The 288,358-nt window shown below is 42.0% G+C and overlaps 1 protein-coding gene across 1 annotated transcript; it reads left to right on the top strand.

Annotated features, from left to right (window-relative positions):
- Nucleotides 1–45,531: 45,531 nt before the first annotated feature.
- NPFFR1 (neuropeptide FF receptor 1) lies at nucleotides 45,532–282,627 on the top strand. The gene is made up of 4 exons (XM_040362322.1): nucleotides 45,532–46,193; nucleotides 140,504–140,809; nucleotides 259,873–259,972; nucleotides 280,766–282,627. Exons 1-4 carry the CDS (start codon nucleotides 46,187–46,189, stop codon nucleotides 281,652–281,654), a joined length of 1,302 nt encoding a protein of 433 aa, XP_040218256.1. The 5' UTR covers nucleotides 45,532–46,186; the 3' UTR covers nucleotides 281,655–282,627.
- Nucleotides 282,628–288,358: the final 5,731 nt, after the last annotated feature.

Genomic DNA, 288,358 nt, shown 5'->3' with positions numbered 1-288,358 from the left:
ACTTGTCCGCTGGAAACCTGTCCTAGGTCCGCTGGAAACCTGTCCGTCGGACATGTCCGCTGGTTAGTACGTCTAACCAGCGGACCGAAATCCTGCGCATGCAATTGATTCAACGCATGCATGGAAGCATTGCACTTCCGTGTTTGAGAACGTCGGCGTCTTCTACGTCACCGCAGTTTCTGTCTGCGGGGATTTTGGTCTGATGGTGTGTACACACATCAGACCAAAAGCTCCCAGGAGACATGTCCGATGAAAACGGTCCGTGGACTGTTTTCAGCAGACATGTCTCCTCGTGTGTACAGGGCCTGAGCAGGAACAGCGTCCCTTAAAGTCGCTCACTCACCAGTCAAGGTGTGATCCAGGTAATCAAAAAGCTAAACACAAAAAGAACAAGGTGGGGAAGTACCTCACCTAAAAGAGGTTACTAAAGGACCGTGCAGCTTAAGATAAGGGAACTTTAATACAAATTTACAAATAGTAATACAAAAAAATGGGTAAAAAAATCCCACCACCAGCACCTCAGCTAAAAGAGTTAAAAAAGACAGTGTTTTATCAAAATGCAGCTGCAACATTCAGAACCGCTCACAAACACATATCACAGTCATAGCCCAATTTTGTAAACTAGCTTTGTTTGGTGAAGTAAAGATCAATTGTTGAAGATACTGCGCAGGATTCAAACTCATAAGCAAATGTGTGCATATGTGAGGCCCCGTACACACGACAGAGGAACTCGACGTGCTTGGCACGTCGAGTTCCTCGTCGAGTTTTGGGATGAAGCCGCCGAGGAGCTCGGCGGGCCGGCTTCTCCCATAGAAGAACGAGGACAACGAGAAAATAGAGAACATGTTCTCTATTTTCTCGTCGAGTTCCTCGGCGGCTCCATCGAGCCAAAAGTGTACACACGACAGAGATTCTCGGCAGAATCCGGGTTTTGACCGAGTTTCTCGGCGAATTCTGCCGAGAAACTCTGTCGTGTGTACGAGGCCTTACTCTATGAGTATATCAGTCAAGAAAATGATCCTTGGGTCACGGTTTTATAAACAGCAAGCACTTATTCACAGTATGCTGTTCTGTGTGTCTTCACAGCCTGGGAGTTCCCACTGGATACAGGGCTGTGGAAGTATATATTCAGTGAAGTTAGGTATAGATAACACAGTCTCAGTTTCACTGATAGCAGCCCATAGTGAAATATAGGGTTAATAAACTGTACGTGGCCATCAAGAGTTCACTATGAGTGTAAAAGTGTGGCACTAGTAAAGTAGATCGTGGACCGGCAGGTCCGCTCAACAAGCCTTTGGCAATATAGACTTGAGTCTGTGATGACAGGCGATGACCTGCTCACTCATCCAGGCAATGTACTGGGAGTCAGTCGGAGGCAGGGATAGTAGCGGGTCCGGGTCTGGAGCGATAGCCACTTGTCTGTTCTGGTCTCAATAGCAGCAACGCAGCGTGCCTTTCTCATGGATACCACAGTTCTCAAGGAGTCCATGGAGCACATGCAGACGTGCAAAATTGCATCAAGGGTGACAACAGAGCATCACTCACGTTGTGACAGCTGACATGTTTTGCCCAATCAGCATGAGCTTCTTCCGTATTTAAACCAAAAACCCTAACATGTATTATATTGCAGCTTAGCTGTCGTAACTACGTCTGCTTTCTTTTTTCAGGCTTTTCTTCTTTTTTTCTTAACCTGGTAATCTCACGAACAACACTCCACCTGTCCTAGGTTGGCTATGCTCACTTACTTTATTCTATGATGGAAGCCATAGTTTTCACACTAGGTTGCTCTCCTGATTTGGACTACAAACACATCTTTCTCTCTTCCTCTCCACTGCATGGGGAGCAAGGGAATTAGTACTGAAGATGTAAAGGAAAGGAGATAACATTGTTCAAGATTTTGGTTCAGTTCACAGAAGTAGGTATTTTCCATATTGACTTTTTCTAGCCTAAAAAATAAAACTAATGCTATTGGGTTTCTGTAATGCTTTCATTTTACAACTTAGGGCCGGATTCATAAATAGTTACGCCGGCGTATCAGTAGATACGCCGACGTAACTCGGAATCTAAGCCCGTCGTAAGTTTAAGTGTATGCTCAAACTGAGACACACTTAAACCTAGCTAAGATACGACGGCCTGCACCGTCGTATCTTAGGGTGTAATTTTTCCGCTGGCCGCTAGGTGGCGCTTCCGTTGTTTTCGTCGTAGAATATGTAAATGACTAGATATGCCGATTCACGAACGTACGCTTGCCCGTCGCAGTAAAGATACGCCATTTCCGTAAGAGAAAGTTAAAAGTTAAAGCTGCCCCCTAGGTGGCGTAGCCAATGTTAAGTATGGCCGTCGTTCCCGCGTCGAAATTAGAAAATTTTACGTCGTTTGCGTAACTCGTCTGTGAATGGGGCTGGATGTAATTTACGTTCACATCGAAACCAATGACGTCCTTGCGGCGTACTTTGGAGCAATGCACACTGGGAAATTCCACGGATGGCGCATGCGCCGTTCGGGAAAACCGTCAATCACGTCGGGTCACCAATAATTAACATAAAACACGCCCCCTCATCCTCATTTGAATTAGGCGCGCTTACGCCGGCCCTATTTACACTACGCCGCCGTAACTTAGGAGGCAAGTGCTTTGTGAATACAGCACTTGCCTCTCTGACTTACGGCGGCGCAGCGTAAATACGATACGCTGCACCGCCGTAACAATGCGCGGATCTACCTGAATCCGGCCCTTAGTATTTAATTTCTTTTACATTGATACTAACCAGAGAAGTATTAATTGCCATTATTCATTCACATTAATCATATATATCATGCCACTGTACTTATATTTTTTTTAAGGGTACATTTTTTTTCTTTTTGTTTTCCACATACAACAGCAAAAAAAAAAAAAAACATACAAATACACATGTGGATATCAATCAGAGTTTAGGGGCATATTCCTGTACAATCTGTATCAATGAATCTATTTTCAGTCAAGATATCAGGGAGCAGGTGGTATGGTATGGTCAGAACTGACCTAAGAATCCCAAATCTTAGAGAACATTCAGGCATCCTCTGGCTTCATATATCAACTTGTATAATGGTATGACGTGATTAATAAGGGTGAGCCAGAAAGCAATAGTGGGTGAGGATCCTCTAAGTACGGTACCTTATTTCTGCGTCACTGTTGTGTGGTCACATGATCTTTCCCTGTTCTTTGGCATCTGCCGGGAAAGTATATAAGACATAAGTTGCCATGCTAAATGATCACAATTTTAAATAAATAAAGTCAATGTAAAAACAGTTCATGTAGTGCTCCAAAAAATTACAACGGCGATGATAAGCAAAAAGTCTCTTGCTGGGTCTCCAAAGTTTTCTTAGGACCTCTATATGCCTGTTCATTAAAGTGGATCTTCACTATTTTCAATCTTCTCCTGGCATCACTCTCCAGGCTGTAAGAAGGGTCCCAGACGAACTACACTTGGTATCACTTTATGATATGTCTTTATGGTTGTGAATTGGAGCAATTTACATTGCCAGCCATGACACCATCCTCTTCAGCCTAAAGCAGAGGGAGTTGTTCTAATCGTTGATTTACCAACCACTGCATGTCTAGACTAGACTTAAAATTTGGAGTCTAGTGTTTTGGTAAGCAGGCATTTTGTATAACTCTTGATGGAGGCGCACTCGGATGAAGTTTTATACAGCATCCCATTCACTCATTTGGACACCCAGCATGAGACTATTTGCCTATCATCACCATTGTAATTTTTTGGAGCACTACATGAACTGTTTTATATTTTTTAACTTTTTGATCATTTAGCGTGGCAACTTATGCCTTATATATGGTTTAACACAAATTGTTGTTGTGGTGTTGCCATCAGCTTTCACATACTTTGTTTATTTTATTTGTTTTCTACCTGCGCAATAATTTTTCTTTGTATACATTTGCATGGAAAGGTCCTTGGGAGTGGCTTCTATTACTCTGCTAATTATGTTACTTCTATTACTCTGCTGTGTGAGTCTGTGTCTGGCCAGCCCTGATTGTTGCTGTGCCAGTCACCTGACTGAAAAAAAAAAGTTTGAGAAGTGCAATTCAAATTGGATTATAAATATCATATATATATATATATATATATATATATATAACAGCTGCCTATAAATCTTTATTGAACATCAAATGTGTTTTTTTAATGCATTAATATGGTGTAGGCGGAGTCAAAGATGATTGACACTATCTTTCATTTTGTTTAAACAATTCACCTACTGAAAAGTAAGTGAGCGTGACAGAAGATGGTATCTGTATATAATATATACTGAATAACAATTAAATAAATACAAATAATGTGGACTATTAAAAACAGAAAATTAAAAGTATTAGACAATGATTGTCCAACTAGTCCTTGAATAGGTAAGAACCACGATGTGACTCAATGGAATGAAAAGGCAGCAAGTGGTGACTGGACAGAATACATACAAGAAGGAAGCTCGTTGTTGAGGTTTGGGAATCCCTCAGAAACAAATGAAAAGGAGAAAATTAGGGCGCCAGGTCAGTGTAAGTAAATCAACAATACATTATTCTAATAACCACTTACAACTAAGAAGCTTGCAAACTGCATGTAGAGGTGCTGTGGTATCCAGGATGGTAGACAGGATGGACTGGAGAGCTGCTGTGAGTGTCTGAAACTCACTGGTAAAGACAGCTGAGGCTGACAGCGTCGGCTAACTCCAAAGGACCCCCGCCGCTGAAAAGCCGAAGGTGGATACACCCGGTAAAGGAACCACCGTCCACACTAGGCATGACCTGCCACATAGGAGAGCAGAAGCCCGGCAAGTCACCGGCTCTCACATGCCTCTTGGAGCTTCAGCAACCACAGGACACTCAAGATGTGGAGGGGGTGGGTTTCAATGGATTTCTGAGGCCCCGCCTCCTTCTTCAGGCTTACCCACCCCTCCTGGAGGGGGAGAATATATACTCTCACCCAGACAATAATGAGGCTAATCAGGCAATAATTTAAGATTGATAATTATTATAAAAATGATGAATATAAATGTAAAAAGAATCAAGACACAGATGGACTTTCATAGTCCCCCAATCCACCCATGACTTGTTTGTAAAACAAACAAAAAAAAAAACATGATCTATACCAATACATATAAATATATCTATATATTTGGCAGAGAGGCATATAATAAACAATAGTAGTTCAAGATATTATGCCATATGCTCTGCAAAAATTATTCCATCAGTTGGGAGAATGAGAAGGGAAAAACAAGATAACAAAATAAAAGACAGCATGTGGACACTTACAGACATTAGTTATCATATGACTATATCAGAGTGTGAGTATGAAAAAACACACACATGTACCCATATGTATATATAAAGTGCAAATACAATAGTAATAATAAGTAAGTAAAAGCTACTGGAGCTAACGGCTTGCTTTTATCCTGTCCAGTCACCACCTGCTGCCTTTTTATCCCATTGATCTGAGTTACATTGTGGTTCTTACCTATTCATGGACTAGTTGGACTTGAATCATTGTCTAATATTTTTTAGATTTCTGTTTTTAATAGTCTACATTTTTTTTATTGTTATTCAGTATGTATTACATAAATTTTATATATACAGATACCATCTTATGTCAGTGAGCGCTGACTCACTCACTTTTCAGTAGGTGAATTGTTTGTATATTGTCTTCCTTTGGGATTTTCAGTTGCACCTTTCATTAATGATGAATTGGATTAATGAAATTTTGTCTTTGAGAAGTATTGGATTTAACAATCTATTTACAAATAGCCCTGTTTTCATACATACTGGGCCAGATTCAGAAAGATCAGCGGATCTTTCTGCTGGCGTAACGTAACTCATTTACGTTACGCCGCCGCACGTTTTTCAGACAAGTGCTGTATTTACAAAGCACTTGCCTGTAAAGTTGCGGCGGCGTAGCGTAAATCCACCCGGCGGAATTCAAATTTGCGTGTATCATTTAAATGATGCACGTCCCCGCGCCGAACGAACTGCGCATGCACCGGCCGCGACTGAATCCTAGTGCACATGCTCCAAATGACGTCGGCAACTCGTCATGCTTTCGTCCTGAACGTAAATTACGTCCAGCCGTATTCGGGAACGACTTACGTAAACAACGTTAAAATTTTAAAACTCGGCGCCGGAACGACGGCCATACTTAACATAGGATACGCCGCACATACCCCTCATATAGCAGGGGTAACTATACGCCGGAAAAAGCCGAACGCAAACAACGTAAAAAAAAAGCGCCGGTCGTTCGTTTCTAAATCGCCATAAATACTAATTTGCATATTCATTGCGTAAACAAATGGAAGCGCCACCTAGCAGCCAGCGTGAAATTGCAGCCTAAGATCCGATGGTGTAAGACACTTACACCTGTCGGATCTTAGGCATATCTATGCGTAACCTGATTCTATGAATCAGGCGCATAGATACGACGGCCGGACACAGAGATACGACGGCGTATCAGGAGATATGCCGGCGTATCTCTTTTCTGAATCCGGCCCTCTGTGTCTCCCATTTCCCATAAAACCCAATAATTAATACCTCATACCCAAAAATGTGAACTCCATATGCGTAAATTATTTTATTAACTAGAGGATCTTTTGGTAGCAGAAAATCTTCAATGGAGGAATATCTTCTTCCTGCTTAAATACTTGGAATGGTTTGATCATTTACTTTATAAAATTATGGAGAAAGAAAAGAGCAGAGTACAGCCAGTAAAATAAAACTTTGAAGTTAAATAGGGATCTAGAGGACTTCCAACTAGATAAGGGGGTATTCTTGGGCTACACATAGATGCCATGCACGGTATGATAGAATTAAACACTTTGCCCTCCTTAATGAGCATGTGACCAATGCAGATGTTCCTTATAAGAAAAAAGGCAAAAAAGACAAGGAAGCACATTCATCCTATCAAACGCATCCTCATCATTACCTATCTCTTGGTTTTAATATGGATCCCCCTAGTGACTCTATTATCGTCTCGTCTTCCATGGAGCAGGAGAGAACAGTGCCACTACCCCCCTCTCTCCCAGTAGTTATTTATCAATGTTGGTCAGTATTCATTACTTTTCAGTAGCCCAAAACATCTCAATACCCATTGATAACGTGCTGGTATCTACCATGATTTGTGCATCAGAGAACCCTTTCTATGCCAATCACATCATCCCTTTAACACCAGGGAATTTTTTAATTCACACCCCACCTCTCCGTCTAGTGGAAAAGACAGCAAAAAAAAAAAAACGAAAAGAGACAGATGAGCTGGGAAACATAAACAAGTGACATCAAATAGAGGTACTACAGACACAAAAAAAAAATGTAACCTCTTTTCTCATACGTTGTCTATTGAGGAGACCTCCGTCCTAAAAAAAGGTCCTAATTTTTCCCCAAGTAACCCTCCTAACACCTTTGTTTTGTTTAGGGATTTTAATAGCTTCATTCGCAAGCTTACTTTAAAAAGATTATTTCATATGAAAGAGTCATCTCACAGTAGCATCTCCCCCCCCCATTGGGCCTAGTGTTGACCCTTTGAGTGAGGAAGATCTCAAAGTTAGAGATCTTGGAGGAATTACAGTCTCAACAAATGTGTAAGGAATTTTCCTCAACATTTTTTCCCCCCGATTAGGCATACAGATTTCAAACCACCCTCCACATTTTATCCAACACACGCCAAGGGCTCATTTATCGATGCATTCTATCATGTCACCTTTACAGAATTGCGGCAATTGTGCACGTCTGCACAGTCCAATTTTTACAAACAACTAAATTTGATGAAAAGGGAAAAACAAGCCTTAGGTTCCCTAGGTCAGAATAAAAATCTTATCATCAGGCCGATAAGGGAGGAGGTGTGGTAATCCAAGATAGATCAGACTACCTTAAAGAAGCAGAAAGATTGTTGTTAGATAAGGGAACATATAAAAAACGTATGCTGGCATTTATAAAAAACGTCTGGCTTTAAAACCAGCATGCTTTAAAACCAGCAGCCAACCGTCATCCGAATAGCACTCACAGCCATTGGCTGACTGGTGTGTTCTAGCAGGGTGGCATCCCCCTGTCAGAATGCAATAGCTTAGCGGGGAGATCACTGTACTAACATTGCATAGTTAGTATCGTAAGCATTTTTTTTCTGTTCAGCCTGCTGTGTTGAATGTAAAAATAAAAAAAAACACCTGTGTGTACAAAGTGTAAGAGACAGGTCAAACAACAATAGGCCAGTAGTGTTGAAGAAGAAATAGAAAATGCTTAGGATATTAAGGAGTCTTTCAATCCAGCAAAGCAAAATTATTCCCACACACTTTTTTTTTTTTAACTCCAAAGAAAGTACCACACATTTTTACCTGGTGCTTTGACTCTAGAGCTACACGTCATACTGTATGATCATTGATAAAAACATTTCTTCACTCACCTTCATCAATAGGAGCAAAACAAACCAGATGTCACTCCTGTGAAATCAGTGTTCACTCATTTTTTTTCTTCTGATGGAGGTAATACCCAATATCCCCCATACCAAGCATAACTGTTTACATTCTTCTGTTCATATACTAAATTTCCATTCTACAGAAAAACTGATGGGCAGATCTCATCAGACCGCCAGATGTGAAAGGACCCTGAAAAAGTTAGCTGAAGATTACCATACCAGTGAATATAGTTTGACCCATGCAGTCAAGTAATAAATTGTACTAATTGCATATAAGGAAAATGACCAGCAAATCTTATCAAAAAAGTAGAACTCATACGATATGTGGACTCAGATTGGCCAGGTCATCCCAGCACTCGCAAAGTTTGAAAAATAGTTACCTGTTCTAATTAGGCAATAACCCAATATTCCGGTCCAGGAAAAATCAAGTCTCACAAATCATTTAGTGCTCTAATGCCCCGTACACACGATGGAAAATTCTGACAGCAAAAGTCCGATGTGAGCTTTTGAACGAAAATTCCGACCATGTGTCGGACTTTTGCTGTCAGAATTTCAGCCAGCAAAAGATTGAGAGCTGGTTCTCAAATTTTCAGACGAAAAAAGTTCCTATCGGAAAATTCCGTCGCAAACAATTCAACACTTGGAAGCATTGAACTTAATTTTCTTGGCTCGTCGTAGTGTTGTACGTTACTGCGTTCTTGGCGGTCGAAAGTTCAGAGAACTTTTGTGTGACCGTGTGTATGCAAGCCAAGCTTGAGCAGAATTCCGTCGGAAAAAAAACATCTAACGTTTTTTGGATGGAAAATCTGATCGTGTGTATGGGGCATAAGTCATGCCTGTTTGCGCACAAACTTATCTTCAAGTTTCTGACTCTTGCTCCAGTGCTGAGATTATCTAAGCCCCCTGACTTTGGCCAGCAGCCCCTTTATTGCTATTACAGTTTTGGAATTTATAGTGACTTTTGAAACTATCACATAAAACTGTATGCCCAAAAATGTATGTTTCTGATAACTTTTACCTACCCTGATTATTACTAAAACACATTTGAAGGTTATATGGTAATTGAAACAATCATTTATTTATGAAAATAACTTATTTAATTGATGATTAATAATGAATCAACTCCCTATTAACATTGGCCTCAAGATAATAATACATATACAGTATATATATATATATATCAAAATTTGATAAGGTCAGATGTTAGTAATAGCTGGAATAAATGTAATAAAAAGTATGACAAAAGTCAAAAAGAAATGGCCACTACTATACTACAGTGTTGAACATGTCAACAGTCTGCACAATGGGTATCATTAATTTTGCAATAGAATTGGGATAGAATTTAAGAGAAACAGCTCTGTAAGAGCCGATTCACACAGGGGCAACACGACTTTGTGTGCGACTTTGCGAGGCAACTTGGACACGACTTGAGCGTGAACTTGGGGCGACTTACAACGCTTGAAGTCGCCTCCAGGACAGGGGACTTTGCCAGTGGCTCATGAGGGGGAACTCTGCACCAAATTTTAAATAAAAAACTGGCATGGGTTCCCCCCTCTAAGAGCATACCAGGCCCTTAGGTCTGGTATGGATTTTAAGGGGAACCCCCTACGCCGAAAAAACGGCACGGGGGTTCCCCCAAAATCCATACCAGATCCTTATCCGAGCACGCAGCCCGACCGGTCAGGAAAGGGGGTGGGGATGAGCGAGCGCCCTCCCCCCTCCTGAACCCTACCAGGCCGCATGCCCTCAACATGTGGGGAGGTGCTTTGGGGCAGGGGGGCACCCTGCGGGCCCCCCCACCCCAAAGCACCTTGTCCCCATGTTGATGAGGACAAGGGCCTCTTCCCGACAACCCTGGCCGTTGGTTGCCAGGGTCTGCGGGCGGGGGGCTTATCGTAATCTGGGAGCCCCCTTTAATAAGGGGGCTCCCAGATTAGCGGCAGAAGATAAAAAAGAGCTGGAGCTGTCATCTGACTGGCACGACTGACTGACACGCACACTCCAGTCCAGGCGGCAGCAGGATCAGGGAGGAAGTGACTCCTGGGGCCCGGCTTACACAGAACAAAGGTGTGTGATTGCTTGGGGGGGGATTCAAGATCCACTACTGCAGCAGCATCTTTACATTATGGCATTGGCGGCATGGGTGGCACTGTCTGCAGGTAGCACATGCGTTATGGGCCATAACGCATGTGCTGCCGGCAGAGACAGTGCCACCCATGCCGCCAATGCCATATTGTGCTGTAGACAGTGCCATCCATGCCGCAAAGGCCATCATGTGCTGCAGACAGTGCCACTCATGACGCTAATGCCATAACGCATATGCTGCCTGCAGAGACAGTGCCACCCATGCCGCCAATGGCATTATGCCATTGGCGGCATGGGTGGCACTGTCTACAGCACAATATGGCATTGGTGGCATGGGTGGCACTGTGTACAGCACAATATAGCATTGGTGGCATGGGTGGCACTGTCAGCAGGCAGCACATGCGTTATTTCATTAGTGTCATGGTGTCTGCAACACATTATGGAATTGGCAGCATGGGTGGGACTGTCTGCGGGTAGCACATGAGTTATGGCCAATAATGCATGTAGTGCTTGCAGAGACAGTGCCACCCATGCTGCCAATGCCATTATGTGCTGCAGACAGTGCCACCTATGCTGCCAATGCCATAATGAGCTGCAGACATCGCCACCCATGCTGCCAATGGCACTATGCCATTGGCGGCATGGGTGGCACTGTCTTCAGCACAATATGGCATCTGGGGAGGGGCCAGGAGCGGAGCCAGGTGTGAAGCTGAAGGAGGGACCAGGGGAGGAGCTGAAGGGGGCCCCGTCAGGTAGGCTGTACGGGGCCCCATGATTTCTATCAGCGGCCCTGGATGTCTCTAAAATCACGTCCGAAATCGTGACTAACATGCGCGAGTGAAACTGAACTCGCATGGCTTCACTCGCATGGCTTAAAGTGCTAGAGAAAGTCATTTTTTTGAGTATTTTATTTGTGTTCCCTGATCTCAAATCTAATTGTATTCCTTAATAAGTAGTCTATCATAACCAAAGGGGGGGGGGGGGCAGCAGTTTACAACGTGCCCTGTATTTTTATTATCTCATGTTTATGATTTAAAATAATTGACTGAAAACATAAGCTAAAAAAAAGAATATATCAATTCAATTCTCTCCCAGACTTCATTTTAACATATATAAATGCTGTCTGTATTTCAACTCTTGCATCTGTAGCTACACGCTTGAGAATAAACACTTTGAAAGTAAATGTCAATGCAAACATATATTTGATAGTATCTTGCATACAATTGCTCCCCATATTCTGTCTTTTACATTAAGTTTCTTTAATAAATGCTATCAACTGAAGACACTGACAGCCTGCTGGTTTTAATGACGCTATTAGCAGGGTATTCGTGTTCTTGGAATAGTGTCAGCAAAGAAGATATCTAGTAAGACATAAGAACATCTAATTTGATTCATTTCGTTTTGAATTTTTTTTCCCATTCACATTCAGTATATAATCTTGTGCTAAATCAGGCACATGGACACTCAAAAGGTATCTTAAGAACAATATTGTCATTATTAGCCCATACCATAATATGCCATTATTAACACTGTTACAGCTTTCAAAAATCATGAGGTTAGTCTCACTCTGTGCTTGAAAAGTCTAATCAACTGCAGAGAACATGAAGCCATGTTTGTGTCAAGCTTTCAATTATAGCATTTGAAAAGGTATGCTTAGAGAGAGATATGTTCAGAGCACAAGACAGTTATGTTGTTAAAAGCCAATAAAACCTTCCTGAAAAAGGTGATAAAAAGATCACTTGCAAAAAAAGGGTCCTGTGCGTGTTTGGTCCAAATGAGATGCGATTTCACTTGCAATCTCGCACAGCGCACTAATGTGAACCAGCCCTAAGTTAATTCAGCCTTACTGGGTTCAAGTATAAAAAGTGAGAAATCCACTCCTCCTCCACATAACACATCCTGGTAATATAGGAATGTTGCATATGTGATCAGGTGACCTCAGACACACACTGCAATATAACAATAAGAAGAAGATCACTCAAGCTCAGACTAAATACATCTCTCCTAATCACTTGTCTATATATATATTGATGGCTGTTCACTGCAGCATTTCCTCATCACACTGAACTGTGAATCACAACCCATATTATGAAAACATCTAGTCAAAACACAGGAAAGGCAGCCAATCCTGGGAGAGCTGGAAGGGAAAGGAGGGGAGGGGAGGGGGATGTGAATTGTGAACTTTTTACAGAGGCTGTGCATGTCTGCAAGCTAGTGCACGAGATATGTAAATAACCTGTCACTCGAAGCAAGGGGGCGGAAAGGACTGGTTTTTATCTGCAAGTCTTTTTATTTTCACTGAACAATAAAAAGAGGATTTCTCAGAGCTAGATTAACTCTGTGTGGCAAGACTGGGCACAGATGATAGGAAATCTTACACCCTACATTGTGACATAAAAAAAAAATTGGGGGTTTCCATCCACTTTAACCCCCCTGACGGTAAACCCGAGCGTGACTCGGGGTTGGTTTACAATGCTAAAATCGGTATCCCCGAGTCACGCTCGGGGTGGACGTGCAGCGGCGCTGCTTACCTTTTGCTGGATCCACGGGCAAATTACTCACCTTGTCCCTGGATCCAGCGATGCCATCCCGCTGTGTGAGCGAGCGGGACCTCCTCGCTCGATTCACAGTCCCCGTGTGCCGCCGATCTCCGTTCCCTGCGACGTTACGACGCACGGGGACGGAGAACGGCGCCAAATTCAAAAAAGTAAACAAACACTTTACATACAGTATACTGTAATCTTATAGATTACAGTACTGTATGTAAAAAATACACACCCCCCTTGTCCCTAGTGGTCTGCCCAGTGTCCTGCATGTACTTTTATAAAAATAAAAAATGTCATTTCTGCCTAAAAACTGTAGATTGTCCAAAAGTGTCCCTTTATGTCAAAAATGGTTTTAGATCAGCTAGAAAACAGCGATAATAAATTATAATCACTTGCAGAAATGTGCGATAGCGATTTGTGGGGAAATTCGTCATAAAAAAAAAAAAATAATGACAGCAACAATTCTGCAACTGAGCAAATTTCAGTGATTTTGAGTTGATTACATTATTGAATAATTTTTATTATAATTATATTATTATTTGTTATAATTATTTATAATTATTTATTATATTATAATTTATAATTTTGTTTTAAAAAAAAATCATACCCGGGATGCCTACAAGACTCTTGCTTGGTCAGATTTAAGTGAGTTATTTTTAAAAATTACAGGCCTACAGTATAAAACGCCAAATTTCCTTGCAAAATAAATGTACCGCTTTTGGTACGTAATTCCAGACAGAATCATACCGCCAGGGAGGTTAATGTTCATGGGTCGAAAGTTGCAAATACATGTACATCCCTCAATATGGATTTTCCAGGTGCCTCCATGGCAGCATACAAATGGTTGGTGGCTCCACCCTCGTCCAATCCACAGGACCACGTAACTCTATAAAAGAAAGAGTTACTCCCCCCCTCAGGCATTCTTTTTCCTGTCCTCATCCCTGCAGATCACAGATCAGCCCTGCCTCACCGTCATATGGTGTAACCATTGCAGGTTCATGCTCTCCTGCAGTATGGAGTCCCATTACTTGGACTGCTAAATGCCTCACATAAGTATGGGAGCCCGTTTTTCTGTGGATCTTTTTGGGGCCTGTCTAAAACATCCAGGAGCATCTCCTTCTCCTTTGTGGCTTTTGGGCTAGCTATTTCGGGGCAAGACAACACAAGGTACCTTTTAGAGCCTACAATAGCATACCAATGTTTTTTCCTCACCCTCTTCATGTCTTCTGACTAGGGATGAGCTTGTCGTTCGACTCGAACGTATGTTCGACTCGAACATCGTCTGTTCGTACTTTCGACGAATTTCGAACAAAACGAGTCGTTCGCGCCAAATTCGAGTGACGTGCATCGGCCCATAATTCACTGCGGCGTTGCGCGCTGACGATTGGTCAAGCATGCACCATGACCCTGCATGCTTGGCCAATCACAACGCGCAAAAAACGAAGAACCATAATTGGCCAAAGCCAGGCTTCGTACGCCTTCGGATCGTAGGTGTAATACTTCGGCGCCCGCTGGGTGGAGTTCGCGTCGTTATCCACGAAGGTACGCGCGGCCTTCGCATTCTCTTACGTCGTCGCTATTCGGCTTTTCCCGGCGTATAGTTAAAGCTGCTTTTGGTGGCGTATAGATAGACTTGCCATGTTAAAGTATGGCCGTCGTTCCTGCGTCGAATTTTAAATTTTTTTTTTGCGTAAGTCGTCCGTGAATAGGAAAGGACGTAACGCACGGTGCGACGTCATTTCGCGCAAAGCACGGCGGGAAATTCCAAAACAGAGCATGCGCAGTAGGTTTGGCGCGGGAACGCGCCTAATTTAAATGATCCACGCCTCATTTGAATTAGGCGGGCTTGCGCCGGAGGGATTTACGCTACGCCGCCGCAACTTTACAGGCAAGTGCTTTGTGAATCAAGCAGTTGCCCGTAAAACTTGCGGCGGTGTAACGTAAATGCTATACGTTACGCCGCCGCAAATGTACATGAATCTGGCCCACAGTGTCTTTTCTACCAGATAGATAGATAGATAGATAGAGCAGGCAGGCTAGTCAGTTTAGTTAAATTTACAGTGTGTAGAGGATATATATACATCCTAGCGTTGAACATATATTTGTACACTGTATAGCTTAGCTAGATCAGCTATTCCTATTGTAAGGCAGTAGATTGTGCTAGCTGCAGTGCTCTAACGTGTTGTATTGCCTGCATAGTGTTTAGTTTACACCTAAACATAGTACTCAGTGTTAGTGGACGTGTGCTATTTAATTGCACATACACGCAGTTGCTGTTACTGCACGTGTGCTATATAATTGCACATAAACGCATTAGTTGTTACTGCACGTGTGCTATTTATTTGCACATAAACGCAGTCGCTGTTAATGCACGTGGACTATTTAATTGCCCATAAACGCAGTCCCTCTTACTGCACGTTTGCTGTGTTTTTGCCCATAAACGCAGTCTCTCTTACTGCACGTTTGCTGTGTTTTTGCCCATAAACGCAGTTGCTGTTAGTGCACCTTTGCTGTGTTTTTGGCCATAAACGCAGTCGCTCTTACTGCACGTTTGCTGTGTTTTTGCCCATAAACGCAGTTGCTGTTAGTGCACGTTTGCTGTGTTTTTGGCCATAAACGCAGTCGATCTTACTGCACGTTTGCTGTGTTTTTGCCCATAAACGCAGTGGCTGTTAGTGCACATTTGCTGTGTTTTTGCCCATAAACGCAGTCGCTCTTATTGCACGTTTGCTGTGTTTTTGCCCATAAACGCAGTTTCTGTTAGTGCACATTTGCTGTGTTTTTGCCTATAAACGCAGTCACTCTTACTGCACGTTTGCTGTGTTTTTGCCCATAAACGCAGTCGCTCTTACTGCACGTTTGCTGTGATTTTGCCCATAAGCGCAGTTGCTGTTAGTGCATGTTTTCTGTGTTTTTGCCCATAAACGCAGTCGCTCTTACTGCACGTGTGCTATTCAATTGCACATAAGCGCAGTTGCTGTTAGTGCACGTGTGTTATTTAATTGCACATAAAAGCAGTCGCTTTTACTGCACGTGTGCTGTTTTTTTGCCCCAGGGAGGTCAGGATCGGCACTGGGTCTTGTAATAACCTGGGGGGAGTGGTGGCGAGGAAACTCATGCTATTTTTTTCAATGATTTATATCCATATTGCAGGGACCAAACATTACATTAAAGCCGCAAGCAGTATTAAATTACTTTTTTCTGAGAGTAATCTCATGTTGTGCAGGGACATTTCTAAACACGTGCCACTACTATAGACACCCAGCAGGTACGATATTTAAAGAGATTTTTGATTTTTTTTTCACTTTAAGCATCATTAAAATCGCTGCTCTAGAAAAAAACTACAGTTTTTAAAACTTTTTTTTCCATTGATACATGTTCCCTGGGGCAAGACCCGGGTTCTCAAAGACGTTTTCCAACAATAACTTGAATATTGGTCTTTAAAATGAGCACTTTTGAATTCGAACGTTCGAGTCCCATAGACTTTAATGGGGTTCTAAATGTTCGCGCGAACTATCCGTCCGTTCGAAAGTTCTGGTGCGAACCGAACGCGGGTATGTTCGGCTCATCCCTACTTCTGACATTGCATCCATGTGCACCTGATTCTGAATCCATGTGCACCTGATTCTGAATCCATGTGCACCTGATTCTGAATCCATGTGCACCTGACAGTGCATCCATGTGCACCTGGCACTACTTGTGCACCTGACACTGCAGCCATGGACGCCTGACACTGCCTTCATGTGCACTTAACACTGCATACATGTACACCTGACGCTATCCTCGTGGCACCTGACGCTGCCTCCACGTGCCACTAACACTGTGTCCATATGTACCTGGTGCTGCCTTCATGTGTACCTATCACAACATACATGTAAATGTAAAGCTTGGTATGTTTTGGGAGGTCCAATCCACATAAGTCCAGGATTCTCTCATCTCCAGGCTCAAAGGGCCAGATTCACAAAAGAGATATGACGGCGTATCTCCTGATACGCCGTCGTATCTCTGAGATACGATTGTCGTATCTATGCGCCTGATTCATAGAATCAGGTTACGCATAGATAGCCCTAAGATCCGACAGGTGTAAGTGACTTACACCGTCGGATCTTAGGCTGCAATTCTAGGCCGGCCGCTAGGTGGCGATTCCATTGCGGTCGGCGTAGAATATGCAAATTACTAGTTATGCCGATTCACGAGCGTACGCTTTGCCCGTCGCTGTAAATTTACGTCATTTCTGTAGATATACGCGCGTAAAACTAAACCTGCCCTCTAGGTGGTCTAGCCAATGTTAAGTATGGCCGTCGTTCCAGCGTCTAAATGTAAAATTTCACGTCGTTTGCGTAAGACGTCCGTGAATGGCGCTGGACGCCATTTACATTAATGTTGAAACCAATGACGTCCTTGCGACGTCATTTAGTGCAATGCACGTCGGGAAATTTTAGGGACGGAGCATGCGCAGTACGTTCGGCGTGGGAACGCGCCTAATTTAAATGGTCCCCGCCCCATTTGAATTAGGCAGGCTTGCGCCGGGCGGATTTACGCTACGCCGCCGCAAGTTTACAGGCAAGTGCTTTGTGAATCAAGCACTTACGCTGAAAACTTGCGGCGGTGTAACGTAAATGTAATACGTTACGCCGCCGCAGCGTAGGGCGATTCTACATGAATCTGGCCCAAAGTTTTCATTTTTTTAAAGATGCTTTTATACAAACACCAGCAAATCCTGAAATTCTTCCATCTTCCATCTTTGTAGTAAGAAGAACCATTAATGTATCAGCAGTCCCTTTCAAGGTCAAAAAGGTTTGGATCCGGCAGTAAAACTTCTGTGCTGCAAACTATTTCCTTGCACTTGACACCTTCAATCATTAATCCACCAATCAGGACACTTGGTTCCTTTAACATCAAACCTTCAATATTCTGAATTTGTTGATTGCCAGCAACAATTTGCTTTTGTAATGTGCTGTAGGCCGACCCTGCATTGCCTTTAATAGAGCTGTTATTTGTATCATTCAGTCCATAATTCCACCAGAATGGTATACCAACATATATATATATTCCCCCATGCGATGGTTTAGATATTATCAGCTTGACATCAGTGTTTATCAGATCTTCTGTGCAGACACATCAGCAGTGGAAATTCTTGCCAGTATTTTTTTATGAAAGGTAGAAAGGTCTCTTTCATCCATATGTGTCATAGCCTTCAGCATATTATAAACAACTGATTCAACAATGTTTCAAATCATGACTAGTGATGAATTTCACTCACCCCTCTTATAAATTTAGGAAAACCACCCAACCTACTATTATGTATGCTATGCCAAGCCATTGTGCAGCATCACCTCAGAGGTCAAATCTATTGATATCAAAATGCATTATGTCATATGTACAGATGTTATAAGATAATTTTAGGTTTAAATGCTTCGCTCTGGTTTTAAGATTAAGTTCAAGGAATAAAACATGAATAAAACATAATAAGAAAGCAAAATATACCAGGGAAAGGGAGAAAATGAAAAAATAGGGCGTTGGGTAAGTCCATTGAAAAAAAAATATAATAAAAAAATGAAGAGAAAAAAAAATTTGAATGTTCAAAACAAAAAGGTCCATTGCTTGATGAATATTGAGAGAGTGTCCATGAATTCTTTATAATTGTATAGTGATATTGTCCATTCAGAGTTTCTCCCCCATTAGCCAGCAATTACCCCTGCTTTTCACATGCAAACGCGTATCTCCAGCCATGTACTGTACCTGAAAGACAAAAACTCTCAGACAAAAACTCATTAGCAAGGACCTTAAACAAAGTACTATTTACATGTTTACACTTTAAAGCTAATTCACCCCCACTGCTATAGAAGTGTCATTTTCATTCAAAAACAGATCTGTACCATTCAACTGTTCTAATAGTGTGTAATATTCTATTTTCATCTTATCATACTCAATCTTCAGATGGTCATATTTCTGTTTCAACTGAGGAAATGGTATCCAGGTCCTTTTCTTATTATGATTTTGGTCAGCTCTGTTTTTCATATTAATATCACCTATGTTTGACCCAGAGATTCCCCTTTTAATGTGATCATTAGATATTATCTTCTGATCTTTCTGTTCAGTGTTTGTCCTAAACAATGTGGCTACATCAATTCTGACAGCTTGCTCATTTGACTTTCTCCATAAATGATCTGCTCTCAATAATACGTCTTTTAAATCATGAGGATTCGGGGTAACTAATAAAATATTTTGTTTGATATCTTCATGCAAAGCATCTAGAAACATACTGATATGTATCGAGCCTCCACGTTCAAATGCAAGATTATTACCAACCATCAATTCCATAACAGTATATATCCTGTGCGACAATTCATAGGGAGATTCACTTAGCATCTGTTCGATCTTCCCATGAATCGTAACATCGGAACGCACTCCGTACAGAACACACAATAATTCCAGTAATATGTCCCTTGTCCTCTGAGGCTGAAGACAGATCTGTTTGATTCTCAGCCAAAGACTATTCCCTAAAGAATGTTGCAAAACTCTTTCTACGTCAGATGGGTTGATATTGTACAAATCTATGACATTCTGCAAGTCACAAAACCATTTTAAAAAACTGTTTAAATCATGGCAGGGAACCATTCCTATTTTTTTAAGACTTGCATCCAGTTCTTTTGGTTTCAAATGCTTCATTACAAGCTGAACTTCACCTGTATTGTAATGAAGCTCCTCTGTGACTCTCCTAGGGCTGAATGCTGGGACGCTGCATGGCAGTGTGGTAACCTGACTGTTGGTTCCCCTATACCTCCACTGTTTAAGTGCTGGGGAATTCTCTGCTGCAGTCTTCAGCTGATTATCTTCAGCGGTTTGCTCTTTAACATCAATTACCTGCCTTGATGCCTGCTCCCTAGCTGCCCTTATTCTATTGCTTTTACCAGCATAGACTTTTACCTACTTTTGTTCCCCCTTGTTCGCTACGGTGGATCTTGGTCAGCGAAACTTGCACTGCGGTCCCTGACTCCGGACTATACCCCCTGAAGAAGCGGTTCGCCGCGAAACCGGTAGAGGTTCTTCTAGGACTCCCCCACACAACTGCTGATACCTCATGGCTTCTTCTGTTTGAAATAACATCTTTGTATCTCTATGTGGGGTTGTTAGTCCTAGCCTTGTTTTATATATGGAATATTGTATGTTTTTATGTATAATAAATGTAATTTTTTACTATACCGACTCATGTTATCAGTACCGAGAAAGTCCATTGATACACATCCTTACTAGGTAATAGTTTGTGTAAGTCTGTGGTACTAGCAGCCACTACCCCTCTATTCCTGGTGTCCCTTTATTTCCTTGTTATTATTGTTATAAACGTGGTGGTCACAGTGGGTGCGGCTGTCAATGAATTATCAGATTTAATATGAGATTCTGTTTCATTTGATAGAAAGTTTGTATTTTGCTGCAGATTGCTTAATCCAAGATTTGATGCACATCTGCATTCCTGAGATCTCTTCTCTAATTCCATAATTCTTAATTTTAATCTCTCATTTTCCTCTGATAATTCATCACAACGTTTAGATTTCTCAAGCAAAGCTCCACCAATGGTAACTGCATGCAATTTTAAATTTACTGTCTCGGTTTCTGATTGGTTTTGTAACCTCTGACAAACCTTATGGCTATTATCAACTGCACTCTGTAACTGCGCAATTTCCTCAACTTTATCATTCAAAGAACTTTACATTTTTAAACAGCAAGATAACAAGCCCTGCACAATACAACCTTTTCTTTTACTTTCTGAAATTTTGCTATCAAAAACACTTTCCTCTAAAAATTCCTTCATGATAGTCCACGTCTGCTTACATTTTTCTGGAATTTCATAAGGACCGCCATGACGCTTAACCACTTGCTTACTGGGCACATATACCCCCCTCCTGCCCAGGTGAAATTTCAGCTTTCGGCACTGCATCGCTTTAACTAACAATTGCGCGGTCGTGCGACGTGGCTCCCAAACAAAATTGACGTCCTTTTTTCCCCACAAGTAGAGCTTTCTTTTGGTGGTATTTAATCGCCTGTGCGGTTTTTATTTTTTGCGCTATAAACAAAAAAGTGAGACAATTTTGAAAAAAATACAATATTTTTTACTTCTTGCTATAATAAATATCCCAATTTAAAAAAAAAATAACATTTTTTTTTCTCAGTTTAGGCCGATACGTATTCTTCTACATATTTTTGGTAAACAAAAAAAAAAAAATCGCAATAAGCGACTGGTTTGCGCAAAAGTTATAGCGCTTACAAAATAGGGGACAGAATTATTTTTTTTTAATTATTTTTTTTACTAGAAATGGCGGCGATCTGCGATTTTTAATGGACTGCGACGTTATGGCGGACACATCGGACACATTTTTGGCGCCATTCACATTTATACTGCGATCAGTGCTATAAATATGCACTAATTACAGTATAAATGTGACTGGCATTGAAGGGGTTAACACTAGGGGGTGAGGAAGGGGTTAAATGTATCCCTGCTTAGTGTTCTAACTGTAGGTGGAGGGGGGGTGACTGGGGGGGTGACCGATCTATGTCTCTATGTACAAGAGACACAGATCGGTCTCCTCTCCAGAGACAGCACCGCTGTCTCTGTGTAAAACGGCAATGAGAGATGATCTCATATGTTTACATATGAGATCCTCTCTCATTGGCCGCACAGATCGCCTCGCGAACGGCCACTCTGATTGGCCGTTCGCGGCGATCTGTAATTGGCTGTGTCCGAGGGACACGGCCAACACAGATTTTCCCCGCAGCGCGCTCTGGAGCGCGCGCGGGGAACGCCCAAAGGGGCGGCCGTCAATTGACGGCGGTTTGGCTTTTGGGATCCGCACTGTAGCCGTCTATTGACGGCAGGCGGATCCCAAGTGGTTAATACCCATCTGTTAACTTTATCAGAACTGACAATAGCTTCACACTGAGTAAGCATTTTGACTATAGTACTAATAATTTAAAATAAAGGAAATATTTTACTCACCGCATTTGAAGCTCCACTTTGCCAGTTCCGGTCTTCTAGTACACGGCAGTCTTTTCTTTCTTCAGTTTCCAGTCTCCAGAGAAAAATTCTGGGGTTCCAAACTTGTTTAGTCTTGTATATCAGACTCTCTTATGTCACAACCAGACATTAGAGTCACAGCACAGCTCTTGGGTCTCCATCAGACTTCTGTCCAACTCACAGGATTGCTGTCACCACCGACTTCTGTTACTAAGTCCTGAAAATGCGCTTCTGGTCACTTGAACGGCACCAATGTAGTGATCTAGATACGTATTAGTGTCCAGTAGTCCGGTTAGATAATTAATATCTTAGATGTTAGTACGATGACTATAAATGTGTTGTTCCGCAGCAACTCACACCAGGCTCTCCAGAGAACGCAAATTTAATTAACTTCCAATAACATACAAAGTCCAAAGTCCACAGACGATATCAATCCAACAGAGTATTTCAGAATCCCATCTTTTCCTAGACCTGTGCTATATTCATCATAGAGTGACAAGACTAGCTGAATGCCAGCTTGAGTGTTTCAAATATTGGTCTCACACTGGAGGGGGGGGGGTCAACCAAATGTTCCCATTGAATGAATACCCCCCCTCAAGTCTAATTACCATCAATAAATACTTCCTTACAGTATGTATGTAAGGAAATACCAGGCCATCTCACACACCTAGGTCGTCTTAGATAAGATTAACACATCAAAGGGTCCTCTGTACCTTTGATCTGTGTTTGACCACTAACCCTTTTGGTCAGCAAACACCTTTTGATGTGTAACCTTGAATGCCTGTAAATCATGCTATATATATATATATATATATATATATATATATATATATATATATATATATATATATATATATATATAAAACACAATATTTTAAATACCTACACATCTATATTAATATTACAACACTTACCTTTTCTGTAATTTTCCTTTCCTGGTGCCTACCCATGGCAGCATACACCCTCCCTTATGTAATCCTTAAAGTTCTGAAGACTAGTTACAAAAATGCCTGAGGGGGAAGTAACTCTTTTTAATAGAGTTATGTGGTCCTGTGGGTTGGACGAGAGCGGAGCCACCAACCATTGGTATGCTGCCATGATTGGACCGCATATGTCACTGTGTATGAGCTGTAGGGGGTGGGTAGTTTTTTCTTTTCATACCAGACCCTTATCTGAGCACGCAACTTGGCAGGCCACAGGAAAATAGGGGGGGAGAGCGCCCTCCTCCTGAACTGTACCAGGCCACATGCCCTTAACATGTGGAGAATGTCCCCATCACAGAAACCTGACATTTTATCAGGGGTGTGTAGACTTTTTATATCAACTGTATAGTTCACAACACAAGGCAACTTGTTCTTTCAACATAGGTGAGCATCTACGAGCAATTAGAAGAAAGACTAAGAAAAGGGAGAAAAAAATAATTCCCCCGGTGCTCTATTTTAAGGAGGCTTCTATAGAAATACATTTCTGGGTCTGAGTTTTTCCATATCTGTTTACTGTTCAGTATTGTTTTTAATATTTATTAGGCCTGTTTGAATAAGTTTATGTCTTTGCTCTCTGTTCATCATGATCTCCACATTTACCTCTTCTCCCCACTTAGCTTTTTTGACTTTGTTGAAGTTGACAGATTGCCTGTAAAAATTGTCTGTATATTACAGCAACTACAACTAAACCACTTGCTTACTGCTTACATATACTCCCTTCCTCCCCATGTAAAATTTCAGCTTTCAGCACTGCGTCGCTTTAACTGACAATTGCGCGGTCATGCGACGTGCCTCCCAAACAAAATTGACGTCCTTTTTTTCCCACAAATAGAGCTTTCTTTTGGTGTTGTTTGATCACCTCTGCGGTTTTTATTTTTTGCGTTATAAACAAAAAAAGAGCGACAATTTTGAAAAAAAAAAACACAATATTTTTTACTCTACTACTTTTAACATTTTCTCAGTTTAGGCCGATATGTATTCTACATATTTTTGGTAAAAAAAAAACAACAAAAAAAACGCAATAAGCGTATAGTGATTGGTTTGCGCAAAAGTTATAGTGGCTACAAAATAGGGGATAGAATTATGACATTTTTGTTATTATTTATTTTTTGCTAGTAATACAGCGATCTGCAAATTTTGTCAGGACTGCGATATTATGGCGGACACATCGGACACTTTTGACACATTTTTGGGACCATTCACATTAATACAGCGAACAGTGCTATAAATATGCACTGATTACTGTATAAATGTGACTGGCAGGGAAGGGGTTAACACTAGGGGGCGAGGAAGGGGTTAAATGTGTATCCTGGGAGTAATTCTTACTGTGGGAGGGGACTGACTGGGGGAGGTGCCCGATGCTGTGTCCCTATGTACAAGGGACACAGCATCAGTCTCCTCTCCCTGACAGGACGTGAAGCTCTGTGTTTACACACAGAGCTCCACGTCCCTGCTCTGTCACTGCCGATCGCGGGTACCTGGCGGACATCGTGGCCGCTCGCACACCCCCCAGTGGCTGGAGGCCGTATATAGATGGCCTCCCGGCAATTAAGAGCCACATTGTGGTCGTAAAAACCGGCCGTGCGGGCGGGAAGTGGTTAAAGTTGTTGTAAAGTTAGAAGGCTTTTTTTTCTTAATGCAGCAGCTGCCCCAGCACCCCCTAGTACTTACCTGAGCCCCATCTCTCTCCAGCAATGTCCAAAAATGACTCGGCCAACCGGTACTGTCTTCCTGATTGGCTGAGACATAGAAGCAGCGCCATTGGCTCCCACTGCTGTCAAAGTCAGTTAGACAATCAGAGAGGGTGCCGAGCTAAACCGGGGCTCCGTGTCTGAATGTACACAGGGAGCTGTGACTTGGCTTGGGTGCCCCCATCATAAGCTGCTGGCTGTGGGGGCATTTGACATCAGGGAGAGGCCAGGAGAGTCGAAGAGGGACCCGAGAAGAGGAAGATCAGGGCTGCTCTGTGCAAAACCACTGCACAGAGCAGGTAAGTATAACATGTTTGTTATTTATAGAGAAGGAAAAAACAACACTTTACCATCACTTTAACCTTGGGCGCCATCTGCCGGTAGAAATGCTATCATAGTCTTGCAGAACCTTTAAATTTAATTGGTATAGTGTCCCTTACTGGTCCTGAGGAATTCTGCAGTCACAGAGTGGGCAAAAGGTGTCAAAAGTAGCGTCCCTGCTAGGGAGCCCCGGACTCATGATCTGACGCTGAATTATGTCCCAGGAGACAGGTGGACTTTAGCTGAGTCAGGATGCAGAAGGACTCCTCTGCGCATGTGTGGGTTTACACACTCTGGAGGAGTGAGTGTCGGTGGAGTAGCTGTGAGACTGGTGGATGGTTCCTCATGAGGAATGTAAGTGTCAGGAATCAGCGGCAAGGAGACCAGACATGTAGCTACACCCAGAAACTGAGATCAAACAAACAACGTATATATCCTTAAAGTGAAATGTATTATTAGTGAACACACACCAATATACACAGGCGGCATCAGCATGGAGGCGGACTGGACACTTTCAGCAGGCGGCATCAGCATGCAGCAGGATTGGAAACCATCAGCAGGTGGCATTAGCATGGAGGAGGACTGGACACCATCAGCATGCGGCATCAGCATGGAGGGGGACTGGATACCATCAGAAGGCGGCATCAGCATGGAAGAGGACTGGACACCATCAGCAGGTGGCATCAGCATGGAGGAGGACTAGACACCATCAGCAGGCAGCATGAGCATGGAGGAGGATTAGGCACCATCAGCAGGTGGCATCAGCATGGAGGAGGACTGGACACCATCAGCAGGCGGCATAAGCTTGGTGGAGGACTGGACACCATCAGCAGGCAGCTTCAACATGGAGGAGGACTAGGCACCATCAACATGGAGGACTAGGCACCATCAGAAGGCGGCATCAGCATGGAGGACTGGGCACCATTAGCAGGCAACATAGGTAGGGGCAGAGTTGTAAGAGCAGGAGAAAATGATTTTTTTTTTTGGGCTTGGATACTGGAGACCTGTACATAGTTGCATTGTGCTGACCAGAGTGTACTGCTGATGGGACGGTAGTAACAGTACTGTGGAAAATAGAGGGAAGCGTAGTAGAAGTACAGGAAGAGGCTTGAGACGTTGCTATGGACAACGGTACTGCAGGGGGAGCTTTCAATGCATTGCATACAGAGGAAGTGTGATTACTGGTGGCAGGGTACCGATCTACAGGATGTAAGGAACAGATAGTAGCAGCAGAGGTTGCTAAGGGTAACATAGGAAGAGATTTTTGATCTTTAGCAGCAGATCTGACTTTATGTGACTCATCTAGCACTGGGGATATGATCTCTGACCAAGCATGTAGCAGAGGGTGAACTAAAGTTAGTTTGTTTCTCCCTTGCTCACATTGCTCAAATAAACAGTGCACAACAGCAATGCAATCCAACACTACCTGTTGTGAATAGGCTAAATACTGCTGGAAAAAAAGAACATGCACAATGTTTGAGCAACCATCCCAAAAATCCAGCCTGGTGTATAGTAAATGGAGGCGTGAAAACATTGTGGCCCTGAAATAGTATCTCAGAACAGACCTGAATCAGGGATTGCACGTTACTAAGGGAGAATCTGCCCTCAATAACTAAAGCATGTACTGTCAGAATGTTTTCCAACAGCTTCTCCTCAGTGAGATCCTGCCAAAATGAACGACACAAATCGTTTTCCCTTACCGCAAACTGCACGCGACAAATAACCTTTACTCTCAGCATTCTGATGTAGCACTACCCCCGTAGATTTGGGCCTTGCACGTTACCTCAGCGTTCGTTGTCTAGGGGAAAAAAGTCTGTAAAGAACTCCAATGTCCACACAAGTTGTAAAACCTTTAGCTGTTAGGTTTTATTTTTCTCATAACTTGTAAGAAGTAGAAGGATGAAGGAGTAGGGGAAGGTTCAGGCGCATAGTACACATCACTATGGAAAAACTTCTAAGTTCCCAAAAGGTCACTCACCACTTCCTCCCAAGTGGGTATTGCTCACCCGGATAGGCCCCTCTCACCTGGCCTAGCAGCCAAAATGATTCACGAACAATGATCAGTACTAGTCTCTGCCAAAGACTGGTTGCAAACAAAAGTGAACAGTCCGAAATCCTCTGCCACAGGATTTGGTACCCAAACTTCCAGCCTTACAGTCTTAGAGCCTTTAAGCCAACCTGTCACACTGTAAGGGTTTGTAGACTATGGTGCATCCTCCAATAAGGTTACCAGGTCTCTCCCAAAGTACCAACCTTCCGCTCGGTCCTTTCCGGGACAGCTACTCCCCTGGTTTCCTCCATTGAGCGGCTTCTTCCCTCAGGACGGACAGCACAGGATCACACCTCAGAGCGTAGGCCCCAGTCAGGACAACTGGGCCTACCTGGTAGGAACGCAGCCTCAGGCCAGCATGGCCCAGAGGCCAAAAAATCATACAGCGCCCTCCTCGCACCAGGAGGGCCCCGAGGTGAAGACCCAAAAAAATGGCGTCTGCCCCTGTCCCTCCTCAGCATGCCCAGTGGGGAGATCACTCCCACTGGGCTGTTCCCAGAGAAAGACACCCAATACACCCTGACCTACTTGAGTTACAACATTGGCCTATGGTGGTAACGCCACTTATAGGCAAACAAAGGGAAATACCTCCAAGCCCAGGAAAACCCGGAACAGAGACTGATTTAGCCTTAATTAACAAAGTCTGAGCTAATTATCGGCTCAGACACCCACTAAATTTAAACATAGCGCCTAGTCATCAGGAGCAGGGCGCTACACTGACAAAGGCAAAAAAAACTCAAGTAACTGGCTCTCAGGGCCAGATTCACAAAAGGGATACGACGGCGTATCTGCTGATACGCCGTTGTATCCCTGTTTCTATCTATGCGACTGATTCATAGAATCAGTTACGCATAGATATCCCTAAGATCCGACAGGTGTAATAGTTTTACACTGTCGGATCTTAGGATGTAGTACCGCGGCTGCCGCTGGGGGGAGTTTGCGTCGTAAACCAGTGTCGGGTATGCAAATGAGCAGTTACGGCGATCCACGAAACGTTTTCCCGTCGTTACGTCGCCGCAAGTGTTAGTTTGCCGTCGCAAAGATAGGGCACCTTTTACAAAGTGTAAAATTACTACACCATGTAAAAGTATACCCGTCTTTCCCGCGTCGCTTTTGAATTTTTTTTTATTTATTTTTTTCCCGGCGCAAATCTTTTTTTCACGTCGCGATTCACAAAACGTCGGCGCGTCGTAATTTTGCGCAAAGCACGTCAGGAAATTTGCGTCAGGAGCATGCGCAGTACGTCCGGCACGGGAGCGCGCCTAATTTAAATGGTACCCGCCCCATTTGAATTGGCCCGCCTTGCGCCGGACGGATTTAGAATAAACACCGCCGCAAATTCCCAGGTAAGTGCTTTGTGGATCGGGCACTTAGACAGAAAATTTGCGGCGGTGTAACCTAAATCGGTTACGTTACGCTGCGCCCGGGCTATGTGAATCTGGCCCTCAGTTCAAGTGTAGCAGATCTTGTCATTAGTGGGCATCACTATTATGTCAAGAATCAGAAGCAAGGAGACCAGACACGTAGCTACACCCAGAAACTGAGACCAAGCAAACAACGTATACCGTATTTCCTGGTGTTCAAGGCGACCGGGCGTATAAGACGACTCCCTAATTTTACAGGTTTTTAAGATTTTTTGCCTGTACTCACCATATAAGACGACTCCCCCTTCCGAAGCTTCCGACGTTTATTCTTGCTGGAGCTGGAGCCATATCCTTCTTCCTCCTTGTATTCTATTAATGAATACAAAGTCTGCTTGGATTGGCAGAGGCTGTATCATCATCAGCCCACGCTCTGACTCTCAATGCCAATCCAAGCAGGCTACTGTATGTAGCCTGCTCGGATTGGCAGCGGTTGTTACTCCAATCCGAGCAGGCTCTGTAATCATTTGAATACATCGCTCACCGGGATTGGCTCAGAAGTATATACTGTATGTAGCCAGAGCTACATACAGTATTACACACATCCAGCAGGCATCCGAGCAGCTGACCTGGCTTTTTGGCCATTTTCTTTAAGTGTAAATGGTCGTCTTATACGCCGGAAAATACGGTATATCCCTAAAGTGATATTTATTATTAGTGAACACACACCAATAAACATACACAGCAACCAGTGAAAACATAAACCACTCCATCAAACAAGAACAAAAATAACTAATAAACCTAACTACTAACTATATACAATATATGTACAATATAAGGGACAAAGGTAACAGGCATGCAAAGAAGTGAATCACGACTGGGTACAAGAACAGGGAGCAGGAGTAAGGCAGAGGGGTGCAGGAAGGATCAGGATACAGGAAGCACAAGAATCTGGTAGCATGGGGGCAATCTACAGGATAGTGACGTGCTAGGGGAAGGAAGGAGCACCTGGCAGTTGAACCCTGGTGTCACTGATCATTCCAGCATGTTGGCTCAGAGAAGCACAAACAGCCCAGAGAAGCACAGTGCCACCAGCAGGTGAACTCAATCCTAATAGTAAGCTACCCACCAAATGGTGGTAGCCCACACATGGCCACAATTATTCCATAGAGAAGGGGAGCACTAATACATGAGTACATCACATACCTCATGATCAACAGTTCTGCTGTATGAAGGGTGACCCTACCTATTTGGACAATGCTATTATGTTTTTCTGAAGGAGAAACATAATCAGCCCTCCATACTTTAGCTGTGTTCCACAGGAATCTATGGCTAACGGAATTCATATATCATGGAATACTATGTTACACCCTCTCTCCCCACTGACAATAGCTGTATTTAACTGGGTTTTTTATGGAATATTGTCCAAATCCATGATTCTTGGACTATACATTGATCATTGCATTATCGGTGAGCCATAGACTGCAACTGTACTTACCAGGTGGAACTGCAGTAAGTTTAAGCGCAATTTGAATGGTCGCCATTTGATGATGGTGGTTTAACTTGACTGAAATCGTTCCTGTTAGCTGCACTGGACTTTAATGGATGATGTACTCAGTGTGAATTAATCATCACCAGCCCACATTACTCAGCTTCTTCTAGCCTTTATGGATGATACACCCAGTGTGAACCAATTATCACTAGCCAGCACAGTATTCAGCTTCTCTGGCCGGTCCTGAAATAATGCTTGTTTTGCAAGCTAACCACATATAATTGCCTTATAGCCTTGATTGGTATTATTTGCCATTGCAATAATTGCTGTACTTCCGAGTCCACTTGATCTGAATTATTAAATTCTGTTGGTTACTTGTTCCTAAGCGATCATCTTTACCGCTGTGTTGTGTCACATCCCCTTACTGATATTTAATTATTTACAGCTCCTTGCTTGCAATAAGAGCATAGCACTGAAGATGATTTTTTTTAATTTCTGTCATGTCATGGTCATTTTTTGAGTCTGGACTTCATGGGCCAGATTCAGATAGGTCAGCGGATCTTTAGATCCGCGTAACCTATCTGATTTACGTTACGCCGCCGCAAGTTTTTGAGGCAAGTGCTTTATTCAGAAAGCACTTGCCTCTAAAGTTGCGGTGGCGTATCGTAAATCCCCCGGGGGAATTCAAATTCCGCGGCTAGGGGGCGTGTAAAATTTAAATCAGGCGTGTCCCCGCGCCGAATGAACTGCGCATGCGCCGTCCGCTAAATTTCCCAGCGTGCATTGCTCCAAATGACGTCGCTAGGACGTCATTGGTTTCGACGTGAACGTAAATTACGTCCATCCGTATTCGCGAACGACTTACGCAAACGACGTAAAAAATTAAAAATTCGACCTGGGAACAACGGCCATACTTAACATAGGATACGCCGCATATAGCAGGGGTAACTATACGCCGGAAAAAGCCGAACGCAAACGACTTAAAAAAAAACGCCGGGCGGTCGTTCCTTTCTGAATCGGCGTAACTCCTCATTTGCATATTCCTCGCGTATACAAACGGAAGCGCCACCTAGCGGCCAGCGTGAGATTGCAGCCTAAGATCCGACGGTGTAAGTCACTTACACCTGCCGGATCTTAGGGAGATCTATGCGGAACCTGATTCTATGAATCAGGCGCATAGATCCGACCGACGGAACTCAGAGATACGACGGCGTATCAGGAGATACGCCGTCGTATCTCTATCTAAATCTGCCCCCATGTTTTTGACATTTTTGAGAACGTTGTCAATTTTGATATGGTGATGGGTGGAGACTATTTTTTGTTTGTGATGTGCTGTATTTTTTTTTGTATTATTAATGGTTCTCAATAAAATATTATTTTAGTCATACTATTTAAGATTGGTTCGGTACCTCTTTTTTTAGGGGTCTTTTCCTATACTATATATATATACATATCTATATATATATTATGGGCCAGATTCACAGTCAGCGGCGTTTGAGCGGGCGTAAGCCCGCCTAATTCAAATTTGGAAGGTAGTGGGCGTGTTGTATTATAATTAACCGTGACCCCATGTAAATGAATGGCCGAACGAACGGTGCATGCGCGCGCATGCTCAGAATCACGTCGCATATACTCCCTAAGAAACGACGGCTCAATGCGTACGACATGAACGTAACCTACGCCCAGCCCCATTCACGTACGACTTACGTAAACAACGTAAAATACGACGCTGTTTCCGCGCCCATACCTTAACATGACTTACCCCTGCTTTAGGTGGGATAACTTTACGACGGATGTACCCCCTTCGTAAACGACGTAGCTTACTGCGACGGGCGCAAGTACGTTCGTGAATCGGCGTATCTAGCTCATTTACATATTCGACGCGTAAATCAACGGAAGCACCCCTAGCGGTCAGTATAAATATGCACCCAAGATACGACGGCGTAAGGAGACTAACGTCGGTCGGATCAAGCAGAAATTTTGGCGTATCTGGTTTCCTAAATACAGCGCATAGATACGACGACGCATACTACAACTTACGCGGCGTATCAACAGATACGTCGGCGTAAGTTGTCTGTGAATCCGGCCCTATATATATATATATATATATATATATATATATATATATATATATATATATATCTATATATATATATATATATATATATATATATATATTTTTTAGGTGGTACTCGGTAGTTTAATCACACTACAATTTCTAGCAATTCACAGATGGAAAAATAAATCCCAATGGTGGTTGCCACAGAAGTAGCAAGTAGTCACATATATTTTGAGCATTGTGCAATTATTTGTTACTGCATACTGTTTATGTAGCTAACACAATTGAAAGCCATAAGATTTGAATGTTTAGGGATAAATGCCTAAATGCAGTCAAAATAATAAAAAAAAATTAACACGAGGGACATAACTTGGAGTCAGTTGGATGTGTTCCTTGTGCTCATGCCTGTTCTGTTAGGTGAAATACTCCTTTACCCATACCCCACCCCCACCCCCGCTGCCATAATCGCCTGGTGCGATGGGGAAAATAGAACTGTGGGAACTTTCACAGGCTCCCATAGTGCATAACTGTGCCCACCCTTTCTGCCCAACTGCTTTTATTCATAGAAGCCACACTATAGCGCCTATGAATAAAACATGAGCTATGAATGGAAGACAGGCAGATGATACAGAACGTCCACCCCCTAATGTCTAGCAATTTTAGTATGTTAATTGAACTACAAAAAATTGCCTGTGTGCACCCTAATGTATAGTGATCACGTCTGCTCATATCTGGTATATATGCAAAAATTTAAATGAAAAATGTGTAGCGCTGTGTTCATAAATCATATAAACATATCTAAAACATGTAAATAATATAAACTAAATCACCACGTGAAAAAGTGTCAAAAAATGATTAAAGCATGAGAATAAAAAGAAAATGTAGAAAATATATACTGCAAATCATATATTATCTCTAAACAAGTGTTCATAAGTGGTAATCCAAAACCCACACCTAAAGTGTGGAATAAATCAAAAAAATCAAGTCCATAAATTGTAGTGTTTTTCCAAGTGCTTCAAACTTAAACAAACATGCAATCTTCTCAAAACAACTTAAAGGGTCACTAAAGGATTTTTTTTTTTAGCTAAATAGCTTCCTTTACCTTACTGCAGTCCTGGTTTCATGTCCTCATTGTTCGTTTTTGCTTTGATGTTGCCGTAATTCCTCTCTGTTCTGGACACTTCCTGGTTGTCTGTTTCATGATCACCACAGTACTGGGAGATCTCTCACTGTGGTGACTAATCAAGGAGGTGTGATTACTGTGTGTCTAAAACTTCTCAGCACCAATCCAGTTTCGTTTTGCAAAACCTTCACTGCCCTCTATTGGCTCTCTGGCTCTGTACATCAGAGAACCAGGAAACAACAGCAAAAACGAAACTAAACTGTAGGTACGTCAAAAAAAGGGGAAGGGGAACAAAAAAGCACTCACATTTGCCAACATCCGTAATATTGAATAGGGAAAAAGGTTACCGCTAGGGGTAGTGACAGGGCGGACTTTTAAGGCAAGACGGGAACACAAGGTATAGAAAAAGATATACTTTTAATTACAAAAATTACAGCAAGATACATAAAAACCATATCGAGTATACAATCAATTGCAAAATATCCTTGTGTCTACGTGTTTCGCCTTTTGGCTTCCTCAGGACGAGGTAGGAGAATTTTGACAGTGGGATATTGAATATTTCATTAATCAGAGGGATCATGAGCCATCCATTGCACCGAGGACATTTAAAATTGCAGGCGTACCATTAATATATATGCACCTTATAAAGAGGCTTGTACGGCCAGGCGTAGAGGAGTTCCTCTAAATGACATTAAAAATACGTCTAATCCGTCGACAAGAAAGAGATCTAACAGGTAGCCAGAGCGTCAAAAAAAGCCGGGACCACAAGAGCAGGGGGCAGGGCCAGTGTGGAAAATATATCCAGGTTAAACAGCCACAGTGCAACATCCGTTAACCACTAACCGACCAGCCACCGTCATTATACGGCGGCAGGTCGGCTCTCCTGGGCGAGAGCCCGTAGCTATACGTCCGCTCTTCGAGCGGCCACTAGGGGCGCGTGGCATTTTTATAGTAATCCAATGCATTTTTATAGCACTGATCGCTATAAAAATGCCAATGGTCCCAAAAATGTGTCAAAAGTGTCCAAAGTGTCCCGCATAATGTCGCAGTACCGAAAAAAAAATCGCTGATCGCCGCCATTACTAGTAAAAAAAATATATTAATAAAAATGCCATAAAAATACCCCCTATTTTGTAAACCCTATAACTTTTGCGCAAACCAATCAATAAACGCTTATTGCGATTTTTTTTTACAAAAAATAGGTAGAAGAATACGTATCGGCCTAAACTAAGGAAAAAAATGTTTTTTATATACAGTATTTTTGGGGGATATTTATTATAGCAAAAAGTAAAAAATATTCATTTTTTTCAAAATTGTCGCTCTATTTTTGTTTATAGCGCAAAAAATAAAAACCGCAGAGGTGATCAAATACCACCAAAAGAAAGCTCTATTTGTGGGAAAAAAGGACACCAATTTTGTTTGGGAGCCACGTCGCACGACCGCGCAATTGTCAGTTAAAGCGTTGCAGTCCCGAATCGCAAAAAGTGCTCTGGTCTTTGACCAGCAATATGGTCCGGGGGTTAAGTGGTTAAAGGAAGGACCATAAGGTAAAGGGTCTTTCGGATGAAGAGATGTCATATGTCCCGGGGGGATAGCCTGTGCTATACGCGAATAGCACAGGCTACGCGTGCATATATATTGATGGTACGTCTGTGATTTTAAATGTCCTCAGTGCAATGGATGGCCGACGATCCCTCTGATTAATGAAATATTTAATATCCCACTGTCAAAATTCTCCTACCTCGTCCTGAGGAAGCCAAAAGGCGAAACACGTAGACGAAAGGATATTTTGCAATTGATTGTATACTCTATATGGTTTTTATGTATCTTACTGTAATTTTTGTAATTAAAAGTATATATTTTTCTATACCTTGTGTTCCCATCTTGCCTTAAAAGTCCGCCCTGTCACTGCCCCTAGCGGTAACCTTTTTCCCTAAACTGTAGGTACATTATATGATTGGTTTTTATCTATTTTTAACCATTTTTAAAAGGAATCAGTTAACTATTATGTCTCTATACCCTGTAAACAGTAATTTCAGCAAAAATGTTTTTTTCCTTTAGTGACCCTTTAATATAATGCTTCCACCACACCACTTGTGTTTCTGTGACTCCGCCCCCTTAAGGTTTTGCACTCACCACAAGAATGTGCCTTGCATTCTCATGCTTGGCATTAAAGCTTAGTAAAACTCTACAAGGTCTCCTAGGCAATTTCAACAGTTTTCAGTAAACCAGTGTTCTCCACATGTAAGAATAAATAAGTGCTTGCAATAGTGAAGTACTGTAAAACCATTTATTAAACGGCACACATAAAATCTCCAAATATTGCACTCACATCCTTCCAAGAAAAACAAGGCACTTCAAACAAATTCCTTTTTCAGGAGCAAGAGACTAGCAGTGGTGCATGCAATATATAGAGGTCACGGCAAACCCGGAACTGAACCTACTAATCTCACTAAATTCAGAAGCTAGACACCACAGTTGATTGCCGTGTAGCTCAGCCCATGTCTATCACATGACTGTGCCAGGAGACTACAACAGTCTCTAAGGTTCTATTCACACAAACGGCTGGTGCATACAGCCTGCTGTACTTTTTTCAGCACACACCGCTGCAATATGGTGGTGTGGACCAGCCAGGTAGGAGACAAGGCGGTGGGACTGTGGTGGGACTGTGCTGGAATACCTGCCTAATGCAGCCTTACCATACCTGGTGTGAATAGACACCAAAGGTTTAATTATTCAAGCATATCAAAACAATTTTATATTTCTTAAAGTGAAAATTTACCCATAACTTTATAAAACATTATTATTATATACGATTTATATAGCGCCAACAGTTTACGCATTGCTTTACAATGTATAGGGGGGACAACACAATTACAGTACAGCTCAATACAAAAGGTAAGGAGGGCCCTGCTCGTAGAGCTTACATTCTAAAGGGAGGGGGTGGTGGTACAAGAGGAAAAAATGTAATGCAATGATTTAAACACCAAAATCCAATAAAATCTGAATTTGAAAGTGATGGCCATAAAAAAAAGAAAAAAAAAACATTTTAAACATACAGTACCTGCTCTGTGCAATGGTTTTGCACAGAGCAGCCCTGATACTTCTCTACCCTGGTCCCCTGCCAGTGATCCTGGCTCCTCCTCTTCTCTGAGTGCCCCCATAGCAAGCCGATTGCTTGCACTCACGCATGCTTGCACCCGAGCCTCGCTCTGTGTGTCCATAAGACACACAGAACAGGGCTCAGCCCCAAACTGAATACTTGTTTTTTTACCTTCATGCATAAAATGCATGAAGGTAAAAAACCTTTGGCCTTTGGAAAAAGAAAAAGAAAAAAAGGTCTGGTGTGACCCCTCTGACACCTCCATCCCTAGTAGTACACAAAAAGACAAAAGAGACTTTGAATAAGGTGAGAGAGATTTAGCCAATGTTCACAGCTAACAATGAGACAAAATCAATGTATTATTTTCAAGGTGTTATGTAACAAAGCGGCAACAACGATTGTGATTTACCCGGCATAATAGCCAATAGTGTTGAGCGGAATACGCCATATTCGATTTCGCGATATATCACGAATATATAGCCGAATATTCGTGAAATATTCGCTAAAATCGAATATTCATGATATTTTATCAAAAAAAAAATTTGCAAAATTTCGCTAATGCGAATGCGAAACTGATTGGGAAATTACGCTAATGCGAATGCGAAATTGATTGCGAAATTTTGAAACATTCAATTTCACCTGCCCTTTGGAAAAAGTGTGGTTTTACGTAATGGACCCTGCAACTAACAAGGTATTAATAAAATAAATACATTATTATATAGATTTGAGGGTTTACTTTGACCAATTGTATATTGATTAGTTTAATAAATATTGAATAACCATAGATTTGGAAAATACAAGTAAACTGTTTACGTTGACATCTCTTAAATGTCTTTATGTTAAACAGTTATTATTCTCATTAAAGAGGTGAAATGCAAATGATGATGACACGGGACAAAAGATGGAAAATTCTTTGAAGATGTGATACACTGGAAAAACGCACAGAAACACTCCACTCTCTCCTATGACAACTGTGGTAGGAGAACTCTGATTGGCGAATATTCGGCAACATAAAAGGATCGCCTCAGCTTAACTACTCGGCCCAGGGTCTCTAATCATACCAGCAATGCTTTTAGACGTCGATGGAGATCACTAGGATGTGATCTGTTTTAAAAATAAAATTGAAAAAATAAGAATATTCGGAATAGCGAATATTGGCCGCGAAATTCGAGTTATTCGCGAATATTCGAATATGCCATATTCGTAACGAATATTCGCAATGCGAATATTCGTGAGCAACACTAATAGCCAATGTACACAGCACAGATGAAAGTAAATAGATTTATTACAAATGTTATACATCAATGAGCAACAATAAAACTTAAAAAGTTGCTGGGCCAGTGGATACACATATACAATAAGAAAATAAAATGTGCATACATATAAACAGGGAAATATGTAGACATAATGCAGACATCGATAATACCCATCATGTACAGGCATAAAAACAAGCATTAATAAAGCCCTACTAGTTTCACAAGACCCTGCTGGCTTCTTCAGGGGCAGATGCATGAATGTTGTATCGACGGGCTGAAATGAATTACCAACGCTGGGTATCAAGATGGCGGCCGTATAGTGCATCCAGCTCGGGAGCTGAGGAGACGGAGCAAACAAAAACCACAACAGGGGAACATCCAGGGGGATCGGCATGGTCTGGATAGGGGTATTTCTCACTGCAGTCTCCACTAGGCCTCTTGAAATCATGTCTAGAAAATATCTCCGTTTGTTCTTCAAGATGTAACCGCTCAATCCAACCATCAAGTTGTGAATCAAAGTCCCAGCCGTGCTGAACGTCCAGATATGCCCACAAGGGCCCGAAGGTTTCGCCCCCAGTGTCATGTATGGGTGGCGATGCATAGGCGTCAGTAAGACGTCCACCATCAGAGGGGGTGCGCAACTGCCACTGCCACTTCAGCCTTTGGAACCATTTTAAATTATGAACTTATTGTGTCCATAAGTGTCCATATAATATGATAAGAAATATGATTTATTTGTAAACACCCGCCAGACAGTGCTCCCCACGGAGAGCATAGAAAACACTTACCAGACTCATATAATCATCATGTTATAAATGGTCAAAATGCTCTTAAAGGGTTAAAGGGTCCCGGTCTCATATGCTCCAACATGCACCCATCCTGAGAAATGCTCATTAGTCTCCATCGAGGAAATAACATTGAGAAGAAGAGACAACTCACATAGGGTAATAAAGTCAAAAAAGACATTAAAGTGGTATTAAAGCTTTGTTTTTTTTTGTTTTTTTTAAAACTGTGGTTTTGCACAGAACAGCTCTGATCCTCTTTTTTTCTAGTCCCACAATGGCACTACTGGCCCTGTCCCCTCAAGCAGTGCCCTCAGAGAAAGCTGGCTGCCTTCGGGGCACTGCTGCATGCTCGCTCTAGAGCCGTTACTCTATGCGTCCATAAGGCCAGCGCATAGAGCCACCGCTCAGCCCCACCCCCTGCTCTCTCCTCATTGATTCACTGGTTGTGATTGATAGCAGTATAAAAAAATGGGCTCCCGCTGCTGTCTCAGCCAATGAGGAGGAAGAATCCTGTAACAGACCAGGCTATCGTGAACATTGCTGGATCGGAGGAGGCTCAGGTAAGGATTTTGGGGGCTGGGGACTGCTACACACAGAATGCATGAAGGTAAAAAAACTTAGAGCCACTTTAAGTGCACACTCACATATATTAATAGCCAGTGTGGGCGATTAGCTTGTGGGGATCACCTTTTCTCTGAAAGAAGGTACAGGCAGCTTCTTTAAATTCTGGCGGATGCCAGTTTTATTTACAGGTGGTTTGCAAAGTAAAAAACAAAACAAAACAAAACAGTAAATCAAATCCTTGCTAAACTAAACAGAGAACAGCTCTCTATACGGTACAGGGCTGGTCCCCGTCACCCACAAAAAACGGGGTAAAGCAAACCTTCCTATTTCAGCCCAAACAAACTGAGCTCCTCTCACTCAGATTCCCTCCTGAGTCTCAAGCCAGAGCACTGCTGTGCTCTCTTCCTGGTCATTTAAAGTCCACCTGAGGGTGGACTCGAGTGGACCAGAACATCCGGACCGGAACCCAGCCTGCCACAGAGGCTGGAAAAACCGGGTTGGATTCTGGTTTTGTCCCCTACAATGGAACGAATTTGAGGTGAAATATAGCGATCATCATGTATTTCACCTCGCATACCGTCACCAGATAAAAGCTTAAAATAGCGTGCATCCAATCGGCAAAGTAATTTATCCGGTCTGACTTCCAGCAAAATCATGAGTAATGACGTCACATCTGTTAGCTCCGCCCAGTGTGTTTTATTATAGTAGACTACAGGGAGACTAAAGTAAAAGATCTGCAGCAAAAATTCATTAGCATAACCATACATCTAACAGTTTAAAGGAGATAGGCAGCTTCAAGCAATAGCAAAATAATAATGATATACAGTAAATAGATATATCTTACTGAACTTTTTTTTTTCTTTAGTATTTACAAGGTATGAAAATCAATCTTTCAAGTCCATATATTTTTGTGCTGCTTGAACAAGAATATGTTAGTGTTAGTTTCTGATGATAAAACTTGTAACCGTAATGTATAAAACTAATTTTTATTGTAATAAATATAAATAAAAGTACAATCAAGAGTTGAACATATTAATCTACAGTAACATATACCCCATTCAAACTGATTGACAATACCATGAATTTAAAGCAGTTCTTTGGAATTCATTTTTTTTTTCTTTACCTTTCAGAAGTTTTATGAAAGATAAAACATGTAAAATCAATTCAATGCATTATTATCTACACAGGGGGCTAAATATTACAGTACTGTGACAACGCCAACAATTTAATACAAGCAACCTGTTGCTTTCTTTTTAGTGCTGCCAAATGAGAATGATTTTCCATTTTGTGGCACCTAATGTGTTCAGGTTTTGGCATTAAATTATTTTGTTATACAATTATTTAAAGAGAATTGACAGATAGAGAAATCACTGACTCTGTACCATGGAAAGAGAAAAAGAAGCAAACAGCATATGTTTACTACTCAAAACAGTCAGCTTTCAGAGTCAGAGTGCTTTAATTAGAAAAAATAAAAAAAAATAGCTACCAAACACCAGTATCAGCAAAACGCCAGATGGCTCCACAATCAAATACCACCCAGTCACTACTGTTTAAAAGCAACCCCCAAGTGCCCCCAGTGCTAGTGGCGGGCTTCTTCTCCTGCCTCTCCCACTGGCTGCAGCTGCTGCTGGAGCAGGAGATTGGTGTCAGGATGGAGAGGGGCGGGGGCTGGTAAACATGTCATGGTTACCAGCCCCTTCCTGAATGAAGGCAATGAGCAATCATTACCGATCGCTCCTATGTTCATTTTTCACTGAAGCATAGTAAACTGTGTTTACTGTGCTTCCGTTTGTTAGCCCTGGTTCACACTGGGTACGATTTGGAATGATTTGAGATGCGATTTGACATGTCAAATCGCATCTCAAATCTGCAGCAATTGTCGGCAATGGCACTGTCCTAATCAGTGCGACGCCGCATCTGCGATTTCAAAAAGTAGTTCCTGTACTACTTTTTGCGATTTTGGGCCGCGATTTACATTAAATTGCGGCCGAAATCGCGGCAAAATCGCGTCCGCGAAATCGCGGTAAAATCGCGCATTTTACTGCGATTTTGAAGTCGCAGCAGTGTGAACCTAGGCTTAATGAACAGAAACCTCTCTCTGTATAATGGTTTCTATCTGTTAGGGATGAGCTTCGTGTTCGAGTCAAACTCATGTTCGACTTGAACATCGTATGTTCGACCGTTCGTCGAATAACGAACATTATGGGCCGTTGGCGCCAAATTGGCGTGTTATGGGCCAAGTGGCGTGTCACAGCCCATAATTTACTGCGACATCGCAGTGCATTGCTGGCTTATGATTGGCCAAGCATAAACTATGACCTGCATGCTTGGCCAATCATAGCTTGCAAAAAACGGAGAGCCATAATTAGCCAAAGCCAGGGTGGCTTTGGCCAATTATGGCTCAAGGGGTTTAGTACACGCTCTACACACTATAAGGCCGCCTCCCTGGCAGCCTTGTGTAGTGTGTTGCGGTGGTTTACAGAGACGAGAGAGACAGAGAGAGAGAGTGTCATTTTTTGCAGTTAGATAGAGCAGGCAGGCAAGCAGGCTAGTCAGTTAGAGTTACAGTGTGTAGAGGATATATATGCATCCCAGGTGTTGTATATATATTTATACACTGTATTGAGTTTAGCTAGATCCCCTTTTCCTAATATACTGTATTACTGACAGGCAGGCAGGTGATTGTTCTAGCTGCAAGTACTTTCACGTGGCGTACTGTTTGTGTCCTCTGCACAGTGTGCACCTAAAGCTACGTAAAGCTGGTGTTTCTCATATTAGAGGCAGGGATCTGCTCATATTAATACCACAGGCAGGGGATCATTCTGCAAGTACTTTCACATGGTGTACTGTCTGTGTCCTCTGTACAGTGTGCACCTAAAGCTACATAAAGCTGGTGTTTCTCATATTAGAGGCAGGGATCTGCTCATACTAATACCACAAGCAGGGGATCATTCTGCAAGTACTTTCACGTGGTGTACTGTCTGTGTCCTCTGTACAGTGTGCACCTAAAGCTACGTAAAGCTGGTGCTTCTCACATTAGAGGCAGGGATCTGCTCATATTAATACCACAGGCAGGGATCAGCAGGAATTGTCAGTATTTGTGCAGCTACATCTCCCTGCAGGCCAGTAGTATGTCTGGAAGGACAACAAGGAGAGGCAGAGAGTCATGAGCCGATAAAAGGTGGCAAGCAGGCTCTGCATCTAGAGGCAACAGTGCTGCTGGTCGCGGACACGGTGCATCCTCATCAGCACGTGGCCGTGGGACACACTCGTCCTTTTTTTCGGCAGCTGGCCATGTTGAGCCACAACATGGCGAAGACTTGGTAGAGTGGATGACCAAGCCATCCTCATCCTCCTCATCCTCTCTCACCCAGGCTCAGGGTACTTTGTCTGGCAAAGCAGCTGCCAATGTGCTTCAGTGACAGTGTATGCATCAGTGACACTGTCCCTCTTATCCACCTGTTGGAGCACACGCTGCATGGAATAATGGACAGGGCCCCTCGAGGCAGAGGGAGGAAGAGGAGGACTTCCTTACCTCTCAAGGCCCCCTTTATGCAGACAATGTTCCTGCTTGGCCGCCTATCACACAGGAAGAGGACGAGGAGTAGGAGGATTGTGTCAGCATGGAGGTGGAGCCTAGCACTCAGAATCAGCAGCAGTCTTCAAGGGATCAATTACAGTCCCAAGAAACCCATGGACTTGTACGTGGCTGGGACAAAGTGGCTGCGGATCATGTTGTCCTCAGGGACCCAGAGGACTCCACACCAAATGCCTCAGCAAACCTATGCTGTATGGCCTCCCTGATCCTGCAAAGCCTGCAGAAGGATCCTCGTATTCGTGCTATCAAGGAGAGGGATCATTACTGGCTGGCAACCCTCCTTGATCCACGTTACAAGGGTAAGGTTGCGGACCTTATCTTGCCGGTGCAGAGGGAGCAGAAGATGAAACATCTTCGGGAGGCCTTTCAGAAAGGTCTGTTCAACGCGTTCCCAGAGACTGGGAGGTTACAAAATCCTGGTCCTGGACAACGTGTTGCTGAGGCTTCGTTCAGTCACAGAAGGAGCAGTGGAGAAGGTGGCCATCTGACCGATGCGTTCAGACAATTTTTTAGTCTGCAGTCCCAAGGTATGACCAGTTCCAGCAACCATCGCCAGCGTATGTTTTACATGATGCCGGAATACCTAGGGGCAACATCAGACTTGGACACCTCTCCCACCGAAAATCCTCTGGCTTACTGGGTCTTGAGGATGGATCACTGGCCAGAGCTACTGGCCTGTCCTGCATCCAGCGTTTTTTTTAACGCATATTTAGTGCTGCTGGAGGCTTTGTAACCGATCACAGGGTGTGCCTCTCCACCGACTTGGTCGATCGACTGACCTTCATAAAAATGAATCAGGCTTGGATCACCACCAGCTACCAAGCACCTGATGCTGATGTAACTGAATAATTTTTTTTGAATGTCAGATCCCTTCAAGACTGCCTATGCTGATGCTGAGTGACTATCCTGTTATGCTGAGTGACTATCTTTTTCCTCCTCAATGATCATCATGCTGATAGCTTGTAAGAACATTTTTGATTCTGGGCACCGCCACCAGTGGCTAAGGCCCAATTTTTCTGCCCTGTTTAACAGGGGCGTGTAATTACAATTTTTGATGCAATACTTTGCAGCAGGGCTTATTACTGCGCTCCAACTAGAGTATCTGTGAGGGATTGCAGTGTTGTGGCACCAACACCAGTGCCTAAGGCCTAATTTTTCTGCCCCTGTTTAACAGGGGCGTGTAATTACAATTTTTGATGCAATACTTTGCAGCAGGGCTTATTACTGCGCTCCAACTAGAGTATCTGTGAGGGGTTGCAGTGCTGTGGCACCAGCACCTAAGGCCCAATTTTTCTGCTCCTGTTCAACAATGGTATGTAATTACAATTCTTAATATAATAGTTCACAGCAGGGCGTTCCAGCGCCCACCAAGACCAACTGTGAGGGCTTACAGTGTTGTGGCAACACCAACACCTAGGGCCCAAATTTCAGCAGAGTATATACGGCAGGCCCCTACTTTCAAACATCCAACTTATAAACGACTCCTACTTGCAAACAGAAGGAGACAACAGGAAGTGAGAGGAAATCTACCCCTAGGAAGGGAAATTCTCTTTTTCTGTAAGAGGTGTCTCCTGTCCTCTGATGCTTTATCACCAATCCTTGTTTCACTAAAAAACCCACATTTTCTAAAAATCATTTGTCATTGGGACAGAAAGTGAAGTGCAATCTTCTGAACAGATGCGCACAGACATCAAAACAAATGGTACAGGGGTGATAACCTTTCTCTATATTTTCCGAAAAGCTTAAAAGTAGATTTTTTGGCTGGAGCTACACTTACAAAGTACCAGTACAAACAGATTCTACTTAAAAACAAACCTACAGTCCTGGTCTTGTTTGCACCGCCTGTATACTGCTGTTCAAAGTATATAGGGCCAAAGGGGCTGGTAATGACTTGGGGGGAGGGGGGGAAACCCATGCTATTTTTCTCAATGATTTTCATCCATATTGCAGGGACCAGATATTACATTAAAGCCACAAGCAGTTTTAAAAGACTTTTTTATTAGAGTAATATCATTTTGTGCAGGGACAGTTATAAACACGTGCCAAAAGCTCTAACTTGTGGAAGAGAGTCAACATGACAGAGGAAAAGGCAGACGACATGGAAAACAGGCTGCATTGCAATGTGTTAGACTGGCCGGTCTCACTGAAAAAGTGGAGGTAAATGATCTTCTTTATTGCTTTGAGCACTAATCTCTTGTGGAGTTTGGTAGTCATAACCTATCCTCCTCTTTTATTATAGTGTGCCCACAGGATCCTTGCCTAGCCTCCGCCTCTGGTTTTCCCACCAATTTTTATTATGATCCAGCTCTTAAAAAACAGGAGCTGGGACTATATTCTGCACAAGGCCAGAGACAGTGGGCCACTAAAAATGACCAATACTATGGTCTCCCTCTGTTCTAATACATTTAAGTGAGAAAATTAAGCACCCAGTCCCAGGCAATTAAACACAAGGTACACGCCACAGGGCGGCACAGTAGCTTAGCACCTTAGGCTTTGCAGCACTGGGGTCCTTGGTTTGGCAAGGACAATATCTGCATGGAGTTTGCAAGTTCTCCCTGTGTTTGTGTGGGTTTCCCTTGAATACTTTTTATACTTTGGTTTCCTCCCATCCTGCGGAGATATCTAAGGTTAAATGACTCTCGTTTAAATTCGTATGTGTGTATTAATACATTTTGCAAGTCAGTCCTAATCCGAGCAAAAATGAAATATAACATTAGGTATACATAGTGGCAAAGCTACACTATTCAGGTTCATATGATGAGAACAGTCTACTCTAAAGATTAAAGTTACAAAAGATCTGCAAAATGAGATGAATGTTAACATTCCTAAATTTTCTGTGTAAGAGATAGTTACCTCCATCGATTACCTGTTTCTGTATATGATTCCCTTAATAGCATAGCATAAGTGAACTGATGAAAACATACATTTAACTTGAGGGTTTTACATCATGTATCCTATATGGAGTGTTTAGCTACCTGTGTAAGGGAAAGGGGGATACGAGCCAAAGCCCCACAGTGATTGTGTATTGTTGGTATCCATAGCAATAGGAAACCCAGTATCAATCAGTCTGCAGACCCCATCCTCTATAGGGGAGGTAGCAATGTGCTCTGCATTGACGTTGGTGAGTCAGAGTCTAATGAAGGGAGGAAATTCGGAGCTGTGGATAAGATGGGGAGGAGAAACCTCAGCCACAAACCACTCGCTACTGTCAGTATCTCTGTCTATAAACAGGCAGGTACAGCATCCTAAGGCTGCATATAAGCTTCCTTCACAGTTGCTCTCATCTCTACCTACTGAGTGCACAGCTTGCCTTGTGGATTTAATCCAGATATTTCTTAGCTGGAAAAATAACTGCTATTTTCATTAAATGAGTGATGGGTAAAAAAAAAGGAATATTGTGACTGCCATGATTTGTTTAATATCCTATTTACATGCCAGAAACTTTAAAATACTTGGAAATCTATATTGTATTTAGTCCAACTGCTTGCATTGCTAACTATCCATGAATTTAGTTCCTGGAGCACGGTTACTGCAGAGTGCAGACAAGGGAATATTTGGATATGTTGTTTTGCAGTGGAACTGCTGAAGGATCTTTGGGGCAATCTGGATGTTATAAGGGGACCTGCAGTAACTGCAGATGATCTAGAAACAAGGACCTGGACAGGGAAGCTTTCTTCAAATTCACACCAGCCTGAAGACACCACCTCTTGGGTTTAGAGGCACAATGGAAGGTAAGTACAATAGTACTGATTTTGTTCTATACACACCTCTGATGATAATGTACAAATGTCTTTGAAGTGTACCTAGACTATTGAAAACTCTAGGAACTGTTATTTAAGTAAAAACGTGCATTATTGTCTCAGTGGGGCTGGCAATGACTAATAATATAATTTTTATTATATTCCATTTTTATTTATTTATTATAAGAGCATGTTTTTGTTATTTATGGCAATTGTTAGAGCACAACAGAGCTGTTCTAGGGATAAAGGCACATTTACAGCACTAGCTGTGGTGTTACTCACCAACCAGTCACGTATTTTTAACTTAGAGATCTGAAAATCAAACATAAATTAAGACTGTGTGAATCCATTATTAAGCCATATGTCACTAAAATAAAAAGAAACTGAAGTTATTAGTATATCAGTTATTATTGTATCTAATAAATGAATACACAAGTGTCATCTGCAATTCATAGTTTGGATTTCATCAGTACACCTGTTGTGTTCCCGATACAGTTTAATGGAGCGCACTTATAATTCTACGGTACAAAAGAAAGAGTTTTCTTGCCCTGTTGAAATAATTGAGAACTCAAAAAGGTTAATTTACCAATACAATTCAAAAGACAACACTGTGCAGTAAGTTAACCAGATACTGCTTAACCCAATAGAAGCTGATATCAGATTTACTGCTTAGGTGACAACACAGCATTGCTTTTACACCATTAAACAAGCCCAATACTGTTGTGAAAACTATTGGATTTGATAGCATGTGTACTGCAATAACACTACTAGATAACAAAACTCCGCCTCTAATTCACTACTCTTAGGACCAGTTCACACCATACAAACGCAATCTGGATGCGTTCCAGATGCGTTTCTGCATGCACATTTTTGAGGTTTTCCAGTGCGTTTTTGATATGTTTTTGTTCCTGTGCATTTTCTGTTCGTTTTGGTGCGTTCCGGTGTGTTTTTGATGCATTTGACAACGTTCCAGTGCAGGAAAATGCAACATGTTCTACTTTTTTCTGGAACTGGAACACACTGGAACTGCATGCACTGGTGTGAACAATGCCATTGAAAACCATGTAATCTACTTTCCATATGTTTTTGATGCAGGAAAAAAATGCACTGGACTGCATTTGGTGTGAATTGGCCCTTACCCCTTTAACACATTTAACCCCTTCATGACTAAGCCTTTTTCTGACACTTGTTGCTTACAACTTAAAATCAGCATTTTTTTGCTAAAAAATTACTTAGAACCCCAAACACTATGGGCCGGATTCACGTAGGAGAGCGCATCTTTGTGCGGGAGTAACGTATCCTATTTACGTTACGCCTCTGCAACTTTGACAGGCAAGTGCAGTATTCTTGAAGCGAAGTTGCGGCGGCGTAGCGTAAATAGGCCAGCGTAAGCCTGCCTAATTCAAATGTGGAAGATGTGGGCGTGTATTATGTAAATGTATTGTGACCCCACATAAATTACGCTTTCTGCGAACGGCGCATGCGCCGTCTGTGAAAGTATCCCAGTGTGCATGCTCCAAATTAACCTGCAAAAAGCCAATGCTTTCGACGTGAATGTAAATGACGCCCGGCCCTATTCGCGAACGACTTACGCAAACGACGTAAAAAGTGAAAAATTTGATGCTGTTCCGACGTCCATACCTAACATTGGTACGCCTCATCTAGGCCTCATAGAGCAGGGGTAACTTTACGGCGGAAAAAGCCTAACGTAAACGGCGTATCTGTACTGCGTCGGCCGGGCATACGTTTGTGAATAGGCGTATCTAGCTGATTTACATATTTCTAGGCGTAAATCAGGATACACGCCCCTAGCGGCCAGCGTAAATATGCAGTTAAGATATGACGGCATAGGAGACTTACGCTGGTCGTATCTTAGAGAAATTTTGGCGCATCTGATTCTTTGAATCAGGCGCCAAGATGCGACGCCTCAGACTCAGAGATACGACGGCGTATCTGGAGATACGTCGTCGTATCTCCTACGTGAATCCGGGCCTATATATATTTTATATATATATATATATATATATATATATATATATATATATATATATATATATTATACATACATACATACATACACACATATATATATATATATATATATATATATATATATATATTCTTAGCAAATACCCTAGAGAATAAAATGGCGACCGTTGCCATATTTTATGTCACACTGTATTTGCGTAGCGGTCTCTCTGTAATTTTTTCGGAAGAAATACACTTTCATGAAGTAAAAAAAAAAACAGTAACGTTAGCCCAATTTTTAAATAGAGTAAATAGATACCTAGCGTGTTATGCTTTAAAATTGCGCACACTCATGGAATGGCGACATACTATGGTACTTAAAAATCTCCATAGGTGACGCTTTAAAAATGTATATACATTTTTTTAAAATTACCAGAAAAATGTAAAGTTACAGAGGAGATTTTGCACTAGAATTATTGCCCTTGCTCTAATGATCGTGTCGATATTTCACATGTTTAGTATGAGCACTTTTAAATTTTTTTTACACTTTTTACATCTGGGGGCACAACTTACGTATGCGTACACTTCTATGCGCGAGCACGGAGTGATGGGGCGCTTTAAATTTTTTTCTTCTTATTTATTTATTTATTTTAAATTTTGCGCGTGTAAACAGGAATTAATGACATGACATTGCTTCTGGGTCTACAGGTGGGGCAGGAGAACCCGGGTGAGCCACTGAAGACAGCGGGGGGGATGTCCCATCACGCTGCTTGTGAAAACAACCATGTGGATGCTTAGCAGCATCAGTTATTAACCACTTTCATACCAGGCACTTACGCACCTTTCTGTCCAAGCCAATTTTCAGCTTTCAGTGCTGTCGCATTTTGAATGACAATTGCGCGGTCATGCTACACTGTACCCAAACAATTTTTTTATAATTTCGTTCCCACAAATATTGCTTTCTTTTGGTGGTATTTGATCACCTCTGCAATTTTTATTTTTTGAGCAACAACTAAAAAAAGACAGAAAACTTAGGAAAAAATATTTTTTTTATGTTTTTCTGTAATTTTTTTTGTAAATAAGTACGTTTACTTCTTCAATTACGGGCATTGATATGGCGGCACTGATGGGCACCGATGAGCTGCCACTGATGGGCACCGATGAGGTGCCACTGATGGGCACCGATGAGGTGGCACTGATGGGCACTGATGAGGCGGCACTGATGGGCACCGATGAGGCGGCACTGATGGGCACTGGTAGGCGGCACTAATGGGCACTGATGGGCACTCATAGGCAGCACTGATGGGCACTCATAGGCGGCATTGATGGGCACTCATGGGCGGCACCTATGGGTGGCACTGATGGGTACTTATGGGTGGCACAGATGGGCACTGATAGGTGGGCATTGGGCATGGATGGGCACTAAGAGGTGGCACTGATGGACACTGAGGGGTGGCACTGATGGACACTGAGGGCTGGCACTGATGGCATTGCTGGGCATCACTTGTTTATCACATTGTGCCAGTCAGTGCCCATGTTGCCAGTCAGTGCCAATATGTGGGCACTGATTGGCATCTAATGTTCTAATTTTTTAAATTGTTTTTTCATTGTTGCCCTTCCCTGGTGGTCCAGTATGGGCATCCGAGGGGGGGCTGCGCTGATAAAGAATCAGCGTGAACCCCCCCTGTCAGGAGAGCCGCCGATCGGCTCTCCTCTACTCGCGTCTCTCAGATGCGAGTGAGGAAGAGCCGGTCAACGGCTCTTCCTGTTTACATCGTGATCAGCTGTGATTAGACACGGCTGATCACGTGGTAAAGAGCCTCCGCCGGAGGCTCTTTACCGAGATCGGCGATGCAGGGTGTCAGAATGACACCCCGCATCACCGATCGCCGCTCTGCGCGCCACCACGGGCGTGCGCCGGCATGTTATCCTGCTGGACGTCAATAGACGTCCAGTCAGGATAACACATCCACTTCCCAGAAGTCAATATACTATTGACCGGGTGGTAAGTGGTTAAAAGAAAGCAGACTGTCTGCTCTAAAAAGGGTACTGGGGTAATGCCTGCAGCAGGTGGCATTGTTTCGGTACAACCCCTTGAATTCGAAGTTTGCATATTTGCATTATGTTGGCGTCAAGGGGTTAAATCACAGAATGAGTTTAATATTGTCAAATAGAAAGCAATATGTTAGCAACAGGTAGTCTGTGCACAGGAAATCTCTTTGCCATGTTCTGAACTGCAGTGACAAAGGGGTAAACAACTACAGTACTTTCCTGTATTAATTGTAAAAAATGTCAAGTTTAAAGAGGAGTTCCACCCATAAATGGAACTTCTGCTGATCCAGTTCCTCTTCCCTCCGGTGTCACATTTGGCACCTTTCAGGGGGGAGCAGATGCCTGTCTAATAAAGGTATTTGCTCTCACTTCCGGCAAAAGATCACCATAGTATCCTACGCCCTATCCAGCTCCTCCTCAACCCCCTGCTGTCTTCTGGGAGACACACAGGTCCCAGAAGACAGCAGGGATCACTCAGAACGCGCAGCGTGACTCACACGTTTGCAGTAGGGAACCAGGCAGTGAAGCCACAAGGCTTCACTGCCTGATTCCCTTATTGGAGATACCGAAGCCTCCACCCCGAGCTGAGGGACGAGTCAGCTTCGGGTGAGGACATTTCAGGCGCCCTGGACAGGTAAGTGTTATTATTTTAAAAGTCAGCAGCTGCAGTATTTGTAGCTGCTGACTATTATTTTATATATATATTTTTTTTCAGACGGAACTCCGCTTTAAGTACATTTAGAAAGCTCTGGATTGTTTGCTGAGAATCACAAAAAACAGCGAATACTAATCTCCAAATGAAGAAAAACGTGGAAACCACTTTTATCTCTAAAAACCATTAAGCCCTGTACACATGATCAGTTTGTCCAATGAAAACAGACCGATGGACATTTTTTTTTTTTTTCATCGGTGAAAAAAAAAATAGAACACATTTTAAATTTTTCCTATGGATAAAAAAACGATAGAAAAATCCGATCGTCTGTGTGGAACTCCATCGGACAAAAATCCACGCATGCTCAGAATCAAGTCGACGCATGCTCAGAGGCATTGAACTTTTTTTTTTTTCTTCGGCTCGTCGGAGTGTTGTACAGTACACAAACGGACACAAACTGACACAAACGGATTTTTGACTTATGATATGTAGGCATAACTGATGAAAGTCAGCTTCATCGGATATCCGACGAAAAAATCCATCGGATTAGATTCCATCAGATATCCGATCGTGTGTACAAGGCTTCAGACTGCTTCGCAGCAGATAAATGTGTAAAAAGAGATAAACTACTGTATGATAAAACTCAATATTTATTGACAAATATACATAGTGCATAACATAGAATCAGAGAGAGGTTATCTGCTTTGTCTTTCTTTGGAAGTAGAACATTAAAGAATACTTTAACCACTAGCCGACCAGCCGCCGTTATACGGCGGCAGGTCGGCTCGGCTGCGCGAAATCACGTAGCTATACGTCATTTTGCATTCCAGCCATTAGGTCGCAGTACCGAAAAAAATCGCTGATCGCCGCCATTACTAGTAAAACAAAAAAATATTAATAAAAATGCCATAAAACTATCCCCTATTTTGTAGACGCTATAATTTTTGCGCAAACCAATCAAACACTTATTGCAATTTTTTTATATATTTTTGGGGATATTTATTACAGCAAAAAGTAAATAATATATTTTTTTTCAAAATTTTTGCTCTATTTTTGTTTATAGCGCAAAAAATAAAAACCGCAGAGGTGATCAAATACCACCAAAAGAAAGCTTTATTTGTGGGAAAAAAAGGACGCCAATTTTGTTTGGGAGCCACGTCGCATGACCCCGCAATTGTCAATTAAAGCGACGCAGTGCAGAATCGCAAAAAGTGGCCCGGTCATTGACCAGCAAAATGGTCCGGGGCTGAAGTGGTTAAGGGAATAATGCCTCAAGCATATTTATTGATTCATTCGCGCTGCTAACATGGAACAGAAACAAAAATGAAAAACACAACCCCTACTAATATAGAAGATTATCCTAGATGAAAACACCAGGGCAGGAGATAAGAGCCCCAACTAAATGATTTCTTATTAAGCTAACCTGGAAGCAGCATTTAAAGGGAAACTTATACTGTATTTATTGGCGTGTAACATTAATTTTTTCACCCTGCAAACCGGTTGCAAATAGCGTGTGCGTGTTATACGCCGATACTGCAATTTGGGCTGCCTCGGAGAGAACGGGGAGGGGGGCAGGGACGAGCGCCGTCAGATTACATACAGCGAGAATCTCCTGTTTACTCAGCAGCTTCTGTAATAGGAAGTCCCGTCTCCTGGGCCGACATTGGACCAATGTTCTGTCTATCATAAAAGCCGGTCCAGGAGGCGGGACTTTGTATTAAAGAGGCTGCCGAGTAAACAGGAGATTCTCATTGTATGTAATCTGACCATGCTCATCCTGCCCCCCTCCCTGAGATGGGCATTGATCAGGCTGCATTCATGGCAATGGGGAGGCTGCAGATGGGCATTAATCAAGCTGCATTGATGGGCAATTGTGAGGCTACAGATGGGCATTGATTAAGGTGCATTGATGGGCAATGGTGAGGCTGCAGATGGGCATTGATCAAGCTGCATTGATGGGTATCGATGAAGCTGCATTAATGGGCAATTGTGAGGCTGCGGATGGGCATTGATCAGGCTGCATTCATGGCAATGGGGAGGCTGCAGATGGGCATTAATCAAGCTGCATTGATGGGCAATTGTGAGGCTACAGATGGGCATTGATTAAGCTACATTGATGGGCAATGGTGAGGCTGCAGATGGGCATTGATCAAGCTGCATTGATGGGCAATTGTAAGGCTGAGGATTGGCCTTAAACAGGCTGCATTGATGGGCACTGACCCTTATTTTGCTTCAAAGTTCTTTATTTCAAATTTAATTTTTTTTCCTGAAACTTCCCTCTTAAAAAAAAGGTGCGTGTTATACGCCTGTGCGTGTTATATGCCGCTAAATACGATATTTAGGAAGTGTATTTTTTACTTGTTATTGGAAAATGTACCTTATATTAATTTTGAATAACCACAGTTTACTTGATGTTCCCTTTTTTCATTAGGGTATTGCACCCTGTAGGTTCTCTTCCCTTAGTGCAGGCATGTCCAAAGTCCGGCCCGTGGGCCAATTGCGGCCCACGTTCTGGTTTAATGTGGCCCCCCTGGTATTTTGGATATATATCTTTTGTGGCCCCCATGGCCATAAAACATATATACTGTATTTATCTACGCTGCTTCAGAAGGGACAGGGAGGGCGCGGGACAAGTGTGGTCAGATTACATACAGGAAAATCTCCTGTTTACTCAGCAGCATCTGTAATAGGAAGTCCCATCTCCTGGGCTGCCATTGGACAGCTGTTTTGTCTATCATAGGAACTTTGCATTAAAGAGGCCACTGAGTAGGCAGGAGATTCTCCTGTATGTAATCTGTTGGCTCTCGTCCTGCCCCCCTCCCTGTCCCCTCCAAGGCTGCAGATGGGCATCCATCAGGCTGCACTGAGGGAAATGGTAAGGCTGCATTCATGGCAATGGTGAGGCTGCATTCATGGCAATGGTGAGGCTGCATTCATGGCAATGGTGAGGCTGCATTCATGGCAATGGTGAAGCTGCAGATGGGCACTCATTAGGCTGCATCGATGGACACTGACCCTTATTTTGCTTCAAAGTTCTTTATTTAACCACTTAAGACCCGGACCAAAATCCAGCTAAAGGACCTTGCCCCTTTTTGCGATTCGGCACTGCGTCGCTTTAACTGACAATTGCGTGGTTGTGCGACATGGCTCCCAAACAAAATTTGGCATCCTTTTTTTCCCACAAATAGAGCTTTCTTTTGGTGGTACTTGATCACCTCTGCGTTTTTTATTTTTTGCGCTATATACAAAAATAGAGCGACAATTTTGAAAAAAATGCAATATTTTTTACTTTTTGCTATAATAAATATGCCCCAAAAATATATATAAAAAATTATTTTTTCCTCAGTTTAGGTCGATACGTATTCTTCTACCTATTTTTGGGTAAAAAAATCGCAATAAGCGTTTATCGGTTGGTTTGCGCAAAATTTATAGCGTTTACAAAATAGGGGATAGTTTTATTGCATTTTTATTATTTTTTTTTTTTACTACTAATGGCAGTGATCAGCGTTTTTTTTCATGACTGCGACATTATGGCAGACACTTCGGACAATTTTGACACATTCTGCCGACGTATATGTGCAGGAGGCGGTCCTTAAGTGCTTAAAATTAAAAGAAAATCCTGAAACTTATCTCTAAAAGTGAAGGTGCGTGTTATACGCCAATAAAAACACAGTGGGCCGGATTCAGAAAGAGATACAACGGCGTATCTCCTGATACGCCATCATATCTCTGAGTTCCGATGGTCGTATCTATGCGCCTGATTCAGAGAATCAGTTACGCATAGATATCCCTAAGATCCGCCAGGTGTAAGTGTTTTACACCGTCGGATCTTAGGCTGCAATTCAAGGCTGGCCGCTAGGTGGCGCTTCCATATTTTTACGTGAGGAATATGCAAATGAGGATTTACCCCGATTCAGAAACGAACGACCGCCCGGCGCTTTTTTTTTACGTCGTTTGCGTTCGGCTTTTTCCGGCGTATAGTTACCCCTGCTATATGAGGGGTAGCTAATGTTAAGTATGACCGTCGTTCCCGCGCTGAGTTTTGAAATTGTACGTCGTTTGCGTAAGTCGTTCGCGAATACGGCTGGACATAATTTATGTTCACGTCGAAACCAATGACGTCCTTGCGACGTCATTTACAGCAATGCACACTGGGATATTTTACGGACGGCGCATGCGCCGTTCAAACAAAACGTAAAAACCGCGGGGTCAACACAAATTTAAATAAAACACGCCCCCTACATCCCCATTTGAATTACGCGGCCTTACGCCGCAACACATACGCTACGCCGACGTAACTAAGGGCGCAAGTTCTTTCTGAATAAAGAACTCGCGCCCAAAGTTAGAGCGGCGTAACGTATCTCAGATACGTTACGCCGGGCGGACAGATATGCCAATGTATCTGAATCCAGCCCAGTATATCCAAAAAACACGCCCAAGCTCATTTGTTGGGGGCCACAAAAGATATGTATATATCCAAATAACATGCCCGAGCTCATATGTTTACCACACACAGCCACAAAGGCAAGAGAATTCTTGTTGGGCAATTTATTAGTGCGCGGACGAACACACTGACCAAACGCGCAGACCAAATTGTAATGATTCTTAGAATGTCAGGTAAAATGGTCGGCCCTCGCGCATGTTCACTTCATCAAATCTGGCCCTCTTTGAAAAAAGTTTGAACACCCCTGCCTTAGTGAGTATGGGTCAGACTGAGCATTTAGCATCCTTCCTATTGTTTTCTTTTTTTTATTATACTCCTTTTTTATTCAAGGTTTCTCAAAATTATCACATAGTACACAAATAATGTAGACAGTATCATGGAGGGAAGCGATCCCAACTTACAATACACCACAAACAAATTAGGCCATCTGATCCAGCTAAACAACATAAGTACATCCTAAATTCCAATCCTCTCCCTATCTAGTTACTTCTTCCGGGATAAAAAACTGTATTACCCTTCAAAAAAAAAAAAAGAAAGGAACCACCAACAATATCAGTTTACCCCCTTTGGTATTCTGAAGACTCTTAATTGGGTCCTATCTCCTCCTTACTATAACTTCCTATTAACCCTCTATTTCTTATTTGTCGCATTATTTAAGTATCCAACTACTTCCCATTCAACTCCCCTGCCTTTTGCCCCCCTTTTTCCTTCCACCCCGAAAAAAAATGAAAGAGGAGAAAAAAAAAAAAAAAACCTTCCCGGTTCCCTCCTCCCCTCTCCCCTCTCTGTCTATACATTCATCCAACATAGACCACGCAATTTGATTGAAAATTAATATAGACACCCCTTTAGATTTTGATAATGGGTTATATGCATGGTAAGTACATGGGAAGAATCTATTCTGCAAGTATGGTACTCCACCTGTCTTAAAATTAGTTTCCTGTATGAGGCTGGGTTCACACTACTACACTACTTTCATCCTACTTTGCTCTGTGTTCAATGTTTCCCTATGAGAGCGTCTTGTAGTGTCCTACACAAGTCGGTCCGACTTTGAAAATGCTCCCTGTACTACTTTTGGTCCTACATTGATCCTACTTCAGGCCCATTGAATATCATTGAAGTCGGACCAAAGTAGTATCCTGTTCATGAAAGTAGGATGGATGTAGGACCAATGTAGGATAAATGTAGGACCAATGTAGCAGAGCAAAGTAGGATGAAAGTAGTGTAGTAGTGTGAACCCAGCCTAAATGCTACGTCCGTACGCATTCGTTTGAATTCATTAAGAAGCATTTTCCTTTTTTCCGGAATATTAAGTCCCTTGGCATTGATGATGGTGACCCTTAAACCTTCCATTTCGTATAATGATTTCTAAATACGGATTGAGGACACCGTCTCCCCTCCTTCCTATTGTTTTCAATTATTCTGAGCCGATTTATAGATTGCAATTTGAGACAGGGATATACGGTACAATCACTGTACTGTAGTACTACGCTGAAACTCCAACCTACAAATAAAGAGGAAATATGGCTGTCCAGTACAAATATTTAACAAGCATAACAAAACTATAGACATAAAAAAAACACGTTTATTTACATTAAACATATCGGGCCAGATTCTCAAAGAGATACGACGGTGTATCTCCTGATACGCCGTCGTATCTCTGAGTTCTGCCGGTCGTAATTATGCGACTGATTCAGAGAATCAGTTACGCATAGATATTCCTAAGATCCGACAGGTGTAACTGTGTTACACCGTCGGATCTTAGGCTGCAATTTCAATGCCGGCCGCAAGGTGGCGTTTCGTTTTTTTTACGCAACGAATATGCAAATGAGGAGTTACGCCGATTCAGAAACGAACGACCACCCGGCGCTTTTTTTTACGTCGTTTGCGTTTGGCTTTTTCCGGCGTATAGTTACCCCTGGGTCTATGAGGTGCAGCCAATGTTAAGTATGGCCGTCGTTCCCGCGCTGAGTTTTGAATTTTTACGTCGTTTGCGTAAGTCGATTCACAAAAGAGCTGGACTCAAGTTAGGCTCACGCCGAAACCAATGACGTCCTAGCGACGTCATTTGGACCAAATTTAGCCGGCGGTGCATGCGCAGTTCAATCGGCGCGGGGACGCGCCTGATTAAAATAGTACACTCCCCATAGCCGCGGAATTTGAATTCCGCCGGGGGATTTACGATACGCCGCCGCAAGTTTTGAGGTAGGTGCTTTGTGAATTAACCACTTGCCTCAAAAACTTGCGGCGGCGGATCTTAAATCAGATAGGTTACGCGGATCTAAAGATCCGCTAACCTATGTGAATTTGGCCCATCATATATACTTGTACAACTAATAAGGGCTATATAAGTGCTATGTTTCCTTTATGTCAGTTAAATATTATATGAACTATGAACATGTAAGTATAAGCTGTACAAGAAGGTTAATCACAGAACACGTTTTACTGACTATAACACTGAAATGACATCTCCGGGGTACCGCTGCAAGAACTATATTACAGCTTGATGGCAAATATTATATGTTATGTTAGAAAATAAATCTATGTAAATATTGTATGTAAAATGCATAATTAAATATCTTTGCAATATTAGAAAACATTATTACAACCCGTATCTTGTCTAGTTAATTAAAACACAGATTACTTTAAAGGGTTAGATCACTTTTAATTATATTATTAAAAAAAATATATACTGTACAGTTTTGAGTGTACATTAAAATGTTTTCTTCCAATTTTAAAAATGATTCATACTTTTGAAGCTGCTTCTACCATGAGCTTCCCCTCTCCATGCTGCTTAACTGACAAGATGGGATGCGTTACCCCAACACCTCATTAACAAGCACCAAGCTATAAGAATTTGGTTTTACTAAACACACAGGAGCAGTCTGCTCTCTCTCTCTCTCTTAGGCCCCATGCACACGAGACGCAAATGCAAACTCATCTAAACACAAGTTTTCAAACGCAAAAACCGGCGTTTAAAACACCCGTTTTTGCCGCGAATTTCGCAGCGTTTTGCCACGTTTTACCGCGTTTGCGTTTATAAGCATTTGGTTAAGAAACATCATAAGACCCTCCCTAAGCTCCAAAAACAGTGGGCCATATTCTCAGTGAAGTTACGATGGAGTAAGTCAGATACTCCATCGTAACTCCCTTTTTTGGCCAGTGTATCTATGCTCCTGATTCTCAGAATCATTTTTGCATAGATACACTTAAGATCCGCCATCTGTAAGTCACTTACACTGGCGGATCTTAAATGCAATGACGCCGGCCGCCGCTAGATGGCATTTATGTGAAGGAGTCATTTGCGTATGCAAATGATCCTTCTACGCCGATTCTCGAACGAGTTCGCGTCGCGTAACCGTCGCTAACGTCGTTTGCGTAAGCGGAAACTTACTCCTGCTATATGAGGGGTAAGTTTCCGCAAGTCTCGCGTAGGCCATGTTACGGATGGCGTCGGGTCCCCGTCGTGTTTTTTCGTCGGGTACGTCGTTTACGTAAGTCGTTCTTGAATACGACTTTACGTCAATGACGCACACGTCGGCGTCATTGACGTTTTCCGCCGAGAACTGGAGCATGCGCACTGGGCTTTTTGCAGCCCGGCGCATGCCCAGTTCTTTCGCATCGGGGGCGCGCTTCATTTGAATAGAAGACGCCCCCTTGGAGATCCGCCAGGCTACGCCGGGACACTTACACTCCGCTGTCCCAACTTATGGAGCAAGTGTTTGGGGAATACAACACCTGCTCCAGTAAGTTGGGACAGCGGAGTGTAAGTGCCCTAAGCGCAGCAGGCGGATATTTAGAGAGAATATGGCCCAGAATTATTTAACCATTTCAGCCATTTTGTGAGACCAGAGCAGCTGAGAGAGCAGCAGTGTACGTGTATTTAGCGTGTCACTTGCAACGTCACCTGCCTCAAGTTGTGAATTGTCCACTTGCCATGTCATCTGCCATGTCACCTGGCCACTCCACCTGCCACAAGTTGTGGATTGTCCACTGGCAATGTCACCTGGCCATGTCACCTGCCATGTCTCCTGGCCACGTCACCTGCCACAAGTTGTGGATTGTCCACTTGCCACGTCACCTGCCTCAAGTTGTGTATTGTCCACTTGCCACGTCATCTGCAATGTCACCTGGCCACGCCACCTGCCACAAGTTGTGGATTGTCCACTGGCCACGTCACCTGGCCACGTCACCTGCCACAAGTTGTGGATTGTCCACTTGCCATGTCACCTGGCCACGTCACCTGGCCACGTCACCTGCCACATCACCTGGCCACGTCACCTGCCACAAGTTGTGGATTGTCCACTGGCCACGTCACCTGCCACGTCAACTGGCCACGTCACCTGCCACAAGTTGTGGATTGTCCACTTGCCACGTCACCTGACCACGAAACCTGCCACAAGTTGTGGAATTTTCCACTTGTCACGTCACCTGCCACAAGTGGATTATCCACTTGCCAAATCACCTGGCCACGTCACCTGCCACAAGTTGTGGATTGTCCACTTGCCACGTCACCTGCCATGTCACCTGCCACAAGTTGTGCATTGTCCACTTGCCACGTCACCCCCACGTCAACTGGCCACGTCACCAGCCACATCAACTGGCCACGTCACCTGCCACAAGTTGTGAATTGTCCACTTGCCACGTCACCTGACCACGACACCTGCCACAAGTTGTGGATTGTCCACTTGCCACATCACCTGGCCACGTCACCTGCCACAAGTTGTGGATTATCCACTTGCCAAATCACCTGGCCATGTCACCTGCCACAAGTTGTGGATTGTCCACTTGCCACGTCACCTCCCACAAGATGCGGATTGTCCAATTGCCACATCACCTGGCCACGTCACCTGCCACATCACCTGTTCACGACACCTGCCACAAGTTGTGGATTGTCCACTTGCCACATCACCTGGCCACATCACCTGCCACAAGTTGTGGATTATCCACTTGCCAAATCACCTGGCCATGTCACCTGCCACAAGTTGTGGATTGTCCACTTGCCACGTCACCTCCCACAAGATGCGGATTGTCCAATTGCCACGTCACCTGGCCACATCACCTGGCACGTCACTTGCCACGTCACCTGCCACAAGTTGTGGATTGTCCACTTGCCACATCACCAGGCCATGTCACCTGGCCACATCACCTGCCACGTCACCTGGCCATGTCACCTGCCACAAGTTGCCATGATTAAGCACTAGCTCAGTGCGAAACGTGTCGGCTGTTCCCCTGTTCCTTTGCTGTAACTTTGTGAAGTGATGTATTTGCTGTTTGTTTGAATAAAAAGACAACCTTTTTGGTTATTTCCTCTCTTTGTATCTTATGCCACAAGTTGTGGATTGTCCACTTGCCACATGACCTGGCCACGTCACCTGCCACGTTACCTGGCCATGTCACCTGCCACAAGTTGTGGATTGTCCAATGGCTACGTGACCTGGCCACGTCATCTGCCACATCACCTGGCCACGTCACCTACTGAGATTATTCTGTGATACAGTGTACCAAGGTACAGTATACAGGGCAGGACTTAGGGTGGTGGGGGCCCCTGGGTTTGAGTGTTGATTGAGGGGCCCCCTAGAGCTGAGAAGTGGTTGAGTGGGGGGGGCCACCGATCGAAGCTGATCAAAGTTGTTGAGCGGGGGGTGCCACCGATCGTAGTTGATGAGCGGGGGGGCGGGGGTGAAGAGGTGTTCTTACCTCTTCATCAGCAGGGGCATGGCTCTTCCTGGTTCTTCCTCCCGGGGTCCCCCATTGGGTGGGGCCCATGGGCTTGACCCCAAGCCCAATGGTAAGTCCAGCCCTGACATCCAATGAGATCGTACCATTTACTCAGCATTTTGTTGGTTGCTGGTAGTAGCTCTAATCTCTCTCTGGGTCCCATCTTAACCATATCGCTTCTGGTAAGGGGGAAAGTACTGGATACTTTCTCTGTGTTGCTGCCTAGTTATACTTTTCCAGTACATGCTTCATGTTCATGTGGGTGGGAGATGGGTAGTTTATAAAAGGAATAGGGGGGTGCGGGGGGTTCTCTTGTTACTTGTCCTGGAGGGGGATGGGGGGTCGTGCGATGCTGTACACAAATAAAAGTGCTGTGCTGCCTGGAATCCAATGCATGCCGTACTACTTACAACAAGGGGTGATAACGGTCGTGTTCCAGTTGGCCGTCCCCCAGATCCAATCTCTTCCCCATCACAAAAGCTGACGATCGCAGCTACAGCAAAGAACCAAACAATGTTTCCCATGTTTTACAATGTGTGGGGGCACAGTGCCTCCTCCTCAGTAGTGTGGGGAATTCTGAAATTGGAGTCGAGTGCCGGCAAAAGAGGCTTTGCGTGCCGGGGGTTGCCTACCCCTGTTTAAATACATCCATTGTTACAATTTTGTGGATATGGGGCATTAATTAATTTATGTTTATAGCAGTTCCACTAATAATAGAAGCTTGCCAGTATTATGTACTCTGTATATATGTATATATATATATATATATATATATATATATATATATATGTCGCGGGGTATCACCCTTTCGATGTGATATAGGCCATTGCTGGTCATGAGGGATCTCGGTACCCTCTTGTGGCCGAGATGGGTTGGAGCCGCCTGTTGTTTGCATTTTGTTCTGGTGCCGCAGAGAGTGTTGGAGAATTGGGTTCAGTGGGGGAGGAGACTCCATTTACCCTGACAGTTGATGGACTACATTGCCCAGAGACCGGCTGGATAACCCCAGGATGCTTTGCCTTCTGCGCCTACACGGGGAGTAGGCCGCAGCTGAGGCCTACATACGCCCGGGTGGAGCGCCTTTGTAGAAGAAGAGACGGAACCTCTGTCGGAATGATCGGACGGAGTGCCACAGAAGGATAAGGCCTGATTCGGTTGGGTGAGACGGGCACTTGTCCGAGAGTACTGACTGTCTTGCAAGAGGCCGGATTGCGGATATCCATCTTTGCAGTTTGACTGTTCAGGGAACTTTCACCAGTTTACTATTTCCCTTTTGGATTATAAATTGCTCTTTGCACGCCAACGCATGCCAACGTACAAGTGCACGAACTGTTAGTATAAAATTGTATTGAGGTTTGGCCTGGGACGCCAGGCCATATTGATTAGCTATAGCTATAGAACTTAAGCAGAGATGTAAGGAGGGTAGGGGCAAATATTACAGAGGCCACTGCAAACATAGAGGGGGGTGGGGGGGGGGGGGTGGGGAGAGGATAACAGGGAGTGGTTGGGGCGGGGGGGGTGTTTGTTTTTTTTTTTTTTTTCTCTCTTTCTCCCTCTTTTCCTTTTTTTTTTTTTTTGTATTGTTTTGGGTGGTGTCGTTGTTTCTCCCGGATAACCAGGAAGAGGGATGGGAAGTAAGGATGTGACGACTAAGGTTAAAAGGGGATGCTCGATAGTATGTATTGTATTACTGCATATTGTACGTTCAGTTGTATCATTTGTACATGTATTATTATTATTTTTTTAAATAAAAAAAAAGCTTAAATCTAAAAAAAAAAAAAAAAAGAACTTAAGGACTGTGGGCCAGATTCACAAAGGTTAGCGGATCTTTAGATCCGTGTAACCTATGTGTTTTAAGATCCGCCCTCGCAAGTTTGTGAGGAAAGTGTCAAATTCACAACACACTTACCTCCAAACTTGCGACGGCGGATCCTAACTCCCCCAGCGGAATTCAAATTCCGCGGCTAGGGGAGTGTCATATTTAAATCAGGCGCGCTCCCGCGCCGATTTAAATACGCATGCGTCGTCCGGGGAATTTCCCGGCGTGCATTGCTCCCACTGACGTCAATAGGACGTCAGTGGTTGCGACGTGAGCGGGACTTGCGACGCGCGTGTTCGTGAATCGGCGTACGCAAACGACGTAGGAAATTTCAAATTTGACGTGGGAACGACGGCCATACGTAACAATACTTACCACTGCTTTTAGCAGGGGTAAGTATACGACGGGTACCGCGCTACGGAAACGACGTAAGAACACAGCGTCGGGTCCGCGTACGTTCGTGAATTTTGCGTATCTCGCTGATTTACATATTATTCAGTGTAAATCAGCGGGAACGCCCCCGGCGCCATTTTTAAATCAAAAAACAGATCCGACAGTGTAACACAGTGTGACACTGTCGGATCTCAGCCCTATCTATGCGTATCTGATTCTATGAATCAGGTGCATAGATAGGACCAGTAAAAATCCGAGATACGATGGTGTATCTGAGATACTCCATCGTATCTCTTCTGTGAATCTGGCCCTATCTATTTAGTGTTGCATACTGTTGATTAGGGATGAGCTTCGAGTTTGAGTCGAACTCATGTTCGACTTGAACATTGCCTGTTCGCCTGTTCGGTGAACAACGAACAATTAAAGGTGTTCTCAGCAAATTCGAAAAGCCGTGGAACACCCTGTTAAAGCCTATGGGAGAAATCTAAAGTGCTCATTTTAAAGGCTAATATGCAATTTATTGTCCTAAAAAGTGTTTGGGGACCCGAGTCCTGTCCCAGGGGACATGTATCAATGCAAAAAAAACGGCTGTTTTTTCGGGAGCAGTGAATTTAATAATGCTAAAAGTGAAACAATAAAAGTGAAATATTACTTTAAATTTCGTACCTGGGGGGGGGTGTAAAAAACGTGGGGGTCCTCCCAAATTCCATTACCAGGCCCTTCAGGTCTGGAATGGATATTAAGGGGAACCCCGCCATCAATTAAAAAAAAAATGACGTGGGGTTCCCCCCAAATATCCATTCCAGACCTCTGACGCACCCTCTGCTACGTCACTGGGGAAGCCCAGCAAGGGGGAAGACTGGGCTTCCACAGTGACGTAGCAGAGGGTGCATCAGAGGGGGCGGGGTCACGTGACGGGTGGCCCCGCCTCCCCTATATAAGAAATGTCACAGCTTCAGCCGCGTCATTCGCTGGGCTGTGTCCAGCGGTGAGAGGAGGTCGGCGTGGCTGCGCTCTGGATGGATGGATCTTCTCATCGCTGGACCGGAGATCACCGACCGTAGCTGGATACAGACAACGTTGGAGCAGGAAGCCAGGAACGAGTGGATTATCACCGCTGGATTTTTTTTCTTTTTTTTATTAGTAAAGGACTTTTTTCTATGGTGTGTGTGTGTTTTTTCCAACTATTTACACTTCCTTCGTGAAATGGTAGGGGTACAATGTACCCCATTACCAATTCACATGGGGGGGGCCAGGATCTGGGGGTCCCCTTTGTTAAAAGGGTCTTCCAGATTCTGATAAGCCCCCCGCCCGAAGACCCCCACAACCAAGGGTTGTGGGGATGAGGCCCTTGTCCCCATCAACATGGGGACATCCTCCCCATGTTGAGGGCATATGGCCGGGTACGGTTCAGGAGAGGGGGGCCGCACTCTGTTCCCCCCTCTTTTCTGCGGCTGGCCAGGTTAACGCGCTCGGATAAGGGGTCTGGTGTGAATTTTTGGGGGAACTCCACGCCATTTTCTTTTTAAATTTGGGGTGGAGTTCCCCTTAAAATCCACACCAGACCTGAAGGGTCTGGAATCTTTATTTTTTTGGGGGAACCCCACGTCATTTTTTTTAAATTGACGGCGGGGTTCCCCTTAATATCCATTCCAGACCTGAAGGGCTTGGTAATGGAATTTGGGGGGACCCCCACGCTATTTTTTTTTTTTTTTTTATGAATGAATTCTCTATGAATTGCCAGAGCCAACAATAGCCGCAAGTCCGGTTTTAAAATACTTTTTTTCCTTTCAGAAATTACAGTTTGTGCAGAGACAGTTCTAAGTACTTGAAACATGCGCTATTTCACATGCTAACTTTACACCCCCCCCAGGTACGAAATTTAAAGTAATATTTCACTTTTATTGTTTCACTTTTAGCATTATTAAATTCACTGCTCCTGAAAAAACTGCAGTTTCTAAAACTTTTTTTTGCGTTGATACATGTCCCCTGGAGCAGGACCCAGGTCCCCAAACACTTTTTAGGACAATAACTTGCATATTAGCCTTTAAAATTAGCACTTTAGATTTCAAATGTTTGAGTCCCATAGACTTTAACGGGGTTCTATAGTTCTCACGAACATTTGGTGTGTTCGCAAGTTCTGGTGCGAACCGAACAGGGGGGTGTTCGGCTCATCCCTACTGTTGATATTCATTTTATTGCTCGTTGAGTAATTGGTTCTATTACATTGTATAGTATTGTAGAGAGACAGAGAGCTGGGTTAGGCTTGGCAAGGGGGCGTTTCAATGTGTATGTTTTGTTGAAGGAGTACCCCTTGCTGTGTGCTTACACAGGTCTGTATGACATTGTAGTCTAGCTCACACCTATACATTAGTATTGTTACTGATCCTGCAGGGTTCTGCAAATAATTTATCATTGATTTACTCATGTTCCTTTGTTTCCATTTCAAGTAAAGTATTACTGTAGTCATCTTTAAGTCTGTGTGCAGCTTATCTTTCATACTGCATGATCCCTTTCATTTAAGGTACACCTTTAATTTTCATAATCTGTTGTAGTGTAACGGGATATTGTGCTTCCCCACAAGCTACTGGGGTTCACAACTCCCATATTACCAGTTGTGTCAAGGGAGGGTTTTGAGCCACTTTAAGGGGTTGATCACAGAGCATAGACCCAAAACAAACCAGCAGCTCATCGGGGGGTAGTGCTACATATATATATATACATACACATCATACACATGCATATTATTTTATGTGCATATATTATATATTTAACATTTTGTGTAAGATTTATGTAATTTGGCACTTTTTTAATGACATCCCAAAAATGTTTCCTCTATCAATATGAGCCTTTGTTTGTAGATAGCATCCCCAGTACACTAAAAAGGTGCAAGAATAATGTCTCCATCGGAGCTTTGATAATGGGGTGGATCTGAAAATACATTGCCTGGAAGACCTGAGCTATATTTTCCACAGCCACTGAGATGCTGGTGACTGATATCCTCAGGTGGTTCCCCTATATCAAAATCCCTTGTGATATCGGACAACTGAGCCTGGATACTAGTCTGACTGCTGACCACGGCATGTCCAGTTACTTTATCCAGTAGGCTCCTATTCTGTACCTCTATTGGATTATTGTTTCCTCTGGTGACTATGATAAGCCTGTACATTTTGGAACATTTGTGAGTGCAACATTTATTTGCATGTTCTCAGTGTTATAACACTTAATGCTCTAGTGGTGCACCTGACATCATGTTCTTTTGTTTCACACAACTTTGGTTTATGCTACCAGTGTGCCATTATTGCAGCTACACTTTTGCTTTGAGTGGAACTGGACCAGGACCATCTACCATTTACTCAGAAATTGTTATTGTCTTTTGCTAGTTTTGGACATTGTAAAAAGGCTAGAGGACCCTGGAGTGGCTGGTGCTCATCTTAACTTTGCGTTTTACCAGTGTACATTGTGGAATGGATCCTCCCACTCTTTGCTTTCTGGTAATGAAATGGGTTCTTTGGTCTCCTAATGTTACCACGGTATATAGTTTAGTTGGTTTAAGTGGAGCTAAACTCAACTATACCAGCCCTCTCGTCCCACAAGAGTTTGTTTTATTGGACTGATATCAATCCGCCATACATTAGGCTACTGCCATTCAATGTACGATTCATATTTTCTGCAGTGGTAGCATGTTGAGGGAATACTGAAGCCACCGTTTGGGGTAAAGGAATCTGCTGCCACACTGTAGGTGGCTGGCAGAACCTGTGGGAACTTTAGGGCAAGCACTGAGTGAGTCTTCATTTATCTCACTCAGTTACAATGTTACAGTCTGTGAAAAAATTTGATATATGAAGAAATACTAAACTAGGCGCTAAATATCACAAAATAGCAATATTTAGCACATTAATTAGTTAAAAAAAGGCATGTGAAGGCATGGTGAATTGATAGTACATTAACTATTTTATTCTTGCATTAAATTTACAGAGAAATACATGCATTATGTAACTGTTATTAAGCCCTCTGTCATTTAACAAAATAAAAACAAGCAACCAACACCTCTGGAAGTGCATGTTTCCAGTTCCTCTCTGTGGTTTCATCCACTGGCCCTTATGTCACTACAGACATCCAACACATTCAGAAGCATTCTGGACAATCATGATTGTTTAGCAAGCTTATCTGTTAATTAAAGGACAGGTAATCGTTAGTTCTTTTTCTTTGAGGGCAGCACTTTTTTGTAAAGGTTGGCCACCCTCCAAAGCCTTCTTATGGGTTATGGAGGCTGCTAAGTCAGGGTCGAACTTAAGCCAGATGCCTAGCAATTAGATACATCCCTGAATATTAAACTTGGCACAGTCAGAATCAGATATGGCTTCGTTTAGCATATTCAGATAATAAGACAGCATACCAGTGAGTGTATTTTTATATATTTCTGCTTTCTTGCAGATATGATCAGTATAGCATACCATATCTACTAAATCCTTTTGAACACAGTTATCATTTTCATTCCCTTTACACCTTGGGAGTTTTTATCTAATTTAAATGCAGATGGTTTGCCTAGAAGGCATCTTCTGTTTTATAATTCCTAAATTTGATAACGGATGGCGCTGCTTTTAATCTGCTCAGTGATGTGCTGCTCTGTTGGTTCATTCACTAGACCTTTATACTCCATTATGTTATTAGCTTTTAAGTGGCTCCAGCATGACAACTGAGTGTAGGTATTCTGTGTTTGTGTTTATCTCTGTAAAAGTGGTCTTTTGAAATATACCTCTGAGTTTGCATTTCTAGAACCAAACAGCTAGAAAAGAATGTTGATTTTTAAGTGATCTTCTAGTCCAGAGGTCATCAACCCTTTCCTCAGGGCCTATTAACAGGTTAGATTTTATGTATTACCTTGGGGAGATGCAGACTAGAATACTGCAATCACTGAGCAGCAAATTATATCACCCGTGATGTATTTCAGTTATGTGTGGATGGAGAAATCTGGCTGAATGAAAATAAAAATAAAATAGCTGTCTATGACCACCTTAAAGTTGTAAAGCCTACAGTATCTCACAAAAGTGAGTACACCCATCTAATTTTTGTAAATATTTTAATATTTCTTTTCAGTTGACAACACTGAAGAAATTACACTTTGCTACAAGGTAAAGAAGTGAGGGTACAGCTTGTATAACAGTGTACATTTGCTGTCCCCTCAAAATAACTCCACACACGGCCATTAATGTCTAAACCTCTGGTAACAAAAGTGAGTACACCCCTAAGTGAAAATGTACAAATTGAGCCCAAAGTGTCAATATTTTGTGTGGCCATCATTATTTTCCAGCTCTGCCTTAACCCTCTTGGGCATGAAGTTCACCAGAGCTTCACATGTTGCCACCGGAGTCATCTTCCACTCCTCCATGATGACATCCTGGAGCTGGTGGATGTTAGAGACCTTGTGCTCCTCCACCTTCCATTTGAGGATGCCCCAAGGATGCTCAATAGGGTTAAGGTCTGGAGACATGCTTGGCCAGTCCATCACCTTTATCCTCAGCTTCTTTGGTCGGCCAAAATTTGTACATAGTACATAGGTTTCTTCACAGTAAGGGCACTTTCACAATGAGGTGGTGGGGGTGTCTGCTTATTTTAGCGGCGCTTTACCATCATTTTAGCAGCACTTTTAACCCCCACTAGCGGCGGACAAAGTGGTTAATAGCACCCGTGTAGCGTCGCTGCTGAAGCTGCTGGTGCTTTCAAGGCACGCTGACCATTGATTTGAATGGGCAGGGGCGCTTGTGGGCAGATGCTGCGTGCAGGACTTTTTTTAACGTCCCGCAAGGGCACCACTCCAGTCTGAAAGCCCTCGGGCATTCACACTGAAGTGATTGGAGAGGCGCATTACAGGAGCTTTGCAGGCACTATTTTTAGCGCTAAAACCCCTGTAAAGCGCCTCAGTGTGAAAGTAGCCTTAGGCCGCGTACACACAATAGGATCGCCAGAGGAGAACGATCTGAAGAACCGTTTTCATCAGTCCAAACCGATCATGTGTAGGCCCCATAGGTTCTTTAACCTTCGGTCAAAAATGTTAGAACTTGCTTTAAAATTGAACCGATGGACTGGTAACCGATAGGTCAAAACCGATCGTTAGTACCGTGTTCCCTGAAAATAAGACCTACCCCGAAAATAAGACCTAGCATTATTTTCCAGGAGAGCTGCAATATAAGCCCTACCCCGAAAATAAGCCCTAGTTTAAAATGCTTGTAAAATCCTATAATCCACTCTATTTCTGGAGTATATAATGTACAATGTGTGTGTTTCTGTAATATAAATTTGCCAAATACCTTCAGTACGGGCCCCCCTCTGCAGTGCTCGGAGTGGGGGAAAGAGCTCCGGTGCGTCACGGAAGTACAGAGTGACGCTATAATGAAGGTATTTTGCACGTTTATATTACAGAAACACACACATTGTACATTATATAATACTGTAGTAGAGTAGATCGTATGATTTTCCAAGCATTTTAACTTGACTCACACTGGGGATTCCTGACAGGCAGGGAGGGGGAGAGAAGACATCACATTATATGGTAAGACCTACCCTGAAAATAAGCCCTACTGTGTCTATTGTTGCCAAAATTAATATAAGACCTGGGCTTATTTTCGGGGAAACACGGTATGCAAAAGCATCGGTTAAAAACCCGCGCATGCTCAGAATAAAGTCGACGCATGCTTGGAAGCATTGAACTTCATTTTTTTCAGCACGTCGTTATGTTTTACGTCACCGCGTTCTGACACGATCGTTTTTTTTTAACCGATGGTGTGTAGGCGCGACGGACCATCAGTCAGGTTCATCGGTTAACCTTCGGACCGTTCTCATCAGATAGACTGATCGTGTGTACGCGGCCTTAGTGTTTTACTAGTGTTTGTATGTCACCGCGTTCTTGACGTTGGCAAATTCCGACAACATTTGTGTGACCGTGTATATGCAACACAAGTTTGAGTCAACATTCCGTCGGAAAAAAATCCCAGGTTTTGTTGTGGGAATGTCCGATCGTGTGTACGCGGCATAAGGAAGGAATGGATCCGTCAGTAAGGAAGGCATGGATCTTGTGTTCCTGTAAATCAAGGACTAGGATCAATGTCTCACCCTTGTAAAAGCACCTCACATAGTACACAAACACATTAGCTAGGCACACAGTTAACCCTTTGATCGCCCCTGTTTAACCCCTTCCCAGCCAGTGTCATTAGTACAGTGACAGTGCATATTTTTAGCACTGATCATTGTATTAGTGTCACTGGTCCCCAAAAAAGTGTCAAACGTGTCAGTTAGTGTCGGACTGTCCACCGCAATATCGTAGTCACGCTATAAGTCACTGTTTGCCGCCATTACTAATAAAGTAAATAAATAAAAATATCCCATAGTTTGTAGATGCTATAACTCTTGTGCTAACCAATTACCAATAGCACTGATCACTGTATTAGTGTCACTGGTCCCCAAAAAGTGTCAAAAGTGTAGATTAGGGTCCGATTGTCTACCACAATATCACAGTGCCACTATCGGTCCCTGCCATTACTAGCATAAAAAATAATAATAATAATAATAAATTCCAGTTTACTGTATATACCATAGTTTGCAGACGCTATAACCAATTTGCTCAAACCAATCAATATACACCTATTGGGATTATTTTTTATACCAAAAATATGTAGCAGAATACATATTGGCCTAAATTCATGAAGATATTTTTCAATTTTTTTATTGGATATATTTTATAGCAGAACGTAAAAAATATATATATATTTTTTTCAAAATTGTCTGTCTTCTTTTGTTTATGACGCAAAAAATTAAAAACCGTAGAGGTTATCAAATACCACCAAAAGAAAGCTCTATTTGTGGGAAAGAAAAAGAACATATTTTTTTTTGGTTACAGCATCGCACGACAATGCAATTGCCAGGTAAAATAACGCAGTGCAGTATCACAAAAAAATGGCCTGGTCATTAAAGGAAAAGTCCAGCCTGAGCTTATTTGGCTGGGATTCTCCTATGGGTCGCAAGAATGTAATTTGTTTTTGCATCCTGTGACCTGTTTTCAGAGGAGAGCGGTCTGAAATGCATTCTCTGCGGACGTCTCTGGGATCGTCTGGATCCGCCAGCTGCCTGGACTGATAGGCGTCTCAGCCTCTTAGCGAGTCGCTGAGACGCTGAGATGGCCGCTCTCCACCCCTCCACAGCTCAGCGCTCCAATGAGTGTGGAGGAGCAGAGCAGGAGAGCTGCTGATTGACAGGCAGAAGCTCTCCGCTCGGGGAGGTGCGGGAACCGAGCCATCTGCGATGTTCTGTGGCTCGGTTCTTAGTGAAGAGGCGGCGGGGGACAGATGCAGCATCAGATTGATGCTGCATCCACCTAGGTAAGTATGATTATGGGATAAAAAAAAAAAAACATACTTCTATTTTAAGGGGGTAAAACCTTCTGGAGCTGAAGTGATTAATATGTATTAAATTGTTTTGCATATAGAATAATGCACATTGGCTTGAACTACCAATCTTGCAATAGGTGTTTGACATAAGGACTGCTGTGTCATTTGTGGGCTTGCATAACTTGAGGTTCTGATAAAAAAGGGATCTGCACCCAATCAGTCGTGATGATATCAAAATATTATAAATCTGCCGACCTCCGCAAGCGCTTGTTACATACATAGGTAACAGCGTCTTTATACTTCCGTAGTCCAGTTTCATATGTGGGAATGAGTAGTAATGTATAATTGCGTTTCCCTGTATAAATCACATAGACAGGTCAGCAGGTTGCATCTGCCTGCTGAATACAAATTCTGCCTTGAAAACAAAACTGTTCCGTTAGCAGAGAATTGAGAGACACATTCAGTACTTATACTTTTATCTGAAAATATCAAAGATTTGGACTTGTTCTAGATAAGATAAATGCAGCTTTTGAAAATCTCCACACCAAACGTTACATTTTTCTGTCAAACTTATCTCTAATGAAAGACCAAAACAACCATCAGCTTTAGGTTGTCAAATGCTGTATTTTATTCCAACAAACTATGCGTGTTGAAAAGACCAACTGTCCCTCATTTTGAGGGACTGTCCCTGATTTAGAACAATGTCCTTCTTTCCCTCATTCCTCCTCATTTGTCCCTCATTTTGGTCTAATCTATATAGATGTAGCACTTTGCTCCCATTGAGTGGGTTCTATGTGTTAAATTATAGTTGTGTGAGCAGTAGATTGGCTCAGAAGGATTATGCTAAATCGATAGTTCTGTTCCAGTTCAGCTGGGTTGCATGATTTTCCCCTTGACTGTGGGTGTCGCTGCCACCGCAGGTCAAGGTTGGAAAGGCGACAGGCTGGATGCATTGGGTATCTCTTTCCGAGAAGCAGCCCAGGGGGAGTGGTGAACCCGCTGCGCATTCGGATGCCATTTTGGAAGGAACTTCCGATCCTGACCTGATGGCCCTTCTGGCCTCAGGTGATGTGTGAGCTGTTTATGGTCTCGGGGCTGGCTGGCCCGATGCTTCATAACTGAGAGTAGGCGAGGAGGTTGCTGGGGCCTACTAGTTCAGGGATGGTCCTTCACTATCTCGCCTACGCCAAGGGAGCTGAACTATTGGGATTCAATTGAAGGACTCATTCTGTCAGTTTTACCTCACTGTGCTGCCGGGTTGGCTGAAAGATTCTTGGCACCGCGAGTCGTGTACTCTATTGAAATTTCTACAAAGTTCGTGAGTAGTCGCACGTTCTTGTGGCCGAAGATCATGGGACGGCCCGACGAACTTATTGAGTCTGTAGCAGAGACGCTTCGCACCAGCTAATAGGCCAGTAAGAGATCTGGTGGTTGCTGAAATCCAGCGTGGAGCCAAGTTAATCCTCTGGATCTAAGTTTTGTACCAGTGATCCGCAAAGCAAAGGTACCTGAGTCTCCCCATCCCTCTACCCCTCTGTTAGAGAACTTTGTTCAATAAAAACCTTGAAAGAGACTTCGTGTTTGGTGCAGACATTTCTTATGGACAACTCTTCAAGGAGAACCCCTGATACAAGCTTATGGAACAGTAAGGTAACGGCAAATCCAAATCTAAACCAGCAGCTCCTTCGGGGGTAGTGCTACATAGATGTATATAAAATGCACTTTTTATCTATCAAAAAGTGTTTTCCAGCGCTAAACCTTTCTTCTGATTTATAAATTGCTGCATTTGTAAATTCTAAAAGCCAATATAAAGGAATAGTAGTGGTAAAAAAGCACTTGTAGGTTTAACCAATCTCGGTTTTTGTTTACTACTCTCCTTTTGTGTACTACTCTCCTGGCATGGGGGGTGTCCTATGCCTACATAGTTTTGCTGATAGGTGGCCCTCATTCCCATCTCAAAAAGTTGGGAGGTATGAAAATACCAATCCTATGCAATGTAAGCTTTAAAGCTAGCCACATTACACAGTGCCAGCTCATTGTCCAAAACCAACAACCCTCTCTGTGAACAAAAATATTCATACCCTTTGTCTGAAGCCCCAGGGCCACTAATAATCCATGCCTTATCCTGCTCGATACAGTTGTCAGGTCCTGGACTCATTTTTATTTACTTTCAGAAATTTGAACGATACAATGCATTAAAGTGTATGTAACACCAAAATTTGTTTTCTGTTTTCATATGGTATGAAAGGGTTAGAACTTATGTCAGGTTTGTATTCCTGCTTATGTCCTGCTGGAGAGGAGAGGGAAAATCTTCCAATAGGGACGCCTGTTTAGTTCTGGTGACAACTAACTGTCTTAAAAAGGGAATTCCCTTTGCTTTTGACCAATTTTGAGGTATAACAGCTCCATAGTTGGCTCGGCCCCCTCCTCCTTCCCACACAATGTCTTCTGGGACCTGTGCATGTCCCAGAAGATGACAGGGCCATTTAGAAAGCACAGCATGACTCGCGCATTCGCAGTAGAAAACCGGCTGTGAAGCCTGAATGTAAATTAAAAAAAAAAGCTTAAGGAAAGGCCGCCAGGTACCATTATTCTAATGATGTCTGGACAGACAAAGAGCTGACTTCCACAAGCACTTTTCTACAATGGTTTTAGACCAGTGTTTGTATGTAGGTACCTCTTAGAATTTTTTGGTAAGATCAAACATTTGTAACCGCACTTACATCTAAATGCTTATCTTATAGTTTGAATCTCTATGGTCACTCACTCATTCCTAATACTAATCCTAAAATGACATACTCAGCTAAGCGTCATAGTAAATACCAGTTAAATAGCAAATGCCACTCTATGGAATTTATCATGATGATTTCATAGTATCAATCAACCAATGATTATCAAACAGAAACAATGCTCATCACCTACTGTTTGTTCAATTTGGACAAAAAAAAGTTCAGTCTGGTACCCAAATACTTACAGGTGGTCCCATGTACTATTATGCTGTTGGGACATCACAGATGACATTGCAAAGCCAGTGAGGTGCAAGTATGGCACAGATTTTAATCAGTGCTTTTTTTCTCTGACAATAGGTGCTGGAACTCCCCTTTTCCGAGTCACCCCTTTTCTCCGCCCCTACCCAGCTTCTAGCACCGTCCCTTGGTTCCATCCCCTACCCACCTCCCAGTACCGCCCCTTTTAGACAATACAGAACCAAGTATAATTTTGTAGTGCTAAGTAATTTGTATGGAATTTGGTAATGATATCAAGAAAAGCAGTACAATAGAATCCCTTTAGCCAGCAACAATAGATCCCCCTAACAATAATGTACCACCCACAATAACATTTCCCCCCAGCAACAATAGACTCCCGGCAGCACCAACAGATCTCCGCACAGCCAGCATTATTAGACTGTCTGGCAGCTATCAACAATAGACCCCTCCCCCAACAGTAGATCTCCTTCAGCAACAACTGAACCCCCAGCAACATAAGACCCACCCCCAGCAACAACAGACCTCCTCAGCAGCAATAGACCCCCCTGCAAAAATAGATCCCCTCCAGCTAGAATAGATCCCCAGCAGTGAGCATCAATACCCTGCAGCACACCCCATTACCCCTTGCGATTACATACAGTCAGTCCAGGAGGTGCCGGAACTGCGTTCCCCCGCGTTCCTGCTGAAAAAAGCCCTGATTTTAATGCAATGAACAAATCACACTGCATTGCATGCATTGGGGTTCATTTACACTTATTATTATTTAAGTTGCACTTTATAAGAGAATTTTTCCTAGAGCTTAGTGAATGAGATGAAGCTCTACTGCAGGCTTTACTAGATGGCAGACTGCAGTCCAGACACAAACCAAGTGACAGTTCTGCCCTAATCGCCATGGACATGCCATTTAGGTGCCTGTGTGATAGGTCTGCATGGAGAGTAGGAGCTGCTCAAGTTAGGCAGCCAGTTGGTTGCTACGACATGGGGCAGTCCTAGTAACCAATCACTCACTTGTAAACAGGAAAAGTTGGGAAGCTTCCCTATCCATCCAAAGCAGAGAGCTATGTAAAGAGTAGTCCACTATGATGTAAAGGGGGAGTGCTATAATATAAAATGGGGGTTTTGATGTGGCGGGAGCTGTGATGTAAAAGGGAGGAACTGTGATGTAAAAGGGTGGACTGTGATGTAAAGATGTGGGACTGTGATGTAAGGGGAGAATGGAACTGAGATGTAAAGATGGCAGACTGCAATGTAAAGAGGGGGGACTGTCATGTAAAGTGGGGGAACTGTGATGTAAATGGGGGGCTTTGATGCACAGATGCTGGACTGTGATGTAAAGGGGGAACTGTGATGTAAAGATGAGGGACTGTGATGTAAAGGGGAATTGTGCTGTAAATAAGTGATGGTGATGTAAAGTGGGGGACTGTGATGTAAAGAGGGGGGACTGTGATGTAAGGGGAGGAGGGAACTGTGATGTAAAGATAGGAGACTGCAATGTAAAGAGGACGGGACTGTGGTGTAAAGAGAGGGAACTGTGATCTAAAGATAGGAGACTGCAATGTAAAGAGGGGGGGACTGTGGTGTAAAGAGGGGGAACTGTGATGTAAAGATGGGAGACTGTGATGCAACCATGGAAGACTGTGATGTAAAGGGGGAGAAAACTGTAATGTAAAGATGGGGAACTGTGATGCAAAGTGGGGGGGGGCTATAATTTAAAGATGGGGGCTGTGTAAAGGGGGACACTGTATTATAAAGGGGGCTGTGTTGTAAAAGATTGGGCTGTGATGTAAATATTGTGCTGTGATGTAAATAGGGAGACTGTGATTCGAATGGGGGGGGGGGGGTGATGTGAAGGTTAGCTGAGTAATAACAAAATCTCGAAATTTGGATCACTACTGGAAGAACATTTAGCTGACCAGACCTCCATGAATTTTAATTCAATACAACTGCTCTACTGGCTTCCATCATCCAATCATGTGCAGACAAATGTTTTTTTATTTTCCTTGCACATAATTGTACAAGGAAAATATGGGCATTTGTTGCAAAGCACAATTTCACCACATTCACTAAGTTCTGGGGGAAAATAGACTTACAAAAATCAACTTCCTTTGAAAAATGAACAGCCTGTTTTCCTTTAGTAAATTAACCCCATTCTGTTACTAAACATTGGAACCCTACCATCCCATGGCCATACAAGTCATATGCATATTCGTGTTCCATGTAACCATTTTACACCTACATAGTTCATGTCATTGTAGAATGAGTTTTTCCAGACAAACTGATGATATTTAAAGGGCTAATATAGAACACAATAGAAATTGATTTAATGATACTCTTCTTTGTACCCTTATTACACAGAGATGTCTGTATTTGTAAATCCTAATGGAATAATTTGTAGTTTTGCTTTGAGGTAGCTAGGCAATTTTTGTACGTGTGTGGATATATTGATTCATCCTATAGAGGTCATCTGGGTTCTCTGCTCATTTTGCCATTCTCAATAGGCAACAATTCACCAGGGAATAGCCTCCATTGTTAGATAACCATTAGATGTTGAGCTTTACTGAAGAGTGAGCTACCAAGCTATGAACTTGAAGCCATCAATATAAAGGCTTTTGGAGAATGGGCATTGTGGTGTACAATAGGCTGTTAGGTTAGTGCTTGTCAGGCAATAAGATAATTTCCTATGAACTGTTTGTTGAAAGTCGTAGTCTTTTATTTAACCACTTCAGCTCTCACACTTTTACACCCTAGACCAGCACAATTTTACATTTCTGCTATGGGCATGTTTATTCAACAACAACTTTGTCATTACCTAAAGGAGAACTTTTTTCTTCATTTTGGATAGAGTGAGGGAGGGTTATAACTGATGTAAGGTTCATATTATCTGTTTCTCATAGGGGAGATTTCTCTTCACTTCCTGTCCCATAGCCAGAACAGGAAGTGAGAGAAAATCCCTCTAAAGTGAGGGAATACCTAGTTATCACCAGGGTCGCCAGAACTGGTGTGCCAATTGGAAGATATCCCCATTGTTCCTGTTCTGGGAACAATACAAAATGTGGTCATTTCTTTTACTTTTATAGTGATAATGGTAAACAGGACTAACAGAGAGTGTGAATCTCCCTAACAGGACCTGACAGATGTTCTAATTCATTTTCACTCAATCCAAAATAAAATTTAGTTATTCTTTAGCATAACAAAATAGTACATGGCTTTTTATTTTATTTTTAAACAATGAAGGCCTACACTTGTAGATATTGTTTTGCTAAAATTATTTTACCTTTTATGCAATTCATACACAAAAGTAACAACTAAAAAAGCTCACCCTTTTATACTTTGATCAGTGTTAGTTTAAAAACAAATGTGTTGCTATAGATACAATGTACTGTATACAATGTATTAGATAAGTTGTCTTTTTTTAATTGTTAAAGGTATGATTCTGCTACAAAACAATGCAAAATTATTTACAGACATAATAACATTTTTTTCAGTTTTGTACTAATTTGTTATTGTGATACTAAAAAATTAACAAAACAATTGGGAAAAAAAAGTTTAAATATTGATAAAAAAAAACAGCAGGAAAATGATAGCTAAGGGGAGAAGGGAAAGAATGAGTTAATTAGGACACACTAGGCTAAGCTGTAGCTAATGTGGGTTAAATAGGAACACATTTTATTTAAAAAATATATTTTTTTTTAAATAAAAAGGTTACTATGTTACTCTGTATCTCTCTATCTTGTGAACAGTGTTTATAAGCACTGTATTAGAAAGTTGTTTTTGACACAGCAAGTACTGGATGTCATTTTGACAGCAAGGCGGCCCATGCATTAAGGGTGCACGGAGCGCCGCCCCCCTCTATCCTTGCCACATCCCTATATGCATAATGGATAGATGCATCTATCCATGGCCGCTGCTGCCACCCCCCATTCAGGCATCCGCTCCCTTTTCGGCCCCCGGGTGCCTGAATTACAGCGGTGGGGTGGTTTTTTGAAGCACCTGATTAGAGCCATAAGCTCTAATAGGCTTTAAAATAGGATGTGCTCCCAGATGTGTTAGAAAAGCAAATTAATATTTGCTTTTTTAACACTAAATCGCCTCTCTGCCAATCAAGAAGCGCAGGTCTGTTACCTATTTCTCAATTGGTTGAAAGGCTAGGTGATCCTATTGGATGGCTAGAGGAGGGTAGGAGATGCACAGCGTAAGCCGCCATAACCTCAGAAGGGAAGAGATGCTGCAAGATGCCTGCCACAGCCTTGTTTACTGCCCCCCCCCCCCAAACACCAGCTGTTTTTTTCATTAGTAAAATTGTAAAACTTTTAAAATATGCCTACAAAGTCTTTTCCTTCTTCTTCTCTATGGGTTTTAACAATGTCCACAAGCGGTGTGTGTACCTAATTATAATTGTTGTTACATAAATGGCCGAGTTTCAATTTCTCCTAAAATGAAACAAAAGCAGAAACACGTCTATTCAGTTTTGATAGAACAGAGATGGAGTGTATCCCCTATGATGTTTTTATTGCTTTTGTATTTCCGCTATTGGGAAGATTTTTCCCTTTGTCCTGATAAATGTTGTTACTGGAACAAAAAGTACAGGTAGATCCCCTCATTGTCAATTGTCAACAAAACAGTAGGTGATGTGAAATCTATGAATAGTCAGAGCAGAATTAATCATGTTACTTCTCATCATACAGAGATTTCCTTTCATTGCCACTCATATTACTGGAACATTTGGTGATTCTCCCCAACACGGGATGAGCTCAGTGCCACCCTCTCTGAATTTTTTTTGACACACACTTGCCTATTAGTCCAGCAAATTGGCATTTGTTGTTTGATAGATTCAGCTCCTATTAATTTTAATGCGGTTCAGCTATTTCTGCATTGCTGTATGTATGCCAGACTGCCTGACTGACATTTGATTATATACTCCTGTGGGGCCAGCTATGGTGCAGATTCTGACTTTTGATGGCAAAATCTTTACTTTTTATAAACCGTACATTGTGAAGCACATGAAAGCTGCATTCATAAAATGTTGGCAAATGTAAACCTGTATGGGTATTCATTGGGTTCCAAGCCCTAATTAATTGAACAAACATGGGAATTTGAGACATATATTGCTGAGCGTGGCACCACATCCAATGATAATTGAGCAAAAACTGAAAAAAGAAGAAAACAAGACTTTTAAGGTTGCCACTATAATCCCAAATAGGAAAGAAGAATGGTCTCGTATTGTAGTAAAAATATATAATTTATTAAATTACATTAGAAAAACACATATATTTGGAAAAAAGGTTATATATACACATGAACATATTTGAAAAAGTACACTGTTTCATACAAGAGAACAGATGGGAAAGCTGAAATAAGCATGGATGGATGGATGAAAAAAGTTTTAAAAACTGTTGTTTTTTTCAGGCGTCCTGAAAAAAAAAATGACCGTTTTTAAACTTTTTTTTCCATTGATACATGTTCCCTGGGGCAAGACCCGGGTTCTCAAAGACGTTTTCACAGGCATACTATAGACACCCAGCAGGTACAATATTTAAAGAAATTATTATTTTTTTTTTCATTTAAGCATCATTAAAATCACTGCTCCTGAAAAAACGACAGTTTTAAAAACTTTTTTTCCATTGATACATGTTCCCTGGGGCAAGACCCGGGTTCTCAAAGACGTTTTACGACAATAACTTGCATATTAGGCTTTAAAATTAGCACTTTTGAATTCGAACTTTCGAGTCCCATAGACATCGATGGGGTTCTAAATGTTCGCGCAAACGTGGCGCGGTGGCTAACACTGATGATGAGTGCAATACCTTAGGGGGCACTATAAGAAGCACCAACACAAAGGATATATATATACGTCACTTTTTTGCAAAAGACTTTGTGTTATAAAAAAAACTGTGTTTATTTAATTTTTTTACCAAAAGCACTAGTCACTTAAAATTTGCACTTTTTGTGACATTAATGAATTATCACATTGCAAGCTATCTAGCTGCATATAGCACCAGTCACTTTATTTATTTCAAGTTTGCACAATATATTGTATAGTTTATATATAATCACTGGTTACAGTGGATCATTGGAGCACTCAGATTCCTGGTATAGAATCACCTTTCATAACAGCGCCACATCTACTATCGCAATCCATTTAGTTTGTTGAAAACCCTAATTTCTTAAAAAAAAAATATTAAAGTGAATGTAAACCCAAAGTGGATTCGCAGGGTTCCCGAATCGCACCAGTGTGAACCAAGCCTCAAAGCATACAGCCTACAAATGTCACCTGACTGCTCCCACCAAGGCTCGGTTTACACTGGTGCGATTCGGGAACCCTGCGAATCCACTGCGGGTTCTGACATCGCACACGACTCGCACGGCAGTTCACACTGCCATATGCGAACTGCTGGGTAGTTACATACAAAGGTAATGACATCCCCATTTCAGCTTGCATATCGCACTGCGAACTGACAGTTCCCGTAGCTGTCATGACTGTCACAATACTAAATATTCTAGCAATTTGTCTAGCTTAGAAAAACATGCTTTGAAATCCCTGAGTACGGATCACAATATAACTATTAGGAATGCTGACAAAGGAGGAACTGTAGTAGTTCTTGACTCATCCACCTATAAAGAGGAGGCCCTCTTTCAACTATCAGATGAACAGACTTATCAACGTCTCGTATCTGATCCAACTGCACCATTCACACAAGAACTAATCACTCTCCTTGATAGAGGTGTACAGGCGGGTGTCCTCTCTGATTCGAACAAAAATCTATTTGTTCCCACTCATCCAATTATGCCCATATTCCACCATTTACCTAAGATCCACAAGGGATTGCACCCTTTCATGGGCAGACCCATTGTGGCAGGCATTGGGTCACTCAATGAACGATTGGGCGAATCGGTGGATGGGCAGCTACAACCCCTGGTTACTGCTCTTCTGGGCTTTTTACGAGATACCAAACAGCTACTTTTGAAACTTGATGGTTTTGTTTGGGAGAAAAATTACAGGTGGGTAAGCTGTGATGTGTCCAGCCTCTACTCTAGTATTCCACATCATTTGGGCTTACAGGCAGTCTCCCACTTTCTAAGAGAATCTGGCAGTTTTTCATTGGTCCTACAGGAGTTCATTATATTATCATTGGAATATCTCCTTACTCATAATTTTTTTATGTTCGATGGGATCTATTACCTGCAGAGATGCGGGGCCTCTATGGGCGCTAAGTTTTCACCATCCCTAGCCAATCCTTACATGGGATGGTGGGAGAGGTCCCACATCTTTGGATGTGACAGCCCCCGCCGTGATGACACAGTTTTCTATTGTCGCTATATCGATGATCTGCTCTTTATCTGTTCTGATGAGCTTGCCGATATTTGGTTAAAATACTTGAACGATAACAGATTGAACTTGCGATTCACCAGCAATTTACAGTCTGTTACGATCGATTTCCTTGATGTCAAACTCACGGGCATGGAGGGTCACATCAACACAGGACTCCATAGGAAAAGCACAGCCGGGAATGTTCTATTGCGGGCTGACTCATTACACCCCCCACACACTATCAGAGGTATCCCCTTTGGTCAGTTTCTTAGACTCAAACGTCTATGCAGCACACCAGGATTTCTCTAAAGAGGCCAATGAGATGGCTCTAAGATTCAAAGCCAGGGGTTATCCTGCCAAAATCATTAACAAAGCCCATCTTAAAGTAGACTCTATCCCTAGGTCTTCATTACTAAAGGAAACCAAACCAAACAAGAAATATATTTGTCCATCCTTCTCTATCCCAATTTTTTCGACCCCCTTCAGCACAGAGTTCCATAAAATTAGACAAATAGTCACCAAATACCTTCCAGTGTTATATAATGACACAGCCTACCAGTCCAATTTGTCCAAAGGCATTAAAACTATCAGCCGTAGAGCACCAACATTGGGGGGTGCACTGTCACCCAGCTTGTTCCAAACTAAGCCAAGTAAGGAGAATTGGCTACACTTTAAGGGCACATATAGGTGTGGCATCAAGGGGTGTAGGTACTGCTGCCACATTAAAATTGGCGAGTATGTACATTCATGCTCTAGTGGAAAGAATTTCGACATTAAACAGTTCATCAATTGTAATACGAAGTTTCTGATATATGTCGCCACATGTGATGCTTGCAATATACAATACGTAGGTAGGACCATTAGAAGGCTAAGGCCCCTTACACACGAGAGGATCGATCCGCTGGAATTGATCCGCGGACCGGCTCCAGCGGATAGATCCCCTGGTGTGTACGATCCAGCGGATCTGTTTCCGCGGATTTTTGTCCCCGGGGATGGATTTCCAGCGGATCAAAATTTCTTGACATGCTAAGAAATCGATCCGCTGGAATCCATTCCAACGGATTGATCCACTGGTCTGTACAGACTCACCGGATCAATCCGTCGAATCCATCCCCCGCATGCGTCGTAATGATTCGACGCATGCGTGGAATTCCTTATATGACAGCGTCGCGCACGTCACCGCGTCATCATCGCGGCGACGGCGCGACACGTCACCGCGGACGGAATTCTGCGGGGATTTTGATCTCATGGTTAGTACAACCATGAGATCAAAATACGCCAGAGGATTTATCCGTGGAAACGGTCCCCCGGACCGTTTCCGCGGATAAATCCTCTCGTGTGTACCCGGCCTAAAAGATAGACTCAGGGATCATTTGTATGACATAGATAAGGACCACAACACCAACATAGCTAGACATTGGAATGTTGTACACTTCAAGGACACTTCAAGTTTGTCCATACAGGGGATGGTTAGAGGAGGTGATAAGTTTAGGATATTATGTAAACGTGAAGTCTTCTGGATATTCCATTTAAATTCCAGAATACCCAGAGGACTTAACTTTGAATGGGATGTTTCCCACTATTACGACTGAACATGTTTTTACCTCCCCTGTCCTTCTCCTTCCCTCCCCCCCTGTATTCTTGGGGAGAGGCTTTAAGTCATGTCTATATGGTGGTGTCTTCTGAGACGTGGATAGTTTTGTGTAATGTGTCTTTTGCTAGTAGCTTATATAAAACCAATTTTTCCATTTACCTAGAAATTATGGCTACACATATTCTCTCCACGTCTTTTGGAATACACACCACATATAGTCCAATCCTCCCGTTCATTATCTTTAAACATTATTATCTCGTATTGCCCATGTTGGGTTCTCCGTTGAATACATATTTTAATCAAAACATTAGACTAAAGTTGCTATTGCAACAAATAATATAAAATGATTTGAATACATTATATTCAATACGTCCTTTTGGGGGTTCTGCCACTTGGAGTCTATATCTATCCAATCTATGTTCCCATGTGAACGACTCCACGGTGTATAGACACACGTCAGTTCTTTTGCTACTGTTTCATTATATTTAACACTGTGCAGTCGCCCACATAACTAGCAGTTCTTGTGCGCACATTGATACGCATACATAGAGTCACCTCTTTTGTCAGCTTTCTGCTAGGGGACGTTGTTACCATCATCTTCTTTACATACACATTGTAATAGACTCCATAACTGTATGTTTTTAAATCTCTATTTTCACTTTTATTTTATTTTTATTTTTATTTCCAGTTTAAGATATGAGGCATACCTACTTATTATATCCCTAGGGACCACATGGGATCAGTGGGATTTTAAATATACCTTATGTATTATACTATGCCTTATCATATGCGTCTCTTTTTGAAACTTATAGAAAGTCATATTGGACGTTTCTCTTTCGGTATTGGGTCATAAAGGGTCAACTGACGTTGACACGTACATATCTGTGCACACATAGACTTGGATCTAGAATGTTGTTAAAAACATAAGCTAAAACATGAGTTATATACTTGTTAAGCACATTGATTGTCCTATTTAGTCTATATGCTATAATATATATGTATACATGGTTCATGGCTTGTTTACATCTATTCCAATAGATCTACATCAAAAAGATATTGGCTTGATTGACTCTATTTGGAAACTGCTCCGTTCGATCATTGAACACCGTCAAGAAAGCTGCCCATTTTTTGTGCAACTTTTTTGTGTATATAAAACGTATCTGTTATTCATTTATTCGAATATTGGAGTGTTCCAGCTCCCGTTAAAATGCTTTTCCATACACATCCATATATTTGTTTCATAGAGATTGCGTGTCGCATGGCGCACACTATCTATTCTAATATGTTACGTTTATGTGCTTTCATATGCACATGATTATAATCTTTTTTTGTCTCATATATTAGAATATATTATGTATACTTTCCTCCCCCCTCCTTCTCTTTTCTTTAGTCACACATAAAACTAAAGATTATATACTAATTTTTATTGCTTCCATTTTGCACATATTGTTTCTTGGCTATTTATTTATACCTCATATATACCTATTGCCCATGCCCCATTATACCTTCTTTTGAATCCACTGACACATATGGATGTATGTACCACTTTTTTTGAACGATGCATTTTTCTTTTATATTTAGTCCTTTTTGATATATTGTAATTGGACACCACATATTATGTATATATGCTTATATTAAATTTTTCAATTATCACTACAAGAACTCTATACTTATTTCACAATTTTCTTTTTACCTAGGTACATTTAACACATCTTGTTCTATTTTATCATATCACTATGGTTCATGTTTCTTGCTTCCCTTTTTGTAAATTTTTTGATACATGATCATTAAGTAACATATATACTTGTCCCTACACAGTTAAGGTTTTCACACAAATCCACATATCCTGTCAGTGCGGAAAAAGTTTATTTTATTTTTATTTTTCAGAGGGTATGCATATATATATATATATATATATATATATATATATATATATATATATATATATATATATATATATATATATATATATATATATATATATATATGTTTATGCATTTAGAGAATCTTTTCTTTTTGTATGTACTTTTAGTATATATATATATATATATATATATATATATATTATATTAACAATTTTTTTTTTTATATATATATATGTTCTTATGTTTCATTTTATCAGGAACTGCATATACCATGCAAGCAATTGATTTTATGTGCATTTATATCTACATCTGTCTTTGAAATAGATTTCCTTGCATTCACATGTGACCCTTGTAACCTATTTAAAATTGGGTGTGTTTTTTCCACCCTTCCACCTTCACCTGCTATTGGTTAACAATGGTCACATGTTGTGTTTTGGCATCATATATATTTTGAAGGATTTTAATCATACATCAGCCACGATTAAGCACTAATGTAGTGCGAAACATGTCGGCTGTCCCTTTATGTGGCCGTGTCTTGCTGTGTATGCCTACTTTTATTGAATAAAGACAACTTTCCGAAGTTTATCTGGAGTGCGGCTGTCCATTTTCTCCCGAATCTTCTTCATTTGACAGTTAGTTAAGTATAAAAAGTGAGAAATCCACCCTCCCCCACATAACACATTCTAGTAATATAGGAATGTTTCATATGTGATCAGGTGACCTCAGACACACCACATTGCAATATAACAATAAAAATAAGAAGAAGATCACTCAAGCTCTGACTAAATACATCTCCCCTAATCACTTGTCTATGTATATTCTGCAGGCTGTTCACACTGAGCTGTGGATCACCCCATATTATGATAAACATCCAGGACAGGCAGCCAATCCTGGGAGAGCTGGAGGGGAGAGGAGAGGAGGGGGGGGGTGTGAATTGGGAACTTTTTACAGAGGCTGTGCATGTGTCCAAGCTAGTGCACGAGATATGTAAATAACCTGTCACTCGAAGCAAGGAGGGTGGTAAGGACTTTTTATTTAGACAGGTTTTTATCCTTTCATTTTCACTGAACAATAAAAGAGGATTGCTCAGAGCTGGATTAACTCTGCGTGGCAAGACTGGGCACAGATGATAGGAAAACTTATTCTCTACATTGTGACATCAAAAACATTTTTTTGGGGTTTACATCCACTTTAAGCCTGCACTCTCCTGTCAGCACCAGCATCAAATCTACAGAGGAGATGTAGATGAATGTCACAATCTTCCTCCTCCAATCACAAAATTCTTTGCATTCACTGAAAAGAGTACACGTTTTTTTTCTGAATAATAGAAGTGGTGAGTTAGCAGCCTACTGTGATATCTGTACTGCAGTCAGAAGTATAAGGCCCCATGCACACTGGATGTTTTTACAGCTGCTGTTTTTGGCTTCAGATATTTTTTTCTACAGCCAGTAAACTCCCCAGCATGTTATCATATGTGTCCATGCACACATAGGCTCTTATCAGCAATTTTTGGCAGGGATGTTTTCCATCCTGTCATGCAAAGCTTTGGCTTTTACCTGCTTCATATATTGCTTCTTAGTACTATATTTTAATCTGGCTTGCTGAATACTAACATACTGCTTGGGATAAATTACTGTTTCTTGAGTTGTTCGCTGTGGAATATCTTAAAGGGACATATACTCTTAAGGCATTTAAACTGCAATTGCCTCTCATAAGTTAATGCTACTTGCATACAGTAATTTCATATGCTACGTGCTTGACATTCGTTGTTACTTGTATACGGGCTTCCGCCCTAAAATACTGAACATGTTCATTATACTTTTTCTTGGCTAAGATTGGAAGGTATGTTGAAATACCTCCTCCCTTAGTAGCCCAATGCTTTACTGTATGTTAAGTGATATGATGTAGAGAACCCCCGAACTTCTGTTCTCTGATTGGAGTGACGCCTGGGGTCCAATACTGAAATCTCACATAACATAGAGAGGTGCATTGTACTGATAATCACTTACATAAGAGAAGTGCATTGGAACCTTTATTTCTGTTGTGCTTGTTGATCTTTATTGTAATCTTTCTATGCTAGAGGTTGGAGGCAAGTTGTAATACCTCCGCCCTTAGTAGCTCAACACATTCCTATATGTGAGAGAGATGATGTAGTGAACCCCCAAACTCCTGTTCTCTGATTGGAGTGACGCCTGGGGTCCAATACTGAAATCTCACATAACATAGAGAGGTGCATTGAATTCTTTCCTTAACTGCAGTTGTGGTTCACTCCCGTCTCACCGTAGTTTGTGACAGTTACATGTAGTACCATATACTCTTATTAGTCCTCAATAAATGTGTGAAAATATATTTTCTTTGCTGGATTTTGAGCTATCATAGGACCACATAGGGCTGTTGGGCTCTTCTTTTGCTACATTGGGAAGATTTCCTCATAATTTTTACGTTTATGCAACTAATACACTTTATTATTCGCCTGCAAGATTTAATGTTTATGCCACTAGCATGTTGATTTTCAGCCCTAGTAAAGTCTTTTTTTTTCACTTTTACCTACAGGTAAGCCTATAATAAGGCTTACCAGTAGGTAAAAAGAATATCTCCTAAACCTGTACGGTTTAGGAGATATTCCTTTTGCATGCAACCGCTGACTTGTGCCCAGCTGAAGAAGCCCCGGCAATCCTGCCGAGTGTATGCGCGGGAGTGAAGGCATTGCGGCTCCAGCAAATCACAGCGCCAGAGCCGCGATACCTGGAATACACGCCAAGGGAAAATGTCAGCTCCCTCAGCGTGGACCGAGGTCACCTGCTGACGCCTCATTCTAAGGTAACACCTGCATGCTCGATCTCAAGCCCTGCTCCCAGCATTGACACGACCCACTCCCTCATCAAAGGATTTGACTGAAAGCAGTGGGAACCAATGGCTCCCACTGCTATCCGCCAAGCCTGTGAGAGCAGGGAGAAGAGGAGAGAGTCAATGCACATGGGCACCGTGTTGGATAGAATTAGGGCTCAAATAAGAATTATGGGGAGTGAGGGGCGATAATTTAACCTAAACATTTTTTACCTTAATTTAAGGAACGCATTAAGGTAAAACATGTTTAGGCTTTACACTTAAACTATTCTGAGAAGCCACTGAATTATGTTCTAGACGACTTACCATACAATTCAGAACAAAATGATGTTGCAGTTTACTTTATTTTAATGAAGGAGAAGCATGCTTAATTGATGTGAATATGCTAACATACCGAGAGAGAAAATTATGACAGACTGCTTTTTCCAAAACCACTTACCTTGAAAAGCATCAGAGAAAACTCCATATGAGATATAGAATGGAAAGAAGTCTGACCTAAAAATGATCAAAATCTTTACAAAGTACAGTAAAACCTTGGTTTGACAGTAACTTGGTTTGAGAGCGTTTTGCAAGACAAGCAACATTTCAAAAAATATTTTTTACTTGATTAACAAGCGATGTCTTGATATACAAGTAGCGTTATGTCACAACTGAGTATAAAACAGAAGAGATGCACCTTTAAGTGTAGCAATACAGTTACATTTATTGAAGGTACAACATTTAGAAACTCACATGGTTGATGATTAAAAAAGGCACACCAAAGTATGCAGGGATCCGGGGTAAAGCTGTCCATATAGCTGTCCATCACCGCCATTTACGTTTTCCCTTTACGTTGCACTCCATGAGCGGTTCAAGCCATGCTTTTAGATTGTTCTACTACAGGGTAGTCTTCCTGGTCACAATTGTGATTGTGGACTGTGGATAGCTTTACCCCAGATGCCTGTATACTTAGATGTGCCTATTTTAGTCATCAACCATGTGAGTTGCTAAATGTTATACCTTCATAAATTGTAACCATATTGCTACACTTACAGGCGCCTCTCTTCTCTTTTATTCTCTGTATATCCTGCTGGATTTTGCTTCTAATCCCCTTGTGGAGGCTTCCATTTGTGGATGGACATGTTATAGTTATACAACCTATCACATTGTTATAATCTATTTATATGGACTATAGACTGAAGGACTTATAAATAAATGGTTGTGGAACGAATCATTGGAGTCTCCATTATTTCTTATGGGGAAATGTGCTTTGATATACAAGTGCTTTGGATTACAAGCATGTATTTGGAACAAATTATGCTCGCAATCCAAGATTTTGCTGCACACATACTGGGGTCAATTTACTAAAACTGTGCATAAAAACCAATCAGCTTCTAATTTTATTTTTTTGTCAAAGCTTAATTGAATAATCTGAAGGTATGAACAGACTGGCTACCATGCACAGCTGCATCAGATTTTGCACACTCCGGCTTTAGTAAATCAACTTCACTGTATGTTTCTAAAGAAAAGAGTATACAATGGGGACCTGCTGCTAAGGTATGTTTGTCAGCTATAGTGAGTCAGCTATACAGGCATACACCACTCTTAAGTACACAATGGGGTTTATTTACTAAAGCTGGAAAGCCCAAAATCAGGCTCACTTTTGCATAAAAACCAATGAGCTTCCAGGTTTTATTAGCAGGCTTAATTGAACAAGCTGGGGTTAGAACATCATTGATTTCTATGCAGAAGTGAGCCTGATTGTGCGCTTTCCAGCTTTAGTAAATAAACTCTACTGTGTACTTAAAAATGGGGTATGCCTGTAGTGAGTTTCAGAGTTCTTCATCCAGACAAGACTATAATAAGGTAACAATAAGCAGAAGTGGTATCATTAATGGAACACCTATGTGTTCAAAAAACTCATGAAGTGATAAGGTCAGCATCATCTGTACAGCACCCGGAGTAAGAAGCCCCAATACTCTAGGAAAAGAAAAAGAACATCACTAAAAAATGTAATTGGCGTCAATGATTTATCCACTTAAAAGGAAGAAGCTGAACCACCTCCAACCTCAATCAGAAATTCTGCCAGATCCAATAAGTGCATCACAGTTACATGCTTGTCATATATGATTTTTACAGCACCACAGCCTGAGCCAGTTTCATGGAAGGAAATGCAAAAGATACCTGTTGAATCAAATGTGGGATACAGCATATAAGGGGTTACCTCTCTCAACCAGATTCAAGCTTGAAATCTTACAGAATTACCTCAAGACAAACATGCAATTGCATGTCATTTTTAATTTTTAAAGCCAAACATTATTTTGGAATTAAAGTCCATAAATTCATAACAAGATTGATCGCAAAGGGATACTCACAAAAGTATGGTGAGTTCAGTTGAGAAGCCAGGTATCTTTTAGTATATCCATATATTTCTATATATGAAAAGTGGTGACAAGAATCTATCTGACTTTGCCCTTGAGCTCACTAAATGCCAGACAGCACACAGTTGGATGGAGATCTGTTTCTCTTGATTCCACTTGTAGCGATTAGCCGATTACCACCCACATGAGCTGCTTGAGATAAGAAGTTCTCTATTCGCCCGTGACTCTTTAGGCTGCTCAGTTACCAGTGACACACCTGGTTATAGGTTGCCATTCACACTTGTGTAACTTAAGCATTAATAGGCTACAACTCTATAATAATACACAAAAAATTAACCGTGCACCCTTGAGGTATACTATACAGTAAAGTGCAATAATATGAACAATTAAAGGGTGTCCCCAGTAGGTGATAGTGACAATGATACTATACAAACAATTTAAAATTGCAAATAATGAACATAGAAATGTGTACAATGTCCAAAGAATAAGTGTTTAAATAAAGTTCAAAGATTCATCAAATGATTCCAATGGTGCAGTGATCTCATGGAGCCACACTGTATGGCTGTAAATCTTCCTCCACCAATACCGTTCACTCAGTCTACTCATCAGATATACATGACCCCCATTACAGAAGTCATATACAGCATAAAGGTTTCTGCCTCTTTGTGTGCTCCTGAAATTCTTCTTTTCCTCCTTGTTTTAGCAGCAGAATGCCCCTATCAGGGCTTGGTCTCACAGCTAGGCCTCAGCCATGTTGTCAGTACATACTCACCGAGACCGAGATGCTGAGGGCAGCTCACCTTTGCGACCTGGCGCACTCCACCCCCTGGAGTTGAGACATAGGGGGGAAGGCGCAAGGAGGCACCGGTACCAGCGGAGCAGCTGAAGTTTGATAGGAGGTGCCGGACAGGAAGCTAGCAGGTAGTAATTCACTGGAGACAGGCTGCGGATCAGGTCGTAAGACAGTTCAGGTACACAGAGCATGTTTCAAGGGCTAGGACTGAAGGCGGATCTGGGGTGCAAGCAGAAGGTCAAGGGCTGGAGAAGGTAGCAAATCCAAGGTACAGGCCAGAGGTCAGGGGTTGGAGACAGCAGCAAATCCAGAGAGGCAAGCCAGAGGTAAGGTTTAGGAGAGAGAGCAGAGTCGTGAGGAAATCCGGGTCAAACGAGGTTAGGTACAGCAACAGGAAGTTCAAGGCAGGAGCTGACGACAAACCAGAAACCTGTCATGAGACAGAAGCTGGTTTAAATAGGCCGTTCAGGCCTCTGATTGGTTCAGGGGTGTGCGCGCCTGCGCACGCCCACGCCATCCTGCCAGACCGCGCATGCGCCTTTCGCACACGGGCATGTGCCAAAGTGCTGTTCCTCCATGCATGTGCGCCATTCGGTGACTGGCCAGGCTGGCTCCCTGACACTTGTTTATGGTAGGAAAAAGAATCGTTAGAGATCTACAAAGAGAAGAGTACTTCGTTACACAGAGAACACAGCACCGAGCATGAGGCGTGGGGTGACCAGGACAGAGACACACAGGAGCTCCGGATGTGGGGGTGTCCCCACCACCTGAGGCCTAGCTGTGAGACCAAGCCCTGATAGGGGCACGCTGCTGAAACTAAGAGGAAGAGGAGAGGTTCAGGAGCTCACAAAGAGGCAGAAAACACAATCCTGTTGTCCGGAAATTTGGCGTGTGTAATTTCCTCTGATGATCGATTGGAGGCTTCATTGGTGTTGGTGGAGGAAGATTTACAGTCATTTGTTTGTTGCTATTCACAAGATCACTGCACCATTGGAATCATTTGATGAATCTTTATCTTTATTTAAACACTTATTCTTTGGACATTTAAAATTGTTTATATAGTATAATTGTCACTATCACCTACTGGGGACACCCAGAGGTTGTTCACGTTATTTCACTTTGCATTTTATTGTATATAATTACCTCAAGGGTGCGCGGTTCACCGCCAGTTTTTTTAATTTCATAGGTTTTAACCTCACAATTAGCACCCCCTTTCTATATAATTTTAATAATCTTTTCACACACCTTTGTGCAGGTAGGGAATAACAGTTACTCCCCTATTCACATACACAAAAAATGAGATGAGCAATTGGATAAGTAGATTACAGGTGTATTAAGGCAAAGAGGTTAAACAATGCATTAATCAATAAGCAGACAACTGAACAGGTTTAAAGATGCAGCACTAGATAATGTGCAGAAAAGAGAACATGTGGCGCACGATCCAATAGAGCAAACAAAATAAACTGAGGTATATGAAAGTCTAATAAGGAAGTCCAATAATACTAATAATGTCCATGAGAGTCCTGGATTAAAAATTGTGGTATAAATGGCTGTGGAAGACACTTAGCGGCAGCACCTGTAGCAGAAGCAATGCTCTGGAGGCTCCAGTCATCTCTGCACCAGCACAGCCGGGACAGGGGACAGAGCCCAGGACAACACCCGGGACAGAGCCCAGGACAACACCCGGGACAGCGCCCAGGACAACACCCGGGACAGCTCGGGGGGACAATCAGACAAGCCCGGACCCGGGACACCTGCTGGTCCCCTAGATCACCCCCCAGGACTCCCTCCTACCCCGGACACTCCCACCCCCCCCCGACACCCCGCAGATCGCACCTTCCCCGACACCAGGACCGGAGGAGATCACCATGGAGGTTCTGCTTCTCATCGCAGCCCTGCTGCCTGCATGGATCTGAAGAAACAGCTGACGCTGTGAAACGCGTAATCCCATTGGCTGGCCCGGACCTCCACGTCACTTCCGGTGCGACGACGGGACGTTGCGCTCCACGGTGAAGCGCACACCGCATCCTCTGTGGCTCCTCGGTGTTCCTGTCCCCTGACACCGCTCAACATCAACTTGCTGCAGCTTGTACTACGGATGCCCACAAGTCGAGACCACCATATGACTCCAGGCTACGCACCCCATCGCTGATTATCTGCACCCACCATCCTGATCTTTTGCCTACCATTTACTTTCGTCTGTGAGTAGGCATTTTATATGTATATTGTTTGCTTTATCAATTAAATTTGGGCTTACTGCACTCATATTGGCGCATCTTGTCCTTCTCTCTAGATAATGTGAACACTGCTTATATGAATTATAACTAGTGCAAACAAGGTGAATAGTAATGCCATGCCATTCACTAACTCAAACAAATAAAGATTCTCATATGCACACTATGCATACAACCCCAATAGTGGGTGGGGCATATGCATTCTTGACAAACTGGTACCCCTGGCTATAAAGTACTGGTGCCTAATTGTCAGTGTTAGCCAGCTTTAATTGAGGCCCTTCTGTAAGCGGTGCATGTGAAGCTGTCCCTTCAAGAGTGTGTAAGGATGGCCGATGGGCTGCTCTTTGTTGCACTAACTGTATGTAGCAAAGAAATAAGTGTTGTATTTCCTCACCACTCCTAGCAGGCAACAGGTCTGGTCCCATATGTTTGCCTGTAAACTGTTTCAAAAGTCCAATTTCTCATGATTGGATCCTGACTGGCACACACTAAAATGGGTCCCTCCAGCTTTGGGTTTTGGCACAGCAGGAAAACACTCAGTATTTCCGTCCTTTGGTCCCTGTGTGGTCACAGACAACCCAGTAACAGGTCTACACTGCTCCAGGTTACTGCACAAAAGAGGCTCACAGTGGCTCAGTCTCTCAGCACTCTGTAGGGATGCAGACACTCCAATTACCAGTTCCTCACTAGAGTAGATCAGAGAAAGTCCTCCTCTCTCCTTTTGCTTGCAGGGAATGTAGGTGCTGTAGTTCTGCAGCTATTCACTAGTATTGTTCAATGCCCCATTAAGACTACTTCTTCCATGACCCTTGGTTGCTCCTGTGAAATGTATCCTTTCCTGCTGGTTGGCACTCTTCCACTGCTAGGAGGGGAGGGGGTGAAGGAGCGAGCAGGGAATTCTCTCTCAGAGCTGCTCTAAACACAGTGGAGGGAAGCAGTAGCTGAAAAGTGAAGGGTGAGATCTGGCTGCTGCACACATGCAGCCTGCTCTGTAAACATAGATTCCAAAGGGGGGTGAAGGGAGGAAGCAAGCGAAGGACCACACAGGTCACAAGGCACCATCTACACACTTCTCTTTGAAGGCTCTTGGGCAGTAATGATTTGTTTACATTCGCAGTTGTGGGGACAGTAAAAAGAGGTGGCTAAGCTATTTTTACTACCCCCATCTGTCCCACTTAAAGCGAAAGTAAACCCGTCCATAAAACAGTTTAATTTCCAGCATGTACCAGTAATGTAACACTCCCATTGGTTGTGCTCTCAACCAAACTGTCAAACCATCCAATGGCTGGTGTCATAAATGATCATATGTGCAGCATCATGGCAGTTGTAGATTAAACAGAGGCAAAGATGGCAGCTTCCTTGGCTGAAAACGATAGGAGTGTTTACTTACACTTTAAGCTGCGAAGGCAACTTCGCAGCTGCAGCAAGATTGATTACCCCTCTCACATTTGGTCAGTATTACCGCTACCAAACGCAACTCATTCAAGTGAACAAGTTCAACATTTACAGGGTTAAAACAGGTAGTTAGGGAGTAATGTAATGCCTCTTCACCACCTATCTGCCACATATCTGCCACATGTATAAACTAAGCCTTGAAGACTAGGGCCCAGATTCACGTAGGAGAGCGTATCTTTGTGCGGGCGTAGCGTATCCTAGATACGCTACGCCACCGTAACTTAGAGAGGCGAGTACCGTATTCACAAAGAACTTGTGACCTAAGTTACGGCGGCGTAGCGTAAATGGACCGGCGTAAGCCCGCCTAATTCAAACTAGGCTGGTAGGGGGCGGGTTGTATGGTAATGAATCGTGACCCCACGTAAATGACGCACCTAACAAACGGCGCATGCATGCGCATGCTCAGTATCACGTCAAATTTTCTCCGTAAATTACGCCGGCTCAATGCTTAGTCGACGTGAACGTAACCTACGCCAATCCCCATTCACGTACGACTTACGCAAACAACGTAAAATACGACGCTGTTCCGACGTTTCCGACATCCATACCTAACATGACTTAACCCTGCTTTATGAGGGGTAAAGTTATGCCGGTCAGACGCCTTACGTAAACAGCGCAAGTACGTTCGTGAATTGGCGTATTTAGCTCATTTGCATATTCAACGCGGAAATATACGGAAGTGCCCCTAGCGGCCAGCGTAAATATGCACCCCAAGATACGACGGCATAGGAGACTTACGCCGCTCGTATCTTGGCAACCGTGAGGCGTATCTGATTCTATGAATCAGGCGCGAAGATACGACTGCACACATTCGGACTTACGACGGCGTACGTTGAGATACGCCGTCGTAAGTCCTTTGTGAATCCGGGCCCAGATGTGGGATTTTTCTCTTAGCTTAGTGAAGTAGGTGAAGATTTGCTGACTTCCACTGTCCAAGCACATACACACAAAAATATGCTTTTTTGCCTTTCTTTTAGGTTCTTTGATTGTGATTCCATATTTGCAAAGTAAATTTTCACATCAAGGGAAATGGAACATTTCCTTTGCAAAGCAACCTAGCTATTTGCCTTTAGTAAATCAAATGATATGATGTGACTTTTGCTCCACTTGAAAAACAGTACTTTTAGAACCTTGCTGACTATAGCAACCCAACAGAATATAATTGTGGAGCACTATAACATCAAACAGCCATTTTCAACAGCGACATTGCAGAGGAATTGTACATGTTTCAACCAGAAGGTATACTGTTTAAGAGCTAGAAAAAAACATCTTGTTTATAAATGACGTAAATCCCTGTATGGAACAGCTAGAGTATGGAATTTGAAATTGACAAAGGATTCACAAGATGTAAAGCTAATCCAGGTCTATACTCTAAATGTAGAGATGGGAAGTGGGTGTACTGTACCTGCTGCATTATGTTGAGGATTTGATTATTGCTCACAAAGAGGATGAGGAAATTGCAAAAATGAGTCAAACTCTCAATAAGCACTTTAAAAACAAGGACCTGTGAAATATGTTCTACAGCCTAGGTTTTAAAGTACAGTGTAAGAAAGATGAAAGTTTCCAGCTAAATCAAAGTACCAATATTGATTTTCAAGCAGAACAAGATCTAAAATCTCGCATATTGGACCCATGTTCAAGGCCACATACTTCATATACACTTCTATTGTTTACTGGTTATGTATTTTCTCATTTACTGAGTGTATCTATATTATTATACATTTTTGGAAGTGTCATTGTAGTACCTGTTGGGACCATATGCTGACGGATACTGTATTACGATTTATGATTTTTTTTTATATATAAATTCTTACAATAAATATCTATAGATTTTTACAATGTATTACCCGTGTGCAGCCTGAAGTCCGTCTTTTCTAGTCTAAATTTGCATTTCCAAAGTACCAAAATTGATGTGATCCTTAAACAGTCTGGCATAGCAGAATGCAACGGTGAAGGTATATCAGAGGCAACAGCTTACCTAAAGTTGTAAAGAGAAGATCTTCCAACCAACAGTGGACAGTACAGACAACCACTGGGGGAACTTGTATGCACTACAACCACTACAAGCCCCAATATAAGATCTACTATGTCATTCTCTGCAGATGTGTTTGCATACTCTGGCAAAAGGACTGAAATGTACCAAAGAGAGTCATGCAGTTCCTAATGCCGCGTACACACCATCACTTTATGTGATGAAAAAAAACGCCATTTTTAAAAACGTCATTTTAAATGACCGTGTATGGGGAAAACGTTGTTTTATGTCTTCTGAAAAACGTAAAAAAAAAAATCGAGCATGCTTCAATTTTTTGTGTCGTTTTTCAAAACGTAATTTTTTGTGTCACAAAAAATCACCGCGTGTAGCTAAAACGACGTTTAAAACAACGTTTTTAAACCCGCGCATGCTCAGAAGCAAGTTATGAAGCGAGCTTCAATGGAAAAGAGTGCTGAATGTAACCGCGCTTTGCTAGAGCATTTTGAAAAAACGATGGTGTGTAGGCAACGTTGTTTTTGAAAATGAAGTTTCAAAAACGTCGTTTTTTTACTTCACAAACAATGTCGTTTGTGTTCATCACATAAAGTGATGGTGTGTACGCAGCATAAAACAGACAAGACATAAATCTGAGATTATCTGTAAATGGTGACCTATAACTATTAGGGTACATGGACTAAAGCCTCATACACACAATCAGTCCATCCGATGAGAATGGTCCGAAGGACCGCTGTCATCGGTTAACCGATGAAGCTGACTGATAGTCCGTCGCGCCTACACACCATCAGTTAAAAAACCGATCGTGTCAGAACGCGGTGACGTAAAACACAACGACGTGCTGAAAAAACGAAGTTCAATGCTTCCAAGCATGCATCGAGTTGATTTTGAGCATGCGCGGGTTTTTAACCAATGCTTTTGCATACTAACGATCGGTTTTGACCTATCGGTTAGGCGTCCATCGGTTCAATTTTAAAGCAAGTTCTCATTTTTTTTACCGAAGGTTAAATAACCTATGGGGCCTACACACGATCGGTTTGGACTGATGAAAACGGTCCTTCAGACCGTTGTCCTCTGGCGATCCTATCGTGTGTACGCGGCCTAAGATTAGGCAGGTAATTGCAGTACTAACAAATCTACACGTGCAATTAGACCATAGCCCATTATCTTAGTCCAGAAAAAAAAATCTCAGTGGCATTTTCTTATCCAGAAGTTAGATAAATCTTGACAGCTTATGCCTATCAATAAGTCAGTTGGTTGCAGCAGCTTCTTGAAAAGCTTGGGGAATCAATAACTTAGCTAATGATTTTTGCATGGATACAATGGACATATAAAGCTTGCAATGAGTGAGATCAATGCCAGACCCCAACACACAGATTTTGGACACTATTACCTTGGAGACATTGTGGAATAAAATAATGCTAGAAATACTGTAAATCTGATAAGATGGTAGTGGATATTTGACAAAATCACCACCACAGCCAAAGTTATATGAGAATTCACTTTGTATGTCTACAGTCACCCACAGTAAGGCCTGGTGGAACTACCTAGTTATGAAGTACGTTCCTATTGTAATATGTTTAAAAGAGTGTCAAATGAAAAACCTTAGGAGTCCAAGTACCGTATTTATCGGCGTATAAAACGCACTTTTTTCCCCTTAAAATCAGGGGAAAAACGTGTGTGCGTGTCATACGCCGATCCCTGCTGTCTGAGGGAAGAGGAGCGAGCGCCGCTGAACTACATAGACCCGTGATCTCCTTCCTGTGTATCCGGCGATCCATCACGCACAGCCGCGCCTCCTGGCAAGCCTGATAAGGAACTCGTCGAGGAAAATGATGTTTCTTTTACGACGAGTTTCTCGGTCGTGTGTGTACAAGGCCTAACTGTTGTTTTCATGAAAAAATAAGGACTTTGCCATGTGTCACCCTTTACTTTAACACAGGCTTCTGATGGAGGCTACAACTTCAACATTCGTTAGATAGGCACAATCAACTGTTGTCGACTGCCGGAGACCTACTCTGGAAATGGCTACGTAGTCTTCCCTGGAGTGCATACATATAGATAGGAAGTGGCTGCAAGAGATCGGCGGTGCAATGAAAGATAAAAATAACATGGAAACCATTAAAAAAAAGAAAAAAATGGTAGTTGTTTATAATACATAGTGCTTTAGCAAACTAAAAATCATTCAGTTAGGGTTTACGTCTACTTTATATTATCACAGGCACTTACATAGCACTGATGATTTACTCAGCATTTTACACATACTGTATTGTACATTCACATCAGTCTCTGCCCTCAAAGAGCTTACAATCTAAGGTCCTTGCTTCACATATGGCCAATTTAGATAGGAGGCAATTAACCTACCAACACGTCATTCAAGCACAGGGAGCACAAGCAAACTACATGCAGATAGTGTCATAGTTGGGATTTGAACCAATGACCCTAGGGTTGCAAGGCAGAAGTGCCAACCAAAAAGCCACTGTGCTGCTACTGCCAACAAGCCACTGCCACTGCAATTAACAACTTCATATCCTTTATTTTGTATGAGTACGGTACATTCTTTTTAAAGACTGGTGTCCATTCTTTAACTAGTTGCCGACCAGCGCCGTTGTTTTACGGCGGCAGGTCGGCTCCCCTGCGCGAGAGCCCGTAGCTCTACGTCGGCTCTCGCGCAGGCCACTAGGCTCGCGCAGGCCCCCGACTCCCGTGTGCGTGCCCGGCAGGCACGATCGCCGCCGGGCACACGCAATCACTCGTTACAGAGCGGGGACCGGGAGCTCCCGGCCCTGTCAGGGAGAGAAATGTATGAACAGAAGATCAGTCATTTCCCCTAGTGAGTCCACCCCCCCTACAGTTAGAACACACTCAGGGAACATACTTAACCCCTTCCCCGCCCCCTAGTGTTAACCCCTTCACGGCCAGTGGCATTTTTATAGTAATCCAATGCATCTTTATAGCACTGATCGCTATAAAAATGCTAATGGTCCCAAAAATGTGTCAAAAGTGTCCGAAGTGTCCGCCATATTGTCGCAGTACTGAAAAAAAATCGATGATCACCGCCATTACTAGTAAAAAAAAAATATTAATAAAAATGCCATAAAAATACCCCCTATTTTGTAAACGCTATAACTTTTGCGTAAACCAATCAATAAACGCTTATTGCGAATTTTTTTACGAAAAATATGTAGAAGAATGCGTATCGGCCTAAACTGAGGAAAAAAATTGTTTTTATATATTTTTGGGGGATATTTATTATAGCAAAAAGTTAAAAATATTATTTTTTTTTAAAATTGTCGCTCTATTTTTGTTTATAGCGCAAAAACTAAAAACCGCAGAGGTGATCAAATACCACCAAAAGAAAGCTCTATTTGTGGGGAAAAAAGGACGCCAATTTTGTTTGGGAGCTATGTTGCACGACTGCGCAATTGTCAGTTAAAGCGTTTAAAGCGTAAAGCGTTAAAGCAGTGCCGAATCGCAAAAAGTGCTCTGGTCTTTGACCAGCAATATGGTTCAGGGGTTAAGTGGTTAAACGACACCTTTACTTTCAAAAGCACATTTGTCCTTTAACATATCCAGATATACCAACAGACCTTTCAGAAAATATTCACTCTTTTCCCTGTGCTTGGTGAGCTTGTAGTCTGCACTGTAATTGCAGATAAGGGCTTATAACAAAGCAAACCAAAAATTGCACATCATCCATTTTCTTAAAAAAACTGAGATAATTGCTTATATTGCACATACAAAGATTCCTGGGCGACTATAGCTAAAGAGATCTCTGGGCCAATTCCTCCTAAAGCCTGCATGGAAAAAGGACCCCTTGTGTATGATTCAAAAGTCTGCATTCCAATCTGGACAGAAACACTGGCCAAACCGCTCCTCTCTAAACAGCTCCTCTCTCCAGCATGTCCCTGTGTGAATCCACACCACTACTGATGTGTTTCAGGGACATGCCCTTTCATCAGAGTACTTTACAATGGTCTGGTCCTTTGATAACAGGTATCAAACAGGGTAAGGGTATACACGTTTTTACAGATACCCATGAATAGATACAGGTCAAAAGTAATTGTGAGTTCTTTGCTTTACACCCAATGCAGAAAGTTTAGCTTTGTATAAAGCACACAGGGGTTGAGTTACCAAAACTGGAGAGTGCATAATCTGGTGCAGCTGTGCATAGAAACCAATCAGCTTCCAGGTTTTATTGTCAAAGCCTAATTGAACAAGCTGAAGTTAGAAGCTGATTGGCTACCATGCACAGCTGCACCAGTTTTTGCACTCTCCAGTTTTAGTAAATCAACCCCACAGTCTGCTCATGCACTGAATCTTTAGACAAAAGTACAAGAAATGACACTTGTTATGGTTACTGAACAAAAACTTACTATGTGTTTTAAGCAACCACATTCCTTCACACTGTCTTAAATCTGATACAACTCATTTTATTCCATTTCCACATAGGATAGCAAATCAATACATTACATTTTTCTTCAGCCCATATAATTTAATCTTCATTTTTTACAGTGGAACCCGTGGTTTACTAAAGTCCTCTGTATCACATACGGCAGTGAAATGATAAGAGTTTAGAACCATATGTGAATACTAATTTTCCAGAGTACTTAAGAAATGCACAACAAATAGCCACTCTTTTCTGCAAAGAGAGATAGTCACACACATACCCATCTAAATTTACTTTAATCCTTATTTTGAATGACAACTACCATACTTTTCCACAAACAGACATACTTCATTTCTTCAAGTGTAAACGGAAAAAAAAAAAAACTGTTGTTCAATGTCTTTCCCCCAAGCCTGAGAGTTTCCTAAACAATCCTTTTAAAAGCTCATGACACAAAGTTCTAGCTTTCAAACTCTCTATATTTCTTCAAAGTCTTCAAACTTTTGTTAAATATTTTATTTATTATTATTATTTTTTTTGCATTTTTCCAGCTTGCTTAAAGTGGATGTAAACCCTCACATATACCCAGTGAAGTGAACAGCCTCAGATGATACACAGAGATAAAAACAAATCTTTTACGTGTATATCTGCTGTCTGCAGCTTTTGTATATGCGACTGTATGCAGAATGTTACCTATAAATAAATAATGACTCTAGAAGCATGAAGTGGGTTAAAATTGGCCGCAGGCCTTTATTACTGGTATTATTTATTTTATTTATTCATCAATATTTCTTAATCAAATAACCATTGTGATATAACGAATCAACACATCACTCATTAACTTAAACCAACAACAGTCCTCAACCTAGCCACCACGACTCAGGTTGGATATTAACTCTTTCTTAACCAACCCCACTAGCAAGACTTGTTTCTAATTATCTTCCTAGAAACAATACCAGCCCAACCACCCCACCTCGCGGCCAACTCCACCATGCTCTGCAAATCATTATTGAATATGTCGAGCCCAATGTCTGAGAGATGGACTCCATCTAATCTGAAAAGACTGACTAACCCCCCTTCTAAGTCTACATGACGGAAGGATAAACCCCCAACCTCTGGCATGAACTTTGCTATTGCTCTATTTATCCTCTTCCTAACCCTCTCTAATGGAGAGTTCAGCCAAATCAGCCTTGGAGCTATTTCTGAAAAAAACAAAACGTACCCCTGGGAAAGAAAGGTTAAACTGACTCAAATCATATTTGATCTGAAAAATCAGATCTAGGGTCTTACTGCGCCGTATATAATTTCCACCGAGGTGAAGAATCAGAACATCAGGAATCGGCATGGATTGGAACATTACACTTAACTCATCAAACAGATTTTGCCATACCATACCCCTCCTTCCATGCCAACAAATATTCACCAACTTGGGATCGAAATTCAAGCTTCCGGTATAAACTCTTCGCAAAGCTCTCCTTTCGGAGCGCCCTACGATCCATACGGATAAGGCTTGACCTGAAAATCAAAATAAACAGTGAGGGCGAATGTACAACTTATAAGCATCCGACTGCCATCTACCGATGCGTTTAATGCTAACGACAGCTAAACCAAGTCTAGCTGCCTCTGTCGCCGCTCCTATCCGAAAGGAGTGCGACAAGAGAGGCAACTCACCCATGTTCAATGCGGACAAGCATTTCCGAAAAACAGTGTTGAACTGATAAATGGTCAACGGAATGCCATTATCGTGAATAAAAAATTACTCACCCTCCAAACCTCTAACTTGTAAAAAATGACCGACTAGGCTGACCGGACAAATGGGAGAATCTGGAAAAGCATGCAGCGTTAGCCAGGTCCCCTTGCCCAACTGGTCTGTTTTTGACCTTGGAATGAAAATAGAAAAACGAGAATTTTCCCAAAACATATGTTTCAACTTAAAATTGGACTCAGATTTTTTATTAGGGGCAACGAGCTCCGATATCCTAAACGCCCCAAAAAACAATAGCGAAAAAACAGCACGTGTCACGTGTCAACATGTATTTTTTACACTGAACCTTTGCTATGATCACTAATATCCAGTCAAAACACAGAAAAGTCACCACATGACTTCAGTATGCCCAATTATGCTGAGGTGTGGGTGTGAGTACACAGAATGTTTCTCTCAGGCTCATGCATAAGATATGTAAATCAGCTGTCATTTACAGCAAGGGGGAAGAACTGACTCCAATTTCTCTGTGTGTCAGTTTTTATCTCACTGAAAAAAGACTACTCAGAGCTGGATTAACTCTTCATGGCAAGACTGGGCACAGATGACATGAAATCCTATACTGTACAAGGTGCAAGCCTTAATTTAAAAAAAAAATCAAGTTTACATCTACTTTAATTACATTTTTATTTTTTATTGTTGCACCTTAAGCATCATTAAAATCACTGCTCCTGAAAAAACTATTGTTTTTTTATTTTTTTATTATTTGCCTTAGATACATGTCCCCCAGGGCAGTACCCAGACCCCCATACCCCTTTTATGACCAAATACTTGCATATAAGCCTTCAAAATGGGCACTTTAGATTTTTTGTGTTTGACTTCCATAGGCTTCAATGGGGTTCACCATTCGGGTCAGAACTTTTCCCCGGTTTGAGAGTTCTAGTGTGAATTGAACATGTGGGGGGGGGGGTGTTCAGCCCATCTCTATTTGGTAGTAATAAAAAAAAAAATCCCAAAACATTGCAGTTCTTTCGCAAAGTATGGTTTGCACCCAGGACACGGTCAAACAGAACAGTATTTATAGAAAAACCCATTAGTAACATTTATCCCTCCAAGTTCAAATATGTATTGTTTTATAGGTGTAATATTTTATATCATACTGTGCCGAAAACATTCAGTGATGTTTAAATACAGGGGGAAAAAGACAACTAAAAAAAGGTGTCCAATCAATTGGTAGTATAAATTAAACAGCTCAACACATGCTCTTCAGAAAACAGTTACAATGCTGTATTACATAAGTAGTGCTTCTGAACAGTAGGCACAAACTAATGTGGTGGTATTATTTTAGACTTTTAGACAATTGATATTCAGTAAAAACAAGCAAATGAAATTTGCACTGCATAAACACGTTATAGAGCAGTGTTTCTCAACATTTTTTCAGTCAGGGCACCCTTTATAAATTATGGACAATCTTGAGGCACCCTTTAAAAATTATGGTCAGTCTCGAATCACTCCATTCTAAAAATTTCAAAACTCTTCTAATAGTTTTACATAATGCAGCAACATCTCCAAGTCCAAGTAGGACACTCAGCCCTGGTTCACACTGGGTACGATTTGGAACGATTTGAGATGCGATTTTAAATGTCAAATCGCATCTCAAATCGGCGGCAATTGTCGGCAATGGCACTGTCCTAATCAGTGCGACGCCGCATCTGCGATTTCAAAAAGTAGTTCCTGTACTACTTTTTGCGATTTCGGGCCGCGATTTACATTAAATTGCGGCCGACATCGCGGCAAAATCGCGGCAAAATCGCGCATTTTACCAGTGTGAACCTAGGCTTAATGTTAGATTAGATCCACTTTGGCAAACTGGTACTGACTAGTTTTCCAATGTTTCTCAATCATGAGCTAATGTGACCCCACCGCTGATGGAGAAGGACACGAGAGGGTCAAACAAAGATGCTATGCAGGTGATTGACATCCTCCTTATCCACTGATGACGCCTATGATCGTTAGGATGCCGGCAGCTAGAAGGTTGTAATAGTGCACAATGAAAACCTAAGTGTAACTAAAAGGCTATATGTATTCCTTGATCATTTTTACTGTCTTGTTTTAATGTTGTGAAGATTTTTTTTTTTTTTTGAATCATGCAATGTGGATTGATCCTTTTATCTAATTATCTCCAACACACACCACCTGTTCGAAGAGTAATTGTGATTAGGCCAATCAGTGTGGGGTGGAATGTTACATCAAGATGTTGTTTTGACCAAGAGAATCCATGATCTTAAAGGGACATTTTTTTTAATCATTTTTTCAAATTTATTTTTATTCTTTTATTACATTTAAGTCTAAATATGAGATCTAAGGTCTTTTTTACCCCAGATCTCATTTTTAAGAGGACCTGTCATTGTTTTTATATTACAAGGGATGTTTACATTCCTTGTAATAGGAATAAAAGTCGCCCAAATAAAACAAAGTAAAATAAATAAGAAATATATTTTTTTTAACCACTTCCCGACCGCCGCATGTATATGTACGTCCACAGAATGGCACGTACAGGCAAATGGGCGTACAGGTACGTCCTTGCCTTCTAGCGGGTGGGGGGTCCGATCGGGACCCCCCCCCTGCTACATGCGGCAGTCGGATTCCAGCGGGGAGCGATCTGGGACGTTTATAGCCGCTCCGTCGCGATCGCTCCCCGGAGCTGAAGAACGGGGAGAGCCGTATGTAAACACGGCTTCCCCGTGCTTCACTATGGCGTTGCATCGATCGAGTGATCCCTTATACAGCCACACCCCCCTACAGTTGTAAACACACACTAAGTGAACACTAACTCCTACAGCGCCCCCTGTGGTTAACTCCCAAACTGCAACTGTCATTTTCACAATAAACAATGCAATTTAAATGCATTTTTTGCTGTGAAAATGACAATGGTCCCAAAAATGTGTCAAAATTGTCCGAAGTGTCCGCCATGATGCCGCAGTCACGAAAAAAAAAATCGCTGATCGCCGCCATTGGTAGTAAAAAAAAAAAAAATTATAAAAATGCAATAAAAATATCCCCTATTTTGTAAACGCTATAAATTTTGCGCAAACCAATCGATAAACGCCTATTGCGATTTTATTTACCAAAAATAGGTAGAAGAATACGTATCCGCCTAAACTGAGGAAAAAAAGTGCCGAATCGCAAAACCTGGCCTGGGCATTTAACTGCCTAAAGGTCCGGGGCTTAAGTGGTTAAAGCACCCTGTCCTGACGAGCTCGCACACAGAAGCAAACGCATATGTGAGAAGTGCCCGCATATGAAAACGGTGTTCAAACCACACATGTGAGGTATCACCGCGATCGTTAGAGTGAGATCAATAATTCTAGCCCTAGACCTACTCTGTAACTCAAAACATGCAACCTGTAGAACTTTTTAAATGTTGCCTATGAAGATTTTTAAAGGTAAAAGTTTGTCGACATTCCACGAGCGGGTGCAATTTTGAAGCGTGACATGTTGGGTATCAATTTACTCGGCATAACATTATCTTTCACAATATAAAAAAGATTGGGCTAACTTTACTGTTGTCCTATTTTTTATTAAAAAAGTGTATTTTTTCCAAGAAAAGTGCGCTTGTAAGACCGCTGCGCAAATACGGTTTGACAAAGTATTGCAATGGCCGTCATTTTATTCTCTAGGGTGTTAGAATTTTTTTTTATAATGTTTGGGGTTCTAAGTAATTTTCTAGCAAAAAAAAATGTTTTTAACTTGTAAACACCACATCTAAAAAAGAGGCTCGGTCCTTAAAGTGGAGGTTCACCCAAAAAATACATTTTTAACATTTCATTCATTAACATCACATTCAGTGACGCGCTGTATGAGACGGTCGGAAGCCTGTCAATCAGATAGGAACGCCCAGTCCCGAAGAAGACATACCCGGAAGCGGCGGTACGGGAAAAAAAAAACAGCCGATTGTCATTAGGACAACTCGGCTGAATATAATGTTAAAAATGTATTTTTAACAATATCGCACTATCCTGGATTATTATCTCTCCCTCTCCCTGAAGTTTGAGGAGATTTGCATTTTGTATACTTTGTGGTGGAGCACTTATATGAGGAATATCTGAGGCACCTTTAAGACCAAGCACAGTGATTGGAACGTTCTTCACTAAGATTTAGAAACTGTGTAATATTTATTATTAATTCTTATTAAAAAAAATTCACTTTTTTACACTCAAGTATATTTGTTTTTTAATCCTTGTTCACATGCAATTACCGTATCACATATGTGTTAGCGTCTTGCTTTTCATTGGTTCGCTTACCAGACTTTGATGCTTATTGAGTCCCTGGTTTTAATATGATCTGGATAACTGACCTGAAACAAGCCTACACTAATAAAGGCCAAAACTTCAGATCTACATACTTGACCCAGGCCAGTAATGTTCTAAGTATGTCTGAAAAAAATCAACTGTCCTGCCAACTGGCATTTGCCAAAGGGCGTTGGTAATAACAAACCTACACTCTTATAATAAGCTTTTCGTGAACTGCATTACAATTACATGATGCCAGGAGTTAGACAAAGTTTATGCATCAACAAAGCAAACATACTGTATATTTTAGCTATCCCATATTGAAACTATTCCAGTCTATTTTCCATTAGGACTCCACTATTAAAAGTAAAATTTCAGCAGATCATTGTGAATGCAATCGATTAATAAAGTCAATATGAAACAACTTCAATACGTCTAAGCACAGAATTTCTTCCTCCAGTTGTCTTGCCATTCATCAATTTCTTACTTCTAGCAAGCAGCAAAATATCTGCAGGTAGAGCAAGTACACTGTTTCTGCAAGCCATTTCTAGTTATAGAGGAGCTAAAAGTAGCTTTGAATGGATTTAAAATGCACCTCTAGCCACATTTATTATGTGTCTGTTTTAAGTTAAAATACAAAAATGTACCAAACTTTCTTACCATCCTTCCCAACTTTACTGCTACAGCAGGCTTATTATTTGATTTATTATCTCAATCCCTGCAATTCAAATCATAAAGAATAACAAATGTCTAATTTTGATGGTCCGAGACAAGCAGGAATTATCTTTATATATAATTTGTTTGTTATGGTCAGGTGTAAAAAATAAATATATATAATTTATATTATAAAATAGTAACTGAAATCACTGCCAGGCGAAGGGTAATGCACTAGGATACTGCTTAGGCACACTTCACACCTCTGGATGTTCCCTATAAAGTAGCAGATCCTCACTTTTTGAGTTTGGGTCCCTTTTCAGCTAAATTTTCATTTCCAGCCAGCATGTGGAGCTCTAGTCTCCTTTAAAATGTTTATCTGTTTTAATATGTTTTAATTGTCACGCAAAGGATAATGTAACAAATATTATTTATAAAAACCCCACTTGTTAATTTGTTGGCAAAAATATTCCACCACTGCAATTTTTTTTAAATATTTTTAACAACCATGTTGATGACATGGGGGGTTATTTACGAAAGGCAAATCCACTTTGCACTACAAGTGCAAACTACAAGTGCAAGTGCACTTGGAAGTGCAGTCACTGTAAATTTGAGGGGTAGATCTGAAATGAGGGGAAGCTCTGCTGATTTTATTATACAATCATGTCTAAGCTAAAATGCTGTTTTTTCTTTTCCTTGCATGTCCCCCTCAGATCTAAAGCGACTGCACTTCCAAGTGCACTTTCAGTGCAATTTCAAGTGCACTTTGCACTTGTAGTTTGCACTTGTAGTGCAAAGTGGGTTTGCCTTTTGTAAATAGCCCCCTGTGTCTCTCTACAAGTTTTAGCTCCAATTTGGGTTTTGTTTTATATGTTTCTGACAGTGACATTGCAATGGATGAATTACCTATGTGCATAGGTGTGCGCAGCCTATTGCATTAGGGTGTGCACCCCAAAGCTCCAACACATATGCGTTTGACATATTTACCGGCCTTTTCCCCGCTCTCCATCCTGAAACAATGGGAGGAAGGGGAGCAAGGGAGCACATGGGGGACCCGGGCAATAGAAGAAAGAGGAACATGGAAAGGAGGGGTTGCGGGGTGGCATATATTAGTAACGATCCCCTATATTTTCCTTCTGTGGCAGCTGAATGTTGACAAAAGCGAGAGGAGGAGAAGCCTACTTTCAGCTGCTACAGGATGAAAATACAGATCGGTTCCACTAAATTCCACCCCCATCACCTCTCCTGTCCAGGTTCTGAGGGTCGGCCAGGAAGGATTGCTTTTCACCTGTCACCTGTCCACCATTGACAGGTTGCCAACCCCAAGATTAGGGTGTGCCCAGGCACACCCCTTGCACACGCCTATGCCTATGTGGTAGTATGTGCCTATGTGAATGTCTTAATCTTGCATTCATAAGAAATTTCAAAACTATGAAAAGAGTGCTTTGTAATAAGTCAGTTTACACTTTTTTTTTATTTGCTGGGGAACCAAAAGCTTCCATCATTTTAATAGCCCGATCTCAACAACCAGTGTAGAATCAGTTTCTTATGAAACGATTTATATAGGTTACAGACTCGCAGGGCTCATTATCAAACTCTCTCATTGTGGACATTCAAACAATGCCCCACCTGAATCCCACACCAAAGACATAATGAATTAGGGCCAGTGGCATAGAAAAACGTGTTCCTGCAGGTGGTTTTGCTAATTGCTAGTGCATGAACTAATGTTTTTCCTCTAGAGTCAAATATCAGACAATGTTGTACCTTTTATGTTTGGTGTTTAGATTAGGAAAATATTGCATAAATTTAGATTTAACTGCTAGATAAACTTTTCCAACTCAGTTAAAAGGGAGTGCTTAACCTCTTTCCCACCGGGCTTGTTTTTCAGATTCGGTGTTTACGAGACTAAAACAGTTTTTTTTGCTAGAAAATTACTTAAAACCCCCAAACATTATATATATATTTTTTTAACACCCTAGAGAATAAAATGGCAGCCATTGCAATACTTTTTGTCACACCGTATTTGCGCAGCGGTCTTACAAGCGCACTTTTTTTGGGAAAAAATAACTTTTTTGAATTAAAAAATAAGACAACAATAAATTTTGCCCAATTTTTGTATATATTGTGAAAGATAATGTTACGCCGAGTAAAATGATACCCAACATGTCACGCTTAAAAATTGCGCCTGCTCGTGGCATGACGTCAAACTTTTACCCTTAAAAATCTCAATAGGCGACGTTTAAAAAAATTCTACAGGTTAAATTTTTTGAGTTACAGAGGAGGTCTAGGGCTAGAATTATTTCTCTCGCTCTAACGATCGCGGCGATACCTCACTTGTGTGGTTTGAACACCGTTTTCATATGCGGGCGCTACTCGCGTATGCGTTCGCTTCTGGGTGCGCGAGCTCGTCGGGACGGGGCGCTTAAAAAATTTTTTTTTTTGTTTTCTTATTTATTTTTATTCAGTTAATAATTTTTTACACTAAAATAAAAAAAAATGATCACTTTTATTCCTATTACAAGGAATGTAAACATCCCTTGTAATAGAAAAAAGCATGACAGGTCCTCTTAAATATGAGATCTGGGGTCAAAAAGACCTCAGATCTTATATTTAGACTTAAATGCAAAAAAAAGAAAAAAAAATTGAAACTGTAATTTTTTCAAATGACAAAAAAAAAATGTTTCTTTAAGAGGCTGACGTCACTTCCGCCCAGCAGAGCTATGGGGACGGGAGAAGGACATTTTTCCCTCACTCGCAACCCCAGTCAGCTGCCGAATGCACCCGACCGCCTCCGCCGCTACCGACGGCTCCGGTAAGCGGCGGAGGGTGCGGGAGAGCGGCGGGAGGGGGGCCCTCTCCCGCCACTGATAATGGCGATCTCGCGGTGAATCCGCCGCGGAGACTGCCGTTATCGTGTACAGGACCGCCCACTGAAGAGATGGATATCTCGGTTGTGGCAGCAGGATGTCTTTTGGACATGGGGCCATGGGCAAGAGGTTAACCCAAAGCCCGCAGGCCACATTTGGTCCTTGAAGTCCTCTGCTCTGGGATGGTGGATCAGTAAGCTCAGATCATGTTCAATGGCTTGTTGACCCTCCATCCCAGAGAAACAGAGTGCATGGAGCTGGCAGCGGAGGAAGTAGGGGGCAGCGAAGGAAGAAGGAACCACATAAGCTGATGGTTCCTCTTTAGTGCTAGGTTCTGTCCCACACAGAGTGATACTAAGTGCACTACGCCTGGGACCTTTCTAGCAGCCTGGAGAGGAAAAGTTCAGTAAAGTAAACATTGCATACACCGCACTTTTGCAATGGGCATATTAGCACTATTTATTAGTTATTAGACTGATTTCAAACTGCTTTCAAACTGATCCTTGTACTGCATCTACAGCTTTCCTGCATGTTAGCTGCACTGAGCCATAGCCCAGGGCTCAAAATTTTAAGTCATGAGCTACTAGCCAGGCCTTAAGAGTTAGGCCCCTTTCACACTGGGGTGGGAGGCGCGGTGGCGGTATAGCGCTGCTAAAAATAGCGACAATATACCGTCGGAATTGCCGCAGGATTCGGCCACTAGCGGTGCGGTATTAACCCCCATCGCTAGCGGCCGATAAAGGGTTAATACCACCCGCAATGCGCCTCTGCAGAGGTGCATTGTGGGTGGTATTACCGTGGTTTCCCATTGCGGGTGGTATTACCGCGGTTTCCTCTCACCGCTCCAAAGATGCTGCTTGCAGGAGATTTTTTTCTCTCCTGCCAGTGCATTGCCTCAGTGTGAAAGCCCTCGGGCTTTCACATTGAGGTTGCTGGGCAGGAGTTTTTTAGGCGGTATAGCAGTGCTATTTTTAGCGCTGTACCGCTTGAAAAACTCCTCAGTTTGAAAGTGGTCTTAATTGCCAAAATTGCCAGGATATGTAAACTTTTGATTAGGGTCATTTGCATAGTTTTTGTTGTCATTATAATTTAAAAAGAGTAAACACAGTTGATTGATAATAAATGGCTTCAACCAAACTTTAACCGTGAGTGAAAGACATGTTTTTGTGTTATCATTCATATACTCTGGAAAATGGCCAAGAAATCATAAATTCTGCCCGGGTAACATAGAACATCGAACTTTGCCAGAATCCTAGAAAAACGAACATGTGGCTGTCCATCTGTTCAAATAAAATCATCCTGGATTTCTTAGGTCTCTCATACCCTTGTAAAGTGGAATGGGCCCATAGAATTCGACCTAATAACCCAGACCGTAAACCTTCGACCAGTGATATTACAGTACCTGGATTATACAGACCGGAAAGCAGTTATACAAGCAGGTGTTTATACAGTTACATGGCTCTTTAACCGGTTCCCGACCGGCTCCTGTAGATATATGTCGGCAGAATGGCACGGCTGGGCAAAGTGACGTATATATACGTCACTTCAAAATTTACGCCTTGCGGGACCCGCGGGCTCGATGTCTGCAAGTGTCCCGCGATCGGGTCACAGAGCTGCAGAGTGGGGAGAGGCAAGTGTAAACATGCTTCTCCCCGTTCTGCCAATTGACACTGTCACTGATTGTCTGTTCCCTGTGATCGGGAACAGAAATCAGTGACGTGTCACATGTAGCCATGCATCCTAACAGTAAGAATCACTCCCTAGGGCACACTTAACCACTTCAGCGCCACCTAGTGGTTAACCCCTTGACTGCCAGTGTAATTTTCAAAGTAATCAGTGCATATTTATAGCACTGATCACTGTAAAAATGACAATGGTCCCAAAAATGTGTCAAAAGTGTCCAATGTGTCCGCCATAATGTTGCAGTCACGATAAAAATCGCTGATCATCGCCATTACTGGTAAAAAAAAAATATTAATAAAAATGCCTGTCCCCTATTTTGTAAACGCTATAACTTTTGCGCAAACCAATGATTAAACACTTATTGCAATTTTTTTTTACCAAAAATATGTAGAAGAATACGTAACGGCCTAAACTGAGCAAAAAAAAAAAAATTATATATTTTTTAGGGATATTATAGCAAAAAGTAAAGAATATTGGGCCAAATCCTCAAAAGAGATACGCAGGCGGATCTGCTGTTCCGCCTGCGTATCCCTGTGCCTATCTTTGGAACTGATCCACAGAAGCAGTTTTCCAAAGATAGGCAGAAGATCCGACATCTGTAAGAGACTTACACTGTCGGATCTTAGGATGCAGTACCGCATCCGCCACTGGGGGCATTTTGTGTCGAAATGCCGCCTAGCGTATGCATATTAGGACTTACGGCGATCCACAAAGCTTTTCAGCTTCGTTTTTTCGCCGTAAGTTTTAGTTTGCATGTGTAAAATTAGGGCTGCTTTTACAAAGTGTAAACTGTTTACACCTTGTAAAAGTAGACCCTTCTTCCTCGCGACGCGTTTTTTTTTTTTATTTTGAATTTTTTTTTTTTCGATGCAACTTTTTTTACCCGGCGCGATCCTCAAAACTCGGCATATCTTAAAAACACGCGATGCACGTCGGGAAAAATTACGTCACGGGCATGCGCAGTACGTCCGGCGCGGGAGCGCGCCTAATTTAAATGGGAATCGCCCATCTGTATTAGGAACGCCTTGTGCCGGACGGAGTTAAGTTGCACTGCCGAAAATTTCCAAGTAAGTGCTTTGAGGATCGGCACCTAACTTGGGAGATTTGCGGCAGTGTAACTTAACTCGGAAAAGTTAAGTTAAGCCCGTTTTTTGAGGATTTGGCCCATTGCTTTTTTTTCAAAATTGTTGCTCTATTTTTGTTTATAGCGCAAAAAATAAAAACCGCAGAGGTGATCAAATACCACCAAGAGAAAGCTCTACTTGTGGGCAAAAAAAGATCTTAATTTTGTTTGGGAGCCACGTCGCACGACCGCGCAATTGTCAGTTAAAGAGACGCAGTGCCGAATCGCAAAAAATGCTCTGGTCTTTGGCCAGCGAAATGGTCCGGGACTGAAGTAGTTAAGTTCTTACTTAAGTTCCGACGTTATTTGTTTATTAGTCTTCCCCAGACCCTGTTACAGTGATGCTGAGAATCTTGCCAAGATTCCAGGATTACTGAATTACTCAGGCTGTGGGGGCTGAGATGGAATAGAATGGAGCCCAGGGCCGGTTTCAGCTGGCAGGGTTCCATCAGTATCAGTGGAAGATGGCTGGTGTGGAGGATCAAGCATTCATCACGTCCTGCTGCGCACATGCACCCCCTGCAGAGATATTTCTTATATATACACTGCTCTAGAAAAGCAGTCCCTTACATTTTTTTTTTTTTTAAATCAGCATATGTCTACAAATCATGAAAAAAATGCAACATGTGACAACATCAAATTTGTATTTTTAAGAGCAGCATTCAAAGTATAAAAGCCATATAAAAAAAATTATACCTTAATAAAGCATACAATACTATCTGTGATGGGAAGAATTACCTTTCTACCAAGCATTGTCTTAAGCTCAGCATTGCTAAGATTTGTATGCAGAAAGGCAGAACTGCAAGTCATGAACCTGCCTGCAGGCAACTAAAAGACAAGGCTTGCCTTTATAATGCTGACCTAGTTAGACTCAAGAATATCTTCCAGCCTTATTACGCCTTTAGCTAGCCAATGGGAAATCTGGCAAAAACTATTTTTTTTTATAACATTCACAAGAAATGCATCACAAACATAAGCTGTTATTGAAGAGATCATTTGTAATGAAAGAATTATTTAAGCCTGGCGTTGCGTTCTTCGTATTCCAGGAGTACCCCTGTGCAAATACATACAATAATCTAATACTTTGGAATCTTAGGAAACCTTCACTCTATATGCACATGCTCTAACCCTAAGGCCCCTTTCACATTGAGGCGTTTTTCATGCGGTACATCGCTAAAAATAGCGCTGCTATACCGCATGAAAAAACCTGCCCTGTAGTTTTCAATGTGAAAGCCCGAAGGCTTTCACATTGAAGCGGTGCGCCAGCAGGAGTGCTCCAAAAGTCCTGCTAGCCGCATCTTTACTGCGGTATAGGAGCGGTGTGTTCACCGCTCCTATACCGCACCTTCCCATTGAAATCAATGGGAAAGCGCGGTAATACCGCAGGCGGTATTAACCCTTTTTCGGCCGCTAGCGGGGGTTAAAACCTCACCGCTAGCTCCCGAATATCGTGGTAAATACGACGGTATAGCCGCGCTACAAATAGCGCGGCTATACCGTCACCGCGGCTCCACGCCTCAATGTGAAAGAGGTCTAAGTATGTTCCTCAATTGCATTGCCATATGTACCCTCTAATGCCGCATACACACGATCGGAATTTCTGATGAAAAAAGTCAGATGGACTTTTTTCATCAGAAATTCAGATCGTGTGTGGGCCCCATCAGACTTTTTTCCGTCAATGTTTAGAAATAGAACATGTTTTATTTTTTTCCGGTGGAAGAAAAAAAACAATAGGAAATTCCTATCGTCTGTGTGCAACTCCGAAGGAGAAAAAACCCATGCATGCTCAGAATCAAGTCGACGCATGCTCGGAAGCATTAAACGTCATTTTTCTCGGCTCGTCGTAGTGTTTTACGTCACCGCGTTTTGGACGGTCGGAATTTGGTCTGACAGTGTGTATGCAAGACAGCTTGAACGGAATTCCGGCGAAAAATTCCATCGGATTTTAGGCCATCGGAAATTCCGATCGTGTGTACGGGGCATTAGAGTCCATACAGAATATGACTACTGAGACCTGGGGGGTGACATGTGCTGGGTGCTACACAGCATTACATACTATATACAGTACATTATAATATCAATCATGTTATATCTGAAAATTGCTATGACCATACAACTGAGGAGCTTGTGTCCTAGTGATAAACATTTTCCAGGAATAATATTGGTAACCCCACTCTGAGCTTAATGGTAACTGCAGTCCAAAGTGTAAAAACAAAAACAAAAATAAAAAATGTATAACAATTAATGGTGTTAAAAATCCCAAAGCAAACATAAAAAAAAAAAAAGCAGCCGCTGTATTGTATTGTAGACAGCACTACACCACAATACAAGTGCACAGTCCACTCATACCCATATGCAGTTTGAAAAAATAGCAGTTAAACTGTAAGATCACTGTTCACTGCACACAACATTCTGTGTGTGTGATTTGACACAGCCGATCAGCAGGTTTCAGACAAAGTCGTTGGCTGGAAAGGGGTTAACATCTAGGGGCAATCAAGGTGTTAACTGTGTGCCTAACAAGTATAATGTATGTAATGTGTGCTGCTTTTACTTACTAATCTGGCTGTTTTTTCTCCCTGCTGTTCAGGTAGAAGAAACAGTCTGATTGCTGTTCACTGCACACAGAATTCTGCGTGTTTATAAACAAAGAACTCTGTGATTGGACACAGTCAGTTAGCAGGTTTCAGTTGATATCATTGGTTAAAATCTGGGGAAGGGATCACCGCTCCAGGTGGATGTGTGGAAATTGCACTCTCCTCAAGGTGGAAGCATCAGGTGCAGGCAGGGGCGGACTGACAACTCATGGGGCCCCCAAGCAATAGGAGAGTATGGGGCCCCCGAGCAATAGGAGATATGGGGCCCCCATGCAATAGACTATGGGGCCACACAGTATACACACATACAGTATACACTACACAGTATAGACAAACAGACACACAGTATACATACACACAGAATACACATAAACACACACTGAAAAGGTACTGGAGAGGCGGGGCAGCTATAATCTTGGGATTTAAAAAAAAAACATTTTTACATACTGTCCCTGGTTTTACTGAGGCTGGCAACCCTGATGGGGCCCCCTAGTGGCATTGGGCCCCCGGGCAGTGCCCAAGTGCCGGAATGGTCAGTCCGCCCCAGGGTGCAGGCTAAGCATATAGCAAATAGAAGAGGGAAGGTCTGGACAGCCGCACTGTTCAGAGTGTGAAACGTGTCAGCTTTTTTATCTTGTAAACAGCTTTTGTTTGTACTTTTGTTATTTTGCACAATAAATGCGTTTTTATTGGAGTGCGGCTGTCCAGACCTTCCCTCTTCCATTGGTTTAAACCTGCTACCAAACTCATGCTGTGTCCAATCATAGCGCAGGTTGGAAGGGGATGCGGGCATGAACTCCACAAACCGGGAACCAAGCTGGCAATGTACTGTAAACGTTCATTGCCATGCCTGCACCTTCCACCAGCTCAAATGTTGTCATAAATTGAGGGCAAAATGTATTCTGCCCATGACTTTGTAGGATTGCAGTTGTGCCATACTCTTTCCTTTTTCAGATGGTGGATTGAACAGTGCTCTGTGAGACGTTCAACACTTGGGATAATTTTTTATAATATAACCCTGCTTTAGCCACTTAAGCCCCGGACCATATTGCTGCCTAAAGACCCAAGGGGTTTTTACAGTTCGGGACTGCGTCGCTTTAACAGACAATTGCGCGGTCGTGCGACGTGGCTCCCAAACAAAATTGGCGTCCTTTTTTCCCCACAAATAGAGCTTTCTTTTGGTGGTATTTGATCACCTCTGCGGTTTTAATTTTTTTGCGCTATAATCAAAAATAGAGTGACAATTTTGAAAAAAATGCAATATTTTTAACTTTTTGCTGTAATAAATATCCCCCAAAAACATATATAATTTTTTTTTCCTCAGTTTAGGCCGATACGTATTCTTCTACCTATTTTTGGTAAAAAAAAAAACGCAATAATCGTTTATCGGTTGGTTTGCGTAAAATTTATAGCGTTTACAAAATAGGGGATAGTTTTTTTGCATTTATTTTTTTTATTTTTTATTTTTTTACTACTAATGGCGGCGATCAGCGATTTTTTTTGTGACTGCGACATTATGGCGGACACTTCGGACAATTTTGACACATTTTTGGGACCATTGTCATTTTCACAGCAAAAAATGCATTTAAATTGCATTCTTTATTGTGAAAATGACAGTTGCAGTTTGGGAGTTAAACACAGGGGGCGCTGTAACATTTAGGGATCACTGTGTGTGTGTTTACTAGTGTAGGGGGGTGTGGCTGTAGGAATGACATCATCGATCGGATCTCCCCTATAAAGGGGATCACCCGATCGATGCGCCGCCACAGTGAAGCACGGGGAAGCCATGTTTACACACGGCTCTCCCCGTTCTTCAGCTCCGGGGAGCGATCGCGACGGAGCGGCTAAAAACAAATAGCCGCGCCGTCGTCCCGGATCGCTCCCCGAGCGGACCCGACCTCCGCATGTACCGGGGGGGGTCCCGATCGGACCCCCCACCCACGTCTAGCAGAGGACGTACAGGTACGTACATGTGCCTGTCCGTGCCATTCTGCTGACGTATATGTACATGAGGAGGTCGGGAAGTGGTTAAACTTCTCCACAACGTTATCCCTGTCTGGTGTGATCCTTGGCCTTCATGATGTTGTTTGTTCACTAAGGTTCGCCAAGCATATGCATTTATACTGAGATGAAATTACACACAGGTTTGTTTTGATCTACTACATAAAATCTCAATAAAATACTAGGGCTGTGCAAATTAACTTTTAATTAATCGATTAATATTTAATATTTTTGATCGATCAAAATCTTTTTGATCGATTAAAATTCTTTTGATTGGTACTCACCTCTCCGCCGGCTTCTGGGCCTTCAGGGAGTTCCGTCGGAGATCCAGTAACGTCACGGACACTGGCGGGGCTTGCCGTGTCCAACTCAATCTCCTTTGCTGTGCCTTCATATCTGCATGCCGGCGGGACCTTACTATCTGCCACACGCAAGGGCTGTTACACTTCCCTCTATCAACCTGGGATTCTACAACCATCCACTGGGAGTTGTAATAGTTCCCTTCACGGGACATCTACATGCCGACGGACTGATGTTAACCTCTGCTCACCTGGATTCAGCAGTGGTATCATTGTACACATTTTTATACCTAGCTTTTGACTGACAGCAGCAGGAATCAATGGCTCTTGCTCTCAGCCAAGCCTATGAGACAGGGGAGAGAAGAGAAGAGGTTCTCAAGCCATGCACAGGGCTTAAGTGAGTATTTATGGGGGGGAGCAAGGGAGGAAGAGCTATTATTTTTTATTTTTTTTACCTAAAGGCAGAGAATGCATTAAAGTAAAAAAGAAAAAAAAACATTTACCTTTGCAACCACTTGAAAGCTGTAGTGGCTCAAAAAATTCTAACAATTTAATTGTTATCCAAAGTGTAACAGTGATGAAAAATGGCCTAGACAGGAAGGGGTGAGAATTTCTGGTCATGAAAATATACATCATTAACCAATTAGGAATGTGTAGCATACCTCAAACTTCCTAGAATCTTTCCGAGGTTAACCCACATGTGTGCAGTTGTTAGGACCTGTCGGTTTGACAGCCAATGCTCTGACCGAGGCAGCTGTTATTAGCAGCTGTTTTAGCACTGGTCTACATAAACTGGCTTTGCACCTGTTAAAATGAGTAATAAAGTGGAGAACAGAACTAAGGTAATCAGAATCTGCACATTGCTCTCAGTTTTCTTTCTTAAACTTGATTGCAGGAGGGGAGAGAGCGTGCATCTGATTCTTCATTGTATAATCAGCAGGCTGGAAAGGGGTAGTGACCAAGCTTTATAGCTTAAAGTGCACATATCCTTCTTCGCCCCTTATTCGCCCCCTCCTCCTTCATTAGTTAGAGCATATAATGAATTTAATTACAACAGCAATGTCCAGGTGACACCTTTACTGTGTGGCCTGCCCAATGTCACATAGCCTCCAGATGAAATCTTCAGAAGTACTTTGTTCTACATCGGTGCATGAGCATGGTAGTCTCTAGTCATGTTAATGGGAACCATCTGCAGCTTATAGATTGACTTTCTAGAACACTTAATGGACACTAAGGGATGTGAAAGTACAACACAGAGGATATAAAACATTTTAGTTAGAGGCTGCATGGCAGGCTACACAGTGTAGATCCCTAGAAGTAGGTATATTATATGCTCAGACTACTGCAGAAGGGAAGGAGATATACAAGTAGGTGAATTTAAATGTTTCTTAATTTTTAGGTACAATAAAAAAAGTCACAATGGAAATCTAATTTTGCTATTGGAAAGGGTACAAATGTAGCGCTACCCTTGCAGGAGCCGCTGGTGAATAGGGATCCCCCACCTTGCACAGCCAGGCACACAGAATTCTAAACAGCACTCTGGAGTCAAGAAACAGTCCTTGCAGCTTTGTTTTCTTTCGGGTTTTTTTTTAGGGTTATTGAACTTGGATGGGCTTAAGGGTATTGTGAGATACCCACTAGACTTTAGAAGAATGTTTCAGGGACAACTTTTTCTGAACAGTCTATTTACACACTCCTCAGCTCCAGCACAACACTTGCTTGTGCACAAAATTCCCAGGACCAGCTGGCACACTTTAAGGTGCTCTGACAATAAGGCTCAGACAGATTGTAGCAAATGCCCTTTACATGCAGGGACTGTTTATTGTTTATTGCTTATTGCTTGTATAGCGTAGAATCACCCGAAGGTATCGAAACGCTTCCAGACCTTAACAATTCACAACAAGACCGAGTGTTACAGGCATAAATTAACATAATAACAATATAAAATATGTACCACAGATAAAATCAACTAATAAAACAACAATATAACACCATAAAACCAAAACAGTACAAAAACCATAGAAATCACATAAGACCAAGGAGAGACAACACACAATTCCCCACACAAACAGATCTAGCAGTGCTTCCCTCCAGAATGACCCTAACCTCACTCTTCCTATCAATCTGCCTCTGCCCACAGATAAGTTTTTAGATCCCTCCTGAATGTGGGTAGGTCAGGACTCTGTCTAAGACTTAGGGGAAGTAGATTCCATTCTCTCGGGCCAAGGACAGAAAAAGCCCTGCCCCCCCATTTTTTCAGCCGACTCTGTGGCTGTTCCAAACGGAATTGGTAGCTCCATCTAAGGGAGCGGCCAGTAACATGTCTATTCAATTTCTCACAGAGATAGGCGGGTCCTAGCTCGTGAAATGCTTTAAAAACAAGTGTTAGAATTTTAAAGCGCACCCTCTGACCAACTGGCAGCCAATGCAGGGCAGCCTGATGTCTGTGGGCCTCTTGGTTGTATAGCAAAGTCCTAGTGCCCAGATGTCCTTCTGTGGCTACTGATCCCAGCACCACCTCTTCAGGCACTGCAAGCCTATGTGGCTGCAGCTGCCCCTTTCTCCAGCCCTTTTGGCTAAGCTTCCACAGTCCTCCCAGACTGACTGCATCCATCTCAGACTGCTCTCACTCAGTCCTCTCAGGCCGCCTCTCAGTCCTCCCTGACTATGACACTCACCAGCCCACCTGACTGTCTTCTCCTCTGAGATCTTCTGGATGTGCTCCCTGGTTCCTGTTGTCCTCACACCTGCTGGGGTGCCACTGGACAGGATTCCTCCTTGGGATATTAGAGGATCCCTCCTGCACCCAAGCTCTTTCAGACCCAAGGTCACTCCCCCCCATCCCCCTGTAAGACTTGTGGGTTACCCTCAAGGGCCCACCGACAGCCTCCTAGCACTCCATCTCCAACTTCCACCCAAACTCTCCTGCCCAGCTGGGCTGACACTGAGTATTTGAGGGGGCCTGCCAACCCATCTGTTGGGGATTGGTCAGGGCCCTCGTGAATACTCCAGGCAGCTCCTCCTAACCTCCATTTCATTCTTCTGGAATTTTCCAGCAAATTCCAGAATTAGAGGGAGGTACCAGAGATGCTGCCTGCTAAATCAAAGCAGCCTTCTCTGGATCACTCACCCGACCCAGATTAAAACACAGGCTTGGCTGCCAGCCAAGCCAAAATATTTTACCTACATTAACAAAAACATAAGACTACCTAATCTAGCACACTAGCGGATGCTAAACTAGTAATTACAAATATTTTGGCATCTAAAACAGTTAACATGTGTATATGATATGTAACTGTGTATTTGGTAGGTTGTCTGGAATTCAGCAATTCAATCTAGCTCTTGTAATTATATACGAACATGAAGAAATTATAATGTACTTCCTGCTTAGCTGTACATCACAGCAAATATGGCTTACTGCTTTTCTTATCTCGGACCTGCTGAAATGTATCAAACGACATGCAATCTCTACTTTTCTATTGTCAAAATCTTTATATTAATTTCCACATTGAAAGTAATTAATTTCTAGCCTATGTCTATTAATATGAATGATCTTAAAGTTTAGAAACATATGCAGATTTTTCTGTGTGTACAAATAAAAACAAAACAAAAACAAAAAGTACCCTGGTAAACAAGTGGTTAAATGAAAACCATTTTAAGGAAACTTTCCTAAAGTTATGTAAAATATGTATTTCCCTTAGAACTTAGGTACAATTTAAAATACAAACACATCCTTGAGTTGTTTTTTAATTGGACATTTTGCCGCATAGCCATAAAAGATCACAAAAATTGTTTTCCTAACACAAGATACGCTTGAAGCTGAAATGTACCATATATTTTATCCAATTCCAGCACAAGCTATGCCACACTTTGACACAGCGTTTAATTGGAAATGTACAATAAGCAGGCTTTAATGAGCTGTCTATGGTCCTGAAAGTATATAGCCAGATTCAGGTACACGTGCCTATCTTTAGGCGGGCGTAGCGCATCTCATATATGCTATGCCGCCGTAAGTTAGAGAGGCAAGTACAGTATTCACAAAGAACTTGCGTTCTAAGTTACGGTGGCGTAAGCGCGCATAATTCAAAGTAGGCTGTAGAGGGCATGTTTTATGCTAATGAATTGTGACCTCACGTAAATGACGCGCCTAACGAACGGTGCATGCGCCGTCCGTGACTGTATACCAGTGCGCATGCTCAAAATCACGTCGCAAATAGTCAATGCTTTCGACGTGAAGGTAACCTATGCCCAGCCCCATTCTGAATCGACTTACGCAAACGATGTAAACGGCGTCAAATTCGACGGCTGTCCCGACGTCCATACTTAACATTGGCTGCGCCATCTTTTTGGTGGTTTATCTTTACGCCTGAAAACGCCTTACGTAAACGGCGTATCTTACATGCGACGGGCATGCGTACGTTTGTGAATAGGCGTATCTTGCTCATTTGCATATTCTCGGCGTAAATCGCCGTACATGCCCCTAGCGGCCAGTGTAAATATGCAGCTAAGATACGACAGCGTAGGAGACTTACGCCGGTCGTATCTTAGCAACAGAGAAGCGTATCTCAATTTGAGCATACGCTTAAAGATATGATGGCGCAGATTCGGACTTACGACGGCGTATCTACTGATACGCCGTCGTAAGTCTTTTTGAATCTGCCTAATAGTGTTTAGCATGAGCATGGTTAAAGATCTCATATTTCTATTGCTTTGTCTTATATGCAAGGCTGGCTGAACCTATAATTTAAACTATATACTGTAATTGAAGATCATGGGTGATCTATGTACATTGCAATTATTTAAAAAACACTTTGGTGCAGATTCCTACCTTTTGTTATTCTGGAGAAGTGTCTGTGTCCATGAGTGAATATGTATGGGGGTGGTTTTGGAATTATCATTCAGCTGCTGCACCTGCAGGGCTCTAATGAGGAAAGTGGCAGGGTCTGCCTTCCTTTAGACATGATTTCCCATTGGAAATATCTCACAAAAAATGCAACATCTGCAGGGGATGTTAAAAATAGAATTTGTATCTTAGTGCAGAATAAGTAAGCCAATCACACAAGCAGCAAATTAAATTTGTGGGGGGCATTCTGCCGTGAAAATTGAGTTACTCTTTAAGTAAGATATTGCTTAACCCTTTAAGGACCAGCTGTTGTAATTAAATGACTGGACTTGTGTGTGTCCTCTTAGAACTTCCTGCGTGCACATGCACAGTCCTATGAATGCACCAAGAGTGGGGATCACATGCAGAAGATACAGAGATGAGTATATAACACCTGATTGCTGTGATCATTCACAGCAATTACAATTGTAAATACTGCCTATGATCGTTCTTGTCCCTGGCAGAAAGTACACAGCCAACAAGAGTGGCTCTGTACCTTGTGATTGCTGTGATAGTGATCATAAGTTAAAAAAAAGGCTGTGATGAGCAGTCAGCATTCCCCTTCTTCTAACATACAATCATTTTGAGAAGGGGAGAGAGGAGAACTGGCTGCCCATTGCGGCTTCCAGTATAGTGCATAAATCACAGTACCCCCACATGATCATCACAGCACTTAATCATAGCCAGCACCAGTGCTTCCAGAGGGTCAGATGTCCGGTGATGTTGCTTCAGCTTCACCTAGGCTATGTAAAGCAGAGTGGAGCTCCCAGTCAAGAATTTGATCCACCCACCAACATCTTTGGGCAAATGTCAGTGTCAGTCAACTTTGCATGGCTTGGGAATAGGGCCTGAAAAAACTGAGGCGAGGTTACAGAACATCAGGATACAGTAATCAGCTCTGGCTTAGCCCCTTCCCCAACCCAGGCCAGTTAAGGAATATCCTTCACAGTATGCTTTGTGTAGATACGGCTTACTTACACAGCAGAAGGGGAGCATGAGCAGTGTGGTGGCAATGGTGCTAAAGCCTCTATGAGCCAAGAGGTCATTGCCTTCACAATATTGGTGACTGCAAGCTGCACAAGAACCTTCGTTTGTATTGCTAAACAAGGGGCACAGACACATTATTATAATAATTATTAATAAGGGTTTAAATTGACTTCTTCTGGAAAAAAATACAGCCTTCAAAAGATTCACTATGGGGGTTATTTGCGAAAGGCAAATCCACTTTGCACTGAAAGTGCACTTGGAAGTGCAGTCGCTGTAGATCTGAGGGGTAGATCTGAAATGAGAGGAAGCTCTGCTGATTTTATCATCCAATCATGTGCAAGCTAAAATATTGTTTTTTATTTTCCATGCATGTCCACCTTGGATCTACAGCTACTGCACTCCCAAGTGCACTTTCAGTGCAATTTCAAGTGCACTTTGCACTTGTAGTTTGCACTTGCAGTGCAAAGTGGATTTGCCTTTCATAAATAACCCCCCTATATCTCTAAGCAAATACTTTGGGGTGCTACAAGAAGGGGTCATGTTTGCACTGTCCTAACATTTTAGGACCTCAAGGAATGTTATCAGCAGTTTGTCAAAGTATGTCAAAGTGCATTGGGCACTTAAACCCCCTTCCTAACCAGACCAATTTTCGGCTTTTAGTGCTCTTACATTTTGAATGACAATTGTTTGTCCTTTTTTGTAACACAAATAGAGCTTTTTTTTAATCACCACTATGTTTTGTTATGTTTTGCTATAAATGAAAAAGATCAAACGTTTTGTAACAAAAATGCATTTTTCTTTGTTTCTGTTATACAATTTGGCAAATTACAATTTTTTCTTCATAAATTTTGGCTAAAATTTTTACTGCTACATATATTTGGTAAAAATAACCAAAATCAGTGTCTATTATTTGGTCTTTGTGAAAGATATAGGTGCAGATCCACGTAGCGCGGCACATATTCCCGCCGGGCGTAGCGTATCCAAGATACACTACGCCGCCGTAGCGTTTTTTTTCAAATCCTCAAAGAATGCGCGCCGTAAGTTACAGCGGCGTAGTGTATCTTTGGCGGCGTGAGGGCGCGCAATTCAAAACGATGTGATGGCGGCGTGTTTTATGTAAATACGTTGTGACCCGACGTAAACAATGTTTTTTTTAACGGCGCATGTGCCGTCCGTGGGGGTATCCCAGTGTGCATGCTCGAAATTTTAACCGGAACAAGCCAATGCTTACGACGGTGATGTAATTCTATGCAAATCCCTATTCGCGAACGACTTACGCAAACGACGTAAAAAATTCAAATTTCAACGCGGGAACGACGGCCATACTTAACATTGAGTACGCCACCATTATAGCAGCTTTAACTATACGCCGGAAAAAGCCGAACGCAAACGACGTAAAAAAAAATTTTTTCCCCCACAGAATTGTCATATTAACAGGTTTACTCACACATGGCATATGCATACCACAAATTACACCCCAAAACACATTCTATTACTCCTCCTGAGTATGGTGATACCACATGTGTGATGCTTTTTCACAGCTTGGCCACATACAGAGGCCCAACATGCAGGGAGCACCATCAGGTGTTCTAGGGGTATAAACTTCAAATGTAATTTGACTATTAGATTTTTGTGATGCACTAATGGGGCATGGATGGGGCACGGATGAGCACTGATGTGGCATTAATGTGGCACGGATGAGCACTGATGTGGCTTGGATGAGTAGTGATGTGGCATTGATGTGGCAGGGATGAGCACTGATGTGGCATGGATGAGCACTGATGTGGCATGAATGAGCACTGATGCGGCATGGAAGTGGCACGGATTATCACTGATGTGGAGTGAATGAGCACTGATGTGGCTTGGACTGAGGCACAGACGAGCACAGATGTGGCATTGATGAGCACTAATGTGAAATGGATACATGGGTGGGCACGGATAAGGCATGGATGAGCATGAATGAGCCATGGATGAGCATGCATGAGCCACAAATGAGGTATGAATGAGCCATGGATGGACATGAATGAGCCATGGATGAGCATGAATGAGCCATGGATGAGGCATTAATGAGCCATAGATGAGCATGAATGAGCAATGGATGGGCATGAATGAGCTATGAAAGAGCATCAATGAGTCTTAAATGAGACATAGATGGACATGAATGAGCCATGGATGGGCATGAATGAGCCATGTATGGGCAATCGACGAGCCATGAAAGGGCATTGATGAGCCATGGATGGACATGGATGAGCATGGATGGGCATGGATGAAGCATGGATGGGCATGGCTGAACCATGGATGAGACCAGATCAGCAGCACTGTGGGCACTTCAGATCTAGCACACACATGTATGGACTCTATAGGGTGGATGGGCATTGAACAGGAATGGAAATGAAAAAGAAAGAATCTTAAAAGTCCCAATGGATTACATATTGACATAGATTTAAATTGTTTTATCGCTAATTAATAACAATTTTAAAAGATTAAATGAGGATGGGCAATATAATTATACAATTCATAAAATAAGTAGAGAGGAATGAGGCAATGGAAAAAATAATGTAATATTATGATGTATTGTGTTATTATGGTATAATTATAGGAATGTGCAAAAAATGATATACATAAAATTATAAAAACATGTTTTATAAAAATATGTTTTAGATAGTGGTAGGGTATAATGTGAAGATAGCATGCTATGGTATAGCACAGATATAAACAGTATTTTAAGTAAATTTATGCTTTTTAAAAATTAATTTGTACATACTTATATTAGAGTGGTAAAAGCTGTGGAGAACACTGTGAACAGGATGCAAAGGGTTAATGCAGTGTAGGAATAAGGTGAAACCAATGAAATGTGCAAAAATTGATAGGCCAGACCAACACTGTATATTAAACAAAGCAATTGGGAAAAGATAGGGTTAATAAGTAAATAAAAGGATGCAGAATGTGCAGAATCCGCAATGCTCCCTGAAGTTTCCAAAAGGTGAAACATGTAGGCCATGGGTAGCAACATTGAAGTTATTCCGCCACAAGTTCGACTTTAGAATGCAAGGAAGCTGGTATTGTGTTTTTCATGTAATATGCTGTGTGCTGGATGTCAGCACAATATAATGTGAGTGTGTGCAAATAGAGGTGTTTGTTTTAAATGATTAAACAGTGGGTTTTATACTATGAGCAATTTTAGTTTCTCCATGGCCGGTCCCCATGAGTAATGATGTAAGACATGAGGAGCCACTTGTGATGTATATGATCAGGAAGGAGTGAATGAGAAAAAAAAAAAAAAGCACTTTTCTTTGGAATGCACTTTATTTATGATATACATTTGGTAAATGAACTTTATTATTGTGAAAGGTGGACATTTGGCATAGAGTGGCTATTTGCATAAAGCACTTTGTTAATTAGTTAATGTAGGAGTATATAACTTACATGTTTCTTGGATATACATTATTGAAAAGTTGAAGGTGAAGCAGAAATTTTACACTCAGTGGATAACTGTACAAGACCCTTTATATTTGGATATAATTTGTACTGGTATTGTAACACTTTTATACTATTATGGAGAAGACTATAGTAGGCATATGATTTTGGAAAGTATTTGCATAATAAGATCACTTTAGTACATTGGGTTTGGCGATAAAAGGTAGGTCTACCCACATTAACAGGAGTGCTGCAGAATAATTTTCTATATAACTGAGTAAAGACAGTAGATGTCAAACCTTAAAGGGGTTGCAAAGGTAAATGTTTTTTCACCAATGCATTAAGGTGAAAAAACATCCGACAATACGCCCCCCCCCCCTCGAGCCCCCATTTACTTACCTGACCCTTCGAAAGTCCCGCTCTCGCCCCTGTCATCCTCCTCGTTTCTGAGCCTGGCTGTTGATTGGCTACACTGGATGGACTGAAAGCAGCGCAGCCATAGGCTCGCGCTGCTGTCAATCACATCCAATTATGTGGCACGTCGTGGGCGGGGCCGAGTGATACAGTGAGCGGCAATAGCCGCCGGCTGTATCATGGGAGCGCGCCCACAGGAACTCAACACCATGCGAGCTTGTTCGCATGAAGGTGTTGAGTTCTTGTGGGGAGGAGCCGAGACAGCTGCCGAGGGACCCCAAAAGACCAGGTTCGGGACACTCTGTGCAAAATGAGCTGTACAGTGAAGGTAAGTATAACTTATAAATAACTTTACAACCACTTTAAAATTGTGTGTGCCTGTGAAATCCAAGATTTTCCATAAGCACATTTTAAAAGCTTATACAGGTCATCATGTTAGAGTCAACCATAAATAATGTCCCTATATTTATTGCTCTTACTCATGGCAATATGTAACATATCTCTGCCATAAAATCAAATCAATGTTAATAGATTCCATAAGGCACTAGAACAATGCTAGAAATTCAAAACATGAAATGTTAAAGTTCAATAAAAAGTCAGTGCAGAAACCCACATATAATATAACTGCAAATAGATGTGTTCCAATCTTGCAGGAAAGATGATGCGATTGTTCCACTCCACAAGCAATCAATCCAAGTGCTCATCCTATGCGAATCTCACTCACCAAATGGTTATGTCTTACATATAAATGCTTGGCATAAATCGCTCAGAATGCACCATGGGAATGTAGGCTATACTACTTCTTATCTAAAATAACAATACCAAACCAAGACCATCAAAGATGGTGATAAAATTGGCCGCGGCACCTTTATTGGTATGAATAAATACAAGCATTTATAATATAAATAAACTGTTATCTTTATTAAATTTTATAAATCAATAAATATTTCAAACTTAAATTATTTTTTCAAATATTTCCAAATCTCACTCAGTCTTAGGACTCGAGCGAGTACCATAAATAAATTATTAAAACAAAAGTCCCCCCTTGATCCAAGGGTGACAAACCACATAAAAGGTGCTGCGACAGGGTGGGAGGGATGGGGGAGCTCTTCACACTGTAAGGTAAAGTACCTGAAAACTGCCTGAGCGGGGGGGGGTTTATATACCCCTCGCCGCACGTGTATGAGTCATACATTACACGTGAACCTCCCGCTCAAAAACACCTGTTCTACTGTACACTACACGTGACTTTCCCGCCCAAATGCCTCACATTCCATAGGCCTCCTTTTAACCCCTCTAAATTTGTTTTAAACAGCAGGGATAGCCACACTCCCATGCTGTGGGCACTAATCATGCCCCCTTGCTCATGGGAATGTAGGCTATACTACTTCTTATCTAAAATAACAATACCAAACCAAGACCATCAAAGATGGTGATAAAATTGGCCGCGGCACCTTTATTGGTATGAATAAATACAAGCATTTATAATATAAATAAACTGTTATCTTTATTAAATTTTATAAATCAATAAATATTTCAAACTTAAATTATTTTTTCAAATATTTCCAAATCTCACTCAGTCTTAGGACTCGAGCGAGTACCATAAATAAATTATTAAAACAAAAGTCCCCACACAGCCTATTTTGTTTGTCAAACAAACAAAAAAGGCTACCCCAACACCGCGGCCTTCTCAATCATGGTTTGTATATCTGAGTTAAAAATGTCCAGACCAACATCCGACAAGTGGACACCGTCTTGTCTATATAGGCCTGGAAACCCCCCTTCCAACTCTGTATGTCTAAAGGAAAAACCTCCCAAACTGGGCATAAATCTTTCCATTAAATGATTAAACCTCTTTCTTATTTTTTCTAAATTTTTCTGTTTCCCGGATGACAACCAAACCAACCTTGGGACTATCTCAGAGAAAATTAATCTCGCTTTAGGAAACCAACTATGTATTAACTGTAAATCACTTTTTACCAAAAACAGTAGCTCCAATGTGGATTGTTTACCCACATCATTGCCTCCCCCATGTATAATTATAATATCAGGAGAAGGCCAGCATTCCGCCAACTTGAAAAATTGTAATGAAATATTTTTCCACTGTAAACCACGGATACCTCTCCACCAAATTTGACACCATTCGGAAGAAAAAGACAAGTTGGCAGTATAACATCTCTGACATGCCCTTTTGTGAGCCCAGTGCACAAAGGAGTGTCCTAGAATCCAAATAACTCTCTTCTGACCTAAGAAATTAAACAGACAAATTAGGGCGAACATACAAATTAAATTTACTGGATTCCCACCTCCCCAAACTTTTAATGACAGCATCGTCAAGGCCCATTCTAGCTGCCTCTGTAGCGGCCCCGATTCTGAAAGAGTGGGAAGAAAATTTTAAATGGGAAAGACCGATGAAAGATATGCACTTATGCAATAACGCTGAAAACTGGAATTTCGTTAATGGTGCATTATTTAAATGCACTAAAAAATTTCCGGCACACTTAGGCCTGGTACTCAGATATTTTGATATTATTAATAAAGGACAAATGGTACGGTCGCCGCAGGCATTTAAAACGAGCCAATGACCTTTACCTTGAACGTCAGTTTTTGATTTGCTAATGAAAATTAGCACTTTTTCTTCATCTATCCTTACATCATTCAACATTAGCCCAGATGTACCTTTCTTATTTGCAGGGACCAACTCAGATATCCGCAAGGCCGCGAAGAAAATTAAAATAAACGCCGTCTGAAATAATAAAGCTTCAAATTCCGAACTACATACTGAAAACGTAGCAGCGCAAATCCTCTTTAAAATGTCGATCGATATTGGCCTGCGAGTATCTGGTTGGTGTGTCCTTCTCCTGTAGCCCTTCATAGCCTGACGAACAGAGAAAAAGCTATTACATCCAGGTAACCTATTCATCTTGAAGAAAAAGGAAATACCCACCATCGTCTTATTAATATGATTGGAGGAAAAACCCTTCTTCATCAATGAACTCATAAATGCCAATAACGTGTTCTCTGTTGGTACTAAACCAGAACAACCCAAACCATCATTAAAATCTAACCACTTCTTCCATGCGATCGAGTACTCGATCCATGTTCTAGGAAGTACTGACTGTTTAATTGACTCCAATGCCGGCGTCAAATCAACTCCCATAGGTGGCTTGGACATTTGAAACCTACCAAGTCCGCTTCCGGAAAAAGCAGCCTGAACCGAGAGATCTGAAAGCGAGATAACGAATCAGCTACCGTATTTTCTTTACCTGGCACATGTTTCACTTTCACCCAGATATTGAATTTTAAACACAGAAGGACAAAGTAACGCAGTAGCTTTATTACCTGTTCAGATTTTGAGGATAAACAGTTTATTGCAAATAAAACTCCTTTATTGTCCGAGTGTATCAATATTCTTTTGTTTGCAAAACTGCTTCCCCACAATTCAAAGGCCACTATTATGGGGAAGAGCTCCAACAAAACAATATTTTTTGTTGCCTTGCATTGTACCCAAAAAGGTGGCCAGGCACCGCAACACCAATGTGTCTCCCATATTGCTGCGAAACCTAAAGATCCCGCCGCATCCGTGTACAAATGCATGTCTGCTGCAAAAATAAATTCATCTTGAAACATTGTCTGACAGTTGTAGTCTTCTAAAAACTGTGACCAGACTAGGAGGTCGTCTTTTAAATCTGTGGTAAGGCGAATGTGGGAGAAAGGTGATTTTAATCCAGCTGTTGCCAAAGCCAATCTCCTAGAAAAAATTCTGCCAACCGGCATTACCCTAGATGCAAAAGCTAATTGACCAAGGAGAGATTGCAGCTCTTTTAAAATCACCTTCCTTCTACGTAACATACAACAAATTGTGAGCTGTAAACGAGCTATCTTTACCTCAGGTAGTTGAAACATAAATAAATTTGTATCAATGCTTATGCCCAAAAAATCCAGCTTCGTCACTGGCGGAAAAGTCTTTTCTTTTGCAATCGGAATACCGAAATATTCCGCAATCACTAGGAAAAGATGCAATATTAAATTACAGATGGGAGAGTCCGGAGGCCCTATAAATAAATAATCATCAAGGTAATGGATGATTCCATTACTACCTGATTCAAAACTAATCACCCACTGCAAGAAAGATGCGAACAATTCAAAATAATGGCAAGACATTGAGCAACCCATTGGGAGGCACATATCATAGAAAAATTTATCCTCAAAACAAAAACCCAAGGAACTAAACGCTTCGGGCGCAATGGGCAGTAATCTAAAGGCTGATTGAATGTCGGATTTTGCTAGTAAGGCGCCTATCCCTACTCTTTTTATCAGAACCACAGCGTCATCAAAAGTCGCATATGACACTGAAGCTGACGCTGGGTCAATTTCATCGTTTAAAGACTTACCCTTAGGGTAGGAAAGATGGTGAATTAACCTAAACGAATTAGGTTCCTTCTTAGGAATAAGCCCCAATGGAGATATCCTGAAATCTTTAAACGGAGGGGAAATAAAAGGACCGGCAATACGCCCAGCTGTTATTTCCTTGAAAATTTTTTCCCTTACCACTTGACTATTTTGACTAATTTTGGTAATTTTGGTAATTCAAAACCAGTGGAGAAACCCTTAATTAAAATTTCCGCTTTCTCCTTGTCGGGGTAAAGGAGAAGCCAAGGTAGCATTCTTTCCAGACTCACTGGAGTTCGTGCTTTTTGGGATGTCTTTGTGTTGGAAATTTCTTTTGAAACACTTCACCACCGGGTGAGGCCCGAAACAGAAAGAACATTCATGCCTATATCTGCACGATGCCGCCCAGCGGCATTGCGACTCGTTAAAGGCATAACATATTCCTTTCTTGTACATCGCAGAAGCATTATTTGGAGTAACCGACGGTTGGCTTTTATTAAAAATCGGCTTTTGCGGAACTATGAGGTTCAACCACAACCCCACATCCTTCATACCCCATTTAAGATTTTTGTATACCGACAGCTTCTGGCGGAACGACTCATCATAATTATACCACCCGAAGCCTCCGAAATTTCTATACGCTTCCAATATATGTTCTAAATGCTGGAAGAGACCGCTACATTTCTCAGGGAATTTCTCGCCTAAAACCGCAGAAAATATACAAAAAGCGTGTAGCCAATTGTGAAAAGACCTGGGCGCAATACGTCTCCTATCCTCTTCATCTGATTTTTTTTCCGAACGTACTGCAAATTCTTTACTGTTAGGAAGCAATGACATCAGGTCTACAAAGTCATTGTTCCAAATTTTTTCTTTTATATTCAAAGCCAAGTGAAATCCCAATGGAGAAATCTCACATGGCAAAACTTCTTTAAGACAATTATCAGGAATTTCAGAGTGACTTTTTTCTCTTATTGTGTGCGAAGACACTTCGCTATTTCCTAACCAAACACTTGAATGTAAATTAGAAGGAGTAGGAATAGGTTTAAGTGAATCAGTTAAATTATCAATTTTTTTTAAAAGTAGTGAAATTAAGCTGCCTTCTATTAACTCACCAGCAGATGCCGCTGGAGCGCTTGAAGCCGCAGCTGACTGACTTGTGTTCCCGTCCTGCCTTTCGACTGCCATCGCCGTACCCAGCTGTTCACGCCTGGAGACATGCAATGCTGAAGGTCCCGCTTGGTTCTTTCCTGGAGCCTGCGAAAGGAAGAAGACATTTTCTCCCCCAGGCGGGGATGGCTGAGCCTTGGTCCTACCACCTCTGCCTCGCCCCGGGGACGGCGAGGCATTCTTACGTTTTTTATTAGCCTTCCGGGCACTGCTTGCACCGGCTCTGACGTCACTCCCTCCTTCCTCCTCCGGACGATATACCGGCATCCCGCGAGATGCCTCTGACGTCGACGGACGCTCCGGCGGGCGAGTGCGCTGAGACCTGCGGGCTGGGAGAGAAAGAATATCCAGAGGGGGCGGCTCACACGGAGACACTATCTCACCCTCCTCCAGACCGGCCGCGCTTCCGACCGCAGCTTCCATGCCCTGGTCCACGGCAGACGGTTCTTCGATAGCCGACAGGCATCTCTCCAGCCACTCTTCTCCTCCTTCGGTCTCCGCTCTTTCCAGTATTCTCTTCACCAGCGCTCTCATCGCCTCAGAAGCAAGAAGGCTCATCCTCACAGCGTCCGGGAGCTCTTCACACTGTAAGGTAAAGTACCTGAAAACTGCCTGAGCGGGGGGGGGTTTATATACCCCTCGCCGCACGTGTATGAGTCATACATTACACGTGAACCTCCCGCTCAAAAACACCTGTTCTACTGTACACTACACGTGACTTTCCCGCCCAAATGCCTCACATTCCATAGGCCTCCTTTTAACCCCTCTAAATTTGTTTTAAACAGCAGGGATAGCCACACTCCCATGCTGTGGGCACTAATCATGCCCCCTTGCTCACTCCTTCTGAAGAGTCTTCCCATACACTGGTATGAATAATATTCCATTGGTTCCTCCGATATTGGGTAAAGAAAAGGGAACTTGCATTGTGTATTATCATAAAAACACAAAAATTTATAAAACATCCAATGACTACTCACACTTTAAACATAAGGATGTCATATCATATATCCCAGCTGATCACATAGTAGTGCAATTGGCTGTCCCACGCATCCTCGCAACACCTCTAGGATAATGTGTATTGTCTGATTTCCATGACCTAGCTGCACCCTGACACAGTGTTTCATCCACTGATTTATTCAAAAGGCATTTTAACATTGATTTGACTTCATGGGAGAGATATAATTCTTTTAAAGGAGGGAGCAGGATTGTTTTCACTGTTATAGATTAATTGTTAAAACACATATTTATAACTATTTATTATTGTTTGAGTTATATGATTTAGGTAAAGAAATTTACAGCACTGTGTTATTAGAGTTTTTTATGATATGTGGCATGTGTAGGGAAATTAATATCTTCATAGGTTCCCCCGATCTGTGCATTTACATACGCACACACGTGTATGTGGAGGCGTGGCTAGCTTAAATTATTTTTTGAGGGGTGTACTTTTATATTAGTACCCTAATGTCTCCCCTGCACTCTGAAGCCAATGGAGGGCAGATTGCACTCTATTATAATCTTCCTAGCCACAGCAGCCAGGGAATAAAACAGCAGAAACCAAAGTCACAAAATTCTCATTACTCCTGGGTTCTAACTAGCTAGGGAAAATCCGTAAACAGGTGTTCACTGGTCTCGTTCCCTTCTACCCAGTGACACCAGCAGGTGGGATAGCAGAACCTGGAATACATGTAGGGGGTCAGTGGAAGCAATCAGGTGGCTGTACTGCTACTGGATTGCTTCCACCTCAAAGAAGACAGTAGGCTACAGTCACTCCCACCAGATTAAAATCACTCCCACTAGAGAACATGGTGACAAGGTGGTTTAAAAGAGAAGTATTGTCAAACTTTCGACTAGTAGTTTTACTGTAGTTATTCAAAGATAGAGACACAATATTGAATAATCTCAATGACCACTATGTAATCAGCCTCAGTAGGACACAAATATAGGAAGAAAACACCTGGCAGATTTTATCAAAAAATTTAAATTAGACTGCATTACTTCACCAAGAATAGCTAGATTCTTCTCTACTTATTTCCTTTTCTCTTCTTCTTTCTCCCCTTCTTTTCTTCTTTTCTGGAAAGGCAGACTATCTCTGCCAAGTTTTATGTGATACCAATTCTAGAATACTGTCTATTATGTTTAGTTTTGCTGACACCATTGCCGAATAAGCTGGTTTATATTTTACATGGGTTTACAATTTTATATGTGTCTTTTCTGACTCCTTCTGTGTCTGTGTTTTGTTACTATCTATGAGATACCTAATAAAAACTGTTATTTGAGAAAAAAAAAAAAAGAATAGCTAGAATTGTGCAGTTAATGCACAGTATATAGGCAGCCTTCTAAAGGCTCATACACACGGTAGGACATCCAACAAAATTTCCCTTGGATTTTTGTCCTAATTGATTTGTCCTGCCACACCCATAGCATACACACAGTCAGACTTTTCTGCAAACTTTTCTAAAAGTTTCCTAACATCATGTGTTTTTTTTTGCTATTTTCTGCTCTTTACCGCCACCCTTTGGTTAACTTCTGCTATTGTTTGTTGCTTTTAACATTGGTTTTCAGCATTCGTATTTGCACTTTGTCCAAAAGTTGGTTGGATTGCTGTACACACGGTCACACAAAGCACCATCGGACTTTTGTTGCCGAAAAGTTGGTCCGTTCGCAGACCCAACTTTTTGTTGGATGAAACCAGAAAAAGTTGGTCTGATGGAGCGTACACACGGTCGGACAAATTTGAAAAGTTGCAGATTTTGAAGTTGGTTGGCCAAAAGTCCTACCGTGTGTACGGGGCTTTAGACTGCAAGTTAACAGGGAGAGACCAGGCATACTTTATTATTGAAAAAAAAAATAAAAAAAAATAAATGGTATGATTTTCATCGGCAATAACCATCAATATTGCAATAAGCAGCTGGCAATCTTAATTAAAGTATTTTATTTTGCAGAAGAAGAACAAGAAATATTGTACTGACTACATGCAAAGTATGTAAGCAGCTTTTACTAAGCTGCAGTTTAAGGCCCCTTTCACACTTGTGCTACTCCAAATTCCCCTGATATTGTTGCAATTTCGCTGCCGCGATTTTGACAATACAGTCATATGACTGTGGATCCGACTTTGCCCTACGACTTGAAGTACAACTTCAATGACCAGGGACGCGACTTTGATCCCCCAATAATTAGGTGGAACCCCATGCCAATTTTTTTTCGTTTCAATATTTTTTATTACGATTTTACAGAAAAAGACATAAGCAACATACTAGAGCTAGCTGTTCAAACGGCAGTTATACAAACAAGTCGGAAACTTTCATAGGCATACAACATTAAGTGGACAAGGCAACACGTAGGGTTCCTGTTTATCATCTTACCAACAGTGTTTATTCTCTCTCGCTCCGACATCCCTATTGGGATCAGAGTGTATCGAGGGGAGGAATATTTCGCCAACCAAAAGCTAAAGAAAAACACTCACTAACCAAAGGTATGTGACCTATGTGGTTCCTTGTCCTAATAGACTTCTTACAGATTATCATGGAACAAAAAAAATATAAACATAAATAAATGAAAAGCTGAGATTCTGGAGAACCAAAAAAAGTATGTGTTGATCTTATGATCAAACAAAAAGGTTTGCCTGAGCTAGGCTTGTAGGTTCGTCTGGGACATGTCGTTCCCTGTTGTTCGTATTTTGAGTCATGGGTCCCACAGACTCGATCGGCGCGGGGATACCCGCGATCGTCTCACGGAGAGATAGAGCAGGGAGATGCTATTGTAAACAAGCATCTCCCCGCTCTGCCTAGTGACTATGATACTGATCTCCGCTCCGTGTAATTGGAGCAGAGATCAGTGTCATGTCACACACAGCTCATCCCCCCTACAGTAAGAATCACTCACCCGGTCACACTTAACCCCTATAGTGAAACCTAGTGGTTAACCCCATTCACTGCCAGTGTAATTTTTACAGTAATCATCACATTTTTATAGCACTGATCTCTGTAAAAATTACAATGGTCCCAAAATGGTGTCAAAAGTGTCCGCCATAATGTTGCAGTCACGATAAAAATCACTGATCACCGCCATTACTAGTAAAAAAAAAAAAAAAAAAAAAAAATATGTAGAAAAATACGTATTGGCCTAAACTTGGCCCTCTATTTCTGTTTATAGCGCAACAAATAAAAACCGCAGAGGTGATCAAATACCACCAAAAGAAAGCTCCATTGGTGGGTAAAAAAAGGACGTACATTTTGATTGGGAGCCACTTTGCATGACCACGCAATTGTCAGTTAAAGCGACGCAGTGCCGAATCGCAAAAAGTGGCCTGGTCTTTGACCAGTGGAATGGTTTGGGGCTGAAGTGGTTAAAGGAGCAGGATCCATAAAAAAAATTTGGGGCTAACAAACGCTTTAAAGGTTATTTATTTAACTCAAAATAATTACTAATAAATTGTAGTGACTATGTGTGCTGTATTTAATCACTTTTACTATGCCACTTATTTAAGCGGACAGACACCTGCCACACTTTAAATTAAAAAGAATCAATGACAGAGTGACTCTATTGTACTGAAAAATGACATCAAAATGTTGCATGTGATTTGTCCCTAACAACTCTGTGTTTCCTACAACACACTGACAAATGACTGCTGGGAACCACCACTACATAAATGGAGGGCAGGTCCATTCCACCTTTACTTTAAGGCATAAGAAAACACTAGAAGCCTTTCACAGCGCAATGGCAACTACTCCATTTGTTTACTAGTTAGAAAATAAGGTGCACAAAAAATTTCCCTTCCCGCAGAACATAAAATACCAAAATTTCCCAGCACACAGCAAATTTAGATAAACTTTGAAAATTAAAGAAGTGTATTGATAAATTCCTCTGAGGCCTCGTACACACGACCAGTTTCCTCGGCAGAATTCAGCTTCCGACCGAGTTTCTGGCTGAATTCTGCCGAGAAACCCGGCCGTGTGTACAATTTCGGCCGAGGAAGCCGACGAGGACCTCGGCGAGGAAATAGAGAACATGTTCTCTATTTCCTCGTTGTTCTATGGGAGCTCTCGTCCCGCCGAGCTCCTCGGCGGCTTCAGGGCTGAACTGGCCGAGGAACTCGATGTGTTTGGCACGTCGAGTTCCTCGGCCGTGTGTACGAGGCTTCAGAGATTCTAGTTGCACAACATTTGCAAATACATGTGGAACGACATTACCTTGTGGTCACTCTATGTAGTCTGAGGCCTTGTACACACGACCGAACATGTCTGCTAAAACTGGTCCGCGGACCGTTTTCATCGGACATGTCTGCTCGTGTGTACAGGGCCTAAGGCCCTTAAGTCTAATTTATGTCAGTCTACATCTGGGAGCATATAAAGGGATGGATACATTGAGCACCTAGACCTTCCGTTACATACACATATGAAATGTATATGCAAACAAGAGCATCATGTTCACACATATATGAAAACAACAACTGCTTCACACACTTTGGAGATTCTTTCCTTTCTCGTTCGAATTTGTTAATATTAAGTGCTGATTAAGCAATTCTGAGGAGGACAGAGTGACTGAAAGGAGTTTCTATTGCCCTTAGTGGGAAAAAGCACTGTTAGATCAATAAAATCTGGAGAGTAGACCCTAAATAATGGGGTCACGAGAGCCTTAGACAACACCTGAGGAATTCTTATTCAAAGCGTATGTGACTTTTGCAGTAATATTTGAGAAAACACCACTATATGTTTGTTATTGTAAAAAATCCTAGAAAAATCTGTGCTTGAACAACTGACAAATATTTCATAAGCTGCCAGCGCATTTGCTGGTAACAAACATAAACAATAAAAAACATAGCAGCGCTTATCATAAAGGAATGTATACGTTCAGTCCATTCAGTCACATGATGTTCAGTTAAAAACGGCATTAAAATGCTGTTTTTTAACTGAACATCATGTGAGTTTCCTAATCTATCTTTCATGAAATGGTGATTTAAACTTAATACAGCAATGTTCTTGTTTATTTCATACACTAGCTAGGTAACAGGATCATAATATATGATCATTTTATTTATTCATTTACTTGTGCTTTCAAAATGCAAGTGGGTATTAAGGTTTGAACATTTGTTATATATTTTACATGCTGTTCTCACACAACTTGACCATAGAAATACTGTAAATGAAGGAAAATAATTATTTTATAGTATAGTCAAGTGCTAAAAAAAAACTGTGAGGAACCCATTCTAAAACATACAATATTCAGAGACAAATCCTTTAAAAGTCTAGCATTGGCCCTAAACATTAAGTTTACGCAGAAAGGTAACAATTCTGACTCCTATAAATTAAATAATTTTCTTTAATACAAATCTTTCAAACGAAATTAAAAATGCAGACTTCTCTCCTTAAGAAAAAAGAACCAACATTTTTTAGAGAATCTAAAATGAAACAACAAAGTCATTCCGCTTATTTTTCATGTGAAACAAAAGGTTTGGGCGCTTCTAAAATGTCTCTGAAGATAAAAGCATGATTGTGAATAACTAACATGAAAGTCATTTGATCACTACAAAACCTTAAGAGATCAAAATACTAATTTATTATTCTATTTTTTTTTCAGGACCTGTTGTGCCACCTTTCAACATCAGTTCCCTTGGCTTTGGGAATAAGACCCATGTCTCCAGAGATAATCTAACATTCTCCTTCTACTACCAGCACTCATCCTCTGTAGCCGCCATGTTTATCTTGGCCTATACTTTCATCTTTCTTATGTGTATGATTGGCAACATGTTGGTATGCTTCATTGTACTAAAGAATCGCCAGATGCGTACAGTTACAAACATGTTCATTCTGAACCTTGCAGTCAGCGACTTGCTAGTGGGAATTTTCTGTATGCCAACAACTTTGGTGGACAACCTTATTACTGGTAAGTTATATGGTGGCCTAAGTCATAAAAAGAATATCTTATGCTAGTGAGTGTTATTATTTCTCCCTACAGTTGTGTCCATAAGTTTATAATCAGCCCTGAATCTGCATACAAGGTACACTTGAACATTACAACATAACAATTACCTAAAAGATACGAGAGCCGAGGTGGTAGAATGGACATCTGCCACAATCCGGCTGCAAAACTGTGTGGGAGGGCTACATGACAAGGTCTGGCGGGCCAGATTCGGCCCGCAGGCCTTGGGTTTGACATATGTGTTCTAGAGTGATGATTACAATTTACTGACCATAACATCATTGAGTCAATTTAGGACTTAATGCTAGACAGACAAATAATGTAGGGATTTAAATTAACTAGAGGCTTTTTGCAAAGAATGGGCAGCTTTATCATATGAGAAAATAAAATAACCTATTCACAACTCTTATTAAACAATGCAGGTAATAACTGATGTCAAACATGATAATTAGAATTAATGGTATGCAAACTTTTGCAATGTTTTTCTAGTTTGCTTAATAACAGTGCTATTCTGTGATGCATAAAAGTTTAATTTGAATCACAATAAAATAAAATATGTGTTCAATCTTATCACTCATGTTTTCTTAAGAAACTGGTCCACATCCTAAAAATTCTGCCAGGGATATGTATATTTTTTTAGCACACCAGTTTCTCAGATCATCTGTATCAGAGAACCCAGTAAAACGAGCGTTTCGCAATACGAGCACTGTTTTAAAAAAAATCCTAACTCGGTTTGCGAGTGTTGTCTCGCAAAACTAGCAGGATTCAAGCCAAAGCGGTGTGCAGTACCGCATTTGGCCTGAGATGGGGGGCGCAGGAGCCGAGCAGAGCCGAACGGTGCCTTTCGGAGCAGTTCGGAAATGATCGTAAAGACTCGGAAATACGCTGTTCCCGAGCTTTTCCGAGGTTTGCCGAGGTCAGCCGAGTTGTCCTCTGGCCTTTTCGTGTGTTCCCGAGGCTCTCCGGCGCCCCCCACCTCTGGCCGCATGTCAATGTGGAACTAATTATTTACGTTTCCTTGACTTCAATGGGAAAACTCGCTTTGATATACGAGTACTTTGGATTACGAGCATTCTCCTGGAATGGATTATACTCGTAATCCGAGGTTCCACTGTATAATTAAATGTGCTGCTTACCAGATCCCAATGATCTCCAAGTTATAAGAGATCATATATTGCATGAGGTGAACAGATATGTAGATTACTCCTGTATGTAATCCCGCTGCCTCAATGGATCAATCCAGCAGCCTCCTAATTACAGTAGCTTTCCAGCCCTGTACACTCCAGCCTGGGATCGATTGATGCTCTCCACTCAGTGTATGTATTGGGTTTAAACATAGGGAAGACTCATCGTATAATAAGTTTACAAAAAGGCTTATTAAAGCTAAAATAATGCATTTACACCAACTAGGATAAATTATGGCAATAGAGAGGGTAATCCAACCAAGAGATCATCAACAAGTATGGATCATTTCATCATTTCCCTTCTGGGAAGAAGCCTATTAAGGGGAAACATGTTGTAAGGTGATGAAAGATTTGAACATGGATTGAAATGAAAACACCAGGACACTTTGGGTCAGATTCAGAGAAGAAGTACGCCGAAGTATCTGCTGATACTCCGGCGTACTTTCAAATTTGCCGCGTCGTATCTTTATTTGTAATTCACAAACAAAGATACAACGGCATTTGGCTAAGATCAGACAGGCGTACGGCTTTGTACGCCTTCAGATCTTAGGATGCAATACTTTGGCGGCCGCTGGGTGGAGATCGCGTCGTTTTGCTAATTAGCTGTTTACGGCAATCCACGAAGGTACGCTCGTTCGTCGCATTCTCTTACGTCGTCGCTAGTTGGCTTTTCGCGTCGCAAAGTTACGGCTGCTATTTCGGTGGTGTAACAATAGACAGCCCATGTTAAAGTATGGCCGTTGTTCCCGCGTCGAATTTCAAATTTTTTTTTGCGTAAGACATCCGGGAATACGAAAGGACGTAATGCACGTTGCCGTTCAAAAACACGTCGGGGCGCCGTAATTTCGCGCAAAGCACAGCAGGAAATTTCCTAACGGAGCATGCGCAGAATGTTCGGGGCGGGAACGCGCCTAATTTAAATGATACACACCCCATTTGAATTAGACGGGCTTGCGCCGGACGGATTTACGCTACGCCGCCGAAAGTTTACACGCAAGCGCTTTGTGAATCAAGCACTTACGACGAAAACTTGTGGCGGAGTAACGTAAAGGGGATACGTTACGCCGCCGCAATTGTTCGTGAATCTGGCCCTTTATATGTATATTTTTTTGGACAAAAAATACAATTGTATTATTTTTTATTTATTTTTTATGAACTTTAATCTTTTTTGATTAATATTTTGATGAATAATTTTCTGATTAATTTTGTTTTACAATATGTTATTATGTTCGTTTATTCACATGGCGGTATTTTTTGTGTTTGTTCACAATACTTCACTTTATTAATTCACATGAGACGCATAAGTGTTGTAAGAGGGAATCTAATCAAGGATACAGAAAAAACTACATCAGTTTCTGTAACAGACAAGTGGGTTTGTGACACTAAGGGGGTCTATTTATAACTGTCACCTGTTAACTTTTACATTTCACAAATTAGAAATTTGAACTTTTACATCTCATAAATTTTAATTGGATTAATTTGGAAAAATGTGTGAATACTTGGTAAAGTTGTGTGATTCATGTGTTAAAACATTTATAAATATACCCTATAAAATTTAATATGAATTTTTAATTTAAAAAAATGTGATGTTCAGATAGACTAATAACTTAAGTTTGATAAATAAAATCCAGGAACTTACAAATTAACAGCAGCATCTTTACTTAATTATACTATATAGTTCTTAAAGATCATGATAGTCAAACACATACCGGTACTTGTCTTTTAATAACCCAAAGGAGATTGACATAATCATGATACATTTAGAAATTAAATTCAAGGCTTTACTGCACGGAACATTAGTTTTACAAGGTGACATGTAATTCCTGGCAATAAATCAATAATCTTTGCACTCGCCAATAAACTACAAAGAAAAAGCTGCAGCACCCGAAGTTAACAAAACTTCTACAAATGAATCATCTAATTTGCTGAGCTAAAAATCTTAAACTCAAAATCAGTGTCTACACTCTATAATATTTCTCACACAAATGATAAAATAGATTCCATAAATAATATTTTTACAAAATAGTGCTTAATATACAGTATGGGCCAGATTCAGAGAGAACTTACACCGACGTATCTGTAAGTTCTAGGATGCGCCATCGTATCTATGCGCCGTATTCTTGAAACCAGATACGCCTGAATTCTGGCTCCATCCGACCGACGTAAGTCTCCTACGCCGTCGTATCTTGGGTGCATATTTATGCTGGCCGCTAGGGGCGCTTCCATTGATTTACACGTCGAATATGTAAATGACCTAGATACGCCGATTCACGAATGTACTTACGCCCGTCGCAGTAATCTACGCCGTTTACGTAAGGCGTACGTCCGGCGTATAGTTATCCCTCATAAAGCAGGGGTAAGTCATGTTATGGTATGGACATCGGAACAGCCGTCGAATTTTACGTTGTTTACGTAAGTCGTACGAGAATGGGGCTGGGCGTAAGTTACATTCACGTCGTACGCATTGAGCCTTCGTATCTTAGAGAGTATATGCAACGTGACTCTGAGCATGCGCGCGCATGCGCCATTCGATCGCCCATTCATTTACATGGGGTCACGGTTAATTTCAATACATCACGCCCACTACCTGCCTACTTTGAATTAGGCGGGCTTACGCCGGCCCATTTACGTTACGCCGGCGCAAATATGGGAGCGGGTGCTTTGTGAATACTCAGCTTGCCTCTCAATGTTGCGTCGGCGTAGCTCATATGAGATGCGCTACGCCGGCACAAAGATACGCCGATGTACCTGAATCTGCCCCTATATGTTAGAAACCTGTCGGTGTATATCAAAAACAGGCCATAAATGCATCAGTCCGTGCTCCAACAATATATGGTGATTCTCATTCCCAAAGTACCAGATACCAGATATCCACCACCTTCAGAGAGAGGTAAAAAGATGGATTCTCACCTTTAAAAAATAAATTTTGATTAAAAAAAGTCAAAACATACCTGATCGCTATAAAAGCCGTGATTAGCTATGCACTGGTTCTCAGGTTCTTTTCCTCACTTGTTCAATCTCACAGTCATCATCAGGTCATAGATAGAGGAACAAAATATAGTGCTCACGGTGTACTAATTATGTCCCCATTTATTGACCTTAAAACAGCATTTCCAAACATACAATCAGTATTGGGGTAAGCACAGCTATACTGAGCGGGATGCAACCTGTGGCTCATCGCTCACTATTCGGTTTGGCTGATAGCTCACTTTCTCGGATGGATTGGGTTGCAGCTTGATAAGGACTCTGTGTAGCATGTAGGGCTCCACCCAACGCTCCTTGCACCTTGATGAAGTCACAATAATGTAATGTGTAGTGTGGAGATAAAAATAAATAAAAATAAAACTAATGCAACTACCACATCTATTACAGTTTTGATTTCAGGTTTAACACTACTTTAATTTTTTTTTTTACAGTATTTCAATATTTTTTATATTATTGTTTTTACTTACCCAATTCCTCACTCTTGGAGGTTCTTGGAGGCTTCTTCCTCTCTATGTGATCAGTCCCCTGAAGCCACTTCTCTTTGATGCTGTTTGGTTGCACTCTCACATCATCACATACAATGCAGGACCATGCAGTAGATAAAAGGAGAGCACCAGCTACTAAGGGAGCAAGGGTAGTTTTTAAATTCCTCCACAGCTCAGCTTCAAAGAAAGTTAAACACTTCAATACCTGGCATTTTTACCCCCTTTCTGCCCTGGCCAATATTTTTGGAAAATTAAGATTTTTTTTTTTTTTTTTTACATACTGACACCATTGCAGTGCAGTACAGCGTTATTATATAATGGGTGTGATGATGATCAGGGACACAGACTGGCAACAGTATGTACGAAAAAAGAAAAATCTTTGTTTTTTTACGACTTTTTTTGTGATTTTTTACTTTCTGCACTGTGACCAGAACAATACAGCGTTGCCATAGTAACACTGGGGAAATTATTAGGATTTATTTTTTTGCACATTATATGATTGTTTATACCAGTAAATTTCACCGGTATAAGCAACCATTTTTACTAAATTAAACTGATTCATTCAGTGTGTTTTATTGTGATTAGCTGTGATTGGTCACACCCAATCACATGGTGTAGATGGCCTGTGATTGGCTCTGTCTGTACCATGTGATCAGTGTGACACAATTGTACACAATGTATGGCATGAAAGAAAGCCATCCATTGTTTACAATTGTCATGTGATCTGCTGTGATTGGTCACAGCGATCACATGGAACTGGCAGAAAACCGACATCGATCTATCAAGGAATGTCCCGTCCAGCCATCAATTACATAGTAGCACAGTTGGTGAGGTTGAAAAAAGACACAAGTCAATAAAGTCCAACCTGTGTGTGAGTTTTTTTATGTTAATAGTACATTGTATGTATTGTATGTTGTGGTCGTTTAGGTGCCCATCTAATCGTTTTTTTTTTAATTATCGATGCTCCCCGCTGAAACCACTGCTTGTGGAAGAGAATTCCACATTCTTACCACTCATACAGTAAAGAACCCGTTATGTAGTTTAAGGTTAAACCGCTTCTCTTCTAATTTTAGTGCATGGTCCTGTGTTTTATTAAATTCCCTTGCGTGAAAAAGTTTTCTCCCTATTGTGAGGTCACCAGTACATTGAAATCATATGCCATCTCAAGCGATTCTTCTCCAGAGAGAATAAGTTCAGTGCATGCAGTCTTTCCCCATAGCTGAGATCCTCTAGTCTGTTTAGTAGCTGTGTGTCCCTTCTCTGGACTCTCTCCAGTTCCCACACATCACTTCTCAGGACTGGTGCCCAGATCTGGACAGCATACTCTAGGTGCGGCCGGACCAGAGTCTTGTAGAGCGGGAGAATTATCGCTTTATCTCTGGAGTTAATCACTTTTTTAATGCATGCCAATATTCTGTTTGCTTTGCTTGCAGCAGCTTGGCATCGCATGCCATTGCTGAGCCTATTATCTACTAGGACCCCCATGTCATTTTCTATCCTAGATTCCCCCAGAGGTTTTCCCCCTAGTGACTAAATTGTATTCATATTTTTGGCACTCAAATGCATTATTTTACATTTTTCAACATTAAACCTCATTTGTCATGTGGTTGCCCACCCCATTAATGTGTTTAGATCTTCTTGCAAGGTTTCTACATCTTGCATAGAAGTTATTGACAATATCCTGGGTGGGAAGTGGTAATGCCAAATTAATCAAATCTGTTTCCTGCATTAATTGAAGTTTCTGGCAGTATTCCTCTATTTTCCTCAAAACCACTACCTGGAAACATACTGAACTAATTGAAAAAAAAGCAAAAATATCTGAGAATGTCAAGCTATTGACAAACAGTAATGTAATGTGAGTCTTTATTCTTGTTTCTATTTTACCTTTACTGTTGCATGTGGAAATTTTTCAAAAAGCATGATGTATCTAGAGTATAGACAATAGGCTTGATTTCCGGCAAAAATTAACAAGAGTAGGAATAAATCACTTGACTATGCTCATATCTTGAACACGTGCACAAAGTGATTGCTAAATCTATGTAGCTGATTGTACAATGATGTGACAGCGTGACCCTAGCTTGCTTGTCATTCATGTTGAACATTAGACATGTGCACACTGAAATATTTTGTCTCGGAATTTAGTTTTTTTGTCCGAAAAATACATTTATTTAGTTACTCCTGAAATTCGTTTTTATTTATTTTGTTTAGTTAAAAAATGCATTCGTCCGAAAATCCGAATTAATTAAGGTCGAATCTGTCATTGAAGGCTTATGGTGTCTGTCGAAAGTTCTAAAATATTCGACAGAGCAGCTAAACTGTACGACGCTGCAATCGTACATTTCCAGTCGAATGTTACTCCCACAAGCTATAGAACTCTAATGTTGTAGGACTAGTAATAATTATTTTTATAAATTATTATTACTAGTCAACCAACATTCGAATTCTTCTATAGCCTATGGGCCGAGAATTTTGAAATGTACAATTGCGGTGTCGTACAGTCTAGCTGCTTATCGAATCTTCTTAGAACTTTCGACAGACACCATAAGCCTTCAATGACAGATTCGACATTTGTATGTTTTTCGCTGCTTCGTCGAATCTTCGTTGTTCATGTCGAATGGTCTACCTCAACACTGTCTCTATAATGTCGAATCTTTCCTCTCTATGTAGAATAATCTTGGACTAATAGAGTTAAGGTTAGGCACATTCGACCACAGGTTCGATAGACACAGATTGATATTGTCAGTGTTGAATCTCCTATCTATATCGAACTGTCCTAGCAACGAAAATAAAGCATTTTTTTATGTTGGATCTTTCGGATTTCGGATTCTGCGCGTTCATTTTTGTTTGTTAAAACGTTAACGAAAATACCTGAAATTCTGAGGAAAACTAATTTGGACGAAAACGAATGCACATGTCTATTGAACATAGAAAAAATATTTCTTTTGTATTCTTGGTTCTGATCATTTACACTAAGGCAGGTGTGTTTCAACATTTCACCTGAAAAAATGTGACTGGATTGCTAAACAATAAAATGTGCATGGGTCCAGCAAACCAGCGAGTCTAAAAACTCATACACCATGCTTTCAGCCCAAACAAAAACTTTTTGTAGGTATTTATCACTGGAAACCCATTCAGAGGCAGGAGAGCATGAAATCATGGTCACTGCTGGCATGTCTGCATGTACACTATGATGCTGTTGGAACCATCCACAATGTGATGATAATTTGGAACCATTCACAAAAATTAGGTTCACATATAAAAATACATTCTTACAAAATTATACAAAATTACAAACTGACAAAATCTAAACCTAAGTGTATGTTTTGTTTCAAATTTACCAAACATTTGGGAGATATTTAAATGCCTATCAGTGGAAAACTTAAGTGATAAACCAAACCAACACAGACAGGTTGCTGTACACCAACGCAAAATGTACTGTCAGTGACAGAATTAGGTTTCTCTTGATAACAAAACATTCAAAATCCTAACGTGGCAAAACACGGAAGAACCCAAGTTAGTTACAACAAAAGGTCTACAAAATGTTCTCTCCTTGCCAAGATTACCAAGCTGCAAATTTTACTATTGAATTTAACTTTCTCTCTCCATAAACACTTTTCACTTCTGAATACATAACAGTCTTTAATGTTAGAAATGTTGAACTTATTTGAATGCATGAAATACATTATGCACGGAACACAATGTACACTGCATAAACTTGTTTGGTTGTTCAGCAGCTTGAAATTGTAATATAGATTTTAGTCCATCTAGATAGGTGGATTTGCTTGAATTTTCTTTTGGAAAAAATGTTATTGAAGTTCTTCTGTGTTTTTCACTACAACTTTATATAGCCTGAAATATGCAAAATAGATGAAGCAAAAAAGTTTGGCATGTAATTCTGTATGTAATGCAGAGATCAGAGCCATCAGTCATGTTCAATGGAAAACTGTAAGAGCGGGGGCCGTAATCTTTTGTTTTAAAAAAATGGGAAAGAGTAAGAAAAATAGTACAGAACTAATCTTTTATAAGTTGTAGCTGTAATACTTATCAAAATATTTATCTGTGATCCACACTTTAGGAAAATGAGCAACAAAAAATAATAAGACATTTAAAGTGTCGCTCAATTCACAACAGTAAAATCAGTGCGTATATGCAGTAAAGCATGCCTGTTATACTCCTCTGCATTGTGTAAAAAGGCTGTTTGATTCTGGCTTCTCTGATCCTCCCCTTTGTTTACTGTCCCCTGATAATTTCCTGATAACACATAGCCTATGGAGTCAAGCTGCACATGCTCAGTTTGGTGTGTATTGCTAAAAAGTTTTTTTTTGTTTTTGTTTGGGAGTGTGCATGTGATCAGCGCAGGGCCAATCAGTACTGCCCAGACAGAGAGTCAAGGGGCTTGCAGTCTCATAGGACAGTCAGAAAACTCCTCCTACAAGCTTTAACTAGTGCTTGGCTAAACACTGATAGAAGTCACAAGACTGCTATATACTGCTAATGATAAAAGGTATTTAGCAGTTTATATTTACTAAAATAAATGCATTTCCATGTTCTGTGCTCTGTGGGAGACCAGATATAGTGAATGCAGGGTCCTGGGTTTAGTAACACTAAGTCTCAATTCACAAAGCTAAAAATGGCAAGATAAGAATCCTTATTTTGCAAGAAATTACAGTTTTTACTTACAGATCACCGCCGTTGTTATACGGCGGTACTTTGAAAAAGGATATCATTGTTATGGCAGCACATAGCTGCCATAACCCCTATATCCTCTTCTTCAGTGGGCGGTCCACTTTCAGATAAAATTGGTCTCCGCTGCGGATTCAGCGCTAGATCACTTTTTTTCCCAGCGGGAGAGGGCCCCCCCTCCCGCCACGCTCCGGTGCCCTGCGCCACTTACTAGAGCCGTCGGTAGCAGCAGAGGTGATCGGATCCTCTTCTGTGTGTGCAGGATGTGTCAAAATTCACTTCCGCCCATAGCTCTTAAAGAGACTTTTTTTCTCAAATGACATTGAATTTAGCATAAATATGAGATCTGAGGTCTTTTTGACCACAGATCTCATATTTAAGAGGTGCTTTTTTTCTATTACAAGGGATGTTTACATTCCTTGCCATAGGAAAAAAAGTGACACAATTTAAAAAAAAAAAATATTTAAAAAATATTTAAAAGGTAAAATAAATAAGATTAAAAAAAAACAAAAAAACGTGTCCCGTCCTGCTGAGCTTGCGTGCAGAAGCAGACGCATACGTTAGCAGCACCCGCATATGAAAACAATGTTTAAACCACACCTAGACCTCCTCCTGTAACTAAAAACATGCAACCTGTAGAATTTTTTAAACGTAGCCTATGGAGATTTTTAAGGGCAATTTTGAAGCGTGACATGTTGGGTATCAATTTGCTCGGTGTAACATTATCTTTCACAATATAAAAAAAAATGTGCTAAGTTTACTGTTGTCTTATTTTTATTCAAAACGGTGTATTTTTTCCAAGTTTGCTTGTAAGACTGCTGTGCAAATATGGTGTGACAGGAAGTATTGCAACAACCGCCATTTTATTCTCTAGGGTGTTAGAAAAAATATATATAAATGTTTGGGGGTTCTAAGTAATTCGAAGGGACATTTTTTTTGTAATTTTTTTTCCAAATGACATTTAATTATTTTTTATTGCATTTTAGAGTGAATATGAATATGTTTGACCACAGATCTCATATTTAAGAGGACCTGTCATGCCCTTTTCTATTACAAGGAATAAAAGTGACCCAATTAAAAAAAAAAAAAAATGTGTCAAAATAAATAAAATAAAGAAAAATAAATAAAAAAAATATATATTTTTTTAAGCGCCCCGTCCCAACAAGCTCGCGCGCAGATGCAAAAACATGCGTGAGCAGTGCTCGCATATGAAATCGGTGCTCAAACCACACATGTGAGGTATTGACGCGATTGTTAGAGCGACAGCAATAATTCTAGCCCTAAACCTCCTCTGTGAATCAAAGCATGCAACCTGTGGAATTTTTTAAACGTCGCCTATGGAGATTTTTAAGGGTAAAAGTTTGTCGCCATTCCACGAGTGGGCGCAATTTTGAATCGTGACATGTTGGGTATCAATTTACTCGACATAACTTTATCTTTCACCATAAAAAAAAATTGTGCTAACGTTACTGTTGTCTTATTTTTTATTAAAAAAAATGTATTTAAAAAAGAAAAGAAATGCACTAGTAAAACCGCTGCACAAATACGATGTGACAGAATGTATTGCAATAGGGTGTTAAAAATATATATATAATGTTTGGGGGTTCTAAGTAATTTTCTAGCAAAAAAAAAACTGTTTTTAACTTGTAAACACCAAATCTGAGAAAGAGGCTCGGTCCTTCAGTGGTTAAAGAAGTTCAACCAGAAATGAAAATAATAGTCACAGGGCTAAAAATAAGGATCCTCATGGTCCTGATTAGCTTTGTGAACTGAGTCAATCATCTACATCTCATTTTCACTTCATAACTATGCAAGAACATTTTCTGATTACAGAACTTTTTGAGCTGTGGATCAGTATTGAAAAACACCCAACATAAGCTCAGTGCTCTGGATGCTACATCTGAAGGTGTGTAGAGTGTGGATCAGTACCGGTATTTCTGCAAATGTACATGATCAGCCACACCACTGATTTTATTACAGCTAAAGCGCAAATACAAACACTTACTTTCACTAATGAGGAAAACTGCTAAATGTCACCTTAATCCAGACAAGGTACCATCAAAATACCTTAACCACTTCAGCCCCTGAAGAATTTACCCCTTTCCTGACCAGAGCACTTTTTGCCAATCGACACTGCTTCGTTTAACTGACAATTGCGCAATCGTGCAACATTGCACCCAAACAAAATTGGCGTCCTTTTTCCCACAAATAGAGCTTTCTTTTGGTTGTATTTAATCTTCTCTGTGTTTTTTATTTTTTGCGCTATTAAACAAAAAACTAGCAACAATTTTAAAAAAAAGCAATATTTTTGACTTTTTGCTATGATAAATATCCCCCAAAAATATATAAAACAAATATTTTTTCCTCAGTTTAGGCCAATATGTATTCTTTTACATATTTTTGGTAAAAAAAAAATCACAATAAGCATACATTGATTGGTTTGCACAAAAGTTATGACGTCTACAAAATAGGGGATAGATTTTTATAATTTTTTTATTGGTAATGGCGTCAAACTGCGATATTATCGTGACTGCGACATTATGACGAACACATTGGACACTTTTGATGCTATTTTTGGGACCATTGTCATTTATACAGCGATCAGTGCTATAAAAATTCACTGATTACTATGTAAATGGCACTGGCAGGGAAGGGGCTAAACACTAGGGGCGCGGAATGGGGTTAAAGCGGTTGTAAACCGCATAAACAATTTTTTTTTTCAAACCTGCAAGGCAAAAGGCATAATCAGCTAGTATGCACCACATAGAAGAACACTTACCTGGTCCACGCCGAGCGAGATGTCATCTTGCTCCGCGTGTCTTCCGGCTATCGCTGCTCCAGCACTGTGATTGGCTGGAGCGGCGATGACGTCACTCCCGCGCGGGAGATTAAAAATCGGCAAGGGTCGGCGGCTGCCGGTCCTTTCGCCGTGGATTCCCTCCTGCGCATGCGCCGCTGCAATCAGCGGCGCATTGCGAGGGGAATATCTCCTAAACCGTACAGGTTTAGGAGATATTCTTTATACCTACAGGTAAGCCTTATTATAGGCTTACCTGTAGGTAAAAGTCAAAAGGGGTTTACAACCACTTTAAGTGTGTCCTAGGGAGTGATTATAACTTTTGGGGGGCTGGGCTAATAGTGACACGGCAGTGATCACTGCTCCCGATTAAGGGAGCTGTAGATCACTGTCCTGTCACTAGGTAGAACAGGGAAATGCCTTGTTTACATAGGCATCACCCCGTTCTGCCGCTCCGTGACACAATCGCGGGACACCGGTGGACATTCAGTCTGCAGGTCCTGCAGGTCCCGCGGGCATGGTCACTGAGCACGTGGCGGACGTGCGCGCCCACAATGCCGCAATTTAAAGGGGACATACCTGTACGCCCATTTGCCCAGCCACGCCATTGTGCCAACGTATATCGTTGTGCGCTGGTCGGCATGTGGTTAAAAACCTTAGTACACAAAGATTACCACAGCCAAATATATAAGAGCCAACCTGGTCAAATACCTCCTGATTTGGGATCTGGTGCTTTGGTGTTTCTTTATGGCACTGTTAGGTGCTGTTGTTCCAGCATTAATCAATGTTCTTATTTTGTTTTTTTATTGCAGCTTGAATTAGAATTTTGTTGCATTTCATTGGGCTCACTGTGTAGTATTTCATTGTGTAACTGATGGACATTTTTTGTATGGAATGGATCAGTATTTCATTGGGTTTGACATTTATGTGCATATCTTTTCTGTAGTATTTGATATAAAGTTCTATAAAACGCTTCCCATCAGATAATACATGTGAACATTTCTTAAGCATCACTATTACTAGGGCTAAGCTACACAGGTGACTTTGTAGCAGCAACATAGTAGCAATTAGTTGCAGCGACAAAATCACTTGCGTAGTTAGTCTATACGCAACCTCTCCAGAACATGTTTATGAAACATACATTTATATGGCTTTTGGTAAACCTGGCTGCCAAAATCACAGTCTACTGTGTAGCTTATCCCATGGAAGTTTTATTGCATATTCAGTGCATACATTTGCTTCAGCAATTTTGTTTCATCAGACATTTTGTATTTCAGATGAAGTCACACACACAAAAATAAAATGACAGAGTTTATCAAATGATACAGGCCGTAGACAAAAGATTAATACGTTGTGAAAGAGAATACATCCTGCAACTGCAGACACTGATTACAGGTCAGGCCAGGCGGTACAGTGCTCATAGTTAAAGGGGTTGTAAAGGTACATTTTTTTTCCCTAAATAGCTTCCTTTACCTTAATGCAGTCCTCCTTCACTTACCTCATCCTTCCATTTTGCTTTTAAATGTCCTTATTTTTTTCTGAGAAATCCTCACTTCCTGTTCTTCTGTCTGTAACTCCACACAGTAATGCAAGGCTTTCTCCCTGGTGTGGAGTGTCGTGCTCGCCCCTCCCTTGGACCACATGAGAGTCATAATGCTCTCTACGTTGCAGATAGAGAAAGGAGCTGTGTGTTAGTGGGTGACCTGGCGCTGACTGCATAAAATAGAATTAAGTTATTCAAAACAAAACATAAAAGTAGTGTTATTTCATGAGGTAATTTATGAGGGCGGGTTTAGGGACGGGATTAGGGGCAGGACATGGTAGGGGTTTAGGCGGGGCAATTGGTGGCGAGTAACCCTTGAGGCCTGACTTGAAATTTTGAGCCCTGCAGTAGAGTGTTACTGTAACGCAGTGTTGTGAACTGGCTCTAAAGCAATTTGGTTCCCCTTTAATCCTGAAACATACAAGTGGTCCAAGTGAAAAATCTATGCAATCATGTCTTAAAGCAAAACTTCTTCACCAAATTGAAATATAATTAGCAGGGACGTATTTTCCACGAGGCCAACAAGGCATATGCCTTGGGCTGCATTTCTCAGGGGAGTGGCACTGCCCCTAGGCTCCCCCTCCCTGCCACTTCACCCGTTGCACAAACCTGATCTCCTGCAGCTGTCAGCTTTCCTCCTCTACCCATCAACGTTGGGAGCTGCAGGGAAAACAGATCCCTCACCTGAAGCTGCTGTCTGACTCTCCCTCCCCCTTCACCTGCCGGCTGCAGCTGCTGCTAGTGTGGGAGATTGCTGAATGGATGGAGAGCAGCGGGGGCATGTGTTTTACCAAATACAGACAGCGAACACGGTACTGATCCCTTGACTATTCATTAATCACTGACACATAGTAAACTGTGTTTACTATTTGTCAGTTTGTGAATGAAATATATTAAGCACTGTTTATTATATTTCATTTTTTGAATGAATAGCAGTCTCTATACAGACTTCTCATTCATCCACAGTGCAGCTCAGACTGCAGAGAGGGGGACTGTCATCTGTGTGTTTTAGTCTGGTTTTTTTTTTTCTGGATTTTTGGTTGATATTCTGTCTCTGTCATTTAAAATACGCCTATGATAACACATTATAGACCCTTAATTTCTTTGTAATTGGGCAAACTTACAAAATCTGCATAATCCTGTATAATGTTTATGTGGATATTTTGTGAGTACAACTGCCACTGAGAAATTATTATTTTTTACTATTTGGTGACACTTTTTGTGCAACATATTTTTCGGTTTAGTTTTTTTATGTTCCCATCAGCCTCTGCCTTCAAGGAGCTTACAAACAAAAGTCTCCATCTTGCGTGCATACATACACATACTATGGCCACTTTTTAGCAGGTTGTAATTTACCTACCAGTGCATTTTTGGGAGTGTGGCGGGACACCATAGTACCTGGAGGGAAACTAACACAAGCACATGGAGAACATGCAAACTCCAGTATGCTGACGAGGCTTCAAGTGTGCTAACCACTAAGCCACTGTGCTGGTTGTAGTATCCAACCAGAATAAAATAAAGGTAGAAAGTTGTAATATAATGGTTTAGAGTCAGTTTTATTTTTAATGGTTTTGATAGAAGGGTCTCAAAGACCCGGCAAAGGGCAGGATCACAAGTCTTATTATAATTCATTGTAATCCATTGATATTAAAAATGTCCCTTCCTTTTCAATCTGCAGCTGTAAAGCATTATCAGAGAAAGGAAGGAACACCAACCACCGATCCCTGTTCATGAATATATGAATGAATGTGGCCTCCGCCAGTGCCGCTCCAGCCATGCCCTCTGACATGTTTAGCCCCACACACTGGGGCTTGATGACAGATATGTGCAGCTGTAAAGCTCTGTAATTTTCTGTAAAATGCAATGCAATTTGGCAACCCGGAGGCATTCTGTACACAGATAGTGTACAGAACACCCTCCAGAAATGTAGGGGCAGATTCACGTACCTCCGCGTATCTTTCTCCGGGCGCAGCGTATCTAAGATACACTACGCCGCCTTAACTTATTTTTATTTTTTAGAATCCTCAAAGAATACGCGCCGTAAGTTACGGCGGCGTAGTGTATCTTTGGCGGCGTAAAGGGCGCAGAATTAAAATGGCTGTGATGGGGGCTTGTTTTATGTAAATACGTTGTGACCCGACGCAAACAACATTTTTTTTTAAAGGCGCATGCGCCGTCTGTGGGGGTATCCCAGTGCGCATGCTCGAAATTAAACCGGAACAAGCCAATGCTTCCGACGGTGACGTCATTCTACGCAAATCCCTATTCGCAAACGACTTACGCAAACGACGTAAAAAATTAAAATTTCGACGCTGGAACGACGGCCATACTTAACATTGAGTACACCACCATGTAGCAGCTTTAACTATACGCCGGAAAAAGCCGAACGCAAACGACGTAAAAAAATGCGCCGGCCGGACTTATGTTCGTGGATCGCCGTAACTAGCTAATTTGCATACTCGGCGCGGAATTCGACGGAAATGCCACCTAGCAGCCGGCGGAAAAATGCACCTAAGATCCGACGGCATATTAAGACGTAGGCTTGTCGGATCGATCCCAGATGCCGTCGGATCTTGTTTTGTAGATACAAAACAAAGATACGACGCGGGAAATTTAAAATTATGCCGGCGTATCAATAGATACGCCGACGTAATTCTTTTGTGGATCTGCCCCGTAATTTTCAGCTTGTGTGACTGGCTTACAGATTTTCCAGAAAGTCTGCACTAATATATAGGTCATAAGTGTTTATAAATGGGCACTCACCTTGATCACATAAACAAATAAATGATAAATAAAAATAAAAAAAATGCAAAATCCCAAATATATGAAACCACAACCTCACAAATATAAAAGCGTGATCACATCAAATTAAATAATATTAATTAAATTAAAATAGGTGCTCATCTATGTGCTGCAAACATGTGTTGAAACATTTTAACAATAAATGGAAATAAATTAAATTCTCATCATAAAGACCATAATATATATAAGTGTTGCCAAATCACCATTAGGAATTGAAAAGAATGAAGGCGATTATTATTAATTAAAAGAATAAATCTAAAAACATATATATATCTTCACTCAGATGCAGAAGGGCCTTTGGAAAGGCACCAACCCAAACAGCTCACTATGTCTAGGAACCTTACACCACTGCCACATCCACCCAATGGATCTGCACATGAGCAGTGCCAAACGTCACTCCAGCTGATATGTTGACCAGCTGGCGTGACATCAACACAGGGCATGCGCAGATCGTTGCAGACATTTTTCGATGAGAGACAGTATTTGACAGCCAGTATTCAAAGCTATTCAAACAGCGAAGGGAGAATGTACTTGTCAGATGCTGCCTTGCTGTTGCAGGGCGGCTTTTCCGTGTGCTGAAGGGAGGGTTTTGTCTTTGCAGGGCGGGTTTAGTGTGTTAAATGGCGGGTTTTGCAACACAAACAAAACCCGCCCTTAAACACACCCACAACCCGCATCTCAACAGCGAGGCTCAATCTGAAAACTATGTTCCCCTGCTGTTTGCATAGCTTCGGATGATGCCTCAGACGATCTGTGCATTCGCTCTTTTGATGTCATGCCAGCTGATCAACATATCAGCTGGAGTGACGTTTGGTACTGCACATGCACAGGCCCATCTGAGGCATTTTTCGACGAAGGGTATTTCTCGATAGAACACCGGCATGCGTTTCACACTGTGGTGTCATTAAGTTCTTGGGAAACCCTGAAATAATTTTGTCATCCACAGCTTGGTTAGTGTCATCAATAAATTGTAGCTTTAACATTAAATATGTAAATATAACAAATATAATTAAAACATAAAACAGAACAGGTGCTCAGCAACAAGATTAACATTTCATTGGTGCCTATTGCTAAATTCTAACTTTGCATCTGTTGCAGCAATAGCAGAGACCAAGGGTTCTGCAGAACCACGGTTAAGAAACTTTATGTTAACTAAAAGAGAACATGAAAGTAGCAGCGATGATTTTGACTGGTTTAAAACTTCAGATGGTGTTGTCCGATAAAGGATGAGTCATTCCCTTCTGTCTTTAAATTGCAACTTGAGCTACAGAAAACTGTAAACAACAGGTTTCTTACAAAAGGCTGCTAAGTAGTTTCTGGATACCATGAAAATGAGAGAAAAGCTCTACCCACTGGATAAAAAATAAGCTTTCGGCCTATATCTCCACCAGGACACTAACTGCATACACGCTGAATGTTCTCTCTGTGCTTGGATGGGTACTCTGGTTTCCTCCCACACTGGCCCTGGTATGCTGATCCCAAGCCCATGCAAATAAGGGTAGGGGAAAGACCTGGTGTCCTACCTCTCAAAGTTCTTAAACCTATTAGATATGGTGCCCAGAAAATTGGCCCAAATAAGTGATGAGTCAGAAACAACTGAACAGATATCACACATCCCATTATTGGGACATACATTCAGAAAAGGACACATATAAAGCCCTGCTGGAAAAAATAAGCCAACCACACTAACTGACAGTTTCTCCCCACATACTTACCCAATAGATTCACAGCATGGGCTTAACTCATGATATATGAAAAGCTTACGGAAATACAGAATGCTACTGTAAGTTCCCAAAAATTATGGGAGCCTTAAATTGTTCACTAATGGGTGAGTCTAAATCTCTAACATTGTAACTGCTTATCTGCTTCCGGACCACCTGCCGCAGTTATACTACAGTTGTATTCAAAATTATTCAACCCCCACTGAAATAGATTTTTTTGGCCAGTTTGACATTGATTTTGATCATTCAGTCATCCTGCTTACAATTAAATAAAAGAGGCACGTGTAGGTCAGACAAATATAACATAACATTTATAATGAAATAACCACAAATGTCTTTTCTGTGCTCACATCATTATCAGTTTTATTCAACCCCCAAGTGACATTCAATCTTAGTACTTAGTACAACATCCTTTTACAGTTATAACAGCTTTTAAACGTGAAGCATAGCTTGACACAAGTGTCTTGCAGCGATCTACGGGTATCTTCGCCCATTCGTCATGGGCAAAAGCCTCCAGTTCAGTCACATTCTTAGGCTTTGCGCACTACAACTGCTTTCTTTAAGTCCCACCAGAGGTTCTCAATCGGATTTAAGTCTGGTGACTGCGATGGCCACTCCAAAATGTTCCAGCCTTTAATCTGCAACCATGCTCTAGTGGACTTGGAGGTATGCTTGGGATCATTGTCCTGTTGAAAGGTCCAACGTCTCCCAAGCCTCAGGTTTGTGACGGACTACATCACATTGTCATCCAATATCTCCTGGTACTGAAGAGAATTCATGGTACCTTGCACATGCTGAAGCTTCCCTGTACCTGCAAAAGCAAAACAGCCCCAAAGCATGATTGAACCCCCGCCATGCTTCACAGTGGGCAAGGTGTTCTTTTCATCATAGGCCTTGTTCTTCCTCCTCCAAACATAGTGTTGATCCATGGGCCAAAACAGTTCTAATTTTGTTTCATCAGTCCACAGAACACAATCCCAAAACTTCTGTGGTTTGTCCACATGACTTTTGGCATACTGCAGTCGACTCTTCTTATTCATTGGAGACAGCAAGGGGGTGTGCCTGGGAGTTCTGGCATGGAGGCCTTCATTACGCAGTGTGCGCCGTATTGTCTGAGCAGAAACTTCAGTACCCACATCTGACAAATCTTCTCTCAGTTCCTCAGCAGTCACACGGGGACTTTTCTCCACTCTACGCTTCAGGTAGCGCACAGCAGTCAAAGTCAGCATCTTCTTTCTGCCACGACCAGGTAGCGTTTCAACAGTGCCCTTTGCCTTTATTTTGCAAATGATGCTTCCTATGGTGTCTCTTGGTATGTTTAACATCTTTGCAATCTTCTTATAGCCATTGCCCTTCCTGTGAAGAGTAATCACCTCTTCTCTTGTCTTCCTGGACCATTCTCTTGACTTCACCATGTTTGTAACCACACCAGTAAATGTTTAGAAGGAGCTGAGTATCACAGTCATTTTAAAGCTGCCTGATTGGTGCTTACTAGGCTTTATTGCTGCTCCCTGACATCCACAGGTGTTTTCAATACCTGATTGAAAACACTTCAATGAACCTCTGTTCTTCAGAGTGGTAGTCTTTAAGGGGTTGAATAATTGTGTAAATGAAGAATTCACAAAATAAACATTTACTACTGTATTACAAAACAAATTGATGTCATTTTAGTTGCATATGGTTCTTTAAGAAGTCCTTGTAGGATTTCATTCTAAATACAATTACAAATGTACACTAAATTCCCTAAAACCCTTTACAGCATTTGGGGGTTGAATAATTTTGAACACAACTGTAAATATGAACGCCGATCTCTCACCTCCCCTAGTCAGTCCCATCCCCCACAGTTAGAACACACCTAGGGAACACAGTTAACCCCTTGATTGCCCCCTAGTGTTAACCTCTTCCCTGCCAGTGACAATTATACAGTAATCAGTGCATTTTTATAGCACTGATTGCTATATAAATGTCACTAGTCTCTAAAATGTGTCAAACGTGTCAGATTTGTCTGCTACAATAATGCAGTCCTGATAAAAATCGCTGATCGCCGCCATTACTAGTAAAAATAAAAATAAAAATGCCATAAATCTATCCCCTATTTTGCAGACACTATGGGCCAGATTCACAGCGGAGAGCGGCGGCGTAACATATCGTAGATACGTTACACCGCCGCAATTTTTCATCGCAAGTGCCTGATTCACCAAGCACTTGCGATGAAAACCTACGCCGGCGCAAGGCGGGCCAATTTAAATGGGTGTGTGCCATTTAAATTAGGCGCGCTCCCGCGCCGGACCTACCGCGCATGCTCCGTTTCCGAACTCCCGTCGTGCATTGCGCGCCGTGACGTAATTTTTTCGAACGGTGACGCGCGTAGCGTAATTCCGTATTCCCGGACGGCTTACGCAAACGACGTTGATTTTTAAATTTCGACGCGGGAACGACAGCCATACTTTAGACAGCAATACACTTGCTGACTAAAGTTAGGGCAGCTAAAACGACGACTAACTTTGCGACGGGAAACTAGACTAGCGGCGAAGTAGCGAACGCGAAAATCCGTCGTGAATTGCCGTAACTCCTAATTTGCATACCCGACGCTGGTTTACGACGCAAACTCCCCCCAGCGGCGGCCGCGGTATTGCATCCTAAGATTCGACAGTGTAAGACAATTACACCTGTCGGATCTTCTGGCTATCTATGCGTAACTGATTCTATGAATCAGTCGCATAGATAGAAACAGAGAAACAACGGCGTATCAGCAGATACGCCGTCGTATCTCCACTGTGAATCTGGCCCTATAACTTTTGAGCAAACCAATCAACTTACGCTTATTGCAATTTTTTTCTACCAAAAATATGTACAAGAATACATATTGTCCTAAACTGAGGAAAAAATAGTTTTAGTTTTTTTTTAAATTGGGATATTTAGTATAGAAAAAAGTAAAAGATATTGTGTTTTTTTTTTTTTTCAAAATTGTTGCTCTTCTTTTCTTTATAGCGCAAAAAAAAAACCCCACAGAGGTTATAAAATACCACCAAAAGATAGCTCTATTTGTGGGGAAAACAGAACGTAAATTTTGTTTGGGTACAGCGTCGTACAAGTGTACAATTGTCAGTTAAGTCGGTGCAGTTATATACAGTACACAGCACTGTTTTCCAGCAGTGGGATGAGAACTTTCCATCCCTCTCAAATTGAGCTGGCCCAAGTGCTACTCGAGTACCATTCAGAGGAAGTTTTGTATTCCACTTATGTATTCATTCATAGAATACAAAGCAGCACCAACTTGATTTTTTCCAGGAGCAGGACTGGAAGGTCTCATCTCGCTGCCAGCACATAGCGCTGTATACTGTATGTAGCTGAGTTTTCACAGCAATACCAGCCGCTGGAACTGTTGTTGAAGTGCTTGGTCCAAACAAACTATTTAAAGTTAAATGAAATCTGGAGATTAGCTTTAAAGAGGAAGTAAACCCTCTTAAAAAAGGGCGTGGCCAAGCTGGTGATCTAGACGGACGTGTCTGAGGGGAGCTCCGCTCTATCAGGCCTATGTTACACGTTGATTCTGGGGATCTACCTCCTTTTTCATCCTGATTGACACGCGGCGTTCCCAAAGTATGCATAGAGGCAAGTCCAGTTCTGGAAGGAGAGGCGGCTCTATACCGAAAGTATTCGCCCAGCCGAAGCAGCAACAGAGCCCTGTAGGCCGCACGCGCATGGCGTCACAAACGGCATCTCCTACTGCGGGCACGTCAGCAGAAGACCACTTCCAAGCCCTCATGCTGGCTATGCAGGGGTGCCAGACCACCCTCACGGGGAAGATAGATACCATACTGCTGGACTTGGGGATCCTATGGAAAAACTTGGATGGTATACGGGAGCGGCTTGGGGAGGCGGAGCAGCGGGTGGGAGACTCGGAGGACTCCATCCGGGACCATCGTGCATCCATCCATACCCTTCAGGTGAGAGTAAAGGCCCTGGAGTCAAGGGCGGAGGACAGCGAAAACCGCAGCCGGAGGAACAACCTCCGGGTGGTGGGACTCCCGGAGGGGGCCGAGGGGCAGGATCCGATGGCGTTCACCGAGACTCTACTGTGCACCCTGCTGCCGCGGGCCCAGTTTTCCCCGCATTTTGTTGTTGAGAGGGCCCATATGATGCCGCCAGGGCGTGTTCCACCTGGGGCACCCCCGCGTACCTTCATTTTCCGCTTACTTAACTTCCGCGACATGGATCTGGTGCTCTGGGATGCCCGGAAGATGGAGGAACTACGGTATGAAAATGCACGCCTGATGATGTTTCCTGACTACTCCGTGGACACCCAGCGGCTCCGCAGGACCTTCGACCACGTCATGGCCCAGCTTTGTGCCAAGGGATTGAAATACAGCATGCTGTTCCCTGCTTGGCTGAGGGTCATTGATGGGGAATCTACCCGATACTTTACCTCGCTGGAGAATGCTTCTCACTGGCTGGATACCCTGCCTCAAGTGCGGTAACTGTATGTTCTTCTGATTGCACTGGAACGTTGCTCTCTGTACTCTTTACCACCCGTGTTACAGGGCAGGACTGTGCCTCTTTGCTGCCTGATTAACTTGGCCCCCTGCCTCCTCCTCCCTTTGGCCCTGGACTACTATCCTGACTGGGCCCCCCCTTTCCTCCTGAGGGACCCTGGAAGGGGGAGGGTTTGCTGCTAGATGTAGGACTGTGCCTTGCTCTGCGCTGTACCCTGCCTCTGGTGTTCTTCTTAAGGATCATTTGCTCCCCGATGGATTGAAATCCTGTCTATTTTGGGGAATGTTCACTGGGGGGACTCTGGCACAGTGAGGCCAGGTTGGCGCTGGTTTTTGGGGGGGGGGTCCGGGGAGCACGTGGGTCAGCTCGTGGCTCACCGGGGTCTTGCTGTTCCCGGGTAATGTTGGTTGGTTGTAACGTTTAAGTTTGTAGGTTTAGGAGATATTTCTTGCACCTACAAGGTTAAGATTAAGGCTTACCTGTAGGTCTAAGTGGTGTGTAAGAGTTTACAACCACTTTAAGACTCCTGCAACTTTTAAACATTAAAGTCCATGTTCCAATATCCCCAGTGCCCCCACTCCTTTCCCACACTCATATTCTTAACCCTTTTTTTCACCTATTTTTTTTCCTTTGTTCTCACTTTTCATTCATTATCCCATCTGTTCCTTTTTTCCTATACTTGGTCAAATGTCTCTCAAACTTTATGCATAGCGAGATAATCAAAACAAGGCAAAGAACTCCTGTGCCCAATTCTAGCTTGCACATAAAAAAGATCTGTAACATACGTTCGGCTTTGTATTGCACTTTCTCGTAAACAAAGCATCCCCTAATGATTCTCATCGGTTCCAAAGAGATATGGTAATTTTGCCGCAGTTATACTCCTTGTTCCTCAATATTACTTTAACATTGCTAAAACTAGAAAAAAATATACAAATCCACTGCACATTCCCTTTAATGACATACTGCATTGCAGATTCACAATACGTTGTATGACTCACATCATGTATTGAATGCATTCATTCAGTTTTTCTCATCTACCTTTATATCAGCACTCTGAGAAAGACAGATATCTAAAGTCATGGACACTAGATCAATATTTTCTAAGCAGTGTGCACACCTCACCCCATCAAGTAGAAGGAGGATATATTCAACCTTTATCAGAGAACCAGAAAAATCTCATTAATAATTTGTGAATGCCACCTTATCTTAAAATAACTTTGTTACCATTTTTTTAATCACTCTGCAAAAAAAAGAAGAATAATAGTACTTACCTCTCTAGTGGGCTCTGACTAGGGTTCTTCTTCTATTGAAAAACGACAGCGTTCAGCAGAATATTTAATTCAACACTACTGACATGCCTCCATTTCCCAGTGTGTAGCATAGTTCCCTTCACTGGTCACCAAGTCCATGCTGTGTCATAGCAGCCAGCTTGGAGAACCACAGTGAGCAATAAGGGACCAGGCACCTCACACACCTGCAAATGTGCCTGCAGAAGATTCTTCAGCAGCTTTAGATCTACAGGACCACAAAGATCCAGGCCTGCTAGTTGGGTAAGTATTAATCTTTAATCAATAAAAATACTCCAACAGCTATGTTATAAATAACACATCACAGAACTCTTATAAAGTCAGTGGACGAAACATGTTAGGCCTGCTAGTCCTAGAGATGATGCTTCTTATTGGATTTATTTTGTTTTAAATTAATTTGGCATTGCATTTTGCTGGTTTTAATTTTGTTGTAAACTCTGTGACTGCATGTCAAGTTCCTGCCCAATATACTTGAGGTGGAAAGTCCCAAGTGATCTGAAGCTGAAATCCCGTTTAGCTGTGTTGTTGTTGTGCTCAAGAGTGGCTAAAGAGCTACGTGGAGGATGACTACTGTAAAAATGTCACTGGCAGGGAAGGGATTAACACTAGGGGGCGATCAAGGGGTTAATTATGTTCCCTAAAGTGTGTTCTAACTGAAGGGGGGGTAAGACTGACTAGGGGAAATTACATTTCTCCCCCTGAAAGAACCGGGAGCTGTGTGTTTACACACACAGCTCCGGTTATAGCTCTGTCACGAGCGGTCACGGGTGCCCAGCGGTGATCGCACTCGCCGGGCACTCACATCAGTACCAGTGGTGAGCAGCCCCTAGTGGCCACAGAGCAGCATCACGTTATATTACGTGATTTTGCACAGCCGAGCCAACCTGCCGCAGTAAAACTGCGGTGGGTGGTCGGCAAGCGGTTAACTAAAGTATGAAGTCGTTGGACACACCCCCCTGTCACACTCCCTTAAAGGAGAATTATGCAAAAAAAAAATGTTAAATCCACAAATGCTTTGTTTTACCACTATTATTCCTTTATATTGGCTTTTGACATTTAAAAAATGCAGCAATTTAGGTTTAACACTGTGAAAAACATTTTGAAAGATAAGTAGTGCATTTTATATACAACTATATAGACCAGACCAAAATGAGGGACAAATGAGGAGGAAAGAGGGACAGAGGGACATTGTTCCAAATCAGGGACAGTCCCTCAAAGTCAGGGACAGTTGGGAGCTATGTGTAACACAAGCATTTGTGGGGCTTATAAATGCTGGCCTGACATTTCCAGTAAGTGCTGAATTGGATTATTATTTGTGAATAAATAAAAGTGCGGCAGTTTGGAATACTATTATTGTTATCTGGCAACTGAGAAGTGGCTGGATGAGCTGTGACTGGACATCAATTTATATATATATATATATATATATATATATATATATATATAACCATGGCGTTGGTATTTGTGAACTGAACACCTTGGGTCGGATTCAGAAAAGAGATACGCCGGCGTATCTCTGAGTCCGGCCGTCGTATCTATGCGCCTGATTCATAGAATCAGGTTACGCATAGATATGCCTAAGATCCGACAGGCCGCTAGGTGGCGCTTCCGTTTGTTTACGTGAGGAATATGCAAATTAGTATTTTCTTTGATTCAGAAACAAAAGACCGCCCGGCGCTTTTTTTTACGTTGTTTGCGTTCGGCTTTTTCCGGCACATAGTTACCCCTGCTATATGAGGGGTATGTGCGGCGTATCCTATGGTTAAGTATGGCCGTCGTTCCGTGCAGAGTTTTGAAATTTTTACGTCGTTTGCCTAAGTCGTTCGCGAATATGGCTGGACGTAATTTATGTTCACGGCCGGCGCATGCGCAGTTCGTTCGGCACGGGGACGCGCATAATTTAAATTATACACGCCCCCTACCCGCCAAATTTGAATTCCGCCAGGTGGATTTATGCTACGCCCCCGCAACTTTACAGGAAAGTGCTTTGTGAATACAGCACTTGCCTGAAAAACTTGCGGTGGCGTAACGTAAATGAGTTATGTTACGCCAGCAGAAAGATCCGCCGATCTTTCTGAATCGGGCCCCTTGTGGTTTTTTTCAATGAATGAAAAGTGTTCTTTGATTGGAAAAGATAAAGAGAAGAGAAATTTTGAATGCAAAGCGTTCTTTGATTGGAAGAGGTAAAGAGAAGAGGAGTTGTGAATGAAAAGTGTTCTCTGATTGGAAGAGGTAAAGAGAAGAGCAGTTGTGAATGCAAAGTGTTCTCTGATTGGAAGAGGTAAAGAGAAGAGCAGTTGTGAATGCAAAGTTTTCTCTGATTGGAAGAGGTAAAGAGAAGGGGAGTTGATGTCATGAACTCCACCTCATCCAATCAGAGACAAAACACAAGGCATTCTGTGACTGTAACTGTGCAATTAATTATGAGCTTTAACATTTAACCAGTAGGGATCAATAAGGAGGTGTTGTGAAGCTACTGTCCTCTTTAAATGTTTCCTTTTTGTGTTTGTATTTGTTCATTGCTACCAAAAATATAGAAGGAAAGCAAAATCTAGTTAGACAAAATAGGCAAGGTGCAAAGTGTGAAAGAGTCCAGGGAGCCCATGGTTCAGGAAGGCTAAGTAGGCAATGGGCTGTCATGGTCCAACACCAGATCTCATCTCCTAGTGAATAGTGATCAAGGCTGCTAAAATGGTAAACTGAAATCTTGTGCTGAGCCTTTGAGTGAGTTTAAAGCAGATGTAAACCCAACAGCAAACATTATTTTTTAGCTTACCAATTCTCGATATGATGGCTGCATTTGTTTTATTTTTTAGCTTTTCTTTCCTTTATTTCACCTGGTTACTGGTATGGTCTGTTGTCCTTTTAAACAGAACAGTTCTGAAAATGTAGCAGTCACAGGGTTGAGACAAACCATTTACTTCTGACAAGGGTGCTTACAGTGATGAGTTTTTTATATATGTAAAACTTTTTTTCAAAAATTAGAAAAACTGTTTGCGCTAACTGCTTTTAAAGCTGGAGTTCAGATTCAACTTGTTAGTGTATCTAAATTTGCTAGTACATGATCGAACACTCCCCTCCACCCATATTAACAATGATGCTGTCCAAAGGTGCCCCTGTGCTCCTTAATCCAGAGTGTAGGCACTCTAATACAGTACAGAGAATGTGTTCTTAGCAGATCATCAGGTGAAAACAGAGGGGGAAGAAAGCCTAAAAAAGAAAACTAACATAAACCACCATATCTAATCATTGGTAAGCTTTAATATATTCCATTATTGGTTTTGGGTTAGATACCGCGTTAAGTGTTGGAAGAATTAGCACACGATACGCAGCAGAACACAAAAGGCCCCAAATTAGGGAAAGGGATAGCAGGTTGGCACTTTCACACCTGAGTTCCTCTTTTATTGAACATCTATTTGGTGGTCTGGGATTGCATCTAAAGTGACTGTACAGAATCTTTTTTTTTCTTAAATAGCAAGCATCTTATACTTACCTGCTCTGTGGTTTGCACAGAGAAGCCCTGTTCCTCATCTTCTGGGGTTCCGACATTGATGCTCCTGGCCCCTCCTGCATTCAATTACCCACCAGCAAGTGGCCTTGCTAGGGAGGGTAACTCGTGTTTGCTTGATCCCGAGCCGCACTGTGTCCATCTATTGACATACACAGTGTGATTTGGCCCCGTGCCCAGTCTTTGGATTTAATTGACAACAGCAGGAGCCAATTGTTTTCACTGAGTCCCTTGAAGAGGGAGAGCGAGAGCAGCACCACTACTCTGATGCACAGAGCTGTACCAATATCGGTAAGTATTTAGGGTGGGGGGGAATCTGAATCTCAAAAGTCTTTAACTTAATGCAGAGACTTTATTAAGGTAAAAAAAACGTTAATGTTTACAACTACTTTAAAGCGGAGGTTCACCCAAAATGGAACCTCCGCTTTTTGGAACCCCCCTCCGGTGTCACATTTGGCACCTTTCAGGGGGAAGGGGGTGCAGATACCTGTATAAAACAGGTATTTGCACCACTTCCGGGTATAGACTCCCGTGGGTGTCCCGCCCCTTTGTGTCAGCCCCCCCCCCCCCACTGTGTTCTGGGAAACACGCGGCTCCCAGGACACAGCGGATACCAGTGAGGACGACGCAAATGCGACTCGCTCATGTGCAGTAGGGAACTGGCAGTGAAGCCGCAGCACTTCACTTCCTGATTCCCTCACCGAGGATGGCTGCGGTGGAAGCTGAGAGACGGGCGGTAGCTCGGCTTCGGCTGCCGACGTCGCAGGCGACATGGACAGGTAAGTGTCCATTTTTTAAAAGTCTGCAGCTGCAGTATTTGTAGCTGCTGGCTTTTAAAAAAAAAAATTCTGGTGAACCTCTGCTTTAAGAGTATGACAGATGAAGGTGCAGTGCCCACATGAAAAATATTACCATACCTTTTTTGCTAAAGCAGACCCTTTAAAGTGGTTGTAAACCCTCCTTCCTGACTTTTACCTATAGGTGAACCTAGAATAAGGCTTACCTATATTTAGTGAAATATCTTCTAAATGTGCGCTGTAGAGGAGATATTTCACTGTAAACAAACAGACCTCCATTCCGTTTCTTCCCTAGAGTGTGCCATGACTGACGGCTCTCGCGCACGATCGTGGGAGTGACGTTACGTGGCTCCTGCCAGTCACAGAGCCAGAGTCCGCAGCCCTGGAAGAAGAGGGGTGAAAATGAACGCGGCCTGCACAGGGGACAGTGTGGGATTGGTTTGCAGGTAAGTGTCACATAATGGGCGATGCATACTAGCCCATTATGCTTTTAATTTGCAGGGTGTAAAGTGAGCAAAAGAGGAAGTAAAATCCACCAGGGTTTACTTCCTCTTTAAGTAGTATCTTTTGACATTGTTATGCGCCTGGAGGGTTTAAAAAATTATTCAGTATCACAGATAATTTGTACACACGTTCTATCCTGGTAAAAATATTCAGATACATATTTATATACCCTTCCTATCCTGGTCACAATATAGAAACGTGAGAAACATCAATTAAAGCATGTTTATAATGTTACATTATAGCTAATCTAATATTTCATATTATAGTGGAACTTAAAGTTAAAGCTAAACATTTGCATACAGGCGGGCTTCTTTTAAATAACATATTCTTAGCTGCAAACAATGAAAAAAAAAAAGCCTGCTTGTTTGCAACTTTTTACTTTTAACACTCTCTTGCATGTCTCTATGGTGGGGTGAATGACCCCCAATGCATGAGCATTATCCTGGCTTGGCCAAACATGGCTAAAAATCCCTTACCCCAATAAAGGTAGGAAGGCAGCTTGAAGACGTACATAGCTGGAAGTGAAGGTAAGTATAATTTCCCTTAGACAGATAAAAAAAATGTACCTCCCCTGCTGCATGCACAACTTTCACACTGCTGCAGTCAGTAGATTGGTCCCCCAAATTCCCTTGGGAAATCAACACTTTCAGGAGTGTCAATCTGCTGGGGTCCACTGCAGCTGTCACTGGCTTTTCCTGCTGACCTCCACATAATTACAGGACCCAGTGGAGACACAGAGGTAGGAACACAGCCACTGCAATGTAGACACAGTCTACTGAAAGAACTATCCAAAAATATTCCTTGCAAGTGCTCATACATGGCAATTGACCAATGAGGCACAGAGTGCTGTGTGAGGCAGGGAGATTGTATCACATATGCCCCATACCTGGTAGTTTAACTTGCTATTCTTATGATTATGCCTTGTACACACCATCGTTTTTCCTGACGTGCAAAAAGCCGTTGTTTTTCCAGACGTGATTCCTCTCCAGCCTGACTTGCGTACACACGTTCATGCAAAAAAACGTCCGACCAAAGCGAGGTGACGTGCAACACGTACGACGAGACTATAAAGGGGAAATTCCTTTCAATGGCGCCACCCTTTGGGCTGCTTTTGCTGATCCTCGTGTTAGTAAAAGTTTGGTGAGAGACGATTCGAACCTTTTCAGTTTTTGCACTTTTCAGTTCGTTACAGCGTGACGTATGTGATATCTAGTTTTACCAGAACAAGCACTCCCGTCTCATACTTGATTCTGGGCATTCACGTTTTTTTTTCCCCTTGGAAAAGCATACACACAAACGTTTTTGGGGACGAGAAAAAGACTAACGGGTAACACGACGAGAAAAAAAAGTGCGCTGGTTTCAATTTTTTTTGGCGGGCAGATTTTTCTAAGAGAAAACTTGCTAGAGAGCATACACACGACCGGTTTTCACGACCAATATAAAAAATGTCAGTTTTCTCATCGTGAAAATCGGTCCGTGTGTACATGGCATTAGCCTTGAAGAACTCCTTAGTGACATTCGCTTTTTAAAGAAATTTCTGAACCATTCCAGTTTAATATCATCTAATTTTACCTACAACTCAAACACATTCAATCAATTTTCTCACACTGATCACATCTTCTTTCAACATACTATTTTGCTTTTAGAGTCTTTGACTTTGATCTCTTGTACTAAATGTCAGGGTATTAATTAACTATCTTTAGTATTCCCCAAGTATGCAATACAATTGACAAATGTATTCCTCGGTAACCTGAATAATTATATGCAAAAAAATTTAACTACATAGCTAGGAGCTGAATATGCCACTTTTCAGTTTCAATTAAAGAATGGTGATCATTCCACTCAGAATTTAACAAAATTCTCCTGCTTGGCTCACAGAGTTGAGTTGAAATGTACTGGAAAATTGTGATGTTAGAAGAATCTTCACATTCAGAGTCTGCATCCCCTTCCTACAAATCATTGCTCAATCAGACCGTATGTCATTCCTCTGTCCTCTAGGTACGTAATCCTAGCAGGTGGAACCAGTGCACATGGTGGGGAGCAGGCATTTGACACACCCAGAAGTGTGAAGATTCTTCTGGCAGATGTAGCCTCTCAAACAGAGCTAATATTCTAGGACAGGTAATAGAACTGGAGAGTGTAAACAGGTTTTTATTGCATGGAATGTGTTATTTAACATTTTAAAGGTTAAAGTGTGTCTTTAAGCATAATTTCCCATCTTTATCCAATGCCCTAAACCCCATCAGATGAGCTGACACTAAGATTTCCTTCCTTCAGAGGTCCCTGCTTTACAGTATTGTGTTCTTTTGTTATCCTGCTTATAGAGATATAATTTTGAACGTATTTACCTTCTTCTGTATTTTCCTTTCAAAGGTCAGTTCAAAGGTCTGTCTGACATCTGAAAGGGCATACAAGCGCAAACTATTTACACCATAGAGCTATATACGTAGTTCTAGTTTCACCTGTCTTTCAAATTTTAATAATGTTCCTAGTCAGAAAATACATTGTCTACCATGTTCTCTTCCCCTACACCCACCGTAGTAATGAAGGATACTGTCTAAAATAAGTGTGAGACAGTAACTGTCATTTAAAAAATTTAGGTGTACACAGCTTGGATGGAAGAAAAATAGATAATGTTATTAGGGCCCTTGTTCATTCCCAGTGTTGATGTCTTGTACAGTACACGACAAAGGATTCCTAGAGCAACACTTAAAATAAGTAACCTGGGTGAAAAATGAGTGACATTTCTAGGATATTTTCTTAAAAAATTCAAGCATCTAAAGGGCAAATTATTTTCAAACACAGCATAAGCCAAAAAACAAGGGGCCAGATTCAGGTAGAAGTGCGGCGGCGTAACGTATCGTAGATACGTTACACCGCCGCAAGTTTTCATCGCAAGTGCCTGATTCACAAAGCACTTGCGATGAAAACTACGCCGGCGGCCTCCGGCGTAAGCCCGCGTAATTTAAATGGGCGTGTGTCATTTAAATTAGGCGCGCTCCCGCACCGGACCTACTGCGTATGCTCCGTTTCGGAATTCCCACCGTGCTTTGCGCGCAGTGACGTCATTTTTTCGAACGGCAACGCGCGTAGCGTAATTCCATATTCCCGGACGGCTTACGCAAACGACGTTAATTTTTAAATTTCGACGCGGGAACGACGGCCATACTTTATACAGCAATACGATTGCTGTGTAAAGTTAGGGCAGGTCAAATAACGACTAAAATTGCGACGGAAAAACTTGACTACGGACGACGTAGCGAACGCGAAAATCCGTCGTGGATCCGCCGTAACTGCTAATTTGCATACCTGACGCTGGAATACGACGCAAACTCCCCCCAGCGGCGGCCACGGTACTGCATCCTAAGATCCGACAGTGTAAAATAATTACACCTGTTGGATCTTAGGGATATCTATGTGTAACTGATTCTATGAATCAGTCGCATAGATACTCTGAGAGATACGACGGAGTATCTCAGATACTCCGTCGTATCTCCGCTGTGAATCTGGCCCAAGATACTTGAAAGGTAATGGTATTTTTTTTTTTTTTTTTTACAGATTGGAGAAATATGATCAAATCCCAAAAAGTGTAAAACTGGTTAGAGTCTACATACATTTTCTCATACTGAGCGCTTTTATAAAGAGTTTTCTCAAAGGTGCAATAACATCTGAAATAAATAAAAGTTAACATCTGCTAATGTTATCAAGTAAACAAGTTACTTTAGCCTCCTGGGGCACTTACCAGATGGTTGATGATCAAGACCTGCAGTTTTGCCAAAATTGTGATAGAAAACAATTAAATGGTTGTGGAGCAAATAGCAGTGTAAATGCAGAAGATTTAGGCAGGTTATATATAGCTTTAGCGTTAAAATGTAAACTAGCCCCTTGAAAGTCCATATCTTAGTAAATCAAGCAGTCTTTTTTCCAGGAAGGGGGCACAGGATAACATGACTTAATACATGAAATCCTTTTTACTTGGTGTCTAAACTACACAAACAGAACTTCTTTCTCTTTACAGATTCAGGGAAATATGTTTAACAGAATGGCTTGTAACAATACAGTATGTCGGAAACTCTGTATCTTGGGATCAGAATCACAATAAACTCCAGGATAGTGGAACTTTATTCCAATCTGCAGTCCCAAGTAAATCTCTTTGGCTACCTGTTGGATGCTTTTACAGCTATAATGAAAAAAGACAGGACTGATGCCTGTGTCCCTAGATTTGTACATTAATCCTAGAACCATTTCTGAAAAAGTTATGGGCAGAGAAGAACAACTGGGCGGCGGGTTGAAAATAATATGTTTTTTGTACTTACCATAAAATCTTTTTTCTAGGAGTCCATCAAGGGACACAGGTATATAAAGATTTACAGCAAATCAAAAAAATATTATTTTCTTTGAAAAGCAATCCAACTGAGGGGCAGGTAACATCCAATGAGAGATCCAACAGATGTTGAATTTTACCAGAAGAATATCTGAAGGAATCATTTCCTAAAAAGGCTAAGAGCCGGTTCACACTGGGGCGACTCGTCAGGCGACTCAGCCACCTGACATGTCGCGCCCCATTCTATTCACCAGAACCGTTTTAATAGGAGCGACACAAGCCGCTTCGACTTAGAAAAAGGTTCTTGTACGACTTCGGGGCGACTCGGATTGACTTCTATACAGAAGTCATTTTGCAAGTCGCCTCTGAAGTCGTCTTCAGGACGCCTTGCCGAGTCGCCCCCGAAGTCGTGCCGCCCCAATGTGAACCGGCTCTTAGAGAAATAAAATGGAGCAATATGTAATTTAGAGAAAAAATGTTGGACAAAAAAGTAGGTCTCAACTAGGGATGAGCCAACTGTTTGGCCAAAACTTTGGCTTTTTGGGCATTTGGAGGAATGCTTGAACTTTGCCTGTCTTTTCCACTGTTCAGGCATAGCCAAGCATTAAATATTGAATCGGTAGAAATATAATTTATGTATATTGCAGCTTCCTGCTGTCACTGGTTCATAAGGAAACAGCCTGCCCCCCCCCCCTCAAAAAAGTGTTTTATCCCAGCTGCTGGAATCCTCCTTTGCCCAAAAAGGTCTCAAAATTATAGTCCTTAGTCCCAGTGCTAGAATATTTACATGTTCAAAGTTCCCTAATCAAGTCAATAAATCCTCATCAAGTGATCTTCTCACCAATATCCTAAATGCTCACTAGATGGTAAAACCCCTCTTGTATGAAGGGTCAAATCACACTTGTGCTCAACAACAATCCAGTGTCACTCTCTTCTATTCTTTCCACCGCTTGTTACCCCTTCTGGGCAATTCGTCATGGACATATAAAAACAAAAGCCTTCATAGCGTGACACTATCAAACCAAAACCGTGATCCCTACACTTTATTTTTGTGCTCATGTAGTGATCTCACACTATACCACCAAATAATATTTATTCCACCACCAGGTGTCCCCTCATGCAATGGAGCCTTACAAAAACCTTGCGACCACAGTCGGTCTAGAATGCACCAAATCTTCATTCTCTTCTTCTCCACTACCTTCTCCAAAAAAGATCTTCCAATAGTGCAGTATTTTTAAGTAAAATATATGCTTACAGATCTCCTCTTTATATAACTATAAACCTCCTACACCTAAAATTGTTTACCCACATGCCAAAGATCAGAAAATGAGTGTGAATTGTATCATACATATAAAACAATGCACATTCAAATAATCATTTAGTGAAATTAGTCATACAGTCTCCTATCATGCCAGTTTGTTCCTTCTTTAGTGCCATCCCTCTCCGTCTAATAATTTGCCCTTTTGGGATTATCAACAACCATGCATTATGGTGGCAGCAGTCTTGGGGGGATATAACCATTTCTGTCAGAAGGCTTAAAGTGATAAGTGGGATTTTTTTATGACATGAAATGAAGTGCATTGGCACAAGCAATTTGGATTAATATGATTGCTAATGGAGAAATGTATATATTTTCCTGGACTTTTTGATGTGAGGGGTTTTTCTTTCACATAATTTACTCCCACTTGTTGCACAATTACAGTATATATATATTTTTTTTTTCACTGTATGACAATTTATTTTTACTAAATGATTATTTTAATGTGTGTTGTTTTATATGTGTAGCGCCTGGTTACCTCCAAGTACCAGTGCTTTCTAAATTTAAAGGGGGATCAAAGAGTTAATTGGCTCTGATCCAGTTAATCTGTTCAAATTGGGTCTCTGTCTTAGCTTGGCTGTGCTGTGGGCTTATTCTGTTGTTCCTGGGGCGCTGTTCCCACCCCAGGACGATAGGTGGCAGCAGTGGAGTCAAGGTTTGGGTGCTTTTCCCCAGCAGCCTATCAGGAGGGTTTCTCCTCGCTATGCATGCTGGGGGAGGGTATTTATGAGACCGACGCCATTGGTCTGGGTTCTTCTTCGAGTGCGGCACCCACCTTTAGGGTGACTGGATCACGCCGACCCGGTGAAATGGCCTTCCAGGCCATGGTGCACGTGTCACGCGATGTTCCTGGACCATGTTGGTCCGGAACATTTAAAGCTGTGGCGGGGCCCCAGTGAGAGGAAGCTGTTCGGTGTGGAGTCCATCTGAGGAGAGCCAAGAGAGGCTGGCAATCCAATAGGGTCTCGACAATCCACCGAGGATCAAGGGAACCGATTACTGAAAGGCTGGACGTTGGTCAACTGTCAGTCGGTAACCTGCAAACTACCTGAAGGAGATCCAGGCCAAAGTCTATTAAGGAGGATTACCTCTGCTACCTCGATCCTAAGGAGGGTCTGTGGCAGAGACTTTTCCTCTAAGTTCCGAGTGATACTCTGGCTGCCAGGTCAGTGAGAAAGGCCTGTCCGGGTATGCTTTACCGACTCCGGCTGGAGTGGCGAAGAAGACTAAGTGTTGTTGGAAGCAGGACTGTTTCCTTTTGCTACACCTGAATCTGCTATTTCTCATTTTACTTCAACTTTTCTATCACCACAAGTTTTATTTTTTTTACCCGGATGGGTAATAAAGGGCACAGAAAAAGACACCTGTCGTGGACATTCCGTTACCACTACATTCACCATACACCCCTAGACGGCGGAGGAGCTATGAGGTAACATGCCACCCAAAACAAACCAGTAGCTCCTTCGAGGGTAGTGCTACATATGTATGATACAATTCCCAGAAGTGTTCTGACCACATTGGTAAACAATTTGAAACTTAGAGGCTCTATCGTTAAACAAAGCCGAGAAGTGCTACACTATTATCATTTTTATTTTTAGATTTTTGCGTTGGTGATTCAATTAGGCTCTCCAATAGAAGAGCCTAATTGAAGAAGTCAATCAGAAGTCGCGAGAAGTGACGCAACGCGTAAGATTTGGCTGTCGTAAACCGGAAGTGACGTAATCCAGACCGGAAAACGCTGCGATCTTTGTTATTGCTTGTTTTTAACTTTTATGTATGTAAGATGTATGAGTCCACTCACATAGTTTGAAATAAACCCATATTTATTTAAAAAAACTTACTACACCATCGGAAGCCTCTTTGTCTCTCCCATCCTTCTTCTATATCCCACACATCTGAGCAATATAGGTTGCATTTGTGGAAGTCACGGCAATCCATAAGGACTAGAGAAGGCTAATGACTGCTGATATACCGGAGGTGGAGATACTGTGAGAGAAGGCTGGGAGACCACTTCGCTAGAGCTTATAATATTTTATCCATGCAAGTTTAAACATCTAATGAGGTTAGAGTCCTGAGAGACCGGGCTTTGGATATCTATTGTTGCTGATATTATTCAGTTTTTATCCATTAATGTGAAGATATTGTTTGGCATTATATACTGATCCTGAGGGACTTTATGTTACCTTTTCACCTACGTAGTGAATTTGATACATCTATCTAGCATGGACTGGAATATCTGGACATTTTCTTGTAGCATTGTGGACTTTTTCACAGTTTTGACTATTTTAGTATTTTAGTGATTATCACATACAGCGCGAGATCTCTTTATTTGATTTACTGTATATGGCTTTTTCTCCAATAGGTGATTGGGGGTTTTATTTTAAGTAGCGTGCAGATAGTTTTATTTTTATAATGTTCAAAGATTTGCAAAGTGCCTTCTACAAACAAGATGTGAACTAGACTACTCAATCAAAAACGATATGAGAAGGTAAGCCTTGTAGTCTAAAGATTCCAGGAATCAAAAGAGGGAAGAACATGTAGAGGAACAAAATATGCCATTTCTAAGTGACTGAGCAACCCTCAGAGAGGACAATGTTTGTGATAAATTCCATGGACAAGTGTTTCCAGGCATTTTTGGGACCAGGAAAGGGCATTGGAGAACCTGCCTGGAGCAGGAGAAAGAATCTTATTCCGGGGCATAAATTATACAAGCTGCCACAAAGTCTTTGAATGTTTTCTTCACTCCCATCCACCAACAGGGGTAAGAAAATTGAACATCCTGTGGATTCTAGGATGGCTGACCAGTTTGGAGTTGCAGGTCCAATGGATAACCTTGACAGCTCCATAGATTTGCCAGGAGGAATCTGATTGGGTGGTATCGTTTGCTCCAGTTTAGGATTGGTTTCATGGTCATGAGTATCGAAGGAAAAGAGCTTAATTTGTACGTGATGAAATTAAAATAGTAAAAGAAAGAAGACCAGCAGGTCTATAGAGGATTGTGACACTGGACAGACTGGAGGTACTGCAGGTTCTTGTGGTCAGTAAATATAGTCAGGCGGTGAGGAGAACCTTTGAGAACGTGTCACCACTCTAAAGCAAATGGCTAAAACAAAATTTAATGGCAAAAAAATTGCCATCTCCAGTGCCTTAGTTTCTTATTGCTGATGAAAAATGTCTTACCCCAAACAGTCTGCAGAAGCACAGCTCCAAACCTCACAGTGAGCACATTGACTTCCAAGACGGAGGGTTTAGACATGTCAGTTAGATGCTGGTCTGAAAGCAAGGCTTGCTTCAAAGCATCAAAAGTATTTTATTTTGGACACTCAGGGTCAGATTCACAGTAGAGATACGACGGCGTATCTCCTGATACACCGTCGTATCTCTGAGATACGCTTGTCGTATCTATGCGGCTGATTCATAGAATTGACTTACACCGTCGGATCTTAGGATGCAATTCTAGGCCGGCCGCTAGGTGGCGATTCCATTGCGGTTGGCGTATAATATGCAAATGACTAGTTACGGCGATTCACGAACGTACGCTTTACCCGTCGCTCTAACTTTACGTAGTTTCCGTCGAGATACGCCGCGTAAAACTAGGGATGCCCTCTATGTGGACTAACCAATGTTAAGTATGGCCGTCGTTCCCGCGTCGAAATTTGAAAATTCACGTCGTTTGCGTAAGTCGTCCGTGAATGGCGCTGGACACCATTTACGTTAACGTCGAAACCAATGAGGTCCTTGCGACGTCATTTAGCGCAATGCACGTCGGGTAATTTTCCCAACGGAGCATGCGCAGTACGTTCGGCGCCGGAACGCGCCTAATTTAAAGTGGTTGTAAACCCACTTTTTGTACTTTTACCTACAGGTAAGCCTATAACAAGGCTTACCTGTAGGTAAGGAGAATATCTCCTAAACCTGCACGGTTTAGGAGATATTCCCCTCGCAATGCGCCGCTGCGCATGCGCAGGGGGGATCTACGGCGAAAGGACCGGCAGCCGCCGGACCTTGCCGAGTTTTAAATCTCGGAAGACACGCCGGAAGACACGCCGAGGCAAGATGAAATCTCGCTCGGCGTGAACCAGGTAAGTGCTACGCACCTCGTTCCGAGGTAAGTATTTCATAATGAGCTAATATGCGGTGCATATTAGCTCATTATGACTTTTCCCTTACAGGAGGAAAAAAAATAAAAAATTTCATGCGGGTTTACAACCGCTTTAAATGGTGCCCGCCCCATTTGAATTAGGCGGGCTTGCGCCGAGCTGATTTGCGTTACACCGCCGCAAGTTTACAGGTAAGAGCTTTGTGAATCAGGCACTTACGCTGTAAACTTGTGGCGGTGTAACGTAAATGGGATACGTTACGCCACCGCAGCGTAACGTAATTGTCTCTGAATCTGGGCCTCAGGGTCCAGTTTTAGGATCAGTTGCCTTGCGATAGCATTCAAGCCCCAGTAGTCTACCAAGGTCTCGTTCTCTGAATTCCACCTTTCTTAGTGACAAGAAAATAAAAACCCCAGTGGTGATTAATTAACACGTCCATACCGGCCTATTCTGGTGCTCCTCTCCTGCATGTAAAAATCATAATTTTTTTTATTGAAATTACTCAGAACCCCAAAAAAATACTATATTTTTGTTAGCAGAGACCCTAGGGAATAAAATTGTGGGTTGTTGCAACTATTTATGTCACCACAGTATTTGCGCAACAATTTTTCAAACGCGTTTTTTTTTTGGGGGGGGGGGGGGGACAGTTTTATGAAATAAAAAATAACAAAATAGTAAAGTTAGCCCAATTTTTTAGTATAATGGGAAAGATGTTGTCAGTCTGAATAAACAGATATCTAACATGTCACGCTTTAATATTGCACACATTTGTGTAATTGCGCCAAACTATGGTACTTAAAAATCTCCATAGGCCACTCTTTACATTTTTCTATAGGTTACCAGTTTAGAGTTACAGAGGAGTTATCGTGCTAGAAGTGTTGCTCTCGCTCTAATACATGCAGGATACCTGATGTGGTATTTGAACAACTGGTCAGCGGAAATCTCTATGATCAACATCCGGAGGTGGCGGATTCACGGGCGAGCCTGGAAGGTGGTGGGGGGGATGACACCACCTGCAAGAACGGTCAAGTGACTGAACTGCCACTATGATTGTCCTTAAGGTGCACAGATCGCGGCTCGTAAAAGGATGATATCTGAATGATGCCTGATATCTGAATGAATAAAAAAAAAAAACAATAGAATGGAAAGAATATAACCATTTCTCAAAATTAAAACAGAATCAATTTAAATTCTGAATAGAATAGAAAATAACAGCATAGTATATAAAAAAATAATAGAATAGAATTTTAAGAATATAATCTTCTGAAATTAGAATTTCGAATAGAATAAATTTGAATAGAAAATAATTGAATTTAACATCAAATAATAGAATAGAAAATAATAGAATAGAACAGAGTAGAACAAATAGAAAAAGAATAATATAATAATAATAATAAAGAAAATGAATAGAATAGTAAGAAGATAACCATTTCCCCAAATTCAAATAGAATTTGAATAGAATAGATTAGAACAGGAAGATAGGTTATATTCATTCTATTCTATTGTTTTTTTCTATACTATTGTGTTTTTTTCTATTCTATTCTAGCTCTATTCTTTTATATTCTACTGCAAATCTGAATTGATTAATATTTGAATTTAAAAAAAATGGGTATTGATATTTCTTTCAAATCTATTCTTTTAAATTTTTTTATATTCTTTTCTATTCTATTCAAATTTCAGACAAGGGTTATAATTATATATATATATTTTTATTCTATTACTTTCTTTTCTCTGTCTATTTCATTCTGTTCATGTTATTTTATTTTCTATCCTATTTTGTTCTGTTTTACTTTTTATTTTCTGTTTTATTACATTATATTCTATTTGTTATATTCTATTCTTTATTTTTTATTCTATTTTATTCTCTTTGGAAAACTAAGAAACGATCTTAAATTCCAAAACTATTCCAAATTGATTTTGAATTTGAAAATTCATATTGATTTGAATAAGAATAACAAAAAAAATTCCAAAAAACAAATTTAACTAAACTAATTTATGTAAATAAACAAACGGAAACAAAATATTTTTTTCATTCTGCACATGTTTAAAAACAACCCCACACATAATCCCCCCTCCACCAAATGATTTGGAGGGGAGGCCCAATACTTTTGGCAATATAGTGTGGATGAGTGCGTTTAGGGTGGGGGACTTGACTGGCCTTCACAAAGTCCTGACCTCAACCCGATTGAACACCTTTGGGATAAAGTAGAGCGGGGAGACCACGAGCCAGGCCTTCTCGTCCACATCATGGCTTGACCTCAAAAATGCACTTCTGGAAGAATGGTCAAACTTTTCCATAGACACTCCTAAAACCGTACTGGACAGCCTTCCCAGAGGAGTTGAAGCTGTTATAGCTGCAAAGGGTGGGCCATCTCAATATTGAACCCTACGGACTAAGACTGGGATGCCATTAAATTTAACGTGTGTGTAAAGGCATCCAATACTTTTGACAATATAGTTTATATACAATATATAGCTCTGAAACAATATTATATATAGACAATATAAACAATACATAGCTCTGAAACAATACAGGCAGATTAACTTGTTGATACAGGTAATTTCATATATTAAACTGGCAACACCCACAGGTAAGGGATCACAGCTATGGTAATCAGTGCAAAGAATAACCATGTTGTGTTGAGCATAATAAGCCAGAATAGTGAGAAATGACAGCTGATTGGCTGCTTTGGGTCACTACAAAGTGCACGTGCCTGTCATAAAATACAGAGGGAGTTATTTACGAAAGACAAATCCACTTTGCACTACAAGTACAAACTACAAGTGCAAAGTGCACTTGAAATTGCACTAAAAGTGCACTTGGAAGTGCAGTCGCTGTAGATCTGAGGGGAACACTGCAAGGAAAATAAAAAAACGCATTTAGCTTGCACATGATTGGATGATCAAATCAGCAGAGCTTCCCCTCGTTTCAGATTTACCACTCAGATTTACAACGAAATTCCACTTCAAAGTGCCCTTTCAGTCAACGCTGTATCCTGGCCTAGGCCAACAAGGCCCAGGCCTAAGGCAGCACTTTGCAGGGGGGCAGCACGGAAAGAGTCCCCGCCGGCTTGTGCTACACTGTTAGTGTAACGCAAGCTGCTTCTAATTTTGACTGGCCTATCATCCTGGACCACAAACCTTCCTCATTGTGCTATATGTTTTCTGCTTGCACCATTGGCATGGTTATATCTTTTTGTGCTTAAAGTAGAACTATAAGCAACGCTTATTTCATTTTAGATAGTGTAAGAGAGGGTTATAGCCCCTGTCAGTTTATTTTTTACCATCCCCAACCCATTGCACAGATTTCCCTTCACTTCCGGCCCCTATAGCCTAACAGGAAGTGAGAGGAAATCTATGCAAATTAACTACTTGCCGACCAGCCCCCGCAGTTAATGGCGGCAGGTCGGCTCCCCTGCGCGAGAGCCACCGTAGCTATACGTCAGCTCTCGAATCGGCCGCTAGGGGGTGCGCGCGCGCCGCCCACTTGTCCCTGACTACAGTGCGCGTGCCCGGCGGGCGCGATCGCTGCCGGGCACCCGCGATTTGCTCGTTACCGAGCGACGAGGACCGGGAGCTGTGTGTGTAAACACAACAGCTCCCGGTCCTGTCAGGGGAGAAATGCATCAATGTCATTTCCCCTAGTGAGGCACCCCCCCCTACAGTTAGAACACACCCAGGGAACATACTAACCCCTTCCCCCCCCCATAGTGTAACCCCTTCCCTGCCAGTGGCATTTTTATAGTAATCCAATGCATTTTTATAGCACTGATCGCTATAAAAATGCCAATGGTCCCAAAAATGTGTCAAAAGTGTCCGAAGTGTCCGCCATAATGTTGCAGTACCAAAAAAAAAAAATGATCGCCGCCATTACTAGTAAAAAAAAAAATATTAATAAAAATGCCATAAAACTACCCCCTATTTTGTAAACGCTATAACTTTTGCACAAACCAATCAATAAACCCTAAACTGAGGAAAAAAAAAAATTTATTTATTTTTGGGGGATATTTATTACAGCAAAAAGTAAAAAATATTATTTTTTTTCAAAATTGTCGCTATATTTTTGTTTATAGCGCAAAAAACTAAAAACCACAGAGGTGATCAAATACCACCAAAAGAAAGCTCTATTTGTGGGAAAAAAAGGACGCCAATTTTGTTTGGGAGCCACGTCGCACGACCACGCAATCGTCAGTTAAAGCGACGCAGTGCCCGAATCGCAAAAAGTGCTCTGGTCTTTGACCAACAATATGGTCCGGGGGTTAAGTGGTTAAGGGAATCCATTCCCCCCCCCCACCCCAGGCCCTAAGAACTAGTGTCCCCACTCGAAAATTTAGGGGTGGGTCTTAAACAGAAAGGGGTGTGGCCTTGACAGGAAGGGGTGGGTCATATTTAAATTAGGAGGTGCCCAAGTTTAGTCAGGCCTAGGACAGCACAAAGCCTAAATAAACTACTGCTTTCAGTGCAATTTCAAGTGCACTTTGAACTTGTAGTTTGCACTTGTAGTGCAAAATGGATTTGCCTTTCGTAAATAACCCCCAAATTATTATACTTGCTCAAGCCACCCAGTATGACTTTACAAATGGCAACATTTTCATCAGATTTTAGCCTCTGGCCAATTCTAAGCTTGTTTGTGAATGTGTTTTGCAAAATAGAATCAAGTGCTTTCTTCCTTGTTTATTATGTGAATCTAAGATATTAACTCAGAATCTAAAATGTTTATAATAAGTTAGCTGATATTGAAATTTGTGTGTGACAATAATTTGCTCTAAATACTGCAGATTGTGTAATGATATGTTCACTAAGTGAATGAATATATACTGTATAGTAAGCAGTGGGTGCAAGTGTAACCCTTCAGCATGTCAGTGGAGATGTAATGATTGTTAAACAATGTTGGAGATTGGATTGGAGTTGTTATTTTGTGCCCTAGGCAGTGAAATAAACTGAAATAAATTGCATGCATCACTCCAATGGCAAACAGCTTTTCATGAATGATAGATATGTCTTATAGAGCCTCTCTATTGAGACAAAAACTGTACCAGTAAGCCATAAACATTAAACCTAAGCATTGACTGCTGTGCTTCTACTGTAAATTATTTAGCAAAAGGTAAAATATATTGTTTACGTTGAGAAATGTCAATCTTTGTCAATTGTGCTTATATGTACCAAAGTGTATGCTAAGTCAAAACTTTCTATTTTTTATTTTATTTTTATTTGGCTTGTTCTAGATGTAATAGCAAAGTGTAAAAAACTCTATCAGTTTTTTTTTCCTCCTGTGTACCACTGGGGAGATTTCCTTTTACTACATGTCCTAGCGAAACAACAGAAAGGAGAGAAAATCTCCCAAAGTGAACAAATTCTCATTCTATAGAGATAGCACAGAAACAGATGTTCCCAGTGGAGAATTTTATCATCACCTCTTGTTCGGATGTCATTTCAAAATTGTTGGCTTTATTCTCACTTACTGCCTTCATGACAATAGTCCCAGCAAAAATACAGAAAACGTAATCTTCACGACAGGAACACAGAGGCCCAGATTCAGGTACATTTGCACGATATTTTCGGGGGAGCAGGGCAACGATTTTGCCCTGCGCCCCCGCAAATATTTTGCGCTGCCCTCGATTCACGGAGCAACAGCTCAGTAAATTGCGAGGGCGCGCCGGCAAAATTGCCCGGCGTAAGCGCGCGCAATGTAAATGATCCCGCCGGGGGCGGGAATCATTTAAATTAGGCGCCCTCCCACGCCGAGCGTAGAGCGCATGCTCCGTCGGGAAACTTTCCCGACGTGCATTGCGGCAAATGACGTCGCAAGGACGTAATTTGCTTCAAAGTGAACGTGAATGGCGTCCAGCGCCATTCACGATTCACTTACGCAAACGACGTAGATTTTAAATATTGTGACGTGGGAACGTGGGTATCCTATAGCATTGGCTGCGCCTGCTATTAGGATGTGTAACCTTACGCGAAACCCGACGTACGCAAACTACGTAATTTGCGTACGCAGGGCTCGCGCAACGTTGTGAATCGGTGTTAGTATGCAATTTGCATACTATACACAGATCACAATGGGAGCGCCCCCTAGCGGCCAACGCAAGAATGCAGCCTAAGATCTGCGTGGCATAAGAGCCTTATGCCACGCAGATTTTAGGCTGCAGTCGGCGTAGCGATGTTCCTGAATCAGGAGCATTCGCTACGCGGGAGCAAGTAAGCAATTGCGCTGTGTAACCTATGGTTACACAGGCGCAATTGCTTCTTGAATCTGGCCCAGAGAAAAATTGTGGCAAAGGGTCTAACTTACTCTTTCAAAACCAAGAAAACATTTTGGGCCAGATCCACAGAAGAATTACGCCGGCGTATCTATTGATACGCCGCGTAATTTCAAAGTTCCCGCGTCGTATCTTTGTTTTGCATCTACAAAACAAGATACGACTGCATCTGGGCTCGATGCGACAGGCGTACGTCTTAGTACGCCGTCGGATCTTAGGTGCATTTTTCTGCTGGCCGCTAGGTGGCGTTTCCGTCGAATTCCGCGTCGAGTATGCACATTAGCTAGATACGGCGATCCACGAACGTACGTCCGGCCAGGGCATTTTTTTACGTCGTTTGCGTTCGGCTTTTTCCGGCGTATAGTTACCCCTGCTATATGAGGCGTATCCTATGTTAAGTATGGCCGTCGTTCCCGTGTCGAATTTTGAATTTTTTACGTCGTTTGCGTAAGTCGTTCGCGAATAGGGATTTGCGTAGAATGACGTCACCGTCATAAGCATTGGCTTGTTCCGGTTTAATTTCGAGCATGTGCCGTTCCAAAAAAACATAATTTACGTCGGGTCACGACGTATTTACATAAAAAACGCCCCCATCACATCGATTTGAATTGCGCGCCCTTACGCCGCCAAACTTACACTATACTGCCGTAACTTACGGCGCAACTTCTTTGAGGATAAGGAAAATACGCTGTAAGTTATGGCGGCGTAGTGTATCAGAGATACGCTACGCCGGCCGCAACAATGCGCCACGCTACGAGGATCTGGCCCTTTGTCTTTACATACAATTTATTATAAAATAAAAGTCAGAAGCTTGTGCAAATCAAGTACGTGATTAAAACAATTGTGAGAATACATTTAGCCAACTTGCCAGCCAGGTGAGGAAGAGGAAGAGAGGGTGGGGCCTTTATGTGAGGAGGAAGTGGAGGGTGGGGCCAAGCTCCACAGCGTGGCTCCATAGACACACACAGATCGAGAGCAGGTACAGTATGCACTGTGTGCCCCTATAGCAAGCGACTTGCTATGGGGGCACAGGGGAAGAGAAGGAGCCAATATTTCCAGAGGAGGGGTCACTCTCTGTTCAAAACCATTGCACAGAGCAGGTAAGTTTGTTATAAAAAACATTTAAATGCATTTATATTACTTTGAGTTTGCTGTCAGCAAGAAGTTTACACAGTGGAGTGTCTAAAAGTGGCTTCATTATAAGGAGGAGCAATAGAGCCATGCTTGGGCATTAGCACTGTCAACCTGTAGCAAATGTAAATAGTAGAGATGGGCAGAACAACCCCCTGTTTGGTTCACACAAGAACTCTTGAACATAGAGAAAGTTTGGAGCCGAGTAATGAACCCCTTTGAAGTCTATAGGATTGCTTCTAAGGCCCCGTACACACGACCAAACATGTATGCTGAAACTGGTCCGCGGGCCAGTTTCAGCATACATGTTTGGTCGTGTGTAGGCGCGAGCGGGCCGAATTCCAGCAAACATTTGCTGCCGGGCCTTTTCCCAGCGGGCAAATATTCCTGGACGTGTTTTAAAAACCGTCCGCTGGAATCCTGCCCGCTCGGACATGTACGGTCGTCAGTACAGACCTACCGTACATGTCCGAGCGCCCGCCGTCCCTCGCATGCGTCGAATGACTTCGACGCATGCGTGGAAGCCTTTAAATGCCAGGCCCGCCCACGTCGCCGCGTCATCGCCGCGTCATCGTCGCGGCGACGACGTGGACACGCCCCGCGTAGTGTTTACGCGCGGACTTCTGTACGATGGTTAGTACAACCATCGTACAGAAGCCCTCTGGCAGGCATGTACGGTGAAAACGGTCCGACGGACCGGTTTCACCGTACATGTTTGCTCGTGAGTACCCGGCCTTAGACTTCAAGTCTATTTTGAGGGCTTAGATGCAAGTTATTGGGCATACAAAGGGTATGGGGTACGGATACTGCCCTGGGGGACATGTATCAATGAAAAAAAGTTTGTAAAAAAACACATTTTTAAATGAGCAGTGATTCACTGATGCTTAACCCCTTCCAAACCAGCCGCAGCCTAGTTTATTATGTGAATTTAAGATATTAACTCAGAATCTAAAATGTTTATAATAAGTTAGCTAATATTGAAATTTGTGTATGACAATAATTTGCTCTAAATACTAAGTAATGATATGTTCACTAAGTGAATGAATATATACTGTATAGTTATATAGTTAAATATTATATATTATAGCTGTACATCGGCTCTTTAAGACGCTTTAGCAGGCACGCGCCTGCAGCGTATCCCCAGAGCCGATGCGAGTGCCCACCGGACACCCGCAATCTCTCATGACGGAGCGAGAACCGGGATCTCTGTGTGTAAACACACAAATCCTGGTTCTGTAAGGCCTCGTACACATGAGGGGACATGTCCGATGAAAACGGTCCGCGGACCGTTTTCATCGGACATGTCCGCTCGGAGATTTCGGTCTGATGGCTGTACACACCATCAAACCGGACCAGTTTCAGCAGACATGTTCGGTCGTGTGTACGAGGCCCTAGGAGAGAGGAGACAGATTGTGTGTTCCTACTAAGTAGGAACAACAATCTGGCTCCTCCTCTAGTGAGCCACATACCCCCAACAGTTAGAACACATCAAGGTAACACATTTAACCCCTTGATCGCACCCTAGTGTTAACCCCTTCCCTGCCGATGACATTTATACAGTAATCAGTGGCTATTTCTAGCTCTGATCGCTGTATAAATGGCAATGGTCCCAAAAAAGTGTCAAAAGTGTCTGATCTGTCTGCCGCAATGTTGCAGTCCCGATGGAAATTTCGACAGAAAAAGTCAGATGGAGACAAAGACCGTGTGTATGCGGCAGAAGACTGGTATGCCATCAAAGTTCATGTGTGTGTAAGATGCTGCTAACATCCAGATGATGTCTTTTTCAGAGAAGACCTTATTTAAATATTGCATATTTCAGCAGAAAAATGCTAAACCACATACTGCATCTATAAAAAAAAAAGCATGGCCTCATAGTGGAAGAGGTTTTGGGTGCTTAACTTGCCTGCAGTCCAGACCTTTCGTCAGCTGAAAATATTTGAAGCATCTTGAAATGAAAAATATGGCAAAGAACACCCAGGACAGAACAATTAGAATCCTAGGCATGACTGGAACAACATTTTTCTCCCAAAACTCTAGCAACCAATCTCCTCAGTTCCCAATTTTGAAAAAAACACAATATTTTGTAATTTTGCTGTAATAAATAGCCCCAATTTAAAACAATTAAAATAAATAATTTTTCCTTCGTTTAGGCCAATAAGTATTCTTCTACATATCAGGACTGTAACATTATGGCGGACACATCGGACACTTTTAAAAAATGTTTGGAACCATTGGCATTTATACAGCGATTAGTGCTATAAAAATGCACTGATTACTGTGTAAATGTAACTGTCAGGAAAGGGGTTAACGCTAGGGGGCGATCAAGGGGTTAACTGTGTTCCCTAATGTGTGTTCTAACTGTGGGGGGAGGGGACTCAGTATAGGAGATGAGAGAACCTGGTTCCCAGCTTGTAGGAACTCACGATCTGCATCTCCTATCAGAACAGAACAGGGATGTGTGTGTTTACACACACATGTCCCTGTTCTGCCTCTCGTGTCTGTGATCACTCGTGGCAGGCGGTCATCGCGACTGCCAGGTCACGAGCATCGGCACCCCTGCCGTGCAGCGGGAGCACGATATGCCGCCTAAATGGACCGAAGTAAATAAAGTCGTTTATGAGGCTTGCAAATGATTACATTATATTTTAATATAATAGATTTGACACAGCATCCCAACTATTTTGGAATTGGGGTTGCAATTTTTTTATATCACACAATATGTGCGCAGCAGTTTATCCAATGCATATTTTCAGGAATACACTAAAATGTATTTTGGTGCACACAAACACAATGTAAAACCCCATATAAAAATGGAGTTATGTTGAATAAATAGATACAAAACATGTCAAGACTCAAAATTGAGCAAATAACCCTTTGTTACAACCCAAGTATGCAGAATCCCATCTCCGAACGCACAACACATTGAACCTTGGAGCAGATAGGCTACAGCAGCAGAAGGCTGCATTGAGTGCCACTCCTGTCAGCTAACAACAGGAAACTGAGGCTACAATTCATACAGTATAAAGGGAAAAAATATGTGCGCTACTCATAATCAAAAACAAAAATAAGTGTAACAAAGAATGAACCCTGAACGGGATTGAAGCAGCTACACAGGAATGTGACAAAACTCAGACAAATGTGGATGGTAATGTAGCACTGCGTGTGAGCCAAAAGGCAATAGCTGTATACACCTAATGGGGTGTGACCATATATTGTGACACAAAGGATGTAATGGCAAAAATTGCACCACAACAAAATGTGAGATTCAAATCAATAAAGTGAACAATATATATAACAGTGGCGGCTGGTGAAGTTTTAGGATGGGGGGGGGGCGCAAGACCCCGCCCCTCCACATTTGGTCCCTCCCACTTCTCATAAGCCACACCTCTTATAGAATCCACCCACTCCGTCCCCTGTATTCCACTTGCTTCCACCCATAGTGTCAGGAGTATACATCTCAGCATCACAGGACAGAGTATATAGCCCCAGCATCACAAATCATGGTATATAGCGCAGCCCTACAGATCGGCGCAAAAACGACAAAAAAAAATTCCCCCCAAATAAGAATTGCCGGTTAAAAAAAATGAGATGGGGTCCCCCCAAATCCATACCAGGCCCTTCGGGTCTAGTATGGATTTGAAGGGGACCTTCACCCCAAAATAAAACAGAACGGCGTGGGGTCCCCACCCAAATCTATACTAGACCATTATCCGAGCATGCAACCCAGCAGGTCAGAATAGGGAGGGGACGAGCGAGTGCCTTCCTCCCAAACCATACCAGACTGCATGCCCTCAAAATGAGGGGGTGCTTTGGGACAAGGGTGGCTCGACTCTGACATTGGCTCCTTCCATTCTATCAGCTCCAGGGTCTGACAGTTCTTATATAGCTATGGGGCATGGCCATGTGGTGATGTCACCCGGAGACCCCATCCTCTTGTGATGTCATGGACCCATCATGCCGGGGTCCGTGACTTCACAAGGGGGCATGGGTCTCAGGAATGATTTCACCCCTTAGAATAAACAAACTCTTTAAATATAAAAAAAACTCACTGATAGGCCAGCCTATGGCCACTTTGACACTACCGCGACTTCAAAGTTGCGCGATTTTGCCACAATTTCACAGCTGCGATTTTGACAGGATTGTGCCGCAGTTTCAGGGAATGCCTGTGTAACTCGCATCAAAGTCAGACCACAGTAGTACAGGGACTACTTTGAAGTTGGTGCGACTTAAAATTGCAACATATATGAATGGTACTCATTGGAAATAATGGGGTACAGCTTGTCAGGGGCCTAACAAATGAAATAACTTCAAGAAATCCTCAAACAAGTCTGACAATAGAAGTCTTTCTTTTACAGCTTCTGTATTAGTAACAGGTTTTCTGCATCACGTGTTAATTGTTTGTAATCAGATATCCTTTAGCTGGTGAATGTTTTTCTCCCAAAAGCCTTTTTCTCAGTGATTTTTCTAATGTGGCATTCTGCTCCACTACTGACTTTATCTCTTCTTATCCGCTCTATCAAAAGAACACATCATTCTTTAGCAGTAGAATGGCCTTAGGCAGACAGTGCTATGAATTATTACTCTGCAGTGCAACTGTTTTGTAGATCACTTTATAAGGAGGAGTATGTTATGCTGCATAGCTAAATGAAAAATGTGTAAGCATCTTAAACTGTACCTGCTTATGAACATAAGACATAGCTTTACATAATTATAAAAGTAATAGTTTGGTAATTTTGTGGCTTGCTGAACTAATAGCTTTGGGAATAAACTATTTAAAATAGAAACGTATTAATGTAACTTCAATCTTTTTTAGTTATTGAATATTTTATAAATGTAGAGCTACCCTTATAGGAGCCGCTTAAGTATGTTTGGTTCCATACTCTGCCTCTCAACCCCAATAACAGTCTCAGCCCCCTCTGGCACACCTGGCAATAGTGTAAGTGCAATGACCAAATGAGAAACACACACGTTATAATAAGACACAGAAATTGTCTTTACTGCAATATTTCTGTGGAAAAGAGAAACAGACAGTAATGGTATATATTCAAGTAATCCAAATGGAGAGCAATAACTGTGATTAAGAGCAATATAGCTCAATACTATATTCAGGCTGCTGTCAGGGGATTCCAAACCTAAAGCCTCGTACACACGATCTTCAAACAAACTTTTCCTTGGATTTTTGTCCGAAGGGAGTTGGCTGGGCACACCCATAGCATACACACGCTCAGACTTTTCTGCAAACTTTCCTAAAACTTTCCCAACATCACATGGTTTTTCTGCTCTTTTCTGCTCTCTATTGCCACCCTTTGGTCAACTTCTGCTATTGTTGGTTGATTTTAACATTGGTTCTGGACATGCGTATTTGTACTTTGTACAAAAGTCTGATGGCTTGCTGTACACACGGTTGGACTAGGCACCATCGGACTTTTGTTGCCGAAAAGTTTGTCCGTTTGCAAAGCGAACTTTTGTCTGATGAAAACTGAAAAAGTTTGTCCGATGGATAGTACACACGGTTGGATTTTTTTGAAAACGTGCTCATTTTGAAGTTTGTTGGCAAAAAGTCAGACCGTGTGTACGGGCCTTTAGAATAATCTCAAGAGCAGAGGCAAACACTTCAACAATAACAACTTTAAATCAGATTAGTTATCCCTACATAAATTAGCTCTATGAGTCCAGGCCGGAGGAGAGCAGAGGAATGACTTCTCTCTTATGAAAGACCTCTCTTTTCTGTCCCCTGACACCACAAGCTCAACTACAAACACTGTACTCAAATCAACATTCAATAGATCAGTTCCCAGGGTAGACTATCCCACACACCCACTACATATACAGAGCCCTGGACATGTGTGTGCATGACTGTAGGGCACTAGTAAATTTAGTCCCTTGAAAGAAGGATGAGGCCCTAGATTTTCAGCTAGCCATAATTTGTTGGTGCGCTTAAACTCCTGAATGGCAGAGCAAAGCAATACAACTGGCCCGGATGTGCAAACACAGAATGCAGGATCTTCCTCCGCAAGGTGAAAGGTGTCTGTATACAGTGTCTCTGTATTTGGATGGCCTTGTGTCCTGTGGCATTACAGGTGTCAGCAAGGTGACTAAGATCAATGATGTCTGCATACAGTGTTTATATAGCTGGATTGGCAAAGTAAAGTAACTCTGTCTATGTGCTTTGTCTTTGTTTTCTGTAAATGGGCAAGTGTCCTCTCACCAATCCTGCAGTCAAGGCCCAAATGAACGTCCTGGAACAGGCAGGGATGTCTAGGGACACGACTGGTCACCTTGCACAGGAACAGTTCACACTGTTGTTGCAGGTGCACCTGGATTTGCACATGGAATCCCCCTCTCTCAGGCTGGATGTCCTGGCCGGCTGTAGACATCTGGAACAATATGGTGGACTGACCTGGGAGGCAGCACCACTCCCCTGGGTCCAGTCTCTTCCTCTGCCTCATGGTAACTAACTTCTCTCAGGAGACAAGATGGAGTCCTCAACAACTCCCTTCAGTACAGAGCATGCTGGGCTTTGTAGTTCCATGCCCCATACAAGGATTTGAGATGGGGACTACATGTCCCAGAATTCCCTACTGCAATCAGGTGGTTCCCATTGGCTCTCCTCTTCCAGCCAATGAGGATGCAGAGGAGGGTGCAGGGAGCAAAGTGGCTACCTGTGTCCCTACGAGCGCCGCTTGCATTTACATAAAGTCTGTGAAGAGAAGAAAAGGGAAGGGGGGAGAAATCCCCCATAGACACTGACAGGCACACAGTGTGCAGCAAATGTATGCATAACTAAACTGTTCCAGGCAGGGCCACCTATAGAGACGTAAAGGAAGTACAACCCTATCAGCCTGAGCGAGTCAAGCTTACAGATATTTAAAGAGGATTTCCAGTCTGTAAAAAATAAAAAATAAAAGTCAGCAGCTACAAATACTGTAGCTGCTGACTTTTAGTATAAGGACACTTGTGCAGAGACCCCACGATGTCAGCACCCCTAGGACATTTGTCAATCGGCTAAGGGTGCAGACACCGATATCTATAGTAAGGGAAACAGGAAGTAAAGCCTATGTATTTGTTAGTTAGTATAGCACAGTTTGATTTTTAAGACCATGTGTTTTAAAAGTTTAAGGCTCCCCCAATTAATATGCAAATAAACCCGCCATCAGATTGGTTTAGGAGCTAAGCAGAGGACAGGATATGATGTAAGCAGAAGTTGGGGGAGGGGATCAGGATTTTGAAAGAAGCATGTGGTGAGACAAAAGGGAGTTGGTTTTGGAAGATAAAGAAGCAAATCATGGCTGCTAGAAGCTGGAGAACGTTGGAGACGTTAGAAGATTGAACCATCATATAAAGTTGAGCAACTGTTTAGTTTACTTATTGCATACATGCTTATTTTGCTAGAAAGGATAATTGGCATTGTGCATGTTGTAGGTATATTTTTGTAAGCTATAAATTGTGTTTTGTGCAGTTGTATGTGCGGCTTTCCTGTTTAGTAAAAGCATTAATACACTACAGAAGTTCAAGCTTCTTTGGCTTTTATCGCAATAACCTTTTAAAAAGACGCAAGGAAAACAACTGTGCATGCATGAGTCAAACTGCGCTTTCTGAATGGTCTCACTATCTTCTGGGAAGGATGGAAGGAGGAGGGGACAAAAATGATGTAGATCACGGTGTGACGCTCTTACTAGGAAATGGGAGTGCGTACCCACTCCCCCCTCCCTCCCAAAAAGTGGCAAATGTGGCAGTGGAGGGGGGAGGGTACGAACCAGTCAAGCTTGCCCTTTTGAATGGAGCTCCGCTTTAAGCGTTTTGAGCTGTGAGTTATTAAGTGTTAGAGATGAGCCGAACACCCCCCAGTTTGGTTCGCAGCAGAACATGCGAACAGGCAATAAATTTGTACGAACACCGTTAAAGTCTATGGGACATGAACATGAAAAATCAAAAGTGCTAATTTTAAAGGTTAATATGCAACTTATTGTCAGAAAAAGTGTTTGAGGACCCAGGTCCTACCCCAGGGGACATGTATCAATGCAAAAAAAAGTTGTGACCCCGCCCCCTCTGACGCGTCACGGGTGGCCCTGCACTCGGTTGCGCGTCATTCGGCCTGGTGCCTCAGGTCAAAGGCAGGATCCTGCGTCGTTCCTCACTGAAGAGAGCATCGCTGGAGAATGGATCATCGCTGGACATCGAGAATGGATTACAATGCTGGACATCGAGACTGACATCGCTGGAATCGGTTTATTATTTATAATTTTTTTATTTTTAATAAAGGACTTGTGCCAAGCCGTCTCCTGTCATTTTTAACATTTTCACTTTTTTGTGAAATGGTATGGGTACAATGTACCTCTTATCAATTCACATAGGGGAGGTAGGATTTGGAGTTCCCCTTTGTTAAAGGGGACTTCCAGATTCCGATAAGCCCCCCGCCCACAGACCCCCACAACCACTGGGCAAGGGTTGCGGGAATGAGGCCCTTGTCCCCATCAACATGGGGACATCCTCCCCATGTTGAGGACTTGTGGCCTGGTATAGTTCAGGAGGGGGGCGCTCTCTCATCCCCCCTCTTTTCCTGAGGCCTGCCAGGTTGTGTGCTCGGATAAGGGTCTGGTATGGATTTTTGGGGGGAACCCCACGCTATTTTTTTAAAAAAATTGGCGTAGGGTTCCCCTTAATATTCACACTCAACCTGAAGGGCCTGGTAATGGAATTTAGGGGGACCCCCACGCATTTTATTTTTTTATTTTTCAATGTCTTTCAATTACTTTGATCTGTATTGCCAGGACCCGACAATTCATTATAGCCGCGAGTAGTTTTAAATTACTTTTTATCCTTTAGAAATGTCATTTTGTGCAGAGACTGTTATAAACACGGGAAACATATGCTACTTTACAGGCATACTCTAGACACACCCAGGCACGAAATTTAAAGGAATATTTCACTTTTATTGTTTCACTTTAAGCATTATTAAAATCACTGCTCCCGAAAAGACTGAAGTTTTTAAAACTTTTAAAATGTATTTTTGCATTGATACATGTTCCCTGGGGCAGGACATATAACAATGACAATAACTTGCATATTAACCTTTAAAATTAGCACTTTTGATTTCTCCTATAGACTCTTAAAGGGTGTTCCGCGGCTTTTCGAATTTGCCGTAAATATAAAGCTCATCCCTACTAAGTGTTATAAGCAATAACTTTAAAGCACTTTTAGCAGAATAAAATTTATGAGTAAAAATTATTTTAGGTTTACCTAATGGCCAGAAAAAAAAATGTAACTTTATTTTTTAGTTGTGGCCATATTGAAAAAAAGCACAAAACCACTAAACCATATACAAGCAGCACAGTGTCTTAGTGGTTAGCACTTTTGCCTTGCAGCTCTAGCTTCATCGGTTTGTATCTTAACTGTGACCCTTCTCGCATAGAGTTTGAATATTTTCCTTGTGGGTTTCCTCCCACACTTTATAGACATGCTGTTAGGTTGATTGGCAACTGTCTAAAATAGACCTTGTATGTGATATAGGGAAAATATAAAAAAGCCACGCCCAATAATTTTAGTGAAAGTCTATAACACTCAGCAGGTGATATGGATGATTAAATCCCATAAGACATTGTTCATATATTGCAGATGGAAACTTCAAAGTTGGTTCATGTATTGGGATAATGGCTGATCATAAGCTCCAAACCACCAGGTGACATGCATACAGTCAGTGCCAGCCCTCCACCGTAAATAAGAGCAGCTTACCAGATGGCAAGCCTTTAACACAATTGGCTATAGCCCAGCCACGGCCTTTAAATCCCCAGGTCACTTAGTTGGAAAACTCCGTCACTAAAACAGGATCCCAGGCTCAGGTGTTTGTGATAAAGGGCTGCAGTTCAGCCACAAATAAGCCCATCAGCGGAACAACAGCAGTCAAGCGATCCCAAAAGCATGTATCGGAAGATAGAAAGGGACGCAATAGCGTAATATCGCAGGTTACAACAATTGATTAAAAGCAGTAATGTACTTACAACATTGAGGTTAAAAAACAGCATATAGTGAGTAAATTTGTAAAAGCCGGCTGGCTTGAAGGAGCCCTCCTCCTTGGCGTGGTGACGTCACTGACGCAGCCTCCCAGACGCGTTTCGTCACTAATTGAACTTTATCAATGGGGGTGATATAGGGACCTTAGATTGTAAGTTCCTTGAGGGCAGGGGCTGATGTGAATGTACAACATATGTAAAGAGCTGTGTAAATTGATAGCCATATATACTGTACTCGTGAGGTGGTCGGCAAATGGTTAATATCTTTTGCCAGCAGTAAGTTGGCTGCCTGCCAGCCTTCTAATCTCAGGGGGGACATGCAAGGACATTAAAAAAACAGCATTTTTGCTTATACATGATTGGAATATTTAATCAGCAGAGCTTCCCCTCATTTCAGAGCTTCCCCTCAGATCTAAAGCGACTACACTTCCATGTTCACTTTCAGTGGATTTGCCTTGACCTTACACACTACTGACCGAAGTGTTTGTTGTTTCAACAGTTGCTGGTTGCTAAGTATCATCTGACTATTTTATTGAAGTTCTTTTTTAAGGAAGGCGCAAACAAAGTATTAGCTCTCTACTCTACCTACTTTAAATACTGTTTTGTTTTTTCTCTTTCAATAGTTTTTATTGCAAGTTTTAATCATTGTACAAAAACTTAAACTTAAACAATGTCAAATAATTATCAAAAAGAGGATGCATTTTACAAAGTGATTAGAGGCCTTGGCCAGTTAAACCCAAATAACACATTTTTTTAGGCCTAACAATTCCGGCATTACTTATTAGTGCAACCGTTTGTCTAAGGCTATGAGTATCAGCAATTGAGTACCAGGAAAATCAACGAATAGAAATAAATATCAAGTAACAGTACATTAAGCTGTATCACGCAAATCTCTAGAACATGGTAAGGTACAAAAACATTATCGTCCAAATTTGATCCCGGTGCCTCAAAGCACAGGGTCTTAATCTCAAGAGAATAGTATAATTGGGGAGGCTTTATGATCCCCCATCAGCTACCTATCAAAAAAAACGATTATGGTATAACAAAACCAATAACAGGAAAAATGAAAATGGAAAAAAGAAAGAGAGAAAAAAGAGAAGAAAAGAGCACAACAGATCCCCTCAGCCAGTGCCTCCCCTTACAAGGTGGCCACGTGTCTAGGGAGCTTGAAGGTATGCAATCCACGGGTTCCACACTGTATCAAACCAGGCTTTCTTATCTGCGAATACTGATCAGTTTTTAATTAATCATAATCCAGGATAGTTTATGTTTCACCAATGTGATATTAATTACGGTGATTTCCATGATTGTGCTATGGTAATGTTAGCTGATAAAAAATATGAGAGTTCGAAGATGTACTGTCCGGTCACTGAAAAGATGAGATTGAACATTCTGAATCCAGAAGCGTTGGACTTTTGCACAGGACTACCAGACATGATACATTTCACCCTCATGTCCGCATCCCTTTAAATCATAGGGGTGAGGTACCAACCTTGTCGGGACAAAGTACCAGTGCAATAGCACTTTGTAATTTGCCTTCACCAGGGAAGTGTTAATTTTTCTCTTATGCACAATGGTCGACTATTTTGTCCACACCTCCTCCTCAGTTGTCTCCCTTAGATCTGATTCCCATGCTGTTTGGTAGGAAGGTTTGTTACCCTGGTTATTGAACAGGGCATATAACACTGTCATTCCTCCCCATGAATCGGGCCTACCTATTCTCAAATAGGGTCCTGGTGGCTATGTCAACCTGATCCTTTATAAGGGTGTGCATAAATGGATGATTTGGCACAGATAATGAGTCTCTGTAGGGGGCATTTGTAATGTTTCCCTAAAATAATTAGGTTGACTTATCCCCTTATGGTCTATAAAATGCACAATTCTGTAAAGACCCTTGTTGACCCCGCCATGTAAATTGATGAATCTGTTGCCCTAGTGGAAAGTGAGGATTATTGAAAAGGGGAGCCACCGGTGAGTAGGGTGATTTCAAAGGATATACCTTACATGCCATGTCCCACAGATATAAGGAGTGTGATGAGGAGGGGCTCAATGCTACCTGCTGCTCCTTTGTGGGGAACCACATTAGGAATTCCAGGGGGAGAGTCAGACTAGTCTGTGCCTTCAAGCGGACCCAATGGGGGTGGAATGACTGAGTAAAGATTTGGTATAACTAGACCAATTGGGCATCTCTGATCAGATCTGATCCACGGCCTGTCGCCCTAGGACGAATCCTGATCAATGTGGATATATTGTGCCAGAAAATTATTAAACTGGTTTGTGTATATTTTGGTTAGGAATTTCAAATCATTGTTGATCAGGGATATTGGACGATAGATGGCCACGTCACTATAGTCCTTATCTGGTTTAGGTATCAAACATATGTTAGCCCTGTTAGAGTCTGCATCAAGGGCAGTGTTGTTCTGTACAGCCATGAAAAACTTGAAAAGGTGGGGTGCCAACTGTGCAGCAGATTTCTTATAATAGGCAGCAGAGAAGCCTTCTGGGTCTGGGGTCTTGGCAGCCTTAGCTTGTTTGATTATGGACAATAACTCCTCTATTGTGATTTCCTTCTCCAAAATCTCTCAATGGGAGGCTGAGAGAGAAGGGAGAGATTGATCTTTAAGAAAATTGCCCATGGCTTCAGCTGATGGACCCTCCTGCTCACCATACAGTTAGTTAGAGTTAGGGAGCCTTTAGCCTAATCTTAGGGAGAGCAGTTTAGCTAAATCAAGGCGTTAACTTACGAGCTAGCAGGGTGCCTGGTTTATTCTTTAATGTGTAACAGTAAACCTGAGTCCATCTGAGACTCTTTTCTGCCTTGGTCACCAGACACAGATTTACTTCCAGTCAAACAGAATCTATTTTGTCTCTAATGAGGAAGAGGAGGTAGGGGAAGAGGATATTACGGATAAAACTACGGACCCCCTCAGTGGCAGGGGGAATGGAGGGATTGGAGAGAACCCTACAGACCCCCGATGCTGGTTTTTCAGACGAGCAGAGGAGGGTGGAATCACAACCCCCAAGAAGGAGAGGGTGCAGAGGGGGAAGCAAAAAGAAAAAGAATGGGTTAGGGAAAGGAATCTTTAACCTAACAAATATCGTTTTTACGCAGGAAGAGTTAGTAGCATTGGACAAAGGAATTACATTTGCGCCCAAAAGGTCTTTCAACAAGTTCAAAACTTTCATAGACCTGCAAAGGTTTATTAGAAAGTTGAACTTAAAGAAACATTTTGGTAAAAATGAAAAAATGATTGAACAACCAACTACCTCGGAACATACACACAGCATGCTAAAAAAACAATCTACCTTCAACCCAAAATCCAACTCATACCACTACAGTATATAGAGGTGTTTAAAAAAATGGTGGAAAAGGAATTAAAAACCATACAACCACAGAAAAACAAGACAAAGTATGGCAAGGAAAAAAAAAATTGGAGAAAATAAATAACGTAGTGGTAAGACCAGCAGACAAGGGGGGAGGTTTGGTTATTCTGACCAAACAAGACTATATGGAAGAACTGAATAGACTGGTCAACAACATTTCGACATACAAACCTCTGAAGAAAAATCCAAACAAAGATTTAAAAATAAAACTGAGAGAATTTCTGAATCGTGGCATAGCGGATCATGTAATAAACAAGAAGGAAGGAAGATACATATTAACTAAAGCACCTAGAATACCTGTAATCTACCAAGTCCCTAAGGTACATAAAAATAAGACCAAACCACCAGGCAGGCCAATAATTAGTGGCATTGATTCTGTACACTCTAGGTTGGGGGAATACTTGGATGTTTTCCTCCAACCTCTCGCAATGAAAGGAGAGGCATTCATTAAAGATAGTAAGGACGTGATAAATCTACTCCCAAAGATAAAGGTAGATGATTCCACTCTATTAGTGACCATAGATGTGGAGTTCCTTTATACAAATATCAAACAAACGGATGCACTCGCAGCAGTTGCATGGGCCCTAAAACACCAATCCGAACTAAAACTTAACATTTTTGGAAAATGTTGGCCACACCTCCTTACCTACAAATGATTCATAGACGACATCTTAATAGTTTGGAAGAGAAATGAAGATGAGCTCAAATAATTCATTGAACACATCAACAACAACCTACCGTATTTTTTGGGGTATAGCGCGCTCCCGCGTATAGCGCGCACCCATAAAGTTGCAGTTTTCAGGGCAAAAAAGTGTGCGGTATACGCCGATAAATACGGTATATGGAATCAGATTCACAGTCAACACTCAAAAAGACTGTATCCAGTTTTTGGATTTGGAAATTTTCAAGGTGAGAAGCAAACTGCACACTAAAACGCACTTTAAAGAAACAGACAGAAATGGGTACATTCCATATAGTAGTTGCCACCATCCCCAATGGAAGCAGGCAATACCAAAGGGACAATTCATATGGATCAGACGAAACTGCAGCTCCATAGGGGACTATGTCACACAAACCGATATCTTGATCGGTAGGTTTGTGGACAAGGGATATGAAAAAACCTGAAAACTTGAAAGCATCAGGGATAAAGTCGGATTGATAAACAGGGACAATATACTAAAAGAGAGAGAAAAGAAAAAAGACAGAAACAATGGCCTGACCTTTATAACAAGATTCAATATGGAATATAAAAAGTTTGAGAGCATTATAAAGAAGTATTGGCCGATCATCCTAGAAGACCCACAACTAAGAGATATTGTACCACGAAAACCTACGTTCCTGTATAGGAGGGCAAAGAGAATCCGAGACACCATTGTAAAAAATGTCCCGGATTCTCCCAAGAAGATAACGTCCTTTTTGGACCAAAATGGATTCTACAGATGCGGAAGGTGCAAACCTTGCCGCACAGTGAAGGGCCCCAGAAAAGTCACAAAATTTAAATCTAACTCAAATAAAGAGGAATATGAAATGAGCAAATTAATAACTTGTAGCAGCACCCATGTAACATATGTACTGGAGTGTGAGTGCGGACTACAATATGTGGGTAGGACCACCAGAAAGCTCTCAACAAGAATAGGGGAACATATCGGAAACATAAGAAGAGGTTTTAAATATCATAGTGTCTCATTGCACTTTAGGAACGTGCATAACAGAGACCCAACGAAATTGAAAGTATATGCCATAGATAAGGTAGAAAAAAATTGGAGAAATATTAATATGAAAAGGGAGATCTCAAAGAATGAGACATATTGGATTTTTAAATTAGACACACTTAAAGCGGGGGTTCACCCTTAGAGGGCACTTTTTCCCCTTAGCTTCCTGCTCGTTTTCTCTAGGGGAATCGGCTATTTGTTTTAAAATATGTGCAGTACTTACCCGTTTACGAGATGCATCCTCTCCATCGCTTCCGGGTATGGGCTTCGGGAATGGGCGTTCCTTCTTGATTGACAGTCTTCCGAGAGGCTTCCGACGGTCGCATCCATCGCGTCACGATTTTCCGAAAGAAGCCGAACGTCGGTGCGCAGGCGCAGTATAGAGCCGCACCGACGTTCGGCTTCTTTCGGCTACGAGTGACGCGATGGATGCGACCGTCGGAAGCCTCTCGGAAGAATGTCAATCAAGAAGGAACGCCCGCTCCCGAAGACCCATACCCGGAAGCGACGGAAGAAGATGCAGCTCGAAAACGGGTAAGTACTGCTCATATTTTAATACAAATAGCCGATTACCCTAGACCGAACGAGCAGGAATCTAAGGGGAGAAAAAAAAAATTTAACAAATGGGTGAACTCCCGCTTTAAGCCTAGAGGAATGAACATAGAGTTGGACATAAGTTGTTTTTTGGAAAATTATTGAAATATCAAAGCCATGTTTTCACAAATTTTTTATTTATTTATTTATTTATTTTTATTTATTTTTATTTTTATTCATTTTTATTTTATTTTTATTTTTTCTTATTTTCCTTATATTTTTTGCATTTTTCTTATTTTTATTTATTTTTTATTTTTATTTTATTTTCATTTACTCATAATTTACTTATTAACCAGTTCAAGTTGTAAATCACATGGCGTAATACTAAGTATTTTATGCACTGTATAGGTTTTTATTTTTAATTTTAAATTTTAAACATTTTAATACTGTAATAGTCCGTTCGCGGTTACTGCCTGGTATAATAATATAAGTAACCCACAACAAATATGGCGGTAGGCGCACATCCGGGACCAACATGAATAAAAATGGCGGTACATCTATTTCCGGCAACACGCAATTGGCCAACAGATATGAATATTCATTATAAATACCGACGAGAAGTTAACGCCCATAGCTTCCTGATGACGCATGCGTACATGCGAAATGCATAGAGGCCTATGGGAAATTTCTTCACGACCGTAAATACGTCACGCGTCACCTCCACGGCACTTGCGCGTACTGAACAGCACACAACCGAGGCGTGGAACGCACGCCAAAGAACCATAGCAGTAACGCTGAACAGACTAGTGCCGGTCAGGCACTTGGAAATGTGAGTGAAAAATCTTTTATGTTTATAAATAAAACTGCCCTACTTTTACATACTACACCATATGGAGTTTTCTTCTTTTGGAGTAAAGAAAACAGTTGGAGACTGGTGTGGATGCAAACGTTTTTTCTGAATGTTGATCTAACATACATCTCGAAGGAGAGACGGAAATATTGCCACAGTATTGAGGAGACACACACCTGGATACTAATTACAGGCTATATACCGACCCTTATCTGGTGAGAGTTTAGCACATAAGAGGTGGTGGTAACACACAGATGGTAAAAAAGTCACGGAATTTCAGTCAAGAATATTGGCACTATATATATATCTTCTTGGAAAAGTTTTTTTGGAAAATAAGTTTCTTGGAACATTGCAACATTAGACTTTTTTGTGCATGTTTATATTGGTTTAATTATACGTGATTGCATATCGCGAGGCACGTTTTTGAGCACGTTGGTGTTATTGCATATTTAAATGTTTTAAATGATTTTTGTTTGAAAAGAGATTGGAAGTGTTATATCCATAGGGGTTAAAAGTACACTCTCCTTTATTATTACACCTCCTGGAGGTGTTCACAGTAACTGCAGCAGATATAGTAATTTGATAAGAATCACAATTTTTGCGCCGGTGATATCACACACACACATATGTAAGGTCCAAGTTTGGGCTTTGTTTATGTCAGGTCAGTTGGTCAAACAACTCTCTCTCCTTATCCCATATAAGGAAGTCTGCATTCTTTTTAAGGCGGGACCCTATTTGAATAAGGTAACCCCTGGTTGTGGCTTTGTGGGCTGATCATCACTGGAGAAGTATCCACAGTGTTATTTGATGCAAACAATTCTGTGTAGTTCTATATCAAAACAGACTGAGGGATTACCGTACTTTGTAGTGATTAATTCAGACTCCATTGGGCAGGAAAAAAAAGGTCTATTCTAGAGTAGATGAACGTGGGAAAAGAACGTATAGTCTTTCCTGGAAGGGTTGAGTTCCCGCCATACGTCAATCAAATTATGGCAGTGCAACATTTTAGCCAGTATTGACCCAATTTTGGGTTAATATCTAGATGAGAATGAGGGCCTTTTGGTTTTGTCAAAAATAGAGTCCAGGACTACATTGGAGTCCCCCCCCCCCCAAAGAGCACCATCCCCCTCGAGTCCGGGGAGACAGCATGAAGCAATGCTCTAAAAAAGGGCAGTTGACCTGAGTTAGGAGCATAGTAAGAGATTAATGTGACCATGGAGCCCTCCAGGTGCCCGCCTAACAGCAAATACTGACCCTCTGGGCTGCAAATCTTCTTTTCCTGTGAGAAGGATATTCTGTTTTGTTTTTTAAAGATGATCCTTTAGGTTTTTATGTGTCTGAAAATTACACACTTGTGGTATGGTATTTTTAAGGTTTTGCCTACAGATACACTTTAAAATTTGATAAGGGTGAAGATTCTGTAGTTGGAGCAGTATTCAGAATTAGTTGGAGGTCAGTTATCATATCAGATTGATGGAGTAGATAGATCCCATGGCAGCAACAAGTAAGTGAAGGGTAATATGAGAGTGTCAGTTGATGCTATTCTAATCTACTGTATTTTGTTTCTCTTAAAGGAGATCTCCAGCCTCAAGCCCTCCATCACTTGTTAGGTATGGCTCAGAGTCTAACAATTAGGCCACGTACACACGGTCGGACAAAACCGATGAGTATGGACCGAGGTTCAGTTTCATCGGTCCAAACCGACCGTGTGTATAGCCCATCGGTCCTTGTTTTAAAACATGCTTTAAAATCGAACCGATGGCCCGCTGCCCGATCGGTCCAAACCGATGGATAGTACAGAAAGCATCGGTTCAAAACCCCTGCATGCTCAGAATCAAGTCGACGCATGCTTGGAAGCATTGAACTTCGTTTTATTCAGCACGTCGTGTGCTTGATGTCACCGCGTTCTGACCTGATCGGTAACGATGCTGCTGCCACAACCGAGATATCCATCTTTTCTTTGAGCGGTCCTTTAAACGATAGCGGTGGTCTCTGCGGCTGATTCGCAGCGAGATCACCGTTATCGGCGGCGGCCGTTGAGGGCCCCCCCCCGCTGCTCTCCCGCGCCCTCCGCCGCTTATCAGAGCCGTCGGCAGCAGCTGAGGTGATCAAGTCCTTTCCTCTCCTCGGCTGGGATACGAGTGAGGGCAAGATGGCCCCCACCCGTCCCCATAGCATAGCAGGGCGGAGGTGATGTCAAAACGTCACTTCCGCCCATTCTTCTTAAAGCAATATTTTCTAGTTGTCATTTTTTCAAATTACAACAATTTTTTTTAGCATTTAAGTCTAAATATGGGATCTGAGGTCTTTTTGACCCCAGATCATATATTTAAGAGCACCTGTCATGTTTTTTTCTATTACAAGGGATGTTTACATTCCTTGTGATAGGAATAAAAGTGACCCATTATTTTTTGTGTAAAAATTAATAAAATAAATAAAAAGAAATAAGAAAACCCCCAAAAAAAATTTTTAAAGCGCCCCGTCCTGACGAGCTTGCGTGCAGAAGCAAACGCATACGTGAGTAGCACCCGCATATGAAAACGGTGTTCAAACCACACAAGTGAGGTACCACCGCAATCGTTAGAGCGAGAGCAATAAATCTAGCCCTATACCTCCTCTGTAACTTAAAAGATGCAACCTATAGAATTTTTTAAACGTCGCATATGGACATTCCACGAGCGGGCGCAATTTTTAAGCTTGACATGTTGGGTATCATTTTACTCAGCATAACAGTATCTTTTTACAATATAAAAAAAATTGGGCTAACTGTACTGTTGTCTTACGTGAATTTTTTCCAAAAAAAGTGGGCTTGTAAGAGCGTTGCGCAAATACGGTGTGACAAAAAGTATTGCAATGACCGCCATTTTATTCTCTAGGGTGTTAGAAAAAATATATATAATGTTTGGGGGTTTTAAGTAATTTTCTAGCAACAAAAAAACTATTTTAATCTTGTAAACACCAAATCTGAAAAACAGCCAAGGTCCTTAAGTGGTTAAACCACGACAAGGTTGAAATTATTTTAGTATAGAAGTATTATGAGTTTTAGCAACATGACAGATCACATCTCTTTCCCTCCATGGCTTCAAACCAAACTTCACGGTCCTCATTTTACCGTCATGTGCAAGTAAACACATTTGAAAGAACAATACTGGTTGTGAGATTTTGAAGTTCATAACTCGTAACTCATCCTGTTTTTTAGATCACTGAAGCTAGCATATTTTCAAATGACTAACACATCTGAGCTTTGTAACAAGTTCACTTCATCTAAGAAATAATCTCGATAGCAATTACTACAAGGATTTATGTCCTTGGCACATAAAAGCACAAGGTATAAGAAAAACAAAAAACAGATCTACTGGTATTCAGACAAACCTACACAAAGCTCCAGCTAAAACAGCAGTCATCAGCACTTCAAGTCTTGTATTTCTGTTCAAAAATATGATTAAAATGAAAGCGCAAATATTTTTACTAGAATAGAACATTTTGTCTAGGTAAAGACACGACCAATGTATAACAGATGTCCCCAACCTTACTCACAGGCTGAAAAGCCATACTCAGATCACCCCCCCCCCCCCAACCACTTCACTTTACCTATCCCAATAACAGAGACCACACAGTTCCCGCAAGCCTGAAAGCAATTCCCCTAAACTGGTAACTGAGCCCAAAGCGGAGGTACAGTTACCCGCTACCTGAGTATGCACTAGAAACAGGTGGTAGGGAATCGACTCCACCCCCAACAACTCCCGCAAAGCAGTACAAATACATAAAGAAGACAAAGACTCCGGGCCAGGGACATCTGATCCCCCTACTCTATATTTGCCTGGGCTGTGAAATTTCGATCCAGTGCGCCCCCATCCTCGGTTAAGTCCCGCTGGCCCCATTGGGGCTTGGGCTGTCTCGGACAGCGAGAGGGAGGGGGAGCACCTCTGAATTATACAGAGCAGGGATCTCCTGATTACCCGGCTGTCAGACGAAGTTCCGCCTCCTGGGCTGGCTCCTGTGATAGGCAGCACACTGGCGTTGTTTTTATAGGAGGTGGGACTTCGTCTGAGGACAGCAGCCGCACAGGTTAAACAGGAGATCCCCACTCTGTATAATTTGTCTCCTCTCCTCTAGGTAAGGCTGCGTTGATGGGCACTAAACTGGCTGCATTTTTGGGCACTAAACAGGCTGAACTGCTGGGCACTAAACAGGTTTCATTTATGGGCACTGAACAGGCTGCATTGTTGGGCACTAAACATGCTGCATTGATAGGCACTGAACATGCTGCATTAAAAGGGCACTGAACAGCCTTCATTGATGGGCACTGGACAGGCTGAGCTGATAGGCACTAAACAGGCTTCATTGATGGGCACTTAACAGGCTGAGCTGATGGGCACTAAACAGGCTGCATTGATGGGCCCTTAACAGGCTGTTTTGATTAGAACTGTATGGGTTGAATTGATGGGCACTGAACAGGCTGAACTGATGGGCACTGAACAGGCTGCATTGATAGGGACCGAATAGGCTGCATTGATGGGCACTGGTGAGGCTGCGTTTATGGGTACTGGTGAGGCTGCATTGATGGACACTGGTGAAGCTGCATTGATGGACACTGGTGAGGCTGCATTAATGGGCACTGAACAGGCTGAGCTTATAGGCACTGAACAGGGTGCATTTATGGGCACTGGTGAGGCTGTATTGATGGACACTGGTGAGGCTTCATTGATGGACACTGGTTTGGCTGCATTGATGGACACCGGTGAGGCTGTATTGATGGGCACTGGTGAGGCTGTATTGATGGGCACTGTTGGGGCTGCTTTGATGGGCACTGGTGAGGCTGCATTGATTGGCACTGATGAGGCTGCTTTGATGGGCACTGGTGAGGCTGCATTGATTGGCACTGATGAGGCTGAGCTGATGGGCACTGGTGAGGCTGCATTGATTGGCGCTGATGAGGCTGTGCTGATGGGCACTGTTGCGGCTGCGCTGATGAGCACTGGTGAGTATAATGCACTTTTCAAATGTGCTTTAAAATGCCTGGTTTTCCCTTTTTTGAACAAGAAAATAATGACCTTATGCGGTTGGGCTGATATAATAATCCTATGGGGCTGGTATGAAATGATTTCCAGAAATAACATATTTAACAGGGATCTGCAATTAGCGGACCTCCAGCTGTTGCAGAACTACGAGTCCCATCATGCCTCTGCCTCTGGGTGTAATGCTTGTGGCTGTCAAAGTCTTGCTATGCCTCATGGGACTTGTAGTTCTGCAACAGCTGGAGGTCCGCTAATTGCATATCTCTGATATATATCATTTATAAGAAGTAAGCAAAAAACATCTAATAAATAGTCCTTCGAGCTTAAGCAGCACTAAATCATATAAAAAACAATTAACAACTTAAGGACCGCCTCCTGCACATATACATCGGCAGAATGGCACGGCTGGGCACAAGCACGTACAGGTACGTCCTCTTTAAGTGCCCAGCCGTAGGTCGCGGTCGCGCGCCCGCGACCCGGTCCGAAGCTTCGTGACCATGACCGCGGGACCCGCGGACCCGATAGCCGCTGGAGTCCCGCGAACGGTCCCCAGAGCTGAAGAACGGGGAGAGCTGTATGTAAACACAGCTTCCCCGTTCTTCACTGTGGCGGCTGCATCGATCGTGTGTCCCCTTATATAGGGAACCACAATCAATGACGTCACACCTACAGCCACACCCCCCTACAGTTAGAAACACAGATGAGGTCATACATAACCCATTCAGCGTCCCCCTGTGGTTAACTCCCAAACTGCAATTGTAATTTTCACAGTAAACAATGCATTTTAAATGCATTTTTTGCTGTGAAAATGACAATGGTCCCAAAAATGTGTCAAAATTGTCTAAAGTGTCTGCCATAATGTCGCAGTCACGAAAAAAATTGCTGATCGCCGCCATTAGTAGTAAAAAAAATTTTTTTTTTATAAAAGTGCAATAAAACGATCCCCTATTTTGTAAACGCTATACATTTTGCGCAAACCAACCGATAAACGCTTATTGCGGATTTTTTTACCAAAAATAGGTAGAAGAATATGTATCGGCCTAATAGCAAAAAGTAAAAAATATTGCATTTTTTTTTAAATTGTCTGTAAAAAGCTGTATTTGTGGGAAAAAATGGACGCCAATTTTGTTTGGGAGCCACATCACACGACCGCGCAATTGTCAGTTAAAGCGACGCAGTGCCGAATCGCAAAAACTGGCCGGGTCCTTTAGCTGCCTAAAGGTCCGGGTCTTAAGTGGTTAAGCAATTAATAATAGCGTGAATCCAGGTGAGATATGATAGTCCTTAATGTTTGTGTGACAGTTCATATAGGAAACATCAGCTGTTTGAAAGTTCAGCCATCACCACACCAAATGATTTAGTTCCCTTAGGAATAGCACACCAGATTCCAAATATGCCTTTGTACAGTATATGCCTTTACGATCGCTGATTACAGGGCATCTGCACAGATCTCCAGTAACGATCAACTAAAGATCTTGGGCATAAGGAAGGAAAACTGATCCTCATAGTGTGAAACTGTAAAACTTTTATTCATAAAAAAGCCCCTCTCATGGTTCCCGGGAGGAGCCAGTGGCAGGTGCAGCAAGCCTTTTGGTCACACCTAGACACGTTTCGTCATTCCGTCTTTGACAATAGGCATGGGCCACACGGCACGGTCTTGCAACTTTATAGCTTCTTACTATTAAATAGACATGTGCATTAGTTTTTGTCCGAACGCATTTTCATTCGAATTTCAGGCATTTCCGTTATCGTTTTAACAAACGAAAACGAACGCACAGAGTACGAAAACCGAAAGATACGACATAAATAAATGCTTTATTTTTGTTTTTGTTGGTCCAATGTGCCTAACCTTAACTCTATTAGTCCAATATTATTCTACATAGAGAGATAAGATTTGACATTATAGAGAGAAAAGATTTGACATTATAGAGAGAAAAGATTCGACATTATAGAGAGGAAAGATTCGAACATTATAGAGAGGAAAGATTCGAACATTATAGAGAGGAAAGATTCGACATTATAGAGAGGAAAGATTCGACATTATAGAGAGGAAAGATTCGACATTATAGAGAGGAAAGATTCTAACATTATAGAGAGAAAAGATCGCTGCTGTAATTGGGTGGGGAAAGTAAAATAAAAATAATGATGATGATGATGAACGTTATTGGCTGATTGTAACCAAAGAGGAGGAGCAGTAAAATAGCTTGAACTAACTTGACAATTCAACATGAACGACGAAGATTCCACAAAGCATCAAAAAACTTTGAATCTGTCATTGAAGGCTTATGGTGTCTGTTGATAATTCTAAGAAGATTCGACCAAGCAGCTAAACTGTACGACTTTATTTTTTGCACCTACAGGTAAGCCTTAATCTAGGCTTACCTGTAGGTATAAGTGGTCTGTAAGGGTTTACAACCACTTTAAGATCTTCTTTTGAATATAAGGAATATCTTCCCTTTGGCTGAATGCCCAATTAGGGGCTAGCAGTGCATCGTCGTGCTGTATAATGATATACAACGACGATACATTTGCCGTTACTACATAAATCTCTGATTCCTTGGGTAGCTTGATTTTACTAAGACACAACAGGAAATCTTTAGTGTCCTTAAGATATGCTTTAGTGCTAGTCACACTGGGCTGTAAAAAGCAATCTAGGTACTGTCCCATTCTAGCCGAGACCAAACCTATATTGTTCACTATAGGTCGGGCCCGGGGGTAGTTGTGTTTTTATGGACCTTCGGAAGGGAGTATATTGTCGGTTTACGACTAAAACTTGGTATTAGGTATCTTTTTTTCTTCTTTGTTAATACCTTATTATCAAATCCATAATCAACCAGGTTCATTAAGTCATGCCTATACCCTCTGGTAGGATCTCCCTTCAGTTCAGTGTGCATGTTCTCATTGCTTAACATCTCTGTTAGTTGGGAGTAGTACAATTCTTTAGTCATAATGACCACTCCTCCCCCTTTGTCTGCCATGCGGACTATGATGTCCTTCCGTTTTTCCAAAGCACTGATCCCCTCTTGTATATATCTTGGATTCTTATTCTGTTTGGGAACAATTTTCTTCAAGTCCTTCAGGACAAATTTTATTGAATACCCCTATGTGATGGTTGGATGTACAGGGAGGATTGAATAATGATCTATTCTTTAGGCCACTATCAACTCCTATAGTGACATTTTCCAAACTCCTTCTTGTATTTGGTTGGTTGCCAAAAAGTACTTTTTCATATTAATTTTGCGTATATATTTTTAAATATCAATGTAAACATAAAATTTATTTATGGGTATTTTTGTGGAACATTTCACAGTGTTTAGGATATTCATCACTTTATCTGTTATCACAATATCCCTATGGAATTTCTTTAATTTTTTTTTTGTGTGTCACGGTCAACCTTTTCTAATCTTTTAATAATTTATTTTTTTAACTCTGAAATTCAGCTATCTTAACCTCCAAAGACTTCATCTTTTTTTTTTTTTTTCTCTTTAAAACCAGCTCTTAAACTTTAAACCCCACCCCATTCCAACTGGGAATCTGGATCATCCAATCCATCTCGGGGGATAACCTCCCATCTTAAACTCTGCATGATGATTTTCTCCTTGATATATTGCTCAAAAGTGCATATATCCCACCAAGTTTTTACTTTGTTTTTCCAGCACATTACCCAAAGCAAGCAAAGTGCTGGAAACATCCGTATCTGCCTTCATATCCTCTTCCGTGGAAAATAAAGACTCCGGGCCAGATTCACAAAGGTTAGCGGATCTTTAGATCCGTGTAACCTATGTGTTTTAAGATCCGCCCTCGCAAGTTTGTGAGGAAAGTGTCAAATTCACAACACACTTACCTCCAAACTTGCGACGGCGGATCCTAACTCCCCCGGCGGAATTCTAATTCCGCGGCTAGGGGAGTGTACTATTTAAATCAGGCGCGCTCCCGCGCCGATTTAAATACGCATGCGCCGTCCGGGGAATTTCCCGGCGTGCATTGCTCCCACTGACGTCGCTAGGACGTCAGTGGTTTCGATGCGTACGCAAACTACGTAGTTCCGTATTCGAGAACGACTTACGGAAACTACGTAAAAAAAATACAAATCGACGCGGGAACGACGGCCATACTTAACAATATTTACCCCTGCTTTTAGCAGGGGTAAGTATAAGACGGGTACCGCGCTACGGAAACGACGTAAGAACACAGCGTCGGGTCCGCGTACGTTAGTGAATTTCGCGTATCTCGCTGAGTTACATATTATTTAGTGTAAATCAGCGGGAACGCCCCCGGCGCCATTTTTAAATCCAAAAAAAGATCCGACAGTGTAACACAGTGTAACACTGTCGGATCTCAGCCCTATCTATGCGTAACTGATTCTATGAATCAGGCGCATAGATAGGACCAGTAAAAATCAGAGATACGATGGTGTATCTGTAGATACACCGTCGTATCTCTTTGTGAATCTGGCCCATCAAATTTAATTGGCGGTTACTTAAAAAATGAAAAGCATCCATTGCTGTCAGAATATTCAATATAAAACACACAATAGAAGTAAACAGGGTCACTTTTCCAGAGCTTAGGTATAAATAATCCTAATTAAATTAAGCAGCTGCTATAAAGTAAAAAACAATTATAAGAGGTAAGCTTACTTCTTATAATTGTTTTTTACTTTATAGCAGCTGCTTAATTTAATTAGGATTATTTATACCTAAGCGCTGGAAAAGTGACCCTGTTTAATTCTATTGTGTGTAACTATTTATCATACAATCATTTCATAAACATATACCACATACACTGCATATATCATTTGAGGAAAATAACCTTATAAAATAGTTTATCATTTCCCAATAAAAAAAAAATATGTCCCCAGATTTCATTTTAAAAATCTGGTCACCTCACACAAAAGAAGTCTGGTAACAGACCACCTTGTGCTCTAAGGCTACTTTCACAATAAAGCGCATTGCAGGTGCTATAGCAAAAAAAATAGCGCCCAAGCTTTCACACTGGAGCGGTGCGCTGGCAGGATGGCAAAAAAAAGTCCTACTAGCCGCATATTTCAGGCACTGTAGGAGCGGTGTACACAGGTGTACACAGGTGCTATAATGAAAAAAATAGCGTTCAAGCTTTCACACTGGAGTGGTGCGCTGGCAGGACGGTAAAAAAAGTCCTACTAGCCGCATCTTTTAAAAGCTGTAGGAGCGGTGTATACACCGCTCCTAAAGTGCCCCTGTCCATTGAAATCAGCAGTGCTTTGCCGGCGGTTTTAATCCTTTTTCAGCCGCTAGTGTGGGTTAAAAGCGACCCGTTAGAAGCCGAAAAGCGCCACAAAAACAACGGTAAAGCACTGCTAAAAATAGCGGCGCTTTACCGCCAACGCCCACGACGCCCCAGTGTGAAAGTAGCCTAATGCCGCTTAGACACAACCGTTTTTCATGAAGAGAAAAATGCAATTTTTTTAATTGTTAGTTAAAAACGGTCGTGTAGTGGGCTAATGAGCATTGTTCTCAACGAGAAAAATGGGCATTAAAAATTTAGAACATGCTCTATTTTTTCTCATCGTTTTTCATGTCGTTGTTTTTCTCGTCGTGAAAAACGGTCATGTGTACGCTTTAACAATGGGGAAAAAAAACGCGCATGCTCAGAAGCAAGTTATGAGACGGGAAATTAGCATAATCAGCCAAAAGGGTGGCGCCATTTGAATGGAACTTCCCCGCGCTTTGCTCAAACATTTTTTATCATTGATTTGATCGTGTGTATGCAAGGCAAGCTTGAGAGGAATCACGTAGAGAAAAACAAAGTTTTTTTCCATGACATGCAAAAAATGCAAAAAATAATAAAAGAAAAAAAGTGAAGACAGTATTTTAATCTTAAAAATTGCAGATCATCTGTGATACATAGTGATTTAGCAAACTAAAGCCCTGTACACACGATCGGTCTATCCGATGAAAACAGTTAACCCAATGAAGCTGACTGATGATCAGTCGTGCCTACACACCATCGGTTAAAAAAAACAATTGTGTCAGAACGCAGTGACGTAAAACACGACGTGCTGAAAAAAACGAAGTTCAATGCTTCCAAGCATGCGTCAACTTGATTCTGAGCATGCATGGATTTTTAACCGATGGACGTGCCTACAAACTATCGTTTTTTTTCTATCGGTTAGGTATCCATCGGTTAAATTTAAAACAAGATTGCTTTTTTTTACCCTAAGGATAAATAACCGATGGGGCCCACACACGATCGGTTTGGTCCGATGAAAACAGTCCCTCAGAATGTTCTCATCGGTTTGACCGATCGTGTGTATGCGGCATTAAGGTCATTCAATCAGGTTTAACATCCACAGTGCCTTTAAAAAGAATTCACACCCCTTGAAATTTTCCACATTTTGTCATGTTACAACCAAAAACGTAAATGTATTTTATAGGGATTTTATGTGATAGATCAACATAAAGTGGCACATAATTGTGAAGTGGAAAGAAAACGATAAATGTTTTTTTCAATTTTTTTTACAAATAAAATATGTGAAAAGTGTGGCGTGCATTTGTATTCAACCCCCCTGAGTCAATACTTTGTAGAATCACCTTTCGCTGCAAGTCTTTTTGGGGGTGTCTCTACCAGCTTTGCACATCTAGAGAGTAACATTTTTACCCATTCTTCTTTGCAAAATAGCTCAAACTCTGTCAGATTGGATGGAGAGCGTCTGTGAACAGCAATTTTCAAGTCTTGTCACAGATTCTCAATTGGATTTAGGTCTGGACTTTGACCTATGGCTCTCGCACCGCCACTGATTACAATAACATGCATTGCATGAATCTATGTTATTGTTGCCGCTGCCACCGACTATTCAGATGGCCGGATGGTGAGCGCCGGCCACCTGAATAATGGTAGCTGGTTGGCTGTGTGGAAGTGCCTATCAGAGCCAGCGGCTTTCGGAGTACAGCCCTCAGGCTGTATTCGGCTTCCGGAAACTTATCTAAGGGACGTACTGGGGGTGCGTTCCTTGGATAAGACTGACAGGCGTCTCAGCCAATCAGGTTCACCGGTTCTAGCTACCGGTAACCTAATTGGCTGAAGCGTGATCGAGGGCGGGAGAAGATATCGAGGGACGTGAAAGGAGAATGGCCGAACCCAGAAAGGTAAGTGCCGGGCGGGGAGGGGCATTTTACAGGGCACAGCGGCGACAATGAGCACAGTGGCGACAAAGGGCACAGTGGCATCAATGGGCACAGTGGCGACAATGGGCACAGTGGCATCAATGGGCACAGTGGCGACAATGGGCACAGTTGCGACAACTAAAGGGCACAGTGGCATCAAATGGCACAGTGGCAACAATTAAAGGGCACAGTGGCGACAATTGGCATAGTGGCGACAGTTGATGGGCACAGTGGCTGCGTTTGATGGCATGGCACAGTGGCTGCGTTTGGTGGCATGGCACAGTGGTGAAAATTTATGGCACAGTGGCTGCGTTTGATGACATGGCACAGTGGTGACAATTGATGGCACAGTGGCTGCGTTTGATGGCATGGCACAGTGGTGACAATTGATGGCACAGTGGCTGTGTTTGATGGCATGGCACAGTGACTGCGTTTTATGGCATGGCACAGTGGTGACAATTGATGGCACAGTGGCTGCGTTTGATGGCATGGCACAGTGGCTGCATTTGATGGCATGGCACAGTGGTGACAATTGATGGCACAGTGGCTGCATTTGATGGCATGGCACAGTGGCTGCGTTTGATGGCATAGCATAGTGGTGACAATAGATGGCACAGTGGCTGCATTTGATAGGCACAGTGAGGCTGCAATTGTTTTTTTTTGTTTTTTTTCGTTTGCGCCCCCCCAAAAATTGAGCACCAGCCGCCACTGCATGAATATGTTTTGATCTAAACCATTCCATTGTAGCTCTGGCTGTATGTTTAGGGTCGTTGTCCTGCTGGAGGGTGAACCTCCACCCCAGTCTCAAGTCTTTTGCAGACTCTAACAGGGTTTCTTCCAAGATTGCCCTGTATTTGGCTCCATCCATCTTCCCATCAACTCTGACCAGCTTCCATGTCTGAAAATCATCCCCACAACATGATGCTGTCACCAACATGTTTCGCGGTGTGGTGGGATGGTGTGTTCAGGATGATGTGTAGTGTTAGCTTTCCGCCACACATAGCGTTTTGCTTTTAGGCCAAAAAGTAAAATTATGGTCTAATTTGACCAGAGCACCTTCTTCCACATGTTTGCTGTGTTCCCCACATGGCTTCTCACAAACTGCAAACAGGACTTGTTACAGCTTTCTTTCAGCAATGGCTTTCTTCTTGCCACTCTTTCATAAAAGTCAGATTTGTGGAGAGCACAACTAATAGTTGTCCTGTGGACAGATTCTCCCACCTGAACTGAACATATCTGCTGCTCCTCCATACTTACCAATGCTCTCTTGGCTGCTGCTCTCCTTGCCTGGCCTGTCAGGTTTTTTTTTAACAAGAAAAAAAAACAGCCTATCAGTTTAGGTGGACGGCCATGTCTTAGTAGGTTTGCAGTTGTGCCATACTCTTTCCATTTTCGGATGATGGATTGGACAGTGCTCTGTGAGACGTTCAAAGCTTGGGATATTTTTTTATAACCTGACCCTGCTTTAAACTTCTCCACAGCTTTATCCCTGACCTCGCTGATGTGTTCCTTGGCCTTCATGATGCTGTTGGTTCACTAAGGTTCTCTAAAAAAAAAACTAAAGGGCTTCACAGAACAGCTGTACTCATACTGAGATTAAATTATACAGAGGTGGACTCTATTTACTGTACTAATTAGGTGACTTTTGAAGGCAATTGGTTCCACTAGATTTTAGTTAGGGGTATTCGAGTAAAGGGGGCTGAATACAAATGCACGTAAAAAAAAAAAAACGAAACTGTACTTTAACTACCCCCTGTATGTGTGCGTGTGTGTGTGGTGGGGGGGGTTAAAGGGCTACTGGGCACACTACTGTGGGACTGTTTTGGGGGATTTAAAGTGACATAAACCACCAATGATGGAGTTGATGTAAGTAGATCATATACCAAAGAAAAGAGGAAACACTTCTAATTGACAATTTGGCCGAACCCCCGTCCCCCCCCCCCCTCCAGTTTGGTTTGCACCAGAAGTTGTGAACAGGCAAAAAATTTGGACAAACACGTGAACACCGTTAGTCTATGGGACACAAACATGAAAAATCAAAGTGCTAATTTGAAAGACTTACATGCAAGTTATTGCCATAAAAATTGTTTTGGGACCCGGGTCCTGCCCCAGGGGACATGTATCAATGCAAAAAAAAAAAAAGTTTTAAAAATGACTGTTTTTTCAGGAGCAGTGATTTTAAAGCGGTTGTAAACCCAAAAATAGATTAAAAAAAAAAACTAAAAACCTGCAAGACAAAGCCATAATGAGCTAGTATGACAAACATACTAGCTCGTTATGCATTACTTACCTAAGATCGAAGCCCCCGAAGCCATCCTCGTCTCCCCCTCTGGCCGCAGACATCTCTCCAGAGGGTTACTTCCGAGCTCTGATTGGCCGGAGCGGTGATGACGTCACTGCGCATGCGTGCGGGAGCCGTCAAAGCCGGCATTATCCATTGATAAAACTGGCATTCTTAGTGCGCCTGCACCATTGTCTGTGGCACGCATGCGCCATAGACAACGGTGCATTCTTTGTGGCAAATATCTCCTAAACCGTGTATACCTTGCCGCTCAGGGAGGTTGGAGGCTTTTTCCAAATGTGTAGTCGTGTCTATGTGATATCGGTACTTCAATACTATATATGTATGTGTTGATGAATTTAATTTATGGGAATTTTATAAACATCTACAAATATTGTCTTTTTTTATATATTTATGGTCTATAATATTATCAATCATTATTAATTTAATGTAATTACTGTTTACCTGTACCTAATTAAAATATTTATATCTACAATTATATTGATGGCTGTTTTTCCCCAAACTGTGCACTTCATGTAAAGTCCCAACTTGTTCATAGTATTCCTTTCCCCTTTCCCTTTATACTTTAATTTATTTTTAGGAGATATTGCAAACATCTACAGGCAAGTCTTAATCTAGGCTTACCTGTAGGTAAAACATGTCAGAGAGGGTTTACAACCACTTTAATAATGCTTAAAGTGAAACAAAAATGAAATATTCCTTTAAATATCATGTCTGGGGGGTGTCCTTAGTATCCTTAGTGTCCTTAGTATGCCAGTAAAGTGGCACAGTTTGACCGTGTTTAGAACAGTACCAGAGCAAAATTAAATTTCTAAAAGAAAAAAAGTAATTTAAAACTGATCACAGATATAATGAATTGTTGGATACCTTCAATACAGATAAAACTCATTGGAAAAAAAACTCATTGAAAAAAACGGCATAGGTTTGGCATGGGTTTTAACCTCTTGACATCCGCCCACCGTCAAATGACGGCGGGCGGAATGCTCTATTGTTCCGACAGGACGTCACATGACGTCCTGTCTTTTAAAGCCTCTAGGGCGCGTGCGTGCGCACCCGTCGCGTCACTGGGAACACAGTGCGCGTGCCCGGCGGCCACGATGGCCGCCGGGTACCCGCGATTGCCCAGTAACTGTGCAGGGACGTGGAGCTCCGTGTGTAAACACAGAGCCCCACGTCCTGTCAGGGAGAGAGGAGACCGATCTGTGTCTCTTGTACATAGGGACACAGATCGGTCACCTCCCCCAGTCACCCCCCTCCCCCCACAGTTAGAACACACCCAGGATACACATTTAACCCCATACCCCGCCCCCTAGTGGTTAACCCCTTCCCTGCCACTCACATTTATACAGTAATCAATGCATATTTATAGCACTGTTCACTATATAAATGTGAATGGTCCCAAAAATGTGTCAAAAGTGTCCGATGTGTCCGCTATAATGTTGCAGTTCCGAAAAAAAAACACAGATCCCCCGCCATTACTAGTAAAAAATAAAAATAAAAAATAAATCATTATGTCCCCTATTTTGTAGGCAATATAACTAACAAAGGTCAAACAAATTGCAATACAGATTATTGCGTTTACATTTTTATATGTCCATGCTCTCTATCTTAAAAAGGATCATAACCTTTCTAAAACATTTTCGAAGAACACCATAGCAACATAAAACTGGATATTTCTAAAAATCAGAAAGGTGAAGTTATTACCATAGCAAACCTGTGGCAGCACACTTTGTGCAGAATAGCCATCAAGTACATAAAATCTAGGACATGGTAATTGAACATATGCATAAACTGAAGAGGGGAAGTAAAACAAATTGCCAGCTCCTTCACTGGGGCACTGGTTCTAAAGTTAGGAAATGTTTTACTTTAATGCATTTCTGCATAAAGATAGAAATGTCCTACTACTCCCCCCCCCCCCCCCCAAACATTATTTGAGTCGTTTCTGGATCCACCACTGTGCTCGCCTGCAGAATTGCTGCTCTCTTTTCCTCCTCTCACAGGACACACAACAGCAGAGGGAGCCATTGACCCCTGCTGCTGTCAGTCAAATCCTGTAACAAAGCAGTGGGGGGGGGGGGGGGAGGGGGCACGCATCAATCACAGCCAGTGAGCCAATGAAGAGAGAGAGAAGACAGGCCCAGTCAAGGCTCTGTGTGTGAATTGGACATGCAGAGCCACAGCTCAGGAGCAATCCTGCATGGGTTCCACCTTTGAAAGCTGCTTGCTCTGGGGGTACTGGGCAGGAAGGAGGGGCCAGGAGCACCAGTGGGGGACCCGAGAAAGGAAGATCGGGGATGCTCTGTGAAAAAACACTGCACAGAGCAGGTAAGTATGACATGTTTGTTGTTTTAAAAAAAAAAAAAACTTTAACTAGCCAACCAGCTGCCGTCGTTATACAGTGCCAGGTTGGCTCCCCTGCGCAAATTGCCGTAGCTGTACGGTGGCCGTTTCAAAGGCTATAGGGGGGTGCATGCCCGCAGCACGACACCAGAGCCGATGCATGTGGCCGGCAGCCGCAATGTCCGCCGGCCACCCGCTATCGCTCCTCAGAGAGCCAGACTGGGGATCTATCAATGTAAACAGACAGATCTCCGTTCTGTCAGGCAAGTAGAGAGAGATCAGGAACAGCGATCTCTCTACTCCCAGGCAATCCACCGCCCCCACAGTCAGAAACACCTCCCCAGGGAACACTTAACCCCTTGATCGCCCCCAAGTGTTAATCCCTTCCCTGCCAGTGACATGTATGCTGTAATCAGCAGCCATTTTTAGCTCTGATTGCTGAATAAATGTCACTGGTCCCAGAAAAGTGTCAAGAGTGTCCGATCTGTCGGCTGCAATGTCACAGTCCCGCTAAAAATTGCTGATCACCACCATTGCTAGTAAAAGAAAAAATTCATAACAAAAATGTCATAAATCTATCCCCTAGAGTCCCCTAGGGCCTAGACGCTATAACTTTTGCTCAAACCAATCAATACACGCTTATTGCAATTTTTTTTAATCAAAAATATGTAGAAGAATACATATTGGCCTAAACTGATGAAAAAAGTTGTTTTTTTTAGTTTTTTTCTTTGGATATTTATTATAGCAAAATGTAAAAAACAAAATAGTTTTTTTTTTCAAAATTGTTGGTCTTTAAAAATAAAAACCGCAGGGGTGATCAAATACCACCATAAGAAAGCTCTATTTGCAGGAAAAAAAGGATGTACATTTTGTTTGGGTACAAAGTCGCATGGCTGCGCAATTGTCAGTGAAAGCGATGCAGTGCAGTATCTCAAAAAATGGCCTGGTCATTAAGGCGGAAAATCTTCTGGACCTTAAGTGGTTAATGTCACTTTAATTTTCATCTTCTTTCCACATTTTCCAAAAAACATTATGGCAAAAAAAATGAAGTCTTCAAAAGATTTACTATGCCTCTTAAGGTGTTTATTCTCCAAAATGTGGTAGTTTTGTCTTGGTTTCCTCTGTCTTGGTGCTCCAGAGCCTTCAAAAATGTCATAGGTTGTCAAGAAATTAGATGCATACTTTTTGTCCATTCAGTTCAACCATAATGATTATGCTGTGTGTGAGAAAGAAAATTGTGACACAAAATTACAACTTTAAAAAAACTCACTATGACTCTTGCTAAATACACTGGACTGTCTACTTTCCAAAAATGGGTCAATTGGGGGGGGGGGGGTATTTGTACTGTCTTAGCATTTTAGGGTCTCAAGAAATGAGACAGGCAGTCAGTACATCAGCATATATCAATTTTCAAATTTATATATATATATATATATATATATATATATATATATATATATATATATATATATATATATATATATTGTGACAGGAAGTCAGGTAAATCACAGACGGGAGATACATTTCTGCCTTGTTTAGAAAATTCACCAATTACTATCAGGTGTCGGCTGCAGAGATAGCCAGAAAGGTTTAAGGACGTTGGATAGCTTCAGCTGTTTAGAATGGAAAAATTAAGGCCTCTAAAAGTTGTCCAGAGGATTACTACTGAATGCTGCATCCTGAGGCTTGTTGAGTTAAGGAGAGCAGTCAGCTGAGGAAGACTTCTGAAGGTGAAGTGGTTGTTGATATTTTGTTGTGTGACAAAAAAATCAAAAAGACTATTGTTTTCTGCTGGAAGACCAGCAGTGTCTGCCCAGCAGTAGGCTGTGCCAGACTCCATAGGTAGGTTCCTATGTTGTGAAGGTAGACGGCCCAAGTGGCCAGGGTTTATTTTATGTTTTGTTTTGTTTATGCTGTTTAGATGCTTGCACTTGTTTCCAGCAATATGGAAGAATAAACCATAACCCTTGTTTTTTTCAACCACCCACGGCTGCCTCTCTGTATAATTCAGTGTGTAGTGAACCCACTCAGGAGGTCACACACCCCAACTACCAAGCTAACCCCTTACAATGTATATATATATATATATATATATATATATATATATATATACACACACACACACACACACACACACACACACCATAGGTTTTTAGACTCTGTAACCTTCATGCAGACTAAATCATTTACATCTACTTGTTTTTTCTTTTCATCAAAGAAATGTAGCAGAATACATGTTGGCCCAAATTAATGAAGAAAGATTAATTATTTTTTCCAAATTTTATGATAAAACTGTTTCCTTAAGATAGAAAAAAAATAAAAGTCCCAGTTAATACTGAAATACCACCAAAAGAAAGCTCTAGCTGTCTAAAAAAATACAGAATTCATTAGGGTATAATGCTGCATGAGTAATTGTCTTTTAAAGAGTGGCAGCGCTGAAAACTGAAAAATGGCCGGAACTGGAAGGGAGTGAAACAGTCCGGATTTGATTTACTAATCAAATTTTAGGCCCATTTTATCAGATTCCTCCCTTTACTCTATGCATTGGCCATCATATATATATAAAGATCCCAAGCACAGGGCAAGAGACCATACGAATTACACATAAGCTAGGTGCTTCTGTAACAGAAATAAATATTTTGTGACAAAGTTTGCATTATAGTGCTATTTTTAAATGTTTAAATAACTTTGGACTTTCTGCAAGTTTTGAGGTCTGTTGGCAAAATATTTCTCTTGCACACCACCAGCCATTGGTCATTAAAAAAGCTTCATTACGAAGGTCCACTCTGGTATGGCGTGCAATGGAAATACATTTATTGTCCACACAAACATACATTGTATGATAGCATTAATCTGTGGCAAAAATGGGCAAAATATAGAGGAAGGCGTGTTTATCTCCTGCCTACACTTTCCAACTAATCTCTATTCCAGGACACAACATAATCTTCATTGTCTCCCTCCAGCTACATATCATCTTTATTAAAATAAATATAATAGTACAACAGTCCACAGGTAGTGTGAGTAATAGTGGATATTGGATTGATTCTCCAGCAGAGACAAAAACACTGTATTGATCAGAGGCTGATTTGCATGTAAAGATGTTGATTTTTCAATGCACCGGGTGACATGCATACAGTGTGTGAGATCCCACCACCGGAATTGTATATCAGCTTACCAGATAGCAAGCCTTTGGTGCAGTTGGCTATAACCCAGCCACGGCCTTTGAATCCCCCGGGCTCAGATTTCCAAGCAAAAGACAGCTGAGGTTTGAAGTTGGTATGTATTTCCGATTTAGGACACCCCACAATTCATCAGCAACCACAGTATACCGATAAGCGTAACCCAATCCGGCTCACATGTAAACAGGAGAATAGAAAGGGACGCAATAGCGTGATATCGTAGGTATACAAATTTATTTAAGAAAGTAATGTACTTACACTTAGGCAGTATAAACACAGCATTAAACAGATAAAACAAGCCGGCCGGCTTACGGAGCCCTCCTCCTAGGCGTGGTGACGTCACTGACGCTGCCTCCAGACGCGTTTCGTCCTATTGGACATTCTCAATGGGGGTAGGGCTAGCAGCAGTGTGTCACCTTATATAAGAGCCACTCAATGCAAAGGGAGGTCCATAGAAACAGACCCCGCCATCTTTGTTGAGGGAAAGTTTTCCCATACAACCACGCGCAACCTCGCGGCCTGGAAGGGAGTGTGAGGCGTTCCACCTACGTTGTAACGAGGGTGGAAATGCTCTCTCTCCAGAGTGTAAAAGCAAAAAATGTGAAATAAACATAAACATAAATATAAATTGAGCCTAAGAATGTAGTTTTAATACCTACAATGTAAAGAGGACAGAGGAACCAAGGGAGAACTAAAAGTCCGGCACAAGACAGAAATCCCTTGACTCACTGTGGCCATCTTGTGGATAAAATTAAGAATTGTTTTTAAACAAAAAAAAAAAAATAATAAACTCATCCTGATTATACCTGGTTTAGAAGGAGTCAGGTTTTAAGTCGGTTATATCGATTATTTTAATAGAAAATTCTCAGAACTCCTATATAATTAAATATAAGCCTCATCCAAATTCGTTTAGCTCTTTTTATTACCCAAAAATTGTATGAAGCTTTATGGTATACTAAAAACCATTAAAGAAAAAAAAGGATTGTGATATAAAGAATATATAAATACTATATATAAAAATATAATATATAAATATATAAACTAGATCACAGGGCCTGTTGTAATACACACCCTGTGGTCTACGTGATCCAAGGGCCCTTAGTTGCCCAAGGGTATAGTTTTAAATAGTGTATATAGACTAATCTATTTTTTGTGATAATGAATATTTAGCTTATATGAAAAGTGAATCCATAAATATATAGTGAAATATTACATACATACTACATCCCCCCGATTTAACGAAAAACTCGAGAGGGAAGGGCCACAAAAGGCCAAGAACCGTGCTAGAAGTACATTATGAAAAATTCTTGGTGTGAAAAAATATAATTTTTTGTGAAAAATAATTTTGAGGCTATAGTACCATCTTTGAACAGAATATAAGAATCCTATCAGAGTGAACCTAAATCTAAATGTTAAACTCAAAGGGTAGATATAACTACTATCCAGGATTTAGTTAAAAAATTATAACGATATATAAAATATAAAAAATATAAAAAAAATATTTTAGCTTAAAATCTTAATTTGAAAAAACGCATCTGTTTCTATGGGACCCTATGCAAAGGTTCACATCAGGCATTGTTGATAAAAGCATTCACGTCAGTTTCAATATCCAGGCCATGAGGGCTGTATGATTTTAAACGATGGATCCACCCCATTTCCATTTTGGAAATTTCCCTCACCAGGTTACTTCCCCTCCAATGTGCCTTATACTTGTCAATCCCAAGAAAGAGGGTATTGGAGGGGTCCCTATGATGTTTAAGCCTGTAATGATTGGACACGGAGTGGTTCCTAAAGCCCGCTAGGATTTTAGTAATATGTTCGTTAACCCTGACTTGCATTGATCTCTTAGTCCAGGCTTAAACATCATAGGGACCCCTCCAATACCCTCTTTCTTGGGATTGACAAGTATAAGGCACATTGGAGGGGAAGTAACCTGGTGAGGGAAATTTCCAAAATGGAAATGGGGTGGATCCATCGTTTAAAATCATACAGCCCTCATGGCCTGAATATTGAAACTGACGTGAATGCTTTTATCAACAATGCCTGATGTGAACCTTTGCATAGGGTCCCATAGAAACAGATGCGGTTTTTCAAATTAAGATTTTAAGCTAAAATATTTTTTTTATATTTTTTATATTTTATATATCGTTATAATTTTTTAACTAAATCCTGGATAGTAGTTATATCTACCCTTTGAGTTTAACATTTAGATTTAGGTTCACTCTGATAGGATTCTTATATTCTGTTCAAAGATGGTACTATAGCCTCAAAATTATTTTTCACAAAAAATTATATTTTTTCACACCAAGAATTTTTCATAATGTACTTCTAGCACGGTTCTTGGCCTTTTGTGGCCCTTCCCTCTCGAGTTTTTCGTTAAATCGGGGGGATGTAGTATGTATGTAATATTTCACTATATATTTATGGATTCACTTTTCATATAAGCTAAATATTCATTATCACAAAAAATAGATTAGTCTATATACACTATTTAAAACTATACCCTTGGGCAACTAAGGGCCCTTGGATCACGTAGACCACAGGGTGTGTATTACAACAGGCCCTGTGATCTAGTTTATATATTTATATATTATATTTTTATATATAGTATTTATATATTCTTTATATCACAATCCTTTTTTTTCTTTAATGGTTTTTAGTATACCATAAAGCTTCATACAATTTTTGGGTAATAAAAAGAGCTAAACGAATTTGGATGAGGCTTATATTTAATTATATAGGAGTTCTGAGAATTTTCTATTAAAATAATCGATATAACCGACTTAAAACCTGACTCCTTCTAAACCAGGTATAATCAGGATGAGTTTATTATTTTTTTTTTTTTGTTTAAAAACAATTCTTAATTTTATCCACAAGATGGCCACAGTGAGTCAAGGGATTTCTGTCTTGTGCCGGACTTTTAGTTCTCCCTTGGTTCCTCTGTCCTCTTTACATTGTAGGTATTAAAACTACATTCTTAGGCTCAATTTATATTTATGTTTATGTTTATTTCACATTTTTTGCTTTTACACTCTGGAGAGAGAGCATTTCCACCCTCGTTACAACGTAGGTGGAACGCCTCACACTCCCTTCCAGGCCGCGAGGTTGCGCGCGGTTGTATGGGAAAACTTTCCCTCAACAAAGATGGCGGGGTCTGTTTCTATGGACCTCCCTTTGCATTGAGTGGCTCTTATATAAGGTGACACACTGCTGCTAGCCCTACCCCCATTGAGAATGTCCAATAGGACGAAACGCGTCTGGAGGCAGCGTCAGTGACGTCACCACGCCTAGGAGGAGGGCTCCGTAAGCCGGCCGGCTTGTTTTATCTGTTTAATGCTGTGTTTATACTGCCTAAGTGTAAGTACATTACTTTCTTAAATAAATTTGTATACCTACGATATCACGCTATTGCGTCCCTTTCTATTCTCCTGTTTACATGTGAGCCGGATTGGGTTACGCTTATCGGTATACTGTGGTTGCTGATGAATTGTGGGGTGTCCTAAATCGGAAATACATACCAACTTCAAACCTCAGCTGTCTTTTGCTTGGAAATCTGAGCCCGGGGGATTCAAAGGCCGTGGCTGGGTTATAGCCAACTGCACCAAAGGCTTGCTATCTGGTAAGCTGATATACAATTCCGGTGGTGGGATCTCACACACTGTATGCATGTCACCCGGTGCATTGAAAAATCAACATCTTTACATGCAAATCAGCCTCTGATCAATACAGTGTTTTTGTCTCTGCTGGAGAATCAATCCAATATCCACTATTACTCACACTACCTGTGGACTGTTGTACTATTATATTTATTTTGTTATTTTGGCGCGGCTTTTTATATTGTTTATTTTTCTTGTCATCACACGCTAGCCGCTGCCTATATTTATGGTGTTGTGTTAGCGCGGTTTTTTAGTGTATATTTGTTCTTCTTGATATTATTACTGCTGCTTCACCTATTAGTCTGGTTCACTGACTATACTCGCAATGGACATTTTTGAATTTCGTGCCAAAAAATTGCTCAACACCGAGGGTGTATTTGAGTCCTATAAAGAGGACGAGGGCGATTTAAATGGCCTATTTACGAGGTTGAAGAATGTCCTTGTTTCTGAAAACCATACTAAATGGGATATCGCCTATTTAGAGTCCTATATGAAATTAGGTATGGTACCCAGAAGTCTTAGGTGGGAGGTACCTCCCCAGAAGGGCGACCTTGACTTTGATGGGTGGTTTAAATATTTTAACACTGCAGGAATTTCATTTCTTAAATTTTTGGTTGACAAAAAAATCACTAAATTAGGGAGTCTGGATGATGAGATTAAGGCCCTTAAGATCAAACTAGACCCCCTGAAAGAAAGTGAAGAATATAAAGATAAATCTGCCAATCTTCTTAATCTTTTAGAGAAAGAGGATAGGGACCAAAAAAATAAAAAGAAAAAGAAGTTCAACAGGGACTTGGAGGACTACCAAAATGGTCTTGTCTTTAATTGGCAGAAAAAACTCCTTGAAGAAATGAACAAACAGGCCCCTTTAGAGATGGAGGTTTCTAACCCTGTTCTGGGGGAGCAACCCGTCGCTATTTCGGGACCTAAGAAAAATCTCCAACAGCTAAAAGGTAGCTCAAACAGAGCGTCCCCAAGGAGAGGTAATGGACAGTTTAAAGGCCCAGCTGTAAAAAACCATAATCGTCCACAGGGTGCTTTCAGGCCTTTTCCGGGATCCCAAAACCTAGGGGGTTCCCAACAAGGATCTTCGGGTTATCAATATCCCCCGAATAGGGTACCCCCAAACTATTATCACAATATGAGGTCAAGACCCCAATCAAGGGGTTGGCAGACAGGGGCTTCTGTAGATCGGGGCCACTATGTGGATAATACCAACAATTGGCACCAGGGCCCAACAGGAGAACCTGAATATCCTTCTCCGGCCTATTTTCAGCCAGAGTCTGGATTGGGTTGGGATTACAACATACCTGTTTCTAACGCTTTTTTCCCACTAAGGGATAGGGAGGGACCTGAAAGATATCAGGCCCCTGACACTTCCACTTACAATGTGCCAGCAGAAGGAGCTTGGTACGCGCCTCCATCTTCACAGTTCCATGATGCCCCCTCCCTGTCCGGTGCCTCCGCTGCCCCAAATGGACCCTACAATTGGGGTTTTCACAGACCCGGCCAGGGCACCAAAAGATTGGTAGAAAGAGGAGAGGAAACAGAGGGGGGAGGAAACATAGGGTCCAAACGCCCCAAAACGTAGTGGGGAGGGGTATCTTCAACCTTAGTACCAAAATTTTAACAGACCCAGAAAAACTCTTATTAGACAAGGGGTTGAAATATGCACCCCCACAAAGCCTTAACCGGTTTAGCACATATATGGACATACATAAATTTATTAGAAGGATCCATATCAAAAGGTATATGGCGGGAATTATTCCTACCGATCGACAGATATCTAATGGTTATGTTCACTCAGGCCTTGCCAATTCTTCTTTATTTAACCCTCCGGGTGGAATGGCACCATCCCTAAGAACCTTTAAGGATGTCCTACTAAGGGACCTGGAGGTTATGGAAATCAAGAAGGCAAAACTTAACAAAAACCTACAGGAGGGATTAGATTCCCTTTGTAATAATAAAGATTTGATTATCCGACCAGCGGATAAGGGGGGGGGTATTGTGGTGTTAGATAAGGTGGACTACATGAGGGAGATGCACAATATTGTTGACGACACCAATACCTACTCTATTCTCCCTGGGGACCCAAAGCTCAAATATAAAAGAGATTTGGAGATCCTTGTAGAAAGGGGTTTGTTTGAAGGCATACTGACCATTAGAGAAAAATTGTTCCTTATTCCTAAGGCGCCTCGAACCCCCACCATATATTACCTCCCGAAATTACACAAGGACCCAATCTGCCCCCCGGGACGCCCCATTGTTAGTGGGATAGATTCGATCACGTCCCGGGTGGGCAGATATATCGACTTCTATTTACAGCCTTTAGTCAAAGGGATGCCTTCATATGTTAAGGACTCGAGACACATAATGAATATCCTGTCTAATCTTACAGTAATTCCCAATGTGTGGATGGTTACTATAGACGTAAAGTCGTTATATACCATCATACCCCATGCCTTAGGCATGGAGGCAGTTTTGTATTTTCTGTCCAGGGAATCAGGCCTAAACATTAAACAGATAGAATTTATCATGGCCCTACTGAAGTATGCTGCCGGATCAAACTACTTTTGGTTCGACAACGAGTTCTACAAGCAGGAGACGGGGGTGGCTATGGGGGCTAAGTATGCCCCCAGTCTGGCCAATTTATTTATGGCCAAATGGGAGGAGGATGTCATCTTTTCAAGAAATGTACCCCAAGTGGCCCTATGGGCAAGGTACATTGATGACATCCTCCTCCTATGGGCTGGTGAGCATGAGGATCTCAATCAGTTTATCTCTGATCTTAACTCTAACAACAGGGGGATTGAATTAAAACATGAGGCAAGCCAAGATAGTGTTCACTACTTGGATTTGAAGATCAGTATAATAAACGGTGCCTTTGCTACCTCCACTTATTTTAAGGATACCGATCGCAATGCCTTCATCCCCACCGACAGCTGCCATCATGCACCTTGGCTTAAAGGGGTCCCTAAGAGCCAATACCTCAGGTTAAGGCGCAACTGTTCTGACCACCAAGAGTTCTTAAACCAAGCAGGGGTCCTAACTGAGAGGTTCTTGGAAAAAGGATACAACGAGCGATCTCTGAGAGAAACCTTAGATCAGGTCACGACTTTAGATAGAGGTGAACTTCTCCAGGAAAGAGAACGTAATGGGGGTGGTCAGTTCTCGGATGGTGTACCTTTTATTACTTCATATTCCATCCAACACCGCTCTATCTCACATTTAATTCACAAACATTGGCACATTGCCAGAAGTGATCCAGTGCTGAGAGAGATTCTACCACCAAAACCCAAGGTGATCTTTAAAGGGGTGCGGTCTCTTCGAAATAAGATCTCTATTAACGTTATTGACCCTCCCCTTAGAGGTATTGGTTTTTTTGATCAGCTTAAGGGCTACTATAAATGCAAAAAGTGCCGAGTATGTGCCCTTAGTAGCAATCACCAAAGATGTGTAACATCATTCACCTCTACGGTTACATCAAAAGAATTCAAAATCGAACCATGTATCACCTGTGCATCCACAGGGGTAGTATATCTGATCCAATGCCCTTGCGGGCTTCAATATGTAGGCCGGACTAAGAGATCAATGCAAGTCAGGGTTAACGAACATATTACTAAAATCCTAGCGGGCTTTAGGAACCACTCCGTGTCCAATCATTACAGGCTTAAACATCATAGGGACCCCTCCAATACCCTCTTTCTTGGGATTGACAAGTATAAGGCACATTGGAGGGGAAGTAACCTGGTGAGGGAAATTTCCAAAATGGAAATGGGGTGGATCCATCGTTTAAAATCATACAGCCCTCATGGCCTGAATATTGAAACTGACGTGAATGCTTTTATCAACAATGCCTGATGTGAACCTTTGCATAGGGTCCCATAGAAACAGATGCGGTTTTTCAAATTAAGATTTTAAGCTAAAATATTTTTTTTATATTTTTTATATTTTATATATCGTTATAATTTTTTAACTAAATCCTGGATAGTAGTTATATCTACCCTTTGAGTTTAACATTTAGATTTAGGTTCACTCTGATAGGATTCTTATATTCTGTTCAAAGATGGTACTATAGCCTCAAAATTATTTTTCACAAAAAATTATATTTTTTCACACCAAGAATTTTTCATAATGTACTTCTAGCACGGTTCTTGGCCTTTTGTGGCCCTTCCCTCTCGAGTTTTTCGTTAAATCGGGGGGATGTAGTATGTATGTAATATTTCACTATATATTTATGGATTCACTTTTCATATAAGCTAAATATTCATTATCACAAAAAATAGATTAGTCTATATACACTATTTAAAACTATACCCTTGGGCAACTAAGGGCCCTTGGATCACGTAGACCACAGGGTGTGTATTACAACAGGCCCTGTGATCTAGTTTATATATTTATATATTATATTTTTATATATAGTATTTATATATTCTTTATATCACAATCCTTTTTTTTTCTTTAATGGTTTTTAGTATACCATAAAGCTTCATACAATTTTTGGGTAATAAAAAGAGCTAAACGAATTTGGATGAGGCTTATATTTAATTATATAGGAGTTCTGAGAATTTTCTATTAAAATAATCGATATAACCGACTTAAAACCTGACTCCTTCTAAACCAGGTATAATCAGGATGAGTTTATTATTTTTTTTTTTTTTGTTTAAAAACAATTCTTAATTTTATCCACAAGATGGCCACAGTGAGTCAAGGGATTTCTGTCTTGTGCCGGACTTTTAGTTCTCCCTTGGTTCCTCTGTCCTCTTTACATTGTAGGTATTAAAACTACATTCTTAGGCTCAATTTATATTTATGTTTATGTTTATTTCACATTTTTTGCTTTTACACTCTGGAGAGAGAGCATTTCCACCCTCGTTACAACGTAGGTGGAACGCCTCACACTCCCTTCCAGGCCGCGAGGTTGCGCGCGGTTGTATGGGAAAACTTTCCCTCAACAAAGATGGCGGGGTCTGTTTCTATGGACCTCCCTTTGCATTGAGTGGCTCTTATATAAGGTGACACACTGCTGCTAGCCCTACCCCCATTGAGAATGTCCAATAGGACGAAACGCGTCTGGAGGCAGCGTCAGTGACGTCACCACGCCTAGGAGGAGGGCTCCGTAAGCCGGCCGGCTTGTTTTATCTGTTTAATGCTGTGTTTATACTGCCTAAGTGTAAGTACATTACTTTCTTAAATAAATTTGTATACCTACGATATCACGCTATTGCGTCCCTTTCTATTCTCCTGTTTACATGTGAGCCGGATTGGGTTACGCTTATCGGTATACTGTGGTTGCTGATGAATTGTGGGGTGTCCTAAATCGGAAATACATACCAACTTCAAACCTCAGCTGTCTTTTGCTTGGAAATCTGAGCCCGGGGGATTCAAAGGCCGTGGCTGGGTTATAGCCAACTGCACCAAAGGCTTGCTATCTGGTAAGCTGATATACAATTCCGGTGGTGGGATCTCACACACTGTATGCATGTCACCCGGTGCATTGAAAAATCAACATCTTTACATGCAAATCAGCCTCTGATCAATACAGTGTTTTTGTCTCTGCTGGAGAATCAATCCAATATCCACTATTACTCACACTACCTGTGGACTGTTGTACTATTATATTTATTTTGTTATTTTGGCGCGGCTTTTTATATTGTTTATTTTTCTTGTCATCACACGCTAGCCGCTGCCTATATTTATGGTGTTGTGTTAGCGCGGTTTTTTAGTGTATATATCATCTTTATTGTCATAAGGAAGGGTATGCAGTAAAAGAACAGCTTCCCCCCCAGACATGGCTGGTTGAACCAGAGCTTATCTCCAACACACAGAGGGAGAAGATACTCTTTTTCATTACCTGGAATCTTTGGGCTAAAAGCTGGAGGTTCCCCAGGTATGCTTTTTCTGCCAAGAAGCAAAGCGTGGACATTAAAAGCTGCATTATTAAACAAAAAACTAAACAGAATTAAAAATCCTTTCATAGGCAAAATAGTAACCATAAATGGTTGTAGGGATCTTATATACGATCATTTCAGCAATAGCCTTTCTGTGCCAGGTTTGCAAAAGTTTTAAGTTCACTACCATCATCACTGAGACAGGAAAGCCCTATACAAACGGCCGGGAATCCCGTCAGGAAAAAAACGTTGGTTTACCTGAGGGGATTCCTGGCAAGCGTGGCCTGCCAAGCCGTGCATACAGGCAGGCATTCAAAAGAACCGCCGTTCTTTTGAATGGCAAGAACGCGGTGACGTCATCGACTACGATGAGCCGGCGCTCGTCACATTCAATGCCGTCACCGCCATCTTGCTATATCTTGCTAAGTCTCATCGAGCATGCGTGGGTTTACCTGGGGACAGGTAAGCATACTGATGAACGGTTTTCTAGGAAACACTCTGCTGAGAATCACAACGAGAAAATAGAGAGCAGGTTCTCTATTTTTCTCGTCGGGATTCCCAGCAGTTTTCTCGCCGCAAAAGCATACACACGCACAGCTTTCTCCCAGCAGCTTTCTTGCCGAGAAAACCGGTCGTGTGTACGTCCGAGGCTGAAGTGAGGGGAATCTCCAGAAAGAGGATATAAACTTGACATATATTGTAACTCTTCCATAAAAAACTGTTCTATAAAGCAACTTGGTTCCATTTCCAGGGAATAAAGGAAGAAATAACTATAAAATGTTCTCACTTTTGTTCCAATTAGCTTTTTTCTCAGCTGGATAGAGATGGTACTCTCTACCAACAGGTTCTTGCTTCATGGTTGCTGATGAGGTACAGGTAGCCCTCCTTAATAGGGAGCAGAGGGGACAGCAGGCTGGGTCCTGGGTATAGCTAGGATCTATCTTCAGATTTTGGTTTGCCCAGTTATACCCCTCCCTGCCTAAACGGCACAGATTTTTTTCTGCCTATTAAGAGGCTGCAGCACCCTGACCTGAAACCCACTGGTGGATGTTAATGCAGAGATCTCTGGGGAGAGAGAGATCAGAGCGGGACATAGCTGAGACCTGACTAAGGGTCATACCTTCAGGGAGCACTGTTCTCTAAAATCAAGCTGGGTACATTTTACATTTCTCCATACACTGTTTTCTGCCCATCTGTACACTGTTTACTTCCCCCTGTATACTGTTCACTCCCTTCTAGAAACTGCACACTGCCTCCTATGCAATACAATGATCACTGCCCTCACACATTGATAACTCTCTAACCATACACTGCTCACTGCCACAGTAAAGGGGGTGGGGGTGACAGGGGCCCTGTCAAGTAGACTGTATGGGGCCCTATGATTTCTAATGGTGGCCCTGGCTGGTTGCATTATATATGTACTGGTACTTGGGGATCTGGCTGGGTTAGCAGGGGCTACCACCTACCTGTGTTCTTCACATGACAATGGTTCCCTCTTCTCAGTTGCTAATATGCTGGCAGCTGCCAGATTCCTAGCAACCAATCATGTCACACTGCTTTGCACAGTGCAAGTCTTGCCCCAAAAGGCGACAGAACTTGCATCACTGAAGTCCACCTTTATCCCATCCAGAGAGATCCCGAACGTTGTCGCTCCAAAGAGACCTGCTCCACTCTCTCAGCTTCTTCCTTTCTTTGCTTTCCTATACTGCCACACTTCCCTGTAAGGGTAATGAGATTATGATATTTTACACTAGAATTTTGGACTGCCCTGAAGCCTGTTAAAGTCACACTTCTTAGGGGTGCATCATTCTATGTGATCTCTGTGACTGTCCACAGAGATCACACAATAGTAAACAATGATGTCAGGAAGTGACCTATTGTTCACTACTGTGCATGTGATCACTGAATGGCACACAGTGGCCCCGTCCACCGATCAGTGTTTCAGCAGGCAAAGATCATACCACTGCGTGATCCCAGGGTGGATGGGGGGGGGGCGTACAGGTACAACTAAATTTTTATAATTTTCTTCCCACAAATAGCGCTTTCTTTTGGTGGTATTTGATCACATCTGCCTTTTTTCAAATTTTTGCACTATAAACAAAAAAATACTGATAATTAAAAAAAAATGATGGACACTGATAGGCAGCACTGGCGGCACTGATGGGCACTGATAGGTGGCACTGGATAGGCAGCACTGATGAGGAGCTACTGACAGGCATTACTGGCTGGCACTGATTGGCACTTTGATGGGGCACTGACAGGCATTACTGATGGGGCACTGATTGGCACTTTTTGGGGCACTGTTGTGGGCACTGAAATCCATTTATTATGGGACATATGCTGGCAGGTGTTGGGCACTGATTGGAAGCTCATGGGCACCTTTTACTTCCCCTCTGACAGTGATTGGCTCCCTCCCTGTCAGTGTGAACCGAGGAGAGCCATTTACTGGCACTTCCTGGTTCAGCTGATCACGTGGTAAGAAGCCTCTGTCAGAGGTTTCATACCACGATCAGAGTTGCAGTGTGTCAGACTGACACACCGCACCTCTGATCGCCACACTGCGTGCCCCCGCGGGAGCGCGCCAGTTCTGTTATCTTGATCACATTATATGACGTCCGATCAGGATAACACAACCACTTTGCCTCTGTCATTCTGCCATATGGTGGGCGGCAAGTGGTTACATTAACATACATAAAACCACAATTATCATTTCATAGTAAAATTGACAACATTGTCAATAACAGATTTACAACCAAACTGCTCAAGCCTTCATGCTCACACACACACACTATCACACATCAGGTATCCAACATCATGAATGTACCTCAGCCACAAGGGACTGTGGCCAAAGTACAGTGGTGAATGAAAAACCACGTCCTCCTCCCACAGGCCCAAATGTAAGCAGGCATAAGAGGGAGCCCAAGGTGCCCCCATAGAAATTCCCCCTAAGTTGCTTAAAACAAAATTAGTTTCTAACATGAACTTGAGTGTCTCAACCACAAACTCATTGTGGGCATCTAGTTCTGGAAATTTTTGTTCCGAAAATACATCACTCCACAAACTCATTGTGGGCACCTAGTTTTGGAAATTTACATTCCAAAAATGCATCACTCCCCATAAACTATGTGGGATTAACAACATATAAAGCGATTCAACTTTGATGCCAACCATTGGGGATCCCTCTGGGAATTTGATGGATTCAAGCTTATGAAGGACATCTCTTGTGTCCTTCACAAAAGTGGGCAAATCCAGGACCAATTCCTTAGTAAGGGCACCTACAAATTTGCCCACCCGTTACAACGGATCTTTGACAGCAGAGACAATCGGTCTCCTTGGGGGGTTTATCAACTGACTTGGGAAGTTTAAGAAAAATAATATAAAAAGTTGGTACATTAAATTCATGAACCATTAAGAATTTCCTTGCTCTGAAGAAACTAGCTTGACTAGTGAAACTATCATCACAGAGGGTGTGATGCTTTGATCCAGACTACGGCCACTTGACTTGCCTTGTATGCTCCAACTACCAAGATGGGACTTCACCTGGCATGAGTGTAAACGCGGTGACTGACGTGCTGTGGAGACAGGTCCCAGAGTTAACAGGTGGATGTTTGGGTGCTATCATGGACTGGTGAGATTTATTGGACAATCTACCTGCACCTGCTTAAACTCAACACCACCCCATCTCCCTGTGGCACATTACTTCCATCTGCGGAAATCCACTGCCTGACTGCTTTAATATGTACCAGCTTGACTTTCCATCTATTTTGCACTGAGTTTGCCGCTTGTGATCTTCATTGAAATCTGTCCGGGGATCTGACCCGGTAACTTTTACCTGCCTCAGCACATGTCCATTCTTTTTCACACACACTTCCCCCAAGTTGCTAAATAACTTAATCTCCGATTCCTGGATTGTGTTATCACTAAACTGACAGGTTTACTGTCCTTGGCCGTGATTCAGATACATTGTCGTATCTTCGCGCGGGCGTAGCGCATCTCATATGCGATACGCTGACGTAACATTGAGAGGCAAATACTGTGTTCAGAAAGCACTTGCTCCCAAAGTTACGTTGGCGTATCGTAAATGGGCCGGCGTAAGCCCGCGTAATTCAAAGTAGCAAGGCAGTGGGCGTGTTGTATTGTAATGAAGCGTGACCCCATGTAAATGCATGTCCGATCGAACGGCGCACGCGTGCGCATGCTCAGAATCACTTCGCAAATACTCCCTAAGATACGTTGGCTCAATGCTTTTGACGTGAACGTAACTTATGCCCAGCCCCATTCACGTACTACTTATGCAAACGACATAAAATACGACCCTGTCCCGACTTTTCCGACGTCCATAAGTTAACATGACTTACCCCTGCTTTATGAGGGGTAAACTTACGCCGGACATACGCCTTACGTAAACGGCGTAGCTAAATCCGACGGGCGCAAGTACGTTCGTGAATCGGCGTATCTAGGTCATTTGCATATTCGACGCGTAAATCTACGGAAGCGCCCCTTGCAGCCAGCGTAAATATACACCCAAGATACGACGGCGTAAGGAGACTTACGTCGTTCGTATCTTGCAAAATTCAGGCGTATCTCAGTTCCTAAATAAGCGCATAGATACGACGGCGCGCATTTGGACTTACGACGGTGTATCTGGAGATACGCCGTCGTAAGTTCTTTCTGAATCCTGGCCCTTGTGTCTAACTGAACCTGGGATTGGCTGTTAATTTTTCATCTACCAGCTATATTTACTTTATTGGATACCTGATGTGTGATAGTGTGTGTGTGAGCATAAGGATGTGGTTGTAAGTCTCTTAGTGAACATTGTCAATTTTACTATGCAATGGTGAAGGTAATTGTGGTTTTATGTATGTTTATTTAATAATGCAATTTGTACTTTTTCTTTAATCCGTTTACTTTTCATTGATGAGTCCCTAGAGGAGTTTTTCCTCCTTTTATTATATGCTGCTTATAGTCTAGAGGAGTTAATAGTTCTTAATGGAACGTAGACGGTTATCCCAGCTGTGGGTTTAACTGGAAGTAATTTCCCCCCACACATTTGAATGGAGGTGTAGCTCATTAAGCCCCCCTTCTTTTGTTTACATTTATGTACTATGGTTGATCGGGAAGCTGTGAAATCAATAAAAAACTAAGCGAAGTAAAAAGCCTATTAACATAAATGTTTTTGCCCCTATTTGTACAGAACGAATGTATATATTCTTTCACTGAATGAATTGCTATGCAATTTGGTTTATAAATACCCCCCTAAGGTTACTGATGTGATCAAACTAATGAGACTTGTACAAACCTCATTTCATGACAATCATAGAGGAGGCATTCGGAAACAAACTTCTCAACTTGCCTTCTGTTAGTAACAAGGTTCACTCTTTTTCCTAATACACATCTTAAAGGGGAGTTCCAGTCTTTTTTTAGGTTTATTAAAAGTCAGCAGCTACAAAAATTGTAGCTGTTCACTTTTAATAAACACTTACCTGCTCCATGGTCCAGCAACGAGGCCGCCTGGAGCTCCGCTCCTCCCCTCCCCTCCCCCTCCCCCTCCGGCCGGCGCCTCCATTCATAGTGTGGGCACCCGGCCCTGACAGCTTTCGGCTTCACGGCCGGGCACTCACTGCGCATGCGCAAATCGTGCTGCGCTCAATGAATGGATAGGCGATCTCCTGGGACCCGTCACGTGTCCCTGGATATCGCCTAAAGGGAGGGGCCTAAGGCGAGAAGAGAAGTTGCCGAGGTGGTCCCTGGGCGGAAGGAGGAAGTGGGACAGGAAGTCCCACTCCTACCGAAGCCCCCACTCCCCCCCAAAAAAAATGACATGCCAAATGTGGCATGTAAGGGGGTGAGGAGTGAATAAAGCGGAAGTTCCACTTTTGGGTGGAACTCCGCTTTAAGCTTTTGCAGGAAAGCAAAATCACATTCATCTTTTTCTCTTGCAATGGGGGGGTAAATGCCTTTGAAACATTTTCATTGTAACATGTAAAGTAAATGCATGATTAACTGCTTGCCGACCGCGCACCGCCGTTCTACGTCGGCAAGCTGGCTCTCCTGGGCGAGAGCACGTCATTCTACGTCGGCTCGCCCCCCACTCCCGTGCGTGTGCCCGGCGGGCGCGATCACCGCCGGGCACACATCATCGCTCGTTACAGAGCGGGGACCGGGAGCTGTGTGTGTAAACACACAGCTCCCGGTCCTGTCAGCGGGGGAAACGCTGATTTTCTGTTCATACAATGTATGAACAGAGGATCAGTGTTTCCCCTAGTGAGGCCACCCCCCCCCCACAGTAAGAACACACCCAGGCATACTTAACCCCTTCCCCGCCCCCTAGTGTTAACCACTTCACTGCCAGTGGCATTTTTATAGTAATCCAATGCATTTTTATAGCACTGATCGCTATAAAAATGCCAATGGTCCCAAAAATGTGTCAAAAATGTCCGAAGTGTCCGCCATAATGTCGCAATACCGAAAAAAAATCGCTGATCGCCGCCATTACTAGTAAAAAAAAAATATTAATAAAAATGACATAAAAATACCCCCTATTTTGTAAACGCTATAACTTTTGCGCAAACCAATCATAAATGCTTATTGCAATTTTTTTTTACGAAAAATAGGTAGAAGAATACGTATCGGCCTAAACTGAGGAAAAAAAATGTTTTTTTATATATTTTTGGGGGATATTTATTATGGCAAAAAGTAAAAAATATTCATTTTTTTCAAAATTGTCGCTCTATTTTTGTTTATAGCGCAAAAAATAAAAACCGCAGAGGTGATCAAATACCACCAAAATAAAGCTCTATTTGTGGGAAAAAAAGGACGCCAATTTTGTTTGGGAGCCACGTCGCACGACCGCGCAATTGTCTGTTAAAGCGACGCAGTCCCGAATCGCAAAAAGTACTCTGGTCTTTGGGCAGCAATATGGTCCGGGGGTGAAGTGGTTAAAATAAATATAGCTGCACAAATTAAATAATCAGTAAACATATTATTTATGATTTATTTTACTATATAAGTCTTTTTAGTTTTAGTGAAAAAGCCAAGAGCAGAAATTGCCTTAAAAAACTCAACAGCATCACCTAAGTTTACAAATAAAGAAAAGTCAACAATCCAAGACCACTTTTCTTCTGTCAGTCAAGCAAATTGCAAGAATGCCTCATGACCCCTTGCAGTTATGGAAATAGCTGTAAGCAAAGAAATGTATTTACTGGAAACTGGTGTAATTTATAAGCATTAGCCATGAGTGTTATTTCTGAGAAGTGTCTCCAATTATTTTGTTATGTCCCTTGTGAATATAACCTGCTGAACTTAACATAACTGTCCCTGGTACTTTATTAGAAAAGTGGACGGCATTTGCGATCCTGGTGACTTTATTTTTTCTGCTAGGTCTGGCTTCAAGCTTTATTGCAGTTTTAGGAGATTGGTTATAACAAGGATGAATATAATTCAATAATGATACAAGAGGTATACTTTTTTTTAAAAAGGTCAGAATGTAGCTTGTGTCAGTAGATAATTTAATCAGAAGTCAGCAGAAACTACATTTCCTATGATGGCAACATATACTATAGTTTTTTATTCACTCATTATTAGTGGCAGCCAGTAATGCAGGGCTCAGGGGTGCCACCCCCCTATCCATGCATCCGGCCCCCTAAACTACATGCAGGCTGCTGGACGCATGGATTCCAATGTTTTTTTGTGTGTTTTTTAACCACTTGCTTACTGGGCTTTCAGCACTGCAACGCTTTAAATTAAAATTGTGCGGTCGTGCGACGTGCCTCCCAAACAAAATTGACGTCCTTTTTTCCCCACAAATAGAGCTTTCTTTTGGTGGTAATTGATCACCTCTGCGGTTTTTATTTTTTGCTCTATAAACAAAAAAAGAGCGCCAATTTAAAAAAAAAAAAACACAATATTTTTTACTTTTTGCTATAATAAATATCCCATTTTTTAAAAAAAAAAAATTTTTCTCAGTTTAGGTCAATACGTATTCTACATATTTTTGGTAAAAAAAAAAAATCGCAATACGTGTATAGTGATTGGTTTGCGCAAAAATTATAGTGACTACAAAATAGGGGATAGATTTCTGACATTTTTTTTATTATTTTTTTTTTTTTACTAGTAATACAGCAATCTGCGAATTTTGTCAGGACTGCGATATTTCGGCGTACACATCGGACACTTTGGACCATTCACATTTATACAGCGATCAGTGCTAAAAAAAATGCATTGATTACTGTATAAATGTGACTGGCAGGGAAGGGGTTAACACTAGGGGGTGAGGAAGGGGTTAAATGTGTATCCTGGGTGTGTTCTAACTGTGTGTGGAGGGGGGTGACTGGGGGAGGTGACCGATGCTGTGTCCCTATGTACAAGGGACATAACATCTGTCTTCTCTCCCTGACAGGACGTGGAGCTCTGTGTTTACACACAGAGCTCCACGTCCCTGGCTCTGTCATTGCCGATCGCCGGTACCCGGAGGACATCGCGGCCGCCAGGCACCCGCATCGGCATCTCGGGGACGTGTCGGGTCCACCCACTTGTGTGGCAATAGCAAATTAATATTTGCTATTGTTTTCCTGATTCTACTCCTGATCCTTCCTGATTCTATCAGGAAGTGGATCCTTAGACCCGTCATCTGATTAGCCAATAGGTGAAGCGATCCTACTGGCTGCCTAGAAGGTGGAGGGAAGAGGAGGGACGAGACGCACTACGGAAGCTGCCGTGATGCCAAGGAGGAGGAGACGCAGAGGAAGCCGCCGTCCATCGCCTGGAGGAAGTGCTGCCTGTGACCCAGATTGGTTAAGTGAGGGCTGGGGACCGATGGGGGTGCCGGTGACCCAACCGACTGGGTGCATTGTTTGCTGCTCCCCCCAAAAGGTATACCACCAGGCAGTTCTTTATCTTTTATTTGTTTCTTGAAACACTTTTATTTCTAATCAGTCAATACTGTGCACACCAAGTAAAATTGTGTGCAGTAGTCTTGATATAACGGAAGATAATTGAAAGAAATCATTTAAAGGATAACTCCACTTTCGTGGAAAGAAAAACAACACAAATAAAAAATAAAAATCATATAGCATATACAATTGCAACACAAGTCGTATTGTCATATAACATTATTAAAAATTACCTTTTCTTTTCAATCTGCAGTGCTGTCATTTTCTGTAAAATGCAATATGGCAAACTGGAGGATTTGTGTACACAGATGGTGTGTGGAATGTCCCCCAGAAATGTAATTTCCTGCTTGTGTGATTGGCTCACTAATTTTCGCAGAAGTCTGCACTAAGAAACAAATCATATTGTGGGCATCCTCACATCACCTGCAACAAACATTTTAGTTTAGGTGAGATACTCCCAGAGGGTTAATCACGTCTAAAGGGATTCAGACCCTGCCTCATTAGAACCTTACAAGTGCAGCAGCTGATCCAATTATGAAAAAGTCATTTCCAATCAGATTCACTTTGCACATGGACACAAACAAACAGCTATTTCTTCAGAATAAAATGAGGTAGGAATCTCAATAGAATTTGTTAAAGTGCCTGACATAGTTCACCCAGAGGGGAATGTTTTTTTCTCAACAAAAGTGGAGTTACTCTTTAATGTGATAATAAACTGTTATATGGGCCTACTGAAGTGAATTACCTCAGGTAATACACAGTGATGATAAACCTTCCTACATAAGCTGTACCTATTTATCTGAAGCCTTCTCTCCTCCACAGTGTTTCAAAGTACACAGTTTATATGGTATTTCCCAGCTTCCAGGGGGAAGGAATCTGACATCACACACACAGAAGCACAGCACAGAGCTAAGTGTAATCTGACATCTGAGTGGAGGGAAAGGATACATCCCCCTCTACATAGACTCATTGGGGACATGTACATTTGATGCTGTGTGCTAGAGAGTAGGGATGAGCTTCGTATTCGAGTCAAACTCATGTTCGACTCAAACATCGTATGTTCGATCGTTCGTCGAAATACGAACAAAACGGGTCGTTCGCGCCAAATTCGAGTTACGTTTCACAGACCAAAATTCACTGCGGCATCGCTGGCTGATGATTGGCCAAGCATGCACTATGACCCGCATGCTTGGCCAATCACAGCGCGCAAAAAACGGAGAGCCATAATTGGCCAAAGCCAGGGTGGCTTTGGCCAATTATGGCTCAGGGGGTTTAGTACATGCCCCACACTATAAAAGGCCGCCTGCAGGTGTGCCTTGTGTAGTGTGTTGCGGTGGTTAAGAGAGGACAGAGAGAGACAGAGAGAGTGTAATTTTTTCCAAGTAGATAGAGTAGGCAGGCAGGCTAGTCATTTAATGTTACAGTGTGTAGAGGATATATATACATCCCAGGTGTTGTACATATATTTATACACTGTATAGTTTAGCTAGATCAGTTCTTCCTAATTTACTGGCAGGCAGGTGATTGTACTAGCTGCAGTATTCTTACGTGGTTTATTGCCTGTGTGCTCTGTAGTTTGCACCTAAAGCTACTTGGTGTGTACTGGCCGTGTGCTCTGTAGTTTGCACCTAAAGATTCAGGAGCAGTGATTTTAATGATGCTTAAATAAAAAAAATAAAAAAATGAAAAATTCCTTTAAATATTGTACCTGCTGGGTGTCTATAGTATGCCTGTGAAAACGTCTTTGAGAACCGGGTCTTGCCCGAGGGAACATGTATCAATGGAAAAAAAGTTTTAAAAAACAGTCGTTTATTCAGGAGTCCTGAAAAAAACGACAGTTTTTAAAACATTTTTTTCATTGATACATGTTCCCTGGGGCAAGACCCGTGTTCTCAAAGACGTTTTACAACAATAACTTGCATATTAGGCTTTAAAATTAGCACTTTTGAATTCGAACGTTCGAGTTCCATAGACGTCAATGGGGTTTTAAATGTTCGCGCAAACGTTCGGTCCGTTCGAAGGGTCTGGTGCGAACCGAACGGGGGGGTGTTCGGCTCATCCCTACTAGAGAGGGGTGGGAAATCTCTAAAGATTGCCTGGTGTCCAAGGAAACTTGAGAAGTGACTCAGGCACATAGCAAAAAAAGGAGGGACGCGAACTCCCCCCAGCGGCTGCCGCGGTACTGCATCCTAAGATCCGACAGTGTAAAACAATTACACCTGTCGGATCTTAGGGATATCTATGCGTAACTGATTCTATGAATCAGTCGCATAGATCGAAACAGGGATACGACGGCGTATCAGGAGAAACGCCGTCGTATCTCATTTGTGAATCTGGCCCTAGGACTATTACCAATATGTATGAACTGTCATTGGCATTACCACTCAGAGATTATCCACTCACATAGCAGGCAGATTGGAAGATGTAGGTATCATTACAAAGACTCCTAATTTCTTGTCAAATTGCTACTGGCTACAATAAGAAAATTATTTTTAGCCAGAAAGAAATACTGAGGCTGCACCCTTTCTTACAAATACTGAGATTGATCGGGTGATAGTAATGAAGTCAGATCCTACTGTATTTCAGTTTGAAATAAGTTATAACAAGGCTCACATTTATTTATTCAAAAAATAAAAAGGTAAGCAATTGTACATTTACTAAAGCTCTTTCAATTTATTTAGTTCCCCTTGAGTTATTTTCTTCTAGCAAAAAATCTGAGGTTTTAGGATGAAATGTTTTAAGAAGACTTTTCCCACATGTTGCCACTCGCCATGTTCAGTAAACATCTTCAGAACAAACATCTAATTACCGTAACCAGAATTTCTCAGATGCCCAAGAAAAGGCAAGACAACTTCACATTTTCTTTTCTTAGTATTTTTAGTTTTTATTCAGTTGTTAAAATAAAGGGATTTAGATCTTGGCTGGAGTCTTTTCCTGTACTGAGTTTATTTTACATATTCATGAGAATTAAGAAAATTATGAGGCCTTTTCAAGCAAGATTACGTTCCATATTAGCATAGTAATAGGCAGCACAAAGTGAGATATTTTGGCACTTGACACATGCCTAATTTTGTATAGCTTTGAATAACAGTTGTTCTATCTAATATCTCAAATGTGTAACAACAAAATGAAAGTATTGCAGTAGACAGGGGGGTAGATTCAGGTAGCTGCGCTTTAAGTTACGGCGGCGCAGCGTATTGTATTTACGCTACGCCGACGCAACTTACAGGAGCAAGTGCAGTATTCACAAAGCACTTGCTCCGTAAATTGCGGCAGCGTAGCGTAAATGGGGCCGGCGTAAGCCCGCGTAATTCAAATGACATGACCTGACGTGATTGACGTGTTTTACGAACGGCGCATGCACCGTCCGTGTACATATCCCAGTGTGCATTGCTCTCAAGTACGCCGCAATGGCGTAAATTACGTCCAGCCCTATTCGCGAACGACTTGCGCAAACGACGCAAACAATTCAAATTTCGAAGCGGGAACGACGTCCATACTTAACATTGGCAGCGCCACCTAATAGCAGGAGCAACGTTACGACGAAAACGACTTACGCAAACGACGTAAAAAACTACCGCCGGGCGCACGTACTTTTGTGAATCGGCGTAACTAGGTAATTTGCATACTCTACGCTGAAAACGACGAGAGCGCCACCTATCGGCCAGCGTGAGAATGCACCCTAAGATATGACGGCGTAAGAGACTTATGCCAGTCGTATCTTAGGCTAATGTCGGCGTATCTTGCTTTCTGAATACAGAAAGAAGATACGCCCGCGCAGATTTGAATTTACGCGGCGTATCTATGGATACGCCAGCGTAAATTCTCTCTGAATCCAGGCCACCGTTTTTATACAGTAAAACCTTGGTTTGAAAGTAACTTGGTTTGTGAGCGTTTTTCAAGACAAGCAAAGTGTTTTAAGATATTTTGCCTTGATATACAAGCAATGTCTTGATATAAGAGACGCATCATGTCACAACTGAGTATAAAAGAGAAGAGAGGAGCCTCTAAGTGTAGAAATATGGTTACATTTAATGAAGGTACAACATTTAGCAACTTATTGCTACACTAAAGCTCTGTACACACGATCGGTTTGTCTGATGAAAACGGACCGATGGACCATTTTCATCAGACAAACCGATCGTGTGTGGGTTTGTTTTCAATCGGTGAAAAAAAATAGAACATGTTTTAAAATTTTACTATGGATAAAAAAACGATAGAAAAAAACGATCGTCTGTGTGGAAGTCCATCAGTCAAAAATCCATGCATGCTCAGAATCAAGTCGACGCATGCTCGGAAGCATCGAACTTCATTTTTCTCAGCACGTCGTAGTGTTTTAGTCACCGCGTTGGACACGGCCGATGGTGTGTAGGAAAGACTGCTTTATCGGATATCCGATGAAAAAATCCATCGGATTAGATTCCATCAGATATCCGATTGTGTGTACAGGGATTTGGGGGGCCTCTCTTCTCTTTTATACCCTGTAAAAAAAATGCTTTGATATACAAGTGCTTTGAATATTGTTCGTAAACCAAGGTTTTACTGTACTGGCTTTTGACATTTACAAATGCAGCAATTTTGTTTTCTTCAAAAATCAGCAACAGCCTAGGTATAAAGATCAGTGTGCTGCCATTATGCTGCAGAGTGGGACCCTTGATCTCTGTGAGGAGGAAATAGTCTCTTTGCAGTGGCTCGATACTTTCCCTGCTAAGTCAAAGCCAGAGCTCTTTAACCAGTGGGGAGCATAAGCTTTGCTAGTGGGGAGCATCAGCTATAAGTCTGATTCAGTATGGGGCGCATTGGACATCTACTGAGATGCCACCGCGTCTCCCCAGAGAGCAAAGGTCTCACTCTGCAGCATGCTGGTAGCAAACAAGCTTTTCAACTCAAGCTGTGACTGCTTGAGAAACAAACAAAAAAAGTACTGTAATGGCTAGTTTACACTAGAATAAGTCCCCTAAAGAGCAATCTGTGGTGGATGGCTCTTCAAAGGGCATTTGACAGGTGGTCAAGTGGCGTTGTCACCTCCTTACTGCTTGATTTATTCCCTACAAACCTACATTGCACACAGTTGAATTTGCATCACTCTGGTCCACTGCCTTTGCAAACTAAGGGGGATCAATTGGGTGGTGTTAGAAATACAGCTCAACCACATATTCATACCGCCCTCCAACCGCAAGTGTAAATGAGCTCTGCACAGTGAGCAGAGAAGGACATGTCATCGGCTGGCTCAGCGGGGATCAACAGAGCGATCCCCGCTGAGCAATAGGAGTCCGACAGCCCCATGTGAAAGGTGCTTAAGGATGATGTTACAAGGGAGACTCTGCGTTAACAAGACCTCACCAATTATGCAGAAAAGCCTTCTATTTACCTTTGTGAATTCCTCCTTCCATCGAGTTGGCCCAGCTAGCAAAGGAGCAATTCCATACAGACAGGGAATCGTTCTTTTAGCAATCCTGATGCTATAGAGTTAGTGCCAGCATCAAGATCTCCTGTGTGACATGGCACTTAGGGCCCATTCACTCTACCCTCACACTAAAGAGATCCGACTGAGCATGCCTGCTAGTGTCTGTTGTTTGCTTGTTCAACTGACAATTGCGCGGTCATGTGATGCTGCACCCAAACAAAATTGTTGTCCTTTTTTTCCCACAAATAGAACTTTCTTTTTGTGGTATTTGATCATATCTGCTGTTTTTTATTTTACGCTTTATACAAAAAAAGAGCAGCAATTTAGAAAAAAAAAACGTTTTTTTTTACTTTCTGCTATAAAACATTTCTAAAAAATATGGGGGGAAAAAATGTATTCATCAAATTAGGCCAATTTGTATTCTCCTACATATTTTTGGTAAAAAAAATACCAATAAGCGTATATTGATTGGCTTGCGCAAAAGTTACTGCGGTTACAAAATATGGGATAAATTTATAGCATTTTTATTATTTATGTATTTTTTACTAGTAATGGCGGTGATTTGCGATTTTTAACGGGACTGCGACATTGCGGCAGAAAGATAGGACACCTAACAGACATTTTTTACACTTTTTTGGGGACCAGTGACATTATTATAGTAATCAGTGCTAAATATATGCACTGTAATTGTATCAATGATATTGGGAGGTAGAGGTTAACATCTGGGGCAATCAAGGGCTTAACTGCTCCTTAACCACTTCAGATCCGCGCTATAGTAAAAATACGTCTGCAGCGCGGACCTGAAGTGCCAAGTGGCCGTTTTTAAACGGCCTGTCGTTTCTCTGCTGGAAGCGCGTCCTCGCGAGCGCGCTTCTGCAGAAAACTGTGTTGGCCGTGTCCCTCGGACACAGCCAATCACAGATCGTGCTGAATGGCCAATCACAGCGGCCATTCAGCATTCGATCTAGCCGTCCAATGAGAGATGATCTCGAATGTAAACAAATGAGATCATCTCTCATCGCCGGCTTTCTCTCCTTACACACAGACCGCGTGTGAGGAGAGAAAGCCTTTTACAGTGCATCCATCGTTACAGTCAAAAAAAAAAAACAGTGAGTGACACAAAACACTACCCACAGTCCCTGCCAGTGCCACCTTACAGTGCCACCTTACAGTGCCACCCTCCAGTGCCATCAGCCAGTGCCACCAGCCAGTGCATTTATCAGAGCCACCTGCCCCTGCCATCAGTGCCACCTGCCCCTGCCATCAGTGCCACCTGCCCCTGCCATCAGTGCCACCTGCCAAAAGTGCAATCTGCCAAAAGTGCAATCTGCCAAGAGTGCAATCTGCCAAAAGTGCCACCTGCCAGTGCCACCTGCCCGTGCCACCTGCCCGTGCCATCAGTGCCGTCAGCCATCAGTGCCACCTGCCGCCAGTGCCATCTGCCCGTGCCATCAGTGCCGTCAGCCATCAGTGCCACCTGCCATCAGTGCCACCTGCCCGTGCCACCTGCCCGTGCCATCTGCCCGTGCCATCAGTGCCGTCAGCCATCAGTGCCATCAGTGCCACCTGCCATCAGTGCCACCTGCCATCAGTGCTACCTGCCATCAGTGCCATCTGCCATCTGCCCGTGCCATCTGCCAGTCCCATTTGCCGTCAGTGCCACCTGTCAGTGTCATCAGTGCCACGTGCCATCTTTTGTCATGGCTAAAAGATCTTTTTCACTTACGGAGGCATACGAAATTATTGCGGCCGACGAGAGCAACGGGGAGCCCTGCCATTCGGATTCCTCCGCAAGGTCAGACGCCGGATCTGATGTTGACTATGAGCCGATAGTTAGCAGTGAAGAGGAAGAGGAGGAAGAGGAGGAAGAGGGGGAAGATGAGGAAGAGGAGGAAGAGGGGGAAGATGAGGAAGAGGAGGAAGAAGAGGAAGAAGAGGAGAAAGAGGAAGAAGAGGAAGAAGAGGAGGAAGAGGGTCCGCCCGCCAGACGAAGGCGTATTGCTAAGGAGGCAGTGCCATCCACCAGCACTGCTGTGCCATCCACCAGCACTGCTGTGCCATCCACCAGCACCGCTGTGCCATCCACCAGAACCGCAACACCTCGTCAAGCAAGGTCACGTACCAGTAGGTCCCATGCCAGCCTTCCCTATTCCCTTCAGTACCCCTTGTGGCTTCCTCCTAATTCAGGAGAAGCCAACATTCCCCCTTTCACGGCCCAGCCAGGAGTCCAAGTGGACACAGAAAATTTTGCCCCAATAGATTTTTTCAGTTTAATTTTTACTGAGGACTTGCTTTCCTCAATTGTTTCCCAGTCCAATCTCTATGCCCAACAATTTATTTCCAGTCACCCCACATCCTATTATGCCCGTCCCTTCCAATGGAGACCCCTTACAGTGGAAGAGTTTAACATTTTTTTGGGCCTCGTATTCTGTATGGGACTAAACCACAAAAACGAAGTACGTTCATATTGGTCAAAACGCCCCATATACCACATGCCCGTCTTTTCCTCAAAAATGCCCAGGTCCAGATATCAAATGATCATGCGATTCCTATACTATAGTGACAATACCCAGTGCCCTCCCCGAGATGACCCAAATTTTGACAAACTTTATAAGATTCGGCCACTACTAGATTATTTTTCCCAAATTTTCCCCCAGTTGTTTACCCCGGACCAAAACATCTGTGTTGACGAGTCACTTGTCAAATTTTCTGGCAGGCTCGGCATAAAGCAATTTATGCCCTCCAAAAGGGCCCGCTATGGAGTGAAGCTCTACAAATTATGTGACCGTGCCACCGGATATACCTATGCCTTCAACATATATGAAGGAAAGGACAGCCAGCTACACCCCCCTAATTGCCCAGACTACATAGGAACCAGCGGGAAAATTGTTTGGCAACTCCTAAACCCGCTCATGGAGAAAGGCTACCACTTGTATGTGGACAATTTCTACACAAGTTTGCCCCTTTTCCGAAACTTGTATAGAAAGAAGACACCCGCATGCGGCACCGTACGGTCGAACCGGAAGGGCTTTCCTCAAAGCCTCATCACCAAGAAGCTAAGAAAAGGGGAGACGGCGAGTGCACGCAATGAGGAAGTTCTGGCCGTGAAATGGAGGGACAAAAGGGATGTGTACGTGCTTTCTACCATCCACAACAATACATGCGTTACCATCAGAAGGAGGAATGGGCAAATCCAGAAACCTAAATGTATCCACGAATACAATAAGTTCATGGGGGGTGTCGATTTCAATGATCAAATGATCGAGCCCTACCTTTCCACAAGACGATCATACCAGTGGTATAAAAAAGTTTCAATTTACTTATTCAATTTGGCCATATACAACACGTACGTATTATATCGAAAATCCACTCCAAGACCCAAATCCTACCTTTACTTCCAGGAGGAAATCACCACTGCCCTTTTATACACCAGCAACCCACCAGCAACCATTCGATCCGATGTGGTAAGCCGACTCTACGAGCGCCACTTCCCAGATAAAATCCCTCCCGGACCAACAGGCCGAAATTCCCAAAAAAAATGCCGGGTGTGCTCCAAAGATGGAGTGAGAAGAGACACCCGTTTTTATTGTGCCCAATGCCCTTCCCAACCAGGCCTCTGCATAGACGGCTGTTTCCGCCGTTATCATTCCTTACTAAATTATTAGTCACTTCCTGCCATTTACCTTTACACCCCTTATGCCTCTGCTTGCTCTGTATTTGACCCTGGCTTGTTATTTGACCACGATTCTGCCTACCGATTTTGTTTATACCTCTGCCTGATATGGAACTGACCCTGGACTGTTATTTGACCACGCTTTTGCCTACCGATTCTGTTTATACCTCTGCCTGATATGGAACTGACCCTGGACTGTTATTTGACCACGCTTATGCCTACCGATTCTGTTTATACCTCTGCCTGATCTGGAACTGACCCTGGACCGTTTGACCATTCTTTTTGCCTGCCTCTTGGACTGATCTTTTACCCTGCCAGTGGACTAGTGGGATTCAAAGCACAGGGGTCTCACATGTGAGGGGCTCCAGAATTGTTTTTCTGGATGAAGAAAACTATTGTTTTTGTTTTCTCATTCTAGATTAGGGTCTGGTTGCCCAGAGGCTTCAAAGAGATTTGGGTGGGAGAAGCCTCTACCCCTGTCCCCATTCTGTCCTGAACGAGGCCCTACTTCTGCCTGCTGCCTGTAGGACCTATGCCATCATGCCTGTTGCCTGGACAATTGCATTTTCTTTTGCTGACCAAGTCCCTGCCTGCTGCCTGGACCAGTGCTATCGTCCCGTGGACAACTGCGCTACTAAAACCACAGGTACATTTTTTGTTTACCCTTTGCTTAGCATAATGTATTTTGGTGTGTAATTCTTGTCATGTGTATGCTATGTGTCCCTAGAACACCGGTTGGTCTTCCTTGCATGTTGGGCCTCTGTATGTGGTCAGGCTGTGAAAAAGTCCCACACATGTGGTATCGCCATACTCAGGAGGAGCAGCAGAATGTATTTTGGGGTGTAATTTTTGCTATGTACAGGCTATGTGTTGGCAATATCTTATAAATGGACAACTTTGCGTAAAAAAAATGCGTTTTAATTTTTTTCCCACATTTTCCAAAAACGTTTGGAAAAAAATGAATCGTTCAAAAGACTCATTATGCCTCATAGATTATACGTTGGGGTGTTAGCTTTCCAAAATGGGGTCACTTTGTGGGCATTTCCATTGTCCAGGTGCTCCAGGGCCTTCAAAAGTGTAATAGGTAGTCAACAAGTTAGATGTGTAATTTATGCTCCTAGAACACCTGATGGTGCTCCCTGCATATTGGGGCTCTGTATGTGGCCAGGCTGTGAAAAAGTCCCACACATGTGGTATCGCCATACTCAGGGGGAGTAGCAGAATGTATTTTGGGGTGTAATTTTTGCTATGTGCAGGCTATGTGTTGGCAATATCTTATAAATGGACAACTTTGCGTAAAAAAAATGCGTTTTCATTTTTTTCCCACATTTTCCAAAAACGTTTGGAAAAAAATGAATCGTTCAAAAGACTCATTATGCCTCATAGATTATACGTTGGGGTGTTAGCTTTCCAAAATGGGGTCACTTTGTGGGCATTTCCATTGTCCAGGTGCTCCAGGGCCTTCAAAAGTGTAATAGGTAGTCAACAAGTTAGATGTGTAATTTATGCTCCTAGAACACCTGATGGTGCTCCCTGCATATTGGGGCTCTGTATGTGGCCAGGCTGTGAAAAAGTCCCACACATGTGGTATCGCCATACTCAGGGGGAGTAGCAGAATGTATTTTGGGGTGTAATTTTTGCTATGTACAGGCTATGTGTTGGCAATATCTTATAAATGGACAACTTTGCGTAAAAAAAATGCGTTTTCATTTTTTTCCCACATTTTCCAAAAACGTTTGGAAAAAAATGAATCGTTCAAAAGACTCATTATGCCTCATAGATTATACGTTGGGGTGTTAGCTTTCCAAAATGGGGTCACTTTGTGGGCATTTCCATTGTCCAGGTGCTCCAGGGCCTTCAAAAGTGTAATAGGTAGTCAACAAGTTAGATGTGTAATTTATGCTCCTAGAACACCTGATGGTGCTCCCTGCATATTGGGGCTCTGTATGTGGCCAGGCTGTGAAAAAGTCCCACACATGTGGTATCGCCATACTCAGGGGGAGTAGCAGAATGTATTTTGGGGTGTAATTTTTGCTATGTACAGGCTATGTGTTGGCAATATCTTATAAATGGACAACTTTGCGTAAAAAAAATGCGTTTTCATTTTTTTCCCACATTTTCCAAAAACGTTTGGAAAAAAATGAATCGTTCAAAAGACTCATTATGCCTCATAGATTATACGTTGGGGTGTTAGCTTTCCAAAATGGGGTCACTTTGTGGGCATTTCCATTGTCCAGGTGCTCCAGGGCCTTCAAAAGTGTAATAGGTAGTCAACAAGTTAGATGTGTAATTTATGCTCCTAGAACACCTGATGGTGCTCCCTGCATATTGGGGCTCTGTATGTGGTCAGGCTGTAAAAAAGTCTCACACATGTGGTATCGCCATACTCAGGAGGAGTAGCAGAATGTATTTTTGGGTGTCATTTGTGGTATACACATGCCATGTGAGAGAAATAACCTATTACAATGACAATTTTGTGAGGGGGAAAAAAAAAAAAAAATATTCATTTTGCAAAGAATTGTGGGAAAAAATTACAACATCAAAAACCTCATCATGCATCTTACTAAATACCTTGGAATGTCTACTTTCTAAAAAGGGGTCATTTGGGGGGTATTTGTACTTTCCTGGCGTGTTCAGGGCCCCAAGAAATGAGATAGGCACCGGTACAACAGGTGTGATATTTTTTTTATGATTTGCACCATAGCTTGTAGACTCTCTAACTTTCACAAAGAGCAAATAATATCCACTAATTTGGGTTATTTTTACCAAAGACATGTAGCAGTATAAATTGTGGCCAAAATTTATGAAGAAAAATTTATATTTTGCTAAATTTTATCGCATAAACTAAGAAAAATTCATTTTTTTTCCAAATTTCCCGCCTTTTTTCATTTATAGCGCAAAAAATAAAAAGTCCAGAGGTGATCAAATACCACCAAAAGAAAGCTCTGTTTGTATGAAAAAAAGGACAAAAAATTCATTTGGATACAATGTTGTATGACTGAGTAATTAACATTCAAAGTGTGAGAGTGCTGAAAGCTGAAAATTGCTCCGGGAACGAAGGTGGTTTAAGTGCCCAGTAAGCAAGTGGTTAACTGTGTGTTCTTCCTGCATAGCAAATGCCACAAAGTATCTAGCTTACAATACGCCAAATAGTACAGAGACAAGCCTCAAACTTCTGGTACAAAGTCATTTGAAGTGATAAGACCAAAACTTTGCTTTTTGGCCACAACCATAAACACTTCATTTGGAGAGGCGTCAACAAGGCCTACGATGAAAGGTACACCATTCCTACTGTGAAACACGGAGGTGAATACCTGTGAAAACTGATATTTCATCTTACATTGTTTACAGCGCTGCTTATATTTTATTACACTAATTTTAGGGTTTTAGAATATGTTTTTCACAGAGGTGGATCGCTGATGTTTTGGGGATGTGTGAGCTACAAATGCACAGAAAATGTGGTCAAAATTGATGGCAAGATGAATGCAGTATGTTATCAAAAAAGGAACATTTGCATTCATTAGCCAAGGAATCTGCGCATGGAACGTACTTGGACATTCCAACATGACAATGATCCAAAACACAAGGCCAAGTCGACCTGTCATTGGCTACAGCAGAATAAAGTGAAGGTTCTGGAGTGGCCATCTCAGTCTCCTGATCGCAAATGTGCAGTTCATGCAAAAAGGCACAAGAATTTACAGGAACTGGAGGCTTTTTGCCAAGAGGAATAGGCAGCTTTACCATCTGAGATCATAAAGAGCCTCATCCACAAATGCCACAAAAGACTTCAAGCTGTCATGGATGTTAAAGCGGGAGTTCACCCAAAAATCAAGTTTCTGCAGTTAGATCCAGCATACTGCTGACATCTGCAGTATGCTGGTCTTTTTTTTTTATTTTGGTACTTATCGTTATAGCAGTATTTTTTCTATGGCTCAGAGCGGGGAATCCTTCGGGGAATGGGCGTTCTCGAAAGCAAGCAAGTTGATTGACGGCCTTCGATAGCGCGTCACGGCTTCCGAAAACAGCCGAGATGACACTTGGCTGTTTACAGCGCTTGCGCCTGCCGTGTAGAGCTGGCTGCGCAGGCGCCGTAAATTGCCGAGCGTCACTCGTGTATCTTCGGAAGCTGTGACGCGCTATCGAAGGCTGTCAATCAACTTGCTTGTCTTGAAGGGAACGCCTATACCAGGAAGTAATCCCTGCTCGGAGGCATAGAAGAATTACTGCTATAACGATAAGTAACAAAGTAAAAAGAAAAAAAGACCAGCATACTGCAGATGTCAGCAGTATGCTGGATCTAACTGCAGAAAGTTTATTTTTGGGTGAACTCCCGCTTTAAAGAGGCAGTACACGGTATTAAGAACTGGGGTATGTAAACTTTTGATCACGATAATTTGGGTAGTTTCTATTGTGGTTATGATTTAAAAAGAGTAAACACAGTCGAATGATAATAAATGGCTTCAGCCAAACACTAACCATGAATGAAAGAAAAGTTTTGTGTTATTATTCATAGTCTCTGAAAAATAGCCAAGAAATCATAAATTCTGCCAGGGTATATAAACTTATGAGCACAACTGTATATCTGAGGTGAGGTAAACATTAGTATTCATTGACCAACAGGGAACAAATCTTTTTTTTTGGGGGATTCTGTAAGTAAAAGCAGCTGAACGCCTTATTTATCCCCACAGATAAGGATTCACAAAACAGTGTTCACGCAGCAGAATGACAATAATATTTAAAAGCCCTGATTTCTTCAGTATACGGTAATTGGTTGAAATTGAAACCACAAACGTCCTTTTAAAGGGTTAGTTAACTTTTACCAAAAAACTGCCTATGCAGGTAAGTGATGACTGGAGATAAAAACAAAGGCCCGGATTCACAAAGCACGTACGCCGATGTATCTCGAGATACGCCGCGTAAGTCTAACTATGCACCGTCGTATCTGTGCGCCGTGCCCACAATCGGAGATACGCCTAAAAATAGGCTTCCTACGACCGACGTAACTTGCCTTCGCCGTCGTATCGTGGGCGCATATTTACACTGGGCGCATTTGCTGCTCCCATTGATTTTCTATGCACATATGCAAATGAGGGAGATACGCCGATTCGCGAACGTACTTGCGCCCGACGCATAATATACGCGGTTTGCATAAGTCGTACGTCCGGCGTAAAGTTATTCCCCATATATGAGGCGCAACTCATGCTAAGGTATGGACAAGGAAACTCAGCTGTCGTATTTTAAGTCGTTTACGTAGTACGTGAATAGGGCTGGGCGTAGGTTACGTTCACGTCGTAGGCAGTGATCCGTCGTATCTTAGGGAGTAGTTCCGACGTGATTCTGAGCATGCGCACTGGGATGCACCCACGGAACGGCGCATGCGCCGTTCGTTTTAAGTACTTCTATGGCGCTTGGCCCATCATTTGCATGGGGTCACGCCTCATTAGCATGGCTCACGCCCACTTCCACCTACGCTGGCTTACGCCGAGGAAACCCAGCGTAGATTTGAGAGCGAGTGGGAGCACTGCCTTCCTGAATACTGTGCTTGCCTCTCTGCGCTGCGTCGGCGTAGCGTATATTCGATACGCTACGCCGGCATAAATATGCGCCAATGTATGTGAATCCGGGCCAAACTGTTCAGATTTGATCAAAGTTAAATAAAGCCCTTTTGCTATAGGTGTAGGCAGGGGTGTATTTAGGTTTTGTGCTGCCCTAGGCCTGACTAAACTCGTGCACCCCCAAATTTAAATATGACCTACCCCTTCCTGTTAAGGCCCCACCCTTTGCGGTTTAAGACCCACCCTGGAATATTCAAGTGGGGACACTAGTTCTGATGGCCGGGGGGGGGGGGGGGGATGGATTCCCTTAATTTGCATAGATTTCCTTTTACTTCCTGCTATGGGACAGGAAGTGAAGGGAAATCTCTGCAATGGGACAGGGATGGTAAAAAATTAGAAGCGAGCCCCCCCCCCACAGTTGCAGAATGCCAACCGCCCACATACTGGAAGCAGTGCGACCGATTTATGGGGGTGCTAAACTAATTTGCCTAACAGTGTAGCGCAAGCCGGCGGGGACACTGTCCGTGCTGCACCCCTGCAAAGTGCTGCCCTAGGCCTGGGCCTTGTTGGCCTCGGCCAGGATACAGCATTGGGTGTAGGTCATTTGCCTACCTCCCAAAGATTGGTTGAAAACCTCCCAGAGATGGCAACTCTGAACAAGGCCCTCATGGCTGAAACGTATTAACATCTGCTGTAACTACCTGTTTTATAGAGTATCAATAAATTTGAAAAAAGATTGAAGAGCATGTATGGAGTTGTGGATCATCTTCATTGATTATCGTGCTGGCATCTGAGCGACTGCTTTTCCTGCACCTGCCAGCTCAGGAGGTTATTCAGAAAATTTGGGTTAGTAGCATATTATCCCTTCTCTCTACCATCCTGTCCTGCCTTGTCGCTAAGGCCCCGTACACACGAGAGGATCGATCCACTGAAATTCATCCGCGGATCGGTTTCAGCGGATAGATCCGCTGGTGTGTACGATCCAGCGGATATTTATCTGCGGATATATTTCGGGCCGACCGATTTCCAGCGGATAAAAATTTCTTAGCATGCTAAGAAATCCGCTGGAATCGGCTCCAGCGAATAGATCCGGTGGTCTGTACAGACTCACCGGATCGATCCGTCCGAACCCATCCCTCGCATGTGTTGTAATGATTCGACGCATGCGTGGAATTCCTTATATGACAGCGTCGCGCACGTCGCGATGGGAATTCGTGTGGATTTCGATCCGATGGTGAGTACACTCCATCGGATCAAAATCCTCAGAGGATTTATCCGCGGAAACGGTCCGGAGGACCGTATCCGCGGATAAATCCTCTCGTGTGTACTAGGCATAAGACTTTTCTAAGAGATTCCCAGCAGATTCAAAACCTTCTTGCATGTATACTCTCTCCCCTGTTGCAGTAGCTCTGTGATACTGAGACAGAGGAAATAGTGGACTTCACATATGGAGGAGTGAGATTGAGAGCTCACTCCTATAATGGTGGAGATGAGCAGTGACAGTTGGGAGTGTCTTAGCAATGTCCTAGCAACAAGGCAGGACAGCATTATGCCATCTCTTGGAGTCTTTCGCCCAGGTTTTGAGAGTAAAGCCCTGTACACACGATCGGTTTGTCTGATGAAAACGGACCGGTGAAAAAAAATAGAACATGTTTTAAAATTTTACTATGGATAAAAAAACGATAGAAAAATTGATCGTCTGTGTGAAAGTCCATCAGTCAAAAATCCACACATGCTCAGAATCAAGTCGACGCATGCTCGGAAGCATTGAACTTAATTTTTCTCAGCACGTCGTAGTGTTTTACGTCACCGCGTTGGACACGATCGGATTTTTGACCGATGGTGTGTAAGCAAGGCTGATGAAAGTCAGCTTCATCGGATATCCGATTAAAAAATCCATCGTATTAGATCCCATCAGATATCCGATCGTGTGTACAGGCCTTTAGGCAAATAGCCTATATCTATAGCAAAGGCATTAATCAGCTGAACAGTCTGTTTTTATCTACAAGCACCTCTTACCTATATAGGCAGCTTTTTGATAAAGGTGAGCTAATCCTTTAGCCATCCATCATCATCCATGCTGATCAAGCAAACATCAAACACAGGCAGTGACTGCCAGTCTGTAATTAAAACACAACAATCCATGATGTCCATGAACTGTTAAGTGAGGCCATACCCAAATAGGAGGCTTGCTAGGAAGAGAAGAACCTTTCCCTAGACTCTACCTGACCCAAGATGTCTGCTGGAGTCACATGGGATGCCAGCGTCCAATCGGACAGCTGTCTCCCTGTGACCCCAGGAAGTCATAGAGAAACCAAGTTCCTCACAGCTTCTCTCTCCTTCTGCATTGCTGCGTTGGTTGTGCACCACCTTCAGTGAGAAGTACAGACTGCACTTACAAGTTGGCTTAAAGGCCAGACAGTACATGATTTCAAATCACGACAAACAAATCACACACAGGATTCACCATGAGCTTATGGTATTAGTACTGATGGTAGAAAATCAGTGAGCCAACCACACAAGCAGTAAATTATGTTTCTGGGGGGCGTGCTATACACCATCTGTGTACAGCACGCCTCCATGTAGCTGCATTGCATTTTACAGAAAATGAAAGAAGTTGCCGTTTCAAATAGAAATGTCCTTTCTAATAACATTCATCTACAATTAGGCCCCATACACACCATAGAATCTATCCGCAGATAAATCCCATCAAATGGGTTTCTGCGGATAGATTCTATGGTGTGTACACTCCGGCGGATATTTATCCGCGGATAAATCTCCCCTGGGATGGATTTCCAGCAGATGGATATTTGCTGACATGCTCAACAAATCCATCTGCTGGAATCCATTCCAACGGATGGATCCGCTCGTCTGTACAGACTTACCGGATCCATCCGTCCAAAGGGATTCCCCGCACGCGTCGTAATGATTTGACGCATGCGTGGAATTCCTTATATGACAGCGTCGCGCCCGTCGCCGCGTCATAATAGCGGCGACGGCGCGACACGTCATCGGCAGATGATTTCAGCGCGGATTTCAATGCGATGGTGTGTACACGCCATCGCATAGAAATCTTCTGAAATCCTCGAGAGGATTTATCCGCGGATACGGTCCACTGGACCGTATCTGCGGATAAATCCTCTCGTGTGTATGGGGCCTCAGACTTGAGTTGCAATTGTATACGCTATATTATTATTTTTTATTTATTTGCAAATTTATTTTGCCACAAAAGTGGAGTTACCCTTCAGGCAAAAAGCTATGAAAATCTGTAAGAATTTAATTGCTGTAAATTGTAGAGCAATGTTGAAATATATTATTATAGAAAATCTATAAGTATTGATAATTCGAAACATAACAGATAAAATGCCAACCAGCACTGGGGTCAGATGTCACAAACATGAGTAACCCCCTGCCACATCACAGTATGGTGTACTATGGGTGAAAAGTAAGGGTAAAATATACTAATACATACCCCCAAGGAAAACATAGAATCTTTCTGAATATTATAGCATTTTCTTTGTTGTTGTCTTATAGGGTGGCCTTTCGACAACATCATGTGCAAAATGAGCGGCCTTGTGCAAGGAATGTCTGTTTCGGCCTCTGTCTTCACTCTAGTGGCAATTGCAGTGGAAAGGTATTACAATAAGTTGCATTGTTTTGAATGTATTGCTTTATTTCTGTGAAAAGCACATAATTTGACTTTAACTTTCTATAAATATGCAGTGTTTCAAATGTATCCATATGACATGGAATTTCATATTAACATCAAGTCTTGTACTTCATACATAATGCAAGTTAATTGGCTTACATTTTCACGTTAAGGCTTTGAAAATAGATTCACGGGCCTTGTTAAACCTTTGTGATATAAACTATTCCCATAACACTCCCGGTCCTGCTGTGTTAATGTTTGGCAAAATTATGCTATTGTTACAATGTATGCAAAGGTGGAAAAAATTGTGTAAAATGTATTCAATGGTATGCTTATATATTTACAGAGCATCCTTTTAGGACAATTGCTGGCTAAAGGAAGAACACTCTTGAATACATTTTGTTATTTTAGTTTGTTTTATCAGTAGAAGGACACTTAAATCTGTACCCAATTTATCACATGTGCCCTTCACAACGGAAGCAGTCAATCGTTCAATGAATAATGGCGGGATATGGGTTACAGCCAAGAGATGTATCAATATAATAAAATTTTGATCTTTTCCTGCAATCAATCGAGTTCATTCCTACAATTAAGTTAAAGTTCATTAACATACAATAAATACAATTTCTTATAGGGAGTAGTAGCTGTTGAAAACATTTCTAAGAAACATTTGATAGTAGAGCCGTAAAAACACACAGAGCAAGGATTGTGCCTCATTTGCCTTGATATGTTTTGTAATTGTATTGTAATAACAGCTATAATTAACCATCTGCTAGATACTAAGTACACTAATGATGGCCATACACAAACCATATCTGCCATGGATAAAAAGTGGTTCTCAGTATGTTTTTTGTTTTTTTTGCTTAGCTGAGCTAACCCTTATCTTGTAGCAGTTTAAAGGATATCAGTTAAAAAAAATGTTATACCTGCAAATACTATGTTCAGTGTTGTACCAGTAAAACCTAGTCATTTCATAATGGTCAGACCTAAAAGTAGCAATCCATTAGAATATTGTCAAGAAATCCATTATCTTGGAGCACACTATGAGAGAGCAAAATGTTATCATAAGATTCCATCTCTGCTATACTCTTCACTTTAACATTATTTGGGAACACTGCAATAAAAATAAAAAAGCAAATGCATGTAGGGCGTGGCAAAGATGGCAAGCTGAGCAGACACTTCTCCCAGAGTTTTGCTGGAGACCAATCTGGATTTTTTTTCCTGTGCCCAGACTTTCCTCCCTCTCTTGGATGTCTCATAAACCCTTGGGATGACCTATATGGTGTGGGAAGGAACTCTGTTTTTCCAGTACATTGAGGAATTAGCCAGCCTGGAGCCCTGCATAGCAGGAACTCTGAGGAAGGTTGCCAACATGGCCTCCAAGACTGATCCTCTGGAGGAGATTGCTCCTCCAGTGCCTGGTATCCTTGAAGGCATCAGCCCTTACATTCTTAGTACCAGGTAAAAATGAGACAATGTAGTTAAAACTTGACAAGAAAAGAGCCCATTGCGCCCTTCTGGGGGAGAGGTGTTTAGCCTCAGACAAGAATGTGAGATTCTTATGGTCAGTAAGAATGAGAACCAGAACAGTGGTACCCTCAAGGAGATGTCTCCATTCTTTCAGGGCTAAAATGATCGCCAACAGCTCTCTATCACCAATCTCATAATTGTACTCCGCAGGTGACAGTTTCTTGGAAAAGTAGCCACACTGATTCATAGTGCTCTCAGAGCTAGTACATTGAGACAGAAGGGCGCCAACTCCAGTCTCAGAAGCATCAACTTCAAAGATAAAAGGCTACGTAGGATCAGGATGCGCCAACACAGAAGCAGAAACAAAGGTAGCCTTGAGACTCTGTGGGTTTCAGTCCTTTCTGGTCATATCAGTCAGGGGCATGACCAGAGACGAGAAGTTACGAATAAACTTCCGATAATAGGAAACGCTGTAGAAGACGTAAACCCATGGGTCGAGGCCACTGTAGGACTGCTGAAAGTTTCTCTGGGTCCATCAAAAAACCAGCAGTGGAAATGACATAGGCCAGGAATTTAACCTATTCACGATGGAATTCTCCAATTTACAATAGAGATTGTTCTCTCTTAGTTTCTGAAGCACAAGACAGACATCTGTGTGGTGGCTCTCCAGTGACTTGGAAAATATGAGGATATTGTTGAGATAAACCACCACATTCAACTGCAAGAAATCTCGGAGGACATCGTTAATAAACTCTTGGAAAACTGCCGGAGCGTTACAAAGGCCAAAAGGCATTACGAGATACTCATAATCACCTGTTCTGGTATTGAACGCAGTTTTCCACTTGTCGCCCTACTTTATCCTGACGAGATTGTATGTCCCTCTCAAATTAAGCTTTGTGAAAACCGTTTCTCCCTTGAGGCGGTCAAATAACTCTGTAATCAATGGAATCAGATAGGCATTCTTAATCGTGACACGACTGAGACCCCATAATCAATACTCCTACAACATACTCCTCCATGGCCGTATTCTCCAAGACCGACAAAGGGTAAACCCGGCCACCAGGGGGTATGGCACCAGGTTGAAGGTCAATTGCACAATCATACGACCGGTGTGGAGGCAAAGAACTGGCTTGACATTTGTCAAACACATCGCTAAAATCGCGGTACTCCTCCAGCAGGGAGAGTGAAGAGATGCACAGGACCTTGGCTACCTTCTGGAAGCATTTCTTACTGCATTGTGTCGACCAGGACAGAACCTCAGCACAAAGCCAATCAAAAGAAGGGTTGTGCCTCTGTAACCAAGTATAACCAATAACCAGCAGAAACTTAGGAGAGGAAATAACTTGGAATTAGATTATCTCATGGTGAAGAGCCCCTACGGCTATAGACAATGAAACCGTCTCATGAGTCACATGGGCAGGCTGTAGAGGTCTCCCATCAAGATCCTCAATGGCAAGTAGAGTGTAACGCAACTGCAGCAGAATCAAGTGCTTCGATACAAAGGCAGCATCAATAAACAGGCCTGCAGCCCCAATGTCGATTAGAGCCTGTATCTCGACGGATGACTCAGCCCAAGAAAAGGTAACCGAAACCAGGGGCTTATACTTCTGGTTAACTGGAGATGAACCAACGCCACCTAAGGTCTGTCCATGACAGGACCTCAAGGTTTGAGCGTTCCCAGGATGGGTAGGACAAGACTTCAAAAAGTGACCAGCCTGGCCACAATAAAGGCACAATCTCTCCCTCCTCCTAAGGGCTCTCTCATCTGCAGAGAGACAAGTGAAGCCCAAGTGCATGGGTTCACCTTCACTGACCGACTCAGTAACAGGAGGCATGGAAGGTGAGGGAGGCAAGGGTGGGACTGCAAAGCTCTGAGACAAATGTACAGGAGGATCCACAAGCGCTCCTTACAAGAAAGTCTTTTTCTGAGTCTGGAGTCAATGAGGATGGCAAATGTGATCAACTTCTCCAACTCAGTGGGTATATCTCGGGCTGCTATCTCATCCTTGATGTTATCCGAGAGACCATGAGAAAAAGCAGCCACGAGGGCCTCATTGTTCCAAGCGACCTCTGCTGCCAGAGAACGGAATTCAATGGCGTAATCAGCAACAGTTCTCATACTCTGTTTGATGGACATGAGGCTCTTGGCAGCAGAAGCGGAGCGTGCAGGAACGTCAAATACCCTTTTGAGGGAAGCCGCAAATTCTGGGTAACGCAGGACCATAGATTTTTGCGTCTCCCATAGAGGGTTTGCCTGGGCCAAGGCCCTCTCTTAAAAGCAAAGATATCCCAAAATCTACTTTGCTTCTGTCCGTGGAAAACGCCTGGGGCAGCATCTCAAAGTATATCTCAACCTGGTTGAGAAACTCTCTGCATTAAACTGGATCACCCCCAAATCGCTGGGGAAGCAGAGCGGAACCAAACATGCCTCTTATAGAGGTAATACTCAAGGCGGGTGCCTGCACAGAGACTGGGGCAACAGCAGGGTCATCCTGCAACACAGGTTCTACCGTAGCTGCCACAGTGGGAGATTGCAGATGAGCCGTGTGGCAAACTGATCCATGCGGTGATCCAGGTCATCCAATCTGGAAAAAATATTACCGACAAGTGGATTGACTGCATGTTCCGAATTCATGGCCTTCGCCTACTGTCAGAAACCATGAATCAGACCGAAACAGAAGTACAGTTAAATCACACTTGTTTATTAATAATAATAATAATAATAATAATAATAAAAAAAAAAAGATAAACAGAGTAAGTGTAGTCAAAACATAGCCAGAGTTCAGGAACTAGATCGGATAGTCAGTAGAGCCAAATGTCATAGATACAGAGAAGAACATAGTAGAACAGCCAGCAGGATCAGGAACCAGCTGGGATTTCAGCCAAGCAAGTCTTCAACAGATGTGACCAAGGCGAAGGCAGAGAGGAAGTGAACTGGAAGGCTTAAGTAGGCTGGACTGACGAGCCAGATCATCAACAGGTGAGTCACTGTGGAGATATAGGAGCTGGCAATTAGCCGACAGCTGAGCGGCCAGCTCAGAGAAGGAAGGGCTGAGCCCAGCCCTGACACTATTCAATATTAGGGATAGATGGACCTTGGATCAGAGAGAGTAATTGTTACTGAGATCATAAAGATAAATGTTCTTGTGATTATATTAAGTGTACCAATGTTGTAAAAATGTGTATAATAGTCCACCCGATTATCATATGTGGCATCAAATAGGGGGGCAGGGAGGCCTATACAGAGAGAAGAGGAAACAGCGCAGAAATGCACGGAGAGCCCCCTGCATCTCATCCAAACTAGGAACGAGCAACAGTGGCAACATGTTCATAAAAAAACGATGCAATCATTATTCAGTCCTTTAAGTGACATGGATTCCAAAAGGAATATCCACTTAGCTTATTTTTTGAGCAATATCGTATCTCTATCTCCTCTTCTGTCAGATAGTTCAAGTTTATATGAGAAAAACGGCAGAAAGTTTGCGGCATTTTATATACAGAATCTTACATTACGGATCATTCATTGACATCTATCGGGTCCCTCTTAGGTCCACTGCAGGGATTTCTCTTGGGGATCCTTGTGAGGGCCACGCCGAGCCCTGAGGGGGGGTTTTCCACCCTTTTGGTCAACGTGTGACAGTAGGTGCTTTTCCCTTTCATCCAAATGTTCAAAATCTCTTTTAATTTAATAAATTTATGATCTAACACGTACAGAATATGTCTACATTACCTTCTCCATGGCCCTGAAGAAGGGATACATGCCAAACTTCCCGAAACGCGTCAGCCTAAGGAGATATGGCTTCTTTTTTAACTTGGATCTATGTAGCTCTCTGTGATCAGGTTTTTTATTCATATTCGTATTGTACAATATGGTGACGTGTTGACACCACTATAAATGTTTTTAAATTTTGTATACCAATAAAATTAATGATTTTATGATACATTGTATAATAATTAGTTTGCCTATAAAGTCCCATATTTAAAATTTTTGGTTTTCTATACTAAACAAATTTGGGGATGTTGGCAATGCAAATCTGAGAATTTTCTTATTCTCTATGATGGTTCTTTTCCTATAATCATAATAGACAGGTAGGACATGTAGCAAGTTGCACATAAAACAAGCATCCAAAGGGTGCTTACCTCACTCCAGACTTCAAGTTGATTACACCGCCATCATCAGTGCCATTATACAGCCACATAATGGGAAAGAGCTCCCATTATATAGGCCTGGATCCTATCCATGTGGTGTCATAGCACAGTCACCGGACACGGTCACGGACTGCGAATGTGCACACACATGCGCAGTACCGCAAAAACGGCACATAGAGCCAGAGAGAATCCTCTCTGGATGCCTGTCCCCAACGAAAGTATATAGATGTTAGGCTTGCAGCAGATAACAGGTAACAGTTTAGGTCAGTGTTTCTCAACTCCAGTCCTCGGGGCGCACCAACAGGTCATGTTTTCAGGATTTCCCTCAGATCAAACTGCTGTGGTAATTACTAAGGCAGTGAAACTGATAAAATCACCTGTGCACAATAATGGAAAGCCTGAAAACAAGACCTGTTGGTGCGCCCCGAGGACTGGAGTTGAGAAACACTGGTTTAGGTGTGCTGATTATGCAAACAGTTCAAGGAACAAGAGCACATACCATGAACAGGTCTAAGCAGAGCTGGTCAGCTGGGACTTCAAATTCGGCGGCTAGGGGGTGTGTAACATTTAAATCAGGCGCGTCCCCGTGCCGAACGAACGGCGCATGCGCCGTCCGCTAAATTTCCCAGCGTGCATTGCTCCAAATGATGTCGCTAGGACGTCATTGGTTTCCACGTGAACATAAATTACGTCCATCCGTATTCGCGAACGACTTAAGCAAGCGACGTAAAAAATAAAAAATTCGACCCGGAAACGACTGCCATACTTAACATGGGATACGCCGCATATAGCAGGGGTAACTATAAGCCGGATAAAGCCGAACGCAAATGACGTAAAAAAAAGCACCGGGCGGTCTCTCGTTTCTCAATCGGTGTAATTCCTCATTTGCACATTCCTCGCGTATAAAAACGGAAGCGCCACCTAGTGGTCAGCGTGAGATTGCAGCCTAAGATCCGACGGTGTAAGTCACTTACACCTGTCAGATCTTAGGGAGATCTATGCGGAACCTGATTCTATGAATCAGGCGCATAGATACAACGACCGGACTCAGAGATACGACGGCGTATCAGGAGATACGCCGTCGTATCTTCTTTCTGAATCTGGCCCAGTGTCTTTTCTACCAGATAGATAGATAGATAGATAGATAGATAGATAGAGCAGGCAGGCTAGTCAGTTTAGTTAAATTGACAGTGTGTAGAGGATATATATACATCCTAGGAGTTGTACATATATTTATACACTGTATAGCTTAGCTAGATCAGCTATTCCTATTTGGCAGGCAGTAGATTGTGCTAGCTGCAGTGCTCTAACGTGTTGTATTGCCTGTGTGCTGTTCAATTGCACCTAAACGCAGTTGCTGTTACTGCAACCGTGCTGTTCATTTGCACCTAAACGCAGTTGCTGTTACTGCAACCGTGCTGTTCATTTGCACCTAAACGCAGTTGCTGTTACTGCAACCGTGCTGTTCATTTGCACCTAAACGCAGTTGATGTTACTGCAACCGTGCTGTTCATATGCACCTAAACGCAGTTGCTGTTACTGCAAGTGTGCTGTTCATTTGCACCTAAACGCAGTTGCTGTTACTGCAAGTGTGCTGTTCATTTGCACCTAAAAGCAGTTGCTGTTACTGCAACCGTGCTGTTCATTTGAACCTAAACGCAGTTGCTGTTACTGCAAGTAGGGGAGTGGTGGGGGGAAACTCATGCTATTTTTTTCAATGATTTTTATCCATATTGCAGGGACCAAACATTACATTAAAGCCGCAAGCAGTATTACATTTTTTTTTTTCTTATAGTAATCTCATGTTGTGCAGGGACATTTCTAAACACGTGCCACTACTATAGACACCCAGCAGGTACGATATTTAAAGGAATTTTTCATATTTTTTTTTCACTTTAAGCATCATTAAAATCGCTGCTCCAGAAAAAAAACTACAGTTTTTAAAACTTTTTTTTCCATTGATACATGTTCCCTGGGGCAAGACCCGGGTTCTCAAAGACGTTTTCCAACAATAACTTGCATATTGGGCTTTAAAATGAGCACTTTTAAATTCGAACGTTCAAGTCCCATAGACTTCAATGGGGTTCTAAATGTTCGCGCGAACGTTCGGTCCGTTCGAAAGTTCTGGTGCGAACCGAACGCGGGTATGTTCGGCTCATCCCTACTGCAGATGAAGGTAGATGTTGGCTGGTGCTTGTAGTTCATTGTTGCAGATGTAGGTACTACAGTAGAATCAGGCAAAGCATAGTCTAGGCAAGCTGGGTCATACACATCAGATCAGAGTCCAAACGGTACCGAATCAGAAGCGAACAAGCATGGTCAAATCTAGCCGAGTCATACATGAAATACACAGAACAGATATCAGGCGGATCAAACAGTGGCACAGTGGCACTATCACAAGCACTGATTGAGTGCTAATACAGGTGATTTAAAGGTGAGCTGGCCAATCACTGTTGTTTCCCAGGCAAAGGCTGTGTCAGGTGAGTTTTGCTGGGTATTAAAGGGATTCTACTACTGACAATAGATTACTGAACATCTAAAGGTCCTTCAATCTAAGCAAGATGTCAGATGAGTCCAGGAAAAAAATTGGTAATTCCATAACCAAGTGTTTTGTCTACAGTATATACTTCCTTATTCTTTCCAAAGGGTCTCCTATCCCTGACACAATAGGGCGTCCTGGTGGTGATTCTATGTTTTTATAGACTTTCGGGGTGATATAGAAAATAGGGATGTTATATTCATTCACCTTTCAAGTTTATTCTTTTTTCTTTAGCAGGCCTACTTCAAAGGCTTTGCTAAGACAATAATTAATCTTATCTACCAACTGGAAATGGATTTCTGGGACATCTCTTGTAACATGACTGGTCATTTAATTGCCTGTACACCTTATCAAGGTATGCTTGTTCCTGCCAGAGGACCACGTTACCCCCCTTATCGCTTGGTTTTATTATACAGTTGGTCTTGTCCTGTGAATATCTCCTAAGCTTGCACAGTTTAGGAGATATTGAAAGTGCGTACCGCCGGTGACATCACTGGCGCATGCGCTCTGAAGGTCCGACTTACAGTGCTGGACCTTCAGAGCCTGTGCCGTAAATGGTGGCTCCCTGGCCCCCTTGGCCACTCACACGTGAATCCAGAAGAGAGACCGGGGGAAGATGCCTGCCCTCTCAGCGGTGACAGCACGTGGTGGAGGGCTTCGTTCTAAGGTAAGTTTCTCATACTGTGCTATTATGCGATGCATACTAGCATATAATGACATTGCCTTGCATGGATTTTTTTTTAACCACCTGTGGTTTACTACCACTTTAAGGAGCAAGTGCGCATTTTCTATGTTTTTTCTTGACTTTTCGAAGTTCTTGCTAATAAATCGTGGCATAAGAATTGCATGTGAACCAAAGACAATCAGAAAAATGTGTAACACAGAAAATAACCTTCACTTTTGTTATGCTGGAGACTAGATGTCCTCTTAAACAGTTAAATTGTTGCCATTTATATTCCAGTTTTCTTTTGAACGTTTTTTTTCCTCTTGAAATCAGCTGATAGGTAATCCCTAGGTTTTACAGTGTCCTGCAAAGGTTTGAATATTTCCTGAACAGCTGACTTTTAACCCAGCAATTTCATTGTGACAGATTGCTTCTAGACATTTATTAAACATTGCTGTATTTTCTATTTTCCTGTCAGAAGGATGAACAAATGGTACATTGAGAATTTGTTATGGTATTCGTTTGCATTGTGCTGTGGATTTTTCCCGGTCCTACAGAGTACAAACTGTATTTATTGTCTAAACCATTAGAAATAAATGATACTGCTGATCAGAATGATAGAATACACCATAAATTGATTTATCAGACTAGAGATTGAAAATTGTCTTTTACTATGAATATAAAAATAAAGCACAAAACTATGCAGAGGTATTTATATTGTCACAGATAAATCTATAACAATACAATGAAAAAACCTTCTACCTGGTGTTACCATTTTGCATTAGCATGTCCTGAATAAGACACATGTGATCTTTCTCTGCAAAGGGTTGTATCGTTAGACCTTTCCAGATTGATGTGGAATATTACATGTGCACTTCCAGCTATCAGCAAATGTACAGTAACAGTGTAAATCTGTATTCTCACATTTGCAATTATTTTCTCTGCTGGGATATATTTTTAGTTGATGTTCTGTGTTGATGCCAATTATTGTAAAGTAAATAAATTGATGTATTGTGCAACATTTATTTTGCTTCACCGGGTATCTACAACTACTTTTGTTGTTCTCCAGCAAGCCAAGCAGAACTAATGCTGTAATGACCATGATGATGATGTTTCTCAGTGGTGGTAGCTAGCTGGTATTTGCAGTAGATTGCCATTTTCTTTCAAGATGACACTTGAACTTACGAATAAGGAATTGTTACAATATCTACTTTGTCCCGTCACTGCTTTATACACACACAGATGAAATATACTGCATGCTGTGTACTTCCGTTTCAGTCTCATAGCTCATACCATCTCTAGTATAGACATAGGCATTCATAGCCTATTTCAGGAATATGCAATTAGCAGACCTCCAGCTGTTACAAAACTACAAGTCCCATCATGCCTCTGCCTCTGGGTGTCATGCTTGTGGCTGTCAGAGTCTTGCTATGCCTCATGGGAACTGTAGTTCTGCAACAGCTGGAGGTCCGCTAATTGCATATCCCTGGCCTATTTCATTAGGGTCTGCACCTAAAGCTCAAACACATATTCATGTATGTGCATGTGTATATATACAGAAATCAGTGTTAGTATTGCAGTGGATGGTGTCAGTAGTTTTTATTATTTTATTTTTATAATTTTTTACAATTTTAGTTTTTAAATTATTTTGTGACAGTGATTTTAGGAGCTCCGTTAGGGGGCTTTGTTGAAATATCAGGCATCTAAACAGAGGGCATCTGCACCACACGGGTGCTTAGGGTGTGCCCTGGCACACCCTGTGCGCATGCCTATGAGTATAGATAACAAGAAATGGCTTAGTATAAAAGAGCAAAGCAGGCAAACTTTCTGTTTACATTTTTGTTGCTAAAATGACCACAAAACACACTGTCAAATCACTTACCAGAAATACAAGTTCTCTTGAACAGCTACCCTAGGCGTAGTGAAATGCTCATTTTATTTACCATACTCAGATGCAGGTGTACTTTCACTTTCACCCCTTTCACTTCTTTTTTAACAACTCCCTGGGTTCCTGGGCAGGGCCACACCTTGTCCTGGAAAAGCCACAACTGATGAGGCAGAGATAACTGGGCAAGTAATCTGAAGCCAGTCGAGAGATCCTCCACTGTCATATCCAGTGTGTGGGCAATCGTGCCAGAGTCTAATATCACACAGCTCTTTCAGAAGACCCAGCTACTGTAGGGATCCCTTCCTTGATAGCTACCAGTGTATTTCAGTTGTGAGGGTCTCTTTGCCCTTGGGTGTTTTTTCCCTCCAGCTGTTCACCTGTGTTACCAGAGCTACCCTGAACTTCACCAGTCCTCAGGAAGGATGTATTGGAAATGGAGCGAGTACAAAGAAGGGCAACACAGCTAATAAATGGTCTGGAGGATATTATGAGGAAAGGTTGCAAGCATTGAACTTATTCTCTCTGGAGAAGAGACACATTAGAGGGGATATGATTTCAATTTATAAATACCATACTGGTGATCCCACAATAGGGATAAAACTTTTTTGCGGAAGGGAGTTTAACAAGACACGTGGCTATTCATTAAAATTAGAAGAAAAGAGGTTTAACCTAAACTACGTAGAGGGTTCTTTACTATAAGAGCGGCAAGGATGTGGAATTTCCTTCCACAGGCGGTGATCTCAGCGGTCGGGCATCAATGGTTTCAAGAAAATATTAGATAAGCACCTGAAAGACCGCAACATACAGGGATATACAAGGTAATACTGACATATAATCACACACATGGGTTGGACTTGATGGCCTTTTTTCAACCTTACCTACTATGTAACTATGTATGGAATTCTATTTACAAAGCTAATCAAAAATACTGTTTTTCCAAAGTGATGATTCTCAACTAGACCCTCTATTGTCCTAAAAACTTAAAGAGACTATGATATGCAGCCACATGTTACAAGAGTCACAGACGCATTACTGTAAAGAATTTGTGTGCAGCTTTCACATGTTTGTGCAGCTTTCATTATTCTGCATTGTATGCATGATCTTTTGCCATCCTGGGCCTGTTCTATAATCTTCTAAAACTGCACCTGTTTAGTAAACTTTAAGTTATAATTTCTCCTTGTCTGATCATTTGACTATTACCCATTCTACAACCTCCAGTTGGTGGGACTCTCAGGCTCGGTTCACACCTAAACCGGCAGCAGATCGCACAACAACGCTGTCCGTCCCTGTTCTCCATTTCAGGGATTAATCAGGGCAGAATCTTTGCCCGAATTCAGCCCTGAAATGGAGGCAAAGACGCACAGCGTTTCTGTGCAGTGTGCTCCGCAGCCGCCCCGGAGACATGTGAACCGGCTCTATAGAGAGCCGGTCACATTTTCCTGCTATGCAAGATCCAATTTGCATAGGTGTGAACCCAGCCTCAAAGTCATGTCTAAATTTTCATGCGAACAACAAATGCTTAGCATGCTTTGTGGACCTCTCAAGTTTTTAGGCTTACAATTATTGAGTTCCAATTTTATATAAAATGTGTGTATTGTTGTATTTTTTTTTTTTTACAGGTAAGACAGTGAAAATTAAAATCTGTTTCCTTACTTTGTGATCTGGAATATGTGGTTGTCATTTAGCAACAGTATAAGTCAACATAAAGATTATAGTGTTACTAAACCCAGGAACCCGCATTCACTATATCTGGTCTCCCACAATACACAGAACATGGACAAACACTGTATAATTTAAAAAGCACATGCAGCAGTGGCCACTTAATGGATTATAACGGCATGTATTGCAAAACTGGTATTTTATTAGACACGCTCGGAGCGCTCTCCCAGGAGGGGCGGGGCAAGTTAGGATGATGTCACCCGACATCGATTAATGGGGTCACATGCATTGATGCCGCATCGGGGACCCCCGAATCGCGATGCATCGATGCAACGATTATATTCAGCACCCCTAATGGACATGCAATAGTTTTAGTAAATTTAAACTGCTAAATACCTTTTCTCATCAGCAATATATAGCAGTCTTGTATCAGTGTTTGCTTAAAGCGGACTTGTATCAGTGTTTGCTTAAAGCGGAGTTCCACCCTGATTTTTTTGTTTACATTGTCCCAGTCCTTGATCAATAATGACAAACATTTGGAGTGACTTTTTTTTATATACTTACCATAAGTGTCCTGTTGCTAGGTGGTGGCTCCTAATCTGCCACCTCCGGCTCCATGGTGCTCCGCATCCCTTCTTCCCTCGTCTGTGCTCCTGGGAAATGTGAGTCATCATATCCCAGGAGTCAGTGGGCAAGACATTGTGAAAATATTCCCAACAGGAAACGACACGATTTAAGACGGATCACAGCGCCATTTTTAAAATTGGAACAAAGCCTTTGGTTGCCATCACACAGGGCAGGCACTTCCGACGCAGCCTGTTGTGATTGCAACCTGAGGAACTTTCCTGCACCTCTGGATGTCCTTAGTGCGCATGCGCGAGAACGGGCGGTGCTGGTTATACAGCAGCACCATATCCCAGAAATGTATACTTGTGGACTTTGCCTGCCCACAAATAAGATGGGAATGCCCGAGCGTCAATATAAAATATAAAACAATAAAATAAAAACTGTGCTATTAATGAGAATAACCAATGCTAAATCTTCAAAATGTTATAGAAATAGATAGATAGAAAAAAAAACTTTTTTATGGTGGAACTCCGCTTTAAGCTTGTAGGAGGCGTTTTCATTCTCCCCTGACCCTCTCTCTGGACAGTGATGATTGGCCCTGTGCTGATCACATGCACTCTCCCAAGAAAACTCTCTAGCAATACACACCAAACAGAGTATGTGCAGCCTGACTCCTAATGCTCTGTTCTATCAAGAGATGGGTTGGAGTCAGTTAAAGAAGAGAAGACAGAATCACACAGCCTTTATACACAACGTAGAGTAATAACCCCTTAGGTTCTACAGTGATTAGAAACAAGCATGCTTTACTGATTATACACTATCGTTATCAGAGAGTGTTCAGCAGAAGCAAAATAACAGTTCTAGAATTTCTGGTACAGAAGCTGCAATCACAATCATCCTCTTTTTTTCAGTTATTCACAACACAAGATATTTCTAGAAAAGATTAAGAACAGGGGCTGGATACCTCTGCCCTCCAGCTGTTTTGAAACTATAAGACAATTACAGGCATGACTCCTAGAGGCAAAGGCATGATGGGATTTGTAGTTTCACCACAGCTGGAGTGTCGAGGTTGCCTACCCCTGATATAGAAGGGCATTTACTTGTATTTTACTGGTGCTCTATCCAGAGGAGAGGGCTACAGAGGACAATTCTCCCCTTGGGCCCCAACTTCCAGATCATAAATAGTAGGGAAAAGAGAAAGGCACAATCAACGAAAGCACATTTGCAAGCCCAGAGATTCCTTGCTTCAGACACAAAACCGTCAACATATGTGATAGGATATTCTCTTTCCTAAATTCTCCCCTTATGTTTTCCTGGCAGTGGTGCCACAAAAAAGGCAGTTTTTTTAGTACACTAACAACTCTATCTTTACTTCTCTGAGGGAAAATCATTAAAACATTTAAACATTTAGTGGTAAGGAACTGAGCTCTACTGCCAACACCACTTACTTGCAGGGCCACTGATAAGGGGGGACCACCAGTCCTCTTGTACTGGGCCCGAAGCTGCCATCTCAGGAGGAGGGCCCGGAAGTAGAGTGGGCGGGGACTCCCAAATCCTGTCCACCAAAAAGCTCATCCCCCGCTTTGCAGCTATTTAGAAAACAAATGTCTCTGGTCTCCCTGTATTCAGTGGGAGCTGTGACAGGAAGCGGACTATTTCTTCATTTTCAGGTTGAGGCAGATTAATCCCTCCCCAACCCCAGTTCCCTCCAGCCCTAGTTGCCGAGCTCGGTGGTGCCAAGTAGGAAGTGAGGACCAGATGAACCATCAGTGCTCAGCTGGTCCCGGGCCCCCAGCTCTAAGAGGAACCACCTGCAGGAGAAGCACTGCACCTGGACCCCAGGTATAAGAAGCTGCCCAGACCAGGTACTGGGTGGTGGAGGGCTGAACTATTGGGTAATTGGAGTGACACATCTAAAGGTATTGCTGTAGATTAGGGTACACTAGTGTTGTCCTATGAAGAGTAAACCACAGTGTATCACTTTACAGAGGGTTTGGCAGGTGGCAAGGAAGCATTATATTGCCTCCTCGCCAACTGATTTAATCCCTAAAAAACCTGCACCACCTCACTGCAACTGTGTTCATTGTACATGGTTGTGAGGCATCCCCATTCAGTGGAGTGGAATGCATTTGGCCATTAAATGTAATGGGGGGGATATTTTTTATACCTTCCTTTGCTGCCTTTGCCATTTCCCCCTCCTAACCACTGCATTCTGTACATTACATATCCCAGACCCCTGTATTCCATGCATCGCTCACTCCTGACCTCTGCACCCTGTATATTAAACACTACTGACCCCTGTACTATGTACGTACCCCGGACTCCTGCAAACTGTACAGTACATACTCCTGAAACTACACTGTGTAAGTTACATTGTCCTGACCCCTGCACTCTGTACACTACATATCCTTGACATCTGCATTTTGTACATTGTATACATACACCTGATACCTGCCCTCCCACTGTTAGTGCAGTTTTTCCACATCCTTGTTTCTCCAAGATTGAGATTCTAAAGCCTCATATGGCATTTTAGTGTTTATTATATGAAGATGTTACTAAGAATTGTGGCTTCTCATTTTTGCAGCAGCTGTAAAAGTAGATAATCACAAAAGCAATCATATGAGCACTGTGTGATTCTACTACCAATACAGGATCCATAGTGATAAGCTGAAAGGGGTCATTAGGTCATTAGTGGGAATAGTATTTGGCAAAAAAACAGGAGGGTTGCAGTTTAAGTCTTGAAACACATTCCTATACCAGTACTGGCAATAGGACACAGTGTCATCATACAGGTATTGTAGCAGGTTAGTTTTAGTTACTGAACTGACAAATACATATAAAATGCAGTACACTATGTAACAACTCATGAGACTGAGGACAACTGTACATTGTCCAAAAACATATTTAAAAAGGCATTCTATGCACATAGTTTTGCTGAATAATAGTATCATGTAGCTGAAAATTACATGAACGATGCTATGAAAACCTGGAGAATTACTTCCAAAGCCCTAAAGCGGCTGAAATGGTTTGTTTTTTATTTTCTAAATAGTTTCCTTTAAGCTACTGCATTGTTGGTTCACTTACCTTTTCCTTCGATTTCCCTTCTAAATGTTTTTTTTTCTTTGTCTGAATTTCTCACTTCCTGTTTTCCCTCAGTAAACTTGCCACCATCATCCAAGCGGTGGTTAGTCAAACATAACAAGTGAAAAAAGGAAGAGGTACGGCGCAAAAAACTATTAGTGACTGATAACAATACCTTTGAATGAACTAGGTAAATACAAAACTCCAACAATGTGAAAATTACATGTGAGTTGAAATCCCAATAGTGCAAAGTCCATATGAAGTGATGACGTAGAGAAATATTAATGATAATAAATAGGTGAAATCAATACACTTGTGGTAAAAAACAAAAATAACTAAAAAATAAAAAAATAAAAAAGTGAAAAGTGAAGTCCAGTGAGAATCGTCTATGCAATGTTCAAAACGTGACATCCACAGTAATCGATAGTATCTTTATCCACCAGAGTGTGACACCCAAAGTTATGAAGTATTCAGATCTGCTTACCAGAAATACTGACCACTACAGCGGTCAGAATGGGCCCAGGGTAATGTTTATAGTCTCCCAACAAGACTAAAGAATTTCCGGTGTTCAGGTCCTATGCAATACCTTCCATACGTATCTCAGAGGGGAAAGAGAGACATGGAATCCCCATAGCATAATATTGTTTGTAAAAAGGGTATCTATTAAAAAAATATATATATTGCACTTACATTGAGGTTGCAAGCACATAAAAGTACAGCATCCTCCTGTACAGACTGCCGTTAAGCCGAGTGATCTCGGCGTCTTCTCCTCACTCCTCCCGCTGTCCCAGCCTGCTATGTGAGACGTAATAGCGTCGGGACGCAAGCCACGCCTACGCGTTTCGTCAGAGGATAACGTCTTCAGGGATTGGCTGTGTAGTAAGCAGTAGCTTACTGAGGAGGAACAGGAAGTGAGAAATTCAGACAAAGAAAATAAAGAAAAAAACATTTAGAAGGGAAATCGAAGGAAAAGGTAAGTGAACCAACAATGCACTAGCTTAAAGGAACCTATTTTTTCAGAAAATAAAAAACAAACCTTTACAACCCCGTCTCAGCAGTCTTATAATGCATACAGGTAAAAAAAAAAACTTCTACCTTTACAACCACTATAACTTATGCAGATTTCTTCATATTTTTTATTTTATTTTTTTGCCTGGATTTCTGCTTTACACTTTGGAAGATGTAGGCAGCTTTTTTGAGCCTAGTGTGCTATAATCTTTTTGTAAGAAATTAAGAGTTATATGTATAAAAAAAATGTCTACTTCACCTGCAAGAAGGAGTATTTTGTAAGTACATTGTATATATAATAATGGTAATATTAACCCCCAACATTGGTAGCAGTGACAGTAATAATATACCCAACATTTGTAGCAATTATATATATAATAACCCCCAACATTGGTACCAGTGACAGTAATAATACACCTAACATTTGTAGCAATTATATATATATAATAACCCCCAACATTGGTACCAGTGACAGTAATAATACACCCAACATTTGTAGCAATTATATATATATAATAATCCCCAACATTGGTGCCAGTGACAGTAAAAATAACCCCCAACATTGGAGCCAGTAACAGCAATAATAATCTCTAACATTAGTGTTAGTGACAACAACAATCATTTCCAACATTGGTGTCAGTGACAGCAACAATAAACCCCCAGGACTGGTGTCAGTGACAAAATTATGAACCCCCAGGACTGATTTCAGTGCAACAAAATGTCCCTAAGATAAGTGTACACAACTGGAGAAATTATGGAAAGTGAGAAATATCTTTAAAGAAAGAACTTCCTTTTTAGGACACACAAGCACACATGTCAAAGTTTGTTACACATGTTGTAAAGTAGTATCAAAGATATTTGTTTCTGGCTTTGTAACAAAGTTACCAAGAACAAAAAATTATTCTCTGTGCTCACCAAGATGTGAATGTGTAAAGGCACGAAAGCTGAGCATAGATAGGTAGAAATTCGAACAAAAATGTATAGGAAAAGGATGTTCCAAAAAAGTTTGTGAAAAAAGGTTAGCCTGTGGGACTTTAAATTAGTTGATCAAAGAGGTCATACCAAATGAGTAGAATAATAAGAATTTATTGAAATTCCAAAAGCATAATCATCAATGAGCATAAAAACAGCATGAAACATATGCTATTTTACACACCTTTTTTCCCGATATGCTTTATTATTGTATTTTAAATAATCTTATGAAAATAATACTATATTTGGTGCACATAAAAAGCTATTGTCAGATGTTTGTACTGAAATATTAAAACAGTATTATATTTATGGAATTATGCAAAATCTGTGGTTTAGGAGATTTTACTTCTTTCCACAATACAACCAATTAATTCAAGTTCGTTTATCCATGCTAGTTGAAGACAAGAATGAATATATTAACCGGCTAAAATATATATACTGTATATTTATTAACTAAAAATTCAGTGTAAAATAATATCAGATATAATTGGTGATATACAAAAAGTACTTTCAAATATCAAATACAGATGATAATACATTTTACCACAAGCTCTTGTTACAACATGTCATATTTCAACACATTTTATTAAACTTAGACTTAGTAACACTAACTCCAAGCTTATTTAAATCAAAATACATTTTGAATGAATTTATTTTTAAACACATATCACGACAAATCCATTGTACAGACTTTAGCATTAGCTTTGTAGAGACAGACATAAATGTGTATTTCTCTTAATATTTGGAATATAATTATTTCATGCTGCAGGTAAAAATAATACAACTCCAATTTGCCCTGCCATATATTTAAATGGTTTTGTTTTGTATATGTTAAAGCAATTGAATTACCAAAAGATTAATACTTTACTATAGATTAAGGCTCCATGCACACTGAAGCGGTTTTAACGGTGTTTACATGTCGGCGGGACTTGCGTGTGCGTTCGCTTCTGCGCGCGAGCTACTGGGGACAGGGGCGTTAAAAAAAATGTTTTATTTCTTTTTTTTTTTTTTACATATTTATTTATTTTTTTACACTTTTTTTTTTTTTATTATCACTTTTATTCCTATTACAAGGAATGTAAACATCCCTTGTAATAGGAATGTGTGTGACAGGTACTCTTTATGGAGAGATGCGGGGTCAATAAGACCCCACATCTCTCCTCCAGGCTGAAAAGCATGAAATCGGTGAAAAAAAATTCACCGATCTCATGCTTGTGGTTGCTTAGCAGCCGCAATTGCGGCTTTGTTTACTTACGGGGACCCGGGCGTGACGTCATCACATCGCGCCCGGGTCCTCCGACGGTCATAGAGATGACTGGTGACCATCTGGTCACCAGTCATCTCTATGCTTCCTGCCAGCGCCGGACGATTCGTTCTCCGGGCCCCCGATGGCACGGGAGAGCCCGGAGAAGCACCGGATGGCGGCGGGAGGGGGGGATGTCCCCTCCCGCCGCCTGTAAGAACGATCTAGCGGCGGAATCGCCGCTATGATCGTTCTTACGTTGTGCAGAATCGCCGGCAGGAGAGAAGGATATCTGAATGATGCCTCTCGCTGCAGGCATCATTCAGATATCCACACGGAAAGCCCAGGACGTCATATGACGTCCTCCTGGATCGAGGAGGGGTTCCTGCCGCCGTCATTTCACAATGACGCGGTAAGGAAGTGGTTAAACATCCCCATTAATAGAACTTCTAGACATTACATTCATATACAGTATATATATATTATCTGTCAGCTCATGGTTCCCTTAACTTGTTTATTTTACTAAGCGTCCAGACCTTTAATTTACGATTTGGCTGATATGCACGCAGGGCCGATCCTAGGCAGGGTGCACAGGGTGCATTGCACCCAGGCGCCTGCAGAGGTGGGGGCGCCGAACATCTAACAGACCCTCTAACAGAACTCTCTTTGTGTCCATCACAGAGGCCCTTCTCCAGGTCCCAATAAAGTACTTTGCTTCTCTTCCTGTATTTTGTTTATTGTTAAGAGATCATGTAAGGATCCCAGGTTAATGAAGTATTCGTGGGGGAGCATCTCTGTGGTTGAGTCATTGCCATAGAAACATTTGTAAAGGGGATGAGTTAGTAAAATGACGACGCCCATGCGGGGGCGCCAGAAATATTTCTGCACCCAGGCGCCTGTGACCCTAGGATCGGCCCTGCAATGCACGGAGCCTTAGGCCTTGTACACACGAGCAGACATGTCCGATGAAAACGGTCCGTGGACCGTTTTCATCGGACATGTCTGCTGGAAGCTTTTGGTCTGATGTGTGTACACACCATCAGACCAAAATCCCCGCGGACAGAGAACGCGTGACGTATAAGACACCGACGTTCTCTAAAACGCGAGTTCAATGCTTCCACGCATGCGTCGAATTAGCGGCATGCTAAGAAACTTTTGTCCGCTGGAAACCTGTCCACTAGGCCGGAAAACTCTCCGCTAGGCCCTACACACGGTCGGACATGTCCGCGGAAACTGGTCCGCGGACCAGTTTCAGCGGACATGTTCGGTCGTGTGTACAAGGCCTTAGAGTCTTTTTTAAACCCATTGTGCACAAGCATTAACTTAATTTAACCTCAAAACTATTTTTTTTAAACAAGATGGCTTCTGAATTGTTTAAAAATATATATGAAAAATATATGATGCAGAGGCCTTAGGAATTAATTATTTTTAACCCCAATAGTCCTGACACTACATTCTTTGCTGGTCCTTGTACAAATGTGTATATGATTTTCTACATTAATATTTGGTCATTTATTTTATTTTTTTCTCTTTGACAGGTTCCGATGCATTGTCTATCCATTCAGGCAGAAGCTAACTCTACGAAAAGCCATATTCACCATCATTGTTATTTGGGTTCTAGCTCTGATTATTATGTGCCCATCAGCTGTCACTCTTACAGTGACCAGGGATGACTACCATTTTATGGTAGATGACTACAACAACTTCTACCCTCTTTACTCATGTTGGGAAGCTTGGCCAGACACAGAAATGCGTAAAATATACACAACTGTTCTCTTCTCCCACATCTACTTGGCTCCTCTAACCTTGATTGTTATCATGTATGCTCGCATTGCATTCAAACTCTTTAAGTCTTCGGCCCCTATTCGAGGATCAGTCTCTGAAGAACATGAAGGTCGAAGAGTTTCAAAAAGGAAAGTAAGGGTAATAAACATGCTAATTATGGTTGCATTATTCTTCACTTTGTCCTGGCTCCCTCTCTGGACCCTAATGCTGCTTACAGATTATGGAAATCTCAGTGATTATCAGTTAAACATAATTGCTGTGTATATATTCCCCTTTGCCCACTGGTTAGCCTTTTTCAACAGTAGTGTCAATCCTATCATCTATGGTTATTTTAATGAGAACTTCCGACGAGGTTTCCAGGAAGCCTTCAAAGTACAGTACTGCTCAATTAAACGAGAGCATAAGGAAACATATTCAGAGAGAAAGAACAGTGGGTTTGTATTTGGAGTACGCAACCGAATCTTTGTGGAAGTGCAGCCCAGTGATTCAGCTCAAGGTTCAGACTCGGGAAACAGTACCACTGCCAAACCTGCTATGTTCTCATTAAGAAGTGGAAGAATTGCTCATCATGGGTTGGTGGTTGAAGAATTAGACAATAAAAGCTCCAGTAATACTGTCAGCATACCAGCATGGGATATATAAAAATGGATATTCTTAATGCAGCACAAAAAGGACATCATAACTACTTAGATGGTGTGTATCTCTGAATATTGGCACAGGGCTCCTAAAAATAAAGAAATTATTTTACTGTATTTATTTCATATGACATTATAAAAGTTTATCAACTGGAAACAAAAAATTTGCATCCGTCTACAGATAAACTTTAGGTGATAAATAAAATCAGCTATCAACATTTGATGAGATTTTCATACACCATTATCATAGTGGTTACCGTAAGTTGTTAAACACATCTCAGTAGGTTTTTTGATGAAATACAGTGAGCTAAAATCTGTGTGTGGGAAAAACCCCAACATATTTTTTTATACATTATGTTGAAAGAATCTCATTTTGGCATGAAAAAAAATAGATGACCATGCTTATTTTCTTTGGTGTGCTATGCAGAGAGCTCTGTAAGGTCAGTGGGACTATTCTGTTATTAAACATGTTGAAACCATCTCTGGATATTCTTTTTAACTTCAAAGATTGCCTATTATGTGTCGCTACAAGCTGCTTAGCATGACTCTTCAAAAATGTGTAAGAGGCTATCTTTCTTTTAGGAAATCTTACTTTTTACCTTTTCTGTCAAATTCTTAAATCAGATACACAATGAAATTTTAACAAGGGTAAAAATATTTTGTGGTCTAAACAACAGCAAAAAAAAACGTATTCAAAAAAAATGTCTACATGTTGTATGGTATTGTACATGACGCATGACTTATGACGTATGAGTTTTTCGATATTGTATTCATTTTGTAAATGAATTTTAAGTATATGATATCACCATGAGGCTAATTTATGAAAGCTATTGAAATGGAAAGTAGTGCTGCAACCAATTACAAACAGTTGTCACGTTTTCTAATGTTGGTTAGCAAATTTCCAGCGAGTATGTCAACAGCTTCCATGGGTGCCCATGAAAATAGTATGGAAGCTATATAGGTACACTGTAAAATGTATATTGTCACAAACTATTAATAAAGAATGCATTAGACATTGGACTGATGTGGATACAGATATACACCATTCAGCCATCACATTATGACCAGTCACAATAACATGAACATTCACCTAACATTAGGTAGGTCCCCCCTTTTGTCACCAAAACAGCCCTGACCCACTAGACCTCTGAAGATACAGTTGTGCTCAAAATTTTGCACACTGTTGAATTGGTAATAAGATGCCCCATTTTAAAGAATACATAGGTTAGTAGGCAAAACACATTTCTTTTATTTCTTATGGGATTAATATTCTGTAACTGTAGTTCATAACAATACAATCATAAAACAAAACATGGCAACAAGTAAGCAATTGAAATTACCCCTGTTCAAAAGTCTGCATACCTTTTGGTCATAAAACTGTGTATTGCCTCCTTTAGCATCAATGACATCATACAGTATTTTGTAATAGTTGTCTATGAGGCCCTGAATTCTTGCAGGTGGTATAGTTGACCATTTGTCTTGGCAAAATGCCTCCTGACCATGCTAAGATCTCCCCAGAGCGGAGAGACTGTGATGGTCACTCCAGGACCTTCACTTTTTTCTGCTGTAACCACTGGAGGGTCAACTTGGCCTTGTGCTTAGTGTCATTGTCATGCTGGAAAGTCTAATAGCGCCCCTACTTTCGTGCAGAAGAATGCAAATTGTCTGCCAGTATTTTCTGATAACATGCTGCATTCATCTTGCCATTTATTTTCACAAGATTCCCTGTGCCTTTAGAACTCCCACCCTCCCCCCCTCCAAAATATCAGTAAGCCACCACCATGCTTCACAGTGGGGATGATATTCTTGTCACTATAGGCCTCTCCAAACATAGCGCTTATGGTTGTGATCATAAAGCTCTATTTTGGTCTCATCGCTGTGTGCCAGAAGCTGTGAGGCTTATCTATTTTTATGACATTGATGCAGTAAAAGCTTCTTTCTAGAAACTAAACCATGCAGCTCATTTTTGTTCAAGTATCATTGTATTGTGCTCCTTGAACCAACCAAGCTGCCTTTTTCCAGAGCAGCCTGTATTTTTCCTGAGGTTACTTGTGTGTTTTTCTTTGTATTCTGAAAAATTCTTCTGGCAGCTGTCGCTGCAATCTTTCTTGGTCTACCTGACCTTGGCTCTGCCTCAAGAGATCCCCACATTTTCAACTTCTTAATAAGTGATTGAACAGTACTGACTGTCAAATTTCATATCGTTTTATATACTTTTCCATCTAAAGAATTTAAATTTCTATTACCTTGTTACGCAAGAAACAAGGTAGTGACAGTTGACAGTTCTTTTCTGCTCACCATGGCTCTGTATCTAGGCCTGCTCAGTGCATCCATGTGACAGCTAACAAACTCAATTACTATTTATACACAGACACTAATTCCAATTTCAAAAGCCACAGATGTGGGAATTTAGGGCCAGATTCACAGAGCAGATACGACGGCGTATCTCATGATACGCCGTCGTATCTGTTGTTCTATATATGCGACTGATTCATAGAATCAGTTACGCATAGATAGCCATAAGATCCGACAGGTGTAATTGTTTTACACTGTCGGATCTTAAGATGCAATACCGCGGCCGCCGCTGGGGGGAGTTTGCGTCGTAAACCAGCGTCGGGTATGCAAATTAGGAGTTACGGCGATTCCTGACGGTTTTTCGCGTTCGCTACGTCGCCGCTAGTCTAGTTTCCCGTCGCAAAGTTAGTCATTTTTTTTGGTGCCTTAACTTTACACAGCAATCGTATTGCTGTATAAAGTATGGATGTCGTTCCCGCGTTGAAATTTTAAAAATAACGTCGTTTGCGTATGCCGTCCGGGAATACGGAATTAAGCTACGCGCGTCGCCGTTCGAAAAAATGACATCACGGCACGCAAAGCACGGCGGGAGTTCAGAAACGGAGCATGCGCGGAGGCCGCTGGCGTAGGTTTTCATCGCAAGTGCTTGGTGAATCAGGCACTTGCGATGAAAAATTGCGGCGGTGTAACGTATCTACGATACGTTACCCTGCCGCAGTTCTACGTGAATCTGGCCCTTAATCTTTAATTTCCATTTTAACCTGTATTTGTCACCTTGTGTGTCTGTACGAAGACCAAACATTCCAGGGTATGTAAACTTTTAACCAGGACCATTTATGTAATTTCTGTTACCCAAACAGCTATGTGATAATACATGGCTTCATATGATCACTACCCTTAAATAAAAGAGAGATTTGTGGAATTATCAGTCATATTTTCAATATCAGTGCCAAAAACTGTATGCTGTGGTATCTGGCACCAAGTACAAAACATCAGTAGCAGATTCTATAAGTCCTGTAATTTGTGAGGTGGGGCCTCCATGAATCGGACTTGTTAGCTCCCCACTTGCATCAACTTGCATTTACTTCTCTATATGCTTTGGTGGATAACTAATTGCCCTACACTTCAAGTTAAACATGCTCAGTAATAAGGAGTAGATATAAATATATATATTAAGGAACCTCTTAATATGTTTAAGATCAAAGACATATCTGGTTGAAATTTTTTTAGAAAATGTTTTACCTTTCTTACTATTATTATTACTAGAGATGAGCCCGTGTTTTGAGTCGAACATCGGGTGTTCGTTTGTTCTAAAACGAACCAAACATATGGGGTGTTTGTGGGAAATTCGAGCATGGCGTAATGCCCTATAATGCACTGAGAGATCGCAGTGCATTGCTGTATGTTGATTGGCCAAAGCATGCACCTGACCTACATGCTTTGGCCAATCACAGTGCGCTTTGATGAGAGACCCATAATCATTCATGGCTCAGGGGGACAAATTCCAAGGCCCACACTATTTATGGCTGCCAAGCGACAGCCAAGCAAGTCTTTAACACAGGAGAGAGTCTCTGGACGTGTTGACCAAGGCAAAGACAGAGATGATCTGAACTTAGCAGCTTAACCACTTAAGGACCGGACCAATATGCTGCTACAGGTTTTTACAATTCGGCACTGCGTCGCTTTAACAGACAATTGCGCGGTCGTGCGACGTGGCTCCCAAACAAAATTGGCGTCCTTTTTTCCCCACAAATAGAGCTTTCTTTTGGTGGTATTTGATCACCTCTGCGGTTTTTATTTTTTGCGCTATAAACAAAAATAGAGCGACAATTTTGAAAAAAATGCAATATTTTTTACTTTTTGCTATAATAAATATCCCCCAAAAACATATATATATAAAAAAAAAAAATTCTCAGTTTAGGCCGATACGTATTCTTCTACCTATTTTTGGTAAAAAAAATCGCAATAAGCGTTTATCGATTGGTTTGCGCAAAATTTATAGCGTTTACAAAATAGGGGATAGTTTTATTGCATTTTTAATAATTTTTTTTTTTTTACTACTAATGGCGGCGATCAGCGATTTTTTTCGTGACTGCGACATTATGGCGGACACTTCGGACAATTTTGACACATTTTTGGGACCATTGTCATTTTCACAGCAAAAAATGCATTTAAATTGCATTGTTTATTGTGAAAATGACAGTTGCAGTTTGGGAGTTAACCACAGGGGGCGCTGTAGGATTTAGTGTTCACCTAGTGTGTGTTTACAACTGTAGGGGGTGTGGCTGTAGGACTGACGTCATCGATCGAGTCTCCCTATAAAAGGGATGACTCGATCGATGCAGCGCCATAGTGAAGCACGGGGAAGCCGTGTTTACATACGGCTCTCCCCGTTCTTCAGCTCCGGGGAGCGATCGCGACGGAGCGGCTATAAACGAATAGCCTCGCCGTCGTCCCGGATCGCTCCCCGAGGGAATCCGACCGCCACATGTAGCGGGGGGGTCCCGATCGGACCCCCGACCCACGTCTAGGCAGGGACGTACAGGTACGCCAATGTGCCTGTACGTGCCATTCTGCCGACGTATATCTACATGCGGCGGTCGGGAAGTGGTTAAGTAACCAGCAGGACTCATGAACAGGATATCATCAACAGGTGAGTCACTGTGGAAAGATTTAGAGCTGGCAATTAACTGACAGCTGAGCAGCTGAGCAGCCTGCTCTGAGAATGAAGGGCTGAGCCCAGCCCTGACAATACTCTATATTCAGTCAATGCAGTGTAGTTTTTTTATAACACAGTGTATTGAAGTGGTTAAGGGTAATACTGCACCAAAATACCAGACCATCAGGTCTGGTATGGATTTTAAGGGGAACCCCGCACCAAAATAAAAAAATGGCGAGCCCCCTGCAAAGTCCATACCAGGCCCTTCAGGATTTTAATTAAAAAAATGGTGTTGGGTCCCCCCAAAATCCATACCAGACCCTTATCCGAAAATTGACAGGAGACAGTTTTTGACAATTCCTTTATTCAAAAAAAAGTGTCCCGCGATGTCCATCCATCTTCAATTACTGCTCCGACAGTCCCAAGAAAAAAAAAGAACAACTGAAAAACTCTGCCTCCATGGCATCCCGCCGACTGCAGTCTTTTCGCAGTGACAGCTGTTATATAGCCATGGGTGGGGCCACCCTGTGATGTAACCGAATGACCCCTCCCCCTTCTGACATCATGTGATGTCAGAGGGGGGCGGGGTCACCCGTTTATGTCACTGGGGGGCCACCCTTGGCTATATAACAGAAAACAAGTGTATAGGTGCTGCAACCTTCCCACATAAAAGCTCCGCCCGGTGCTCAGACCTTGGGGCTGCTGACACCTCCAACATACGTGAAGGAAAGGGATGGTCGGAACTCAGGATGGCATCCAAAATAGTATTCCTTTATTAAATACATGTACAGAGTAGGGATGGGCAAACGGTTCAGCCCGAGCATAAGTTCAGGCCGAACTTTGGTTGTTTGGGTGTTCTGGCGAACACCAAACAAAATGCTGAGTTTGGGGAAAATTCAAAAGCCACGGAACCCTGTTAAAGTCTATGGGACACTAACATGAAAAATCAAAAGTGATAATTTTGAAGGCTTATATGCATGGTATTGTCATAAAAAGTGTTTGGGGACCAGGGTCCTGCCCCAGGGGACAAGTATCAATGCAACAAAAAGTTTTAAAAACTGAATTTTTCAGGAGCAGTGATTTTAATAATGCTTAAAGTGAAACAATAAAAGTGAACACGGTGATCCCATGAGGCATTGTAACACACTGACATTCACAGACATGACTAGGCATGATGGGAATTGTAGTTCCTGAACAACTGGAGGGCCGTAGTTTGAAGACCCCTGGTTTAGATACACCACATGATCCAAACCACAATTAATGTACTGCGCATTTTTATGTGTTTCTCCTGGAAAAAGATGTAATATTTTCATTAGGTCTATGAACCTGACAATTTTTGCTTGTACTGACCCCACAGCAAAATGATCTTGGATAGGAGAGCCAGGTTTTGTTGGTGACATGGGAGTTGACCATGGTACCATAGGTACCAAAATTTAACGCAAAGTGGGGGTCCTACGGCTACTGAAACCAATACCTTTAGATAAGAGGTTATGCAATGCCTTATCAGTAGACAAAATGGGTATGTTCTTTTTCATTAAACTCACTATTTTATTATACTCATTATTAGGGTTGAGCGAACCCGAACTGTAAAGTTCGGGTTCGGTACGGACTTTGTTTTTTTTTGTACCCGAACCCGGACATTTTGCTGAAAGTTCGGGTTCGGGTCCTAGTTCACAAATTAAATTGCAGCAGCACTGCATCTGTTCCTGTGAAATACTCTGCATATTACAGCAGCAGCACTGCATTTCTTTCTGTGA

This window comes from Rana temporaria, chromosome 8 (genome assembly GCF_905171775.1).
Source record: "Rana temporaria chromosome 8, aRanTem1.1, whole genome shotgun sequence".
NCBI lineage: Eukaryota > Metazoa > Chordata > Amphibia > Anura > Ranidae > Rana > Rana temporaria.
The sequence above is the reverse complement of the archived record's forward strand: the minus strand, read 5'-3'. Positions and strand labels throughout refer to the sequence as shown.

What these genes read in the sequence shown, in the direction of transcription:
- NPFFR1 (XM_040362322.1), top strand. An exon ending in GGTGGACAACCTTATTACTG is followed by an intron (nt 140,810 to 259,872) that starts GTAAGTTATATG and finishes GTTGTCTTATAG; the next exon opens with GGTGGCCTTTCGACAACATC. An exon ending in GTGGCAATTGCAGTGGAAAG is followed by an intron (nt 259,973 to 280,765) that starts GTATTACAATAA and finishes TCTCTTTGACAG; the next exon opens with GTTCCGATGCATTGTCTATC.